The sequence below is a fragment of the Canis lupus genome, chromosome 17 (assembly GCF_011100685.1).
Source record: "Canis lupus familiaris isolate Mischka breed German Shepherd chromosome 17, alternate assembly UU_Cfam_GSD_1.0, whole genome shotgun sequence".
Lineage (NCBI taxonomy): Eukaryota > Metazoa > Chordata > Mammalia > Carnivora > Canidae > Canis > Canis lupus.
The window spans coordinates 8354038-8641076 of NC_049238.1; the positions used below are offsets into that span (position 1 = coordinate 8354038).

Genomic DNA, 287039 nt, shown 5'->3' on the forward strand with positions numbered 1-287039 from the left:
GGGGTCTCTGAGGCCAAGACCCTTTGCTTGCTTTGTGTGCCTGGGCATCGGACCTTCTTGCCGTTTACACGCAAGATACAGTCCAAAGGGCTTCAGCTGCGGACTGCTCTGTGTCCCCCTTCCCTCAGTTCATATGCTGAAGCCTATGCCCTAGTGTGACTGTATTCGGAGTAAGGAAGTAATTAGGGTTAAATGAGAGAGGTCAGAAGGGTGGGGCCCTGATCCCACAGGATTAGTGTCCTTACTGTCAGAGGTCCAGAGAGCCCGCTCTCTCTCTGCCATCTGAGGACACGGTGGGGAGGAAACTGTCTGCCAGCCAGGAAGAGAGTTCTCAGCAGGAGCCAGACCAGCTGACACCTTAATCTTGGACTTCCAGCCTCCAGAACTATGAGAAACCAAATCTCTTTGGTTTGAGGCTCCCAGTTTGTGGTACTTTGTTGCACTAATACAGCTTCCAATCCCTATGCAGCTCTTGATCCTGATGCCAACCGATGACCTGGAGAGATTATTTGCTACTTGAGCCCTAAGAAAAAGAGTTAATTCCTGTTTCCCTCACTCCAGGATTGAGTCATGGTAGGATTTTCTGACTTAGAGAAACAGAGTTTAGCTTCACGGCAATGAGTGTGTGTGTGTGTGTGTGTGAGAGAGAGAGAGAGAGAGGCATGTGCATGCACACACACACGCACACACACACACACATCTTCCCTTTATTATGCCTTTCCGTATCTCGTCTTCATCCTTCCCCACTCTGCCCTGAGTTCTCTGGCTTCCACATGGGTTCATCCCATGGTGGACAATGAGAAAGTGGGAGGAGAGGGTTCAAGGTATTGTTCTTTTCGCTTCCTCCCCACTGGATTACCATGGACTGGCCCACACCCTTGGCATCCTCAACCAGAGGTCCTGCAGTGGGGAGGAGGGGGTCTCCTCCGGCTATTTCATGTACTACTCTTTGATGTCTGCTGTAATACATGACAGCAGACTGAGTGGCTTCAGATGATGCAAATTAATTACCTTACAGTTCAGTAGAACAGAAGTACAGGCCTGGTGGGGCTGACATCAAGGTGTTGGCAGGGTGTGTTCCTTCTGGAAGCCCTAGTGGAGAACCTGTGTCCTTGCCTTCTGGTTTCTGCAGGCTGCCAGCATCACTGACTTGCAGTCTCCTCCTTCTCAAAGTCAGCAGTGTGGTGCCAAACTGCTCCCATGCTGCCATTTCTGCTTCTCTCCTGCCTCCCCACTCTTCTTTTAAAGATCCCGTGATTATATCAGGCCCACCTATTGCACACAGCAAGGACAGAGACTGCGGTGACAGGCATTGGTGACAGGCGTGCTCCAAGCTCTACAGGGGCAAAGCAGAGGAGGGTCTGGGGTGATTATTCAGGTTATTGTTTGGAGATAATCCAGAGCGGTCTCCCCATTTTAAGCCCAGCCAACCAGCAACCCTAATTCCACTGTTGCCTTAATTTCCCTTTGCTGTGTAACCAGACCTCCAGGACGTGACATAGACACAGGTTCTGGAGATTAGGATGTAGACACCTTTGGAGGCTGATGCCCTGCATCTGACACCTGGGCTCAGGCCGCTGCCCACTGTCCTTTCCCCCAGGCCACGCTGATCTTGGCCCCTCCTCTGGCTGGTGCTGGTCTTGTCACTGCTCCCTGACGGTCTTCCTCAACTCTGCCCATATCCTGTCAACAGTCTCTTTAATAGGCTTCCTTAAGGACTCATCTGGAGTGGCCTGTCTGTTTTCTACCAGGACCTTGACAGATCTAGTGTATGTACATGACATGTACTCTTATCCAAAATACCCACAGAACTCTTCACGCTTAACTGTAAGAAAACCGACAACTCGGTTAAAAAATGGGCCAAAGATCTTTGCGTGCACCTCAGCAAAGAAGATACACAGGTGGCCAATAAACATGAAAAGATACTCCACATCATAAGGCATCATAGAAATTAAAACAACCACGAGGTACCATGGTGTAGCTATTAGGATGGTGAAGATGTGGACGTGCTGGCGGGGACGGGGAGCAACAGGACCGCTCACTCACTGCTGGCGGGAATGCAGAACGGTGCAACCACTCTGGAGTTTGGCGATTTCTTACAAAACTAAACATACTCTTCTCATGCAATCCAGAAATTGTGCTCCTTGGTCTTTATCTGAAAGAGTTGGAAGCTGATGCCAATACACAAACCCTATGTGCGGACAGGGGCTTATAGCAGCTGTATTCATAATTGCCAAACCTTGGAAGCAACTCAGATATTCTTCTGTAGGTGAATGGATGAACCAGCTGTGGTGCATCCAGACAGTGGAATAGCGGTCAGCACTAAAAAAGAAATGAACTATCAGGCCAGAAAAAGGCATGAAAGTTCATCGGGTGTAACAAATGTGCTAATCTGGTGCGAGGATGATGATCGTGGGGAAGGTGTGCATATGTGGGAACAGAGTATATGAGAACTCCCTGTACTTTCAGATCCGCTTTGTAGATCAACCTAAACTACTCTAGAAAAATTAAGTTTATTATTATTATTATTATTGAAAATTATTATTCAAAATATTGAAAATTAAGTTTGTTATTATTATTATTGAAAAAAAAACCACCTGATGTGTTTTTTTTCCCCCATGCCGTGTCCTTGCTCCTGTGTGAAGGACTATTGGAGCCAAAGAGGAGTAAGGCCTGTCCAGAGGGGTCCCCACAGTAATTGGGATGATGTGACCTGGACTCCCAGGTAGGTCACCTCCCTGGCCCACTCTACATGTTGGATGAGGAGGACTCTCTCCACTTCTTCCTGGCCAGGCGAGCCTCCCTGAGCCTGTTTCGTCTTTTGGGAAAAAGCAAACCTTGATCATTAGAGATGGCATGTCTAAGAAAACACCAGGCTCGTGGAAGGAGTTCAGAAATGTCCGTTTCACTCCCATCCTTTTCCTCACACGTTAAAGGATGGGAGACTCATTATGCGGTGGACAGATCCAGGCAGGCTCCGTGGAGGAAGGAGGTCTGACATGGGCCCAGGAGGCGGACAAATTTGAAAAGGAAGAGAGGAGGGGAGGGGCACTCCAGGAAGAGGTCAGAGCTTGAGCTAAGGGAGAATGGGAATGGGAAAATCCACAGTGTCCTTCAGGGGGTTAACAGGTGGCTCGCAGACCCTGGTCCAGCAGCGTCGGTGTTGGGGGTGGGGGGGACACACAGCCAGGGAGGTAGCTCAGGGGAAATTCAGTCTGGCCACGGCCCTTGGGGGCACTGATGGGGTCTCAGGAGCTGTAGTGCAGGAAATGACGGAGAGTCAGCAGCTGCCTGAAACCCCAGTAAACACGGGCTCAGTCTCTTCATCTGTAAGATGGACCTATTAAGGCCAACTTCCAAGTTATTGTGAGAATTAATAGTTGCTACTTCTCGTTGAGAGTCTGACCCACGCTAGGTAGGCATCGTGTCCAGGGCTCTCCGCACATGGCCTCAAGTGTCCCCACAACAATCCAATAAAGGAGAGACTCTATTTTTACCCCTGTGTTTCCCAGATAAGGAAACAAAGGCTCTTAGAGGCCGAGGGAATTGTCCTGAGTCAGAACTGCTTCCACCCCTAAGGGCAGGGTCAGAGCCAGAGCCCAGGTCTGTGTGACTCAGATCGGGAGGTCTATGCGTCACACACGGCTTCTGGGAGCCCTGTCAGCGCTCATGTCCCCGCTCCTGGGCGTACCAGCCAAACCGGTGCTGGCTCTCGGCGGCCTGACGTCGAGCAAGACACGCGTCGCTGGATCCGCGGCAGCCAACACGCGCTGCCAACAGCCGGGACGTGAGACGGCCTGGGCGCAGAGCTCCGAGGATCCCGCCCTGGCTCGTGCCTCCCCGAGTGGCCACGGGGCTGCGTCCTCCCAGTCGGTGCAGTGACACCGGTCTGCGGTGTTCAGAGTGACTTCTGTCTATGCGGTGCTGGACCTCTATCGGGTTTTGGGCTGCACCCTAAACACGACCAGGTATAATTACTCACAATTTTATCGCTCGTCGGTCATGAGGTTCTTAAAATATCTTGACAGGATGAATTAAAAATAGTAGGAGTGGTGGTGACCCAGCTCAGTAGAAGTGTTTTCAAGTGTCATTTTCTCCCTTATAGTTCACGATTTTTGGGGTGTTCAGACTCTGGGAGGTGGTGGCGGAGGCACACAGCTCTGAGGCTGGGTGCATCTCCAGGTGAGCAGAGCCAGGGGCACCGGTGTGGCCAGGACCACGGTGACCTGGTTGCAGGGGACCTGGGATTGAGTCCCCCCCCCCCCCCGCTCCTCCCCAGATGTAGCACCTGGGGAAGCCACTGCCCCCAGACCTGTAAGGGAGGGGCACTTTCACCCCTTGCATTAGATGGGACACAGTCTTCCTGAGTTCTCCCTTCAGTGTCCCTACGAGCACAGGGGGCTCGGGCTCTGGGTCCGGGTCCTCTCTGGAGGGAAGGGGAAAGAGCCTCGAGGAGTGAAACCAGAGAAGGCTTGGCCAGGGAGGAACTGCAGAAGTGGAGCTGAAACGCGTCAGGAGATGGGTGGCCTTAGCGTCAGGGTCAGCCGTCACCGTCACCCGTTGCAGGGACACAAGAAGGAGCAGAGCCCCGAGTGGGGAGTCCTCTGGGGTAAGAGTTGACTCAGGGAGCCTGACTCATCGCTACTCTAAAGCCCGGCCCCCTTTGCCCGCTGTGTTTTGTTCTCAGGGGGCCGCCCACCCCCTCTGGGTGGATCTTGAAGTCCTTGTCAAAGCCGGTGGAAGCCCCCGCACCTGCTCCCGCAGAGTGCCCTCCCCCCCCAGGCTTGCCCAGGAACTGCCTCCGTTGTGTGCCTGCCCTCCCACCACCCAGCCTGCTGCAGGTCCCTCGAAATCCCTGAAACCCGGGGCTCACGCCAGCCCAGCCCATCACCACAAATCCGGGGCTCCTGTAGGATTAAAAGTACATTGTGTCCAGCACCGTATGTGAAGTCGGCCTGGCCCTGCTCGTCCACTTCCTGCTTTGTGACCCAAGGGCATCCTTCATCCTATTCTGTGTCTGAAACCCTGTAGGGTGGCTGTGTACAAGTTATACCAGGATGTGGTTGGTGTACTTAGCTTCGCGGGGGGGGGGGGTGGTGCAGGCGGGGAGGGCAGGATTTGAAATGGGCGAGCTGTTGTGGTACCTGCTGCTGCTGCATGGGATAGAGGGGACCATGGTGGCCTCGAGGGGGAGGTTCTGGGAACCCAGACTTCTTGACTCCCCGCGCAACTCAGAGGGACAGGGCTGGAGGAACAGAGAGGATCCCCCCGGGGTGGGGTTGGGCACCGGTGGTGGAGGGGCATGTGAAGAGGTCCCTCCTGCACCCCAGCACGGCAGGTCCCAGGGTCCCACAGGCAGCACAGGGGATGGTCTCTTCCAATACCTGCCCCCGTCAGCCCCCCACCTCTGCCCTTTAGAGCTGTGAGCCCTGGGGAAGTTGGTCTACCGGACAGGGTAGGGGGGCAGGGAGAAGAGGGTGCAGGTAGCCGCCAGCAGGGGTCATGGCTCCCACCCCTCTTCCACCGGCGCTGGAATCCCTGCAGCCTTCAGGAAAGGAGAGGTGTCTCCGGTTGTTTGCTAGCCAGTCCCCAGGTGGGAAAGGATTTGCAATTCAACACTCTGCTCTTTTCCTGAGCCTTGTGACTTGGCCGGGCTCCTGGCTGTAAAGGGAAGCTGCTTGCGCTGGGCTCTGTCCCCTGCCCCCTCCCATCCCCAGCCTCCCAGCTCCGGACAGAAATCAGCCGCGTTGGGACACTGCTCTCCCGAGCTGGGCGAGAGGACACAGCCGGCATCCCGCGGGCCGGGCCATGGAGGAGCAGGACCGTGGGGGGTCCACCTGGGAGGCCCCGCAGGGCAAGAGCCGCCCGGATTCGCCTTGGTCGTGGGTAAGGGCCCGGGCTTGGCCATCTGCGCGCTGCACCCCCCGCTGGGAGCCCTGGTGGGGCCGCGCCCCGGGACCGTGGTGCCCAGAGGCGCTCACTCGGGATTGGGACATTCACATTTCTCCAAGAGGTGGGACCCGCTGCTCCCCAGGGGCTCCGGTGACGTGGAGACTGCGTTTATCGAGGAGGTTTTAGAACTGACTCAAGAATTTAAAAGCTTTTTTTCTGTGCCTTGGATGGAAAATGAACAGTGATTGCTTCCATCCTCGGGACAGGGACGCAGGGTGTCTTGAGGGCATCCTGCTCACCAGCCAGAGGGCTGGGAACGTGTGTTCTCTACCCTGCTGTGTGCGGGGGAGGAGGACAGGCCCCAGCGTTGAAGGGACCTGCCCAGCGCTGTCATTTAACCACGGTGTCCCAGAGGGTGTGATGTGCGTGCTGTGGGCCTCGCGGGCTCCAAAGCCAGGGGTGGGACCGTCCTGCCCTTTCCGAGCTCCCCCGAGATGCCAGGGCTTCGGATCAAAAGTAGTTCCCTTCAGCTGAAGCCCCAAAGCAGGAGTAGAGGGCGCTCAGGTAACCCCCAAGCAGAAGCGGGCGCTGGGGCTGTGGCTTCGGTTGGAATTCCTGACTCGCTGTTTCTCCCAGAGGCCGGGGCAGGGGGCCGAGGGTGGGTATTTGGCTGCAGTGAGGATAGTGTGGGAAACCCCACCGCAAATGGTATCAGGGACGCTCATGATGCTCTGCTTCTTGTCCTTAGCTGCACGAGGCTGGGTTGTGCTGGAAGTTTCCATGTGCCTCAGAAGCAGAGAGCGCTGGGGCTTTCTGGCTCCTGGGGAAATAGAGTGAGGGTGAGGCGTGCATGAGGCTGCTGGTTCCCCGAAGCACCTGCCACCTGTCACTTGGGTCACGTGCATCCTCAGGGTGGTTCCTTCCCCTGCAGGGGCAACAGGCCCTGCTGGGACCTTACTGTGGGTCATCAGGCTGAAATGCTGTGGGGGTCCTAAGCCAAGAAAGGGGGCCTGGGTTCTGTTCCCGTCTCGGCCACCATTTGCAGCTGGCCCCTTGGGCGAATATTTTCCATCCACGAGTGGACAGATGCTGGCCGAAGAGTTACCCAAGGTGGATCACTGACCCTCTCTCAAGAGGTGGGCTGAGGACAGGAATGGGGCCACCCCGAAGGAGTGCTGTGTAGACCAACGGCACCCACACTCTGATGAAATAGACTGGTTTCGTGAATAGTTGGGGATTAAGGTGGCCATGCCTTGTTTCCATTCCTGGAATGTCCCTCTCGCCCAGGGCAGCCCTGACTTCTGCGAGGGCAGCCCTGCTCCCCCATCGTGGTCTCCCACATCCACCACGGGACCCCTCGTCTCCTGCCGCCCTGGGTCGCAGGTCTTACTACTGTGGGCATCTCTGTTTGCGCGGCCCATGCAGACACTGTCATTCCCATTTGACGGTCGAGCAAACAGGCTGTGAGGTTGGGACTTGCCCACAGTAGCTCTGGGGCGGGGGGGGGGGGCGGGGGGAAGGTGGGGACAGGAAGCCAGTCCCCTGGGGGCCAGCACAGGCCATGTTCTCTCATCCTGGGCCCCGTATAGGCGCCGTGGTCTGAGGACGCTCTGACAGTTCTTGTTCTCTGCTTATTTGTTTCAGTTATTAGCTGTTTTTCCTGATTATAAAAGCGTGTTCATCACAGGCGATCCAGAATATACCGCAAGGTGAAACTAGGGCAGCAAAATGCCGATCATGCATGGCTTGCGGAGCCTGAGAACTTTGTAAACAGAGGTCATGCTTCATTTCCCTAAAAGGCCCATTCTAGTTAAGCCGCAGAAAGGATCTCAAATCCACCTCCTGGGGATCCCTGGGTGGCCCAGTGGTTGAGCCCCTGCTTTGGCTCAGGACGTGATCCTGGTGTCCCGGGATCGAATCCCACATCGGGCTCCCTGCGTGGAGCCTGCTTCTCCCTCGGCCTGTGTCTCTGCCTCTCTCTCTCTCTCTGTCTCTCTCTCTCCTCTGGGTCTTTCATAAATAAATAAATAAAAAATCTTAAAAAAAAAAAGAAAGAAATCAAATCCACCTCTTTCCCTTTTTATTCCGTAACTTCTTTAGCCCTGAGTGCTTGATTTGAAAGCCCCACACTGTGCAGGGGTCACTGTGTGCCTTTCTGCCCGGGGGAGGAGCCGGGGAGGCCTCCCTGGCCGCACAGAGTGATGAGCTGGGGCGGGGGGTGCAGGGTGTCCGTCCCCAGGCTCAGGGTCTGCGCGGCTCCTGCCTTGTCTGGAAGAATCTGACCTGTGGGGCCCGACTCTCGGCTTCAGCAAAACCGACCTGGAAGGCAAAGCGGGAAGTTGAGGCAGGCACCCAGGTGGGTTGACTGCCGTGCGAGAAGGCTGAGGAGGAGGCTCGCTCTGCAGCGCTGGCCTAGCGGGACGGGGCCCAGGCGGGCTGGCTGCTTCGGGGAAGGAAGGGAAAGTGGCCCAAGCCATCGTGGGGTGCTTTCGCCCCCGGGGCTGGGGAAGGGCAGCTGACGGAGCTGCGAGCCCTCGGAGGCACCTGTTGACCTGGCACCGTCTACCTGTGGCATGGGCCGCAAGCACTCCAGGGGACTGTGGGCTTGACCTCCGGGCCCTGTGGGGGCCCCGGGGGAGGGGCTCTGCCCAGGCTCTACCCCCCCGGGGGGTCAAGGCAGACTGCGAATGGGTGGGCTTGCACCCCGCCAGCTGCCTAGTTCACGGGTGCACACATCAGGAGGATTTCCAACCGGCAGGGCCAGGCTGAAGCTGGCATTGGAGCCGAGCCTTGGAGGAGAGGAGGGTAGGGTTTCAATAAACAGAGCATGGGGTGGGGTGGGGGAGCCTTCTAGACTGAGGGCTCAGCATGAAAGAAGGCTGGGCTTGGAGAGGACAGGGCGTTCTCCTCAAGCTAAGCTGGCAGGTTTTTTTTTTTTTTTTCCTCAGGCCATTTGGGAATTTATTGCTCCTTAGCAAGGGCGTGCACGGTGCTCTTCAGCTTGGTCAGGCACCCAGGCTGTGGAGGCAGGCAAGCGGTGGCCAAGGATGTGGGACCCGATGTGGGGTGGTGGCGGGGTTGGGGTGGGGTGTACAGGAGCCACGGGACCTGCGCTCAGGCCTCAATCCTGCCGCTTACAGTTTTGATCTCCTGGAGCCTTACTTTTCTCATCCGTATAATGGGCCTATGATACGTAATCACGTAATACTCTCAGGTACTGGGTAAATGGGGCCCTCATTAGTAACGACACTAGACCTGAGAAAGGGTAGCTACGGGTTGGGCGGCAAATGTCACGTTGAAGAGAAATCAGGTCATTTACCCTCGGATCCTTGGTCTTAGTAAGCAGTGTGAGGAGGAGCTACTCCAATCCAGACTCTGCACCCCTAAGATGAAGGAGAATTCGGAGTGTAGTCTTCATCCGGGTGTTTTAGCTCGGCAGTCAAGGCTTCTCCAACGGTGGCCTCCCCTTCCTCCTCTTGGCTGTGTTCCCTGTTCTCAAGTGCTGCCCACCAAGTGCCTTTCTTCAGTTCAGGGCTGCTGAGCCAGTCCAGTTAGCTGGGTCTTCAGGGAGGTGATCATGAGGAACCCAGACCCACCCTGCCACCTCCAGCCCCTGTAGACTTGGGCCTGCGATCTGGATCTGTTTGCTGCCTGGCCTCCTTTGGCAACGCTCACTGGAGGCCTAGATGGAGGCCAGACACTAGCTGCCCCCCACCCCCAACCAGGGTCCCTTCCGGGACTTCTGGAGCCCAAGCCCCCGACTGTGGCGGGGACATAGCCCCAGCTGACCTGGAACACCTGCTTGCCCACTCAGGAGCCTCAGCTGGGCCTGAACCCTCCCACCCGGTGTGCGTGGATGAGGGAGGGCGCAGGGAGAAAAGCTGTAGGAAGCAATCCTCCTAGCCTCCCCCCACCTTTGCTCCTCCTCTAGGGGTCCGGGCACCCCTCTGTCCCTCCTCCGGGTGGGGTGATAGGGCAGTTTGAGTGCCCTGGAGGCTGAGCCATTACAAACCGCAAAGCCACCAACCCTCACATAGTGCAGCCCTGCACGTGGCCCCGGTGACCATTACTAGTGAAGGGAAGTTGGGATGAACATCTGACTTAGTTGGGATGAACATCTGCACGGAGCCAGCCCTCGCTGGGCCCCCCGCCCTTGCGTTGGGTACCACCTACATTTTTTTCACCCCATGTTCCCCGTGTTTCTGATGGGGACTGATTGGTTTCCCTTTACGAAATCGGATTTGCAGGGCCACAAGCCCTGGACGCTGCTTTTAAACTCTGACTGCCTGTTGTGTTTGGTATTATTTCCCCGACTCCTCTTTCCCACTGGGCTGGGAGCTCCACAGGGCAGCGAGGGTGTCCCGTCTCGGTGCCCCCACAGCACCGACTGCATAGCTGTGCCGGCCTGGGTCAGTCGGGTTCGCATCTGTCATCCTGATGTGATTCTGTAGCACACCCCCTTTAGCTCTCAGAAGTGTCTGGAATGGAATGATCACCTTGCCCGGTGCATACCTGTAAGGCCACACCCGTGCCTGGCTTTGGAGCAGTCCCCTACCCCACAGCTCATTCCCAGAGGTCCTCGCTCACTGTCACGCTGGGGTCCCAGTGGCCTCCCCGCTCTTCCGCCTTTCTGGTCAGGGCTGGAGCAGGCTGGGGGCTTTGCACGGTGGCCACGTGTGTTGTGCAAAGATTAGGATCTCAAGTCAGTGCAAAAGGCAGAAACTGTGTGTGGTTCAAGTCTGTTAGGGTGAGGGTCTGCTGTAGCCGCCCTCCATGGGCCCGTTAGCAATGATGTCTAGGGGAGGAGGACTCCCTGTTGGGGTTCACAGCCTGGCTCTCGAGCTTGCTGGCTGGTGATTGACTCTTCATCTGCAAAGTGGATTTCGTGAGACTAAGTGGGTTAAAAGCTGTGAGGCACTTGGTATGCACGTAACCGGCATTGGCTCGTATCAAATGCAACACGGGCCTGTTTTCTGGAGCCTTGGAACAGATTTCTATTCCTTCTGCGAAGCCTGGCATCGGGGCTTTTTGGCACAATGTGATCTCTTTGCTCGAGCATGATACTCATATCAGGAGGGTGAGCTGTTGCTTCATGGGACCCACCCGGGAAGTGGGACAGTTGGCAAAACAGCAGCTCTAGACTTTCTATTCGAGACCTTTCTGGCGAATTACCCTCTGGAGTGCAAATGCTTGAAATTATTACTATTTTTCTTTCTCTCCCTCTGTATTTTGCCAACAGTACATATAACTGAATGCATTTAAATGAAAAGTATGTATATAACGAGAGCTCTACTCTTTGCCAACAAGAATTTTTTTTTTTTTTGCCCATGTCTATGCACTGAGGAGCAATATGCTAAGGTGCCCAGGAGCCAAAGACTCAGAGTTTAGGATGCAGGCCTAGCATTCCAAATGACTACCTATATGACCTTGGACAAGGTCACTTTGCTGAGAGACTCAGTTTCCCTCAGTTTCATTCTCTCCGATGAGTTATGTGAGTCACAGGACTTTGCAAACTAGAGCTCCTGCAAATGCAGCTTAACCAACAGGGGTCTGCTGTGTGTGCTCTCGGCCCTGCGCATGCTCTAGAAGAATGGATGGTGTGAATTTAAAGGATAGGCTGTGAGCTGGGAACGACATGAAATAATGTACATCAAGTAATGTGAATCGCGTCTAATTTTGTATGATATTTTATTTTTTAAATTTTTTAAAAAAATTATTTATTTATTTATTCATGAGAGACACACAGAGAGGCAGAGACACAGGAAGAGGGAGAAGCAGGATCTATGCAGGGAGCCTGATGCGGAATTCGATCCCAGGACCCCAGGATCACAACCTGAGCCAAAGGCAGACGCTCAACCACTGGGCCACCCAGGTGCCCCGGAATATCTTTTGTTCTAATGAGGCATCTCTTGGTGGCTCCTGGGTACCTGCAGGTTGCGCCAGTAACCAGAGAGGCCAAGCCATGATTAGAAGCTTGGGACTGTGCTGTAGAGGAGGGAACATAGGGGTAGGGCTGCCCCTCCAAGTGTGCCCAGTGCCCGCCCCCATCCGCCCCTTCCCACCTTGAGGAAGCTGCTCTCAGCCTCTCTGCTCATCCCTGAGCCCCCACCCAGCTCCGGCCCTGACCAGAGGGGTTGGAGAGACCCTGGGGCCCCTAAGTGCCAGTGAGAAAGGACCTTTGGGAAACAAAATGTTCTTCGTCTTTATCCTTGGGCTGACAACGTGGCTTTGCTAGCTTATTGTGTGGAGGAAATGGGGTGGGGTTTGTACCACCTTCTTAGTTTTCTCTCAGCAGCTGCATGAAAAAGGCCTTCGAAGGACCTGTGCATGGGCACCTGGAGGGCTCAGTGATTGAGCATCTGCCTTCGGCTCAGGTCGTGATCCCAGAGTCCCAGGATCGAGTCCCGCATCGGGCTTCCTGCAGGGAGCCTGCGTCTCCCTCTGCCTGTGTCTCTGCCTCTCTGTGTGTCTCTCGTGAATAAATAAATAAAATCTTAACAAAACAAAACAAACCCCTAAAAAACAAAGGAGCTGAGCAGAAAGCGTAAACGCACTGACAGCTCAGTGGGGACCGTACTGTTTGTGAACCACAGGCCGGTGTCACGCTGGCCCTCGGTGCCTGAGCAGTGGGCCTGGATCTGAGCCGGCTTCTGGAGCTGGAACTCCCACCTTTCTCCAGAGCCAAGAATGCTTCTGCCGTGAGCAGACACGTCTGCTGGAGCAAGGGCCAGTCGGGGCACGTGGCCATTGTTTCTTTTTGTTCAGGGAAGAGCCCCTGGAATGCAGAGCTGGGGTGGGTGGGTGTTGGTGCCGAAGTCTTCAGGGATGCTCCAGGAGAAAAGAGAGCAGAACAATGTTGGTGGCACGTCTCCTGATGTGACTTTTTCTTGGGAAGGACTATTATTCATCGTGAGAGAATGCATATCCTATTTAGGGGACATTAAAGTATTTTTCTTTTATGAAAAAGTTTATAATAGTAGATGCACTTTCCTTCCTTTTTTTTTTTTTTTTAGAGAGAGAGAGGGAGAGGGAGAGAGAGAATCCCAAGCAGACTCCATGCCCAGCACAGAGCCCGATGTGGGGCTCGATCTCACGACCCTGAGATCACGACCTGAGCTGAAACGAAGAGCCAACTGACTGAGCCCCCCCAAGCGCCCCTCCTTCCTTCCTTCTTAAGATAAGTTGGCGACTCTATGCCAGTTACCACCCAGGTTCCTCCAAACAAAAATAGCAAAAGATTACTGTCTTTTCGTTCTTTGTTCATTCGGGTAATAAATATCCATTAGGTTTCTGCTCCATGGCAGGCATCCTTCTCGGCAGTGGAGGTGGACCAGTGGATGAACCCCAAGCATCCCTGCCTTCCTGGAGCTGACATTCTGGGTGGAGGAGAAAGGAATGAGCAAATTATTAAGTGAAACATGTACCAGATAGAGAGGGGGTTGTGGGGACACATGAGCAGGGGGAGGGTGACAAGATGGGAGGACGATGTGGCTTTAAGGGAGAGGTCAGGGCAGACCTCTTGGAAGGTGCCACTTGGGCAAAGCCTGGAAGCAGGTGAGGGAGTGAGAGGAGCGCACAGTAGGTGTCCAGGCCCTGGGGCCCAAGCTTCTGGGCTGGTTTGAGGGACTGCAAGGAGGCCAGCGTGGCTGGAGCAGAGAGAACAGAGGAAGAGGAGCTCTAGTCAGGGCAAGGCAGGGGTGGGGGCCGAGCATCGTAAGGGCGTTGACCTTTACCTGATGAGACAGGAGGTCATGGAGGATTCGGGGCTGCCTTGGACTGTGGACTTCATGGGGACAGAAGCAGAAGGACCAGTTCAAAGGCTGTTGTGATAATCCCAGTGGTTGCAGGATTGGGGTGAGAAGTGTCTGGAGTGGAAGCCAGGGAAGGTGTAGGCTAAAAATGTAACTTCCATCTCTGAAATAGGGAATTTAGGAACCCCAGACCCCGCGCAGCCCCCTCGTTTTACAGATGGGGAGACTGAGCTCCCCGTGGGCCCTTGGCATGTTTTCTAAGACTAAAATCCTAGTTTCCTGACCTTTCATGTAGGGAAAGTACATACATTCAGATACCACTTGGATCTTCTCTTTGCACTTGGGTTTAGAAGACGGCTTGGTCTTGTTGCTCTTTCGAGATGTTTCTCTCTGTTTCCCTTCTCTTACTCCTGTCGTTCCTTCAGCTTTCTCCCAAGGCCTCTGTTTATCCAACCTCATTTCTTCGTTTATCGTTTACGCTCAACTGAAAGAGAACCTGGGGGAGGGACCGCCACCGCCCGTGGTCTGCTGACCCGTCAAGGTCTTGTCCAAATGCAGCCTTGCCTTGAAACCCCAGCTGGGAGTGATGCTTCCATTCTCAACCATCAGCTTCCCCTTGGAACTTGGCAGGCGCTCACTTTCACTGTAGTTATGCCAAGGCTGGCCCCCGGCCCCTGCCCCGGCCCCTGGCACATAGCAGGTGCTTGGCATCTGTGGAAGGAAAGTGAATGAACGAAAGGACAAGGTGAGCACGCCCGAGTCTTTATCATTCGATGGTGAGCTTTTGCCTGGTCTGGTGTTCAGTGAAGTGCCGCGACGGCCCCCGGATCCCCCTTGAGCTCTTACCGCGTGATCGTCCGCAGCCACGGGGCTGCTGCCCATTGTGGGTGGGCTGCCCTTGCAGAGGGAGGAGCCGCAGCTCGGGTGGGCCTCCGGAGCAGCCCGGAGGTGGCTCTCTAGTTAGGCCCAAGTGGGAGATGAAGACCAGAATGGGACGACAGACAGACTTTGGGAAAGAGGCAGGCTGGTGCCAGAGTGTCTGGCCCAGATGAGTCTCTCCCGAATGCTTGAGGCTGGTGGCTGTTGGCCGCTGGACAAGGGTTGTGTGGTGTGTTTTATGGGTGAGCTGGTCTGACTTAAAGGCACAGGATTGGGGTGAACTGTCACGGCCCAGGTGCTGTGAGCAGAGCACACGCCCACCCGAAAGAGTGTACCCATCCCAGGTGGGTGAACCAGACGATGCCTGTGCCTGAGGCTCCCGTGGGGTCAGATGCCGTCCTCCTGTTATCAGCTGCCCTGTATGGGGCCTCATAAATACATTCCTCTGGGGGGTGTGGTGGGAAGATGTATCTATAGTGATGAACTGATATGGCCCCTGTCGCACAGAGGCCTATAACTCATCTTTCCCCTTTTGCCCTGGCTGCCAGGGGGGCAAAGTTTTGTTTAGTGTTCAAATGCAGGATTATCTCGAGTCTAGATTTCAGGAATAATTCTCTCTGTTCCCTCCCCTTATTCTAAATCCTGCTCCATTTCACTGCTTTTGGTCTGTTTTCAAACAGCTCTATTACTTGATTTTTTTTTTTCTTTCTAAGCTGCTTGAGATCCTTCTTGGATTTGATTAAAAAAAATCTAAGCAGTTAAGAACCAAAAGTTTGGAATAAAATTACCTTTTTTTTTTTTTTTTAAAGGCAGGACTGACACAGAAGCAGGATGTTATTGGATATGATGGGGACGTGACTGCTGTGATGTCCCTGGTCAGGAGTCTGTGGCTGGGGCTCAGGAGGGACAGAAGGATGTGACATCTCCTGTAGCAGGCCCAGCCAGGTGGGACAGGAGGGGCTCACCTGTGAACTTCTGAAGAGTTTATTGTTACTAGGATGAAGTCAGAGGAGAATTGTATTCAGTAGGAGAGGAGCATTGAGCCTGGGTTCTAGGCTCACCGTGTGGCCCTGGGCAGGGCTGCTCTCCCTTTGGAGCAAGGATGCCCCCATGCCCCCAGAGCTGTCTGCAGCTTACTCACGCCTCTGCACATGCAATCGCAGGCACGGGGTGCCCGCTCTAAGGAAGGCAGCCTTGCTGACTGCCGTTCCAGGGAGAGGTTGCACTCATCAGGGAATGATGGGCGAGGCAGGGCTGCTGCACAGCATTCTGCTGTCTCTGGTCTGCCTGAGTCCTGGTTGAGGGGCAAGTGCAGGCTGAGAGCCAACCTATACAGGGCTCCCTAAGCCCACGGGGCTCTGGGACCAAGGCTGGCTGGCACCGTCGGGAGGAAGGACGTCTTTGTGAAATCTGTTCATCCCGAGAGGTCCTCATTCATTCCACAGAGGGGCTCTGTGTGCCACCTGTGGCCTTCTCTTACTCCTGTCGTTCCTTCAGCTTTCTCCCAAGGCCTCTGTTTATCCAACCTCATTTCTTCGTTTATCGTTTACGCTCAACTGAAAGAGAACCTGGGGGAGGGACCGCCACCACCCGTGGTCTGCTGACCCGTCAAGGTCTTGTCCAAATGCAGCCTTGCCTTGAAACCCCAGCTGGGAGTGATGCTTCCCACTCACTCAGGAAGTGGCCTGACCATGATTTCTAGCACCTGCACTCCCCCGCCTGGAAGGCTTGTGAGCCATGAGAATATCTGCAGACCCCTCCTTGTACTTGGAATAAACATGGGGCACCTGGTCAGGCTGCAAAGATCATGAGCTGGGGGCCCTTCTATGTCAAGCTCCCTGGCCTCTCCCCAGGCCAACTGCCTCCTGCTCAGCCCCACCCTCCCTCCCTCCATGACCACCCTGGGGCTCCACACAGTGCAGTTTGGAAACCCTGGAGGCCCACTTGACCCCTCTGGAATCACAGGCTGGATTTTTTTTTTAAGTAGGCTCCACATCTCTAGTGTGGAGCCCAACGTGGGGCTTGAACTCAAGATGACCATGAGATCGAGATCTGAGCTGAGATCCAGAGTCAGTTGCTGACAAAGCCACCCAGGCATCCCATCACAGGCTGGAATTCTTTCAGAATAGAGATGGAATCCTTCAGATAGATGGACTGAGCCTTGCCATGTGGCCATGGCTTGGAAGGACCCTGTTTCCATGCCCTGTCATATCCTTGAGGCCTACTTCTTCCTCATTTACCCCATAAAAGAGCAGCTCTTTGTGGGGAGCATTACACTGCTGTCAGCTGGTGGCCCAAAAAGGCCCCCTAGAGGGCGCTGTCACACCGGGGACCCGGGACGGGGCACTTGGGCAAGGATCACGTCCCCCTGCCCTGTGTAAGTAGGGGGCAGGTGAGAAATGAGTTAATACATAAAACATTTGCTGCCAACAATAGGAGAGTTGTGTTGAAATTCTTTAAAAAATTTTTTACCCTTTTATTTTATGTTTTTATTTAAATTCAATTAGCCAACATATAGTATGTAATTAGTTTCAGATGTAGTGTTCAATAGTTTATCAGTTACATATAATACCCAGTCAGTGCTCATCACATCAGGTGCCCTTCTTAAAGCTCATCACCCAAGTACCCCATCCCCCACCCACTTCCCCTCTAGCAACCCTCGGTTTATTTCCTATAGCCAAGAGTCTCTCATGGTTTTTCTCCCTGTCTGATGACTTACTGTTCAGTTTTCCCTCCGTTACCCGATTACATTTTTTTTGAAGATTTTATTTATTTATTTATTCATGAGAGACACAGAGAAAGAGGCAGAGACACAGGCAGAGGGAGAAGCAGGCTGCCTATGGGGAGCTCAATGGGACTCGATCCCAGGACCCTGGGATCACACCCTGAGCCAAAGGCAGATGCTCAGCCACTGAGCCGACCAGGCATCCCTACCCTATGAAATTCTTCAGTGAATTCCCTTTACCTGAGGACATGGTTATTTGAATTTCAAAGTCTTTCAAAGTAAAGGCAAAGGGGACTTGGCAAGTTGGTGTCTTGCCCTGATTTGACCTAAGCAAAAATTGAGTTTATTAATAGCCATTTGATAGACACTTCACAAATAATGGTGAAGCAAGATGGGATCAGGTTTCTGGTTTTTATCCAAGTAGAAATGCCCAATGGGTTAGAGGTCACCAGATGGAAAGAGAGAGAACAGTAAGTCTTGCATGTTGAACACTGAGCAGCTGCCTAGTATAATAGCATTTTGCAAACATGAGTTATTCTCAGTTTACAGATAAAGTGTTTTCACAGTGATCAAGTGTCCAGGAATATTATTGTTGTTAACTGGGTGCTTTTTATGTGTTGGGTGCCTGTGACTCATTTTCCCTTTTGTCTTATCAGTCCTCCTAAGAACCACGTCATTGGATTATTAGCCTCAGTTTACACACAGGGGAGCTTAGAGGAGCTTAGAGAGATTGCAGCCAGCAGTGAAACAAATTCCAGCAGGTGCCTCCTCTTACTTCTCCTCCAAAGCCCAATTTCCTCTTCTGCCTTTGGAGATCCAATGAATTCCACCTGCCTCTCGTGCCTGTCGTGGTTTGAGTCCGCCAGCCTCAGTGCTTTCTTACTTCATTGTATTAATTGGTTCACAGTGTTGTTTTTCTCTCTTGGAGCATGAACTTCTTAGGAACAGAAACTGTGCCGGGGAGAACTCTGGTCTCCTTGCATCTAACAGGTTTTGGGTGCAAGAAGAGGCTCAGTAAATGGAAGTGGGAGGTTGAGCATTGTCAACCGGTGGTCTTAGCTGGACCCTCTGTTGCTCCCCAGAATCAGCTCTCTCTAACATATAAAATATATACTAATAAAATAAATATATCTAATAAATAGAAATAAATGAAGATATGTAGTAGAATATTATATGTAAATACAATAAATACGTAAACATGCGATATATACTTATATATAATTTATACATTATTATATAATGAACAGAAATATATGTATATGTTTATATGTATATATGTGTATATATGTATGTCTAAGATATGCAGACAATATTCAAGACCCTACTATGTCTTTTGAGATTTTATTTATTCATTAGAGAGAGAGAGACAGAGACTGAGTGATGGGTAGAGGGGAGAGGGAGAAGCAGACTCCCTGTTGAGCAGGAAGCCCGATGTGGGACTCCATCCCAGGACCCGGGGGTCATGACCTGAGCTGAAGGCAGTCACTTTACTGACTGAGCCACCCATGTGCCCCTAAAATTATTTGTTATTTTTATTCTTCCAAACATCACCTAGACCTTAGCTCACTTTAACCACCACTGATCGCACTCCCGTCTTGCTACTTTTGTTCAGAGCTTTGGTTTTTGCCCTAAAGGAACCCTAAAAGCTTTAATTATTTTTCAGTATAAAATTTTAATAATGAGGATTTCCAACCTATTGTATCCATATGGGTGCTTCCAGCTGTTTCTTGTACCCCAATCTGCCATCTGGATTCACTTTTCCTTTTGCTGGTGTACATCACTTGACTGTTCCTTTAACAGGTTTATAAGAGGTAAATTCTATTAGTTTTTGTATACAGAAGGTGTCTTGCTTGACAAGTTTAACTGAGCATAAAATTCTAGGTTGACAGTTGTTTTCCTTTGGTGTTGAGAAAATACTAGTCTTCTGTGAGACTTAGAAAGTTTATCCTTTGCCTTCTATGTTCTGCTGTGTCGCTACAATGTGTGTAGAATTATTTTTATCTGTACTTCTCTGTGCTCAGAGTCCAGTGTCACTCATTGCTCAGGTCTTTCATCAATTTTGGAAGAATTTAAGACATCTCTTAAAAGCCTCTCTTCTGTGATTTCCTTATTCTGTTTTCTGGAAACCTTCTCAGACACAAACTGTAGCCTCTCACTATCCTCCATCCCCTTCCTCCTCTTCTCTTTCCTTTTCTCTTTCATGGGCGGTGCTGGTTGAGTTTTTCCTTACTATATTCTAATTCCTTAATTTCCTCTTTTACTGGTTCCTATTTTTTTTAAGATTTATTTATTTATTTATGATAGACAGAGAGAGAGAGAGGCAGAGACACAGGCAGAGGGAGAAGCAGGCTCCATGCCGGGAGCCCGATGCGGGACTCGATCCCAGGACTCCAGGATCACGCCCTGGGCCAAAGGCAGGCGCCAAACTGCTGAGCCACTCAGGGATCCCCTGGTTCCTATTTTTTAAAAGATTTATTTGATTTATTTAGTTATGAGAGAGAGAGAGAGAGTGCTTGTGAGTTGCGGAGAGGAGCAAAGGGAGAGAGAGAGACTCTTAAGCAGACTCCCTGCTGAATGTGGAGCCTGATCTCAGGACCCGAGATTGTGACCTAAGCAGAAACCAAGAGTGTGAAGCTTAACCAACCACACTACCCAGGTACCCCCACCTTTTTAAAGACTTTATTTATTCATGAGAGACACAGAAAGAGGCAGAGACACAGGCAGAGGGAGAAGCAGGCTCCATGCAGGGAGCCCGATGTGGGACTCCATCCTAGGACCCTGGGATCACGACCTGAGCTGAAGCCAGATGCTCAACCACTGAGCCACCCAGTTGCCCCAGCCGTCCCTTTTAATCTTAATTTCATGGACCATATTTTTTATTTCCAAGACTTCTAACTGGTCCTAGCTACTGGCTTTGGTTTAACTTTCATATCTTCGTGTTTCATAATTTCTCTTTTTCATGCAAGTTATCCCTCAACCTGTATCTTTAAGCCTTATGCTTATTTAAAGCCATTGTGAGGCTGTTCAATGAAATGAATTTGATGGGAATCCATATTCCAGATGGTTTTTGGTTTGTTTTTGTATGTTTGGGGCTCAATTTGAACAACTACATTTTTAAGTTTGCTGTTGTTTTCTTTCCTCTAACCCCTGCCCCACTCCCTGGTCTGGTCTCCAGCCTCAGGGCTGGGTGATTTGAAAGACACAGCCTCAGTCTGGCACCCTGGACACACCCTAGACTAGTTTTCTCCCAGGCCCCAGGGACACAGTCCAGAGCCAGGCCTCATAACCGCACTGCAGAGCTCCTTCCTAGTGGTGATACTGGGGACATTTTAGACTGACTCTGAACCAGACAGCCGCTCGGTTTGATTCCTGTTTAAAAAGTTGTGTCTTCATCCTCCCACCACCCTTATAGCCTCGGCCCTAAGCAGTAGGGCTTCAGAAACGTTCAAATCTCTTTTACCAGCAACAGGAACCGAATCCCAGGCCAGGTTTCAGTGTGGAGCCTGGCTCCTGTGCCCCATCTCACATGACCCTCTGCAGGTGCAGGCCACACCCTCTGCTTCAGGACCAGCACCTCGAAGACCTGCAGCTTTACATTTTGAATCGTGTCTGTGATTCATGAAAATACCTCCCTTGCTTTTGAGCCTCTGCTATGTGATTTTTGCTTTATCCTTTTATATACTTGGGTTTGGGTCAGAGGGATCATTCAGAGTACAAATTCACTGCACTCTCTTGACTCTAAGCCACAGATGTGCTTTCTGTTGCAACCCAACATTGATCAAATGTTTAGGAAGGAAAGAGCAAGAATAGAGCCAGTAGCATGACATTCGAGGTCTCTATCCAAGCCCATTTTCACATTCCTTAGGAATGTTAGCGTAAGTAGCTTTACATATCAGTGTTACCCAACCCAAGTTATCCCACCTACCCTTTAGGGTGTCATGAAGGATTTTATCGAATGCCTTGTTGAAACCATTACGTGTGTGTGCGCGCGTGTGTGCGACATTCCCCTGATGTGCCACCCTAACTATCTTATGGAAAATAAAGTGTATTTTCTTTACTGGTATTGTTCTCTGAGAATTCTGGTGGCTGCCACTGTCTTACAGGTTGTCCATGTCCTTGGCCTCCCAACACTAAGGGGAACTCACTTGGAGCGCACAGGGTGAAGTCTACGCGGTGAGCATGCCCTAAATGGGAACGTTGCCTCACTATGTATCCCAAGGACACGCTGGCATATTCAAGGCAAAAAGTCACCAGCTATTCCTTCCCCTGGGAGTTTGAATGAAAATGCCAGTGGAAAGTTGGGTCCCAGTTCCTTCTCCATGCTTTTGCCCTGGCGCCTACTGGCTGCATTTCTCGCAAGTCCCTCTGTACCTGAATGGCCTGCCGGGAGGGCAATGCAGAGCTTCCCAAACTCCCTGTTCCCCAGGGAGCTTTGAAGCGTCCCTGAGATCTGCCTCTCGAGATTCTGACTCACCAGAGTCAAGTGGAGCCTGGGAGCCGGGAATGTTAGTGAGCTCCCCGGTCGCTTCTGTAAGCAAGCAGGCTTAGCTCTGAGTCGTGATGTTTGTAAAGTGCTTAGCGGGGAGCTCTTGGAGCACAGCCAGCACTCTGCAGGGGCTTCCCTGTGGCTTCCCTTCTCCTGCATCCCCCCTCTCCTTCCCCTGGAGACACTCCTTCCTCCTTCCTCAGGTGTTACCCACTTTGTCCCAGAGGAAAACCATAGGACAACTCATTTAAGTCCCTCTCCTCCAGATGTTTTTCTTTGATAAAAATAGTCAGGGGAAAGGGCAATGCTGAAGTCAAAGTCTTCATTTAAATTCCACCACCGCTCATGTGGTCTCTACTCCCTACCCTTTGTGAACCCCCGGGATACAGAGACAAATAGGATTCTGGCCCCACCCTTGAGATCTTGGGATTATATTGCAGCCTGAGAAATTGGAGGCATTGAGCCCTGCTGACGTGGGAGAGAAGTCTCATTTATTTTTTATTTTTTTAAAACAATTTTATTTTATTTTGAGAAGTCTTATTTTGGGTCAGGGGCCAGCCTTCCTTAAACACTTCAAATCAAACCCCCAGAGGCTTTCTCAGGACTGGTGTCCAGTTGTGGGTAAAGTCAAGATGGGTACAGTAGGTAGAGCTAGAGAGTCAGAGAAACAGAGACTGCAGAGAGCCGGTCCTTGGGGTCTCAGGAAGGCCAGGTGGGCACTCATCCCCCAAATGGGTTGTGCACCAGAATCCCTGAGCAATTTGTCTGAAAACAAACAAACAAGACTACAAAATTCCAGCTCCCATCCCTATGAAATACAGTGTCTGGCACTGAGCCTTGGTCATGGTTAACACGTTGCCCATCTGACTCTGATGTGCAGTCAGGTTTGGGAAACACTGATCTAGAGATTCTAGAATAGTCTAAATGTGATCCAGGCTCTCTGATGAATGATCTGGTCAGTGGTCTGAGCTGTTTTGACTCTATAGTCCTGTGCTATTCAAAGTGTGGTCCTCAGACCAGTGTCCGCATCGGCATCACCTGGGAGCTAATCAGAAATGCAAACTTTCAGACCCCACCCAAGACTATGAACTCAGAATCTGCATTCTTTTTTTCAAAAGATTTTATTTATTTATTTATTTATTTGAGAGAGAGCGAACGAGCATGAGCAGGGGGAGGGGCAGATGGAAAAGGAGAGAGAATCTCAAGCAGACCCCATGCTGAGCCTGGAGCCCGACATGGGGGCTCAGTCCCATGACCTTGGGATTATGACCTGAGCCAAAACCAAGAGTTGGACGCTTAACTGACTGATAGCCAGTCATTCTCAGAATCTGCCTTCTTACCAGGAGCCCCCAGCTGACTCCGAGGCCATTCGGAGTGTGACAGGTTGTGAGAACCAAGCTTCTGGTTCATGTTGTCGCCTTCCCTGGAATGGGCTCTCCTCAAGGCACGGGTTGTGTTTTCCCTGGCCCCTCTCTGAGCCTGTTCCCTCCTCTTTGCCATACCTTCTTCTCAAGGTTGTTGGGGGGACTCATGTCTGAATCCCGTATCAGATTCTGTGGAATCTTCGAGACAAGGACCATATGGTTTTTATATTTCTATGTGCCCAATGCCTAGCATTGGGTGAACTCGCCATTTTGGGACAGAGAATTATAGACTCCTTGAAACAGAAAAGACTTTGTCTTGATTGAGTCACTCAATGAGTGGGTGAAGAAATGATGGTTAAGCGATGCTTCAAAATCAGATGTTCTGTTATCCTTGCATGAGCCTACGCGAGGGGTTCACGTGAGGGTTCAGAGACAGCACCCCACAACAGCTCCCACTCTCCGTGAGGTCATTGTCCCCTTGGAGCTGATCTTTGTGCGGGTCCTCCAGCCTCTCTGACCACAGCCCTTTGAACTTCCAGACCACTGAGTGTCTTTATCTGTATCACTTGCCTGCCACGAATCCTGGACTGGCCTTTTCCCATGTTCCATTCCTGTTGTGCCTTGTCCTGGAGCTCATGGTATTCTCACACTGTACGTATCAAGCTCGTGGAGCATAGAATCAAGACTTTGTGCTCCCCGTCTGCTTTCCAGCCCAACACCTAACATGGGATGGACACATAATAGGAATGGCTAATTTTTTAAATATCTATTGATTTTTTTTTAAAGATTTTATTTATTCACTCATAAGAGAGAGAGAGAGGCAGAGACACAAGGCAGAGGGAGAAACAGGCTCCACGCAGGGAGCCCGATATGGGACTCGATCCCGGGTCTCCAGGATCAGGCCCCAGGCTGAAGGCGGCGCCAAACCACTGAGCAACCCGGGCTGTCCTCTACTGAATTTTTAAAAAATATTAAATCTTTTATATATACAAAAGTTATGGAGATTACTATAATGAAGACCTGCATCCCTACTACCTTATTCACTGATAAAAAAAATAAAACAACCACAACAGATTATTGTAGTTGAAAAGTGCTATGTATCAGTTTCCAGTCATTTTCCCCACCTCTGTGAATTTCCGTGACAGCTCATCATCATCTGTGACACCATGTAGTTTCATTGTTTGATGTTCCTGCCCATAAATTAAGGATCCTAAAACCAAGGTGAAAGGCAATTATGAGGCTGTAGTTCATTCCATGCAGTTGCTCAATATTTATTGAGAGCCTATGATGCAGCAGCTACTGGCTAGAGACTTGGGATGCATACTGGCTGGAATGAGTGTCGGGGAGGGTAGCAGGGGTTGAAGCTAAGGGTCTGTGGGGAACATGTAGGACTTTGCAGGCCATGGTGAGGACTTTGGCTCATACCTTGAGCCCTTGCAAGGTGTGGGCCAAGCAGTGATGTTTTCTGACCTCTTTGCAGTGTGAAGAGTACCTTGTCAGACAAGAAGCAGGGAGTCCAGGCGGGAGGTCATTGCAGTCAACCAGACGACAGAGAAGGGGGTGAGAGCCGGGGAGATGGTGATAAGTGGCCAGATTCTGGACATGTCTTGAAGACAGAGCCATCAGGATTTCCTGAGGAATTAGACGTTGGTGTGAGAGAAGGACAAAGTTTGCTCTGGGGTTTCTGGTGTGCGTGCCTGGAAGGGTATAGTTACCACAGACTGAGGAAGAAGAGATAGGACCCTGCAGGGCGTCGGTCAGCTGAGGTTCGGACCTGCTAAGTTTGAGACACCTGCCAGATATCATAGATGGAGATGTCAGGTAGGCCGTGGGGTATGTGAATCTGGAGTTGGGAGAGGAATCATACACAGAGGAGTATATGTTTGGGATTCATGAGCCGATGGAGGGTATTTAAAGCCGCGAGACTGGATAGATCACCAAGGACTCACCTTAGGTGGAGAAGAATAGAAACCAAGAGAGTCTTGTGTCCTGGAAGCCAGGGCAAGAAAGTACATCAAGAAAGAGCGACTGGGAGATTGTGTCAGTGTTGTTGATAGGCCAAAAGCAAGATTGGGGGCCGAGGCTTTCATACTGGATCGGGCAACATGGACGCTGTCGGTGACATTGTTGGGGACAGTTCCAGTGCAGTGGCCACCTGACTGAGTGGGTTCAAGAGCAAGAACAAGAAGAGTGGAATCGAAGAAATGAAATGGAGCGATGACTCTTTAGAGGAGATGGCTAGAAAGGCAAACAGACTGGCAGGAGCTGGCGGGGGATCAGCTCCCGAGAAGGCCTTGCCTATGCAACCAACAAACAAAACAAAGCCGGAGCGTTTTGTTGATGATTGGATTAGTCTGGTAGAGCTGGGAAATGGGTGATGCACCGAGAGGCCAGCTGCTGCGCTGTGTGCCCCGAGCCGGGAAGGCAGGCTGCATAGACGCCATGGGGCCAAAGGAGGGAGAAGGAGAGCCAAGCCCGACTTCCAGCTTTATCCACAACACCCAGAGTGGCCCTGCATCGGGTCACGGGCCTCCAGAGGAGCTGCTCTGGTGGCCCCCTCCAGCCCTGTGGCTGCGTTTCCGGGGCGGCCTCCAGGACCCTGACTCGCTTTCCCAGCTGAACTCAGATGTGCTCCCCGTGCCGCGCCGTGCATGCTTCCCCGGGGTTCTCCAGGTCAGCATGCCCAGCCTCCTGCCTCTTCCAGAAGGCTCGCCCAGCTCACGGGTTTGCAGCAGCCCTGAGCCCTGTGTCCCCGGCAGGCGGGGGCAGCAGCAGCCCCTGCAGGCTGGTGGCTAAGGCGGGGGGCAGGCAGGAGCACCCCCCGACCGCCCTGGCCTGGGACGGCCAGCAGCCTGGCCGAGCCTGTGTCTCGCGGCCCAGGAGCTCACCCTGCCTTCCCGGGGCTGGCAGGCCGGGTTCCCTGGACCTCGGCCACCCGCCGCCTCCTCCCTGGCCTGCTGAGGCCTGGGGACAAGGAAAGGCCACCGCTCAGGGGTGGGGTGAGGAGAGAGGGGTTTGGTTGGCCGCCTCGGTGGGTGAGAACCTGCCTCCCACCTAATTAGGTCAGCCTCGCTGGCTGTGGGCGCTGGCTGGCCGGGCGGCGACGGCCTCTGGTGACCCGGCCGCTCGCCAGGCCAGGAGCGGGCCCCAGGCTGGCCTGGGCCGTGGCTGGATCCCCAGGGGCCCCGGGCTTCGCTGCTGTCCCTGCCGGCCGCGGGCAGGCCAGCGGCAGTCACAGGGGTCACCGTGCTCAGCACGGACCACGGGGTCATTTTCTTCCAAACAACGGACAACTTGTCCCTCTCGTGCCCGCCCCCCCCCCGCCCGTGGCCCTGGCCCCTAGGGACGTGGCTGGCTGCGGCCAGGTCAGCTGGAGGGGTGGGGGCACGCCGCGTCCTCTGATGCCGCTGCCTCTTGTTTGCTGCCACTGTCCAGCTGGCCGGGGGCCCGGCCCCTCCGCTGCTCTCGGGAGACCAGATGCTTTCGTAGAAGGGACTGGACGTCCTCGACGTCAGGGGCTCCTCACTTCTTTATTTAAAAGCCCCTCCCAGAGCAGGGCCGCTGTGACTGGCTCCCGGGCACCCGCCTCTTCTCAGAAACGTGAGGACACTGTCGCGTGGACCGGAGGCCTCGGGCGGCAGCGATTTCCTGGTGTTGCCGTGGCTGCCTCTGCAGGAAAACCCACCCGGTCCGGGGCCGCTGCGGGGGCTCAGAGCTCCGCTCGTCGTGCAAGGCTCCCCTCCTCCTGCTGCTGGGAGCCGCTCGGTGCTCTGCGGCGCCAAGGCCACGGCTCTTCTCAGAGGCACTTTGTCTATTAGGATCCTTCTTTCATTCCGGACACGGTCAAGGCTTTGCACACTTTGGGAACAGAGCTTTGTCATGAAACTTCGGACTCTAAGTGCCGCATGTGAGCTGCCACTTTTGGAGCGTCAGCCACGTGCCCGAGGCCCTCTTCCTCCTCCCCGAGGAAGCTGCACGTTGGACCCCGGCCGTCACCTTGAGGCCCAGACTGAAGTCCCTCTAAGTGTAGCTGCTAATGGTCCCCATGTGTCAGGTGTGACTTGGGGCCTGGGGGCTTGGTGTCCAGAGTTCACAGTCACCCGTGGCTCAGTGTGTTCTCCCCCATGTGTGGTCCCCAGCATCCACCCAAGGGCTGAAACACAGCGCTGCATTCGGAGGCCCCTTGAGGCCGGACCAACCTCCCAACGGGGGCAGGTGGCGCAGTGTCCCCGGGGGCCCCTCCCTGCTTGCGTGGCCTTCCTAGGCTCTCCTGCTGACCTCTGTCCCATCGTGTGCTGTCTCTGGCCTGGCCCCTTATGGGGCTCCCTGTCCCTCTGGAGGCGCCCGGTAGAGCGGGAACAGCAGAGGCTCTGGGGTTGGGCAGACTTGGGTTCATTCACACCTTGGCCACTTGCGCCGTGTGTGACCTCGGGCAGGTCTTATGAAGCTGGTTGGGGCCTCGGCTTCTTCATTTCTTGGTTGATGCTGGTGAAGTTCACAGGGAGGTGGTGAGGCTTCCAGGGACCTGCGTGCTTGCCCCAGCGCAGCTCTCAGCGCCAGGTGGGCACGCACCCCGGAGATGGCTGTCCCTAAGGGCAGACTCCCCGCTCCCAGAGCCTCTGCACACTCCCAGCCTCCCCACCACGGGTCTCACACGGTCACTCGAGGCCAAAACACCTCAACGACACCCTGATTCCTTCCGTGTCAGCCCTCGGCTCCTCTTCCTGAATTCCAGAGTCCTTGCTCTTCCTTGGCTCCCTCTGTGCTCTAGTCCCCTCGCTGGCTCACAACGAGGCTGTAATGTGCGTGTCCTTGGTGTTTGCGCCTCTGCTTGCACTTCCCACACCCTCCCTCGTTGGGCGAACTCCTGCTTGATCATCAGCACCCGGCTCATCTGCGATGACCCTCCCGGCCACCCCTGCCTCATCCCTCCCTGGGAGACCTTCCTCTCGGGGCTCCCCCGGCACACGTTAGGTTGGATTATTCAGATTCGTTCCTGCACCTGTTTTTCCTGCTCGCCTATGAATAACTCAACGATCAGATCGTAGTCATCTTCGTGATTGCTCCAGGGATGAACTCAGTACTTAGCACAGGGCGGGCATGTAGCAGGTGCCTAATTAACGTATGACTAGACATGACTAATCCCGTCTTCACTGGTTTCTCTACGTTCAAGTTTGTCCACAACACCTGGCCCAGGTGGCAACACAATGGACCGTCTGTCAATAAGGATGAGTAACCACGTCGTACCTTTAGTTGTACCACTTAGTTATATGCAGTAGCAGCAGCAATAATAATAATGATAATAAAATAGGGCATTAATTGATTGCATCTGCATAACGGTTTCTGTGCTAAGTGACTTAACTTCAGCCATATTTCATCATTACAATCCATATTCATCCATATTTCATCATTACAATATATTCTGATCCCCATTTGGCAGTTGAAAAGTTGGAAGCACACACATAAGAGCTAAATGATTAGATAAAACAAATGAGTAGATCAAGGCCACACATTTAGTTTGTGATGGGTCTAGGATTGGAGCTCAAGCCTGTCAGACTCTAGAGTCTATACTCTAATCCCCTGATAAAAAGCTACTTGCCGCTCGCTGGTACATCCAGGGCCACTGTGTCTGTTTGGTTACATCAGGGACTGTGCTGAAGCTGTTCCTTAACCACTTTGCGTAACCCGCCCCCCCACTGGGCATGTCAATGCCCCGATGTCATCAGAGCTATTTCTGCTGAGTTTCGCCTTCTGGTCTTGCAGCACCAGGGGGACAAATGTTTTAAGGGTACCCAAGAATTTTTTTACTCGGGAATGGTAGGCCACATAGACCTGGAAATGACTGTCATGAAGGCAGACTCCCAGACCCCTAGACACAGGAGGGATGACATGCCCCACACAGGGCCACGCGTGGAAGCACTAGCTCGGTCAAGAAGCAGAAGGAACAAGGAGAGAGACGTGGGCAGGAGCCTTTATAGTGGTTTCCATGGGGAAGGGATGGACAGGAGAGTGTGAATGATTCCCGCAGGCTCTGGGGCTTAGGGCTGCTCCTGGTGCTCTGGTACCTGGCCCTGCGGGGATCAGGGCAGGTGACTAGCCTCGGAGTCAGTGAGTACCCCATCAAGGAGGTGATTGAGTTACAGGCTCTAGATTGGTCGGTTTGCCTAGGAAAGGCCTTCTCATCAATATTATCAGACTCTGGGACTCGAAGAAGCCAATCATGGAAAGCTGGATTTCAACTGGAACTAGGAATCGGTTTTCATTCCTTTTTTCTTTTTAAGATTTATTTATTTATTTATTTATTTATTTATTTATTTATTTATTTATTTGAGGGAGAGAGTGCGAGTCCCTGCACATGTTAGTGGGCGGGGGGGTGGAGGTGGAGGGAGAGGGTGCAGGAGAGGATCTCAAGCAGACTCCCTGCTGAGTGTGGAGCTGGGTCAGGTCATGGGGCTCAATCCCACCACCACCCTGAGACTATGACCTGAGCCAACACCAACAGTCAGACACTTAACAGACTGAGCCACGCAGGTGCCCCCAAGGGTTTTGTATTCTTAGGAAAATAAGTAAATATTGCTGACATTTCTTTTTCATAAGAGTTCTGTGATGCAGAGAGGTGACACTGGTTTCTAGCCTGGGGAGGGCCTGGAGTGACACTAGTTTCTAGCCTGGGTTCTCCATGGTCAGCAAGGCCCTCAATATTAAAGCATCAAAATACAGAGAGTAAAAGACATAGTTAATACACCAAGTAATGGGGATGCTTGAGAAAAACAGGCCTTGGCTTACTTGGTCTGGCCTAGCTCAGAGGGGAGGGGAGGGGAGCCCTAGCGTGTGCCCAGGGGTCTCTGCAGGAAGAACTGTGTGAGGAGTGTGCTGGGGGCTAGCAGGGGGGCTGGGTCATCCTCCCTAGCTCTCACCTCAGTTCAGAAACATTCACTCCTGTTTTGCTGTTTATTTTATGCCCGCAGCCACCCCCCCACTCCTCCCAAGAGTCTCCCCATTCAGACTTGGGTTTCTTGAAGCTGCTACCATAACCTCCACTGGATGGGGTGGGTGGTGGTGGTGGTGGTGGATTTGGGAAGGCTGGATGAATGACCCCCAGGGTTGGACACAACACCTATTAATTTCTGTAGCATCATTTCTCCAAAATAAGTTACCTGACTTACAAAAACCACCATTTGTTCAGTGCAAAGGGGGTTTCAGGATTATATGGTTTGGGGAAATGCTACATTCTATATTCCCTCTTGGAGACTGGCAATGTATGGTGATGTCCTAAGGGTGCTGAGAAGCTATGAAGGAAAAGAGTATTTCTGTTTTCTCTAATGTTCCCAAATCTATCTCCCCACCATGGAGCTGGTTTTGCACAACACTCACTACCGTCCCCTGAGAAGCCCTTGGGGGCTGCTGCTGCCCTGCTTGGGGGATGGCGTGGCCCTGAGCTGCCCACTCACAGACTCAGGGTGACCAATCTTCCAGGCACGGGGGCCAGGGCTTGCGGGGCTCGAAGAGCCTTGTGTGATTACCCTGAGAACCCCGGGGTCTGACGTGGGACTGACCCTGCACAGGGTCTTTCCTGTGCTCCTGATGCTGCCCAGAACGTTGTAGTAGGTCTTCCTCTTTTCCAGATTCCTAACCCCTGGCATAGTGCCCGGCAAACATTGGGGGCTCAGTGATTGCCTATATTAAATTAAATTAAATTAAACTAAATTAAGTTAAATTAAATTTCCCATTAGAATCCTCTAATTAAAGGCTCCATTCTTGTTTTTCCAATCAATTCTATCCCTGTATGGACGCATACACGTGTGCATACGTTTACGGTCCATGTGGGTTCTTTTCATAAACAAGCAAGGAGGCACTTCAACAGTGGGATTAGAGATTTCACGCGGAGGAGTCCACTTCATTATTTTGCCATTGACACACGCACACCCACGCACACCCACAGCCACACATCAAAACACACAGAAACACAAACTGTGTAGACACAAGCAAACACATTGATGTGCTTGCAAAAGTGGGCCCCGTCCCTCGCTCACCACAGACACACAGACGCAGTTTTGGACAGGAACACGCAAGGAAATGCAAGGCCAGCCCCCTGGCCCACAAGGCACGTGCCTGTCTGGCTGCGTATTTCTCCAAACCAAATTGCCTCCAGGCCCAATGGCTTAACGCAGCTCCTTCATTAGATCTCATGATTTCCTGGGTCGGGACTAGGGCAGGGCTCAGTTGGATGTTTCTTTGACTCCTCCTCTCCTACTGAGTGGAGCAGGGCTGGTGTGTGGCCTGGTCGGGAAGGGTGATGGTGGCTGCTTCCCTCGCATGGCTGGAAGGCCCGGCCCAGGGGGACTGCTGGCCGAGCGGTAGCGCAGAGCCTCTGGGCCCCAGCATCTCGGGGCAGGGGGGAGGGGCACCTAACCTTTTATGTGGCAGCTGCATCCCCCAGAAAGAGCATTGCAGGAGGTTGACAGGGGCACAGAAAGGCTTCTTATGACCTGGCCTCTGGGGTTGCAAGCTGACACCCATCCTGCCTCTTATTGAGCACCCAAGACACCTAGGCCAGCCCAGAGGGGAGGGCCGGGCTCTTAGACTCCGCCTGTGTGTGGGGATTGGGGGCAGCAAGACTCTCAGGCCATCTGCGATCGAATGCACACGTGAACAAGCACGCACGCAGCCCACACCTCCCGTGTGCGGCCTGAACCTTCCTTCCAGAGCACACTCCTGGGGGGTGCATCTGGGCCTGAGGCAGGGGCAGTGGTGAGGGCCGCCTCTTGCTTGTCTTTCCAGTGGCTGTGATAGAAGGCGAGGCCTGGAGAAGAGCCTGTGCTGGGGCCACTTCTTCATGGGGAGGGATTTCTATCTGAGAAGTTAAATCAGGTCCCTTTTTCAGGACACTGTTCCGGGTGGGCTCAAAGTCTGGAGTCACAGACCATACTGTGGGCACCCAGGGAACACAGAATGTCAGAGCAGGAGGGGACGGACTCTGTCCACTCCAGCCCCTTCATTGTACCACATGGCGATCCTGAGGCTGATGGAAGGATGGTCACACAGCTGGGATCCCACAGTCCTGGGTCCTCCTCCAACCCCCGATTCCCCATTGCAGGCCTATAATCCATTCGATTTCCTCTGCCTTGGCCCCCATGGGCTGATCACCCTGCAGAGACAGGTGCACTTACGTGTCACATGTCTGGGTAAGCACTGGGCCCTGGGACAGGACAACCACCGCTGGTCAATGGTGAGGCCTAGGGGAGCTCAGCTCTCGCACACGTGGCTGGGAGGACGTGCCAGGTGAGAGCTTCCCTTTGGTGGTGACTGGCCACCACGTTGGTCAGACAAAGGTCTAAGACATGGAGCCACCAGAGAGCTGCAGAGATCAATGCTGCCTTCCTCTTTCTCCTAGAAGGAGCACAAAAATCAGACGGTGCAAAGCCCCCTTCCACACCAGTAGCCTGAAATGCAGGTGGAGTGATGCCCTGGCTCTGAAGTCAGCCAAACCTGGGTCACATCCCAGCTCACATACCCCAGATTGCTAGCTCTGCGACCTCGGCTAAGTCCCTCAACCTCCTGAGCTCCAGGGTCCTCGTGTGTCTATGGAGAAAATCTTGCTTTTATTCTTCCATTCAGCAAGTATTTGTTGAATAGCTGCCATTGCTGGGGTTACAATGACCAGGACAATGGGCACTGTCCCTATGGAGGATGCTGGCATTAGCTGAACAGTTAGGCAGACAAACATAACTATGCAATCTGCGTTGAATGCTGTGGAGGAGTGATGAGGGTGCTGAGGGGGTGCAGTTATGATGTGATCAAGTTGAGGAGGCCAGGGACCGCCTCTCTGAGGAGGTGACACTTGGCCGTGGTTTGGTCTGGCAATGAGTAGTAGCTAAGCAGCTGAGATGTGTCTCAGGCAGAGTGCAAAGGCCCTGTGGCTGGAAGCAGTAGGTTGAATACGAGGGATTAAAAGGCCAGCGTGACTGGATCAGAGAGATCACAGGGAGCAAGTGGCAGACGAGACTGGACAGGTGGGTGGGAAATTTGTTCACCCCGTTAGGGAAGGGTTTCAAACATTGCATACATATTATATATTTACTTGAATGGTTTTCAGCCGCACACTCAGATTGTCAAGAAGATGAGCCTGGCTGTGGCACGGAGAGTGAACCGCAGGATAGCAGATGGCGATGTGGGCGATCCCATTAAGAGGCTGTGCCAGTCAGAATGGTGGTGCCTCAAAGATATCCATGTCCCAATCCTTGGAACCTGTGAATATATTAATTACATGGAGAAAAAGAATTAAGGTTGCCGATGGAATTAAGGTTACCCATTACTGACCTTAAAATAGGGGGATTATCCTGGATTATCCTGGTGGGTCCAGCATCATCCCATGAGCTCCGAGAGTGGGTCAGAGAGCCCTTGCTAGCTGTGAAGGTGGAAGAAGTATCATTTCCCTCACTTTGTAATTGAAGCAAAGGAATTTCTAGGACATGAAGTGATCTACTCCACATCAGGCCTTATTAAATATTGTTTCCAGGACTTAGATCCAATTCCCTTGACTGCAGATGCTCTTACCATTCCTGGGGGGTCTGGGGAGCTCTCGGGGTAGGGTCCAGGTTAGGGCCTGACCTGGTCTAATTTCAGCCCCGACCTGTAACGTCATCTACTTCACCCCATCTGTGCAGCCCCTCCCTCAACCAGAACAAACCACCCCTTACTATCTTCTTTCACCTCAAGTCATATTGACAGAGCAAAGCAAGGGGATTTTGTCATTGGAATCATGATGTAGGGGCGCACACACGTGTAGCCTTACAGGATTTGGGAGATTAAAAAAATTGTGTAGGACTCACCTAGTGCAGCTCCCATCTTTTGACTGCTGGAAAAATTGAGACCCAGGAAAGGGAAGTATCTGGCCCAAGCCTCCCTGACCTCCCCCTGCAGGGGAGAAACAGAACTAAAGCCAGAATTGCCCAAGCCCTGGAACGATGGTCTTTACATCACATCCCGGACAGGTCCTGTGTGCTCCTGGAAACTTCAGGTGGAGCTTGAATGAATTTTCCCATAAAAGTAGGCTTTGTACATGGATCTCAGGGCTCTGAAGACTCCACTATAAGGTGCACTGTGGATTCCTCTGTCTTCCCTTTCCTGGGAGAGAGAGCTTGCTTGGATAGAAATGTTGCAGTGTGAGAATATTATTCTCTACTCCAAAATAAGTTGACAAATGGCCTTCAGCATGCCCCATTTGTAAACTGGGAACGTCCTGGACTATTGCTGTGGACTTTCTGCCTGCTAATCTGGAAGCATTTCTGTCTCCCTTTCCATGCCTGTGGGAACCTACTGTCCAAATGTATGTCCATCAGTGAAAATGCAGCAAGAGCTCAGGAGCCCACAGAGCTGAAGGGGAATTTGGACCCAGGTCCCACAGGGGGAAGCCCCAGCAAGTGGTGGGCTGGGTTGGAGCCGTGAGCCAGGCCCTGTGAGGAACACAGAGGGATTGCCACCTGGGTCTTGATCTTCATAAAGACGCAACTGAGATTCAAATTCAGCCTTACAGTACATAGTGTGGCTGGTCACCTTCAAGTGCGCCTTTCAGTAGACTCTCATAGCATCCCCAAGGGATGTGATGCCGTGTCGGCTCACTATTTATTTACTTATTTGAGAGAGAAAGAGCGTGTGAGCTGGAGGGAGAAGGAGAGGAAGAGGGAGACAGAGAATCTGAAGCAGACTCCAAGCTGAGCGCGGAGCCTGATGCAGGGCTCGATCTCCTGATCTGAGATCACCACCTGAGCCAAAACCAAGAGTTGGATGCTCAACAGACTGAGCCACCCAGGTGCCCCATGTCGGTTCTTTAGAAGAGGAAACTTCCCGTACAATTCCGCTTCTAAGTGGCAAGGCCCCAACAAGACCACGATTAGTCTTTGTGGTTCTATTTCAAGTGCTCTTTACTCCGTACCGATCCATGTGGTCAAGTGGCAAACGAAACAATCCAGCATCAAATGAAAAGACAGTAGGAAGGGGTCTACTTATCTTCTGTCTGTTCATCCAATCACATTTACTATGTTCATTCGCCGAGCATGTCCCCATTCCTCTATATCTCTTTGTCTACCTATTTATCTGTCAGTCTGTGTATCCTTTATTGTATATAACCATGGACAAGAGATGGTTCGAAACAGAACAGGATCTTGGTCCATCAGCTCAGGCTGCAATAACAAAAATACTATAGGTTGGGTGCCTTAAACAACAGGCATTGCTTCCAAGCTCTGGAGGCTGGATGTTCAGGATCTGGGTTCCAGTGTGGCCGGGTTTTGTTGGGAGCCCTCTTCTTGGCTTGTAGACAGCCGTGTTCCTGATGAGTGCTCACACGGCAGAGACATCTCTCTTATCTCTTCTTAGAAGGCACTAACCGCTTCACGAAGGCTTTCATGACCTCATCACCTCCCAAAGTCCCACCCCCAATGGCTGTGGGATGGGGTATCAGGGCATCACGTCTGAATGTTGTGAGGACATGCACATTCAGTCCACGGCCGTATACATTTAAGTTAAATGAGGAATAAAAGGAGAAAATAAAAAAAGAAGTAGAGATGGAAAATAGAACCACAAACACGACCAGCACAAACATGCATTTCCTGGAGTCCTATCACCCAGCAGAGGGGGAGCAGAAAGGTTGGATCTGCAACTCAGACGTAAATGACCCGAGCGGGTCACAGCATAAATAAGGTAAAAGCAAGCTGGCCGTTCAGAAGACGCTCACTCATTCCTGAGACCGGGTCTCAACCGAATGATCATCACCCACGAGTAGCAACTAGTATTCGTGAGGAGCATTCTTGTTTGGTGTGGATTCTCTCTTGATTCTTAGGTCAGCTCTGGGGCAACTATTTTATCATTCTCCTCTCTTTACAGATGAGAATACTGAGGTTTGCAAAGATAGAATTCTGTGCTGAGGGCCACACAGCTCTTAGCGGAAGGCCTGGGGTTCAAACCCCAATGTCGTTTTTGGCGTCCACCGTGACCACTTGCTGGTTGGTAAACAGGCTCCGAAGGCTGCGCTTCAAATTCCATGTTAAGAATTTTGGATGCCAATGGACAAATAGTTGTGGGGTGGAATGAGATAATTTTCTTCTCATCTTTGAGAGAAATTGTCATTGTAGTTCACAAGTTTGCCATTTTGAGTGTTCTTGTGTTGTTCATATTTAATCTCTGAAATCAAACCAAACTCTTGGAGGGTTCAGAGTTCCCCTGGCAGGAAAACATACATTTGGTATTTGATTTGAAACTTTGTTTGTCATGGGGATCAAATGCAAGCATTGTAGATTTAAACTGCTGCGGCCTTCCTAGCCCGCCTCGTGAGTGTGAAATGAGTACAACCATTGTACCCAGCGAGTGCGCGTGCCCCAGGAGGAATTTGAGTTGGATGATCTAGAACAGCTCCATTCAAGCTGCATGATTTTTTTTTTTCATAGCATGCTGTAATATTCTGCGGGAGCTCAAATGGGAGCGGTAACTGGATTCTCAGAAATGTTTCAAATGCATCATGTGGTTGTGTCCAGGACTGAATTAATGGCCATGCCAAGCAGTTTATGGATGAAGAACCCCAACTTCTGGCCCCACTTTCAACACAGTTTCAGACTTGGGTGGGATCCCTTGACTCACATCTGCCCGCTTTCCGGGGCCTGTCCTAGGGAACTCTCTCCTTATTCCAGATGTGGTTCCAGGACTCTAGAAGAGTCCTCTCAAAATTTATCCTCCTGGTTTTCCTCATCCAGTTAAGGATGCCATCCTTTACCGAGTCCCCCAGGCCACAGACTCAATCATCCTCAAAAGCTCCCTCTCTGCCCACCCAGCCAGTCCAAATCACCCACTGCTAGGAGGTACCCTCAGCCACCCCCTCCTCTTCGGCCCTCCGCTGTTCCCACCTTGGCTCTCCCCTGGCCATACTTGGCTGGAAAAGCTTTGAATTCACTCCTTTGCCTCTAATACCAGACGTCGGAATGATCCTGAAAACATGGGGCTGCTCATTCCACTCCTCTGTACTTCCCATCATGCCCAGCGATGGTTCTCAGACTGTGTTCTCTGGAGTCCCTGAGTTCTGCAGCCCAGACCAGGGCCTCGGGCCTCTTCGCTGAAACGACCGTAGCAGTTCCCCTCCTGTCTGCTTACATGTGGCCTCCTAAAAGGTCTTGCTCGGGGAGGACATTTTTCTAAAAACGAACATGGCCCCACTTTACCCACATCCTGCCCATGGCCCCACCAACACTCCCTCCCAGTGTTCCCGACACAGGGCCCTCTGTGCTGTTCTCTAAACATACAGGTGATGCCTTTGTTTCTTTGAACACGCTGTCTTCTCCGTTTGGAAAGGCCTTTGCCCCTTCTTCTCTGAGAGCCCCACTTACCCTTCAGAAGCAGCTCAGACGTCACCTTCTGCAGATGGCACAGAGTTCCTTGTGTTCTCTGCAGGACACCCGTTGGCTCCCTCCTGTGCACCTAGGGAACCCATGTCTTGATGGCAGCCATGGCCACGACACACTTTTCTACCCGTCTTCCTGCCTGACCCCTGCTAGATTGCGAGTGACTCCGGGACAGGATTTACATCTTCTCATCTCTGCATTTCCACTGCCTACTAAGTACAGGACCCCTGAGGGAAACTCAGTATATTAACAGTGACATAAAGTAACACAGTTAACTATCAACAATGACCGACACGGGCTGGAAAACACGTGCCTGATGGGTAGCAGGTAGGGTGACAGGGCGAGGGGGCGACAGGACAAGGCAACAAGGTATAAGGGGCTTCAAAGGTTGTTGATTCTGGGCTGCCGTAGCTGAACCCAGGCCACATATATTTTGGGGTATAATGTAAGATGAATTTGAGGCCTACAAAAATTCAACAGGTCCCTTAGACAGGCTGGGCTACACCTGCGTGGGAGAGGCACTCTGGGGACCTGACCCGGGCGCCTGTAGACACAGCAGCCCCCACAGGCCCCCCTTGCCCGGGTAGTGTCACACCAGCGATCTCACCAGCTGGTTTATGTGCTAGCCCGAATGGACTCCAGCAGTGCTCACTGCTCGCCCATCAGCTCTGGGCTTGCTGTTACACCCATTTCACAGCTGAGAAAACAAGCCTTGTGCAGCCACAGTTAAGAAACTGGGAGCAGCACCGGGAACGCATGACTTCTGACTCCAAGTCCCAGTGTTTCTCTATGTCACCCCACGTGTGCTTTGGGAAGGAGGAGAGGTGGAGACAGTGCAGCTGGGGGGAGACATTTATGACCCCATAATGTGCCCCATGTGACCCAGACCTCACACTCTCTGTAAACACGCTTGGAGAAAACTCACCACATCTTCTTTTTAAAAGATTTTATTTATTTATTCATGAGAGACACACAGAGAGAGGCAGAGACACAGACAGAGGGAGAAGCAGGCTCCATGCAGGGAGCCCGATGCAGGACTTGATCCTGGGACTCCGGGATCACACCCTGAGCCCAAGGCAGATGCTCAACCACTGAGCCACCCAGGAATCCCCACCACGTCTTCTTCTTACTTACTTTCCTTTCACTGAGATGTAAATACATGCCCTAAACTTCACCGTGTTCGAGGATACAGTCCAGCAGGTGTTAGCCTAGGCACAGGGTTGTGCAATCATGACCACTATTTCCAGAACATTTCCGCTCATCAATTTCCCATGTTTTTCTTTTTCAGATTCCAATGATGAGAGACCCTGGCTGGATCAGAAATGTGTGGCCCTCGAACATCAACGTGAGTGAAGTTGCTGTGAATGTGCCATTGACGGAGCAAATGCTCTGACAAACTGTCGTGTGCCGCTCCGGACCCCGCCGTTCCCCCGATGCTTGCAGACGGCCTGCAGCTCCTTCTGAGGGTTCCAGAAGCCCGGGATGAAGCTAAGAACATTTTGGCTAATATCTAACCTCATCTCCCTGGATCTATCCTCCCCCAGGCCCAGAAATGATTTTGTCGCCTCCCTGATTAAAAGGCTTCCATGGCTCCCTAGTGCCCACAGGGAAAGGCTCGTCTTGTTATCTGAGCCGTTTGTTGGTCACCCTCGGTGGACTGTCCTTATGTCCTTAAGTCCTTACGGTGGGTGCGGTCCCATGTAGCTGCCCCAAGCCCCTCAAGGCACTTCTGCACATTCTGCTTCTCCTGCACCCTCTGGTTCCCGGTCCTCCGGCCTTCATCCCACGGTTCCCTGTGGTCCCCAAGCCTTAGGCCAGGCCTTGCAGATTGTCCCCGGGACCGTATTTAGTGCTTTGCTGTCCACGGACGCTTCCTTTGGGTTCCCCCGAGACTGCATGTCTGGCAATGTGAGGGTCCATGCCATCCTGCACCCCCTGCCTGACCCGGCTTCTGGGCTTCTCCTGGATCTGGCCTCGGGAGCCTTCACTGCTGGGGAGGGGAATTCTGCAGCCACGCTCGGCTGGCGGCCCCCACCTGCATCTCCAGTTCCTGCCTCACGCTGCCCTCACCTTGCCCTCGAGCTGGACATCACACCACCTGCTGTATACCCGCATGCGCCTTAAACCTGAGCTCTTTTCCTGCGGAGGATGGACTTAGGGATAAGTTAGGGGGTGGCGAGGCCCAAGAAGAGGCTTTTGGAATGATCCAGGGTAGGAGAGATGAAGCCTGGACACTCATCTGTCCCTTGCGGCCTGTCCTACGCCTTGGGGAGACAGAGCAAGAGGAGCATGTCCCCGCTCTCTGAGAGCTCCCAGTCTGGAGAGGGACTCAGGAATGGAATGTGGAACGGGAGGATTTGCAGGGGACTTAGGAGGCCCCGTGGTGCGGGCCAGGGGGAGAGTCTCTCACCCACCTGGGAGATGAATCCACAGGCTCCAATTGAATGAATGAAGAAGGTAGCGGAGGGAGGCCTTGGCCCAGGGACTCGGTTTCCCAGGGGATTGACAGGGATGGGGCCCAATCAGAGGCCAGGAATCCTGACCAGCGGGCAGTTGGTGGCAGTTGAGCCCGGAGTGAGGGGAGCCATCCTCCAGGGAGCAGAGCAGAGGCAGGAAGGCCCCGTAAGTGAGCCTCCCCTCCTGCGGGTGGGCTTGCAGGCAGGCAGGCACAGGCTGCTTCCCGGCGCCAAGTCCCCATTCCCTAGCCCACCGGGTTCCCAGCCCCAGCCTCTGGCCCCATCCCCGCGGCTACGGTGCACAAGAGGGGAGGCGGAGGGGGGCGATCTGCCAGGCCTCTCCCGCAGGCCCTGTGCTGCCCTTCACCCGGCTCATCCCGCAACGCGATCAGAAGCAGCGGACAGGAGGTGCCAAGTAGGAAGCTTCTGTCTCGAGGGTGAAGTGACAAAGTCTCGACCAAAGTGACAAACTCCAGGAGAACTGAATTAGGAGGACAAATCCTGGCCCTGGACCCTCAGCTCCGCCACTTAGAGGACGTGTGTCATCAAGCACGCTTGCTGCTTGCTTCTCTGAGCTTCAGCGCCGCGTGTGCACGTGGGGAGCTCATGCAATCGGGAACTAAGGGGCTTGCCTTTTAGCACGAGGCATCGTGCGGCAGAAGAGCGGGGCCTGTAACTCAGCTCAGGTGGGTGGAGAGTTTAGAAGCAATTCAGGAAAAACGGCCACCAGGACACAGCGAGTCTCTGCAGAGTCTTGAGAGAGCCGTCCGTCGTCGGCAGGCTCGGGGGTGGGAGGCAGCGCCGTGAGCTGCCGTGGTAGGGCCGGGGAGCAGCGGGAGAGAACCGGGGAGCGGGAAGCAGGGGTGCCGATGGCGGGCCGTGTCTGCCTTCCTGAGGACCTGGGACTTGACTGTACAGGTAATGGGAACGGGGGCCGGTGGCCTGGAAGGTCCTAAAGCAGGCGATGCCCCGTCAGAGGCCAGTCGGGGGTGGGCTGGGAGGCAGGGAGACCAGTTAGCAGTTCATGGTTGGCCTGGTTGAGTGTGAGGTGCTTGTGGACCGTCTGGAGGTGGCCGGCAGGTGGGGGCAAGGTCTGGGCTGCAAGTCCTGAACTTTGCATGGCTGCCGTCTCCAAGGGCAGGAGGGGGCTCTCTGTCTCCGTCCTGGGTGCTGTGCAGATGTGCTGGGTACCCCGGAATCAGTGACGAGCGTGTCATGGTCAGTCCTTTCCTTCAAGGCCTCTCCAGTCATTAGAAGAGGTAGCCGAGGGGATCCCTGGGTGGCTCAGCAGTTTAGCACCTGCCTTCGGCCCAGGGTGTGATCCTGGAGTCCTGGGATCGAGTCCTATATCGGGCTCCCTGCATGGAGCCTGCTTCTCCCTCTGCCTGTGTCTCTGCCTCTCTCTCTCTCTCTGTGTGTCTCTCATGAATAAATAAAAATCTTTTTTTTTTTTTTTTTAAAGAAGAGGTAGCCGAATACAAGGGGCACAGTGACAACGCTCTGTGCAGTGTGCCACCATGGGGTTATAGGGGCTCATTAGTACAGAGAAGCCGGTGACTGATTTTTCATGGACCCGAGGGACGTCTGACACACACACACACACACACACGCACACACACACACACAGATTCTGGAGGGACAGTCGAGCAAGGAAACGTTCATCCAAACCCCTTAACCCATCTTGCTGGGCGAGGAGAGGAGAGGGAGTGCGTAGAGCCGCTTGTTACATTAAGCCTGCACATCTTTCCTGTGTGTTTGGGATGAACAGCGTGTGCTTGCAAATGCCTCCTCTTGGCTCTGGTTACAGCCTTTCTTGTAAGAGCAGCGAGTCTAAGAATCCTGGGTTATTCTGGTCCAGTTACTTGAAACTTGTCGCTTTAGGTTTTCAAACCTAAACTTTGCCTTCCTTGCCATCTTTGAGTTGCAAAAGGACTGGATTTAAAATGTAGTCTCCGTGGAGGGAGCATTTCTTGGCAGAGGGGTGGGTGGGTGGGAGGGAAGTGATTCTGTTTCGATTTAAATTTAGTTTTGAAAAAGGTCATCAAAGCGCTCCACGTGCCTGGTTTCTAGAAAATCAGCTAGGAAATACGGGCCACGGATGCAGCCACAGTGTCCTGGACCTGCTATTTCCCCGTCCCTCTGCACGTCCTCCTGGGACTTCCACTCTGATGGAGCAAAATGTGCTTGTTTGCACAGAGCAGCAGGGGCAAGTGCGTTCTCCTTTCTCGTACTCTGCCGTTTATGTATGATCTCACCCTGTTTTAGTTTATTCTGTATTCAGACTCTGCCTTTTCTTATATATGGAGTCCCTACCCCCCGCCCCCCCCCCCCCCGTTGTTCTTCCTGGGGGAGGTGTTTTTCCTGGGGGCCTTTCCTCGGGAAGAAATGTGTGCTTCCCACTCTCTGCCCCCATCCCTCCACCTCCCCCACATACAGTCCTTAAGCCTTTCCCTTAGTCTGCCACTTGGAAACCCTCACATTCATTATTTTTAAGCCCTTATTTACTTAAAAATATATTTAGGGACGCCTGGGTGGCTCAGAGGTTGAGTGTCTGCCTTCTGCTCAGGTCGTGATCCTGGGGTCCTGGGATTGAGTCCCATCAGGGAGCTTGCTTCTCCCTCTGCCTGTGTCTCTGCCTCTCTCTCCCTGAGTCTCTCATGAATAAATAAACAAAATCTAAATTATATATATATATATATATATATATATTTAATGTATGCTTTAAAAAGTACATTTAACATGTACTTAAAAAGTATTTAAATTTGAAATTTCAATTTTAAATTTATATAAATATATTTTATTTTGAATATTTTAAACCCCTTAAAACATATCTTAAACTGTTTTAAACATATTTTAAAAAATAAACATATTTTAAAACACTAACTTGCTTTAATTGGGATCTGTCTTCTCTGGATGCCTATGACTTTCAGATAGCTCACTGGCTTTCTTATTTATTTAACAAACCTTTCTGTGGTGGTTTGTTACGTGGCAGGTTCTTGGCTAAAAGCATTATTCATAGGCACTCATTCAGCTCTTCCCAGCAGCTGTATAGGTTGGTCCTATTTTTGTCTCTGTTTGAGAGATGTTGTGGCCGAGAGGCTGAGCCACTTGCCCAAAGTCACACAAGGGCCAGGGTTAGGATTTGAACCCACACCTCTAGCTCCAGAGACTTTGTTCCTAAGCACGATGAAGTGCTGCCTCCATAAGAAGGGTCTCTGTTGAGCAGTTTCAAATTCTTGTCATTTATTCCTTGCATTTTGTACCTTTAGCATGTGGCCTGACTTCCCAGACTCTCAGCTGTGTGGGTCCGCTTTTCCCCTCCTCTCCTCAGGAGACCTCCCTCCTCCGCTGGCTCTTAAGTCCTGCATCAGAGCTGTGACATTGGGGGACCCTCACGAGATCCACTGCTACCCAGATTCTTGCTTTCTTTTTCAATTTACTGTTTAAAAGAAAGCGAAAACTGAAGGTTTTTTTTTTCTTTAAGATTTTATTTATTTATTCATGAGAGACAGATGCAGAGACGTAGGCAGAGGGAGAAGCAGACTTCCTGTGGGGAGCTGTATGCAGGACTCGATCCCAGGACCCCAGGATCACACTCTGGGCCAAAGGCAGATGCTCAACTGCTGAGCCACCCACATGCCCCAGTGGAGATCGTTTTCATGCAGCCTCCCAGAAAGGGGAGAGAGAAGATAAGTCTTTGGATCCTTGCATGTCTTGGTCTTCTTTTTTTTTTTTTAAGATTTTATTTATTTATTCATGAGAGACACAGAGAGAGAGGGAGGCAGAGACACAGGCAGAGGGAGAAGCAGGCTCCATGCAGGGAGCCTGATGCGGGACTCGATCCTGGGACTCCAGGATCAGGCCCTGGGCTGAAGGCGGCCCTAAACCGCTGAGCACCCGGGCTGCCCCTTGATCTTCTTTTCAATCTGGCTTCCCATTTGGTAGTTTGTTTGGAATTTGAATTTGAGGCTGGTATTAATGTGCCACAGAATCGTGAGCGCATCGGTGCGCTGACTTCTAGTAGCTGATGTTACCCACGTGCCAGTCTGACCTGGGCTCCCTCCTGGGTGAACTTTTCTCATTATTATTTTCTGCCCAGAAGCATTTAGCATCTTCTATAAGTCTTCTGTGTCCAGAAACTTCGCACTGATGTGCCTCCCAGTGGAAGGCACATGTGTCTTGTCATGTGTTGTGCTTAGAACCTGGTTTCCTGGAGGGCGATGCGCTTGTCATTGAACACGTCAGCAGATGAGATGTTTAAGCAGATGACAGGGAAAGGGACCTTGAGAAGAACCTTCTTTAGGTCGCCTGTCTTCTATCTCGTGCCGCCCGCCTCTCAGGCTTATGGTCTTTCATTAATTTCATCTTCTATTTCTTTTTTCTTGTCATGATTACTTCTGGCTATTGCATTTTTATTTTTAAAAGTTCCTTTTTGTTCTTCAATTTTTTTTTTCTTTCACAACACTTTGGTTTGCTTGTCTCCTTCTTCTTCTTCTTCTTCTTTTTCTTCTTCTTCTTCTTCTTCTTCTTCTTCTTCTTCTTCTTCTTCTTCTACATTTTTTAAAGTTTAAATTCAATTTGCTAACATATAGTATAACACCCAGTGATCATCCCATCAAGTGGGTTTGCTTGTCTTATGAATGAACTATCTTCCCAGATCTGAGGTTCTGGTTTGGGGGTTTCTTCTTACTCATCTCTGTTCTATTCTCTTCATCATTTTTAAACGTGTTCGGGAGTTGAGATCCCCCCAGCCCCTGATGTCTGTTTATCATTCTTTCTCTTTCACGGTTCAGGGTTTCCTCAAATGTCTGGTGGTTGATGGTTGTCTGTTTTTCTTTAGCACGGAGCGAATAGGAAAGTTGACTGGAAGCACTAACGGCTTCCAGTTGCTCTGGAATAAAGGGCCAGGTTTGCAGGGCAGGACCCTGGGGCACCGTGTGGTTCTGGCTCCAGCACCTGTTGGAGGTTCTGCTGGGCTGGGGGCCCCTTCCTCAGCTGCTGTCCCCTTTGCAGGTGTCCTGGAGGCAGCTTGAGACACGTCACGTCCTTTCTTTAGGCCACCTTTCCCTTTCTTGACTTCCAAATTTGATTACATAGCTTTCCCACGGAAGATGCCCCTTCCTGTTTTCCTCATTGTAAGTTATTAAGTCCTGAAGTTTCCTTGAAATTTCACGAGGTATCTGGAAGGAAAGGGAAAATAAATGCCTATTTGTCGGTTCTGCTCTGCCAGCTGTCCCCACCCTAGGAGCTTCCTTCCTTGTCCAGAACTGTTAATGGGGCTATTCTGCAAGTGTCCCGTGACATTCACCACGTTCCCATCTAGAAATGTGCTGTGCTGTCTCTTATAGCCGATTGCTTTTTAATTTTTTTAATTTTTTTTTCAGGAGCCATGACAACCCCACTCTGCAATACTTGTCCAGCCTGGATTAGTGGCAGGTACCAGCACAACCAGATACAACTATAATATATTTAATTAGAGTCTTAGTGAGAATGGTCATTTTCTGTTCAGTGAATTCTTAGGTTTCATAGAGCTGTCCCAAGACCCCTTTATCATTTGTGAATAGAAACATCATATGAACGTTTCATTTTAGAGTCTATTCACAATCTCCTGTTTTACCAATCTGTTTTCCCTCTCCAGTGGGTATCTTGTTCTGAATTTTGTGTACTTGTTTTTTTCTTGCTGGAGACACTGTATTTCTACTAGATCTTGACCTCTTTGAGAATAGAGGCATATATTAATGGTTTACCTCCCTATTGTCTTTTTTAAAGATATTTTATTTTATTTTAAGATTTTATTTATTTATTCATGGGGGTGGGGAGCAGAAGGAGAAGCAGGCTCCATGCAGGGAACCCGACATGGGACTCGATCCCGGGTCTCCAGGATCACGTCCCAGACCAAAGGTGGCGCTAAACCGCTGAGCCACCTGGGCTGCCCTCCCTATTTTTTTTTTAAATACTTTATTTATTTATGTGTGTGAGAGAGAGAGAGCACAAGCAGGGGGATCAGCAGAGGGAGAGGGAGAAGCACACTTTGTACTGAGAGTGGAGCCTGATGCAGGCCTCAATCCCATAACCCTGAGATCATGACCTGAGCCGAAATCGAGAGTGGGATGCCTAACCGACTGAGTCACCCAGGAACCCCCACCCTTTTTAAAAGAGGCTTATTCCCCTCCCCCATTGTACCTTGCACATAGTAAGCATTCAGAAATGGCTTGTTGCATGAGTACCTTCTTTGTGACTTCCCTCCTGCTTAATTTTTGATAAGGGCACTGGCATTTTTAACATTAGTACATACTTAGTTCATTTCTTTTTATTAGGATGATTATATTTTTATTATAACTAGTTTTTATCATGTTTACTATGATGAATATATTTTCGCAACCAAGCATTACGATTCACGATATGACATTTAAGCGTTCATTTAAAAATATATATTGAGCAACGACTATGTGCCCGGCACTGTGCTAGATACTTGAACAGAAATGGTCTTTTCCTTCCTGCAGAGTCCGTCTGCTGAAGAGAGATTTTATAATAGTTGCACACACAAGTGGAAAACTTTGTAATAAATACTTCAAGTAAAAGATACGTAGCCTCGTAAGAATGTCTAGCAGGGAGAATTGATATAGTTGGGGAGGTTAGTGATGGTTGAACTAAGGTTGAAGAAAGAATGGAAGGTTATCAGACAAAGAGGGGATAGGATTCCATGTAGAGGGAAGAGCATGCCCAAAGGCCCTGTGGTAGAAGGGAACAGGACAAGCTTAAGGAAGTGGAAACGATGCAGCATCGCTTGAACTTAGACTGCATGGGGAAATAGTGGGGCCAGAGCAGTGATGACACCTGATGTGTAGTAGGATGTTTGAGGCTGTTGCTGGAGAAGCGTGTGTGTGCGTGTGTGTACACGCAGGTATGTTAGGGTGATGTTCCCTTATTCTGATGTTCTCTAGCCATCTGTCTGTCTGCAGGTCTCCCCAGCACCCCGTTGCCCCGTGGAGCATTGTCTGAGCCAGATCACACTGCCATAGGTTCAGTGTTGCAAATCAGGGTGTGACAACACTGCAGGGTGTTGGCACAGGGATAGATCCTTGTCTGCCCACCCTCACCCCTTGTCTCCCTCCCTCCCTCCCATTTGAAATTCAAGAAGCTCAGAACTTCCTGTAATTGGGTTAGTGATGTCCAAACCTTCGCTCACACACTCCCAGGGGAGTAGAAAGTATTGGGTAGGATGTTATCTATTTTAAAATTAAAGTGAATTCACATCAATTCCTTCTTTTGAAACTATCTCAAGTATCCTTTGAAATGATTAGAGTTGCCCAGGGGTGCCACGGACCCCAGATTGACAGTGACGCCTGTGTGTGTTTGGCAAGGATGGTGATGCAAGATTGTCTGAACCCACAAGGTCACATCACAGACAGGTCAGAGCTGATGATCCTCTGTCCCCACTTCCTTGCTTTCCATTGTGGAGACTGAGGTCTTGAGGTGACATGCAGGGGGTCTCATAAGTGGCATACCCAGGACTCCCCAGATTCCAGAAAGACCTATGGGATTTTTTTTTTTTTTTTAAATATCCTCACTGTTCTAGGAGGAAAAGACAGAGTTTGGCTGAGGCCCAGGTCAACTTTAGTGTGGCGATCAGGGGTAGCAGCCACTTTCTCTCTGGGTACTTGGGTTACCTTACAGATAGAACCTGGGAACTGGCTCAGGGGCAGATCTGAAACTCTTCTGAGACCAGAATCCCTTCATTTTATTTAGTTTTTTTTTTTTTTAATTTTTATTTATTTATGATAGTCACAGAGAGAGAGAGAGAGAGGCAGAGACATAGGCAGAGGGAGAAGCAGGCTCCATGCACCGGGAGCCCGACGTGGGACTCGATCCCGGGTCTCCAGGATCGCGCCCTGGGCCAAAGGCAGGCGCCAAACTGCTGCGCCACCCAGGGATCCCCTCATTTTATTTAGTTTTTGAGAGAGAGGTGGAGGAACAGGCAGCAAGAGGGGGAGGGAGAGAGAGAGAGAGAATCTCAGGCAGGCTCCACAACCAGCATGGGGCTTAATCTCACGACCCTGAGATCATGACCTGAGCTAAAATCAAGAGTCAGATGCTTAACCAGTTGAGCCACCCAGGCACCCCTTGCAGGATCCCTTTAGACAGAGTTCTCTTGTCTTTTTTCTCCTCCTGGGGCAGAAGACTCAGTGGCCTTCTCTGTTCCTATGCACCCAGGTCATCTTCTGAGGGGAGTGTGTGTCTTGGCGGGTGGGTGGAGGGGAGAGCACAGCTGGCTTCAGTGCAGGTGCAGCAGAACCCGAGTGTGGTGTTCCCATCTCCACGCAGACTGCTATTCCTCTGAGTTGCTCTGGTGGGGTACTGGGAAGCAGAAGCCAGAATTCTTTTATTTTTTCACTAAGATGCAAGTGTCTTTATTTTTTTAATGAAGTTTTAAATTTTAATTCCAGTGTAGTTAACGTACAGTGTGATGTTAGCTTCAGGTGTACAATATAGTGATTCAGCAAAAAAAAAAAAAAAAAAGTGATTCAGCAATTCTCTACCTTACTCAGTGCTCATCACGACAAATGCGCTCCTTCATCCCTATCACCAACGTCCCCCATCCCTCCACCTCCCCTCTGGCCACCATCAGTTTGTTCTCTATAGTTTCGAGTTTGTTTCTTGGTTTGTCCCTCTCTTTTTTCTTCCTTTGCTCATTTGTTTCTTAAATTCCACATATGGATGAAATCATATGACATTTGTCTTTCTCTGATTGACTTTTTTTGCTTAGCACTATACTCTCTAGATCCATCCATGTTGTTGCAAATGGTAAGATTTCCATCTTTCTTATGGACGAGTAATATTCTATTGTCTATACACCCCATCTTCTTTATCCATTTGTCTATCCGTGGACACTTGGCTGCTTCTATAATTTGGCTATTGTAAAGAATGCTGCTATAAATCTAGGGGTGCATGTATCCCCTTGAATTAGTGTCTTGTGGGTTTTTTTGTTTTTGTTTTTTTGCTAACCTTGAATTCTCACATTAGTCTTGTGAAAGATGCAGCAGTTCCTCTGGAAGACAGGGAGAAGGAGAGGACTAATTGATGGAGTCAGGGCTGGGAGAAGCAGTGGGGATTCTAGTGCAGTTTCATGTTTGGAAAATCTTCCATGGCCCCTTTCTGGCTGGGGGTCCCACTGGGAGCTCCCGGGCTCCAGACACAATGTAGGTTGTCTGCATGGGGTCTGACCTGTCTCCCTAGGTCCTTTTCATTACCATCACAGATTCTCTGGAATCTACAGACAAATATAATCGTGTTCTTACAGGTCAGCTCTTAATATTAAGTCACCATTTTGCCATGTCCCACTCCCCACGCTGGGCTTTTCTGCAGGTTACACAGCTTTGGTTATGATTAAGCACTTGGAGAGTGGTTTGGCCTTTCCTTTCATGCTGGATCGTCCTCTTCCCAATGGGCTTGCTGCCATCCTTATTGGCCCTCAGTTCTGATGGCCAGCACTGGATGCGATTTTGCAGGCATGGTCTGACCTGCAGAGAAGACTAGAAACAATTACTTCCTTTGTTTCAGGCTAACAGACATATAGACACACAGTCTGATATCACAGGGTTGGGAAAATGCAAAGCTATGACTTATTCTATGGAGGCTGGTAATTGTTACATAAACTGGATCTCCTGGCCCGTTGAACATGCTGGCTTCAGGAACACCCCTTCCGATCTCTGTAGAATATTGCACACTGGTGTATACATTTGAAGATGAGAATCACAATTTTAGAAGCAAGTGAATATTTTTTAGTCCCCAAATTTTCCTAAGGAAGGGTTGACAAGATCTGGAGAAACTATAGAAAAAAACTAGTAAAATAAAATAAAATGATAGAAAAGACTAGTACTTAGTTGAAAGGATTTGCAGATATGTTAGGTACTGCTGCTTCCAATTGCATTCTCTTATCCGGGACAGCTGAACATGCTACATTTGCGTGATTTACTGAACGGTGATGCGTTGCATAATGACAAGTCAACAAAGCAATGCACAAATCCCAGGCAGTTACTAGAACCTACCACCCAGCCTTTTGACATTAGAGCATTCATTTTAGGACTCTGCAGTAACCACAAATCTATCCAAGGCACCATGAGCTAGAGACGAAAGAAAAAAAAATTCTCTTCCTTATAAGAACTTGTTTTTCAAATGTGCCTTATCCATTGGGATTCAATTTTATTTTTATTTTTATTTTTTTTTAATTGGAGTTCAATTTGCCAACATATAGTATAGCACCTAGTGCTCATCCCGTCAAGTGTCCATTGGGATTCAAAAGCCCTGTCCAAAGATGTGGAAGAGATAAGCATTAAGCACATTTCACGTGTCTGGAAGATTGAGGGCTGGCTCCAATTCTTGTTTTTCCCAAAGAATGAGGTGGCCTAAGGTTCATGAATGGATATTTTCAAACTTTACCTTTTACTCTGATGTGTAGCATTTGGTAGTAAGCATTCTCACCATCCCCCAAAACTATTTGTGAGAAGAGAAGCCCACTCTAATCTTGGGCTTCCAGGGTCACATCTGAGAAAAGACTACTTTTTAAAAAAGATTTTATTTATTATTTGAGAGAGAGAGAGAGAGGGAGGGCATGCATGAGCATGAGCAGGGGGAGGGGCAAAGAGGAGGGAGAGGGAGAGAATCTCAAGCAGATTCCCCACTGACCATGGAGCCCAACTTGGGGCTCAATCTCATGACCCTGAGATCATGATTTGAGATGAAACCAAGAGTCAGACACTCAACCGACTGAGCCCCCAGGTGCCCCCTGAGCAAAGACTTTATATGCTTGTGCAGGAGTAACTGTCTTATTTTAAAGGAGTCCATTTAGACCCTAGAATAATCTTCCATTTTTATCACCAGTTTAAAGCTATTTTTAGTTGATTGGACAATAATTCAGCAATTGTATCTTGTAATTATTTATCATTTCCCCCTGTGACTTAGGCTTCATCTGGCTTAGAGTTCATATGTAGCCTTAAATTTCTTGGAATTGTTGCTTTTGGCAATAGCATCTATTACAGAAATCTCTTAATAATAGATGCAGTTCTATTACCAAATTTCCATGCTTGGTAAAAAATGGGTCAGTCAGTTTCCTCCCTCAACATTTCCTCAGTTTGTCAGAGGGAAGCTTTCTGAATTAAAAGTCCCCACCAGCCAGCCTGTTGTGAATTCAGAAATCGGCAAGGCAAAATATGATTTCGTGAAGGGATTTGGTCATGCTGTTCTCCAAGCTTACTGTTGGCCCCACTGTGGACCAGGCTCTGCTCTAAATCCAGGGTTGGGCTCAAAATAGCCCCATGCAGCAGCCTTACTTAGTTTTGTTCATAGGTCTTATCTCTCTGGGGCCCCACCAAGTGCTGACATCACAAGTCCAGTGGAGTCATCACAATGCTGCCACCACCCAACAATGAGCTTTTCTTGGAGCCCCTGCAGAGGAAAGGGTGATGGGGAAGGAGAGAAAATGGGAGGGATGGGGGTGCTGAGGGGTAAGATCAAGAGGAAGAAGAGAGAAGGACAAGACCAGGAGGGAGCCAGCCATGCCTATTCTAATGACCACCAGTAAGTGGTGGCCAAGCCAGCTGAGAGCTAGACAACCAGGAAAATAAGGAAGGTTGACCAGCAGGCCAAAGCTCCCGTGAGCGGGGTTTCCCATGAGAAGTTAATGGAATATGCCCTCTAAATGGGAGAGACCAGGCTTTCCTCCAGTAAGTAAGGTAAATGGCAGGCAGGGAGGGTGGAGCACAATGAGATTTTTAACTGCTTCCCCAGGTTAAATGTCAAAATCCCCCCATGCTGGCTTCTCAGGCATAGAACTCACTGGAGAATGGAAGCAGTGACTGACATTTGGGAACACAAAAGCCTATAACAAGGCTCTTGGAGTTTCGATTCTACCTTCTGTTAGTTGATCTGCTCTGGGCTTTTAAAGAGGTCTCTTCGTCTATTAAGTGTAATTGATTGCCTTCTCATGGAGTCCTTTTAAGGATGCTAAACCTGGCCGTAAATGGCCATATTATAAAATTTTAATTTATACAAATGATTTTTCCCCAATATTTTATCTCATTAACATGGAAAATGCAAGGGGAATGCCATTTAGATGTATGTACCAGTAACTGACATTGACCGTATTTTCAGGGAGCTCTCCAAGTTGGTGCCTAACCAGAATCTCCAGAGTCTAATTAGAAGGACAAGAGGCAGTAGGGACCGAGAATTTCCATTCCCAAAGCAGGCTCCAAGGAGTCCACAACACCCTGGTGAAGTAGGTGAAATTTGCCTTTGGCTTCCCTCTCTGGCCCCCACACTTCCTCCCCGCCCCATCCCCAACAGGTCCCTCCTCTTTCCCTTCTTATATTCCATAGAAGCAAAGGGATTTGTAGTACTGAGAGTAATTACTCTTGCAATAGTAATCAGCAAACAAATATTTATGGAAAGTGCAATTTCATTGGGATTTTAAGACAGTCATTTATTATTCTTGTTTCGTTTTGCTTGTGAATTGGGAGAGTGGGAGTCAGAGACTCAGAGAAGCAGCCAGCCTCTGTAGACAGATGCCTACACTGGGGCCCCTGGCAGGGAAACATATGACCTGAAGCACTTTTTCCTCCCTCGACCTCTGGCCCTTCTTTGCTGGATGGTTGGAGAAAGAAATGAAAAATCGGTTTTTCTACATCCAAAAAGGACTTAAATGAGGAGGAAGTTGCATGGACTGTCATTTCACAGCATGGAGTCAGCACTGCAGAGAGGCTGCCTACATCCCACCTTCAACCTGGGTGGTTGGCAATATTATTGCTGGAGCTCTCCATTTACATGGACTTAGAGATGGGTAAATTTGGAAATGTGCTCTCCCTTCAGCAATTCTCCATGGCAATCAGCTCCTGATCACAGGTTGACCCTCTAACTGGATATGTAGACCATCATAGAAGTTGTCTTCTGCTGCACACCCCATGTGGTCTGTCCACCATAGCTAGGTTCATTTTCATAAAAATGGAGGTTTCATAATTTTTCAATCCCTACATAGAAGCTTTAGGGGCTCTCCAGGGCCTTCAGGATAAAGTGCTAACTTTTTAGGCTGCCATTTGAGGCCATGATGTATTGGTCTCAGCCTGCCATACTAACCACTCAACAAACCTATAAAGGCTTTATCTCTCTGGTAACCTGCACAGTGAATCCTGAACACATCTTGGACTTTACCACTGCTAAACCTTTGGTAAACTTGTTGTTCCATCTCTATCCCCCAACCCGACTCCAAATCTCTTCTCTAATCATTTCTACTGATTGTCATACGATGATCCTTGAAGGTCTGGGTCAGAAATCCCTCTCTTTGTAAGTAAAGACTGTATCCTCTTTTGCCATCCAGAACTCATTCTACTCATTCTCCCAGACTCCTCAGGCCTTTGGGTCTTCACTAATCCTTTGATATTAAGAGTAGGTGGCAATGTTGATCCATTTTTTTAAAACTAAGCTGCAAAATATATTCAGATTCCACCATTTTTCTGCCAATTCCTTTTCCTTTTCCAGGATGGAATCCAGGATCCTCAATGGCATTGAGCTGTCGGGTCTCCTGAGTCTCCTCCAGTCTGTGACTATCCCTCAGTCCCCGTTCTTTCACGATCTTGACACTGTTGAAGAGTACACATCAGCTACTTTGTTAGAAGGTCCCTCGGTTTGGGTTTCTGTGATGTTTTTTCATGATCACACCGAAGCTGTTATGGTATTGAGAAAAAGGTGGCTAATGTGCCACTACGGCCCGGGTGGTGGTGTCACTGTGCATCCCCACGATGTTAGCCTCAATGGCCTGATTAAGGCCTTATCTGCCAGGACTTTTCACTCTGACTTCCTTCTGTAATTACTAAATATTTTTGGAATATTTAGCCTTGGAAATGTTCCGTTTCTGCTTTTATCTTTGTGCACTGACCTTAGCCTCCATTGGTGGGTCCTACCCATGACAATTATTACTGATGTTATAATGATTATAATGATTTTTCTGCTTGCTTCATTCTTTCTATACTTTTTCATTGAAATTCTTCAAGGAAGAGTTGCATCTTCACCATTAACTTCTTTATTCAGTTATTATTTATAACCACATGGATTCATGGATTTTTTTTAGTTATTTGGGTTGTAATCTAATCTATTTTGTGGGACAATTTCCAACTTTGGCCATCGGGAGATGTTTCAGGTCAGCCTCTATACTCTTTCATAATGCTTGTTCATCTTTTTTCTCTTTCTTCTTCTTCTTCTTCTTCTTCTTTTTCTTTGGGGGGGGCACTTCTTTACTTTGTGGTACCACAAGATCCTCTGGGTTCACCCTGCTCAGGCCCTACTTTCCTATTGGAAAAATGGTATTTAAAAACCAAGACCTGTGTGTCTGTGTGTGTTCACTGCTACTGGAGTGTCACTGCTTCTAGTCCCTCTCAGTGGAAAGAGACAAAAATATGTGTATGTAAGGTAACATATATGCATTTACACATATCTATGTTCATCTATTATCTATCATCTATTATCTATCTATTATCTATCATCTATCTATCTATCTATCTATCTATCTATCTATCTATCTATCTATCATCTACTCACCTATCCATTGATCTCAAACATGAGTTCATATCTGACTCCAGTTCAGACCACAGGATACATTCTGGTGTGTCTCCTCTTCCCTTTTGTGTAGAAACTTCTTCCAACAGCAAGAAATCTCATTCCTATTATCTACAACTAATTTACTTATATTTTCAACCCTGGTACCCAGATAAAGCAGCTTCAGAATTGTCAATCCGTGCCCCTGTGAGAAATTCATTTATCAACTGGAGGACAGTGTTGGTATCTACTTCACGTAGTCATTAAGCCTTATGGTATCCAGTCAAAACACCTGCTGTCAGAGTTAAGCCAGTTCTTTCTTCTCCATCCTCTTCAGTGTGATTAGGTGATTTATTTATAATACAGGTAGACTCACTTGTCACCATCTGCATTCTGTCTTCACTCCTACATCCTGTTTGATTTTTGAAATTTACCTAGAGTGGTATTCTTTACACTGTTCAGTGTCTGTGAGTATTGACCAAATGCACACAGTCATGTATCCACCGTCAAAGTTCCCTGTCTGGTGGTTTTCTTGTAGACAGTATATAGCTAGGTCATACTATTGTATTCAATCTGACAATCTTATCTTTTTTTTTTTTAAATTTTTATTTATTTATGATAGTCACACAGAGAGAGAGAGAGAGAGAGAGGCAGAGACACAGGCAGAGGGAGAAGCAGGCTCCATGCACCGGGAGCCCGATGTGGGATTCGATCCCGGGACTCCAGGATCGCGCCCTGGGCCAAAGGCAGGCGCCAAACCACTGCGCCACCCAGGGATCCCTGACAATCTTATCTTTTAACTGGTGTATTTAATGTCATTTTTGATAGGGCTGGATTTAAATTCACCATCTTACCAGCTGTTTTCTGTTTTTGCCATCTGTTCTTTGTTTTTTTTCCCCCTTCTTCTGCCTTCACTTAAACTCACTGAACATTTTTTGTGACTCCATTTTATCTCCTTGTTGACTTGTTCTCTGTATCTCTTAAAATTTTTTTTAGTAACTTCTGAAATGCTTACAATTTACCTCTTTAACTGGAATTTCCCTTAAGATAACATGATAGCACTTTGTGTGTAGGGCAAGGATCTTGCAACCCCATGTCCCCAAGTGTTCCCTCCCACTCTCTGCTCTGTGCTTTTACTTTCACATTAGCACACAGAGCATCATTACCATGTTTGCGTTAGACCAGGAGCTGTTGTACTATGTGACCTGGGCCATATCTGGTCCACCACCTGTTTCATAAATGAAATTTTATTGGACAAATTCATCCCCTTTTGTTTACATATTGTCCATGACTGCTTAGTTGCAACAGAGACTATGTGACTTGCAAATGTATACTCTGTCTCTCTTTTGTGGTTAGCCTACTCTAACATTTACCTTGGTCCTCTGTGTAGTTGGTCTTGTCTCTGGTTGTCTTTGAGTTGTTCTCTTTGCTTTTATTTATTTATTTATTTATTTATTTATTTATTTATTTATTACTTAAATATTTTATTCATCTATTTGACAGGGGTGGGGGAGAGAGAGCATAAGCAGGGGGAGAGTCAGAGAAAGAAACAGGCTCTATACTGAACAGGTGCTCAATCCCAAGACCCTCGGATCATGACTTGAACCAAAGGCGGACACTTAACCAACTGAGCCACTCAGGCACCCCTCTATTTGCTTTTATTTTCAGTAGTTCAAGGGTGACATGCCTGTGTGTGCACGCGCATGTGTCCATGTGTGTGTTAGGGCTGATATTTATCCTGCTTGCTTGCTTGGTGTTCTTTGAGAATCTTGAATCTGTGGTTTGCTGTTTTTCACTAATTTGGAAAATTCTAGGCCATAATTTCTTTAAGCAGTTCTTCTGCCCTGCTCTCTCCCTCTCTTCTCCGTCTGGGATTCCATAGATGAACATTAGACTGTTTGATATTGAGCCCAGCTCTTAAGATGCCCTGTTCTTTTTTTTTTTTTTTCCCCTTCCCTCATTCTTTTTTTCTCTTTGCTGCATTTCAGTTTGGATAATTCCTAATTATCTGGCTTCAGCTTCACTTATTCTTTCCTCACGATGTCAAGCCTACTGATGTGCTCACTGAAGATATTCTTCTTCTTCATTCTGGTATTTTTCATTTCTAGCACCTTCAATGGATTCTTACAGGTCCCACCTCCCCAGTGAAATTATACATTGGATCTTGTGAAATGTATACCTTATGCATTAGAGACTTTAACCTATTAATTAGTTTCAAAAAGAAGTCCATGTCCGATAGCTCCAACATCTGTGTCACACCTGAGCCTGGCTCTTAGGACTGCCATCTGTCTCTGGGGAGCATGTTGGGTTTTTTCCCTTGCCTTTCCATTTGCATCATAATTTTTTCTTGAAAGCTAGACATCTTGGTAGAACTGCAGAGACTTAGACAACTTGTTTTTGTCTCCCAAAGGGGGCTTTCTTTTCCTGCTGGTAGGCCTGCGGTGTGGAGGCGTGAGCGATTGCTGTGGTTACCCTCAGTGCACTAAACCCGTCAGGTTCCTGTTGGAACACTGTGTTTTAAGGTGGAGGTGGGTTTATCAGAGAAATATCTGCTTGATTCTCACCTTTAGACCTTCCCCTTGCACTGAACCTCTGAGAGGGTTCTTTGCATGTCATTTCTCCTCTCTTTGGTGTTCTTGTTACCCTGTGGTTCTTGTTCTCATTAGCCTGATGTTGTGAGGTGGTGGGGGTAGAAATCTCTGTTGTTTTGACTAAAGCCTCCGTGGAGGCTGGCTGCCTCTTCCTGGCTCTTAGAAGCCTCACTTCCTCACTTCTCCTGTCACTGAGCAGCAGATCTAATAGTAACCATAATTAAAAATATTTTATTTATTTATTCATGAGACAGAGAGAGAGAGAGAGAGAGAGAGAGAGAGAGGCAGAGACATAGGCAGAGGGAGAAGCAGGCTCCCTGCAGGGAGCCTGATGCGGGACTCGATCCCAGGACCCTGGGATCACGCCCTGAGCCAAAGGCAGATGCTCAAGCACTGAGCCACCCAGGTGATCTGAGATTTTTGTTTTTAATGATACCTCCCTAACACTGGTCCAGCTGTCCTCAGAATATAGGCTTTTCCTGACGCTCCGTTCAGTGCGCCAAGACAGGAAGCTTACAGTATGGGGTAGCTAATGTTAATTCAAGAACGAAGCACTACAAACCTGATTCTGGGCACAGGTCAAGTTATTATTACTACCTTGCATCCCTCATCCTGTGAATTCTCTCTCAAAGGGTACTAGCTAGAACTCCAAAGGATCCACGATGGAAAGCACTGGTCTATGAACTTAGTGTGGAAAAAAATTAAATCTTCCTTTCACTGATTTCTAACTCAAATTTAGCAGCATCTCCTTCGGTTATGAATGCTGGCACCTCTCACAGACTTGGAGGCATGAGGCCTGGAGGGAGGGGCTGGGAAGACACTGAGGAAGTGCTTCCAGGGACGCCACAGTGCTCTGCCTTCTTTGATGTGTGATAGTCACATTCTGCTCTGGGTGAAAGGAAAGTTCAGTTTAGCTCTCCTGGGTCCAAGGAACGTGTGTTTTAATCCTGGAAATTGATTTTCACTCTCCTAAGTGGGGGATTCCTCCCCCTGTGAATGGAACCCCCCCAATCAATTTGTCAGTGACTCAGCATGTCTCCTGAGACTCCCCATGGGCCCCGCACACACTGGACACTGGAGCAAAGAGAAGAGGAGTACTTTATTCTGCATGGAGATTGGGGGGTCGGCCTCACAGTTGTGCCACACGACATGGAGAGCTCCTTGTCCCCCACACCCCTTTATTGCGCCTTCCTAGGTGCTGTTCCGTGGGCCTGAATGCCTCCACCTGCACTCGCTTCCTCTGTCAAAAGGCTTCCGCATCCTGAAGGCCCAAGCTCGATACCGTGTTTGTTATCAGGCTCCTAAGTGTTCATAGTAAATAAAAATAATTATCATTGTTATGACCCCGCGGCTCATAGAGAGGACCCATATATTGTACCAGATGTTGCACTAAGGGCTTTGTATTCCTTGATCATGTGTTCCTCAAACAGCCCCATGAAACAGGCTTTTTTATCCCCCTTTAGTAGAAAAGGAAACAGAGGGTCAGAGAGGTCAAATGTGCCTTCCCTCAGATCATATAACTTGCAAGAAGTAAAGTAGATCAAAAGCCCAGCTTTGCACCCCTCCCCTGGGAGGCCTCTGTGTGGACCCTGCCTTCTGTGCTTTGCCGTAGCACCTCCTCTTTGAGTGCGGCACACACTCACATCAGGTCTGTGATATCTGGCAGATTTAAGAAGGCCTGGTAGGAAGGCGAGGTACCTGACTCATGGCTCCCATCTCCTCTAGAGTTTAGCACTGTGTCTGGGGTCCTCTGGGTGAAGGTAAAGGGGATGTGAGAAGAACTGGGGCGCTCCTGATCAGGGAGGGATATGTGACCCCAAGGTGGCCAGCCACCTAAGACTTGTGTATAGCAGGGTGAGAGGGTCACTTGGATTCATAGGATATTTCTCTTGGAATGTTGGAGATAGGGGAGTGAAGGGGACAGCTGTGTGAAGGGGAGAGGCTCATGGCAAGCCATGGGTGGTCAGATGGATGAGGGAGGAGAACCTGGGGGGAAGCATAGGAAGCAGGCTGGGGGGGGAGAGAGGAGGTGGAGGTAACCCAGTGGGAAGGGGCTGAGTTTGAGAGAAGCCACCATACATCAAGGCCCATGCCCAGAATCCCTGGCTCCTTTGAATATATCATGCACATTCACACACACACACACACACACACACACACACACGCGTGCACACACACAGGCACTCACTTTGAGCTGGCTTATATGGGTTACATTGTATGGACCTTAGAAGAAATATAAGCTATATGGTGGCGCTTGGCTTGGGGGGCTGGTAGAGGGGAAGACGGACTTTGAGAGAGACCAGCAGTGGCCGGGATACAGGCTGAAGGGAAATGGGCTCTTAGAAGACTGGTTCTTGGAGGAGACTGTACCCTGGAATCTCATGGGGAGTTTCGCAATATACTGGTGCTGGGTCCTACCCCCAGAAATTGTGGTTAATGGATGTGGGCTGTAGTCTGGGCATGGAGAGGTTTTTTTGTTTTTTGTTTTAAGAGAGAGTGAGCACACAAAAGCAAGTGAGAGCATGAGCAGGGGCAGGGACGGAGGGAAAGAGAATCCTTGAAACCTCAAGCAGCTGAGGGCAGAGCCCAAAGCAGGGCTCGATCCCAGCATCCTGAGATCATGATCTGAGCCAAAATCAAGACTTGGATGCTTAACCAACTGAGCCACCCAGGTGCCCCTGGGCATGAAGAGTTTTAACAATTTCCCGGGTGGTTCTAATATGTGACATGTTTTTGTGGGAAGCACTGCTTTAGACTAGCAGGGGTGGATGAAAATGGCCAATTCTAGAATGATTTTGTTTATTCAAAGAACAAGAGATGATGAGACTGATGAGTTGAAATCCCCAGAATGTAGAGTTACTTTGCCCAACCATCTCTAGGTTCTAGGTCAATAATTAGATTGTATTTAGGCTCCGGGCAACAAGCAGGTGCCCATGTGGGTGACTATAGGCAGGCAGCATTTAAATTCTTCATGTTAACAGATGTTATAATTGGTTGGCAGACCTGGTCCTTTTCTACTCTCCTAATTGTTTTTTTTTTTTAGAGCTGACAAAGGATTGTACTACTTAGCATCAGAGATTTTATCTTCACTGGTAGCAAAGTTCTATCAGCTGAAAAGCCTGGTAGCTGAGCAATCACCTTAAGACTGGCCCAGGGATGCCAGGGTGGCTCAGCGGTTTAGCGCCCACCTTCGGCCCAGGGCGTGATCCTGGAGTCCTGGGATCGAGTCCCACGTGGAGCTCCCTGCATGGAACCTGCTTCTCCCTCTGCCTGTGTCTCTGCTTCTCTCTGTGTGTCTCTCATGAATAAATAAATAAAATCTTTAAAAAAAAAAAAAAAAAAAAAGACTGGCCCAGAGCTCACAGCACCGTAATAGGCTACTTGTGTCTTTGCACGAAACCTGATTTTTACTCTGGAGCCAGCTTCCCTCACCGAGGTCAGAGGTTGAATCACTATGCTTAGTTTTGTGGTCTGGCTTTCTGGAGAGGCTCTACCTTCATATCCTCACCTAATCCTAACTACCTGCCCACTTCCAAATGCCCTCACATTAGGAATTAGGGCTTCAATATTCATTGGCGGAGGTGAAGGGAGTGTTGATGTGTAATCCATAGCAAGTGGAAAACATTTTCTTCTTGGGTAGATTGAGTCAGTAGTCACCAGTGTGGCCTTGCCAATGGTTACGGCATTAGAAATTTGGAAATACTAATTATTGGTCATTGTTCCATGTTCCCTACGTGGCCTCATTCCTGCCACCTCATCTGTCCTCCCCTTTCATCTCCTAACCTCTACAACCCAGCTGGCCCCTGCCTCTGCTGTGCCAAGTGTCTGTTCTGAATGGCAAATGCTCAGGCCATTCCCAATAGGGTGATGACCAATCTGGGACTGGCAGAGACAGCTGTTTTCTGTAAGACTGGGGACACGCGGGGAAGGGTCAAGCCTACAAAGTCCATTCAGGCATACTGATCTGCAGCTTACATTGCAGGACACAACTTCCAAGGTGTGTGGGCTGTTTCACAGAGTTCAAAAAACCCCACCACATTCCAACCGGGTAAATTTGAAAACCCAATTGGCCTTATGAAGCCATTCCTGAATCAGGCGTCATCCCATCTAGCACGCGGAGAGGGCAGCTCCGAGGAGTTGTACGAGAGACAGGGTTTTTATGGGAAGGGGAGTGTGGCATGAAATTAGCCAAAGAAAAGAAAAGATTGTATCAGTCAGGGTCCCCTTCTCCTAGGGAGGAGGACAGGGCATTCATCCCGTAACAGGTGGGTCATCTCATCTTGCTTTACAAGTTGGAGAGTTGGAGAGGGTCTGTGTGACGGATCACCTCTTTGGTGCTGACCAGAAAATGCCAGATTTATTGGCTTAACTAGTCCCACTCCTGAAATTGCAGTTTTCCTCTTGGCTTGCTGTTCTGGGGGCTGGGGAGTCTACCTTGGGCCAGTGGCTTTCTTTTTGGCAATAGAGACCTGGGTCCTACAGGCCTGGGATGCATGGGGAAGAGGGATCCAGGGAGGAGTCCCAGCAAAAGTATCTTTCTTACCTTGCCTAGCTCCTTAAGATTCTTCCTTCTTTGTCCAGAGGAGAAAGGGTGTCCCAGTGTCTCCTGAACGCAGGGGACAGAGGCTGGAGCCCTGCCGAGGCAGTCATAGGACTTGCTGTGGTCACCCTGACCCCATTGGAGGCCAGCCAGGACCTTCCTTCACCCCTGCGCATGCCAGACTGTTCTGCATGGTGGTTCCCACACCCACGGTTCTGCTCCTCCACACCTGCCCTAGATTAGCCCAGACCAGGGCCTGCTCAGGCCACCAAGGTCAGCTGAACCCCTGACCTCGGGGCTCGAATGGGGCAAATCCTGCAGCCTGCCACGTACAACCCTTCCGGTCCTGGTGGTGCGGGCCGGGGTGACAGTTTTGTAGGCCGTAGTTCCGACCCCACACCTACACTCACGGACATCAGAGACTGTGTCTGGTCGGCTCCCCAGCGGAGCCCCCAGCACTCCACGCAGGGCCTGTTCTGGAGCAGGTTGGTGTGGTCCCCTGGGTGAGCCCCATCTGCCCATGCCCCAAGCCTGGGAGGTCCCTGTGCGCATGGGTCCTATGAATCCTCGGGGAGGGTGCGCGTGCTGTCTAGTTGACGTGTCCGTTAGGGTGAACTGGGCGATGTGACCTCCAAGATCCTGCTGTATCAGCCGTCAGCCCCTCCCCTTTGCCTCCCTGCAACTTTGACTTCTGCTCTCTTGGGTGCCTCAGCTCTAACCGAGGATCCTCACTCCACTTGGGGGGTGGGTCTTTGTGCTTTGGTTGTGCACATTTGCTCCCCAGGCCCACCACCCTCCTCCTCCTCCTCTTGTGGGACCCAGGGCCCCCCATGCCTGCTGCTTCCCCCATGAAAGTTGCTTTGGTCAGCCACCAGCCTGCACCCAGAGGATCCATTCTGTTTCTGGTGGCTTTCTAGGCTGCTCTGTCTCCCCCCCCACTGCCTGCCTTTGAGGGGGTGAGGTGGCACCAGGTGGGGTTCATGGTTTCCACCTGATTCTTGAAGCCCTGAGCAAGGGAAGGCCCATGCTGAAGTCACCTACCTCATCAACAGCCCCCAACCATGGACTGGCCTTGGATCCTGGAGGAGAGCCCCTCCCTTCCTGAGAGCCCCAGGGATCCCTGCCAGAGATAAGGTGCAGCCCTCTGGGGGAAAATTCACTCTTCTTTCTTTAGTATCCTTCCTGCCTGGAGCATGAGCTAACCGTGGCTGCCACTCCTCAGAGCTGTCAGGAGACCAGTCACCTATACACCTACTGACAATGTTTCCTGGGGTCCCGTGAAGAGAGGCGTTCACCCCTCCTGTCCCCGCCCACCCTGTGCAGAGCCCTTTCCATTGTGTGGATAATACATCTGGAAAAGTTCAGAGATCCCAGGATAATGCAGTTATTATCACTGGCTAAAAGGGAGAAGGTTTCTAGCTAGAATAGGGCTGGTTTTTTTTTTTTTTTTTTTTTTTTTTTTTAGATTTTATTTATTTATTTGACAGCACAACCAGGGGGAGCAGAAGAGAAGCAGGCTCCCCACTGAGCAGGGAGCTGAGGGGGGGATGTGGGGGGCTCAATCCCAGGATCCTGGGATCATGGCCTGAGCCACCCAGGTGACCCTAGAATAAGGCTGCTTTTGTCACTTCCCTCACTTTTTAAGCACAGAAAAGTTGTGGCAGCTGGGGACTTGTCATTGTTTGGTGCTCTCTGGGTGTCCCTCCGAGGAGAGGGGTCTGGGTACTCTCCCTGGATCACAGTGGGGCTAAGCACCGAACACATCCTTCTGGGAGCTGCCACTCCCTAACGTTTGGGGTTTTTAGAACTTAAAAATCTTTCCAGTCAGCCACTGTGCCACGAATTTTACACAGTGGACTTTTCCACCCTCAACGTGGATCTGCCTCCCATTTTCCCGATTGCAAAACTGAGACTTTAGAATCAAGGATGTGTGTGCTGGTTTGCCCCTGCTTCACTCAGCCCTTCCTTCCTCCTCCTGCTGGAGGCTGGAGCAAGTTTATTCATCTCTGTGGTCCCTTATCTTCCGAGTTGGGCTAAAGGCAGCAGGTGCAGGGATTGGCCAAGGGGATCACCTCAGCTCTCCTGGCTGAGTCACCGCTGGGTCACCAGCCTAGTAGCTGACAACACAGAAAGGGCCCTCCCAGGGGGGACTCCAGACCGGGCCGATCAGAAAGTGAAATGTAATCTAGAGCCTGTTCTCTCCTGGAAGCTTGTTTGTCTGAAAAAATTTCCCTCTTCAGCATCTGGCCCTGTTTACATATTGTGGAGGTAAAGGGGATCATAGGAGATGTGCCTCCCCAGAGGTGGCAGGCTAAGTACTTGGCAGCCATCAGACCTCACTTGGGGTGACCTGGGGTGAACCCCAACCCCACTCCGCCCCAAGTTCATCATTTGTAGAATCAGTGCTTTGGACTGGATTTTCTAATGTGCTTAGACCTCTAGTCTCCAAATTTTAATAATTCAAGATTTATTTTAAGCAAAGTCTTCACTTAAGTGGTGCCTGAAGTTAGCTGGACTTTCCTTCCAGAAAGCCTTTCCATCACGGGTAGCCTTGCTTCTTGACCCCAAGGCCAAATACTCCCTGGGAGGGTGGGGAGTGTAAAGAATGCTTCCTTCGGGGGCCCTGCAATTTGCTGGCAGCAGTGGTACCCTCTCGGCTTTGGTCTCATCTGTTATCCGTGGTCCCCTTCACAGCCCCCTCCTCCCAAAAGCCAATGGCACCGGGTCACCGGCCATCCTGGAGACAGGCTGCCTAGGTGGGAGTCGCGCCAAGACCAGCTGGAACATATCCACCGATGGGCAGCTGGAAGAACACGTATCATCTGGGCAAAGCTGTCAGGGCAGGTGACCCCTATGTTCTATCTAGAGCCAGCCTGGCTTCTCTAAAGATGCCCTCCTGACCTCTCCTCCGGGATGGCTGAAAAGCATCTCAGCCTTAGAGTGGCCAAGCTGCACTCCTGAATTTCCTTCCAAGCCTGCTTCTTCTTCCTTCTGTACCTCAGTAAAAAAAGCACCACCATCCCTCAGTTGTTCAAGCTCCAAATGGGGATTTAACTCTTGATTTGTCATACCCACCCGGCCCGTACATCAGCCAATCCACGGGTTTTACTTCCAAAATATATTCAAAGTCTTTCCACTTCTCACAGCTGCCCCACCCCTCCCATCGATCTGAGCCATATCATCTCCTCTGGTTTCCTGTAGCAGTGTGTGCGCTTCCACTCTGGCCCTCTACACTTCCATTTGCCACATAACAGAGAAGTGGTTTTTTTAAAAAAATATAAATTAAATCCTATAATTCTCAGGTTTAAAAACCTCGGAATATCTAAACTTCTTAGTTGGCCTACAAGATCCTAGAGGCTTGGTCCCTGCTCCGTTCCAGCTGCCCCATGGCTCTAGCCACTCACAGAGGGCTGCCTCAGGACCATCACACCTGCTGTTTCTGCTCTCTAGACAGCTCTGCCCCCAAATCTTCGGAGGACTCCAGTGTTTCTTGTCATCTAGGATTTCTGTTCACCTGTGTGACCCCTGTGATCATCCGATCTACGTCATTTAGCTACTAGATTATTTCCTTCATTATTCATCCCTTGCCCAACTCCTTGCTGGAGAACGGAAGCTCCGAAGGGTCAGGGTCCGGGTCTGTTGTTCTTAGCGTCTGGAGCAGAGCCCCACGAGTAGTATTTGTTCAATGAATGGATGAGGCAGGAGTGCTTGGTCATTCGGATAAGGGATGAAGGTGAGCCAGTGTGGGAGAGTAAGTGTCAGTCGCAATTTGGCCAACAAAGCTGGCTGCCTCCACACGGCTATAGAGGTGGGCGCCCTGGATCGGAGAGGTCGAGGGACTCGGCCGGGCCGCCCAGTGCTCCTGAAGAGTAGGGCTGAGACGGCAGCAGGCCCTGGGCAGGGGGGTTCGCAGCGCTTTACCTGGCCCCTGGGGTGTGTGGGGGCGGTGGGGGGAAGGCGTGCGGAGCGCTTTACCTGGCTCCTGGGCGGGGGGTGGGCGTGGGGGTGGGGGTGCGGGTGCGGGTGGGGGTGCGGGTGGGGGTGCGGGTGGTGCGGAGCGCTTTACGGGCTGCCCGACCGCTGACGTTGGCGCCCCCTGAATTCCGAGGCTTTGGGGCACAGGTCGGTCTAGCCTGCTGAATTAAATCTCAGTCTTTGGCTTGGGGAGGATAATCAGAAACGTGGCCTAAGGTGCCGTGCCCACGGGAGAGCGGAGGGGGGCGGCGAGGGAAGGGCTGGCGACCCGCGCTGTCCTCCCGGGCGGGGGGACCCTGAAAGCAGCCGAGCGGCTCGCGCCTCGCGGGTACCCTCTGGCGGCCCCGCCGGCCCCGCCCTCCCCTCCCGGCCCCGCCCCTCCCCGGCCCCGCCCCTCCCGGTCCCGCCCCCTCCGCCCGGGGCGGTGCGCGCTGACAGCGGGCGCGCGGCGGACCGGAGTGTTTGCATACAAAGGCGGCCGCGCGCGGCGCCGCTCGGTGAGTAGACAGACGCCTCCGCGCCGCCCGCCGCCCGCCGCCCGCCGCCCGCCGCCCGCCGGGCCGGGGCCGAACCGCGGCGCACCCGGGCCGCGAGCGCGCGGGGGCCGCAGCCTCGGCGGGGCCCGGCCGGGCGGGGCGCGGCGGGGCGGGGCGGGCGGGACCCCGCGGGCCGGTGGGGTCGCGCGGCCGGGCGGGAGCGGGGTCGGGGCCGGAGCTCGGCCCCCGCGCCCCTGGCGGGGAGGTGGTTCGGGGGACGGCGGAGGAGCAGCCCGGGGCCCGGGCGGCGGGGCCAGCATCCCTCGGGCCTTCCGTCTCGGGGCGCGCGGCTGACCTTGACCCCGGGGCGGCCGCGGGACCCGGGGCGGGGGCGCTCCCTGCGGTGCGCCCGGAACTTTTATGGAAACGGCGCCGGGGGCTTGGGATTCTTGCTCTGCAGCGGAGGAAACTGAGGCCGGGAGAGGCCGACCCGCGCGCCCAAGGTCACAGCTGCGGGGCGGGCGGCGGGTTGACCCGGGTTGGAAGCCGGTTCTCAGCTTACGCTTTGGTGCCTCCGGGGCCCGGTCTCCGTGCCCCTTTCCCGCAGCCCAGGGGGTGCTAGGCCTGCTTAGTCCCATCCCCTGCCCCTGCAGAGAATGTTATTTTGGGGGAAGGACAGGAAAATGCAGGATGAAAAGTAGTGGTTTGCAGCTGACTCGGGGCGCCGTAGCAGTAGCACTGGCGTGTGGGTAAGGGGGCAGGTGGTTTACGTGCACAGTTGCCGCTGGGGAAAGCAGGTGACCACCCAGTGTTTGACCAAAGAACGGGAAACTTCCGCTAAAACGACTGGCAGATGGACTCAGAGTTTTTTAAGCCCTCAGTAGTCCCCAGGATAGTAGGAGTATTTTGGAAAAATGAGAGCTTGTAACAGTTTTGTTTTGTTTTAATTTGAGGAATGGCATGATAACTGTGACATTATTTATCTGTTGTTCTATAATTTGGGTCTTAGGAATTAAAGTAATCGATTGAGGAATGGGTAGTAACTGAGAAGTAATTGAGAAATGAACACACATTTTTTTTTTTCTTTTGCCCCAGAAATGTGGGAAGAGCTAAGAGTTTGCTTTATGGTTCTGTGTTTTGATAATTCCTCATACTTGTCAAGCATTTTTGTTTATGGACGGGAGTCTTGGAGCTCTCCTTCCTGTTTGTATTGAAGGGCTGTGTAGTGACAGGGAGCCAGGCCGGGCCAGAGCCCTGAACCTGAACTTCGGAGGTCTGGGGGCCTAGGCTCCCGTCCTACCTCTGCTTGAGCTTGCTGGGGGCCCCTGTGCAAGTGTGTTAACCAAATCAGGTCCATTTAGCAAAATCTCATTACTCTGGTAAAGAATATGCTGGGAGGCACAAACCTACCTGCTGAGTCTTGTTTCGCTGGAGAGAGCTTGAGGGTTCCTGGCGGGGGTGGAAGGGGAAGGATCTCTGTGTTCTGGGGGAGAATCTCAGGAATGACTGAGGAGAGTTCTCCCTGGATGGTGAGGATGGCCGGCCCCGCCTGGCCCCAGGGAGGCCTGTGGGCCCAGCCCTTGCCCAGTGAGCTGCCCTCAGAGCCCTGGACCAGAGGGAAACAGAGGGCAGGAGATGGGAAGATCTTTGAAAGAGGTCACCACGGGCCTGCGGGGTGCTGAGGCCAGTGTTTTGTAGTTACACTGGCCACTTAACCACTGTATGACATGGGCCAAAGACTTAAATTCTCCTGCGCCTTGGTGTCTTCATCTATGAAGTGTAGAGATGATCATACCCATTTATGAGATTATTGTAAAAATTAACTGAGATATACAAGAGATATACAGGGTCAGTGACTGACTATGGTGGTTTTTGTTTTAGGGAGGAGCATGGGGTACCAGGGAGGAGGGCTCTTTGTAGGGTCAAGACGGTTTTGCCCAACGCTGGCCCCTGGGTTGCAAATCATCACTACGGGACACGCCCCTCCCTGCCACCCATCTCCTATCATGAACTGGCCTTTCCTGGACCCTCTCTCTTCTAGGTTCAGGGTATACAAGACAGACAGATGGGTATGGGTGAGGGTTGCGGGCCGCTTCTTGAAGGGGAGGCCTGGTGGAGGCGGGAGACTGTATCAACTGGAGTGGCTTTTGGAACATTTTTGAGAAACACTCGGAAGGCCGGTGTCCAGCTGGGACACTGAGAGGCTGGTGCCTTGACCTGTGTGCTGGTCAGCTTCCTCAGTGTGACCTGTGCTGGGGGTGGGGAGGGGAGTTGGAAGCTGTGGAGGTGCTGAGGAATCATGAGGTCCAGAGGGACAAGTGGCACGCTGTCAGCCCTGGGGGGCGAGCTCCCTGGGAAGGTGAAGCCACACTCTATAGTTTCATTGAATTCCGGCTCAGTTTATTTTGGGACAGGCCCACTCACTTACAATTGGGGTGGAATTTTGTGAAAAAAAGGCAAGGCCCAAAGTGATTCTTAATTTATGGAAGACTCCAGGTACCTGTTTGCTGGCCATTTATGAAATGGGAACTTTCTGAGCTGTGAGTGGGGGGCCCAGTATCTGCTTTTGGAGCTGGTGGTGGGTCTGGCTCAGAGGGACCCCAGGGCCCAGGCCTCTGGACTAGGGTGCCCCAGATCCCCAAAGGCACCCTCTGCCTTCTTCCTTCCTTCCTGTGTCCTCCTCACTTCCCTGTGCACCTCTTCCTCTTCCCACGTCTTCCTCTTCCCCTCTCCCCACCTTTTTTTTTTTTTTTTTTAAGATTTTATTTATTTAATCATGAGAGCCACAGAGAGAAAGAGGCAGAGACACAGGCAGAGGGATAAGCAGGCTCCCTGCAGGGAGCCCAACGTGGGACTTGATCCCGGGTCTCCAGGATCAGGCTCTGCACTGAAGGCAACGCTAAGCTAAACCGCTGAGCCACCTGGGCTGCCCCTCTCCCTACCTTTTATGCAGCAAACGAGAAGTAAGACATGAGCATCCAGCAGCCCGGGCTGGGCCACATGCAGTGCAAGCTGGAGTGTGGTGAGGATGAATCCAGTTGTGCACAGAGCTCCGGGTCTAGGCATGGGTCGGCGTCTGTCACCGTGCAGTTTGTGACCTCCTGGTCATAAAAATCCATTTGGCTGGCCCACAGACATTATGAAAAAGTGAAATAGAAAAGAAGATATCAGCTATTGTTTTGGGAAACCTGTTTTAGCTGTGATGTGTGTGTGAGACTGCACGCTCTAGAGGAGGGTGGGCGGGCAGGTGGGTGTGTTTGGGAGAGTGCGTGGGTGTGTGGGCAGGGGCTGCACAGCCACAGGCTCTGGCTTCCTCCTGGCCCACAGCAGCCACCACCGCCTGCTGGGGAGTGGCTCAGGCTGGTTGTGCCATGTCTGCTGCCCAACTGAGAGGTCAGGGTGGGGGTGGGGTGGGGGGTGGGGGGGGTAGGGTTGGGGGGCGGGGAGTGAAGGGCCAGGGCTCATTCTGGAAGGGAGCAGGGGCCTTTTCATGCTGGGGATCACGGCCAGTCTTTTAACCCCCTTACCAAGTTCTGTGATTCTTTCAACAACTTAGAATTTTTTTTTTGCTAGTACTAAATGCTGGGGCTTTCCAGAAAAAAAAAAAAAAAAAAAAAAGTCACAGGCTGTTAGAACAGTCATGGCGCTGTATCAGCTGTCTGTTGCTCCCCGGTGTGATGTCCTCTACATTGCTCACCGAGCTGACCGCAGATGCTGTGATGGAGACACACCTGTTTGCTAGCTGCTTCTGGGACACTGAGGACATTTACCCCTTGCACCTTGTTCCCAGAGATCCCATATCTCCTTGGATACGTGTACTTTCTCTTTTTGGTGAAATCTTTCTCTGCATTCATGGGTCTCATTAGGCATACCCTTTGTTTTACGAAAGACAAGAAACAAGCAACAGAAGTCATGGGATGACAGGGCACAACTGCCGAACATAGACGTTCTCCTTGGCAGCTGCTTCTGCAAAACAATTTCCTGCCAGTGAATTCTGCATAATAATCACAGAATTCTGCCCAATCTCGGGGTTGCCTTTGGGCTCAGATTTTTGGGCCAACAGAAATGTATTAGCACCCTATGGTAATAGGAGCACACCTCTCTGATATTTCTGTATTAATTTTAGCCTATAATGTTCTTTGCCCCTGTCTTTTAGGGAGGGTGCAATTTAACTGAGGCAAGAGCCTTAATTCGGAATCCGCGAGTCATTTATGACCACAGGATTAGCACGTGCCTTGCATTTGGCGCCTGTACTTTGACAAATACTTTACATATACCACCAATCCTGTGAGGTGGACAATGCTAATCCCATTTTATAGATACGAAACTGAGGCTCAGATTAGTCATTGGCTTGTGGTCCCAGTTAGTGGGTGGCAGAGCTGGGATCTGAACACCTACCATCTGCCTCCAGGAGAGTCTGCATTCTTCTCCTCTGAGCTGTAGGCAGCAGTCTTGAACATCAGGTGATGATAGTTAGCCCTTCACGGAGTGCTGGGGTGGAGGGGGTGGGGATCCTAGAGAAGTAGAAGTCACAAAAGCACGACGTTCTTTTTGACCAAGACACAAGCCTGGACAGAGGGCACTTGCAGGTGTGTAAAGAGGGGATGCAAGCCCTGTGCTCTGTTAGTGAGTTAAATAGTTAAGAGCCAGAGGACAGGCATCTAACCTAGAGTTGTTTTGCTCAACGCATTGGCCGCCCTGTAGTGTGGATGTCTCCAGCCCTTACTGTCCAGGCCTTTTGTGCTCCTTGGCAGGGACCCGGGAACAGTTATCACATGGGATTATGAGATCCGAGCGTTGCAAAATCCCATCGCTGGAGGAGCTGAATGGTCACCCTCTGACCTTTCTGACTGAGGCAGGAATCCTGCCGTCACCCCCTCTTGTCTTGTTGACCAAGAGACCCCGACATTCAGCAGGCCAGAGTTTTCATCCCTCACCCAGTTCTCTGAGGCCATTAAAAATTCATGTTAAAGTAATAGGCACGCATGTAAAAAACAAAAGCCAGAGCCAACGCTATGGACATAGTAATGGTGAAAGTGAAGGTCTTCCCAGGCCTGGTCCCCGGGGCTGTCAGCCGGTGGACCTTGTTTGGTATGTAAATCAGACCAGAATTTTTTGTTTTGTGCATCTCAGAATATGTGTAAATATAATCCTTAAAAAAAGGATTCATTTTATCAATATTTTTGTACCCTTTCATTCAATATATGCCTTTGTCTATTTAGTGGTTGTGAAGCTACCTCTCCCTGTTTTCTGTTTTTTTTTTTAAGAAGATTTATGATATTCTGTTACATGGTTTCTTTTTTTTTATTTTAAGATTTTATTTATTTATTCATGAGAGACACACAGAGAGAGAGGCGCAGAGACACAGGCAGAGGGAGAAGCAGGCTCCATGCAGGGAGCCCGACGTGGGACTCGATCCTGGGTCTCCAGGGTCATGCCCTGGGCTGAAGGCGGCGGTTCCACTGGGGCTGCCCTGTTACAAGGTTTTTTATTTTTTTATTTATTTTTTTAACCAGAGTCCTATGGATATTTAAATTGTTTCTGATTTTCCCAATTACAGTCAATGGGCCTTGACTGTCTTGTAACTGGATCTTCCGGTGGTAGGATTGCTGGGGTAGAACGGGCCAAATATGACAGTGCCCCAGTGCTTACCCCATTTATTATCCACCAGCAGTGGGTGATGACTTGGTTTCCCCTGCTGTCACCAACCCTGGAGTTTTTATGAAATGCTCTGAGTTTAGACCATCTGAGAGGCCTTGTTTTCGTATCTTACATTATGAGTGGGGTTGAGTATCTTCTCATGTATCGTTGACCGAATGGACTTCTCTCTGGGAACTCCCTCTGTATTTTGCCCATTTCTTCTATTGGGTTAGGGTGGGGCCATCTTCTGTGGACTTAAATATTGTAGAGATGGGTGGTGGTAGCAAAAACTGCAGGCTTATGAACACCATGGGCTTTGCATTTTGGCAGAAATTCTAAGAAAGAGTTTCTTGGCAAGTTGCGAAATCCAGAGAAAGATTCTGTCCATTTGGGGTGAAAAGCTGATTTTTTCTGTTGTAATCACTAGGCAAGAGGTTATGAGACCTCCATTCCCTCATCTTGACAATGTGTTAGCGGTGCTACTCTTCCAGAACCATACAAGATTGGGCCAACCCATGCTTTTGTGCATCTGCTGTGTGCCAGGAATTGTACGGATTAGCTCCAGTGTGAGCACTCCTGCTGGTGGTGGCGGCGGCGGTGGTGGCTTGAAGGAGGAGAAAACACCAGGCCTTTGCTCTCTTTCCAACATGGTAACAGCCCCCTCTGCTGGGACACACTGTCCACGCCTCCGGCCACACCCTCCTTCCTGCAGGACCCCCCTGGAGCTGGCTCTGCCCGTGCCCAGGTCCTGAAGCAGCCAGGGCTCTGTATTACCTGCCTGCTTAATTCAGAAAGAGCTGTGGTGGGGGAAAGCTTGGGCCAGCTGGTTTTTCTGCTTCATCACTTCTTCAGGAAGTACTCGTCTGCCTTACAAGCTTTCTTAGAAGCATCTCAAGCTTTTCTAGTGAATTTTCTTATTTTGGAGGGGTGGCTGTTTCCTGAAGCATTGCTGGCCTGCCAGTAAAGTCCCCGAGTGCCCAAGGGTATTGAGGAACACAGAAGTTTTCTCTTTTGTTTAAGGAGCTTGTCTTAGGGCCACATTCAGGACTGTGGAGCTACTGCATGGGGCAGCTGGTGGGTTTCCTCGGTCCAGAGCTGGCTGGGAGGGAAGCGCCTTGCCCTCAGGTGCGCTGCCCGTGGGGCAGGGCAGAGGGGAAACGTAGGTATACTCGACCTTGAGGCTGGTATTCCTTTCTCTGCCTCATGCTGCAAACACGTCATACTTTTTTTTTTTTTTTTTTTTGCCATTTACGTGTGATTTATCCCTCCTACCAATTGATAAATCAGTTCACGATGCTCTGAAGAAAGACTTCTTTGCTCTTAATACAAATTGCAGGAGGGAGATACGCTGCTTATAAACCAATTTCATTTTCTTGCAAGTCTTATTAGTCGTTAGGCCATTTGGAGGGATTTCTTAGAAATTGTCTTTTAAAAATTTTTCCCTAGTGCTTTGGCGGAACACCAGCTCTTACCCCATAACCTTCTGGGTGAATGTGATCTCAGCCAGTCCCAGGAGCAGTGTGATGTTTGTGTTCTCAGAGTTGGTCAGATTTGGGTCCCAGACATGGAGACACGTGGAGGATGTGCTGTGAGGAGAGGTGCCGGGGGTGGTGGGTGGAGGCCCCCCACGCGTCCCTCTGAGGCCTGGCTGCCCGATGCAGACAGTGCCTGCCTGGATGTTAGGGTACCAGGGGCAGTCACGTAGCTCTCCTCCCATGCGTGGCCTTGGGACAGCCGGGAGAATGCAGAATGAGACACCCGGGGGGCTTCAAGGAGCAGTGGGGAGAACCCCAGGGAGGCAGGGTAGTTACCCACCTGTCCTCGGAGGCAGCTTGCAGATATTTAATGTAGATCAGGATGAAAAGAGGGGTACAGGGGAGAGTTGATCCCTGAGTATTTAGACTTTACTAGTAAAATCTTTGCCCTTTCTCTGAACTCAGGAAGAACGAGCCCATCTCAAGGCTCCTGCTTTACTTTGGTGTGCCACCTGGAGATGGCAGGGGGTGGGCTGGCTTGTTCCGGGGCCAACTGGCAAGTACAGGCCTCTCTCCGGAGCAGGCCGACCAATTTCCAAACCAGACACTAGCTTAGGAGGAAGAAATTTCCAGTAAAATGCACCTAACGGATAATTTTGGCCTGACCGCTGGAGAAGTGAATTTATTTGCACTTACTGTGCTTTCCACTTACCTGCATGTGTAATTTCAAGTCTGGGTGTGCTGCCCTATTCGTCCATCGGACTGTCAAGTCCTACAGGAGGTTTGGAGGCTTGTCGCAATATTGGATACAGACTGAACCTGGATTCGGATGCTGTCCCACCCCTTTCCTGTGTTGGGACCCTGAGCAAAGTTACATAAACTCTAAAGCTTGGTTTTCTTCTCTGCAAGATGGGAAAATTATACCCACTGCATCATTATGACCAACAAGTAGTTTAAACTCTGTTATTGTCACCACCTGGGCAGTGTCCCAACCTCCGTGGGAGGTGCAGATGGGCAGTGGTTTGTGTCACACTGGCTCGCTGCTGTGTTACTTTGCCTACTGTTGCCCGTCAACTCTGGATGTTTAGAAGCTTCCCAGATGTGCTTCTTTAACCCAAGTAGCCGGCGGGCTGGCCCCTGACAGCTGAACGGGCCAGTGGCTGTTGGCCCTTGAGAGCAGCTTGTTGTGCATCCAGGTGTGTTCCTGGAGCTGGAGGCCTCACCCCAGGCTGATAGTTGGGTTGGTTTTTCCAGTCCAGAAACTCCCGGATGTCCCACAGACCCGGATTCCATGGGGTTCCTCGCTAAGCACCTGCCGTGTGCATGTTTGTGTAGACACTGGGTGAGTGGCAGCCTGGTTCCGGGGAATGATGAATCATTCGGAGGATGGAAGTGCCAGAAAAATCTCCTGACATAAAGGAGGCTGTTGTGACCTTTTACCTTTTGCTTTAGACTTTACTTCCCAGGGGACCCTGAGGTGGGGCCCTGAAGAGGGTGTGAGTCCTTGTGGAAACACCACGTTGAGAGCCCACGACGGAGTCTGCTTGGTCTCATGGTTTCATCGCTTCCTCAGGGAGGTAGGGGACGCTGAGGAGCATTTGCCCCCTGCTTTCCAAGGGCAGAGACCTTTTCTAGGCATCATCTTGTGACAGCTGGTAGGTCCCATCAGAGAGGTGTCGATACCTCACTGCCCCGCACATGGCTCGCAGATTTTGGAGGAGGACGGTCACATCCTGGTGGTCTGACCCCATTTCGTGCAGCTTCTGTTTTTCAGACTCTGACCCTTTATGTTTCATGACCTGGTTTGGTTTATTTATTTATTTTTTTTGGCAAGAAAAGCCTTACGAGCTGGTTATTTAAACTGTGTTTGCAGCGAATTTCATTTGGGGCTTTCTCTTTATGAGTTTTATGTTCTTGGAAGAAAATAGTTCCCATTCTTAATTTCTCCTGGTTTTTACATTTTAGCACCCTGCTCCCCCAACCCCCCCCTTTTCCAGAGTTGCCAAGCTGCATCTGGGGTGGTGGGTGCACCTTGTGGTCTGCACATCTGGAATTTTTTTGTGATGGGACAAAAAGCCCCAAACAAATGCCTTTCTCCAACCCTCAGTTTCTTGCTTGGGATGGAGGCTTGATTTCCGGATGTTGCTGTGGCCAGGTCACAGAATCATGAACTTTGAGCACCACTGCGTTCTTGAATTTCCTCCACAACCCTGTTGCCCGATGGTGGTTTAGACTCTTTGTTGAGACCACCGTTGACGGCGAGCTCACTCGTCTCATGAGTCAGCTCTCCTTAGAAGCTTGGTCTCCCAGACTGTGCTTTCCTCTCCCCCGGCTCTGGAAGGTCCTCTCTCTAATTCTGACTCCAATTACAATCTGTGATCGTCTAGACAGCACCGGATACCCTGTTCACATGTGCTGAACATTATTTAACATTTGGACCTAAATGATTGCCATCTGTTTTGCTAAAGCCACACGGCTAACTTTCTTCAACTGGGCGTCACGCATTTATACCAGTTTTGTGCACCGAGATGGGGAGAGACAGCACCATGTAGACGAGAACAGGGGAGTCTTGGGCTTCAACCTGGGTTCCTGCACTCCCCGTGCTCCTGGTTGTGCTACTCTGAACATCATGCAAACCTGGTGCCCTGGGTTCCTCATTAGAAATGGGGCAGTAATGTTGGTTTTGAGTATGATGCAGGGTTGCTTAGATTTTTACCATGTGAGCTCACTCACATGAAGGTTTTCTGTGCCTTGTGAAGTGCTGTACAGATGTAGTGTGGAGGTTTGCGTGGCCCTTTACCTGGGATTCACTTGGTGATATGTTAAGGGTTTGGAGCATAAACACGGGCGCTGGGTCTGATGACTTCGGAGCATTCTTTTCTCTCCAGAGTGGTTGGTGGACACCCACTGTAGTGTTTCAAGCCCACTGGCGTCTTTCCCGTAACCGTCGTGTTGTCCTCCTCACCTCCAGTGATTATCCTGGGATTCCCGGCCGTGGTGTCAGGATGAGGCCTGCTTACCCAGGTGGCACCTGTGGCTTCCCCGAGAGCCTCATGGGAATAAGGATCGGCCTTGGGGACAGAAAGTTAGCCTTGTACAGGAGTAGGTTGGTTTCCTCAGAGAGCCTGGAATTGTGTTTCATTTTGGGTGTCCTTTCGAAGAGGAGTCACAGAGGTTAGCCTCTGCTCAACCTCAAGTATAGTTAGGTGGTTTTTCCTAGCTCTGTCTCATTTCCTTATTTCTCTTTATGTGATGAGCAACTCACTGCTCTTGAAACATTAGTGGACTGTGCACACGCGTGGGGCCACGACAGTCCTGAGGACCTGTCTGTGGCCTGGAGAGGTGGAGCCCCCCTCTACAACATATGCTTAGTCCTCCCACCACCCACTGCTCCATCCTGGCTCCCCACACTGATCCTCAGAGGGCCCTAAGCTTCTCTTAGCCCTGGCCCCTGACTCTACAGCATACATTTGTCCTAACGCAGGATGGAGCCAGCTTTGATGCTGTGTCCTCTGTTTCCATTGTACCAGTGGAAAAATGTTCCAGACCAATAAAGCATTTTCACTTTTGGAAGACCATCACCATGTGGATTTAATTCAAGTAAATCATCCCAGAGGTACCTAGCTTCATAGACAAAATAAAATAAAATAAAATAAAATTCGGATCCTGGCAAATGTTGAAGAATGTAGTCAAATACAGCTTGAGGAGTAAAGAAACGTGGTGGTGTATGACTGCAGACATTTCCTGGGCCCCTGGGATGGGCCCGGCGCCTCGTAGAGGGGCTGGAGCCCAGAGATGAGCCAGCCTCCTCCCTTTCCTTCAGCGGAACAGACCAACTTGGCTGATGGGGTCTGTCCAGCCACCTGACAAAATGGCAGCCCATATTCATCCACTGCCTTGGATGGAAAGTCATGTCATTCACTGAGCTGGAGGGCTGAGGAGGAGGTTCAGCTCTCAAAAAGTGAGTCGTTTTGGGTGTGTTTATGGATGAGGTACCCGGGACAACCAGGTGAGGACCTGGAAGAGGCCGTGTGAGATGCAGTTTAAGGTGGGATTGTAGAACTCCTGCCGGACACTCAGTTCTTTCTTATTTATTTATTTATTTATTTATTTATTTATTTATTTATTGACTATATTTGTTGGAGAGAAGGGGGGGTGGGAGAAGCAGACTCTTTGCTGAGCAGGGAGCCTGACATGGGACTCGATCCCAGGACCCTGGGATCATGACCTGAGCCCAAGGCAGATGCTTAACTGACTGAGCCACCCGGGTGTGCTGGACACTCTGTTCTTAAAAAGAAGAGGTAGAAAGAGAAATAGAGGTGAGACTTAAGATGGGGCTTCTGAGGGTTATATTCACGGAGGCAGTTTTGCAGTCATTTTGACCTTGGTTAAGGTGGGGGCCATGATCTGTCAGTGTTCTCAGAGAAGGGGAGAAGAGAAGCACATGTTTAGAGGTTGCCTACCAAATTACCATTTCATTTCCCAGGAGCAAACCCACAAAATTAAGGTGGAGAGGCTATTATTTCCTAGGGAATGTGCTTTTGATAACGTTCTAGTTGAGAGGACTGGAAAGGGAATTAAAATCGCTTTTATCCACTTGCCTATCAGTTGAGTAGAACAAGCAATTTCTGGATTGACAGTTCAGGGCCTTAACCTAAAATAACTTGAATCTTCGTATTTGATGGTTGATGCAATTTGAGTCGAACGTACTGTTTATTATGAATGTTGTAAGCAGAATCCTAGGTGGGAACACGCTTTTGGATTTTTACGTTCCTCAGTGTTTTATCTATTTGTCTCTGAGTACTGTAGTAGTTTCTGACTCAGAGAAGAATACCTGGAGAGATGGCATTTCCAGGAGATGCAATAGCCTAAGAAAATTGGCCTCAAAAAAGTCTTCTGGAAAACTAGAAAATAACACATTAAAAAAAGCCCACATTATTAAGTCAATATTATTATAATATAAATGTAACAATGATTATATATAAGTAATATATAATGTAAATAATATATAATATAAAATCATTTATGATATAATTATATAAACATATCATATAATCAGTCATATAGTAATCAAAATAATTAAAATATGTTATATAATATGATATAATAATATATCATAATTATATAATTATGTAATAATAATATATATATAATTAGTTGTAATATAATGACATATTTTATATATGTGTGTGTGTTGACAAGTTTCTTCACCTCAGAATTGGTCTGAAAATCCACAGCACAGTTTTGAGAACCCTAATTCAGCCAGAGGGTATTTGTGAGGTTTGGTTAACTCTCCTTGAAAAGTTCTGAAATAGGTTGGTGGCATCCTGTTTCATGATCCATGAAGCCCTGTCAGGGGCAGCGACCACATCTTGGCAATGGTGGAGACTAAAATCAACAGATTCAAAAGTAATTTGGTATGCGGAGAGTGAAGAGGAAAGCCCTTACCTCAGGGCTGTTTTTATTTATTTATTTATTTATTTTTATTTTTAATTTATTTTTTATTGGTGTTCAATTTACTAACATACAGAATAACCCCCAGTGCCCGTCACCCATTCACTCCCACCCCCGTGGATTCGTCTGCATTTGGTTTGTGCTTTGCAGGCTGTACTTCCGGTTGCTCTGGAGGTAGTTACGGCCTTTCTTCCTCACATCTTCCCCTCCCTGCCGGGGGTCCCGGGTCTCAGTGAACAGCAGGAGACAGCAGGGCACGAATGAGATTCAGGGGTGCGCACCTCGGGCTGGTTTGCGTGGCTTCGTATCTGTAGGAAAATCCCATTAGCTTCTTCCTTGAGTCCTTTACCTCACAGGGACCTGAGGAAGTGAAACTGGGAACTGGGGCTCAGCTGCTGTGGCCTGGCATTCTTTCAGTATTTGGCCAACACTTGTTAGAAGAAATCTGGGGAGGGCAGAGATGAAGAAGAGCCGGGCCTGCCCTCAACTTACCTGCACCCCTCAGCCAGGCCTGGGGTGGACTGGGTGCCCCCCGCACCCTGGAAGCCCATCCTGTACCTCCGGGCCCAAGCTAACAGTACTCGTCTTCCTGGAATGAGCTCTGGTGCCTACCTCATTCTTCCTCACCCCCTTTAAAATCGTGGTAAAAGACATGTAACATAAATGATTATGATCTTGATCATTTTTAAGTGTACAGTTCCGCACACTTCGTGTAAGAATGTTCGCACTGTTGTGCCACCATCATCACCATCCAGCTCCAGCTTTTGTTTCATCTTGCCACAGGAAGCTCTGTGCCCGTGACACCAACCCCCCTTCTGTCCTCCCCACAGCCCCTGGTAATCTCTGTTCTGCTTCCTATTTCTACAGATTTAGGTCATCGGGGTGCTTCATGGGAGTAGAATTGCCACATGTGGTGTTTGTCCCTTTGTGATGGGCTTATTTCACTTAGCATGACGTCCTCCGGGGTTATCCATGTTGTTTATAGAACGTACATCAGAATCTTTTTCCTTTTTCCCACTGGCTCATAGCCCATTGTAAGTCTGTACCACATTTTGTTTATCTCTTCCTCCCATGGATGGACACTTGGGTGGTTTCTACCTTTTGGCCATGGCGAGAACGCTTCTGTGAATGTGGGTGTGTGAATATCTCCTTGAGACCCTGCTTTGGGTTTTCTTGGATATATATTTGGAAGTGGAATGGCTGGGTCATATGGTAATTCTATTTTTAATTTTCTGAGGAACTGTGTTCTGTGCTGTTCCATACATAGCGCCGTGCCATTTTGCATTCCTACCAACAGTGCACATAGGTTCCAATTTCTTCCCAGCCTTGCCAACCCTTGTTTCTTGCTCCTCTGGAGAGAGTAGCCATCCAGGTAGTCTCCTTGGTAAAAGATGCTCGCTCGGTGGTCAGCCAAAGCAGCCCCTGTCGATGTTGAAGTTCCCCGGGAGCAGATTGCTAGGTGGGGCCGTGACCCTGTCATTTGTTCAGAATTATGGAACAGATGTCCTGCTTCCAAGGGGGAGGTGTTTTCAGATTTGCAAATAAGCTGTTCAATAGAGGGGGTAGCTAAAGATACGAAAGCAGCTTCCGAGTATTTGTGGTGGGAGAATTATACCGGGCCAATCCCGTGGCATGCACACAGGGAAGATCCTAGGACCAGGAATCGGGAAGTCAGGGTCCGCCTCCGACTCTGCGAAGGTGGGGGCGCTGCCTACCACTTCCCCTTTGTGGGCTCATTTCTTTTAGACGAAGTTGTTGGAAGAACAACCCGGGGTCCTGCCACCTTCAAAACTTCTGATTCTGCACAGTAACTTTGAATTTGCTCACTGATGGCAGGGGAGGGCAAGGGAGCAGAGCAACATTTAGCTTGAATTATTAAAGATGCCCTCTCAGGCTTTCTCTTGGGGCGGTCGGAGCTGGAATTGGATCTTGCAGGTCATCCAGGCCGACGTCCTCGTCTTACAGATGAGGAGCTGGGATGCAGACATGTGCTAACACCATCCAGCTCTGAGCTTTCTCTTTATTGTGGCTACAACATGTTGGCTGGTGGGTCCTCTGGGGCCACATGACCAGTGGCAGGGGTGCAGGCCTGGGTTCAAGCCTCACTGCAGGAGGCGGTCACCTGTCACTCAGGACCAGTGTGGCCCACAGGTGAGGGCGATGAAGTCGAGAGGGGCCCCGGGGGTTGGGGGGAGGGGGACTGTGGAACAGAAAAGGAGGTGGCTTCTGAACCCAGGCCTGTGATCTTGGGCATTTGCTTCATTGCACCTTTGCTTGTCCTTAGTTCACTCGTCTCAAAGGCCTCGTCCCTGCAGCGTTGTGGTCAGAGTCACTCGAGCATGAGGTCATGTGGAAAAGATCTTAGAAAAATGTTCCTACTGCTTGCATTGAGCTGCAGGGTTAGAGGGTTATGTGTCTCGGTAAGCACCATCTGTTAAAATCTCCATCGAACATTGATGTGATTTTTTTTAGTAAAATGATTCCATATGAGAAGTATCAGGATTCCTGGTGCCTGGCTGGCTCAGAGGTAGAGCATGCCACACTTAATCTTCGGCTCATGAGTTCCAGCCCCACAATGAGCATAAAACTTACTAAAAAGAACCCCAAAAACAAAAACAAAAAAGGAAGGAAGTATTAGGCTTCGAAGGAATCCTTTTTTGCATTGTTCTGTCTCCTCTCTCCTTTTGCATGTTAGCTTGCCCGGCTACATAGAAATTGCACGGTTTTCTTTTTTTACGTACATTAGTGGTGGGAGCTGGACCTGGCGTCCACCACATCCAAAGGCAGCTGGCCTGTGTGCATCTCTGCACATGTTCACAGAGGGTCCCCTTGTCACTCGTCTGAGGAAGACGAGCAGTATCAGTCCACAGGGCATCATATAAAATTATAAAACGAGCCACTTAGGGCTTTTTTTTTTTTTAAGATTTTATTTATTTATTCATGATAGACACACACACACACACACACAGAAAGAGAGAGAGAGAGAGAGGCAGAGACAGAAGCAGGCTCCATACAGGGAGCCTGATGTGGGACTCGATCTCGGGACTCCAGGACCTCATGCCTGGACTGAAGGCAGGCACCAAACCACTGAGCCACCCAGGGATCCCCCACTTAGGGCTTTCATGTGTCCTTTTCTTTGTAGTGTTTGGTCATTGCTTTTAGGGCTCTGGCCTATTCTCAGCCTTAAATCAGCAGTTCGTATTTGCCTACTGTGTGCAGGGCTTTTGACCAACCACCCGCAAGCCTCAGTTTCCTTATTTGTAAAGCAGGGGGTGCTAATATCACTTCTGCTTATGTCACAGGGGTTGTGGTGAGGCTTACGAAAGGTAGTCTTTGGCTTTTTAACTTGCAAAGACAAGGCTTGAGCCTTGGCCTCAAGGAGAGTCTGGCTTGGCCAGGTGACGGGAAAGCCACACGGCAAAATAGACACGTCCGAGTGAGATAGTTCACAGAACCAACTGTGGAAACAGGTCAGGGACAAGTGTGCGTACGCAAGGCGGTGGTCGCTGGGATCTTGTAAGGGACCCGAGGTGGGTGTGGGGTTGGCATGGTTCCTCGAAGCCCCATGTCGGGTAGGTGGTCAGTTTGAAGAATTGGGGTGTGATGGTTGGGGGAGAGGGTGAGGTCTTGGGATCCAGCGATTGGAAGTCCCAGCGTGCAGACCTTTCATGCTCGGATGGTGGAGCCGTGTGGCCTCAGGAGGCCACCGCAGTTAGGGGCACAGAGAGGAGAGGGGAGCAGCTTTGAGTGGGGCCCCTGCGTGAGGGCAGCTGAGCTGGGGAAGAAGCGAGCAGGTGGCCCGAGCGAGGGCAGGAGGCCTGGCGAGGCCCGGCGAGGGGGAGCGAGTGGCGGAGGAGGGCTGCAGGCTGGCCCTGGTGGGCTGGGGGCCGGGCTGCGGGCTCCGAGTCACATGGGGCCGTGCACCGGCCCGGTGGAACGGGAGGGCGGGCTCCACGCAGGTGGATGATCGGGCAGGTGGGGACCGGCACCAAGGCGGTGGCGGTGGCCCGAGCTGCGGAAGGAGGGCCAGAGCGTGGCGCCAGCTCCCCACCGGTCCCCTGGACCCCGGCGTCCGGCCAGCTGTGCGTGGCCTCCGTGCCCTGCTCACTGCCTCCTTCTGGCCGCGTCCTTTGTCATCTGCACCATCCACGTCTCCCACCTCCGTCCCTCTCCAGCCTGCCCGTGCGCTTTCCTCATGATGCTTTTTTGAAGTCCTGGGTCCGATCATCATTTTGTCGCGCCCGAGTCTGCAGCGGCTTCTTGCGGCCACTTAGAAAGTCCGGACCTCCCAGTGTGGCTTCCAGGCTCCGTCCTCCCCTGCCTGTTCGGTTCCCTGTGGCGGGCACAGCCCCTCCTGTGGGCCTCTCGTCCCCCTGGTCCCTGCTGGTGTCGTCCCTCCTCCTGGTCCTGCTGCAGCCCCTCCCCGGCTCCCCCTCCGCCTCCCTCGGCTGTGGCCCTTCCTGTCTACTTAAAACACACGTAGCAACGCTGACATAGAGATGCTCATTCCTTGTGTTTTACTTTTGTCTCCTTTGTGAGCCTGTGGGTCCCTTCGGGGCATCAGGACTTTGTCTTTTTTATCTCTGTGTCCCCACACCAGGCCCTTGTAGAGTAGACGCCCGGATGTCTGCTGACTGGCCTTCAGCCGATTAGCTGACAACCCCGAGCGGGGCCTGTGTGTCGCCTGCCGCCACCGTGGGGCAGAACCACGTAGGCAGACAGAGACCAGGATGGAAATTGTTCAAAATAAGTCATTTATTTTCCTTTTCAAGTTAAAAAATGGTCGTTTTTTTCAATTAATATTATTGAACCACCTACTCTATTTGGCACGGGGGGGGGGGGGTGGCTAGATAGTAAGAGATATAAAATACAGTCTCTTTTCTCAAGAGTCTTAAGATTTTGTTGTAAAACTGCCTGTAATGGCAGAGCAGGGCCCGGATGGCAAAAGCTGCTGAGTGCCGTGGACCCAGCGGGCAGAGCCGGGTGCTCACTGAGATGGGACTTCCTGGGGTTTGTGGGCTTGCTGGCTGGGGTGGGGGTGGACGGGCAGGGGTGGGTGTCTTGGAGCCCATTCCAGTGGAACAAAACGATTTCAATAGGGTGTGCAAGTCGAGCTAGTGTAACCATGATGAGTGCATTTGGACCGGCCCCAGATAGATGGCCTTCTCTGAATTAATCGTTCCTGGGTCTGTCTCTGTTTCCTAGACTCAAACCATGAATTACGTCGGGCAGTTGGCCGGCCAGGTCTTTGTCACCGTGAAGGAACTCTACAAGGGGTTGAACCCTGCCACCCTGTCTGGATGTATCGATATCATTGTTGTTCGCCAGCCCAACGGGAGCCTCCAATGCTCTCCTTTCCACGTACGCTTTGGGAAGATGGGGGTCCTGCGTTCCCGAGAGAAAGTGGTAAGAACAAAGGACCCGGTGACCTGGGGGCAGGTTCTCTTTTTAGAGAAAATCATCCTGTTTCTGTCTTCAAAGATTTTATTTATTTATTTGAGATAAAGAGAAAGAGAACAAGCAAGTAAGTGAGCATGAGCAGGGGGAAGGGCAGAGGGAGAGGGAGAGGGAGAAGCAGGCTCTCCCTGCTGAGCAGGGAGCCTGAGGTGGGGCCTGATCCCACGACCCTGGGATCAGGACCTGAGCCAAAGGCAGATGCTTAGCTGGCTGAGCCACCCAGGTGTCCCCTGTGTCTCTGTCTTTAGATAGAGCTTTAGGTCTCTGGAGTTGTGGCTTCACCCTGGAAAGGGCCGCTCACTGAATTGACAGGTTCTAACTCGAATTGTGTTAACTTATTCCAAAACAAATGGTGGGTAAAAGTCAACTACTTATTAAGCTCATGGGGTTGTGTGAGTCAGAGATTCAGACCAAGTGCAGCAGGGATAGTAATTCCTTGCCTCAGCTGGAAGATCGTCTCTACAGATGTGCTGACTCACATGGCTGGGGGCTCCTGGCTGGGCTCTCAGCTGGGGCTGTTGGCCAGGACGCCCCCAGGTGACCTCTCCATGTGGCCTGGGTGGCCACACAACATGGCAGCTGGATACAGGCGATCATCTAAAGAGGAAAGGAGCCAGGGGGACCCTGCCTTCTTCTGACCTGGCCTCGGAAGTTCCATAGAGCCACTCTGGTAGTGCTCTGCTTGCTGGGGCAATCACAAGCCTTCCCAGGCTCAAGGTCGGGGGGCGGTGAGGGCAAATAGACTCCATTTCCAATGGGTTGATTGATTCCCATGGATTGATTGGAATTATGAGATCATAATCACGTGTGTGATTAAAAGATGCTTATGTCGAGACACGGCATCTCCCGCGAGGTTTCCTGCTTTAGCCAAATGTGTTTTTCCTTCAGGTTGACATAGAAATCAACGGAGAATCAGTGGATCTGCACATGAAATTGGGAGATAATGGAGAAGCATTTTTTGTTCAAGAGACTGATAATGATCAGGTAAGGAAGGCTGGGCGGTCAGGGTTACTTCCTAGTTTTGAATTTTGAGCAATGCTTATCTAGAGGACCCAGCGGAAGTTTGTGTGGAGAAGTAATGCTGGTGCGGGGCGGTGTAGACCATCGCAGCAGAGAAGAGTGGCTGTTTACCTGTACCAGGGATTGTTGAGCCAGCCCCGGTGGGTGTGTGCTGTGTCCACACAAGACTCAGCAGTCCTGGCCTGCTTCCGCGTGCTCACTGTTTCCAAGGGGACAGTAACCGAATCACATCCGAGCTGTTGTCCAAAGCATACAGGATATACTGGTGTGCTGAATCTCAGGGCTGAATATTCTAATTTTTATTTAGTGAGTGGCCAAGTCACTTTAATTTTTTATTGTCAAAAAATATATTTTTTAAGATTTCATTTATTGATTCATGAGACACACAGAGAGGCAGAGACACAGGCAGAGGGAGAAGCAGGTTCCTTGCGGGAAGCCTGATGCAGGACTGGATTCCCAGGACCCCGAGATCACAGTCTGAGCCAAAGGCAGATGCTCAACCAGTGAACCACCCGGTGCCCCTGTTTAAAAAAATTTTAACAGCTCTATTAAGATATAGTTTATGTACCTTACAATTTATCTGTGTCAAGTATACAATTCGGTGGTTTTCAGTGTTGTCCTAAGATATGTCACCATAGTCAATTTTAGGACGTTTTCATCACCCCAGAAAGAAACCTTGTGCCTTTAACTATCACTTACCTATCCCCCATCCCCCACTCTGTCACCTTCCTGAGTCCTAAGCAACTACTCTTCTACTTTCTCTTTCTCTAGATGTCCCTACACTGAACTTTCATGCAAATACAATCCTACGTCTGTTGTCTCTTAATGCCTGGCTTCTTTCACTTCACACAGCATGTTCAGGGCTCATCCATACCGTAGCCTGGGTCAGTACCTCATTCCCTCGTAGGGCTAAATAATAGTCCACTCTCTCTGTACTCCGCCCATGTTCATCCTTTCATGGGTTCATGGACATCTGGTTGTGTCTACCTTTTGGCTATTATGCATAGTGTCGCTGTGAACGTTTATTCATGTATGAGTTTTCGTGTGGACATGTGTTTTAATTTCCCTTGGGTATGCACCTAGGAGCAGAACTGCTGTGTCATATGGTAACTCTGTGCTCAGTGTTTGAGGAACTGGCAGGCTGTTGTCCTGAGCCGCCACACCATTTCACGTTCCCACCAGCACTGCGTGAGAGTTCCGATCTGTCCACATCCTCATCAGCACCTGCCATGGGACTGCGATTCTGGCTGTCCTAGTGGGTGTGAAGTGATGCTGGTATTGATTTGCCTCTCCCTGGAGACTAATGATGTTGAGCAGCTTTTCATGTGCTTACTGGCCATTTGTATGTATTCTTTAGAAAAATGTTCAGATCTTTTTGTAATTGGGCTTTTGTCTTTTTATTATTGAGTTAAGAGTTTGTTATGATTATCTCTTCACTTTCCTCATGGTGTCCTTTAAAGCACAAAACTTTTACATTTTGATGAAGCCCAGTTTATCTGCTCTTTTTTTCTTTTGTTGCTCCTACTTTTGGCGTCGTATCTAAGAATCCTTTGCCAAATCCAAGGTCATGAAGATTTATCACTATGTTTTCTTCTAAGACAAACCTCTCTCTCTCTCTCTCTCTCTCTCTCTCTCTCTCTCTGTCTTTTTAAAATTAAACTCTTTCTTTCTTTGAGAAAGTCACCTGGAAGGGATCCTATGGTGTGATCCACTTAGGCTAGTTTCTTTATGGGAAGATAGCCTGATTCGAAAGGAATAGCTCTAAATAGCCCTAGGCTCTAAAATGAACACCTGTAGTTTCAGATTCAGAATGAAACCGTCCCAGGTTCTTCTAACTTTTGGTCTCCCCAGAGGTATGACTTTATAGGGGGACCAGAGTCCTCATCCTGTGCCCTCCATCTAATGTAATTACCCCGTGGCCACTGGGGGTCCCTGCTCATCTACCCTTTATCTCTCTGTTCAAAGGGAAGGCTCTGAGAATTGTTAATTTGTAATTATTAATTCTTTCCATCTCAAATGGATACCTGCATTTTAAATTGCTATTGTCACTTAGTTTTGGACAGGTTTTACGCAGTGAGAGTTGAAGAAGCGTTTTGGGCAAGGTCGCCATGGAAGCTGCAGGGCAGGGGGCCTGTCCTGCTGGCCTGTGGGCGGGATGGGGCTTCGGGGGCCAGAATATGTTCTTCCCCTTACGGTTGCCCCTCGCTACCCCAGAAGGCTGCTGGAAGTCAGGGAAGCCTCTTTCCCTCATCACCAGATTGCCCTGGGATGCAGTCTCCCTCTTCTTGTGGATGTCTGCCCCTTCCCTGTCTGGTCCGTGGACACTTCTTTGCTCTTGACCCCAAGGCAGCACTGTCTGCTTTTCTTTGTTTGATCCACTGAGCAGCTGGGCGAGATGACCTCGCACCTCCCCGCCTAAGGCTTGGTCTCTCAGGTGTTGATTTTATACCTGCAGTGCATTGGGTGTGCTCTAAGCCACTGTCATGGCTCGGAGGGGGGTGGGGGTTCTCTTTCTCTCTTCTCTTTAATGTATATTCTTTACTTCTTGTTACCAAGTGTCTCGTAATAAATAAGTCGTTGAGAAAGTGATTGTTATAGTTTTTTAAAATCTGGCCAATCATTATTAAACAAACTTAAATTTGACAAGTTATATGTTTTTTTTCCTTTTGTTGGTAAGAAGAGAGTCAGTATCTACTTAATTAGTGGCCATAGACCTGGATGTGCTCTGGTGTAGGCAAGCATTTGGGATGGGGTGCTGTCAGCTGTATTTTCTTTTAATTGCTATCATCTTAATTCAGTGCACATTAAAAAATGCATACTCATTCTCTTTCTTTTATGCACAAGCACATGCACACACACACACACACACACGCATGCACATACCCCCCTCCCTGACACACATTCCCCTCCACACTGAAATGCAAAACTGAGTTCAGTTTCCAGTTAATGTAATGCCTCAAAGCTCATTTTTCCCTCTTTGCTTTGGATATTTCAAGCACAGTTGACTTTGGATGGCCCGAAATCACAGATTACCTTGCTTTGTTACAATTACAAAAATGCAGGATTCAGTATAAAATGGCATTGAGTTCATTGTTGACACTGTGGTCAGCTGTCAGACCTGGTGGCTGTATGTCCCTCCGCAGTGGCTGTGACCCTTGGTACCCTCCCCTGTGTGGCCCTCCCTGAGGGTGTTCAGGCTCCTAAAGGAACCCTGGCTGCCTGTGGCACCACCCTGTTCCTTCAACCCAGATTAACGAGACTATTGAAAAAATATTTTCTGCCCTTTAGGAAGTGATCCCCATGTACCTGGCCACCTCCCCGATCCTGTCGGAGGGAGCCTCGCGCATGGAGTGCCAGCTGAAAAGGAGTCCTGTAGATAGGATCAGAAGCCTGGACCCCAACACGTCAGCCCAGGCCCTGCCTCCCAGTGAGGCCCCTTCGAGCGGCTCTTTAGTAAAGAAGAGAAGGAAAAGGAGGAGAAAGTCTCAGCTGGACACCCTGAAGAGAGATGACAACACAAACACGTCTGAGGATGAGGACATGTTTCCCATAGAGATGAGCTCCGACGACCAGGCTGACCCGCTGGACAGCAGTAGGTAAATGTGCACGAAAGGCAGGACCTGCGTCAGGGTCGGGCGCCTTCATTCTTTGAGACGATTCTAACAAACTCTTTTTTTCTCCCAATATTCCTTCATCATCTTTTTTCTTTTAAATCTTTTAAGATTTTTATTTATTTGAGAGAGAAAAAGAGAGCAAGCATGAGCAGAGGGGAGGAAGCAGAAGGAGAAAGAGAAGCAGACTTTGCTGAGCAAGGAGCCTGATGCAGGGCTGGATCCCAGGAACCCAGGATCAGGGCCTGAGCAGATGGCAGCCACTTTAACACCCAGGCGCCCCAGCATTCCTTATTGTTATGTTAATGCATTTACGCTGAGTTTTAGAACTCCGTGGACCTAAGGGTAAAGTAGCATAAAGATTTGAGGTTGCTTACAACTACAAGGCAGTTGGTAGTACCTGACCTCCTTGTCTGGCCACTTCAGCATCCAGGACAGAACCAAGAGGGGCAGGGAAGTGAGCAAATTAATACTTCATGCACAAAACCAGTGTTCTAGAGCGGGCTTGCTCTTATCTGGGCCCCAGCTGTATGCCTGCCAGTGGGCTGATGCGTAGCTGGGAACTGATCTGTGATAGACTTCAGGTCACAAGTAGATGTCAACCAGTTTTCTTTCCAGGCAGGCTTTTCCTTTATAGCTTTGATTAGGCTTGAGGTTTCATGGTTGTCTTGCTTAACTTTTCTTTCTTTCTTTTTTTTTTTTTTTAAGATTTTATTTATTCATGAGAGACACAGAGAGAGAGGCAGAGACACAGGCAGAGGGAGAAGTAGGCTGCCTGCAGGGAGCCCGATGCAGGACTTGATCCCGGGTCTCCAGGATCAGGCCCTGGGCCAAAGGCAGCGCTAAACCGCTGAGCCACCCGGGCTGCCCTGTTGCATAACTTTTCTTTGCTTTTAATAGGGTGGTGAAATTCTCTTTCTGTGCATTACTATTTTAGTGAAAATGGCCAGTTTTAAAAGATGAATCTCATTTGTAAAGTATACTTGATGTTTCAGATCTTCATGTAATTCAGTATATATATATGTACATATATATATATGTATGTATTTTTTCTTTTTTAGAGAGAGGAGGGTGGTAGGACAGAGGGAGAGGGAGAGAGAATTTTAAGTAGATTCTGCTGAGAGCAGAGCCCAACATGGGGTTCAATGTCATGACCCCTGAGATCACGACCTGAGCCGAAATCAAGAGGATGCTCAATCAACTGAGCCACCCAGGTGCCCCTCAAATTCAGTTTAATTTTTGCTGATTATTTTTGTGCCTTGTTAACATAAAGAAGGGATAAGGAGCATCAGGAGTAACCCTCTGCTTCATTATTCAAAATAGGATTTTTTTCTTCCCCTAGCTAAAAATACAGTCGAATTGGCAATGTCACTTTTCCTAACTATAGCCTCTAGTCTGCTGTAGGCTCACAAACTGGTATTTGGGCTTATTATAGTTGCCATCCCTGCCTGGCTTTTAATTCCAGAACTTAGTGATAGATATTTCAGGGAACATCACAGGTACACACAGATGGCCTCTGTGTGACTGGAAGAGTGGATCATGATTTTTTTCAATGAATGCATTCTACCTGAAAACAAGGTCGATTTGCAATCATTTCGTAATTATAAGATTCATTTGGTTTCTTTCTTTCTTTTTTTAATTAAAAAAATTTGTTAAGGATTTTACTTATTTATTCATGAGAGACCCAGAGAGAGAGGCAGAGACACAGGCAGAGGGAGAAGCAGGCTCCCTGTGAGGAGCCTGATGGGGGACTCGATCCCAGGACCCTGGGATCATGCCCTGGGCCAGATACTCAATCCCTGAGCCACCCAGGTGCCCCTCATTTGGTTTATATAGATTATTTATTTTTCTAGATGAAGCATCATCTGTGTGTGGTCATTTGGTTACTTGGCAGCTCCACCCGTGCACAGCAAGGCTTTTACAACCTCCTGGGTCCGGTTTCAGAGGCAACAGTGTAAATAAATAACAAGCAGGATCACCATTATGCACTGTGTGTCAGTCTAGATGCTTGAATACAGTGATTTTGTGTTTATAATCCAGCCAAAGCATGAGCACATTTATGTGTGTCTGTTTCTCACTTTTTTCCCTCTCCGCTGCCCGGAATTTGCCTGAGTGGGTCAGAAAGAGATCATGTTCATATAACAAAGAACTGAGATAAGATAAAAGAACTGAGATAAGATAAAAGGGAGACTTGCCTTTATTATGAATCTGTATTATGAATCTGTCACTAATAATCACTAATAAGGCTTTGACTTTGGTCTTTTTTTTTTTCCCCTCCAGAAATCTTCCTAACGATATACCTGTATTCCAAGAAGATGTTTCTAAGGAAAGCCCTTCCCCCATCATGACTTATCCTCAGTCGGCATCATACCCTAATTCTGATAGAGAGTGGTCACCCAGCGCAAGGTAAGCTGCTGGGGGAGGTGTGTGCGTTCGCCTACCCCGGTCCAGAGGGTTTAAAGTCAATTGTATGAAGCGTGTCTAACAAAATCATGAAATATAAGTAAAAAGTGAAAAAATGCAGTTTAGAGTCAGAGGTACAGATCAGGATTGACAAAGAACATGTGCAGACCGTAGACTTCTGTCTGAAATCATATGCAAACTGGAAACATAGCTCTTAGCTCCCCACAGGTAACAGTGGAAGAAAAACCAGTTAAGTCACTCAGTGCTGGTTGTCAATAGGAGGAAACAGGTGGTGGGGCCTTTCTTGACACTTAGCCCTCAAGTCGGATTCGGGAGTGCAGCCGTTCTTTCAGGAGCCACTAAGGTGGTTCGGGCTTGTCAGAATGAGGCCTCTCCTCATGCTCAATCCCTTCTGCTGAATGCCAGAATGTTTATTTCCCCAAAAAGAACTGTATAAACTTGGGAGACCCAGACCTGCTCAGTGTGTGGGTTGCCGTCCTGAAGACCCCAGAGACTTTTAGACAATGAGACCCCTGAGAGCCTGAGAGTACATGAGCCCTTCCAAGTACTTTTCAGAAGAACTGGGGAAGGGACAGATGTAACCCAAATGTTCTCAGCAAGGACAGTATCACCCCCATTGGGACAAAACCTGGTTCTTGGGCAGCAGAGAATTCTTAGATATTATAATGGTTTGCGGCCTCCACAGGGCCTCCAAGCATGGTGAGCACATTCACAGTCCATCCGTGGTGATAAAATTCCATGGTGGAGCGAGGGCCACTGTTGGAGGGGGGAATGCCTCCACTGTCCTGGGGTGCACTAACCATGAAAAGGGATTGAGAAACACCAGTCTTAGTGACAGGGACATTCTTGGATTATTCTTGTTCCTCATGTGTTAGATGGACTTATGGTTTTCAGTGGAAGTGTAAGAACCCCTGCTGCAAAGGCTCCCTGCCTAAAGCCAGAGTCATCCAAACATCACTCCTAGTTCCAAGTGATCTCGCCAACAGGACAGCACAGTGAGCAGCGTGTGCTGGAGTCCTGAGTCAGAGAACCAGATCTGTCCCATGCCTTGTCCAGCCAGGACCGGGACAGCGAGTGTCAGTGCACCAGGGTCGGGGCTGGGGCCTGGAGGTGTCCTCGGGGGGGTCGGTCTGTAGGCCAGCCTCGTGCAACAGAAACAGAATGCTAGCTACATAGGACATGTACAGTTTTCAAGCAGTCATCCTTAGAAAGTGAGAAGAAACTGAAAAAGTTGATTTTGATGATCTGTTTCCTCTGGCCCAGCATATCCAGAATATTACCAAGCTAATTCGTTTTCAAAAAGTTATTCATGAGACATTTCACATTCTTGTTTCCGCACTAAGTCTTTGAGTTCACCGTGTAGCTCACGCGTAAGGACCACCTCAGTTTGGACACGTCACATTTCAATAGCCACATGCAGCTGGTGGCTGTCATAAGGGACAGTGCAGATGTTAGACCTTTCTGGAACCTCCCACATGTGTAGCAATGAACCCTAAGGAGGGAAAAGGATGGTACCTTAGGAAGGAGATTATGTGGAATGAAACCACTAATTGGTTGAAAAATCTGCTCAAACACTTCTATATTAATTTTAAGAGTTTATTTATTTATTAATTTTTAAAAAGATTTTATTTTTTTTCATGAGAGACACAGAGAGAGAGAGAGAGAGGCAGAGACACAGGCAGAGGGAGAAGCAGGCTCCATGCACCGGGAGCCCAATGTGGGACTTGATCCCAGGTCTCCAGGATCACGCCCTGGGCTGAAGGCAGCACTAAACCACTGAGCCACCTGGGCTGCCCATAATTTTAAGAGCTTAAAATAAATGTTGGAAACACAACCCTGATGTGTCCCTCTGTCTTTCCTGCTCTATGAATCCAGGATAGCGACTGTGTCAGATCGTGTGAGTCTGACTGCTGTCAAATGCAATTACAAGTTAGCACAGATACATTTCCATACTTGGAATGACATGTTTTCTTTAAAGAGACAACTGGCAGCAGAAATTACCAGCTCTTTGGACTACGTTGTTTGATTAAGCACTAAATTCTGACCAGAGAACAACAATCTTTTATGGGCATATGGATGAATTCGAAAATGAAATGATTCTTTTTGACAGTTTCCACTTGTTTTGGGGGTTCAAAAAATTTGTGTTGATTTCATAGTGATTTCAACAGATAGCATTCTGCTGTTGTCAGAGGCCTAAGTATGTTCATTTTCTAACAAATATTATTGTGGAGAGTAGTCAAAAGAATTTATATGAAACTTAATTTAATTGACTTATGATTTTTTCTTTCTTTTAATGTATATCACGTGGTATCCAGTAGCCCGATAGATTGCCAAAGGACTGCCCCCCACCTGGCAGTTGCGGCCGAGGGAGGCCTTTCTAGCTCTTGCCCTCCACAGCCTTCATACTTCCATGCTTCAGAAAGGTAGAGGGGCTCTTTTCCCCACTTGGGATCTTGGATAATAAAAATTGTGATCTAACCCTTACCAGTCTGTTAACCATTGACCAAATTACTTATGCCGGAAACACATAGAGACTGTAGAAGCGAAACTTTTGGTTTAAATCTTATAAATCTACTTGACTAACCAAATTACTCATAGAGGAAATACCTAGTGATGATTATTTTCCTTTGATTTTAAGCATTTGTAGATGATTAAATTTTTTTCACTACTAAATTTGATTCTCTGGGAATTATGGCTAAGTATATAGTTTTTCCTAATTTTGTGGAGTGCTTTGCAACACAGAATAATGACGTGAAAATTGGTAATATGATCTTTGCTTTCTGTCTAAGGTTGTTCAACAAGTAAGTTTATAAGATCTTTTGTATAAGGGGAGTTATTATAAGTCTTTAAGTAGCTCATTAGACTGAATAATAGAATCCTGTTTTCACAGCATTTCTAGAATGGGATTTTGGAGCGTAGCATGGGGTGGATCTTAAGGTGTAGGATCATAGGTTTGTATTTTCATCAGTTGCTGTGGTCTGAGATTCCTGCCTCCATTTCCTCCGTGTTGTCCACACTCCAAGCTACATGATGGACTCACATGGACGTTAACAAATGAACCTCTGATTGATTTCTACTTGGGAAACTGGTTTTCTTTTTGATGAAAGAATCAAGTCTCAGGATGTGCTTCATCTGGAGGTTGCATGGGCAGTGTAAAGGCCATTTTGAAAGGGGGTAAACTGAGTCCTAAATGGTTAAAACTAACTTGCCTAACCAGGCCTGGCAAAATCCTGAAAGCTATTATGTGGTTAGTAAATGCACTATTAATGAAAATCAATCATGGACCTTGTAAGCTTACTTTTTTGAACAACCCTTTACCTTAAAAGTCTAATATTTGATAACGGGAAAATCTGGTACCACCATCTTTCTTATGAATCATTCCCAGCGGTGGGAGTCTTTTCCCCGATTCACCTTCTGTCAATCTGAATTCCACGGAACCTGTGCATGTATTTGTGTACGGAATCCTTTGACAAAGGCTGGTGTTGCCAACGTGCCACCACGTATTGTGGTGGCATATCGGGTGTGAGAGGTGGGACTCCAAGCTTCTGATTTCCACACAGGGCTTGTTTCTCTGTGAAGGCATTTGCAGACCTGAAAACTTCTGGAAGCCTATGGCTTAGGGTGTTTATCAGAGGATCGGAACAGCGGGGATTCTGGAGTTGGCATCACAGAGAACTGTGTTCAGCATTTGCCTTCTAGAGCAAGGATTGGCAAACTACAGTCGATGGGCCGACTGCGACCGACTGTCTGTTCTTGTAGTTTTATGGGAGTGCAGCCAGTTTGTTCACATATCGTCTACGACCAGTTTTGTGCTACCACGGCAGAGTTGTGCACTTCAGACAAAGATCGGATAATCCACAAAGCTTGATGTACTCGCTCTCTGGCCTTTTACAGACAAAGTTTGCTGACCACCTACTCAGAGCAAACTCTTGTCTAAAGAGCTTTGCTTAATTTAGTGTAGTGGGTAAGACAGTTATTGTTCCACAAAATATAAAGGATATTTTATGTAATAAAATATGATAGGAGCTTTTTAAACAAGTGATTTGAGATTTGGGTGCAAGCTGTTGAGGATAGGAAGCTGATTCCAGTGGACTTTTCCTGTGATGACTCTGGAGAAAAAATGGGTTCAGGTCATGGTTTTAGGTACAGTGGTAGCTGCAACACCCTCTCTGCACATTTCAGTGATAGTGAATATAGGATCGTAGATAACCAGTGCCAGAAAAGCAATGACTCTCGGGAGAAAAGCATAATTAGAGGACTAGAGGGAGCACGGTTGGACAGTGATGAACACTCTATCACCTAGATGTATGGAGCTATCTGTCTTCTTCCTGTGGGACCACTTCCCATAGGGCAGAAGAGGGTGTGAGTGTGTGTGTGTGTTGGGAGAGGTGTCCTGTTGTATATACTCCCACAATATGCTGTCTTAGGGCCCTCCTCTCCACACATGGAGAAATAGAGCATGAGGGCCGTACCGTAGCCACATACCATGGGGATGGTTTGGTGGGCACTGGGCACTATGGACAGTGAACCAGCCTCTGAGCATCTCCGTGTGAAATGGAGGAGAGAGAGAGAGTGTTAAAATGGCCCAACTGAAGAGATCTGGGACCTAAACTAACCATTAAGGGTCCCTCTTGGTTTGATACATATTAGCTTTCATCTATGACCACTCCTTGACCTGACAGGAAGCTATACTCAGTGGGAGTTGAAGTCTATCTCAGACAGGTCCATGCGGCCCAGCACGATGGTGAGTGGGACTCAGGAGAGTGGAAGGTCTGTAAAAGAGGGCGCAAAAGGAAAATGGCATCTTTGTCCCCTGCTTCATGTACCACCTTTGTCTTACTCTGGGGGACATGATGTAGGAGGATGAAGTCAGGGAGTGATCAAATGGATACATTTTCCTATCCAGATGTTGTTTAGGATACTGTGAGAAGTTTGTAGATAAGATGATTACCCTTGGCTGGTCACTCTGGCTGAACAGAGGGAAGGCTTTGTTCAGGCCAGAATAGAAATATGGAAAATGTTGGGAACACAAGTTACAACCACTTGAAAGCTGGCCCGAGAATTGAGCCTTGTGATATGTTGTTACAGAGCAGGCCTTAGCACACAGGTGGGTCTTTGAAGTGTTCCTGGAAGATAGAGTATTTTATGAAGTCTCAACATAGAGGCTCCTGCCACATTAAGCAAGTTTATTCTTGGCACCTGGCATTTGTGGCAAAGTTGGCATGTGATGCGGTTTTCCTGTTTCCAAAGCCAGTGTGGATTCATAAATATTTTAGATATCGAATGTAATGGGTACGTGTCTGAGATCAGCAGCACCCCCTTTGCAGGTGAGAGCTGATGGACTTGGTTTGGGAGTTGAGAACGCAGGAGAGGTGAGCTCAGGGTGAGAAGTGGGGAAAGACAGGTGGTTTTGAGATGAGAAGAGACTTCTTTCCCTTCCTATTGTCCTCACTCCTTTCCTCGGTTTTCCTTTCTAATTGTTTCTTCTCATCTTTACTTGGAACTGGGGGGCAGGTTGGGCTAGGTTACCCAAATTGGGAGCACCTTCCATCCAGGCTGTGTGTTCTGTGGACCCCTGGTGGCCACAGGTGGGAATGTCATGAAGCTTGTGTGCATTTTCTGGGCTGTTTGAACCATAGAATTCTGGACCCAAAAAACATCTTAAAAAAGTTTCTCTTCCCTGTTTAATCATGGGTTTGTGTTTTCTTTAGTCCTTCAGGTTCTCGACCTTCGACACCTAAGAGTGATTCAGAATTGGTCAGTAAGGCCACCGATAGGACGATGCAGAAGAATAACCTAGAAATGCTCTGGCTTTGGGGAGAATTGCCACAAGCTGCAAAGGTAAGTTCCCCCCACCCCCGCCCCAATTCTGTCCATATACTGAAGAAAGTTTCTAAAAACATGAAATGGGCGCAGTGTTTTCTTTCAAGAAATTTTGTTTCATATTCCAGTCTTAAAAGAATCTTAAAAACATTACTATAAAATATTTTTTAATATTGCACGGCCTTTAGAAGATGCTACAGCTTCTTGTATCCCTGGCAAATATTTGTAATATGAATGAATGAATGAGTCAATGCTGAAAGCTTTCCTACTAAGAATCCAGATGGGCAGCTCTTGGGAGGGAAGGTCTGTTGAGGTAGAGTTGTGGGTTCTTTCCTTTTCTGGGTTATATTTGGCTTTCGTGGAAAACGCTGATTTCTCTGCCCATGGGCTGTAGTGCTGACCCAGCCAACCGTCTTTACAAATCCATGTCGTTTGCTGCTGCGGAAATGGCGTGAAAGTGCTAACCCATCACTTCTTCTGGCAAAACGCTTCCAACCACAGACCTGCTGTAGTGTTGTTTTCATTTGTGCTAGAAGCTGTGAGATTGGACACAGACATGAATACCTTCCCCCTTCCCCTCCAACCCATAAATTGCAGTTTGATTTTTGTTTGGATAATTGTCTTCCGTAACTGGGAACTCCTTGGAGGAGTAGAATCAGGAATGCTGACTTCCCACTCATGTGAACCAACCCCCAGATCTGTACTTCTTCACTCATATTTTGGGCCTTTATTGGAACTTCATTGAAATATAACATGCATACAGATCGTAAGTGTACAGATCTGTAAATTTTCACACTGTGACTGTGTCCATGGGACCTGCACCCAGACGGAGAAGGAAACGTGGGACCTAACCAGCAACTCGGAAGCCCCACCCTTTGCAGTTACTGCTCAAACGACCCCCCAGAGGGATAAAGACCCTCCTGCCGCTCACAGCAGAGATTAGCTTGGTGACATTCATCATGGTATCGTATGTAACTCTAATTCAGTTGTTGTCATCACTGCGAACTACCCATCATGTGAATATACTTCCTGTTCTACGGATGGACACTTACTTGAGCTGCTTCTGTTTCTTGGCCATTACGAGGCCCATCTGGCAGTTGATGTTTCATATGAAAGCTCATTTGCTTTGGGACTGCTATTCTGGTGTGTAGACTCCTTGGGCAGGTACGGAGATCATGAGGCTTACCCATCTCTCTGCAAAATGGGCAGACAGTTCTGCAGATTGTTAATGGGTTAATTGTGTGACTTGGGTTAACTCTGTTTTTCTGTTTGCCCACACTCTGACCATTCCTCTGTCTCTGTCTCTTTGCCCCTTCGACGTAGTCATCTCCACACAAGATGAAAGACTGCAGTCCGTTAAACAGTAGAAAAATCTGTGATAAGATGCACTTTCAGACCATTCACAGTGAATCTTCAGATGCGTTTAGTGACCAGTCGCCAACCCTGGCCAGGCCGCCCGTGCCGTCCATCCCAGAGCCGGGCAGGCCTTCCACGGAGATGCAGTTTGTGAACGAAGAAGATGTCGAGGCCTTAGGGGCCGCAGCCCCATCTTTACCTACAGTTGAAGAACCCAAACCACTCTCTGCCAGTGTAGCCCCGACAGCAAGCAAGACGGATTCTCCTTCCAGGAAAAAAGGTGGGAAGGCCAGCATGTTCCAGCTCCTTCTGTGTAGACTTGGTGCTTGGCATGTTACCCTTCCTGCCCTTGGAAGTCCTGAATATATCAGGGGGGAAGCTGGCATGTTCAGTGTATGCCCTTTTGCTGCAGTTGTTAACTCATCGGAATTTAGTTCTAGAAAATCAGACTGAAGGAAGCCTTGGGGTGGTGTAATGAGCCCCCTCACTTTATAGCTTGGGGTGCTAGGATCCAGAGGGATGAAGTCGTGTTCACCCACGTGGGGCTCCAGAGGACGTTGATTACTGAGCTAATCCTGGTCCCCTCGCCCATTTCTCTGTTTTAATTGTGACATGCCGTGTATCACTATTTCAGATGACATTGGCTTATTTTTATTTTGCCGGGAACTCCCCTACTAGAACATACGTGCTCTGTGGGATCTAGAATCTTTTTGGTCTGGTTTACATTCATTTTGTCTGTGCTCAGAATAATGGTTGGCACATAGTCGTTGCTCTGTAACGGCTGGTTTGATACACACTCAGTTGCGCAGCAGGAGGGATGACGTCAAGCCTGCTCTGTTAACCATGGAGCTTGGTGCCGCTTTCTAGATTTGTATGAACCAGTGACCTAATTCTCTGGCAGAAGGAAACAGGAAGCCTGCAGTCCTGGTGCACAGTGACCGCCGATGTACCCTGTAGGCTGCCGGGCCTGGGGATATTGATACAAGCAAGTGTATCATCATCGTCATCATCATATCATTTAAAGATCATGATGACAATCGCTTCAAGATATTGAGTGCTGGGTGCATGTCAGGCACAGGTGGGGGTGGAGCTCAGTAGGGTCACACAACGGTCTAGGGCTCGCCCTTGGCAGTGGGGGGTGGACGCCAACTTGGTTAGTCTGCCTCTGGAGTCGTGCCACGCTGCTGACTTCCCAGCTCTTGTGTTCCTGGGCCGGGGGGGCCCTTGTGAACTAGTTTGCACATTAGGCTCAACTGCTTTCTGGAGCCGCTCAGAAGTCCACGGAAGACCAGAGTTCTGACCTGACCCGTTTGTTCTTTCAGACAAGCGGAGCAGACACCTGGGTGCTGACGGCGTCTACTTGGATGACCTCACAGACATGGATCCTGAGGTGGCTGCCCTGTATTTTCCTAAAAAGTAAGATTTCTTTTTATTCCTCGTATCATTTTCTATGTTTAACTGTGTGAGTCTGGAAGAGGCAGCGGGAGGCCCAGATTTTACTGTGAAAAGCAACCAGAAAACAATGGCCTTTCTCTGTGGACGCGTGTGTGGCTACATCCCCGTGTGGCTGGCTTCCCACCTTCTGACCGGGAAGGCAGGCATGAGGCTGGCTCCCAGGGTGACACCACAGTCATGTCACGGGGGCGCAGTGGCCCACAACCCGAATCGGTGGCCAAGAGGGGGCGGCTGCACCTCCCTCTCCCTCCCCAGGAGAGATTCTCCTGTGGCCTTTGGGGACCCCTGTTCAGCTTTGTGACTTGCAGGGAGGGCTGGCTCCTCGGAGGGTGGTGGCCGCGACCTGTGGCCTCTTTCTCTGTGGTTCATGTCACAGAGGCTTGGAAGGACGAGAGGCTAATAAAAGAATCACTTCTCTCCCACGGTAGTTCATTTTACGTGTCTGTCCTTGTCCCAGTCCCGAGGTGGCCTCGCTTGTGGCCTTGGGAGCTGGGCTGGCGCATGGCGGGGGAGAGGGGGGTTGTCCCCTGCTGCTGTGACGTCAGCACATCTCCCCTCTTCCTCCTCCCAGCGGAGATCCTTCGGGGCTCCCCAAACACGCCAGCGACAACGGAGCCCGGTCGGCCAACCAGTCCCCGCAGTCGGTGGGCAGCTCTGGCATCGACAGCGGCGTGGAGAGCACCTCGGACGGCCTGCGGGACCTGCCGTCCATCGCCATCTCCCTGTGTGGGGGCCTCAGCGACAACAGGGAGATAACCAAAGGTACCGGAGCCCGCGGCCCGTCTTTGAGCCACGAGCGCCCCCTCGTGGCCCGCGGTCGGAACATCCGGAGGCCCGGGCTTCTCCGGCTCACGTCGTGTCACTTGTCCCTTGGCTGTGCTCCTGCTGGGGGGATGGCACAAATGACTCCTTGCAGCTCTGAACGTTGCTGGCTTGGCGGTGGGCCGCCCGGAGGGTTGTGGTGGTCACACGTGGCTTCGGGGCCACGTGTCGTCAGGCGTGTTTGCTGCGCGATGGGGGTCTCCTTGCCTGGTGGCCGCCCTGCAGAGGTGTCCTCCGGGGGCCTGCCGCCCGGTGGGAGTGTCGGTGTTTTGGAAACACGGAGCATCGCAAGTGTGCGGAAATGCTGTGGGGCCTGGGGAGGGAGGGACGTCTGAGTTTGAGCAAGTCCAGGGCGCTTGCCAGCTGGATCCGAGGGGTGCTCATAGGCTTGGCGGAGGTGGCGAGTTAATTCGTAGCGGTGGTTTCCCAGGGTCTCCTGACAGCTACGTGGTGAAGTGGCCCCAACACCCCCAGTGGAGGATGCATCAGTCATTGCCAACTGATGAATTTTTCGAGTGGACCTAGTCGCCCGGGTGACCCTCTCTCACCCTCCCACCTCCACTGGCCTCTCTTTTTCATCATGCCCCCCCCCCCTGCCAACAGTGGCCTGTTTTTCTAGGCGAGGATGGGCGAGGGTGTGCCCTTCATCCCCTTGCCACTCAGGAGCCACCGTCTCCCCTTCCTGCCCTGGGCGGCCATCCACACTCCTGTCTCCCTCCTGAAGTCCATTCAGGGCTTTGTGAATTTCTTCTCACACAGACAGTGAGGCCCCTTATTCTGGAACCTGAACCAGCTAATAATCCATCCCCCTGGTGATGAGCTGAAGGGGGTTAGTTTATGTGACCCAGCGGGTTTAGTCCATCACAGGAAGTCGTTTTAAGACTCCCTCCCCTCTAATAACCAGCCACATTCTGTTTGCACATCTCTGCCCCCAACTGCTCTGGGGCTTTGAAGAGGTGAGCGCACTCCGAGGAGGCTGGTGTCCGATGGCGCCCCCTCTCCCATACGCTCACACTGTCCTCTCACGGGGGTCCATACGGATGAGACCAGATTCCCATGGCCCGGAGTCCCCGAGGAGAGTACCTGGTGGTATGAATTAGGATCCCTCAGGTGCGTGTTGTGGCCAGTCTGAATTGGCATCAGGACCACGGGGTCTTTTTCTGCTGGACAGGAGTGACTCCCAACGTCCCGGGTCTGCTGGGCCTTGGTTCCATCCAGGGTATATAGGCTCCCCTAGGGAAGGAATAGGGACAAATTAGGGCCAGAGAGATGGTCAGAGCTGTCATCAAGGCTCAAGACAGGGTCCGGCTGAATGGGGGATGTTGAGTGGAGGCCGGGGCCTTAGGCCAGAGCTCCTCACAGGAGCTGGAGTCAGGAGGCCGGGCCTCCGCTGTGTCCTGCATGTCCTGCACGTGACAGTGACCAGCACCACGCCCACTGACACAGAGCGAGCCCTTGCTCTACACGGGGCATTGTGCTTTCTCCTCACGACCTCGTCCAGCCACCGAGGAGGCAGACGAGGGAACCGAGGCTCAGGGACGCTGATTACTTGCTCAACACAAGCTCACGCTGACAAATGTGACTTGAGCTGAGTGGCCTGGTTTCTGAGCCTACTCGCTATTCATCTGCTTCTCGTAGGGAAACTGTATTTCCCACACGCCTCTCCCTGCCTCGCTGCCTACACATACACTTCCCCCATGTCCTCAGACTGCCCCCGGCCACCCTTCATGTCCACACAGACGCTGTCCCCCAAAACTAACTGAGGCCCCTTTACAAACACAGTCGAAGAATTGTCTGTACAGCCGGAATGCACAGGCTCTCAGAAAACACTTGTGAATGAGCAGGTGAAAATGTTCCCTCTCTTTTCTCCTTATTCTGTATGATTGCTTTCACAGATGCATTTCTGGAACAAGCTGTGTCCTATCAACAGTTTGTGGACAACCCGGCTCTCATCGATGACCCCAATCTTGTGGTGAAGATCGGGAATAAGTAGGTTCCTCTTAGAAAGTCATTTGGGCTGTCACATGGGACTGTTCGCGTTTCAGGTTTTCTGATGCAAAGACCCAGGCAGTAAACATTAGAAACATGTGAAATGAAGTCCTTGTTACAATTTATTATCATCTCTTCATTCTTGGCAAAATACTGTGTTGTTATATAGTTGGTAGGTTGATGTAACTGTCAATCTCGTGGATTTTAATATTCATCGGTACTAGGTTTTTTAAAAAAGATTTATTGATTTTAGAGAGAGAGCCTGAGTGGGAGGGGCAGAGGGAGGGGGAGAGAGAGACTCTCAAGCACAGGGCCTGACGCGGGGCTCGATCTCACAACCCTGAGATCACAACCTGAGCTGAAACCAAGCGTCGGATGCTCAACCAGCTGTGCCACCCAGGTGCCCCTGTGCCCCATACACTCGCACTGTCATCTCACGGGGGACATCCAGTCTCAGCCCCTGGCCTGTGAGCCTCAGGCCCGTATAGTCCACAGGCGTTCACAGAATAGACTGCCTATCTACCCCTTGGAGCTTCGTTGACTGAGGTCAGGGGATGTGCAGGTGTTTTTGTAGATTATCAGCAAACTTTTCTCCGCGAGAGGAAGTCGGGGGTATTTAGGTATTAACCTGGGGTCCCTAGTTGCCTTTTCCATGAAGTGTGGCAAGAAATGCCATAGGCGCATCGGTGGCTTGATGCGTCACGGAGCCTGGGCTCCCTCCAGCTGGCCACGGGGGTCTCTGACCACATCTGCCAGTCTGTGCTTGGCCCCCAAGAGGGGCTGCTGTGAGGTCGGCAGGACGAGGGGTCCCTGCAAGGGAGGGGCAAGTTGGGGAGAGCTGGGGTGTTGGCAACAGTATTGGGCTTGTTAAGGACCCAGCTGGGATTCCAGAGTTTTCCTTGACTGTCTCTCGTGACATTAGAAAGATTGTTCAGGCTGAGCTTTGGTCTTTGACGCCTATTTCATTCTTTCACATCAGATATTATAACTGGACAACAGCAGCGCCTCTGCTCCTGGCCATGCAGGCCTTCCAGAAACCTTTGCCAAAGGTGAGCTTTAACATGAGGCCGAAGGGGTGGCACTAAACACGATGGGCAGACTAATCTGGGCAGTTAGAATTTAACTTTTATTTTAGAACCACAGAGTTAATTACATTATGATCTTTTGAAGTTCATGATTACAGATGTCAGGAGTTTGGAATCTCCCTCTCTTGCACCCTTAATGTCCTCCCCCCTCTTGCTTATCAGGGCGAAACCTCCCAATCGTGGCAGCGCCAGACCAAGGCCTGCCTCCTGCAGGGTTCCTTTCCCAATCTGCTGTACTGGGGATGTAGGTAGGGACAGAGCAGGTCGGTGACTGGATGTCAGAGCCCAGGGGTGACGAGGGGACGAGAGAGAAGGGCCTGAGCAGGTGGCAGTGTGGCTGCAGGGAGAGGGCGCATCAGGTGTGGGGGCCAGCGCTAGCGGCAGTGCTGCTAGGCGAGGAGGGCAGAGTGCAGGGCCTGGCAGGTCCTCGCTGCAGGAGAGAGCAGGTGATGTCGCAGGAAGAGGCTGTCACGCTCCCCCCAGGACTCACCGGACACTCGCCGGGAATTGGTCAGCTTTTCAACATTGTATCTTCTTGCTAGATTATACATTCTTTTTCTGCAAAGACCATGTCTTTCCTTGTCTCCCTCATCCACTCAGCAGGTGCTTCTTGCAGCAGATCAGATAGTTAGGATATCTGAAGTTCTCGAAAGTCAGCTCTGACTTTGTTGGGCCCACGCTCCCTCCTTCCTGTGTGTGTGTGTGTGTGTGTGTGTGTGTGTGCACGCACCTGCGTGGGTAGCATTTGGGGTTTGGAGGTTGTGACCTCATCTGTGGTGGTGCTTTACCTGAGGTCATTTTTCCTCCCTGGTTTTGTTTCCTCATAGTGTACATGGTATTCATGGCTCAGGGTAAATTGTTATCTTACAAATCAGTAAGAAAAAAACAATGCGGTAGAGATATCCTTTAACTGAAACAGTTTAACTCACAGAAGATGTGCGCATGACTCGTAAGCTGAGGCTTTGTGCTATGCATCCTAAATTTTTTTACAAGCTGTCAGTAATTTTTGACTCTGCTTATGGCGTTTATTGATGTAGAATTAGTTTTATATATAGAATTTGTCCATCTTTTATGGCTGTTGAGTCTTGTAGCACGCTTAGGATGGCCCTGCGTTCCCATTTTCCAAACTTGTGAAAATATGTCAGCTTTCCCTCTAGTACTTTCTTTTTTATTTTTTTATGTGGGCCCCACACCCAGCATGGAGCCCAGTGCGGGGCTCGAACTCCCAACCCTGAGATCCAGACCTGAGCTGAAATCAAGAGTCAGGCACGTAACCAACTGAGCCACCCAGGCAGCCCTCCCCTAGTGCTTTCTTAAATCTCTGATGTGTCCGGATTTTATTTTGTGAGTGAGCGAGGTATCAGGAACCAAGTCGGGGCTTCCCCAGCTGGTTGTTGAATCGTGATGCTTTGTAGGAAACAGAATGACTACCAGCAGCTTAAATAATAGGGGTTTATTCTCCGACGTGGTAAGAATCTTCGAGGTTGGTAGTTTCAGGGTTAGTTTCTCCGTGATTGTCTTGGCTTTCTCGTCACGATCACGAAGTGGCTGCCCCCCACATCATCCTCTCAAACAGCCCCGTCCCAAATAGGAAGGGTAGAGGCAGACTTCTCCCCTTTCACTGGCCATGTGGTTACACGATCACTGCCAAACCAGGTGCTGATAAAACAGTGGAATGACCATGCGTGGCAGAGACCAAGGGAGGTCAGAACATATTGCCCCGAGTCTTTTTTTTTTTTTTTTTTTTCGCCTGAGTCATGAACAGAGTTTTGGATGTGTTGGCAAGAAAGAAAGGGGATGATGTGCCCAGGGAGGCAAGTAACCCACCGGCCCTGGCATAGCTACCTATGCCGGTACCTTTGGTTAGACCGCCTTCCTCACTGATAGGCACTTATAGCTACAGCCTGTTGTTTGATGTTTCTTTATCAATTTAGATTCATTTCTGGGCTTTGTCTTCTGTTCCGTTTATATGTTTACTCATGTACCAAGATGCATTTTTTTCATTATGATATATTTTCAATACATTTCAATATCTAATAAGGCTTGTACCTACTTAATACTCTTCTGTCTATGAGTTTTCTTGGCTATTTTTATTTGTTTTATAAATGAACCTGAGAGTCGCTTTGCCTAGATATGAAAATAATCCTGCTAGTTTTTTTTTCTTACATTGGGGTTTAGTTACCTTTATGGATGAATTTAGGGGGAATAGAGTAATTGACATCTGTGTGAATTATCCTCTTGGTGAATAGGGTACACATGGTTTGCTTTTCTGTGTATTCAGTTTCCTTCGTATCACATAGGGATTTTTAAATGATAAAAAGCACACTTTGGGTGAAATATGGGAATTTTTTAATCTTTCTACTTAACCTGCAGCCTGTTGGGTTGAAAGATGTAAATTGTTCTAGTGGGAGGAGAGGGTCATCCATTCCCTGATAGGTTCTGTGAACCAAGGAAGGGAGAGGAGATACTATTTACCTGGTGCTGGAATTCACCTCAAGAGAAAGATTTTCTTCTTTGGAAATACTTAGAAAATTATTAATTAATATTTAATCTTCCCCCATTAAACCTTCATTTCTTTAGGGCAAGAGGATGAGTTTTCCTTTTGCTACTTGAGGTTTTAACCCAAATGTACCTACCAGGCTTCAGTTTGTCCAGATTGGGCAATTTACATTTACTAAAGAGATGCATTTTACTCTTTGTTTAAAACTGTTTTACCCTATATTCCATATTAATCATTTCATTTTTTAATTTTCTAACCATCACACTGAGAGTACAGTATCTTAACCAGTAAATCACTTTACTTTGAAAACCTCTGGTCTTAACTAATCACTAATGATTTTCAATGCTCTCTTTTTTTGTTGTTGTCGTGTTGTATTTTATTTGTTGTTTGTTTATTCTTTTAACATTTTCTTAAGTCTTCATGCTTAAGTTATCTTCATGTGATTTTGGACGCCATTAGGTTCTGCTTCTCGAAATTTTTTAATCCACAAATAGTATGTTGTGTTTTCTCTAATTTTTTTTTTTAAATTGTACTTTAATTTGCATGTGTGTGTCTTTTGGTTTGGATGTGCTAAGTTGATCTTTTTTTGGTTCCATTATTTATGTTACCATCCATTTAAAACAGGCCACTGTGGAATCTATCGTGAGGGATAAGATGCCCAGAAAGGGAGGAAGATGGTGGTTTTCATGGAGGGGAAGAAATACCACAATCAAAGAGGTAAGCGTGGAAAACAAAAGGGTGTTTCTACTTAGCTCAGTTAATTTTGGGGTTCTGTGTTATGGAATTTGTTTCTAGGCTTGTACGTCAGAGAAATAAGCACAGGCCATGATACTGAATTTTCACAAGCCAGTTCTGTGGCGAAGCAGTAAAGGCATCCTGGAACATGGGCAGAGGAAGGGCAGGTGTGGGTACAGAGTTGGGGTCACCTCCTGACCCCGTGGAGACCGTGGCCAATTCAGGAGGAATTCAATCTGATTAATTCTCTTTTTTAAGTATCTTCCTGTGGCTTGTGAGTATAATTTTTTTTTAATAGTAAGGAACTTTTTTTTTTTAAGATTTTATTTATTCATGAACAATAGAGAGAGAGAGAGAGAGAGAGAGAGAGAGAGAGAGAGGCAGAGGGACAAGCAGGCTCCATGCAGGGAGCCTGACGTGGGACTCGATCCCGGGTCTCCAGGACCCCGCCCTGGGCTGAAGGCGGCGCTAAACCGCTGAGCCACCTGGGCTGCCCTGCTTGTGAGTATAATTGTAGTGAGGTGATACTTAGAGTGGTAGACTAATTCTCATCAGTCCTTTCAAACTTAAGTGCTGTGTCTAAACATACATGACTTTGGGGTCCATGCCTATAAATGCCTGTACTTCTTTCCAGATCTCTGGCAGCCTCTCTATCTCTTTCTTGAGGCACTTTCCTTGCTTGACTTCCATGCCTCTGGCTCTGCCCCCGAGGGGGTCATTGAGGGTCGTCCTAGGCCTTCTTGTCTGCTTGGACAGCCTGCTTTTCCCTGGGCAGCCCCACTCATGCCCATGTTTTATTTCCAAACCAGACGTTCTTTCGTATTCCATGTCCATTTATCAAGTAGCCGGCATTGTGGACATCTCCATGTGGATGCTTCAGGACACTTCAAACTGGTCATTTCTAAGATTGAACTCACGGTATTTTTGTGAATTCTTCCTTCATTGGACCATAGCCAGAAAATAGTGCCAGTGTCCCTCCATGGGCTAGACCTTTCTTCTTCCTCATTTCCCACATTCAGTTCGTCACCACGTCCTATCCGTTTACCATCTTAAATATATCTCCGATATGCCCATCTTGCTCCAGTTCTACTCTGCCAAGTGTGGACTAGCTCCATCTGTCCCAGGATTGCTTCCAGTGGTCGACTGGTCTCTTCTTGCCTTCTCTTCTTCAGCCTCTATACCATAGCTGCACTGGTCGATTTAGGATACTGGTCCGAATTGTGTTATTCCTTCCTTAAAAGCTTTTGGGTTCCCAGGGCTCTCATAATTAAGACCAATGTCCTTAACATGGTTTACTGCACTTGTGTATCCTCGCCCCTGCATCCCTCTTTAGCCTTTTTTGTCATTCTCTCCCTGCCCTCCCTGCTTTAGCTTCACTGGCTGAAAACACACTCTGCCTCAGGACTTTTGCATATGCCATTCCCTTTGCCTGGTGTTCCTAGGACCCCCTCACTCCCTCCTTTACTTAATTAGCATCTCAAAAAGCTCTTTCTCAGAGGATTAGTCTGGGCTGCCCCGTCTCTGCTCTCTTAGCCCTGCAGGTGCACTTTGCTTTCATACGTTTTGTCAGCATTTGTAATTGTATCCATATTAGTGTGACTATTTGATTAACATAGTCTCTTCCTCCTCAGCATCCTAAACTCCAGGAAGGCGGAGGCCACGTCTAGTTCTGGATATCCCTGGTGCCCGTATTGGACACAGGGCAGGGCTTGGCAAAGATTTGAGGGAATGCTGATTACTTTTGGAATATAGTATAAAGAAACCCCAAGCACAGCAGTCAAGTTGGTTATTATAATACTAACAGAAACTCCAGTGAGCTCAATATATTTATTCCATGAGTTCAATGAAAAAGTCTGGTGGAAGGATTTTATCAAGATAAAATTGTTTGATATTTTCTTAGCATACCTGAGTTTGACCAATTATTCCATTACCTTCAAGGAATGTAAACACATTAGAGCAAACATACACTTTGCTTTAGGTGACTTAAAACATAAAGGGCCTTTCTAGTTCCCCCACTGGAGAGTAGAATGTTCTAGAATTTAGCAGAGGGCTATTTCCTATTTCAAAGGCCTATTTGTTTTGGAGTATTCACATTGTCACCAGTTTGAATTAAGGTAGATGCCGGCATGAAGGAATAGCTAAGAAATTAAACATTTCTTAAACTGAAATACATTTATTTCAGATATATGTTTTTGAACTAGTCCAATAAAGAATTGTTGATAATGGTAGCTAACTTACCTCAGTAAATAGATTAAAAATTACTGGGCTTATTGTCACATCAATCATTTGTGTGCTTATAAAAAGCTAAAGAATATTTGGAAAGAGTTTGTACTCATCCTTTGTTAAGATGGTCACCCTGACATATTATTTATTTTTCTCATTTTATTTATTAACATTGAAAACATTAACCTACCTCCTGACCAAATGAAATGATCCCAAATAATGGGATTTAGTTGTACGTCCTTTGTCCTTGCGTGATTCTGTGATGACTTTCCAGAAAGACTATGGGGCTGGGGGTGTCTTCCCCTCCCTGGCCTGCGGTGGGCCAGGCTTTGTGCATCTGTGCAGCATCTCTGTGGTCCTCGCAGCAGTGTTAGGAGATGCTGGCACTTCCACAGGTGGGGAGACAAGGCTCTGGAAGGTTCCATGACTTGCCTAGGCTTCCCAAGCGAGAGAAGCAGAGCTGAGCCCAGATCTCATAGAGTTCCAGAGCTCTTTCCAGTACATCGGAGGAGCATTTTCTATTAAGAGTGTGTGGTGTTGAGAAAGAGAGAAGGCATCCACATTTTCCCAAGCAAAATATGGTGTGAAAATATTTTCAAGCGTTTCTATCAGCAATTATAAGAAAATATTTTGAAAATATTCGGGTATCCAAGCAGCCCTTGATAAAGCATTTGCATAAGCTACAGTGATTATGAAGTTTGGTTTGGTGCCACAAACACTTATGGAAAACAGACTCATTTCTGTCAAAAAAATTTTCTCAGCTTAATTGAATGCTTCCAAGCAAAGGAATAACTGGGACCTGCCATGCCTGGGGCGTGTAATGTTGGGGATAGCATTTGGGGCGCTGCCCCGGGCTTGTGGAACACCGGCTGTGATGTGCATTTACTTCTCTTTGCTACTCTCGTGACTCTTTCTTGTCTTGCTCTCCAGGAAAGTAAGCCAGAGCAGTGCTTGGCTGGGAAGAGCCACAGCACCGGGGAGCAGCCGTCACAGCTTAGCATGGCCACCAGGTATGGCACGAGTCCACGTGGGCTGGGACAGCCCCCTTCTGTGTCCCAAGGCATGGCAGGTGCCTGCCGGGTGCTCAGAGGTTTGCCGGATACACATGCAGACCTGGCCTGCAGCCCTGGCTCTGGATTTACTCAACGACCTGGAGCCACTTGGTTTCCCATGAATCAAATGGAGGCAGTTGCCCCCTAGATATCCCCCTTGCAAAGTAAACGTGATGCTTCAGTGAGGTCGTGTAACTAGAGCGCCTCTCTGGGTGCTGGTGTGTGGTGGCCCTGAACGTACGGAATCCAACAGAAGCGGTGAGGAGGAGGAGGATGATGACAAATGTGAACATTAACAGCAACGTGGAAAGAAGTTTCTTTCAGAAGGAAATTGCCTTTCTCTGTAGTTCAGATACTTACTGGGGCTTACGTTGATACTTTTCTAAGAATCTATATGGATTCACAGTAACTTGGCAACTGATAGATAACTATTAATGTTTTGTCTTTAGGTTAATCTGTATGGGATTTGAAGGCAACTCTGATCTGAATGCAAAGCCATCAGGCGTTGGTTATGATGCTGACAATGTATATTGACGCCGAGTGAGCTGATATAGCACCTTTTACATATCACCTTACCTTTAGGTTCTTTCTGTATTTAGGAACCCAGGATTGCCTTTCTTATTTAGCCGGCAGGAAATACTAACGAACTAATGGAAGGCAAGATTGCAGATCTTAACCACTTTTGTATCGTAGAAGCTAAGCGAATGCCTGACATGTAGCAGGTACTTCGTAGGTGTTGTTGAGCTATTCCTGAATTGAGAGGTTTTTCCCAATACATTGTTGGCTCATAGGAGAGGCAGGCTTAGATTGCAGGTCCTCAGCCTCCTGGCCATAGCTCTGCATCATCAGCTATTTTATTTCTAGAATCCATGATGGGAAACAGAAGCCCATATAGGTAGAAGTAGGAAAAAACCCTGATTTCTTTATTGTTCTGTGTGTAGAAGCATGTAGACCTTTTCGAAAATGACTAAGAGGCCTCTCCAGTTCTTGGCTGGAATATTACTGGGGGCACCCTTGCTGTTTCCTTTGGTGGGACCCCGGCACCTGACCCTCTGCCCATCTACACTGGAGAGGGAAGTGGGGTTGGCTTTTCAGTTTTTTGCCCTCTGTCTCTGTCTCATTCTCTGGAAGAGGGCTTTTAAGCACAATTATTTGGGACCTTCCCAGCCTGGAATGTTGAGTGTACCTTTGCGTGAGCTCGGAAGGGAGAAGGCTGGTATGTTCACGATGGAGCGCAGGCTGAGGGTGTGCTGTCCTGCAAAGGGATGTGTAAAGCAGGCCAGAAGCCAGTGGACTTTCGGGGGGGGGGGGGGTCATTGTTCACTCCTGTGAGTGGGCAGCAGCAGGCTGTAGACAGCAGACTTGGGAGTCTGGAGGACCTGGTTTGGAATCCTGGCTTTGGGCAAACTGGCTTCCATATCTGAGCAAAGGAACAGGTGTGATGTTCAGGTCCAGAGCAGCGGGGGAAGGCAGCCCAGGAGAGAGGTGACATGGTGAGAGGGGACACAAGCAGAGGCGCCAGCCCACCTGCCCTGAGCCTTTAAACCAGTGGTTTCGCTGCACTAGAAACATCCTGCTCTCTTGGAATTGTTTTCAAGAACGGTCTTTGTCCTAGCCACGATTTCCAAACACGAGAGGCAGCATGAGCAGGACGTAGAGCGGAGACTTTGTCAATCTTCTATGTGATCTTTGGTGAAGCCATCAGCCCCATAGTGTCTCCTCCTCCATCTGCAAAATATGGATAAGGATGTTACCAACCCCACGTATATCTGCTGATTTAATTCTCACAGCATTGTGAGGACAAAAAAGGAGACCTAGGACGCAAAACCCGACAGGGCCACACAGGAGGTGTGCCTGCGGTGGCTGAGTGAGAGCAGTCAGGAGGTGGTTCTGGGGTGGACCTGGCCCACAGTTGAAAAGGCACAGAACGTGGGGCTCTGGGGTGGCTCAGTCGGTTAAGTACCTGACTCTTGATTTCAGCTCAGGTAATGATTTCAGGGTCGTGAGTCCGGCGTCTGGCTATGCACCTTTGTACTCAGCAGGGAGTCTGCTTGAGATCTTCTCTCTCTCTCTCTCTCTCTTTCCCTTTCCCTCTGCCCCTCCTCCCACTGACAGATGCTCTCCCCCCCCCAAAATAAATAAATAAATCTTATATATATAAAAAGGGCACAAAACATGACACTAGCTGGTAGTGTGACATGCAGCGGCTTCTGCTACTGGTCCTCTCCCCTTGGCAGCAGTCTCATGGAGGACCAGGAAGGACACTGGGAGGCCGGGGTGAGGGGACGAGCAGCAGGACCCCAGGGCGGCTCCTCTGGAGCTGCAGCATCAGCTGGTGAGGTGCATTTGATTTTCCTACCATCCGGTACCATCCTCTTCAAGTGTTGGCACAGATGCTGTTCCCAGTTCAACAGAAATCGTTTAAGACAATTCACCGTTCTGTGAGTTAGTCACGCTATGCTTCTTTCTTAAACCTGAAAAATGGAGCATTGACTCTTGTGAGGAGGAATTGAGATTCAGAAAAATATTACCATCAACTTCTTCGGAGAAATGGAAATCTTTGCATTTTTTCCTAGCTTCTTAGACGTTCAGCCTCCCCATTGGATGGGCACAGCTGACAGAGAAGGCGTTGGAGTGCTCTCCTCATTGACAGGCTTGATTGACAGAGCGGTTCCCCGAAGTCTCCTAATTGAGCAAAATGCTTGTCACCATACACATCATTAAAATCCTATTTGAGAAATGCGCACTGTGACAAGTGCTAACTTAGATGTTGTTCACAGCTACTCTTCAACACAGACTTCCGAGCAAGATGCGCCCTTTTTGTTGTGTTTTGGTGCTGCTTGCAGGCGTCGTAAAGCAGGCACCAGCTCATGGGCCATCGCAGGCCTGTGCAGGTGGCAGAGTCCCCGGATGTCACATGCTTGCCCTGAGCTGGCTACACCAGCAGCCAACTGTACAACTCCCGCTTCAGGGTTTGTTTCTGTTTTCCCTCAAACATGGGCTGCCGCACGGAGTTGGTGGTGGCGGTTTTCCTTTTCCTTTTTCCCCTTTCCCCTCCCCTTCCCTTCCCTTCCCTTCCCTTCCCTTCCCTTCCCTTCCCTTCCCTTCCCTTCCCTTCCCTTCCCCTCCCCTCCCCTCCCCTCCCCTCCCCTCCCCTCCCTCTCCTCTCCTCTTCCTCTCCTCTCCCCTCTTCCTCTCCTCTCCCCTCCTCTTCCTCTCCTCTCCCTCTCCTCTTCTTCTCCCCTCCTCTTCCTCTCCTCTCTTCCTCTCCTCTTCGTTTCCTCTCTTCTCTGCTCTTCCTCTTCCTCTCCTCTCCTCTTCCTCTCCTCTCTTCTCTGCTCTTCCTCTCCTCTCCTTTCTCCTCCACTCCTTTTCCTCTCCTCTCTCCTCTCCTCTTCCTCTCCTCTCTCCTCTGCTCTTCCTCTCCTCTCCTTTCTCCTCTGCTCCTTTTCCTCTCCTCTTCCTCTGCTCTCTTCTCCACTTCTTTTCCTCTCCTCTCCTCTCCTCTCCTCTCCTCTCCTCTCCTCTCCTCTCCTCTCCTCTCCTCTCCTCTCCTCTCCTCTCCTCTCCTCTCCTCTCCTCTCCTCTCCTCTCCTCTCTTTTCCTCTTTTTTTTCTTTCCTTTTTTAAAGCAGCAGATGGGGATTAACAGCAATGCTGCCTTTTTTTTCATACCCTCTGAGCAGAGACACACATCAGTCTGTTGTCCTGGGAGCTCTGGTTCACATCAGGGTTTCCTTTCACTCCACGTTGGTTGGTTGGAGCATAAACCTTTCATCTTCAGGGAGGGGCCTGCATCCTGGTTCCCACCTGGGTGCTTGTTGGGCCTGGTGGGCTCCAGGACTGCATCTTCCTGGGCTGGAAATCCGTGGGTTGTAGGTTCAGAAGAACCAGCATTGTTCGCAGGAGCCACGGGGGCCAGAACTGGAAAGGACTGTTGTTGGAACGTGTCATTTTAGAGACAATCCAGAGGCACCCAGAATTCTCCCCGTGTGAGGCCTTCTCTGAGTGCGGCTCGTGTCTCCCAGTCCGGTTGTTGCGGTTATGTGCCCGCATCCTGAATGTCTGGTGGGTGTGATGCGGTTTGTTCCTTTTCATTTTGAGATAAGGAAGTCAGGGCTGAAAGAAGAAACAATCTCTTTAGCGTAACAACCTGATTCCTGTGGAGTTTCAACCCGGACTCCTCAGGTTCTAACCCCTGCATCATTTTCACTACCTAGAGACGGCCCACAGTGTCATGGGTTAGAGTCATCCGCACGTAGCCCAGGCCTGCCACGAACCAACCAGGATTCTAGCCTACATGTGCTGTCCTTTGTGGACACAGTGACCTGTTCCCCTGGCTTATTCACCACAGCCACCATGTCCTGGTGATGGCCAAGTCTGCCTTCCCATCATAGGTCTTGTGATTGTTCAGAGAGGAGGCCCTGGGACAGCAGGAGCCAGGCTGTTTGCTGTGTTGACCGCAGCTGGTGCAGTGCAGTGAGCATCAGGTGAAAGAGCTCCGGTCCACAGGGCCACAGGCTCCCTCTTGTGGGACCAGGGCAGCAGGTGCTTAGGGAAGGGCCCCTCCTAGATGTGGACAGAGGCTCAGCTCCTCTTAGAAATAACAGAGAAGTGGATGCTGTGTCACGGTGTCCTCCCTAGTTTGGGACAGTCGTGGATTGCAGGGACTGCTCTGGAGTGAACACACAGGGTAAGAAAGCAACAGGCTGCATAGAAGGGGGGAGGTGGGGGCAGAACAGGAGCCTGGAGGACACGGGACGTGACATGAGCATGGAGAAGTCAGGACTCATTGAGGTAAAAATGACCCGGCCCCTGGCGTGTCAGTCTTGCATAAAGGGATGCCCCGAGCAGGAAGCTTGGCAGGAAGGTGTGCACCTGAGGATGCGACGTGCTTGCTTTTCCACTTAGCCTTAACAAACTTTTATTAACTTTGTAGAGTGTTAAGATGTTTCTGAAGGCAATGGCCTCAGGAAGCAGAGCTGACACTGCTGGGTTGGGGATGATGCTCCAGCAGCATTGTAATTGAGGGAACATCTAATTACTGATATGCTTTTTAAGAGCTGTTGAAAGAAAACGAGCCTGCTTCTCATCAGCATCCCCCAGCCCCTCACCAAACAGAGAAGTCTGGAGGAGTAAGGAGCTGGCCCTGTGGGTCCTGCATGGGCAGGTGAGGTGTGCAGCCCTTGCTCGTGGGACAGCCTGTTTGCGGCTTGTGGAGGAGGAGGACTGATGTCCTAGAGTTTCCTGGTTATTTGGAAATGTGTATGGAAATGTGTATGTGGAGAGGCATAAACTTGGACCTGATCGCCGGGGTGTGTAGAAATTTGGACTTCGCCTTCTTGGCCTGCAGCCTTAGACCCGCCACAGAATGTTTGCGAGCATCCTTGGCAAGAGGGAGCTTAACCCTGTTTATCAGGAAGAAGGAGCGTCTTGGTTTAAAATAGAGTGATGATAGCTAGTGAACAGGGAAGTGAATGAGGAGAGGCAGCCCCAGATGAGTAATGCAGGAGGCGTATGAATGGGAGTTAGCGAGCGTTCATTGATAAATGTAATGGCAGATGGTAAGTGACCACCCAGGAGACAGTACTCGGGAGAGACCCGATTGACTCTGTCATTGATTCCGGCCTAATGCATTTTTAATGGCTACCCAGATGCATTTCCTAATTGGTGATTACATCACTGTGTGTTCCAGAATAAAGCATGAATCATCCTCCAGTGATGAAGAGCACGCAGCTGCCAAGCCATCAAGTGCAAGCCACCTCCCTCTGTTGTCCAATGTCAGCTACAGGAAGACCCTCCGGCTCACTTCAGAGCAGCTGGTGAGTGTCTTGTTCTCTCGCCGTCTTTGTGGGCGCTGGCTGAGGCGTGGCCACCCAGACTCTGCGGCCTGGTGGTCCGGGTGCCCCAACCTCAGCACCTGGCCAGGCCGGCCCCTCAGCCTCGCTTCGCCATTGTGGCCCTAGAGGCTCCTGTTTTCAAGTGTTGGAGGAGGGCAGCCTGATGAAGCTAATGCATCCTTAGATGTAAATGACTGATAGACCCGAGTCTCCCAGGCTTTTTCCATTTTTAGAGAGATTTGTTAATGAGAGCACATCTCCTAAGTTGGGGGAGATTAAGCACTTGCAATGGGGTTTAGGGAGTTGCAGGTGGCCGGGGCCACCATGGTCACAGAGTCTTCTTCCGAGGGGGTATATCACCAATTTTGGTCAGACCCTTCTTTCCCTGGACCATGAACAGTCAGTGAGCAAGTATCTTCTTTGCTTTCATCCTAAGAATCAGTGAGGGGCCGGGGTAAGCTGTGATGACATTTCACAGGAAGAGGTCAGGGCCAGACCCCCACTAACACCACCAAGGCCCCGTCTCAGTGCCGCTGCATGGCACCTGGCTCAGGCCAGCGATGCCGGGGGGACCTGGAGTCAGGCAGCCAGCTGGCAGGCCCTGTTGGGTCCCAGCGACAGGATGCAAACCCGCCCAAAGGTAATTTGCTTTCCCGATCTGCTGTGAATTCCTCGGGTCTGCGGTTACTCAAGGAAACAGACCTCCATGCCTGGCTTTGTGCCCCCCGTTGTGGTCCGTCATATTTATTCATGGTGTAGTGTGTCCCGCGCCGAAGGTGGAGTTACTGTGGCAAGCCTGCCGGCCTGTCCCCCCACCCTGCAGGGAGTGGGCGAGCCGCCTTCCGGGGGCACCCCGTGGGGACAGCTGGGGTTCAGCCTGGCTGATCCTGGAAAGAACCATCCTCATCTGGAGGCAGAATGATGCAGAGGCCCAGGGCAGTGAGCGGGAACAATGACCCTGACCTAGCGTCTGGTGGAACAGAAGCCCGGTGGCCCTCGATCTGGGCCTTCCCCTATAGTGGACATGTGGCTCGTGTTTTTCAGAAAAGCTTAAAGCTGAAGAATGGCCCGAACGACGTGGTGTTCAGCGTGACCACACAGTACCAAGGCACCTGTCGCTGCGAGGGCACCATCTACCTGTGGAACTGGGACGATAAAGTCATCATCTCCGACATCGATGGGACCATCACTAGGTGGGTGTGGCTGCCTCGGGGCTGTGGGCGAGTTCGCCTTCCTTGTGGGGCCGCAGGGCTCCTGTGGTTGGGCTCGTGGTGCGGCCGTGGAATCTTCCATCCTGGCCTCAGCAGCCGTAGTGCTGAGGGGCGAGGGGCGAGGGGCTTGCTTCCCTCATGCCCTTGCTCACGTGGATGCTCCCCAAGGGCGACTTCCTGAATGGCCTCTTCACTTTGATTTTGCAAGTCACAGACTTGATACGTAGTCAGGGAGAAGGTGCCCCCTTGTGTGGAAACCTAGCCCTCCGTGAACATTCTCTCATTACTGTCTTTCTGTCCAGCAAGTGAGTCGGGGGCTTGTTGCACATTTTATGAGGTATTTCTGGTCCCGTGAATCAGAGTGGGCTTTCCCCCCTTTTGTCATGCCCCTTTTAATGCGTTCTTTCTCAATTCTGTCTTTATTTAGATCAGATACTCTTGGCCACATTCTGCCCACCCTGGGGAAAGATTGGACCCACCAGGGCATCGCGAAGCTGTACCACAAAGTGAGCCAGTAAGTACTGGGTGCTTGCCCCTGCCTCCTGCACTCTGCGGGCGCACGACACCCTGAGCGCGGAGCCTGGACACTGAGCGTGGGGGCAGTGTCCATGGGGTGTGGAGGACACTGTGGGTCCTCATCCTGCCAACTCCCTCAAATTCAAAAGAGGAAGTGATAGAAGTCTCCAGAATTGTTGGCCAAGGGAGGATGGCAGCGTTGGGGCGGGATTGAGATTCATTTCATACTGAGGCCCGTCTCCTCAGGTGAGGTGAGGTAGTGGTGCTCTGATGCCAAGCGATGTGGTTTGGGCTAAAAGGTACAGATTCCGGGCAGGTTTTGGCTGCAGTGCTCACCTTGTCCAGGGCCTGGGGGGTGGGCGCTCTGCTGTGTTGCTGCCGCTCAGGACAGCACCTGCTCTGGGGCCGCACCGGCTGCGCCTGGAGGTGGGCTAGGTCGTAAACTGCTGTCGTATGTCAGGCACCTCTCACCTTCACTTACTGGCTTTTCAGAGTTATTAGAAGAATTAATATCATGAGTTCACTCAGGAGTGCGTGGTCCACATGCCCGTCGCTGCTTACCGGAGGCAGGGCACCTTCCACCCCGGTCTGCTCAGCCCCACGGCCGTTGCGTTCACTCTGCCCTGTCTCCAGGGTCAGGGCCCGTCTAGGTCTCTCCCTTCCCACATTGGCTTGTCACTGTCTCCATCTTCCTGTGGACTCGGAGTCTCCCTCATGAGGGAAACCTCTCTTCCAACGCTTCTTGTTCTCCAGCCACTTGCGCTGGAAGGTGCTCTGGGCCAGCACAGGATAGCCCCACCTTTCCATGGCTGAGGAAGGTGAGGACTTATGTAGTGAGTGGAGGCCAGGTTGGAAAACCGGCCCTGTGGTTCCCAACCTCATCTGTCACCTCTGGCCCACGTAGGTGACAGTTTGGGGGGGCGATGGGCATGCAGAGCTCTGCAGGTAGTCTGTGAGCACAGATGAATGAAGTGAACTCTCCTGCTCCTCTTTCCCTCGCTTATCCAGCATTTATTGAGTGCCTGTTGTGTACCCGGCCCAGTGACAGGTACATGACATGTCAGGAAGCAGACACGGTCTCTGGCCTCCTGGACCTCACGTGGCAGTGGGGGCAGGGTGGCTGGATGGTGCCCCCATATCCTGGTGGGATTGAGAGCCTCCGATTTCTTAGATGCCTGGCTCATGGGTTCGACCTTACTTTCCAGATGTTCTCTTCCAAAAATGACAAAAGTAGTTCATGCTTCTTTAAAAAATTAAGAGAAATAAGAAAAATGAGAGAAACTTGAGAGTACGAAGGCTGTATCTCATTCCTCCCAGCCCTGCCACCAAGCTGATCCATTTCCCAGAAGTGGAGCCATCGTGAACAGTTTGGTTTTCTCTCCTGGTGTACTTAAAATCCACTTCTGTTCTCGCCATGCCCCCCACCGACACACACGTCCGCCTATGTTATTGAATAATACGGCTTTCTGGTTCATTAGATGGAAGGTTTACCTCATTCTTCAGTGCTGCACACGTGGTACGATATGGATAAAGCGTGCTGTATTTCATTCGTCTTCTGTTGATGAACACAGGAGGGAGTTTCCAGTTTTTTTCACTATTTCCAAGGCTGATGTGCTAAGTGCTTCCATATAGTGTTTATTATGTATGATGAGCCTATAAATAAATGAAGAAGGCACAGGCACGTAGGGAGCGACTGCTATAAAGTGGATTCCCAGAAGTAGAATTGATGGTCAGAGGATGAGCACATTTGAAGGCCTGATCAATAGAACCAGATTGCCCTCTGTAAAGGTATGCCCAGTGTGCAGACCCGCGGACGGCGTGTGTGCAGGTCCCATTCCCCACAGCCTCACCGCGGCTGACCTCTCGTTTAGAAGGATTAATCTACTGAGGAGCTGCCTGGACTTGCGTGACCCTGGAAATTGCATCTATTTTTAGTTGGAAGAAGCCCTCATGAGTCAGGATCCCAAGAAGCTCACAGCCTGAATCATTTTGGGCTTTGGAACAAACATCTACTCCTCTCCTTACTCTATATTAATTAAAAAAAGGGCACAGTTGCATTTTTCCCCCAGAAAAAGATATCTTTTTGGAAGGTAAAGTAGGGTAGCTTATTAGAGAACACCTGAGCATTCTTTGCTTTGATCAACGGGCGGAGGGTGAGTGAGGTCTGTCGGGGGCGGTCTGATGAGTGCAGAGTACCTCCTGTATTTTCATTTTGGTTGAGAGGAAGGAGCTTGACGTTTGTTCATTCACTGGGTTTGACGTGTGTCCTCAGTGGCACCAGACAGGCCAGTGATGTTCTGGACTTCTGGAGCAGTTGGAGCGTGCACACAGCTCGGCCGTGGCCTTCAGGCTCCCTGCCCTGCCTTCTGCTAAGCCCTTGTTTTCCGAGGTTCTCCCCAGACCTTGCTCTCATCCAGGCTGTATTCCACGCTCCACACTTTGTTTTCCCATCTTCCCACCTGTGTTCAAACGATGGCCTCTACCTGGCATGCCTGTACCTCTGATTTTTGCCTCCACATTTTTCAGCTTGTGGAGCCCTGGTCCTCTCGGTGCCTTCCCAGGCCAGAGCTGGTGACCCTGGGGCAGCTTTTACCTCCTTACTGACTCCCAGAATCTTGGCCTAGCTTGTTGGAGTGCAGGTCCAGGTGGGGCTCGCTGTGATGCTCCCGTGGCTGGCTGTGGGTAAGAATGAACCCCTGTCCTGGCAGTGCCCCACGTGCTTCCTCCTCCAGGGCCCTGGGTGGCTGCAGCAGGACAGGTGCAGGGACTCGGGGTCATTGCTTCAGCGTCCTCCCGTGACGGCCATAGGCCTAGGTAGAGAGATGTTTAGTGTGCTGGAGTGCTAGCAAGGTGATGCTGCTTACTGCAGGGTTTGGGGACGGATCACTCTGTCCTCACTCTGCTTTTTCTGAATTTAGGCTGCACTTAAATTTTAGGCACTGTGGTATTTATCTCGTGGAGAAGCCAGCCTTGCAGATAGCCTCTTGCCTGAAAACAATAGAAAATGAGGGCAATTTTGTTTTTATTTTTTTGCCAAATGTAATTACTTGTTTGAATACAGTTGGCTGTGAGAAATGATCTGTAGGGCTGATGGTCACCTTATTCATCCAGGGTAGAAAATACCTTGCTTGGTTATTGATTAAAAAGAAGGGGCGCCTGGGTGGCTCAGTCAGTTAGGTATCCGACTCTTGATTTCAGCTCTGGTCACTATCTCATGGTCGTGAGATAGAGCCCTACATCGGGCTCTGTGCTGAGCGTAGAGCCTGCTTGAGCCTCTCCCTCGCCCTCTCCCTCTGCCCCGGCCACCACCTCACCTGCACTCTCTTAAAAATAAAACCAACTGTAGCAAATACAAGTGGAAGACATGAAACCCCTCTCTCGGGTTCAAATATGTTCAATAAGTAAAGGACTGTTTCCTAACATTTATTTTTTATTTTTTTATTTTTTTTGTTTCCTAACATTTAGATCATTGAGCCAGTGGGTCGTTTAGGGGCTAAACCTAGACAATAATTGCTCTGGTTTTCCACCTTATTTGATGCATGTTTTTATAATCACATAACTAAAAGTCAATGTAGTGAGAATGAACGCTGGATGGATGCATTTGTCCGTGGCCTGAAGACTGTGCCGTGTGAAGCCAGGATGCTGAGAACGGAAATCATCATTAGCAGACTTACTAGGATCTCTCTTCTGCCCACAGCATCGTTCTCTCTTCCACCTGAGGTCTTCTTAGGCAACTGCGCTCATTACTGCTGCCAGTAGGGATGGAAGGTCTTGATGGGGAGTGAGGGCCTGGGTTTTGAAGGACTTAGCTCACCCTGGATGCTTAGACCTCGTCCCCCACTCCCAGTGTTGGTTGCCTTATGTCTAACTTGGGAAAATGAGGCCAGGTGATCCCTGAGGACCCTGCCGGGCCCAGAGCACAGTGCTGTGGGTCGTGGGGTTGCGGTCACAGTGTGTGTGCTACCACTGGGTGAGCTTTTCCAAGCCAGGCCTCAGAACCCCAGGATTGAGAGGACTTTGATTGCAAACCCACTATGCAGCAGGGGCTGTTGTGGGTGCTGTACGGGCTGTGGGTGCCCCTCCCTCCGGGAGTTCGGGGTCCTGTAGAAGCAGATAGCACCCCTGTCAGGAGGTAGTGAGGGGTGTGCAGTGAGATGCAGCTTCTTATACAGATGTGAGGGAGAAGTTAATTCTGATGGGAGGGATGAGGAATCCAAGACAGTTTTAATGAGGAGGAGGCCCTGGAGCTGAGCCTTATTGGGTGAGCAGGGTTTGCAGAGAAGCACACTTGTCAAGGGCAAGGGTAAGAGGAGGTGGGGCTGAAAGGCGAGCCCGTGCACGGTGGGCGCCAAAGGGAAGCTCCGGGCAGGGGGCCTTGGAAGCTGGGCTGAGAACAAGTCTGAGTTTGGCATAGAGCTTCCATCCTCGAGGGAGCAGGCGACTATCCTTCCTCTGGGCCTGCAAATGGGGCTCCAGGACAACGGTGCTCCCAACCGAGGGCGATTTTGGCCTCCAGAGAGCACGGCAATGTCCGGAGATGTTTCTGGTTGTCGTGCCTGGGGCGTGTCATGGACACCTCACAGGTGGTCCAGGGATGCTGCTAGGTGCCCCGTGATGCGGCGCTGCTGGGCTTTCTGCCCTGCCCCCGAATAATGATTTATCCAGGCCAAGATGTCAGTCGTGGAGAAACTTCAGCCTAGGAGCTTATCTTGGCAAATAGCCCCAAAGATAATCCTTCCAAGCTATTTTAATATCTGCCTGGGCCAAGTGTTTTAAGAGAGATACAGAGACTGGGACAGATGGAGAAACCGTCAGTGCAAAGACTGGACGTGGAATGTTCTTTCCTTTTGGCTCTGGTATTTCCCCGAGTCCTGTTGCAGTTGCTGAGATGCTGGGGGTAAGTGTGATCCGTGTGTGTCGTACCTCTGCTCATGCTCTCTCCTCGGGCAGGCCTCATCCTTCCCTCCCGGGGAGCCCTCCGTTCCACCTTTGCTGTGACGGGTAGGTTTCCCCGAGTGCTCTGTTCCCGAAGGGAAGGGCTGTGCCAGGCCAGCCTGGGCCCAGCGAGGGAGTGCCCGCTGGCAGGGCGTCGACAAGAAGACACGTCCTGCGCCTCTGAGTGAGGGGTCTTACCCCCGAGGTGCTCCCTTGAGAGTATGCGTTGGTGACTTGGTGCCACTTGAGCACTAGATGGGAGCGCTTGGTATTTCAGATGGCTTTCATGGGGGCAAAGGCGCTGTCTCCAACAAGCATTTCCCCACCCCCGAGGACATCTTCAAGCTGATTTTCTAGCCAAGTTTAGTCATGGCCTTTGAAGCAGGATACTTGCACGGTGAGAACAAGGCAGTGGCCTAATCAAACCATGAGATGTATTTGAAAATCAGGTTTTGAATAAAATTAGCATCTCAAGCCCCTGCAGGTGGCAGCTTTTAGGATTTTGATGTGAAGAGCTCTATACAGAAATAGTGTTTTTTTTTTTAAGATCGCATTAATTAGACAGCTAAAATACAAAGATGTTTAATTAAAAAGGTTGGTTGATTTTCAGATGCATCCCTGTATTCCAAACAAGCTGGTATTTCTGGATTCTCTTCATCTTAAAGTTTTCCTGTTTCCTAGTTTTAAGGAACATAGTAAGTGAGGGTAGAGACGCGTTCCTTGACCAGCGTAAAACATTCATGCAATAAGTTGGATGAGAAGTGGGTAGTTTGTATTCGCTCATGCAGCAAATATTCACTAAGTGTCTGTCACTTGCCAGCATGGTTTTTGGCACCAGGGTTACAGAAAGGATTGGAACAAAGCCCCCTGCCCTCCCTTGGGAGGCTTCTGGATTAATGAGAGATCAAACAGGGAACTATGCTATAATATTTGTGCTGAGTGCTGTTAGGAAAAACAAAGCAGAGCAAAGGTTTAGTGCCTGGATCCAGTCAGGGTAAGTGAGGGTGTGTTTTATGAAATAGAAGGGCAAGGGAAGGGCCCTCTGAGGAGGTGACATTGGAGCAGAGACCTAGGTGACAGGAGGGAGTGTGCGAGCCGGAGGTGTGGGGAACAGTGTTCCAGGCAGAAGGAACAGCATGTGCAGGTGCCCGGTGCAGGAATGAGCACGGTGCCTTGCTGGGCTGGCAGGGGCACCTTGCTGATAAGAGGGAGTGAGGGAGCAGGTGGGGCTGGCGGGAGGGACAGGGACAGGGTCTCGCTGGCCTTGTAGGTCATGGCAAAGAATTTGCATTATTTCTGAGAGACATAACGAGATTCTGGAGGGTTTTGAGCATGATGTGAGCGGGTTTTAAGTTTTCTTTCTGTGCACAGACTTGGCGTGGGGGGCCGGGAGCTGATTCAGGCTGCGGGAGTGGAGGGGGAGGCCCTGCCGCGGAGGTGTGGACGAGGGCTGTAGGGGTGGCAGGGAACTTGGGGGTGGTTTGGGGTCCTCTTTGGGGTGGAGTTGAGGGGGCCTGCTGGTGTGGTGGGGCTGGGTCAATGGTTGTGAGAAGTAGAAGCCCGGGTGGCCCTGAGTTTTGGCGGCTCACCTGGGCCAGCGGGAGTGTCACTTGCTGAGCGGGGAGGATGCGGCAGGAGCACCTGCATGTGGGTGGCGGCTACTGTCCTGTACGCCCTGAGTGACGGGGGTTTTGCAGCTGCACACACGGGCCTGGAGAGGAAGAGACGGGCCTGGGCCGGAAGTATACGTTTAGGAGACAGCCATGTATAGATGGTGTTTAAAAAACATCTAGAGCATTTGATTTAGTCCAATATATTGAAACATGTAATCAACACAAAATTATTAATGAGACATATCATCTATTCTGTTTTTATAGTAAGTCTTTGAAATGTGGTACGTATTTTATGCTAATCACATCTCATTTTGGACACTAAGCTTTTAACCGTCAAAAAAAGTGAAATGTAGTCCTAATAAAGTAGAAGAGTTGTGTTTAACAGAAGAATGATCCCATGATGTGCTTTTCATGCCCAACACTGCCGACACCCAGTGCATGGGGCTGTCACAAGGGGCGATTCTGAAATTCCCTGTGGGGACCGATGGGCGTCCAACGATTCAGTTCAGTTCTGACTCCAACTACGCAGAGGTAGGCTAGACCCTACAGGGTAGGGGCTCAGGTCCACAGGACAGCTCCCACCTCAGACGCCAGCCGCAAGTAGAGGTCCCTGGCTTACCCCCACTTGGGCCCCACATGGCTTCAAATCAGGGGGCCCCACAACCCCCTGTCAGGTTTAATAATTTGCTATAATAGCTCACAGAACTTAGGAAAACACTCCGGTTTATTCTAGAGAATACGAATGAACAGCCAGATGGAAAGGTACACAGGGCAGAGATGGAAAGGTCTTGCCTCCATGAGGTCCGGGCTGTTTAGGGTTTTTGTGGAGGTTCATTATGTAGGCATGATTGATTAAATCATTGGCATTGGTGATTGAATTCAATCTCCAGCCCCTCTACCTCTCCCAGAATTTGTGTGTCTCTGTGTGTGTGGGGGGGGGGGGGGGGCGCGCAGTGGGGCTGAAAGTTCCAACCCTCTGATTGCAGGTTGGTTCCTATGGCAACCAGCCCCCCTCCTAGGATCACCCCATTAGTAAAAACCCAGGTGTGGAGGAAGGGGCTTGTTGCGAATAATAAATGACCTGTCACTCAGGAAATTCCAAGGGTTTGGAAGCTCCATGCTGGGTTCCTGGGATCCGGGGATGAAGACCCCACGTATCTATTATATCGCAACATCACAAGTATCGTACACCAGTTTGGATGTGGCATTTAGAGCTTTCGGGAGGGGGTGGGATCCCCTGGGGAGCAAGGCAGGGAGAAGGACAGAGGCCCCAGGACTCCAAGCCTTACGCCCTGGGAGACAGAGCTGGGGGACCTGTGTGGGAAGCAGCCCAGGAGATGGTGGGTCCCCAAGGCCGAGGGACGGAGGTGTCCTGAGGGAAAGGGTGACCCCCCCTCTCTGTGCCAGGTGCTGCTGGGAAGTCTGTTCACTTGAGAACTGTGGCTTCATCGCAGGGACCTACGGGGCCAGCGAGGGAGGGGAGCAAGTGGGCTTGGAGCGGGTTGCCGAGGGTGAGATGTGCAGTCAATGCAGAGATGCAGCTCTTTGAAGGAGTTTTGCCGCCAAGGGAGCGGGGAGATGGGATTTGGTCTGCAGAGAGGGAAAACCTAAGAAGGGGGCTTTGGCCCTGGGGGCAGTGGTGGTTTTCGGAGGAGATGAGAGAGGGTGGAGTATATAGAACCTGCCTACGGGAATCCTCCAGCCGAGGGGGCACTGATGGTGCGTGGAAGGGGGTGGGCGGCCGGTGGCAGTGGGGCCCCGTGCAGGGTCGGGTGCAGGTAGGCTGGCCAGTTGGCCGAGAGCCTCAGTTTCTCGAGCAGTAGAGAGGAGGGAAAACACCCACGGAGCGAAGTTCCCACGAGGATCGAACCAAGTGAGGGAGGCGCATGTGCTTAGTAATAGGACAGTGAAACGCACTCAGGCTCTCAGTGCAAAAGAGTGTTTTCCAGAATGAGCCTTCTGCTGGGGTGCTGTTCTGCGTGGAACACCGAGGTCAGGGGTTGTGACCCGCCACTGCTCTGTCTCTTTCAGAAACGGCTATAAGTTCCTGTACTGCTCCGCGCGGGCCATCGGGATGGCAGACATGACGAGGGGCTACCTGCACTGGGTGAACGAGCGGGGTACGGTGCTACCCCAGGGGCCCCTGCTGCTCAGCCCCAGCAGTCTCTTCTCGGCCTTGCACAGGTAGGGCGCCGCGCTGTGGGCCTTCCCTGGGAGAGCCTCTCCACGTCTCCTGCCCCCACGGCCCTGCTCCGCGGGGGGGCACCTGACAGTCCCCGGCCACCCCCTTCAGTAGCTCCTCACGGCGTTTGGGGGCAAGTCCAGATTCACTGGCTCCATTCACCTGACCCTTCCTGACCCCCCTCACCCCCTTGCACCTCTTAAAACCCAGTCATGCTGAGCTGTCCTCGTTTTCCAGAACCATCTTCTCCACTTCAAGCCTGTGCACCTGCTGTTCCCCTTTGTGGGCAGCTGCCTGGCCGCTGTCGCCAGGCCAGGTCTTAAGGCCTCCCTGAATCAACTTGCAATCCGTCTAATCGGGGGCCTGGGCTGGGTAGAGTGGCCCCTCGACCAGCCCCCACCACCCGCCTGGCCCTTGGTCTCCCAGAAGACTTATTTCTGGGAGCTCTGGTCACACACTTGCTTTGTTTTAAAGATTTTATTTATTCATTTGAGAGAGAGAACAGGAGAGAAGGAGCATGAGCAGGGGTGGGGGAGGACAGACAGAGAAGCAGACTCCTGGCTGAGCGTGGAGCTTGACGCGGGGCTCGATCCTAGGATCTGAGGTCATGACCTGAGTCGAAGGCAGACGCCTAACCGGCTGAACCACCCAGGCGCCCCCACAGGGTTTGTTTTACTGGTCCTCTAACATCCAGCCAATGTCTGAGTACCTTCCTCCCTTCACCATTGCAGCCTCATTCAGAGAAGTCAAGCCAAACTAAGTCTGGCCTCCTGGGGTGGGAGAGGCGGGGACTGGACTTCCCTGTACCCCGAGGCCCAGGGCAGCTTCCCAGGCTGCTCTCTGAGCATGGGCTATCGTGGCTCTGCCAAGGTCTGGTTCTAAGGGTCACATAGTTGTGTCTTCAAGACCCAGCCAGGGGCTCTGGCAGGAAGCTGCTTGCTGCTGCTCACCATTCAGACAACGGAAAGATCCAGATGGGCCCAGAGCACCATGTTGGTTCCTCTTGGGTATTTCTCTCCAGCTCTGCGGGTACCTTTTCCATCGCTGCTTTGTTTTGTGTGATTTGTGACTTTTTCCCCGTAGTCAAAGATCTCTCACTGAAACTTAGACATTCTGGGGAGGAAATTCAGGCAAAACCTCTGGATGCCATAATGCATTTCAAGTCTTGAGAGCTGTCCTGACAATGTAGGCTTCAGTAGGATCCAGATGTTAATGAAATGGGGTCCTATGTCCCTGACCTATGTCGACAGTGAGCAAGCTACTCATTATCATGTATTAAGTACTGAGGATTTGCAGGGCGAAGCAAAACGTTGACATCACTGCTTTGATACGCTACCACTAATGATACGCTTAAGGTGATCTTTTTCATTTTTACCTTATTTAAATCAAAAGTGATAGATTTTTGGACAGTGAGGATTTATGAAACCAAACAAGGGAACCTCACAATGTGTGTTCCCTCCCAGGAGCTATGTATGTACCCTCCCAGCCACGGCCGACAGCCTGGTCCTCCGGGCTCCGCATTCTAGCCGGAGCCGTTCTGCGTGTCAGCCGTCTCGCAGATTTTCTAGAATTGATGGGCAAGTCTGCCATGAGCCAGAGTGACCTTCCCTAGCAGGGTGCTTTCATTGGGTGCACTTTTGAGCATCCTGCCTAGGTCCAAACTGGAAAGAAAGAAAATAAGCATAGTGAGGGGCGTGCAGCCGGCAGGTGGGGACGGGGAGCCCCAAGCTCTGATGCTGCTCGGCGACTGATTGGTGGTGTGACGAGCAGGTGCTTCCCTCTCCCAAGTCTGTGTCCTCAGCTGCCAAATGGAAGGGTTTCATTAGATGATCTCAGGCGTCCCCTTTCAGCCCTGAAATGCTATGATCCTAGGAAATGTGTCTGAGAAGTTGAGGGAATCTGTGCCACACACCTCTTCTTTTGGTTCGGGAGCTTCTTTTAAAGTAGAAATTGAGTGGCTTTTAAAAATTTTTATTTTATTTTATTTTATTTATTTATTTATTTATTTATTTATTTATTTATTTATTTATTTGAGTTCAATTTGCCAACATATAGCATAACACCCAGTGCTCATCCCGTCAAGTGCCCCCCTCAGTGCCTGTCACCCAGTACCCCCGACCCCTGCCCACCTCCCCTTCTACCATCCCTTGTTCATTTCCCAGAGTTAGGAGTCTCTCATGTTCTGAGAAATTGAGTTTTTGTTACCTGCCCTATTTTGTTGTGGCAGCAGGGCTGTTCGGATCATCTTCATAAAGCTTCTGTTAAGTACGGCACACGTTCCTGGTACGTGTGGCTAAGTCTCATGGTGCAGGGTAGGGGGCATCTCACCAATGACAAGTGATTCACCTTTGCTAGATCCCAAGACTGGGTTACTGGCCACGTGTGAAATTCTAGAGTTTGGCAAGAACAGAGGCTGGCCTCTACCTCTGGGAAAGAAGAAACTGTTTCACAAGCAACCACATTTTCCCTTTGGGGTTTTCTGAGGGCCCTAGACTCAAATAAATGACACTTTGTTGTTTGTTGAAGTAACATTACCTCAAGGGTGAGTTGAGTGACCAGGGACCATATGCAAATTCAGATCACTGAAGACCTAGGCTGTGCAAGGGGCAATCTGGACTGCTCACCTGAGTACTTGTCAGCAGCCCTCACTGCTTCCTCCCGGGGTATCTTACTTGCTCCTTCAATGGGGACATGGGGTCTCCTCTTACTGTGCACGACTTACCTGGTGTGTATGCATGCAGACATCCTCCTACCTGCCACACACTCGCACACTCATGCACATGTGCATGAGAGAGAGAGATTGAAATTGAAGCAGGAAGCTGAATTTGGATGGTTTCCCCTGAGCAGATTGAAGTTTGAGACTCATAATCACATAGTCACCCATAGGGTCCTAAGATACAGAATGTAAAACCCTTTTAGTGTTAAGTTTAGGGAAGGTTCTGGAGTCCATAGGAGTCTGTACAGAGCCGGGACTAGCCCTTGGGTCTTATAACACTCAGGTTGATACTCTACCCTCACCCCACCCCCATCATCCTCATCCTCACCCTCACCAGCATCATCTGAATTACATTTTGAGTAGGTGGAGAAGAATAGTTCTAAAATATATGCGAGGTATGAATGTTAACCAAATAGTGAACACCAGTGTGCCCCCCCATCTGGTTACAGCCGAAGGACAGACCATTCCATGTGAAGTCCTAGTCACTCACATCCCTCCCCACTGGGTAGTGACGGCAGCCATTATCCCCGAATCTTGTGTGAATCACTCCCTAGTTTTCTAAACAGTTTCATCACATATATTAGTGATCCTAGTCTAATTGTGCACACGTGTGAACTTGGTGTAACTGTCATATGTTCTTCTGGAGCTTGCTTTTTTTCACTCAACATTACGCTCCCATGATCGTTGAGTAGAACTGTAAGTCGCTGCTCTTACTTCCGTATGGTATCCTGTTGTAGGACTACCACAGTTTATCCATCCTACTGCCGAGGCATACTTGGGTCATTTCCAGTATTTTACCAATAAAAGCAGTGCTGCTCGTATGTGTGTGCACTGGGTGCTCCAAGGTAAACAATCAGGATTGGAAATGCTGGCCATGGCGTTTGCACATATTCAGCATTACGAGGTCATTCTGAACTGTTTTCCAAAGTAATTGAACCAATTTATGCACCAACAGTGTATATGAGCGCTCCACTTGCTCTGCTTTCTTGCCACCACGTTTTTAGCCATTTACATTTTTGCTAGTCTGATGGGTGTGAAATGTCTCTCTCCGTACGTTTATTGGCCATTTGGGCTTCATCCTCTGCAAAGTGCCTGTTCAAGTGTTTTCCCAATTTTCTTTTTGATTTGTTAAGTGTGTGTATACGGAGCCTTTGTTATGAGTCCTGCAAAGAGCCTTCCCCGGTTTATGGCTTGTGATGAACATAAATCCTTAGTTTCACGTACTTGAACATATCATTTTGCCCATCGTTTGTGCTGCTTGTCTGTTAAACAGGGCTTCCCTGACTGTGGGCATGATGATAGGTTCTGAAGGTGTTACCCTTCAGGTTTAGATGTGTAGTCCACCAGGAATTGATTTTTGCATATTGAGTGCAGGAGAGGCCCATTTTCTTTCTTTTCTTTTCTTTTTTTGGTTTTCCTACTAGGGATGTTCAGATGTCCCAGCATCATTTACTGAAACAGTTGCCTGTTTCCTCCTGCTTTGAATCATCATCATGCTCATAAATCAAGTGTCCATAAATGTGTGGTTTGGTTTCTGGCTTTTGCTCTTGTGTGTGACTGTGACGATCGAGGTTTATAAAAACATACGGACAAAATCCCTGTCCAGAGGTTGATTGAAATTACAGTGAACCTGGAGAACAGTTTAGGGAGAGTCAGTATCTCCTTGTAATATTGAATCCTCCCATTCACTTATATGGTGTAGTTTTTCATTTATTTAGGTCTTTCCTAATCTATTTCACTAAAGTTTATCATTTTATCCATGAAAGCCTATTAGGTTTATTCCTGGACATTTGAGATTTTAAATTTCTGTTCACATAATTATATTCCTGCCTGTTTGTTTCTTCTGATGCATGAAAGTGCAATTGATTTTTGTACATTATTTTTTTCTGTACACTGATTTTATAGCCAGCAGTCTTATCGATCTCTTACTAGTGATGATAATTCATCTGTAGATTTTCTTTTTTTTTTTAATGTTTTTTGTGGATAGCGACAGTTTCTTTTCCTTCCTTTCCAATCCTCATTCTCAATTGTTTTCCTTCCGTCACTGTCCGAGGGAGGACCTATGGCATAGTGTTAAAGCCACCTGTTGTTTCACTGTTACTGGGGCATTTGCTATGGATTTGGAGTATTCCCTGCTATTCCAGGTTTAAGATTTTTCATCTTGATTTGCTATTGAATTGTATCAAATGCCCTGTCTGTATCTATTGATATGGTATATTTTCTCTTCCTTTAATTTGTAAATTTGTTAACACTGCATTAATTGGTTTGAAGTATTGAATGACTCTTGCATTCCTGGAGTGAAGCTTGTGCCTTGCTGCAGTTTGCATATGCATATTTATCTAGGATGTTGGCTCCTGACATTCAGGAATGAGATTGGCCCACACTTTGCTCAAGTTTTCTTCTTTCGGTTTTCTTTTTGAGGTTATGCTAGGCTCATAAAATGAGTTTGAAGAGGGCTTCTCTTCTCCTACATCCAGAATTCCTTGTTCCTTGGATGACTGGTGGAGGTCTTTTGTAAAATCACCTGTCCTTAGCGTTTTCTTTGTGGGAAGACTTGAAAGTGTGGATTCACCCTCTGTGAACTTAAAAATAGTTTGATGCTAATGAAGCTGATCCATTATTTATTTGTTTTAACAGAGAAGTGATTGAGAAGAAGCCAGAGAAGTTTAAAGTCCAGTGTTTGACAGACATCAAAAACCTGTTTTTCCCAAATACAGAACCCTTTTATGCTGCTTTTGGAAACCGACCGGCTGTAAGTAGTAGATCGGGTATATGAAGGCTCTTAGGATTACTGCCTTTTCTCCCAGGAGTCATCTGAAAGCTGGGTCTGGGCTCCATGTGGAGCCGGATTCCCATCCCACTAGAAATAGCTGTAAGGAGACTCTCAGTAATTTCATGGCCTCTAGCCTGCTTGCTTGCTTGCTTGCTTTATTTATTTATTTATGATTTTATTTATTCATTCATGACAGACACAGAGAGAGAGGCAGAGACACAGGCAGAGGGAGAAGCAGGCTCCCTGCAGGGAGCCCGATGTGGGACTCCAGGACCATGTCCTGGGCCGAAGGCAGGCGCTAAACCATTGAGCTACCCAGGGATCCCCTCTAGCTTTCTTTAAAGATGGCCTAGTGGGTTTTAGTCTAAAGCTTTGGAATGTGGGACTAGAAACTTCAAATTCCAAATCACTTGCTCAAATTAGTAGAACAAGAACATAGAATTAGGATTAGACCCTTTCTCCCAGAATAGAGCCACAAAGCCAAGCCTTAACACAATGGTGAATTTGAGATTGCAAGTTTTAAGAGCACTGTTGCATATGGTAAAGGAAGTGCTTTGAGATTTTATGTGCTCTACCCAAATTTGCCAGAGAGCTTAGCCTTCTGGATAATATAGTTGGGCACTAACTTCCCAGTAAGAAAATTCCCCTTTTGAAACCCCTGCCTGAGAAAATGGGTCAGAGAATAGCCTTAAGGGCTGTAAGAATTGCAGGGGATGTGGTAGGTTGTTTACTCATTAGCTCAGCTCTTGAACAGATGAACGAATGGAGGCCCCAAGGGGAAAACTGATCTAATAATTTCACATCCAGAGATAATTTTTCTCTGCGCTACTTGGAAGTAGAGTTCTGGTTAATGAAAAGTTTATAATATTTCATCAAATATGGAATACCATCTATTTGTGTTTACAGTGCACTCTTTTTTTTTTCCTAATTTATACTTTCCCAAATACAGGATGTGTATTCATATAAGCAAGTAGGAGTGTCTTTGAACAGAATATTTACTGTCAATCCCAAAGGAGAACTTGTCCAGGAACACGCAAAGACCAACATTTCCTCGTGAGTAGCATGCGCGTGTTGCGGGAGTTCTGTGTCATTACATTGTGGCTGTAGCCTCAGTCTTGGAATGATTCTTTACAGTTTACAGTGCGCCTTTTTATCCTTTGTTGCCTGTATTTTAATCCTGAATTCCTACAAAGAGGTAGTACATTTTAACTCTTGGCATTTGGTCCAAAACTTAATTTTTGGACAACCTGTATTAAATCAGGTCCCCTCCAGGTCAACAATTTAAGTTAGTGGTGAGGTTCTGCTCCTGAGTGGAATTTAATGAATTTCAAAACTACTGGTTTAGATTTGCCAGGTTAGGACTGAAAGCCTAGCGTACAAATTGGAAATGCAACCACGTTGAAATACCCTGTGAGGCTGTATTTACAGACGAGAAGCTGTGTGTCTTCACACACTGACCTGCTCTAATGCTCTCACCAGAAATTGTCAGAATTCCTCTCATACTTGTGGTCCAGCAGAGTCTCCCCAGGGCAGTGGGCTGAATTGGGCTCCTGTTTGTAATGAGGCATCCTGGCTGGCTGTGGACTGTCCCTTGCCTTCGGTGTGTTTCTCTCTGGGTTCTTAGAGTCGAGAGCTTCTCCTCAGGCCATGTGTTGGTGAGCTTTGCCCACCCGGTGACACCGGGCAGAGGGGTGTCTCCTACTGAACCATCTGTGCAGACCTAGAAGACAGCTCATGGCCCTAGGTGACCCCCTGGGGGACTGCAGGAGCCTGCTTCATGGGGAGTTGTTGAACTGGGGGTTTGGTTCTGGAGGCTTCGAAGGGAATGGTTTCCTCCAGGCACCTCCTGTGGTTTTAGGTAAATCAGAGACTTAGGTTCCCCCTAGACCACGTTTTCACATCCCAAGATGGTCCTTAGGCCCAGTCAAGCTTAATGTGGCCTAAATGGGGGCAGCTGTAGGCTGAGGGGAGCCCAGCCCTTGCCTCCCAGTCATGCCTTTTCCTAAGCAGTTCTCCAGATAGGCGGGGAGGGCGAGGGGGATGCAGCCGGGAGCCTCCTCCGTGCTTCAGGACAGGAGGCAGAGCCAGGCTGGCCTCCGACTGGCAGAGCAGCAGTGCGGACGACGCCTCCCTTGCCCCGGCCGCACAGCTTCTCCCGGCCCGCATGGTAGACTCCAAGTGGCCCCGACAGCATCGGGGTCCCCTCTCTCCCAGTGCAGCACCCTGCTATGTGAAGGGGTCTCCTGGTCTGGAGAAGGTCTAGGAGGGGTCTTTCCAGGGTCATAAGGAACTTGAACTGAGGAGACCCTGCCGAGAATTGGCAGCAGCCCAGTGGCAGGCCTGTCACAGGGGATGCGGCAGGAGGGTCCCAGCCCCGACGGGAGTTTGGGCCGGAGGCCTGTGAGGTCATCCCGCTGGCTCGGGCTCTGGGGTTCAGGTGCCGCCGTGCCCACACCTCGGCCTGGCGCGGACCTCAGTGCGGAGGACCTTTGCACGTCATCCTCTCACATCGGGTGGGGACACCCAGCCCGCCTGCCCCTGGAGAGCTCACACTGCCCCTGGAACCGGACATGGGGCGGTCATTTGGGATCCTGGGATGCTGTGTCTGAGAAACCAGATGGTCTGGGGCCTGCGGCGGCCGAGGAGCTGTTTGCTCTCACAGTCCAGCGCGCATAGCACTCGACAGTTTGGATCCGGGGCTTGCCACCCCCTGCCGCGCACGAGCTGCTCCCGGCGGGGACGGGCTGCCTGCCGCAGCCGCAACACTCCAGTAGGTCATAAAGCCAGGAGGTATTTTAAAAATTTGTTTTAATTTCCAGGAAGAGCGTAATTCTTGCTTGTTAGGGGAGATTTTCCCCATTCTGTGCAAGCACGATGTTCCTCATGAGCCCGTTGGGGTCCTTTATTAAATACACACCCTCATCCTTAGTTAATAAGTTATTTGATGCCTCAGAACATGCTAATTCCTGGAGTTTGTTTCGAAAGCGCTTCTTGGTTTTTAGCAAATTGGAATTGGAGAGGGAGACCCCGTGACCGTCAGGGAGGACCCTGGGGACGTGCGGAGAGGCCTGGGCTTGTCAGAATTTCTGGTTGGAGGCGCCCGGAGGTCTGGAGATGCATTTTCAATACAGCGGCTTTCTTTTTGTAGTGTTGGCCAAAGAGACTAACACACGTCTTGGGGATACAGGGAAGATGGAGGAGGGAATATTGCAGGATCGTTGAGAAACACTGATCTAGTCCAACTCCATCTTCTGTAAAGGTGACGGCCGAGGCCCAGAGAGGGCAAGACACTTGCTCGAGGTGACACAGCGAACCTGGTGGGAGTGGATCCCACGTCTCTTGTCCCTCACGCTGGTGAAGGCTTTCCCCCTATAGTTAGCGAGGGCTGATGTTAATGTACGCTGAATACCTTCACCGAGCACCGAATGTGCTCATTTTACTGTCCCATATGTTATTTTATTTCTCTCTCACGTGGACACGGGGGCAGTTTTCTTTTCTTTTACCGTTGAAGAGATTGTGGCTTAGAAGGGATGAAGCCATTTGCCTGAGGTCACTCAGCTGCTAACAGCAGAGCTGAAGGTCAAGTCTGTGTCCCCTTACCCCAGGCCCAGGGCCATTTCCTTGCACAGCGGAGCAGTCTCTGATGCTCCAGACTCGTACTTTATCTGTGGTTCTTCCCCGCAGGCTCGGACGTGAGCTCCGAGGCGGGCAGCTGTCACCGCCACGCTGATTTCGTCCTGTCCCCCGGCTCCCACTTGTCCCTCTTCTGTCCTTCGTGCCAATCAGGTTCCACCTGCTTCACCCGTGGGGCTTCTCTGACTCCTGCTTGGCACACTCGTTGGTTTCCCACTAATTAGTGAGGAATTGTTCTAGAACCACTGCCACTCTGTGAAGCCGGTGGTCTGTCCCCCAGGGTCGTGGATCTGTCCCAGGTCCCAGGCACAGCAGGGTCCCTGGTGGGCATTGCGCTTGCCCGGGTGTCCCTCTGAGGTCATGACGTTGTCTGTTCTCCTTCCAGGTATGTGAGACTCTGTGAAGTGGTGGACCACGTTTTCCCATTGCTAAAAAGAAGCCATTCTTCGGACTTCCCCTGCTCAGATACTTTCAGTAATTTCACCTTTTGGAGAGAGCCACTGCCACCTTTTGAAAACCAGGATGTTCATTCTGCCTCAGCGTAAAATGTTGCAAGCAGCCTCCTGACGTCATGTGAAGACCAAGCACCCCCCATTAAAGGATAGGTTTGGGAGCCATGGAGCAGGAGCTCCAGAGCCTGACATGCAGTCATTTGCTAAAGAGCAGAGAAATTTGGGGCTTTTCTGTCCCCATGCCCTGGGGGCTAGACCTTTCTAAGTGAAATATGAAGGGTGGACTTTATAGGCGAGAATTGGGTGCATTCAGAGCGGGAAGGTACCCCTCGGTCGTGGCCTAAAGGCGGTCGCCCCACTGCCCTGACCTGTCTGCTCTTGGGGTTCCTTACTGGTCCTGTGCATCATGGTGGGCCACTGAAACCGAAGCAGAGGTGGCCGCCTGGGGGCCCCCGCCGACGACAGTTCAGCTGAGGGACACCAGACATGCAGGACTTTAGTAGAGTAGGGGCACATTTCCACCTGTGGAGGTGGGTGCCCCCTGTTCCGCACATGGGTGGGGGCCTAGGGTCCCGAGACCTGCCTCTGCAGGGTCTCCACCCTCACTGTGCTGGCTCGGCCTGGGGGTCCCCTGTGGCATCTGCCGACGGGTCTGATGGTTAGGCCCTAAGTTCTTTAATTCCTTTGGTTAAAGATGACCTACGTAGTTGAGTTGGTACATCTCCCCTCCCATTGTTGTGGCCCAAGGCTGGAGTATTTATGCCTTAATGCATCTGGGGCAGACGTTTTATTTAGAATGTGCTTTGTCCGGCTCTGCAATGCCTTAAGTTCAGATCATAGGTAACACTCGTAGGGCAGTATTTCGAATCCGCCCGACACTCTCCAGCCCCTCTCCAGAGAGCTGGTGCTCTAAACGCGGATTCGCATGGAGCTCACACCAAACGGTAATGATGTCGACTTCTGTGGAGAGCTCTCAAACCAGGTGGTTTTACAAAAATTGTTTCAAGAAGCTATGTCCTTTGTAGATACGCTTATTTATTACTTTACTCTGATTGGGTTACTGTTACAAGCATTTTAGCCATAGTCTTTCTATTAGAGCTGTCATTAATGCATTAAAAAGATAAAGATGTTAAACTATCCAAAGAGCCTTATTCTGTGTATCTCACAGACTGACCCTCTTTCGGAGTGTATGGGTAATACTTCTTATTTTCCTTTGCTTTTCCCACCAAAATTAAGGGCAGGTGGATAAATAAGAATTCGAGTGACATTCTTTTAAGGGGGCAGAAGATGATTCCTTTACTTGTTTATAAAATTGGCTTGTGGAGAGGACAGTTTGAAAAGTGAAAGAATTATTTTGGTAAAAGATTTTGCTTTACTTTTTGAAGTATTATTTTTTTAAAGAGTGTTTTACTCCAATGATTGAAACGCTTTCCTATATTTAAATCGCATTGTGTTAGTGTCAGAACCCGCGACAGTTGAATGAAATTTTACTCTTTCTGTGAAAGAAAATCCAGAGGTGTTGCCTTCATTGTAGCCAGTGGGCTCTGTTAGCAAGGGGGGCCTCTCCGGAACGGTGCGCCTGGCCATTCGAAGGGCAAACACACGTGTGTCGTCTATCACAGATTTGCCTAGAAACGTGAACACGCATGTGCAGATTCCCTTTCGGAGGCATTAAAAAATAAAAAATAGTTCTGCCTTAACTACTCTGGGCTTGTTCTTTAGTGATCTTTAGTTAATTCCGTCATGCGAGTATTTTGGGGTGCCCTTAAGGTCATGCACCTGCAGAGGCAGACACCGCTTGTCCCCCACACTGGGGAGGATTCGGCTTTGAGGATGGCTAGGGTATCCCATGTCGTGCCATCCCTCGGAGCCTTCATCAGGCCGCCCACGTGCGACCCTGCATTCCTGATTTTGTTGTACCTTACTGCCCCACACCGCTGCACTCCGACACACAGCATGCCTTTCAGAAGGTTACATGCTCGGGTGTGTGTCAGGTCCAGGGCGTGACCCCTGGAGGGGCTGTAACATTCACACCTGCCTTGTGGCTTCCGAAAGTGAGATTTGTTATGTGGCTGCACTAATGCACCTGTCAGTGGGTTCATCCATATTTACACAACCATCACCCAGTAACCCTGTGGTCAGGGCGGGAATGCTGCATTTGGGCCGCACATTTCAAAATTGCCCGGTGGGAAACCGATCCCACATATGACGTCATCAGATGATCATCCCGTGTGATGAGGGAAAATACATACCTGGCACGTGGACAAATGATGACACCTTCCAAGGGAAACTCCCTTTACAATTTTAGGTTGAGATTGCCACTTTAAATGTATCTTATTTACAGGCCTCGATCTGTATTTGTATATCCTGGCACAGTGATGAAAATCACTGTAACACCCCATTGTGTCGTGCTGGCTGCCAAGCTAGAAAACACTGTAATAAAGGAGTTGGATGAGAGATTTCTCTGAAAATCAGGCGTGTGAATTTTAAAGTTTTTGGTAAGTTACTAAGTTGCTGACTCTCTAGTGTACGATATCAAGCAGTTTTTATTCTCTACTCAAAAAATAAAAAATCCTTAAGGGTATGAACTGCTCAATATTTGGAATAAAAGAGCCAGTCTTTTCTGAGGCCTTTGGTGCAGTACTGATCCTCCATATACACCTGGGGGCAGGGAGAGGAGGGGGAGAGGAAAGGGGGCTGTGTCTGGGGCCCGTCCTACCTGGTGGAAATGACAAGAGTGGGCGTACATGACTGTAGTACAGGCGGGGTCTGGTCTGTGTTCTTTTTTTTTTTTTTTAAAGATTTTATTTATTCATGAGAGACACACAGACATAGGCAGAGGGTGAAGCAGGCTCCCTGCGGGGAGCCCGATGTGGGACTCGATCCCAGGACCCTGGGATCACACCCTGAGCTGGAGGCAGACGCTCAACCACTGAGCCACCCAGGCGCCCCGGTCTGTGTGTTTTTTTTTTTTTTTTAATTTTTATTTATTTATGATAGTCACACACACACACAGAGAGAGAGAGAGAGAGAGAGAGAGAGAGAGGGAGGCAGAGACACAGGCAGGGGGAGAAGCAGGCTCCATGCCCCGGGAGCCCGACGTGGGATTCGATCCCGGGTCTCCAGGATCGTGCCCTGGGCTGAAGGCAGGCGCTAAACCGCTGCGCCACCCAGGGATCCCCGGTCTGTGTTCTTGAATGAGATGCTCATTCAGGTGCAGCCACAGGAGAAGACACAGGAGAGGCTCAGGAAAACCACGTTCATTCCACTCAGGTCCTCGAAATGGGAGGCACTTCACGCCATGCCGTGCCACGTGGGGAAGCACCAGGGTGGCCAGGAGGCAGATGTGGCTGGGGTGAGGGGAGAGCCCAGGCCAGAGCCTTTACTGGGGTTTCCAGAGAAGAGGCAGGGAGGGCAAGGGGTGCAGCTGAGGACTGAGTAGTTTGAATAATCTCAGCAGCCTCCAGGCTGGGGGGTTGGTCCCCGGCTGTCTGGTGTGTAGCCTTGGGATGTGTAAGGCCGAGGAAGATTGCCTTCTGGATGCACGAATCAGGTAGAGGGGGTCTGGCTCTGGGTGGGTTAGTTGGCATATTACAGGCGTGCTCCAGCTGGGCCCCTCGCTGCTTCTAGAGGTGGCTAGCCAGTCTCTCCCCAGCAGAAAGGGATTTCAGATGTCAAAACACTAACAATACACAGAAAATAAAAGTATAAACTACAGATTCCCTCACCTCACATTCCCTGTCCTCAATTTTTGGACTCTCTCCTGGGGTACCCCTGACTCATTTTTCTTTTTTCAAGTTTTCATTTAAATTCCACTTAACACCCAGTGTAATACTAGTTTCAGGTGTGCAATTTAGTGATTCAGCACTTAACCTGCGGCACCCGGTGTTCATCGCAGCAAGTGTCCGCTTTCATCCAGAGGCACCTGGCTGGCTCTCTTGCCTTTTTTTTTTTTTTTTAAGATTTTATTTGAGAGAGAACAGGGAAAGCAGTGGGAGAGGGGCACACTGAGCACAGAGCCCGATGTGGTGCTCGATCTCATGACTCTGAGATCATGACCTGAGCTGAAATCAAGAGTCGGATGCTTAACCGACTGAGCCACCCAGGTGCCCCACTCTCTTTTTATTTTGAATGAATCAGTCAAAACCCTTGGCTAATTTTCCCAGATGACTTGAGAACTGTCATAGCTCCTACTGATTTTGTGCATTGTTGATAGGCTGAGACATCCTGTTGATTTACCTGCATCTGCCCAAGCGTTTGGGATAGATATTTAAAAGCACAGGCCCCTAAGTGCATAAAAGATAGCTACCCGGGGCCCCAGGCTGAGCTGCTCCCCAAGCCAGAGCCAAGCAGACCATCTGGGTGTCTTGGAGTTACTGCTTCTGTATCTTGAAAACAAAAACAAGCGCTCTCATGTAGTTGAATATCACAGATTTATTCCACCCCCGATTTCAGATTATAGACACTCTTATCTGTTGAATAAAAATCAGCCTGAACTGGAGTCTCTGGCTTGGAGATCCCACCTGCTGCCGCCCTCATCTCAGTGGTACCACTAGGCTATGCTGTTTCCATTCGGTGGTGCAGGCGGCTCTCACGCGGGTGCAGGAAAGCCAGCTGGGCAGCTTGAGTGTCCCCACTGTCTCAGCTGTACTCACCTGAATGTCTAAACTACTTTCTACCTTGGTCTTCGAAATTGGCACACCTGGCCGGACTCACTGGCCCTTGCGCTTGGACCCCGGGGAACAGGCACGGTGGGGCCACGGCGCCGGCGTTGGGCCTAAGAGTGCCTTTTCCTGCTGGAGGTAATGCCAGGCGGCCCTGGTGCAGCCCTGAGACGGGGCAACGGTCCTGGAGGGCGGTTAAGCCGGCCTCGGCCTCCTTAGAACTCAAATCCGAACTTCTTCGGAATCTGAATGTCCTAGTTGCAGCAGGAGCTATTCCAGGAGAGCTGTGTCATGTCACCCATCACTTGTCCCTCTTCCTCCTTGTGTTTGTACTTTGTCTTCCCACGAGGGGGGCTGAGTGGGAGCAGCACCGCCTGCTTCCACGGCCTGGGGCTGGTGGGAGGGCATCCCGTCTCTGCACCAAACACAAGTGCTTTAAACGCCAGTAGCGCCTCCCTCCTCTTCTGACCCCCTTCCCACTCCTGTTTGTCACTGCTGAAGTAAGGGAGCATCCTGCTATGGCCCAAAGGAAACCTGAATATGACCCGATCCAGGCGGGCCCTGGAAACCAGCGGGCCCCAGCGGCCACCTGGGGGCACAATCAGTTTTGCTTTGGAGGCACAGCCTTTAAAAGACATTATCCGGGCTTGACAAGGCCCCTCCCATGGTGCTTGTCTTGGAGACCAGCCAGGTGTGTTGAGGGCTTGTGGGGAGGGGGAGGAGTGGCCCCCGGGGACTGTGTGGGCGCCAACGTGCCTCCAGTTGGCACGGCCCAAGGCCAGACATCACTAACCAGCTCAGAGGAGGGAGCGGTTTGTGGGTGATTGTTGTTCAGGTCTAAGAACCACTTCGGATCTGGGGTTCTCCAGAGCCTGCAGCTCCAGCACCAGGGCTTGTTAGGAATGCAAGTTCTTGGGCCCGAGCCCAGACCCACCGACCCAGACTAGGGGCGCGGGACCCCATAACCCATGCTAGTGAGTCCTCCCCAGGATGCTGATGCTGATGCATGCCCGGCTTCCCGATGACACAGCTGCGGCCCACATCCTGTTCCTAGGGGCTGCTTCTGCACTGAAGCAACCTGGTCTGGCTGCAGCGGGGGAGAGAGGACCTGCTGCAGGAGGGAGGCCCCTGGAAACCCTCTGAGTCACGAGGTGCCGTGGTAACCCTGTGATGCACAGCTGCCAGCCTCGGCCCCTTCCCGGCATCTCTGCGGGCTGCTGGCGGCCGGGAGGGGACCGGGCAGCTGGGTGCGTGTGAACAGCAGACCTGGGCTGTACCCAGATTTCCGATGGCTCCTTTCCTCCCCCAAATTGTGGGAGCCTGGAGGGGCTGTCCTGATGCCAGCTATCTTTTCACTGGTGCAGGAAGTCCATTCAGGCCTGCATTGCCTTTAATGAGTTTTGCAAGCAAGTGGCCTCTTCCGGTGACTCATTCTGCCTTTTGTGCGCTGCCGGAGATTGTGGTTTTAAGTTTCACTTTGGAAAGTAACCACTACTTCTGCTGCTTTCTCCGCTGCTGGAATCCGAACAAGTTACATTCATTTTGCAACAAAGAAATGTAAATGTCCTGAGCGCCAGTCATATTTCTGCTCTGATTGTAAAAACATCCTTTTCCGAGATGGATGACAGAGCCAAGCTAAGAAGAAATGGTTTATATGGTTTTCAAGTAACACGCTCGCTTGGGAACTTCGTAGTTTTCCTTCCAGAAGGGCTTGATAGTTTCGTTTCTGTTCTTTGTCTTCCTGATTCATATTTCAGGGATATCCTAAAAAATAATAGACGGCGCTTGCTGATTGAGCGAGGTCGTTAAGCTCTGATTTATTGCGAGAGACTTGGTTCTGGACAGAAGTTTGTGTTCCCGGTTTCATGCCGGCCACAAAGGATGATGATAATACAGTAAAGTCAGCCTCATCCGACTTTGCACAGAACTTTAGTTTATGGGATCTGAACAGATGTGTTTCTTAGGATTAGAGGGGGTACGAAGTGGACAAACCACACGCGGTATTTGTTTTCCTCCAAATAATATGGTCATCTTCCAAACGTTGCTTCGAGCTAAACTCTTTCTATACAGTGTTGTGTAAGTGTGTACGCGCATAAAACCATGGCCCTTTACGATAATAAAACCAAAATGCGTTTAAAATTAAGTGCAGTTAACACTGTGACACTAATAAAATTCAAATGAACGTGAATGTTAATGTGATGGGAAATGGGAGCGGGTGAAATGATGCTGGATTTGGGTTTAGAACAGAGGTATTTGTGTTTTATATTGCATTTGTCAACTTGGTTCTTCCAACTGTTGAGCACGATAGATCACCCTTCAAAGCATTACTGACACTGACTTCCACGAAACACAGCAACTGGAAAGTTCTTATCACGTATTTCCGTCGACGCTGGCTGCTAATGAACTGTTGCAGATTCTTCACCAAGGGCTCAATATCTTCAATAAGCCATCTCACAGGACACGTGTGACTTGGAAATGGGGACACTTGAATTTAGCTGGGGACTGCACTACCCTGACTCCACTGTCTTCATTTTCTCTTTGAAGTGCCCTAAGGGCTCCGTGTGGACATTATCTGCCAACATTTTGCTTAAAGCATCAGCACGCTCGGGGATTGCGATTTGGGGTGCTTATCACACTTCTCTCCCCCAAGACTCTGATTGATGGAACTGAGTCAAATGGGCACGCTAGGGTCAACTTTACTGCCCAAAGTGATAGAAGTCACTGAAGTTGCCCGAAGCCAAATTGGGGCTTTTAAATATCTCTTTTCACCCCCAAAGCGGGAGAATGCCTCCCCTCTCTGGCTCCATGGAGGTGGGGGGCTTTCCAAGCAGTCTTTACCCTGGTGTAAATGCAGTCTCCATGCCTGAGTACCTTAGAAGGGGGGAGAGCCTGCCTCCTGCTTTCAAGTCCAGTCTTCCTGTACTCTGGTCACATGGGAAGAAGCTCTGGGACCCCACCAACCAGAGCTGCCTCTTTGTGGGGAGAAGAGGGTGCTGCTGAGCAGAGATCCTGGGGCAGCTGCTTGCAAACCCACACACGTGTGGTCACTCTAATAGTGCGGAGCGTCCTATGGTCTGAAAGTACATCTGCTAACACTGAGGAGGCCAGTGGGCAGTACGGCTCCTAGGGAGCCAAAACTATTTTGAAACTTTGAATTATGGTTTTGTTTACTTGGGCAGGAAGTTAGGATGGTCAGGTGAGAGGCTTTGCATAGAGTTAGGGGGACCCTGGGGAGGTGGCTTTCTCTGGGGACTGGGGAAACTGGCCTGGCATCTCTCTGCCCACAGATACCTCCTTTTGGAGGAGCTGTGGCAGGATGGCTGGGCCACCTCCAATGCCCCAGTGTCTGTTCCCATCCACTCAGCACCTGGAGAAAAGGTAGGGGGAGGGATCTTAACACTTTGAGATGAGTGGGACCTTGGGTCGCATCTTTCCCTGAGCTCCCACCCCTGTACCCCTGCAACAGCTGGCTGTTGAGAAAGCTCCAGACCTGAGTCCTCCTGAGGTACCCCTGGACATCCCCATGGAAGGGGAAGAGAGGACGATGGCTTCAACTGGGGCTTCAGAAGAGTCCCAGCTTTCGTCCCACAGCAGCAGCACCTGGCAATGAGCATCCTCTCACGGCAGCATCAAGTCCTCAGCCCATGTACAGGAGTGGAAATTCAGACACGAGGCGTAGTTTCAGGCTGTCAGTGTACAACGTATGAAAACACGAGCTCTGATAAGAGCAAACATTGAAAATGAGCATGTCCTATGTGTCCATGGGAGTATCTCACCCAAGCATGTGAATAAAACATGGCTTTTGGGAGGCAGTTTACTTACAAAGGGCTGATATGCTTGTTCACGTGTTCAGTGAAGCAAGTCCTGTAAGAACGTCTCTCAACCGGCGGGTCCGAGGCCCGTGTCCACAGTAACGCACCTTCGAAGCGCATCATTCTGCTTTACCGACTGCTGCACGTTCTCAAGCACCTGTCGGGCCTGGCCTCCCCCTCCCCAGACCCTCTTCTACGCTGGCCGGCGGGAAGCTCCCTGGATGGTGGCTGAACATCACATCAATCAATTCGCCCAAACTTGCTGAGCCTGCCCGGGCCGGGCCAGGGAATGGAGCTCGCCCATTTGCCATGCGTCAGTCCCGAGCACCATAGGAGGACGTGCTCTTATATTTCTTTTCAAAAGCAACTGGTGCAGTGTCTGGCACCTTCTACATTCCCGCAGAGGTTGATTTGAAGCAATCTGCACTGTCCCCTGTTCTGTTTGCAATCTCTCCCTGTGGCCACCAGCATCCTACCTGGGTGTCATTTTTTTTCATCAGTTAAGTGGGGATCATCATCTTTCCTGCTGGTTCTATTATTTGCCACAAAGCAAATAATGGCATACAACAGTGGAGTGTCTGTGCTTTGGAAAGCGTAAGATATGGCCCAACTCTGAGTGTTTTGATCATTGCTATTTCAGATCACTTTTCCCCATCATTCCTATTTTATTGGGAAAATTGAAGTTCAGAGAGACGGTGATTTGTTGAAGGTCCTCTGACTAGTAAAAGGCAGAGCTGGAACTCCGGTCTCCACATCCAGCCTAATTTGAAGTGTGATAACTTGGTCCCACCGCCCCCACCAAGAGTGGTGGTCGTACGTGGCCCCTGGGACGATGGAGGTGAAATGCGCAAAGGTCAGGGCAGTCACCACACCGTGTGCCCAGCACACCAGCCAGCCTCCGGGACTCTACACGCAAGAGAGGCTCCGACACCCACTCGGGCTGAGCTGATAGAGACAAGAGGACAAGAGTGGGGAACAGGCCGTGGGGCAACTTCCACATTATTACTCAGGGTGGAATCATTGTGTGCATCACAATGCATTTGCTTTTTTTAAAAAAAGCTAACACATTTCATAAAATGGGGTAAACACTTCCTGTGTGGACCAGGAACAAATGCAAAACCAGACCCCTTTTCTCTCACCAAACAGAGCTTGACCTTTCAATTCAAAAATACCTTCAAGGGGACGCCTGGGTGGTTCAGCAGTTGAGTGTCTGCCTTCGGCTCAGGGCATGATCTCAGGGTCCCTGCAGAGAGTCTACGTCTCCCTCTGCCTATGTCTCTGCCTCTCTCTGTGTGTCTCTCATGAATAAATAAATAAAATCCTAGAAAAAAATACCTTCAAGAACCCGTTATGCTTGGATGAGGAGCTAGAACATATTAATGAAGCTCTTGCCAAATGCACCCTCTCCTGGCTGAGCTGCTGGGTTTGCTGGGGTGCCTGAAACCTACCAATTGGACCCATGGGCCTATAAGCCATGTGTTTGGCAGGGCGGGCGCAATGACTTGTATTCTGTTCTCTGTTTGCCACTGATGTTTGACAACAGCTTAACAGTAAAAAGGAATGACACTCATGTGCTTGCTGAATTCTTGGTGTTTGATATCCTGGTGGAAATGTTAATTGGTTTGGGGCTTCCTGTGAAAATGGTGCAGGACCATTGAGTCTGGAGACCCGGAGCCTTAAGAGTGAGGCAGAGGTGCTCAGCTGTCCTCCCCCAGAGTCCTGCTTTCCTGTGGAGTCATTGCTGAAAAGTGACTGCCTCCCAGGGACCGAATTTCCAGCTTCCACCCCTGCATCTAGGTGGGGCCATGCCACCTCACCTTGGCGATGGGGAGCCCACTAGGATTGCCTCTGGGCCAAAGCAGTTAAAAAAATAGGTGTGCTTTCCCCCCATTCCCCTCTCCATCCATCAGCTGGAAGCAAAGGTCTCTAGGGCAGAGCCACAGGATCAAAGGCACCTGGGTCCCTGAATCACTGTGTGGCAGCCAGCCTGCCAAATACTAAAATGGATGCTGTAGGGTGAGAAATATGTTTCCATGGTGATGACCTCTGGGATTCAGAGGTTTATCTGTGACAGCAGCTAGCAGACCTAATGGATACAAGGAGTGAGAGAACAGACGAAGGAAGAGATTCACACGGGAGAGGGACGCGGGGGCAGAGCAGCCTTGGGGAGGGAAGCAGCCACCCAGACCTCCCGTGATGAAGAGGGTCAGGGTGCTTCGGAGAAGTGGCGCTTGAGCCTGAGTTTTATGCCCTATTTTTTTTTCTGTTTTTAAAAAGAGGGAAAACAGGAGATGTATATTTGACAACATGCAAGATGCTTCTGGAAAGCCTTCTTCTCCTGTACCATGTTGTGGGGAGAGGGAAGTGTTAGCAATACTTTTCAAAGATGATGAACGATGAAAAAAAAAATGGAGCAACTATCAGGCCCAGGAGAAGTAAAAAGTTACAGAGATTGAAAATATCATGTGGTCAGACTAGGAGGTTGGGGGATGGAAAAAGAGGGCACATGGATGATAAAGTCTTCTACTCTAAGTCAGTAAGTAGTATCTAAATTTGATTAATCAAAATACAATGGCACATTCTTATCATTCAGAAATATATAAGCAAACACCCTAATAAATTGTGGAAAGGGCCAGTCCTGGGGGGGCTGGAGGGGGCTGTGGGCGGGGCTAGATTTTGTTCTGTGTCTTCTGGTTAATCCTCTTTGGCTTTTAGAACTATGGGGATATATGATTTTGGTCTCAAAAACAGTGGAATGAAAATGATAAAGGGATGCCAACAAAGTATGTTGAAGAAAAAACAAAAGAACAACAAAGGAGGAGACGGAGAGGAGGAGGAAAAGAAGGAGAAGTGGACCAACAGGAGGAACGGACGAAGATCTGGCCGCTCCTGTTGTCCACTCTTTAGTACTTTCCAAGGGACGAGTCTTCCTCACCAGTCAGACTCCCCAAGGACAATCCCTTTTATTCTGTCTAGTGGCCAGTTTTGAGAGTACCAATCCATGTACTCATAAGCTGCTTTATGGTGGAGCAGATGCTTACAAACCAATCACCATTGTGGCCACAGGGTGTCCTCAGGCCTAGGACCTGAAAATGAAAACAGACATTTGAAGGGACAAAACACCTTGAAGGCCTACTGTGTGACCAATCAAGTGCCAAGTGTTGGATAAAGGGTCTGAGGAGCTCATGGCCAGCGAAGATGGACGTCTAAGGAAATTGTGGGCCTCAGTGGGACAGGTACAGTGGCAGAAATGTATCCTGCCTGGGACGGCCAAGAGGGAGGGTGGAGTCCATCTGCGGGGGAGCCTGGAGTGATGACTGAACATTTTCCAGCCATGGGATGGGGGCAGTGGGGGTGGGGTGTACGGTGTGGTATGGTGCGTTGGGAGCAGCTGTGAGCAGCCTATGGTCAGAGGAGTGGCCCAGAGTGTCACTGGGGTGTGACTAGAGGGGTCAGGCCAGGGCAGGGAGGGGGAAGCGTGGACAGAGTATCAGGCCACCAGGGGGACTTTGTGTAGACCCTTGCAGGCAGTCACAGGGGTGAGGCTGAGGGCCCACAAGTAGGTAGTGACCCAGCACAAGGGAGCAGGACCAGAGGGGAGCCCAGGGGGGAATTAGCACCACTTCCCAGTGGCCATTACAGAATCTAGGTGCCCAGGCAAACAGGTGGTCAAGGACACAGACTGGGCAGATGTCGAGCCTGCTCGAGACATGAGGTTGACCCTTGAGGAACCCCCACCTGGTGGCGCGAAGCAGCCGGTGATGAGTCCAGCTTGGTTATAGTTGGTTGTCCCCAACAAGGTGGACAGGAGAGGTTCAGACCCAGGCCCTGCCAGAGCAGCTCTGTTCCGGTGAGCTCCAGAATGGCTCTTCTCTCAGAGTTGCTTCCTGCCCTTTCCCTCCACCACAGTGATGCCTGGCTGCCTTTTCACAGGAAGGGGAAGGGCAGATCTGCTTCCTGAGGCCTCCGCTGAGCCAGGACAAGTCTCACTTCTGGGTTGAGCAAGTGGCGGACTCTCTTGGAGCCCCCTGGGCCCCAGCTCTGAAGGCCTGTCTGGGGCCCTCTGCCTTCTGTTCTCTTCCCCTCTTAACTTCTCGGCCCAGGTCTGATGGATGGGCCCTGGCATCTTCATATCTGAGGAGAAATAGGCAGGGAGCCTCAGCTGGCTTCAGATCCAGGTGTGCTCTCCACCCCGGCTCTCCTTCTTCTTCTTTTTTTTTGAAGATTGATTGATTGATTGATTTATATTCATGAGAGACACAGAGAGAAAGGCAGAGACACAGGCAGAGAGAGAGGCAAGCTCCCTGCAGGAAGCCGGATGCAGCACTCGATCCTCAGACCCCAGGATCATGCCCTGAGCTGAAGGCAGACGCTCAACCACTGAGCCACCCAGGTGCCCGCCGGGTTCTCCTTCTTTATTCTAGCTTCTTCTGTGATTCCATTCCCAGCATCTACTTACTGTTGGTTCACCATGTTGATCCATATTATGATTGTGGAATGGAGGGGGCAGTGATTGATACATTTTGGTGAGTTTTGGTCGGGCATCTTTGAGAATAAACCCTATGACTTATACATGAAGAGGAGATTCTTGGTGGGGAGGCCAAGTTTAACAGGTTCCCTCTGTGGGCCTTGAGTCATGTGCTCCCATCAGAACCCATCTGTCACTGATGCTGGTGAGGATCAGGAGCTGAGAGCCTTCTAGGTCTCACTAGCAGGGATTCTCTACCTTGGCTGTACATGAACATTAACATGAGGGGGATTTTTTAAATCACTGATGTCTGAGTCCCATCCCAGCCCCACTGAATTTGAGTCTCTGAACCCCCACCCTTCAGTGGGGTCAGCCTGGCTCAGAAGTGCTTACATCATAAATTCTGATTATTGTAGGTTTGAAAGACCCAGACTGTGGGTTCAACCACAACAGCGTGATGGTGGGTTTTATCTATAAAAAGATAAAGACCTTTGTGAGCCAGGGGAAGGAGTTGTTTCATGAGAGATGTTCCATCTTCTTGGGTAATGCAGAGCAAAAAACCAAAATGGAATTATCAGGAAACAAGAAGCTAAAAATAAATGTGACGTGCTCTGCTGGCAGGAGGGAGGGGAGACAGATCGGATACTTGGTTCAGCATCAGGGTACCAGAGACATCTGGGGAAATAGAAACGAAGAGATTTTAAGAAGGAGAAGAGAGCCTCTAATAAGATATGGAGACTTCAAATTTCTCAAGTTTTCAGGAAGATAGAAGTGTCTCTAATGTCACTTTCTAGAGAGCAGTCAATTTGCAACTATCACCATGAAACTCCTCAAAGGTGAAGTTGTCCTACTGGATTTGTGTTTATAGAAAAATCATGTCAAACAACCGGCCAGACATACTGGTATTCGGATGAGGCTGAAACCAAGAATATGTAACTTTTTCATATATTTCCCATTTATTTTCCTCCTCCCAGGAATTTTCAAAGTCTCTGTTACAGTGCTTGGCTGATCTCTGATCTCTACGAGGGACTGGTCCCACCATCATAATTCTCCAGGGCTTGGAATTTGCTAGGGTTTCTAACTTTCGTGGGTGAGGGGGGCTGGTACTGAGATAATCTGGTGGCTCTTAATGGATGGGGGAAATGGGACATATGAAATGGGACATATGCCCAGATGGGCATTGGATTTCGGTCCCTTTACAGGTACTAAAAAAAAAATCACATCTTTTCCACTGCAAGGGGGTTGGTAAGTGGAAGCTTCAGAACAAACCCATCTGAAATCAATTCTATCAGGAACCTCTCTCTCCATCACTAAGCAGAATGAAAATTTTGTTTGAAAATGTTTTTAATTTTTAAAAATTTTAACTCCAATATAGTTACAGTCTTGTATTAGGTATACAAGAGAAATGAAAAACTTGAAAGAATTATTTTAGACTTCAATTTCTTTGGCTTTTTAATTTCCATGTTGAAATTTAAAAGTGGGAGTTAATTTACAGTGTCCATATTTGGGATAATGAAGAATGTGTGTGTGTGTGTGTGTGTGTGTGTGTGTGTGTTGCCAGACAGAAACTGGTTCTGAACTCCAGTTCGGCTGCTTGCTGCTCAAAAGCCAATACACGAGAAGCAACTGTTGGTGGGAAAGGAAAGGTGGCTTTATTCAGGAAGCCAGCAACCTGGGAAGATGACAGACTAATATCTCAAAGACCATGTCCCCATCCAGGTGAAGCAGGAGGCTTTTAAAGGGGAAGTCTCAGAAGATGGTGAGAAGGCTATGAGCTGGAGAACCTGGTGCTCAGTAGTTCATCATTTGTCCTTGCAATGCTTCCAGAATCCTCCACTATGTCAGTTATCAAGCCTCCAGGTGTCTCTCAGTGAAGGATGGCCATGCAGCCCAACAAGCTGTGTCCTGGCAAGGCAGTCACGTCTCCTTCCCCCGTACCAGGAATCAAAACTCCCAGGTACGTCTTACTGAGGACTCCATGGTCAGTGGTCACTGCTTTCAAATGTGGTCAGTTCTTATCTTCTGGAAAGTCTGGTCTTTTTTTCCCTCAAGCTCAGTGGTCTGCAGGATCTCAGGGGAAGTAGCTTAGTTCTGCTACAAAGTGTGGGGTTTAGGTCAGCAAGCAAGGAATGCGTAAGATTGAAGCAAGTTAACCCATAAGAATGGTTGGAATGTTGTTACGTGTGTGTATGTGCGTGTATACACTTCAATATATATTTGGGCTCACCACATAATCTCTCCAGGATTGTATTAGACCCGAGGGCCCAACTTATTTATCATGTGGAATAGAATGGAGGTGAATTTCAAAATAGAGGAAATGTGACCTTGGGGTTAATTAAATTAATTTAGTTACTATCCTGTTCTTTTCCATTTCAAAACCTTTGGTGATAAACATGGAATAGTAGGAGGAATTGAGGGAGTGGCTTCACAGCTTGGGGTGGTGTCCTTACAGGGGGACAGCTGCATGCATAGACACACTTGTACAGCTGATCCAGGTCCAGTGAATGAGTGCATCCCGGGTCTGGTGACATTAGCCACTCTACTGGTTTTGGTCTGCATTTGATCTCATGGAATAGCATGGGGTCTGTGGGTGCCACCATGAAACATTCAAATGCTTTCCAACAGCATACTCATGAACTAACCTTTCCGGGGTTCATGAAATGTCCCCCAAAGGTATCGAATTTTAGTAAATCATCTTTAACTGTTTTAGTTGTGCCACACTTCTGGTAGATTATGGATTTGAGGATTTGACACTCCCTTATCCCAGGCAAATAACCACTTTATGATCCAACTGAGTTATTTATTTATTTATTTTTAAAGATTTTATTTATTTATTTGAGAGACAGAAAGAGCACGAGCGAGGAAGAGCAGCAGGAGAGGGAGAAGCAGATTCCCTCCTGAGCAGGGAGCCCCACATGCGGCTCCATCCCTGGACCCTGGGATCATGACCCGAGCTAAGGCAGATGCTTAACCAACTAAGCCACCCAGGTACCCACCTGAGTTTTCTATTTATTCAGCCAAAGATGCAGACATGTCCTGGAACTGAGGTGGTCACACAGAGCAGAGAGGAGGAGGTACACTGTGATGCCTTATAGTTTCCCTTGGCCTTTCCATTTATCTGCAGGGCAGTAGCCAGGTAAGTAAGGTAGGCTCTTGCTGGGACCACAACATCCCAGAAAGCCCAGTTCTTTACAGTCCACCCCAGGGGGTTGGGGAGGGATAAAGGAATCAGTTTACACAGTTATGGGGTTTATAGGTCTGAGATGTGCAGCCAGCATGGCAGGCTGGAGACGCTGGGCAGAGTCAATGTTATGTGTCGAAGCTGCAGTCCAGGGGACCTCACTCTTTTTCCCTTAAGGTCGTCAATTGAGCAGATGAAGACCACTCACATGATGAAAGGGCATCTGCTTTGCCCAGATTCTCCTGATTTAAATGTTAATCCCATCTAAAAATACCTTCACGGCAACATCGGGATTGGTCTTTGACCAAACATCTGGGCACCATCGTCTAGCCAAATTGATGCATAAAATTAACCATCACAGGTGATAAGATTTAATTTCAGAGAAGTATTGAAAACTGTAGCTAGGACTGGAATTGCGAGCTGACTCCAGAATTTGTTCTGCTATCTCCTTAGTGTACATGTGTGTTGGGGGCGCGGGGGAGGTGGTTTGCATTGGGATCATTAGCTGACAGTCTGCTCATTACAGCAGCTACTCTTTCTCCCATCACCTTATAGGGGAAAAAAACCTATACTGTCTCTGGAACACTGTTCCCCAGGACCTGGCATTGGGGGAGGCAAGTATTCATGGATGGATGTAGGAAACTAAGCTCGGTCCAGTTCAGTTCAATCCAACCTGCCTTATTTAGCTTTGATTATGTGCCAGATTGCTCTGGGCCACAGTGTAGTTTAGGAAGAAAACACATGGAAACACATGGCTCATGCCCTTTGGATCTGGCGGAGTTAGAGGCAGGCAAGCACAGAAATTATTTGGAACAAAAAGGACTAGAATACATGCTATAGCAGGACTCCAGGGCTCTCACTGATGGCCTGCCATATTATTCAAGTCAAACATTACTGATTCAGTTCTTATTAGGCAATACTGAAAAACGCAATTTTAAAAAGATCAATTTAAATTTGTATTGCTTTTGTGTTTTGACGGAGCTCAGTTTGCCTTCGACAGAGAAGCTGATGATGAAGCAAGTGTGATCAGCAGTGATGTGTGCATGTGTGTATTTGTGTATAATTAATTGGAAAGAACCAACAGCCTTGGATTTGAATCCTAATTGGTGCTAAAATTGAAATAAGGTAAAATTATGACTCTCATGAAAATACATAATGAATACATGCCAAGGATTTTATTTAGCTCATTAATTAATGAGGAAACCAGTAAAATGTAGAAACAGATTCGGTGAAGAATTTGAGGAACACACACATATAGGCAGCCAGGAATCTGAAATGAATTTACAAGTAGATGCAAAGCAGTTCAATGTCCACAGGGCAATAATCAATTGTGTCTCCAAGGACCAAAATTCATTTGCATTTCCGTGGACAAGAATTATTTGCATTACTGTCAGTTTTCTACAAATTACGGAGTAGTAGACTAGCACAAAGATGTGCAGGAGGTGTAGTTAACTTGACAAGATGCTCTAGAAAGAATGCTCAATAATCCATTTTTTCCCCCATTTCATAGACTTTCAAAATGTTCTTGTGACCCTGGGGAATATTAGGATAGTAGCTTTGGGCGTGTTATTTACCTCTCTGAGTCTCAGCTTCCCTATCCATAAAATAAGGCTGATATTTCTTCATTGGGCTGTCTCGCATATTCAAACATGATAACATATAGAGCGTTTCTGACACAGACTACATTTGATCAATATTAGATTTTCTTCCATTGTGTGTGTGTGTTTGTGTGTGTGTGTTTTAAACTGATGTGTGGATTTGTTCCCAAGAAATCTCTTCATGCATCTGTCCGTTCAACATTTGCCAAAGGCCCGTCACACCGGGCGCGTCCCAAGCTTGCGCATAGCTAACAACCACACCAAGACCGGGTCTTTGGCTTCGAGGAGCTTGTAGACTGGTGGCAGGGGTGGTTGCAGAGACAGACCAATAAATCAGTAATTATGATTTCATGTCACATGGATGGGGATAACTAGAATCCTGGGAGTGTGGTCCCGGGCCACATAAGTAGTGATTTAGAGCCATCACTCAGGAGCCAGACTCCCTGGGCTCTTTGTGCCTGGGGGCAAGTTACTTAACCTCCTTTTGCCTCAGCTCCTTTGAAATGGGGACGGTACCTATAGGTTGTGGCGTAGGTCAAATGAGTTCATGTTTGCAAACATTTGGAGCAGTACCTGGCTCCTGCTAAGCGAGCACCTTCTGGCTCTAGTTGTCTGTGATTCTCGCTCCGTGAAGAGGACAGATTGTACCTGTTACTGATGACGCCCAGGTTGAGGATGGGTGGGACCGTGGGCTCACACACTGAGCGTGGAACTCAAATACGTGGCGATACACGTTCCTTTCAAGACATCACCTGTTATCACAGTTACTTGGCTTCCATTTGCTAAGTTATGGAAGCAGATGCTGGGAGGGGAGCCGTGGGAAGGTCCCGATGGCCTGCAGTGAATGTGTGAAGCACAGTGCTTGGTTGTCCCCGAAAGGCCCCTGACAAGGTTCCCCGTGGGCAGCACCTGGAGAGAGCGGCTGACAGCAGCTTTGTGCATCTCAGAGCAGATACTGTTCCTCCCCTGGTTCCTGACACAATTGGGCAAGTGTGGCCTGGCCTGGCGGGCCTCCAGCTGCAGCTGTGCCCAGCGCTCCCTGGAACAGTGCCCGCAGCCCGAGAAGGGGCGATCTGTTTCCATGGGAGGCATTCCCGGCTCCCGTTGACAGGTCTGTTGTTCACTCAAGGAAAGGTCTGCTTTCTGGGGCTGGCCTGGGACTGCGCCAGGACGCGGTTATCTCAGGGCCTAGCGTGCAGTAGGTGTGGTGCACATCAGCTGATGGCAGCTTGAGGCTTGTCGGGTCATTTTAAAAAATTGCTTCGAGGCTCAGTTGGAATCCCAGAGTCCATTCTGGGCAGCTCCTTATCTCCCCGGAGCCGTAGGAAGGGGCCTGCTGTATCAGACGCCTGTTCTCCCAAGCTCCTGTCTGATAGGAGAGCGGTCGAAGGAAATGACATTTTGCACATGGCACCGCTCCATGGTTTCACATCCATGACACTGCATTATGCTCACTGCAGGATTGCTGGGTAGGAGCGGTTTCTAATTTCTAGATGAAAAATCTGTGGTCCACAGAATGAATATCCTGACCAAAGTCGCACAAGAATAAAAGAGCTAGAGTCAAGATACTAAATTTGTTTTATTTATTTTATTTTATTTTATTTTATTTTATTATTTTATTTTCAAGACACTAAATTTACTTTCACTTGGCGAGTGCCTGCTATGAAGCCAATAATATACTCATTATATGATGGGTTTCTGTTTCTAATTATTCTGTTTCTCTACTTGTTTTACCTATGTTAATTTACCTACTTAATTATTCTCATTCACGCAGTAATGCTTCAGATAGGTATTGTTGTCCCCACTTCACAGATGAAGAAACTGAGGCCCAAGGGGGGTAAATGAACTTGCCCTCAGTTACAGGGCTAGAAGGTAGCCAGGCCTGAACTGCACCCCCACACGTATTTGGGTGAATGGACAACCTTACAGCCTGTTCTCAGCCGTATTCCTGTGGGGTCTAGAAGAGCCCTGCTCCCTGTCAGGGATTGTGGTGTCTGAATTTTCACCATTAGCAATTTTCAGGATTTTACTTACCTCAGCCTCTGGTCCCAAGAGATTAGTTTTCTCTGAGAGCGTGGATATTCCTGAACAGGAGAGCCATTAGGTACATCACACGCTGAGACGCTCAGGGAGGCCTTGATCCTATTACAAGCCCACATCGTGAGCCTGTAGTTCATCATGGAGGCTCTCCTTCAGATAGAGGCACCTCTAGGAGCGTAAGATCCATTGGCACTTGGGCCGGAGGTGGGCATCTCACCAGGGAGAATTTCAGAGAATGTGACAGAAGCTGATGGAGAGAACCTTCACTACATTTGGCTCATGAGGTGATATGGTCGCCATCTTGCATGAAGAAATGGGCTCACAGAATTTGGCGGGCGGGTTAGTTCAATGGAAGTCATTCATTCCGTGAGTCATTGACCAACAGCCAACTTATTCCGAGCATCTCCTCTGTGCCAAGGACTGTGCTTCCACAGTGGAAGACTGTGGGGACCGGGAGCTGCTGTCTGAGATCTGAGGTCTCATGTGGCTGCCAGCCTCAGGGGAGGTGAGGGGAGCAGCTGGGACAGCGGGAGGCCTTATGTCCTCGGAATAACGGACAATGATGCAAACGCTAAAGGAGGCATCATTCCAGCACGTGTCCCTCAGAAGCCCCAGAGCTTCAGACCAGAGCCCAGAGCAGGAGGAAGAGGTAGAGAGGTCTTCTCTTCTGGAACAAGTGAATTGTTTTTCGAGATGTCTTTAGAGGAAGGGCAAGGAGTAGAGTTATTTCAGAGACAGAAGGGAGCTGGGCCAGCTCGCCACAGGGTCCTACAGTGGCAGGTGGGGGAGGCAAAGTGGGGTGAACATAGACTGATGGGGTGCCAAATGTTGTGTGAACGTGATCTCATTTCATTGTCACGATGCAGGATCAGGATATTGCTCGAGGATGAAGGGAAGTCTTGGCTTGAGCTCGCCTTGTTAAAGTGTCAGAGGTGGGTTTTGAACTCTGGTCGGCTTGACTCCAAATCCATTCTCTTCCCCACCTCCCACCCCTGCATGCTCCTTGCAGCGGCACCTGTCTCAGCTGTCCTGTGCCGCCCATGACCTCTACGTGCGCCCACACACAGCAAGTCATCCGCTGATAACACACATTAGCTTTAGCGTTAGGATCTTACAACCATCTAGCGGGGTAAACTGATATCTATTGATCTTAGAGGCTTGATGTAAGAGACTCACAAGGGAAATATAAATTTAAAGGTGTAGTGCCAGCTTGGGAGAAGTGTTTGATTCTAGAGAAGTGGTGAAAAGCGAAGCAAGGCATCCAGGTCGGGGGGTGGGGTGGCATGGGTAAGCAAAGGCCTAAAGTGGGCTTGCAGGGTGTCCTGAGGCTTGTGGGCCATGAGCTGGTGGTGGGACAATGGCGCTGGATATGAGGGTGTGACATGCCTGTAGGTGATAAGGAGCAACCGAGGGAGTCAGGGAGGATAGTGAAACCAAGCAATGAAGAATATTCTTTGTCCTGTTTTTTGGGGGGCAGGAAGTGGAGATACCTGTGGAGGTGTAGGTCTTTGGTTGGGTGGGTCTTCCCCAAATGCTGAGAGGGAGACACTTATCTGGGAGCTGGCTGGAGATGTGCTGTTGGAGCATCTCAGATAGCTGCAGCCAGGACTGAAGTCCTCCTGAGACACCTGCTCTGAGCGGCCTCATGAGGCTGGAACATTCCTAGGGTTGAACAGGTGTATTTGTCCAAGATGGTGCTATGTGAGCACTTATACCCTAAGGCTTCCATCCACATCTCCTCGCCATGTTTTTGCTCAGCTGTGGCTCCTTCAGCCATGCTCAAGTCAAATTCCCTGTCACTTGGCATTGCTGCCACAGTTGAAAGCAGAGTCACCCCAGGAGCAAGAGGAGGCTCTGAAGGAAGCTATCTGGCAGGGAGGCAGAATTATTTCAGGGGTGGGTGGTGGGGAGGTGGGCTGCTCTGGCTAGGTGATCAGGGAAGGCCTGTGTTTAAGGTGAGCACTGAGGATGACAACAATTCATCCATGAGCTGAGCTGGGGAAAGGGCCTTCCAGACAGAAGGAATGGCAAGTGCAGAGACCAGGCCTGGAGGAGCCAGCTGTGTTCAGAGTAGTGAAGGATGGCCAGTGTGACAGCTGTGGAGGGGAGCCACATGTGACAGGAGGGAGGACAAGAGAGCAAGTGGCAGATCCCTGTGGACCTTCCTAAGCTGTGGTGAGGGGGGGGGGGGACGGGGCTGTCACTGAGGTATGTTCGGGACACGAAGATGGTGTGAGATGAATGAGTAACGAGGAGGCAGTGGTGGATGAAGGGATCAGCAGGATGGCCGTTGTTAAAGTCCAGAACAATGAGGACGGCGGTTCGCTCTAAGTAGGGGACAGTGGAGAGACAGGAGGCAATAAATAGGTAGATTTAGGAAATATTTTGGAGGTAGTTCCAGGGGGACTTTTTGGTTATTTAGATGTGTGAGTCTTAAAGGACAGGGAGAAATTAAGAGTGTCTCCTGTGTTTGTGATTCAACCAGCAGGGTGGTGGTGGCAGGTACACTGAATGGGGGAAGACTTAGGGTGGGGCCCATTGAACGTGTTTTGGACCTGTTAAATCTAAGATATACAGCAGGTGGTTGGATGTGAGGGTCCATCAGACCTGGTACCATGGGAGCCTTTAGAATACCCAACAAAAAGCATTTTCAGAGGAACAGAAGTGGGGCAGTGGGAGCAATGAACGTGGAAGACCCTTTTGAGGAGTTCAGCTGGCAAGAAGAGTAAATGCATGGGGAGTGGTCAACTCCCCAGTTTTTAAGCAACTTCAATCTTTATTGGAGTCTCTCACAAATATCAAAGAGGATCTAATCTGAAACCCTCAACAAATTTCTTTGCATTTTTTCATCCTTGGTTATTTCTACTTTGTATTTTGAAAAATTCAAAGTTACCAAGAAGTTGAAAGAACCATACAGCTAAGGCCCATGTGCCCTGTGCCTCTCCCCCCTTGCTGAAGATTGAAGACGGGACATATGTGGACCCTTGTGATCACTGGAGGCAGTGACCCTGGAGAAGGGGACAGAGTGATGGAGAGGTTTTTTGTTTTTTTGTTTTTTTTCCTGGTGGCTTCCCCTGCTGGGAAGTTGGAGGTAGGACAAAAGGAGTTACACGGTGTCTCAGGGAGGAGAAAGAGGTGGCAGGACTGCAGGGCAATGGTGAGAACATGTTTAGAGATTTGTGGTCACGAACTTGGAATGAACAACAGGGGTCGTTGCATGGATTTTCTTCAGTAATATTCAGGAACTTGGCTGTAGGCCTCGAGGGTTGTTGTATTGATTGGTTGTGTTTCACAGGGGTTGGGGAGTATCTGGGAGAGAACAGTGGAGGGTGGACGTGGAATGGGCTGACTGCAATGAGGACCAGAGAAGCAAAGCTGGGTGGCAAGGGAAGAGGAGATGGCCTGTGGGAATGGGGCGTCATGGGATTGGCAGCCTCATCGCTGCAAGAAATGTGCTCCACTGGGAATGCTATAGAGCAGCGGGTTTGGGAGTGAAGAAGTGGTGGACTGTTCGGGGCTGCAGAAGTTGAGAGTTCACAGGGGGTGTGGTCCTTGTCAGGCACACAGCCCAGAAGGTGCTTGCCGCTGGACGGTTGAGGTTGATGGGGGCAAAGATGGTCCTCGTGAGGACACACACCAGCAAGGAGGGTACTGACTGGTCGTCCCCTAGGGCGGCAGCAGAGGTGGACAGGGACAAGGCGAATGGTTGGGAGGTCAGGAGGTGCGGGCGGCCTGATGCAGGCTGGTGGGAGGAGAGTCTGTACCCCGTCCCTCTAAAGCACGCTCCCAGAGAAGGGGGACAGGAATAGGGCTGGCCTGGGAGGCTGGGACTTTCTGGAAGGGGAGGTGTGGGGTTCGTGTTCCTCGTGATCTCCGAGAGGAAGGGGTGCAGTCAGGCCTGGAGACTGTGCGCGGATCTGACTTCAGCTCCTCACACCGAGAGCCCCGTCATGCAGCTGAGGCGGGCGAGTGTGCAAGTCACCACCACTTAGCACTTAGGAGACGCGTCATCTCAGGCAAGTCATTTTACCTCTCCTCATCCATAAAGCCGGGCTGGTGAGGGTCGCTTCGAAATTTAAACAAGATAAGAGAATGCTCTATTAGCTATTACTGTTACAGTGGGAATCACATTTTCCTAACCGGAAGCCGTGCAATTTTCATGGCTGGTCATCCCCAGATCCGAGCCGCCTCCATGGCCGACAGGACGCCGGGTCCCACCGCAGGGAGCCTGGGCCTTCCTCCCTACAGGGCGGCGCGAGCCCTGGGGAACTAGGAGGACGCGCCCAGTCGACATTTTCTCCAGCTGGAAGAGGTGGAGAGTCTGCCCCGCAAGACCCAGAGGCCCACGGCGGGGTGTGGGCGTGGCCGAGTGTGGGCGTGGCCTGGCGTGGGAAAGGCGGGTGTGTGGGCGTGGCGAAGCGTGGGAGTGGCCGGGTGTGGGCGGGGCCTGGCGTGGGAGCGTGGGCGTGGCCAAGCGTGGGCGTGGCCTGGCGTAGGAGCGTGGTGGGCGTGGCCGGGCGCGGGAATGGTGGGAGTGTAGTAGTGGCCGGTATGTGAGCGTGGCTGGGCGTGGGAGTGGCCGGGCGTGGGCGTGGCCTGGCGCGGGAGCGTGGGCGTGGCCAGGAGTGGGCGTGGCCAGGCGTGGGAGCGTGGGCGTGGCCGAGCGTGGGCGGGCCGGGTGTGGGCGGGGGCCGAGGGCTGGCGGTGGGAGGTGGGGCAAGCAGGTGGTTGGAGCATCTTCCCGCCCTTCCTGGCCAAGTGAGCCGAGTGGCGGGTGTGCGGGTTGCGTCGGGAGGAGAGGGCAGCAGAGGCCTCGCTGTTGGAGCCCTGGGAGGAGCGTGCAGCCCAGGGCGGCCGGGTCAGCGTGGGGGCGGGAAGGCAGCGGCCACCGCGGGAGGAGTGTGGTCTGGGTGTGCCCACCCGGACCGGAACACACCCCGCACCACACACAGCCTTGTGACCCAGGGTTAGGAACTGTTTCCTGGTGAGCCAGGGTTCTGGACTGAGTCGCGTTTCCCCTAAATGCATATGCGGGAGGTGTAACCCGGGGTGCCCCAGCGGGTGACTGCATTTGGAGACGACGAGGCCTTTCAAGAGGTGATTTCGGTGAAAGGAAGCTTTAGGGGTGGACCCGAATCTAGTATGACTGGTGTCCCCATGAGAAGAGACAATCGGAACATGCAGGGACACGGGGTCTGCGCCCACAGAGAGGAGGCCCGGGGGAACGGCCCCCCCAGAGCCGAGGAGCAGGCCTCCAACACACCACACCTGCTGACATCTTGACCTTGAGCTTCAGCCTGCAGAACTGGGAGGGAATAAATGTCTATTGCTTCAGCCCTCCCGGTCCGGGGTGTGTCGCCACAGCAGCCTGAGCAGACCAAGGCGCTTGGCTAGTCATCACCCCAGCTGCGCTGGACCCCCTGCGCCTTTGACTCTGGCTTGAGGAACCACCTGCTCTGCTGGCTGTCGGGTGACCCCCCTGTGGGAAGCCGCCTCCATCTGTCCTCTCTCAGCAGCTCCTTAGGGGACAGGGAGGACAGCGTCCTCAGACCTCCCACAACACTGCCTTCTCAATCCCCTTGTCCACTGCCTTGTCTCTTCTCTGTAGAGAATGTCCTCTTCTGCCGCCTGGGATTCACTCACTGGCTTTGTCTGGCTTCCTCCACTGGTACGTAGGCCGCATGCAGCCGGGCGACCCTGCCCGTTTCGCCCCCACTGCATCTCTGGGGCCTGGGACAGCGTCTGGGACCTGGTCATCACACAGTACATTTTTGTTAATAAAATGAATAGACGAGAAATAATGGTGCGGTGATCTCTGACCCTGCTGGGGCTTTTGCTCTCCGAGGGAAGGTCCTGCACCCCTTGTTCTCGCTGTCCGAATCAGACCTCAGGGTTTTTCCTTGCCTCTGTGTTCCAAAAACGAGGCAGGCTTTGGCTTATACGAGGAGTGTTTCTGTCGTGTTCCGTGACAATATAGGAAGGCCGAACGAGAGTTTGCTAGCCTGCAACTTCATTTCACATCCTGCAGAATATGATCTCGCTTCTCTGCCTTTGCCAAGTTTTAGTAGAAAGTGGTGGCATGCCGATTTACAACCCAGAGTTAGTGTTATATTCCCAAAGCCTGAGGAACTGTCTTCCCAGACAAGGTATGGGCAGCTCTGATGTGCCGTGGGTGGGACAGCCGGAGCCCCTGGTCTGCGAGCCTCACATCCATCGGCCGGCCCACACCTGGTCCACGGTGGGTAGGCGGTAGGCACGCTTGCTGAATGAAAATCAGGGGCTCTGGGGCTGCCTTCCTGTCTGCAGTTTCTGTCCCAGTAGACGGAGGCTTTTCTTCAACCCATTGTGGAGTTCACATCATTCCCGACTGGGGTAAAGACTTGCAAAGGGGTCATTTAGAGGACAAACACCAAAAGAAAGCAGCAGGCTCTGTTAGGTGGTCTTCAGCCCCCTGTGTGCAGCAGGAGGTGCCATGTGGTGGGCAGGGGCGCTGAGGTCAACCCCCTGGGATGGAGACCTGCTGCCCCACCGATAAGCTGGGCACCCTTGGGGAGGTTTCTCTGCTTTTCTGAGCTTCTGTCCTCCAGAAAAGCATGGTGCCATCTACCTTGAAGGCACTTTGTGTAGGTCAAGTGGCCAGGGCACAACAGATGCTACTAAATGTTGACATCTTTTCTTGGAGGGACCATTGCAATCTAGGATGTAGGGTCTTAGGATAGGGATGAAGATCTCAGATCAGTGGATGTACCCGTTGGTTTTGATCATTTTTATCCTTTCATTTAAAAACCATTCATTTAGTAAACAGCTAAAATGCTGTTTCCTTAGCTTAGCCGCTCTGGGAGCCACCTTTGCCAGGTATATGTTAACCAAAATCAGGCTCTGAATGTCCAGAAATGAATGTCCATTGCTGGACCAGCTTCGTACAGGAGCTGTGCTGGAGGCTGGGACTCTTGAGTCTCAGTCTTTGTGACCTGCTGCTGCCTGCAAAGACCATTTTTCTCTTTGACTAGCTGCACATTGTTCTTCCAAAAGTTAGGGGCTTCCCAATTCCCTTTCCCCCATAAACACAGTCATACCTGTTGAGAGGCTCTGGACCCAACCAAAAAGTTGAGGGCTGCTTGTGCCCAAATCTGGGATTGTTAGTGGCTGATGGCATGCAGCTTCCCTTTCAAGTCAGCTTCGACTCCTCTTCTCTTTCGAAGAGGGATTATAAGAGGCATGCGTAGATGAAGGCACAGCTTTATACGTTGTTGTAAAGTATGAAAAAAGTATCTCTGGGTATTCAGAGAAGGGAATGACTAAATAGTGAATGGGGTTGGGGGGAGCTTTCACAAGGCTGTAATATTGGAGATGGGTCTTGGAGGTTGAATAGGAGTTTGCCTGAGAAGGACAATCAATCCAGCCGGAGAGAATAAGAGGAATAAAAATATTGTGATGGACCCCAGCGTGTTGGAGGATGTTGAGGTTTACCGTGCTAGAGTCCATGACTGCTGCTGTTTTTGTCCATGTGGGGGAGTGTCTCTGTATTTGGGGGGAAGTGTGTGTTGGGTGTGGAAAGGTGGCTGGGAGGGGGTGGATGAAGGGATAGGTAGGGCCCAGCATGAAGAGACTTGAAATACCTGAATATCACTAGACCTTTGAGAGGAAGGAGGGTTTCTAGTCTGAATAGGAAACAAGGGGATGGCTTGAGCGAAGGTGTCACAATAGCAAATGGTTTTTCAGAACCTTCTGTGGTGGCCTGCCACCTGTCACCTTGGACCAGTTCTAGTCCCTGAAATCTGGCACCTGCCTGTACAGCCTGATGTCCTCAAGTCTTCCTTCTGTGGTCTCTCCAGGATGGCTCAGTGCGAGGGAGAGGTCAGAAAGCAGTACAAGGCATCCCAGGCTTCGAAGGAGTTTGTGGTCTTGGAGGGTGGTGAGGGAGGCAGCAAATGTCCTGGATGCTTCTGGAGCACCATCTACAGACCTAGCTGTCATCTTCAGCTTTGCATTTACTTTTTCCTATTCTGTTGGGTTCATACAAACAAATTTAAAAAAGAAGAGTTACTCAGGCCTTACTTGGTCGTTTGCTCGGCGAGCATTTACACTCCAGAAACTGTTCGGCCCTCAAGGGTTCACAATGAGCAATGATTCTTGGAGGACCACAAACGGGTCAATTTTAGTCCTTGATGAAATCAATCCCCTCTCTGAACCTCAGTTTGCCATCTGCGATTATCACCTAAAAGGAACATAACATTCAAAGGAGATGGAAGGTCTGTGGAAGCGTCTGGGTCATCATAGGTGGAAACATGTTTTTTGTTCCTCTGGGGTTCAGATACCTTCTCTCAGAAAGTGTTTTACTTGGTTAGACCTGGGAGGTGGCGTGGTTCCCCACACCACCAGCAGATGGCGCGCGACAATGCCGAGTCTGGACTAAGGCCACCCCCCCCATGCCCCCCCAACCTCTGCACTGCAGCCTCTTTTCCTGTCTCCCCCCACCCCTTTCTCTGCGAGCCCTAGTCATTCCAGGTCCCAGGCAGAAAGTCACACAGAACACTTTGTGTCTGTCAGCAGATTCCTGGAAGGTCACGCTGAATGATGAATGCTCCTGGGTAGGATTGGAGAGTTCTTTTTTCTTATTTTCCTACCCCCCCCCCCCCCCACCCTTCTTTCTTTTTTTGTCTCCCTTGAATTGCATCACTGGGCAGACTCTTGGCTTTATTCATCAGACTCCTGTGGTTTTTAGACCTTTCCCAATTGTTCTGAGTCTGCTTCCTTTCCAGGCCCCTTTTGGCCAAGGCAGGATATTCGGGGTTGGCTGTGGCCAGGGAGCTTTCCATCATCACCCGTCCACCCATCCTGCCCTCACTCCCAGAGCCAGAACAGATGTGGCCTGGGGACAGAGACCTGACATTGCTGTGACCCTTTTCGGCCCTGATTCCCACATAAGGGAGACTTGCCTGGCAAAGAAATGGAGCTCATCTTCCAAGTCTGATTTTCTCCAGGGTCAGGATCCTTGGAAATGCTGGCCTTTGGCATCTCCCTCCTTCTTCCAGACCACACATACACTGCTAACCGTATTTTTAACTTTGCTAGCTCTTTACAGAACTGCCCCCAAATTGGGCGTTCAGTTGTTTTTCAGGTATCCCGGGATGGTCCCAATTTAACATTTTGACCCATTGTCCCTGTATTAGGTATTAGGACCATATTCTTGATTCTTTGTTAGAGGAATATGAGTCAGACCATCCAGAGGCATAGTGTATATGGTATGAGAAAGCATTTTTTTCTGTTCTATTCACTGGGCAATGTGAGTTGTTATATGTACAAAGATCAATAAAAAATAGACCTTGCCCTCAGGGAGCCGTTGGGCAAGGAAGCATAGCCTCTGGAATGACTGAAGCTGTAGAACATAGGACACATGGATCCAGGAGCTATGAGATGGAAGCAGGAGTAGCTCTGCTTACCGTTACACCTCATGTCCCACCTAAGGAATTTGTGCTTCCTGTCAACTCTGCAACTTGAAGCTCTGAGGGTCTAGAGGTCTTGGGTCTAACAGTGGAAATGTTACCACCAGGGAATACAGTAAGGGCCCACTGAACCTAAAGCTACAGCTGATGCTGGTCATTTTGGGCTTTCTGTGCCAATAATCATCAGGCAAAGAAAGGAGCTGCCATATTGGTAGTGGTAATTGGTTCTGGTCATCATAGAGAAGTGGGGCTGCTGCTTCATAATGAGGTTGGGAAGAAGTATGTTTAGCATTGAGGTGATCCTCTGGGCATTTCTGGGCATTGCCACGCTCAATTTTAATAGTAAATGGGCAAGTAAATAGGCTATGGTCCAATTAGGGCATGGTAACTAGGGTCTCAGACACTCTCAGGCAAAGTCTATGTCTCCTTGTCCTTCAGGACATCCACATAGATGAGTAACATAGATGAGTAGAGGTGCTAGCTAACAGAGAAACTCAGTGTGGGTTTGGAGAAGGGAAGTGATGAGTTTCAAATAGGATCTTGGCACCAATGCAATGGCTTCTCTCTTGTTTCTCCAGAAATTATGACCCATCAGAGCCCTGAAGAAGCTGTACATACATGGAGTGGACTTAATGTGAGTGGCAAAGGCATTTGAGTGGTGCAGAGTAGACCAAGGTAGGTGTTGCTGGAATCCATCTAGATTCCTTTGGCTGATGGTTCTTTCTTGACCATGGCTGTTCACTCCTCTTGAGAATTGCCTTGGATAGTGGGCACAGCCCTGGAAATGCTTGGAAGGTTAGACCCTCTCCCTGAGGATGTCTTCTAGCCAATGGTTGACTCAGATGGGGATACAGAAGACCAGAAGTACCTCTTGCCTCAAGGTGGGACAACACTGGTTTCAGTTATGTTCCACATAGACTTTAGCTGAGTCCAAATCTTCACTTAGCTTTGCCCATTGTCCTATTATGCTTCTCTCCACTCCCCCTCCTGAGAGCTCCTTCATAAATCAGGTGCACAGGCATCCCTGTCTTAGTTCTTACTTCTAGAGAACCTGGCCTAAGATAAAGAGCTATAAGAACACAAAGGAAGGAGATACTTTTGTCTGGGAGCTCAGAGGAATCCTCCTGGAGGTAGGTCTTGAAGTTGACTATAGGAAAAGATATTCTAAGTAAAAGAACAGCATAAGCAAGGTACAAGAGTAATGTACTCTGTCTTGAGAGTATTAAGCTATTTTATTTGGCTGGAGTGCTGGGGTGGGCTGTGAGTGGCAGGAGAAGTAGGTTGATACCAGTTTGTGCAAGCCCAAGCTTTACATCTGAAATAACCTGCTCACAGCTCTTCCTTTGCCCCACTACAATGGGCTCAGACATGACGGACAAACACTTTGGAATTAATTGCATTAATTGACATAAAAGGCACCCAATGCCATATGCCAAGTAAGTGCAAGAGTTAGCGTATAAAATTTAGGTTCCTAAATTCCAGCCCAAGGCTTTTTCTGTTGCTCATAATAATTAAATCCTTTGACTAGTAAAATAATATTTTTAACCCACTCCTAGGCTGTGAAGATGGATGTATCCTGATTCATCTGTTCTTCATGTTCTTAAATGCTTCTTTCCTCTTAACAGTTCCTAACAATTAATGGTAATTCAGACTCTTTGCATATTTATTTATCCTTACTATATATCATGTCCAGGAATTCATTTTATGCTTACAACTACCCAGTGTAGCCTGTGATATTATTCCCAATGTTGCAGATTGAAAAAATGGAGGTCTGGAGAGGTCAAATGCCCCCAGTGGAGAAAACCAGGATTTTTCCACTTTACTACTGGAGTACATTTCCCCCCTGTATCATTTCGTTTCTGTTGTATAACAACATTTTAATCTTAGTGGATTGAAATGACAACAATTTATCTGACAATTCTCTGGCTTGGCAGTTTGAGCTGGGCTCAGCTGGGTGGTTTTTCTGCTGATGCTGTCTGGGCTCACTCATGCATCTGGTCAGTGGCCAGTCGGCTAGAAAGTTCTGTTTCTGGAGTCTAGCTGGCATATGGCTGGGGCAATGCGGGGTACCTGGGCCATGTGTCTCTCATTACCGAACAGGCTAATTCAGGGTCTTTTATGGTACGGTCATTATCACATTCCAAGAGCAGCAATTAAGAAAGCTTCAGGGTGTAAGTGCCTTGCAAGCTCTGTTTGCAACACTGTGGCTCATATCCCTAGAGGGTCAAGTTATATGGCTAAGCTCAGAATCAGTGGTAAGATATTACCCAAGCACAAGGATGCAGGGAGATAATTTGGGGCAAAATTTTCCATCTATCATATTCTGTTTCAAAAACCATTTTTATTATAAAAATGTCTATATGTATAATATATATTTTACATATTAAGTCAATACACATAAATTATTAAATATATAATATACAATACTATATATCATATAATGTTAGTTTGGAAAATTGGAGAAATACAGAAAAATCTAAAGAAGGAAAAAAAATCATTCATAATATACCTTTCAGAGATAATAATCATTGTCAGCATTTTAGTGTGTTTGCTCCTGTCTTATTAGCACATGAATGAACATAGGACTATATACATATATGTTTGTAAAATATTTTCCTTTAGGAGAATTTTACAAAGCTTTCCTTTGAACTGACATTATATTATGAATATTTCCCATGTTATCATATAATTCTTTCAATACTTTGTTGTAGCTCCCTGCCATATTTAATTTAACTTTACCCTTCCTTTAATTTATTTATTTTTGTTCTTTGGGTTGTCTCTATTTCTTTTTCTTATTTTTTTGTTTTTGGTATTGGTTATTATAAATAACCTTGACAATTCTGGGATACAAATCTTTACATTTTTGATGATTTTCCCAAGACAGATTCCCAGAAGTCAATTACTGGGTCAAAGACAATAACATTCACAGGGCTTTTGATACATATTGTTAAATTGTTTTCCTGGAATTTACACAGCACTCTCTACAGTGAAAGGGACTGCATTATGGCACTCTCAAGAGCACTAAGTATTATCTTAAAAAGAGAAAAAGATCAATTAGGCGAAAAATGGTATCTTATTTTAATCTGTATTCCTGATTACCATTAAGGATAAACATTTTAGAAATTGTTACTGACCAGTTAGAGTTCTTCTGTGAATGTCCTTTTCCTTAAAAAAAGATAAAAGTACATTTTAAAGCAATTAGCATGAATTACTCTGTATTAATGTGATTGACACATTATCATCGAAGTTACGAATATGTTCCCCTCGAGGTTGTCATTTGCCTTTTAATTTTGTTTGGGGAATTTTTTTTGACATGTAAGGATGGAAAAATTTTCATTCTTCAATCTATTTTTCTTTCTTTCTTTTTTATAACACCCTTTGCTTTGATGCTTACAATGTCATTTCTGATCCATCTCTTAAAAAATGTAAGATGCAGTGGCTTTGTCACTTAGCAGCACCGTGTTCAGGAAGGCTGTCTGTCTTTGGAAGCAGAACTGACAGGTGGAGCTGATCTGTGTGCTGATTCCCCCTCCAGCTGAGCCCCTGTGAATTGCCCCCAAGGTCCCTGTTTAACTGACACAAGGATGATCAGCCAAAGCCTTTTGTAGCTTGGTGGTGTGGCTGTAAGCCCATCAGGAAAACTGCACCGCACATGAGCCCACTGCTCTGCTTGTCACCGTTGGCCCCAGCCCCCCACCCTCCTGACCAGGAAGTGAGGTCTTCTATATACAATCCCAGGGGGACCCGGCACCAGGCACTCCCAGGGCCCCCATGGCCTAGGACTTTGTGCCTTCCCTGTATGCGAATTTTAATCCCAGTGGCTGCGAGGCCAATGTGCGACTTATGAGTTGCTTAGCGGATTGACGAGCAGAGCCGTGGTGTTCAGCCCCTGTATTTCACTGGAGCCTCACGGTGCTACCTGCGAGGTAACAGTGCTGTTTCTTGATGAGCAGCACTATTTGGTTTATCCCTGAAAGAGAACAAACCAAGATCATACTCTAAGGACAGAAGGAAATGCAATGGGTATTGTGGGTTCTCTTTTGTGTTGATGGAAATCTGAGGTTGACTTCCTAGTGAAGCTAAGTGGTTGTAGTGGAAAAAGATAGGGGGGGATTTGGAGCCATTCAGAAGAGGGTGCACATTCCTTCTCTGCCACTTACTGTGTGGCTCTGACAAACCACCGACCTTGCTGAGCCTCTACGTCCTGTCATTAGTGGAAACCACAGTCATGCTGTGCCTTCCTCAGAGAACCGTTCTGAGTTGGGGATGACATAATGTAGATAATGTATGGAATCAGATAGTAAGAGAAGGGCTGGCACATAATACATTCTCAATAAATGGCAGTATTTTTATTCGGGGAAAGAAAAATGATCAGGAAATGATGGTGTAGAGATTTTTGCCAATTTGTGAAAATTCCAAGAATAATCATCAGGGATCTGTTACCGAGCTTTTGCAGGAGCATGAGGTGATAGGTTAGTGGTAGTGCAGAAACAGGGGGTAAGCACGGCACACCTTCCATGAGCATGGACTTTGCTGTTAAAATGCACAGTGCCGTGTGATGGAGTGGGATGCAAAAACCACACGAACTAATAAGATGAAACCTCAGGTGTCAGAGAAACTGCGCATCATTGGGAGGTGTCTGTGGTCTCAGATGCACAGAGGGGTGAGCTCTGTCTTCTCAGCCACTAGGGCTACTTGAGTGGAAGTGCTTGGGAAGCTCTGGGGAATGTTGAGGAGCTTTCCAGAAGGGAGCAGAGCCTGGTGGGCTGCCATGCTGATGGTGCTCAGAGGGAGTAGCCCTCCTGGAAGAGAACCCCCTCACCCAGGGAAGAGAGGTGGGTAGGATCGCTCCTCTCCTGGCCTGCGCCGAATCTTTACAGACTCTGTGGGAGTCACTCGAGAGGTCCATCATCTGTCTCTTGTTCTTTTGGGGGCACTGGGTAGGAGCACTCTTCCCTGGACTCTGGACATTAGGTGTGGCCATGGATGACACAGTGTGGGCAGAGGTGATGTGCATCATGTCTGAGCAGAAGCCTCAAGGACCAGCATTCACTTTGCATTTTGCTTTGGCCAGTCTCCGTCATCCTGGAAACAGCGATGGAGCTTCTCTCAGCCTGGGTTTTGGACTTAGGATGACATACATTGGACTCTCCCAGTCGGGCATGGTGACAAGTAGCATAAACCTTTGCTGTTTTAAGTCTTGGGTATTTGGGATTATTTTTTCCTGTTATGGAAGCAGAACCGAGGTTATTTTGACTGATCTCCCATTTGAGGGCAGATACTGGAAAATAGATGGCATTATTTTTGCCCACATGGCCTCCACAGTGCTGTATTTGGAGCAGACACCAGATTTGCCTTATTTCAGACACTTACTGAGCAGGTTACATGCGTGGCCACAAAGATTCAGGTGTGAGAGTGGCTGGGCTGTAGCATTCACATGGACACCTGCCCCACTGGCACCACAGTCCCAGCACCGATTTGACTGACCCGGCTAACACGAAGGAAAGGCAAGGACAATCCTTTGTTCAATATCTACCATGTGGCAAGGACTCAAGGTGCTTTCTCTATATTTCTTCTATTTTTTTAATATATATATATTTTAATTTATTTATTCAGAGAGAGAGAGAGAGAGAGAGGCAGAGACACAGGCAGAGGGAGAAGCAGGCTCCATGTGGGGAGCCCAACGTGGGACTCAATCCCGGGTCTCCAGGATCACACCCCGGGCTGCAGGCAGGGCTAAACCACTGCGCCACCGGGGCTGCCCTCTATATTCCTTCTAATGATCACGGCTACCTACGACATCCTTATAATTCCCTCTTATAGATGAGCAGATGGTATCTCAAAGAAGTTACTTATCAAAGCCACCAAGCTAGTAAGGGTCCAAGCTCAGACACAACCACAAAATCTCAGGAAATGATCAGTGGAGATAGAATCGGTATCACTCCCATGTGTCACTCAACGTTTCTCCAAAGTGCTGAATCTCATCCGATTGGATCCAGGAAGCATTTTCGGACCACTCCGTCTACAAAGGAGCTTGTCTGCCACCTATGCATCACCTGTAGTAAGTGTTTTTCCTTCATAGTTCTTGTTTAATATCTGTCTCTCCCATTACGCTAAAATTCTAGCACAGAAAGGACCACACTCTCGTTAGCTCTTGGGTGCCCAGGACCTGCTCACTGCTCACACACGGGAGGCAGTTAGTAAATGGTTGCTATGTCAGTGAAGAAACACCTCTATGTGGCTGGAGGAACTCTCAAAGCTGAGTGGTGTGGAGATTAAAAAGTACAAACTCTAGAGCCGCACGCTCAGACCTGAATTTCAACTTTGCTACTCTGCAGCTGTGTGATCTTGGGGAAATTACTTAACACCCTCATGCCTCATTTTCTCATCTGTTGGATGAGGATAATATTAGTAACTTTCCTCATTTTTGTCATAAACATTGAAGAGGGTGGAAACAACCTGCAAGCACTTATGAACAGCAGATTCTTTTTTTTAAAATTTTTATTTATTTATGGTAGTCACAGAGAGAGAGAGAGAGAGAGAGAGAGAGGCAGAGACACAGGCAGAGGGAGAAGCAGGCTCCATGCACCGGGAGCCCGACGTGGGATTCGATCCCGGGTCTCCAGGATCGCGCCCTGGGCCAAAGGCAGGCGCCAAACCGCTGCGCCACTCAGGGATCCCTGAACAGCAGATTCTTGCCAGACTTTGAATCTGCTGGCATCTTGACCTTGGACTTCCAGCCTCTGGAAACATGAGAAACAAATTTTTGGTGATTATGAGGTACCCAGTCCCTGGGATTTTTGTTATAGGCAGCCTGAACAGGTAAAGACAGCAGGTGATTTGGGCAAGCACAGTACCCACTCTGAATTTGTTTTCCCCATCCACGTTAGCAAGCACATGGATCAACATGGCTGGAAGGGAGTGAAGATATGGAAAACAATGACAAAACCAGGAATGACATACAGACATGCCATCAGTATGTGGACGAGATGAGATCTGGTCTGTGAAAGTCTTCTGCGCAGTGCGGGCAGGGTGCCTGTGAGTATCTATAAATGCTGTCTGAATAAATGTGTGAGTGAAGACAGATTTTGCTCAAGAAATGGGGAGAAGAGATAGACATTGCCCATCCAGTTTAAGACTTAGCAAGCTCATACTGGGGTGAAGGTAGGAGAGATTATGGAGGTGACAAGGATTTCTTGGTGACTGGGTGAAATTCTGGTGTTGCGAATCACATTTTGATGACTTTGCCTCATCCATGGGGTTCGCTTTACCTCCCTTATGGGGCGTGCCTGTGCATGAACGACTCCTCGCTAACATGGGCCAGTCACAAGATCAAGTCTTTCACTTACCGTTGACTACGTTGGAACAAAGAAATTAAAACTACTGCTCCTAAAAGATTCCCTTAATAGCCGCAGTATTTTGGTTTACTGAACAAGGCTGAATTAATTCATGGTTCTCCTAGAATGGGAATTGAATCTATCGACCTATGGCTCTGTCATACTTGTTTTGGAATTGTGCCAATTGGTTAATATTCATTCCGGGAGGAAATAGTTGTGAGCCAGTCTTTTGCACCTCACCTGTGCAGTGAAACCTTGGGGGGTCTTTCTCTCCAGTTGAATAGATTAATCTGTTCTTTGCATATAGGGAATCATGAGCTGAAACGTTACATCAAACTGCTAGTCTGCACCCGACACCATGAAATCTTGGCTTTATTAGTTCCATTCTTCAAGACATTGTGAAATAATGAAAAGCATATTGTGTAACCAAGATAGGGCAGATTCCAATGCATACATTTCCAAATGACCTTCTTGCTTTTCTAACTAAGTGTAAATTAGTTGGTAACAATGGAGTTAACGAAACTATTATTCACTCAAAACAGCATTGCTATTATTCACTTAATATGAAGCCCACAAGATGCCTCTAGTATATAAAGTACATTATGGGTAATTATGCGATTGCTAAACTTCTCTGAAGCATTGTTTTGGAAATTCAGGCAATGGAAGCATCAGCAAATGTAGATTTTAACTAACCTCCATAGTGAGCGCAGTGAAACTCTTTTGGTAATTAAGAGGGGGAAAAGTTATTATTTGGAAAACGGGAGAGAAAAAACTTAAAAGGTTAATAAAGTTGTTAAATTATCTGCCAGCTGCTCCCTCATTACAATCTGCTCCCCACTTTAGAGAGACTCTGGGAGAATTATGGATCAGAATCTTGTGAGTAAATGTGACGCTCCTTGAGAAGATGAAGAAAGTGGTTTGAGGTTGTCTGGACTAGAGAGTATGTTCCCTCTCCTGGTCAAGGTCATTGTAGTGCCATGGTGAACAAGGCGGAAGGTTGTTAAAAAAAAAAAAACAAAACTCAAGTGTCTCCGGGATTTTGCCTAATGGGAACCTTATCTCCGGTGCCATCTGCAATTTGTAGACATCTTCTATTAGCTGCCAGGTAAGAGGAATGCAAATACTTAACTTGAGGGAAGATCGAGGAGGAAAACGAGGTGGAATATTCCTAGATTAATTTTAAAAATCCCTTCTATTATTTTTACCTTTTATTTCCTTTTTTCATAAAATGTTATAATATCACAATTAGAAGACACTTTATAAGTCATTCAATCCATCCTTGACATTGGATTTCCTCTAAAGCGTTGCTGACTCACTGGTCTTCCAAGCTTGACTTGAAGTTCAATGTTGGGGCTCTCAGTCATCTTTACAGAAACATTCCTTCTTAGTTCAGCTCTCTTTGACTGTTAATCTCTTCCTTTCTTATGTTAAAATTTAGCTAAAATTCATTTTCTTGTAGCATCCCTTTGTTCCTAATTCTTTTCTTGGTCCCTCACCCATTCTCGATCTCACACCGTATCTAGTTCTTCCACGGAACAACCATGTCTGACGTCTTCCATTTATCCCCCCAGACTTGCCTTCACCTTCTCCACTCTGCCCTCTGCCCTGGGGGACTGACCTGGAGCATCATCCTTGGGATCCTGTATGCTCTGATTTCTGGTTGGATTTAGCCACAGAGGTGTCCTAGGAGGACATTGACAGGAGAGAGAAGAATGAGTTTTAGTATCTATATTCCCTAGGCTCTTACTTGTGAGGTTCCCTTGGCCTGGCTTTGTCCTTATTGTCCAACTGATTGTCACCATTTCTTTTAGGGACACCCTCTCTCTGCATGACTTTCTTCAGGTTTCAATGACTACTTCCTCTCGACATCCTCTGCGTCTAAGCAAAATCGCTTCTCTGCTACCAGCCTTATCCTTTTGGTTCCTCTATGTCTGTACCTTTGCAAATAGTTCCCCTGTAAACAAATCTTCCTCTGATTAACCTAATTCGCTATAGTCATCTGTTTCCAGTCGGGACTTTGGCTGATACAATAGCCCCTGAGATAACTCTGAAACAACACTAGGTACCCACTATGTCTTCCCTTTTCTATGAGAGTGACCCAAGATGCTTCAATTGTCCCTAATGTTACTTGGCTTTAAAAATTCTCACCATCCTCTGGAACATTCCAATTGAGCAATTTTCCTTATGAAGTGTGGGACACAGAACTGCAAGCTGTGGTCCTGAGGTGGTCAACACAGAACACAGCAGGGCTCTCCTCCATTGCCTCTGAGGACTATGTTTGCCAGGAGCATCACAGAGTGCATGTGTGTGGAGCTCCTTTGGACACTACATCAGCTCACCGAGCTTGTGCTTGTGGTTGTGTGATATGAGGCTTGCTGTCAGTCAGACCTTGCTTTGAATCCTGGCTCCACCAACTTACTAGATGTGTGGTCATCTCTGAGTCCATAAAGGTGGGCTAAAAAGCCCATCCCCGCCTCCCAGCTTTGTTCTGAGGGCTAACGGAGCCAACTACTCTGTAAACCGCAAAGCGCTATGCAGATATTATTATTATGGTTATTATTCTGCTCCTCTTTCCCCTTCTGTCCCTACCCATCCTCCCTACTTTCCTTTCCTCTCGTCTTCAGCAGCAGTAGGGGTGTCATCTGTTTCCTTTGACAAGAATGTGTCTCAGACATTCTTCACCTCCAGATCCACCCACATCCTGGGCATTCCACAGAGACCAGCACATGACTGCAGCCTTTCCAGCACTTTCCCGGATCAACCCAGGGAGAACCACTCTCCTCATTTCTGCTAGAACATTTGTTTTTCTCCTGGAACATTTTGCTATTCTTTCTTAACTCTTAGAAAGCTAGAGGTAGAAGGAATCTTAGTTATGATCTGGTTCTACTTTTTTTGTTTTGTTTTGTTTTAATAGATGAGTAAGTTTAAGCAGGAAGCCACTTGTCCAAATGTATGGAGTACATCAGGGATGCTGAAGACCAAAACCCAGGGCTCAGGTTTCCCAGCTTGGAGCTGCCCAATACACTCCTGCACTTCTGAGGACTGCCTGTCCACCCTCTCGTGGAGAGTATGTCCTTTCGTTATTCCCTTGTGAATTCTTAGTTCTCACCTGTAGGACATTCTTCTAGGGCCTGGCACCAGCTATCCATGGCACAATTGACAGCTGAAGAGAGCAGAATAAAACTGAGAAACCGGGGTTGTTTTGAGTTGAATGCTCACTGTAGACTTATCTCCTCTGCCTCCTTCCTCCCCCCAACCCCAATGATATACCCAGACACTTTTTAAAGATATCTAAGGCCAAGATGAGATGATAACTTTCCCCATTAATTTTAAGCGAACATTTTAGAGATTCCTGTGTATAACTGGTGAGTTTTGCTGAATAGGGGTTTTGGAACACTGTCTTAAATTAAAAAGACTTAGGAGTACATGAAAAGTGGAAAATTCGGTTGCTAGTAAGCGACTTCCTTGGCTTATTGCAGTGAGAAAAGTTAGCTGACAAGAGTGAATCTTCAAAGAATTAATTTACAAAACTACATGTTTAACATTGCAGCCTCAGCTGAAAGAATCAGAGAGTTGGAAAAATTGCTGAGCGTGGGGAAAGTTACGGATGGCCTTCGCACCTTTCAAGGAAGGCAAGCCAAGTCAGCATCCCCAGAGAGGGAAATGTGACATCAAGGGGGATGAATCTTTCGAATGAGCTACATTCTGCAAGGTAGCATCTTGCTTCCTGAGGTTCTGTGGGTAGGGCTTTCGGATGGCATGCTACTGTGTCCCAGAGCCACCTTTTGGAGTCACAGTGAACAGATTCTTACCATGCCATCAAGTTCTTTAGTTTCTCAAGGAGTGCGATAACCACTGAAGTAATGCTTGTTGTGGTAGCTACGTGCAGGAGAGCACAGTTTTTGAAGAACCACGAGAGCAGGGACTCTTCCAAGACCTGCCCCTCTACTTACTAATGTGGTCTGTTCTGCACTCAGGTGCAAGGTTGGCACGGCAGCATGCAGGAGGAATTAGAGAGAGGATGGGGCATCCTAAAGATGGCACCAAGCTTGGAATCAGTCCGAACTGGGCTTGAGTCTGAGCTCTGTCACTTACTTGCTTGATGACCTTTTGTAAATAATTTGTCTCTTTGAGGCTCAGTTTTCTCAACTGTGAAATGCTGACAAAAATCCTTACCTTGGCAGCCGTGTGTTTAATGGCAATTGATAACTGTGATTATAGCTTATACTAGTCCCCAGCATATAATAGATGCCGCTACTGATAATGATGATAGCAGTAGTGGTCATCATGGTGGTGTGGTAGTGGTGATCCTGGTGGTGTATGTTGTCATCACGGTGAAGGTGATCATGGTTGTGGTCATCATGGTGGTGATTGGGGTGGCAGCAGCAGTAGCTGAGCATCAGTGTTTTTTTTTTCCCATTCAATGTTTTGAGGTACATGATACATCATGATAATTAGGAAGTAGTCCCCAAACAAAGCAGAATTATGGGCTTCCCTGGCTGGAAGGGATCATAAAGACTTTATTCCCCAACCTCTCACATATGATGCCTAAACCCATTTAAATTGGTTTTCCTGATGGGGCATTCAGTAACTCACTGCCCTTGATGTTGATCAGACTGTTTCTTTCTGAGTAATAGTTTCCCAATCTGGAATAAGGGGGTTGATGATGCCCAGGTATGAAAATTGTTGTAGGGATGAGAAGTCATACTTGTCAAAGATCAAGACAGGAGAGCTCAACAAGTTTTTCCTCCTTTCCTTCGCTTTCTCTTCCCTGGAAGCTGCTTATTTCATCTTTGGATGGTTTTACTCTTTAGTGAGCCCTGACTCCCAGGCCTTTTATTAGTAGCTTCAGTTTTCCTCTTTGTGATTGAACTGAGTTGGTCTTTCCTAAGACAGCACCACAGACATCACTCTTGTCCCCCAATGCCTTCTTATTTCCATCCCCTGGTTCTTTGGCCATTCGTGTCATCAAATTGTTCCTAGTCCTCTTTCCCTAGTTGTTCTTCTCTGAGTGTGTGCCTACCTCCTACTCAATCTGTGGTGCCTATGAGGGTCAGAGGTGAAAGAGAATTTATATAGTAACTCACCTTTAGTTTCATACCTGGAAAAACTGTGGCCCAGTGTGAGGAATATGAATAGAACAAATTCTTTCTTGGTCATGGACATACCCCCAATAAGTGTATTCTAATTCATGTAGGTTACAGCTATGATGTCCTTGGGTAAGTAACTTTTATGCTTTCATTGTTATGTTTCCCTACTCTTTCTAGAAAAGGATTCAGATATAGCACAAAGAGTTTCTTCGTGGTAAGAGCATCTGGATTCTTTAAGAACATTCTTGTCTTTAACATTTTATATCCCACGCCAGTTGGTGTTCCTTAGTACAACTGCTTGAAATTTGGATGAGAATCCACTCTTTGAACTCCATGCAGCTGTGATGTAGAAGTATGGAGCTGGTTATTTTTACTCCACGTGGCAACAGAGATGGTGAAGAAGAAGGCAGGATTGCTGGGCAGCCCGGTGGCTCAGCGGTTTAGTGCTGCCTTCAGCCCAGGGCCTGATCCTGGAGACCTGGGATCGAGTCCCATGTCAGGCTTCCTGTGTGGAGTCTGCTTCTCCCTCTGCCTGTGTCTCTGCCTCTCTCTCTCTCTCTCTCTGTGTCTCTCATGAATAAATAAATAAAATCTTAAAAAAAAAAGGCAGGTTGCCCCATGTGCTTGAGCTAAAGTACCTCCTCTGGTAACATTTAGGGATACAGCTGTGCATACATGAACACATCTCCCTAAGGCTTGGTTTCCTCTTCTCAAAATGAGGGCATGGCCTCTGCATTGCCTAATAACAAAGAGTGGTGAGAAGATTATGTAAAAATAATACATCAAAGGACTTTTTGAACCATAAAGCATGACACACAAGCACATTTTCTTGTTGTCTAGACTGAATTAATTTCCTACTGCCCAGTTATCTTCTGTGGGTTCATAGCCATCTTGATCATGTGAGGCAGGTCGACAAGTTTGGAGTATACTCAAGTCCACCATATTGGTTGTCTTTCTTCAAGTTCAAGTTCAGGGGTTCAGTTTCCCTAAAATGTCTTCTTTGACTACCCTAGTCCATGGTGAATTTTCTGTCATGTTAGTTTAGTCCTACCTGATGTATTTTTTTATTGCAGGGTGCAGCTATGTTATTCCACCTTGAGGTCTTACCAGGCTCTCCCAATCAAAATTTCCCTTTTGTGTCTCTCAAATGCATAAAAATAGAGACTATGAAGCAAGAGATTGAAGCTGAGAACATGTGAAGAGTTTCCTTTAATTTATAATGCTTTGATTATAGTGAAGGTAAGTGTTTTTCTTGTTTTTGGCCATGGGTATCTCTCTTTCTCTCTCTCTTTGGTGACTTTCCCATTGGTATCTTTCTCTACTGCTTTTGGTGTTTATTTTTCTAATTGATTTTCATAGACTTGAATTTGTCAGATTTTACATTATGGTCTTGAATTTATTTGGTGAAATACTTCAAAAGCCTTATAGATGAAGATTATATAAATATTTATTAACTTTTTCTAGATATTTTTATAATTTAAAATTTTTAAAATTAATCTATAACTGAAGTTATAAAGTATAAGTCAAGGTTCTAGCATGGTATTTTTCCCCTTTTGCTTAGCTAGGAGTTTCATTGCCATTGCAAGGTAGAGTCCTTTCCTCTCATAGCTGAAATGCCTTCTGAAGAATTAACAAAATTATACCATTCCCTTGATTTGCTGCTTAGATTAGCAATGGGCTACCATTGTTTTTGTTATTTTATAACAAACTCAGTTTAATATCTTTTATTTGCTGGCTGTGTCTCTGGTTTTAATTTCTCCTATTCCCCACTTCCTTCCTGGTAATGTCCCATTTCATTTTATAGATTTGTTCTTATAGATAAACTTTAGGACATTAAATCTCCTAAGATGTTTCATTGCATTTTGACTGAAATTCCATTCAGTTATTGGGATAAAGCAGCTGCCAGAAAATAATGCAAAGCCACTCATAATAGCAGAATTCAAATTCCAAGTCATGCAGAAATAATGGTAGAGCACCAAATCATGAGTGAAGCTTGAATGGAGAAAAAGAATGACAAAGATACAAGATGATGAAAACAACATTCAGAATCGTATGGAATAAAATGTTTCCGTAAGTCATTTGTGAACCTGTCACGAGAATCTTATCAGGAAGAGTTAAGTAAGTCTGACAAACATACTGACATGGTCTGTGAAAATATTGAATTCCATGGATAATAAAAGAATAGTAAAAAAACTTCAGATGAAAAAAAAAAACAACAAAACCACACATATGCACACACACCCCAAACAAGTACACTGGAAAAAAAATTCAAGGATCCCTCAGACTTCTTTCTACAATGTTGGGTAAAGGCAGTCAATGGAACAACATTTATAGTCTGTGATTAAAAAATTCTATACCCAGCCAAACTGTCATTAGTAATTTTAATAATTATCATGCATTTTCCTATTACCCAAGAAAAATGGTTTCTTGTAGGAAAAAAATGCGATTAAAATTTAAAACATCTTAAAAACTTAAAACCACATGGAATTCATTTTTTTTTTAAATTCTAATTTCTCCACTGCTTCCTTTTTCCTGTAGCTGCACACAGTGAGGTTTTGGGACTTTGTGGCTGTGACTTATTTGTGCTCATTCTGCTCCTCAGCCCTTGCAGTGATGACTGGAATTTGGCTCTGTGTTTGTGCAACCCACCAGGCAGAAACATTTGATTTTGGTTTTGGTTAAAGTGGAATTGAGAAACAAGTTAGGAATGAATGCGTAGCATTGCAATGAATGGATTCATGTGCCTGTAGATTCAAGATTCAAGAGTCTCTCCAAGCTTTGGGTGAAAAACAGGCAAACCCAAATGGTTTACAAATGGGATAAACTCTCAGTCACTCAGAGTTTAGTAAGCCAGAGTTGTCAAGGAGTTCATTTGAAACAAATGCCACCGCCTGGGCAGAATTTGGTAGACACAAGTTCCTATGTGCAGTTTTTTATGTAATTTGTGTGACCTTGGCTTTTTAGGTCACAGAACCTTTTTTTCTTCTTTAAAAGCACATATAAAATGATGATAATTATGTCCATCTTATATAGTTGTTGTGAGAATTCAGCAGAATGGTGAGTATAAGATCCCCAGCACAGCAAGGCGCTGGATATTAACTCATTAGTAAGTGGTGGCTGTTTGTTAAAATAATGATTTAGTAAACACAATAATGTTAGCCTCATTTCAAAGCTGTATAAAATCAGTGGATGTTTGAAACAAACAGCTCAAGAAATTTAGCATTCCTTCAACATCTGGTGCAAGTAATTAATTCTCATATTCATAAGCTTTGGTGATCCATTATCGGGTAACGTAGGCCTCTTGTGAATTATAACTTTTTAATTAATTCACCTCACGGGTACTGATTAGTACTAATTTATAGCTTAGTTTGCATATATTTGAAAGAGGTAAAACCACGTGTTTTCTGCATACATATACATAGGTACTCTGATTTTGCTCTAAACTAGCCCATGTCCTTCTTGGTCTGTCTTGCTCCTTATGCATATGATTTTCCTGCAGTTTCTAATGATCCTGGCCAAATAGGCAGGTTGTATAGTAATCTGTTCTGTTAGCAGGCCCTTGCAGAGAGCCCTTCTCCTCACTCCGCCTCTCCATCAGCTCCATCTTTTGCTACCGGTTGTCCTCGTGGGATCGGAGCCAAATGCCATCAATGTGGCTTAGCGGAAAGATCTTCAGGTTGGTGCCAGAAAGCTTGGGTTTAAGTCCTGGCACTGTTAGCTATTTGCCATTTATGTCATAGGAGGCTAGTATTTATTCTCATTGCTGATTCTGTTTCCTCTTGGGGGAAGATGGGTTGCAGAATATCTACTTTACCAGGTTGCTACAAGAATTGGAAAGATAACATATGTTAAAGTGAATCGCTGTGTTTGTGACTATTTCAAAGGGATGGGTGTTGCAATGTCAGAAACAATGAAATCATTTCTTTGAACCTCAGGAGAAGAGATAAGTTCCTTTCCTTCCTGACTTCTTCTAATCAAGGAAGAAGAACTGTGCTCAGAGAAGCAGCAAGGACGCCAGGCAGGAGGTGGGTGTTCTGGCTCTGTCACCCCACCCTGCATGTGATGGGTGCTGGCCAGCCTGGAGAGGGTGTAGATGATTCTGACCTTGTTTTACCCTGAGAAGTGGTGAGTGGGGTTGGTGACACACCCTGTGTGTGTGTGTGTGTGGGGGGGTGTTGAGGGCATGGGTCTGAGGCCCTCCATTGTATTTGCTGTGTGAGCTTGGGAAATCCACATCACCTTTCTGAGCCTCATTTTCCAAGCTATAGAGTTGAGGGTGATGATAATAGTACCTCTCTTATAAAATAGCTGCAGAGATTAGATAAGAAAGTGATTTATCAAGTGTAAAGTGCTGCGCAGATGGTAGTTATTATTGTGGATGATCTCAGTTATCCCTTTCAGTCCTAAAGATTTGTGATTCTAAATGCAGCAGTGTGAGCAAGAGGCTTATTTTTTCTCAAGCAGCTATGGATATTTCCTCCAAATTTCTTGTTCTTCATGCACAATCAAGGCACTGCCTCCTTGGAAGGAAGTGTCCTTCCTTGGGGGCTGTGCCTGCTGCAGGGATATCGGAGTGACCTGGGGGAATGAGTTGAACCCCTCCCTTGATCTGGGGTTGGTAGAGTTGCAAAACGTAATCGGACCTTTTGAGGTTTAAATCCAGTTTTCTTTAGTCAGATTTTTTCAAATACCACCCCCCCCCTTCTTTTCAGCTCAAAAACTTCCCCGAGAGCTAAGATGCCCTTCCTGGACATGAGCTCATCCTTATGGGGAGGGGGATGGGGCCATTTTGATGAGCAAAGTGTAAATGAATCTAAATCGTATGGATTTGATTTTCCCCATGATAAGCATGTTTAAGTGTTGAGCAGAAAAAGGCTGGGGAATGTGGATTTGGTGTTTCCCGCCTAAACACTTATAAATAGATCAAGATGCACCCTTCCTGTGGTTAAATATCAGGCTTGGAGGGGCACAGCCAGAACTGGAGCTGTCAGGTATCCCGAGGAGCCCCTTCAACTCTCATGTTCCTATGCCTTTTGGACAAGCCACTCTTATCTGCACGATGCAACACTATGACGTCTGCTTCTGTAGTCACAACTCAGATGGGCCCGGTGCGAGGGGAAGACACAGGTGTTCAAAAGTGAAGAATTTCAAGTTGGTGGTGGTAGAGACCCTTAAAGCAAGCAGGGTCCCTGTGTGACCGCAGAGGTGACATGTCCAGGCAGCTGACTCTGCTTATCTGCCTAGCACATAATTCGTCTCCTTCCTCTATGTCACTCCCAAGCTCAGATCCACTGCTTCCATCTCACAGAGCCTTCCCCGACTCTCCAGGAGAGGGAGGCACCTCCACCAGGCTTCTAAAGCGTCTTTCTCACCTCCGGTAGTGCCACCTATGAACTGTAATGGACTGTTTATGTATTCATTTATTCACTCAGCACACCCTGATGCATTGGGCCCTGTGCCAAGTGCTGGCAGGGACGTTCTGGGGGCCGGGATGAGGGGAATGTCGCTCAGCCTGGGAGAGTCTAGAAAACTTTCCTTTAGGGGCACCTGGGTGGCTCAGTGGTTGAGCATCTGTCTTTGGCTCAGGTCATGATCCCGGGATCCTGGGATTGGGTCCCAGATCTGGGTCCCTGCAGGGAGCTGCTTCTCCCTCTGCCTATGTCTCTACCTCTCTCTGTGTCTCTCATGAATAAATAAATGAAATCTTAAAAAAAAAAAAACTTTTCTTTAGGAGATGGTGCTTGAATTGAATCTTGAAGGACAAGTAACTGAAAGAAGAGGATTGGAAGGATCAGAGTCAATAGGAGCAAAAGCCACGGGAGCAAGGAAGAGCTGGGGATGTGCAGTGTTGATGGTGCATGAAGCTTGAGGCAGAGTCTGAAGTTAAATGGGGCAGGAGAGGCTGGGCAGGCATGAGATTACTGAAAGCCTTGTAAGCCACGCATCACACTCTGTCTCATCTAGGAAGTTGCTGAGAGGTAATAAGTAGGGAAAAATAGATTTTCCACTGCTGATTGAATTGTCTGGTTGCAGTGGGAATAACAGATCAGCTCACGTGGAAGCAGGTGGATAGATGAAGAGGTGATTACAGGAGAGAAGTCATGGTCACCTCAAATAAAAGAACAAACACAGAGAATGAAGAAAAATGTATGGATTCGAGAGATAGTAAGGGTGCAAGACTGGCAAGACTGGTGGGATACGGGTAACCGAAGGAGGGGTATGTAATCGACGATGAACCCTGGGTCACTAACTTGGTGACATGCTCCATGTTGCATTGCAACCTGAGATAGAGTAGCACAAGGCTCTGGGGGTAGGGGAGGAGGGTAGAGCATGGGCAGGCAGTGGCATTGAGTTTTGTTTCAGACAATTTGAGTTTGAGGCTTCTCTTGGGTGCCTATGTGGAATCGTGCTACTGGCTGTGGATGTGTGGTTTGAAGCTACAGGGGGAGGTCTGGCTTGGAGATGTAGATTTCAGGATGTGAGTATGGAGATGGCAGGCAGCCCCTGCCCTTCCAAGCAACTCCTCGAACATTCTCAGCCTGGAGGGTTCCCACTGCATTGGCAATAAGTTATTCTAACCAATAAATTATAAAACCCATGTCAGTAGGGAGGGGATGGGAAGCAGTAGGTTGAAGACTAAATGGGGGTTGAAGATGTCTAAGGAAGGGGATCAGAAAACTAATTTTAAAATTTTTGATAAGAAGGAAAGGAGAGTTTTGGCTGGTGGCCTAAGGAGGGATATAGACTGAGGGAGATTATTTTTAATATGCATGTTTGTTGCCTATGGCTGCTGTATCAAATTATTACAGATTAAGGGGTTTAGAACAATATAGATACATGCTTGTGAAGTGATAGAGATGAGAAGTCCTAAGGGCATCAGTAGGGTTCTGTTCCTTCTGGAAGCTTTCAGGGGGAGGATCTGTTTCCTTACCCTTCTGGCTTCTTGAGGTCATCTGCACTTCTTAGCTCATGGTTCTCTCCTCGCAACACCCTGACCTCTGCTTCTGTAGTCACACCTCTGACTCCAGCCCTCTTGCCTTCTTGTTAGGACCCCTGTGAATACACTGGGGCCCCCTGGAATCCAGGCAGAGTTTCCCACCTCGAGGTTCTTGATTTAATCAATGTGAAGTCCCTTTTGCTGTGTAAGGTAGCATATTCTGGGCTCTGGGGACTAGGACATAGACATCTTTGGGTGGAGGCATTATTTCACCATCACATGGTGGGAGAGAATTAAGCTGTTTGAAGTTTGAGGGAAAGGAAGCAGCAAGACGGAGGGGAAGAGAGAGGGAGAGAGGAGGGAAGAAGAGGGGAAGAAGAGAGAGGGAGGGAGAGAGAGGAGGAAGAGAGAGAGAGAGAAGGAAGGAGGAGGGGGAAAGAGAGAAAGTGATAGTAATAAAGAGTGGGTAGAGAAGTTTGGGGAATTGAGAGAAATGAAACCATGACAGGTAAGAGTGGGTGTGTTTGGATTTACAGTCAGGGAAGCATGAGGCGGCAGGGCCATGGGAAAGGTCTAAGTAGGGGTGTTGAGAGGGCCAGCACATGTGTGAAATCACTGAATAGGAGGTTAGAGGAAGTGAGGAGTTGAGAGGAGGTGATGAAGATTCAGCTGGCCATGGAGAGACAAGTCTGTGGTTGTTCAGAGTCCAAGGTATGCACTTTTCCCCAAGAGCACTGAGCCACTTGGGTGTAGAAATGTAGAAGATGTTGGATCTTAGCAGGAATCACAGAAGCCCTCCCTATGGTCCAAATGATCAACCCCGGAGTCTGTGCTAGTTAATCTCATGTGTCAATTTGACCAGGCCAGGGGGTTGCCCAGAGATTTGGTCACTCTTCTGGGTGTGTCTGTGAGGGGGTCTCTGGATGAGGCTGACATTTGAATTGGAAGACTGAGTAAAGCAGATGGCCCTCCCGATGTGGGCTTCATCCAATCAAAGACCTGAATAGAACAGAAAGGCAGACCAAGAGGGAACATTGCCTCCCTGAGGGCTTGAGCTGTGACATGGGTCTCCTGCCCTTGGGCTGGAGCTTAAACCGCTGGCTCTCCTGAGTCTCCACTTTGCCGACTGCAGATCTTGGGACTGCATCTATAATCACATGAACCGAGTCCTTACAATAAATTTCTTTGTATGTCCTGCCGGTTCTGTTTCTCTGAAGAACCCAGACTAATACAGACTTCAGGCTGTGCCAGAAAGGAGGAGGGAGAAGGAGGGTATGAGGAAAATGAAGGGGACCTGGAGGTCTCTTCAAGTTCGAATGGAGGGAGAATGAAGGCAGGAAATTTATGGAAGAATCGGGGGTGGAGTCAGAAGACTGGGTAATGGCATTTAATATTTGTGAAATAAATATTTCCAGAGTTCCTCGTTAGGCAGGGCTGGGCTGCACTCAAGCATGTTTCACAGGTGATTGCACAGGCCCCCAGGACTGAGAACCTCCATAAAAGGAGTTACTGGTAACTAGTATGGCCAGCGATGGGAGGACCGACCCCTCTGCCCATCATCTGAGAATATCACACCGGTTACTGTGGCGTGGCGGGCATCTTCCTGCACAGGACACCTGTGTTGGTGTCCGAGCCTGCACCTGCTCCATTATGCACCTGCATTTCCTTCAGTGCACCCATTCCCACTGTGTCTCTGAGCAGGGTAGCTCCCTTCCTCGCCCTACAGAAATGCTGGCTGCCGGCTCTCCTTGTGAATGCAGGCATGGTTCCCTTTCTGTTCTTAGCTTCCCACCTCTTCTCTCCCAGTGTTGAATTCCACCACTCCGTGGAGGAAGGAGGGACGTTGTGAACGCCTTTTGGTAGCAAGACTCCCTTCCTTGTTGGTGGATGAGCTGAAAACAGATTCTGCCGTCAGGTAGAAACATAGACACCATGACTTTTTACAAGATCACACTATTAAAAAGAAGTCCTGGCAGCAATAGTCAGAGGTGAGGAGGGGTGATGCTCTTGAACTGGTTCATGCCACATATCACATGGGCTGCAGCCCGCACCCTACTGGATACTGTATGTTGTAGAGCGATGAGTGTTCGATGGGCCCTCAATAAATAGCTCTGCTCCCCCAATCAGGTGGATAATAAGAACAAAAGTCTTGAAAGACCTATTGAGCTCACCTGAGAAAAGCATGAAAAAAAATGACGAACCTTTTCTTTCAACAGCCCTGATATGTCATTATTACCTGCGTCTTAGAAATCACGGAACAGAAGCCGAAGAAATGATCTGGGCTCTTGAGATTTTAGACAACACGCTCATACCCTCTGATTGTCCTAAGAACCATAGCATTAGAGGTAATAGTCACGGCTGTGGGCTTTCATTAGAACTTATTGCTCCCTTTGTTAATTTGGACTTGATTTTTCTGTATGTGGTACTTTGGGTTGTCCTTTCATAGGCAACATGGGATTAGCACCCTCTTGCCGCATCTCTCTCTCTTCTTTGTTAACTGTTTGTACTCTGGCTAGGACAAATTCTACATTCAAATAAGATTCCTGGCTCAGGTGTTTTTTGTTGTTGTTATTTGTTTGCTTTTAATCTTATTTCATTTAGGAAAACTTGAGAGGAAAGAGAGCATATTTTTACAGTCTGGAGCCACCAGATCCAGAACCTCAGTCTCATAACATCCTTTTTTTTTTTCCTTAAAGATTTTATTTATTTATTCATGAGAGACACACAGAAAGAGGCAGAGACGTAGGCAGAGGGAGAAGTAGGCTCCCTGTGGGCAGCCTGATGCAGGACTCGATCCCAGGACCCTGGGCTCATGCCTGAGCCAAAGGCCGATACTCAACCACTGAGCCACCCAAGTCCCCCTCTGATAACATTCTTAACACTTTGGAATAGAGAATGTTCTCTATTCCAGAAATGACACTATTGTGTGACATCACGTTCAAAATTTAAAGCTTAGCTGCCCCCCCAACCTCTATTACTCAAAGATATTAGTTTTTTCTTTGTAAAACATTAGATATTCTAGACCACCGAGGAGAAGCCACTTTTCTAAACAACAGGAATTTATCCTGAATCAGGAAGGGTTAAGCTTTTTATCCTGGCATCTATCTGAATAAACAGTGTGATTCTGTGGCATCGGAATTTTGCATTCAGATCAGCGTTCTTAAGAAAGCAAGATGACCTGATTTTTATTTTCCCTTGTAAGCATGTTGTGATGAATCCACAGAAATAATTATGCCTTTCCCTATGTCTGGTGGATAGCTTGTGTGGTGGTGTTATTTCCAACAAGGCAGTAGTTTATGAGGAAATATGGGAGGTTCAGGAAGGGAAGAGATAGAATCAGAGAAAGCTTTAGGAGAAAAAAAAATAGTGAGATTTAGAAGTAGCTGGTTGGGGATGAGCCCAGAACCTGTAAGTCCATACCCACTCCCCACTCAGCTCCTCATCCTAAAAGAAGTGCAGGAGGAGTGCTCAGGACAGGAAAAAAAATAAAAGGATATTTCCAGTATCTCCAAGACAGGACATTTGTGCGTGGTACGAATGTATTGGCTGGAAGAAAGGCCATTGAATTGGATTTCTGGCAGGACATGGTGTGTTGCAGAAGTTGGGGAGGCTGGTTCACAAGAGTTAGGGAGAAGGCTAACATTGACTTGGTGTGGGAGAGAGGGGATGGGGCTGCAACCTGGCCCTTGGGAGGCAGAAGGCGATAGGTTTGAGAATCCAAGGTACAGCTTGCTACAGTGGTGCAGTGTCACATTAGGGCAAGAGGATAGGTATATTTGGAGATCAGGACCCTGGCCTCAAGTTGTTTTATCTCTATGAGCCTCAGTTTTCAAATATGTGAAATGGGCTCAACCAGGATTTGGAGAATTAAATGAAGTGATGTACAGGGCATAAAGGGATAATACAGAGCCAGGGACGGGGGACAGAGCAGGGGGCATGTGCACTCTGCTACTGTCCTCTCCCCCTTCATGGAGGAGGGGTTAACTTTGAAGCAAAAGAATGGAGGAAGGGGAGCTCACAGAGGAGAGGAAAGAAATCAGAGGAGCTTCCTTCAGTGGTTCCCAACTGAAGCCCATTCGGATCTTTAATGCGAATGCTTTAATGCTAATGTTTGCATTTATAAATTAGCTCAGCACTTAAGAGTGGGGAGAAATGTCAAGTTCATCTGACCAGCACTCTGCCTCCATCCAGGCAAGGGAGCTAAGCTGTATTCCATAGTATAACAGAGGCCCGGAGAGGTTGGGGCTTGTCTGAGATCTCACAGACAGTGAGAAGAGACAATGAGGTGAGAATAGTATGGGTAGACTCCCAACTCTTCCAACCAGCTCCTCTGGTTGGGACAAGACACCCCTGGCTGGCTGGACCCCACTGTACCTGGCGTGGATCATAGCCTCCCAGTGAGGGAGCCTGGTGAACCCATGATGGGATTCGGAGCCTCCCCATCCATCCTCCTCCAGGATTTCTACTGTGAAATTTCTCCTTAAATCCAGTTAAGAGTCCAGACCATTTCAGGGAAGGATGAATCACTAAGCCTGAATCTGAGCAGATGAACGAGTGCATTTAAGTCATCAGGTGAGCGGATGGAAGCCCTGGATGCTATTTCCTCCTCTTCCTCATCCAGGCTGGGACAGAGTGGTCCTCAGGAAGGTGAGGACACTGACAGATGAAGCTCCCTGTCCTCAGGTGACAGCATCCCCGGGCCACGTGGGCCTCCAGCTTCTGTTCCCATCTGACACAGACAGCTTTACACTGGATCACAAAATACTTTGTATCATCCAGCAAAAGCCACAGGTAAGTGAGTTCTACTTATTTATTTCTTAAAAAAGTCTTGTTATAAAGAGAAATCTGCTCTTACACAGAGCCCGTTTCCCATCAGCTGTGCTGCAAGCAGAAATCAGTGCCCTCAGTGGGTGATCTGGAGGCCTGGCGTCTAGTTCTGGCTGGACTCTGACTCCCGGGTGACCCCAGTGGCTTCCGCCCCCATGCCTTGGGTTTTCCTATTTGTAAGACCAGAGATTTGTCTACATCTCCGAGGCCCTTTCCAGTCCTAGGTCTCACCACAGTCCGGGGAGACCACCAACTCCTGCTTCCTAAGTGGGAAAATCTTCATGCTGCTGCTCGCCTTCTTTCCTCCACCCTAAACAATGTTCATGCCCCTCCTTCTCGATCTGGAACTCTCTCTTTCCTTACCACCTGGCTCAGGCATGCTGCTCTCACAAGCCCTCTGCAGTCCCGGATAGAGCTGGGCCCTGCAGTGGTTTGTAGGGCTGCTGTGACAAAGGCCACATGCTGGGGGGTTCCAACCACAGAAATTTGTCACCTCACAGTTCTGGAGGCTGGAAGTCCAAGCTCAGGGTGTCAGCGGGCTGGGTTCTTTCTGTTCCATGCTGGTACTTCTGCTGGTTCACTGGCTTTCTTTGCACTCCATGGTTTGAAGAAGAAGCACCCTGCTCAGTCTTCATGTTCACGTCGCCTTTCTACGAGGACACCAGTCATACTGCATGAGGGGGCTACCCTGCTCTGGTGTGACCTTACCTTAAGCAATTACATGTGATCTTTAAATAAGATCACATTTAGAAAATATGGGGATTTGGACTTCAATACACAAATTTTGGTGGGGGCTGGAGGACACAATTCAACACGTAATAGGTCCCCCTGGGTGTGTTACTGGACTCCCTTCCTTGCTGTGGACCCATCTCCCCCAAGGGTGGCCTAGCAGTGGAAGTGATTCAGCCAGAACCCCACGTGTGGACTGAGGGTCCAAGAAACGGTGGCCAATGGGAATGAATATTGGCAAAGCTCACACCTGCAATGCATGGATTAGGAGACCAGGGAGAGAACACCTGGGGCAGTGTTTGGGGTGGGGTATCAGCTTGGAGCTGGGTAGAGCTACAGAGGAGGGATGCGAGGCCAGGGAGGGGGGGACCAACCAGGAGAGGGCAGTGCTGCCCAGGTTAGTGCTACATAGTAAAGATGATAATTCCTTCTATTTTGGAGTCCTTTGCAGTTTACACACCCCCTCAATTTGACAGTTTCTTTTGATATGCAGACCCAAGGTGGGCAGGGGATGTCTTTTACCTGGCTGGCACCTTTCCACATTTGTATCAATGGACCCACAGCAGCTGACACAGGGCTCACCTGTTGGGATTCCTGTCCATTCCCTCCTTACCTTTGGGTATCTAATTTCAGGCAGGCTCCAGCCCTCCCCTGAGCAGGCCTTGCTGTCCTTCCTCTGCATTGTTACCTCTTTACCTCCTTTGATTCCCTTTCAGAAACTCCCAATTGCAAAGCCTAATGGCTGGGAGGTTTTGGGGGGCAGCCCCAGTGGTTGCCTCAAGTATAAAATTTCTTTGAAGCCTCATGTTTCATTCTAAAAATCCATGTGAGTGTCGAATTCAATTCCATTTGCTAATGTAAAAGTATTGTTGGAAACTACTTTGCTTTGATCTTGCAAGGAGATGGGGCACATTTATCCTGCAGTTTGCTGCACACGCATCTACCCGTGATGGGCCAAGGTTGAGAAGCGGAGCCTGTGTGTGCCGCTCCTGCGTTCTGCAGCTCATGAGTCTGCGTGTTCTCTTCCCACTTCTTATCTGGCTGAGTACCCTCCTAGGGGATGCCTTTCCTAACTTTCGGACCCAGGCTCCTGGCTGTGCTTCACCTTGGTGGTTCCTGAGACCAGCCCCTTGCCTTACCTGTTCTGTCTCCCTGGGCAGGGCAGGGAGCACCTGTTGGATGCCCCATCTTTAGTCCTGGACAGAGTGTAACCCTAGTTCCAGCCGTTCCCTGCCGAGCCCCTGTGTTGGATCCCTGGATGCTCCCCTCTCTGTCTTGGGGAGCTGTGAGTCACCTTTAAGCTGCTGCCCTGAGGCTCTCCTAGTGCCCAAGACCTTTCCAAGGACCTTTCCAAGGACCTTTCCAAAGACCTTTCCAAGACATTCTGCAAATGTCTCCAACCCAGGCCTCTCCCCTTTCTAGCCAAGGAGAGGAGACAGCAGAGGAAGCTGCTTATCACGGGCCTCCCAGCAGTGTCTGCCCCACTTGGGATCCTGTTCCAGCTCTGCGATGCAGAGTGTGAGCTTTGGTGTCTGAAGGCCTTGGGTTCAAATCTTTCCTCTACTTACAAGGTATAGGATCTTGGGCAAATCTCTCAACTGCTAAAAGGTCAGTTTTCTTTTTTGTAAAATGGGAGTATTATTTCAGCTCCAGTTGAGAGAATTAAGTAAGATAATGGGTGACAAGTGCATGACACAGTGCTTGGCATATGGCAGGTGCTCAGTGCATTCTTTCCTCGTCTCCTTTCTACCCCATTCTGTCTGTCTCTACCGTCAGGCCAGCTGGCCTCTCTGGAGATGGTCCTTGGTCCCTGCATGACCTCTCTCAAAGCTCCTCCCAATGGAGGTGTGGTGGGAGTGGGGCTGGCAAGGGCCATTGGTGGCTTCTGTTGCAGATAAGGAATCTGGGTCCAGAGAGATGCCTCTTCCGTTGCCAGCCTGGAGACACTAGGCTCCCCCCGCACCGCCCCCCCCCCCCCCCCCGTCTTCCTTTTTGGCCTGGCTGGGCCATGGCCACATTTGGGAAGCGTGTAGTGATGGGGGGATGACCAGATCTTAAATTAGTTCCCATTGTCTTTGCCAAACTGACATCTGAGCTGTGAGTCTTCCCAGCCTTGCTCCTATCCCACAGGGTACCTACCTTCCTTCCCACTGTGTTTTCTTCTAGCTGCATGCACGAGCCTGACTAGCAGACTCTTTTAGCCATTTGTAACTTGTTCCATAAAATACTAGTTTGCTTATTTGTATCTTACAGGAATCCCTCTTTGCTTCCTGTTTATGCCTGAAAACTTGCTTATGAGCTCCTTGGAGGCAGGGACCACATCTTCTGCTTTCTCTTGCATTTCTTTTCTTAGTGTCTAGCACATTGCTGAGCTCATGATCGGCCCTGGAAATACTTCGTGTCTGCTTCGCACTCGACAAAAGCGGTCATAGCTAACATCTGTAAATTAGGTGGTTTATCTAGCCAGCTCTATTGTTTCCTCTGCTCTTCTCACCTACCACGGGAAGTAGTTAGTGACATGGTAATAGGAAAACTGAAGCTCAGAGACACTCAGTGACTGCCCACGGTGGCACAGCTACTGATTTTGAAGCAGGATAGTCGGGCCTGCGGGACATGGTTTGAGCAAGTGTTCAGTTGCATGGCCTAGTCAAGCATGTGCGTGGGCTCTGCGGAATTTCACCTCCCTGCTTAGAAAACTCACGGCTTAACCCTGTCCTAGTCAAGGGACGTGTCTGAAGTGATGAACTGATCTGTATCCTTCAGATGGCTGGGTCCATCTCTCGTCTCAGACTGAAAGGCTCTTTAGGAAATCATTTCCTTATGTTAGTTTTTTTTCATTGAAGTTTTTGGACTAAACACATATTTTCCATTTTTTTTTATTGCATGAGCACAGTATTTATCTCATCGCGAATTATGATAAACCCCCTGCATGTTTCATGTTTTTCATGATTCATATGGAAAAAATCAAAACTAAATTTCCATGGTACAAATTGCACCAGAGAATGGCTCAAAGACCCTTCCTTCCCCCTGTTCCCTCCGACTTCATGTCTGCCTTGCATTTCACCACCTATGAAAGAGACCTGGGTGAAGAGGACCCCACAAGACACCTGCCCCTCCTGCCAAGCAGAGTGCACATCTGCAGCCTTTGTTTGATAAGCCACCATGTCCGAGTCAGGGAGAAGGTGTCATTTAAAATACTTTTTTTTATTTGTAGTCCAACACGATTGGGCAATTTTTCTTACTTTGTTCAGTTTTCAATGGACTTTGTCAGTCAATTCTGTAAGGACTTTAAAAAAGAAAAGTATTAGCCACCAACATCTGAACTTTCAATAGATCCACTCTGCTGGAACATGTTTCCAAACGCTTTAGACGCCACTGAGTCTGCTGGTTTCTAGGATTTGGATTGTCGCTGTCACACTCAGCTCTGCGTCAGCATGTCTGTTTACGGGGCTAAGATGTGGTTGGGATGTGGATTTAAGTCCACATCTGCTGGACTCAAAGGAACTGTCCTCTTTCCATTCCACCATCACTTCTCAGTGAAGTTAAGCCATAAAACCAACATCAGTGAGTTATTGTGAAGAATAGATATATACGTGAAAACACCCAGTATACTTTGGTGAGAAGCTGTGATATCGGGGCAGTGAACCTGCTGCCGTGGCTCCGAGAAATCCAGTGGGAGTGGGATCAGAGCTGGCAATGTGCATGCTTCTCCACGTCCCTTGTGTAACCCAACGCCAAAGCATACACAGAAGGGTGAGAAGTGGCTCTGGACTTCTCCAAAGGGTCAGTGGGCAGCATTAGAGCTGAGATGCCCGGCCTCCGCGTCTGTGGAGAAAACAGTTGAAGTCTCAGGGCTGGCTATTCAGATGCGGAGAGTGAATGGGATCTCCTCTCTGGGACCTTTCCTGGCTCCAGGGGGCTATAGAGAGCAAAGATGGTGGAGAGGCAATGGCAAGAAGTGCCCTTCAGGTCTGTGTCCATCCATCCATCCATCCATCCATCCATCCATCCATCCATCCATCCTCCTTTGAACATTTATTGAAGCCTATTCTGTATTAGGCTTTGGGTTTAGGGCTGAGGATACAGACATGAATCTCAAAGGTCACTGTCCTCTGAGACCACTCTCAAGCTCTCTGCATCCAGTAATTCTGGTTCTCTGTTTTTTGTAGAATTTTTCATTATCTGAAATTATATGATTTTTTTTTTTTGCATGTTTCCTCCACTGAAGCATTAATTCCATCAGAGTAGAGACCTTGTTTGTCTTACAGGTGTGTTCTCATCCCTACCATGGTGTCTGGCATATGGAGATAAAACAAGCCAGCTTCAGAGAGAATAATGGTGCTGACCAAGGGCAAGGAGTTCAGGAACCATAAGATAAAAGGGACCGAGGGAGTTTTACCGTGGCAGGAGGGTGGAGTGTTCTGGTAATTGTGCTGGTGGCAGCTACCGGGGTTGGAATTGTGATAGATTGTTTTACCCTTCCCTACCCACATCCTATTCCTGCAACTGTAGAGAACCCTCCCACCTGGCTCTGGCTTGGCCCTGTGACTTGCTTTAGCCCATGGGAAGTTAGCAAACGGGATGTAGACAGGGGCTTTAAAAGCCCCTGCTCAGCTGGGCCAGCTGCTCTTGCCCTCCGTCATCACGGCGAGAATATGCCTGGGCGAGTCAGCTAAGGGATGACAGACAAGCAGAGCAGAGTGGAGTTCCCACCGAGGCCATCCTGGATCAGTGGTGAGCTGGCCAACCCCGGTTGTGTGAGCTCAGCCCAAATCCCTGCATCTCACAGAGGACACACTAGACATTTGTCGCTGCATGCCACTGAAGTTTTGTGGGTATTGGTTACACAGCATTATTGTGGCAAGAGATAACTGCTGTGGGGATTTTATAGGGGAATATATATGCACACCTTCCAGTGGTAATACTAGCGACAGTAATGCTAATCATTAATCACTGTTTATCGAATACTGACAACGTGGGCCAGGCACCGTTCTAGGAACTTCCCCTGTTTCATTTCTAATTCTCACAATAAGTTTGCAAGGTCAGCAAAATGGCAAGGCCACCACTTCTGGTGCTTAGTGAGCCGTGTCTACCAGTGGTGGTGGCCACAGGTACCGGACTCAGATGGCCTGGTTCAGCTTCCAGCTTGACTTGCCTTCTAGTCTGGTGACCTTGGGCATCCCTCCAGGAGGTTATGCTTAACCTCTCTGTGCTTTAGTTTCCAAACATACAAAATGAGGATAATGGTCGCATCTATCTCCTGGAGTTGTTGCCAGGATTGAATGACAAGAGGCGTACAGGCTTCAAGTCTGCCCTGCGCACACTGCTCTGTACGTCGCCATGGGCGCTACTATTAGATGAGCCCTGGACTGGGCATTTTTAATATGTGCTCTCACTTCATTCTCCTCAAATCCTGGAGAAAAGTCTGATTACCTCCATTTTCTTGGAAAGGAAATTGAGGGTAGAGGGCTTGTACTCCAACTAAAAGAGGGTGAGTAAAGCAGAATCGAATCCAGAGGCCATGCTCAAAGCCCAGGCCACCATCTCTCTTTGGTTCCAGCTGGCTTTCACTCCCTCTGCTGGGGAAGGACAGCCGAGTTGGCCCACACTGCTGTGGACACCCCCCAAGGCCTTGCACGGAGGCTGCTTGCTCACAGATGGGCAGTCCCTCTCCCTAGGGGTTGCCAGCCAAGAGTCCTGGGGGACATGCCCTGGCACATGGTGTGAACTCCTGTCTGTCCCTGGAGGAAAGGGCTTTGCAAGATGCTGCTGTGCCGCTGACTCATCGTGGACCCTGAGCTCTCCCGCTTCTGTCTGTGGGTATTTCCTACTACTTTACCCTGAGCACTGCATCCTCCATCACCGCCTCCCCTGCTGCTGTCCGGGCAGACCCGGGGCTCCAAACATGGCACATGAGTTGGGGCTTGTGGGGCTCCAAGTCCCTGTCTCGTCTTCTGGCTCCTGCGGGGCCCTGAGCCCACTTGCAGATGAGTTCTGCTCCTTCAGGGCACCATCCAGACCTGGGAGCAGGGCATGGAGGGAACCCTAGAGTGGCTCTGGGAGCCTAGTCCTGTGTCCACATTCTTGTTCACCTGCTTGGGGTATGTCTCTCCCTGCAGTGTGCAGCCTCTCCCGCAGCAGCCCTAAGGCTCACCTGCTCGTCCCTGTGGCTCCTGTCACCTGGAAATGCTGCTGTGCACATGATTCCAGATATGCAGCTGTGCAGCATGCAAAGTGTGCTTCTAGGAGTTTCTGTTTTGTTTGTAGGTTGGGTCACCAAATTTTTTTCAATGAATATATGTTAACACTTTAACACTGAGGATGGGGAACCTTTTGAAGTTTTACTCTATAGTTTTATTTTCTAGTCATTTGTCTCCCCTATAGGATGAAAGAGCCTGGAAGCTAAGGAATAAATGCACTGACTGTCTGGGTCCTCAAATGACCCTGGGGTAGAGAAGTGCTCAGGAAGTGTTTGCTGAGTGAATATGTGAATGAGAGAATTTGGCCTTTATTGTCTGTGACTCAGGTCCTCTTGTATTTCATGTCCAGTGGCTGAGTCTCTGCAGTTGTCCCATGGGCTTGATTCTCTAAGTAAGTTGTCTGGCATGCCAGCATCTCAACCTGAACTCTACCTTCTGCCTGCTGGATGCCCTAGCACTTGGCCTTGCTGAAGGGTGCTCTCTGGTGGGGCACAGTAGGGCCGATACACCCCTCCTAGGAAGAGGGTCACAGAGGCAAAATGTAAGGGTTTGCCCCATGGCCTTCCATACCAAACCTGCAGGAGATGTTGGGGGTTGGGTCATGACTAATGGCAAACAATATCACCACTTGGACATGTGGATGAGCCTTGGATGGTGGCGGTCAGTGCAGATACTCTTGAGCACAAAAGATGGAGACATGGGTGGATAGTCCTGCTCTTCTCCAATGAGGAAGACTTCAGAGAGGAGGATACCTGGTGGCACTCTGCAATGGAGGGAAATGGGTAATTTTTGTCTGGTGCTTTGCAGACTTCTAATATACCTGGAAGTGCCTAAAAGAGCCACAATTGCCCAATGAATTAATGTACTTCTTAGACCTGGAGAATGGTGGATTTCTTCTCTCAGTGTTGGTTTAGAGCAGAGACTTTCTCTAAAAGAATTCACCAAATTGCATCAATAAGCCTTTGTTTTCATGACCACTGAAAAACTACTCTGCGTGGTCTGGTTTTGTCTAGCCTCGGGTTTTAAAACTTTTGGGAGGCACCTGGGTGGCTCAGTGGTTGAGCGTTTGCCTTTGGCTCAGGTCATGATCCCCGGGTCCTGGGATTGAGCACTGGGCTTGCCACAGGAAGCCTGTTTCTCTCTCTGCCTGTATCTCTGTGTCTCTCATGAATAAGCAAACAAAATCTTAAAAAAAAAAAAAAAAACAACTTTTGAAAGGACAGGTTCTTTGTAATTTGAAAAAGGAAGGACAGAAAGAGCCTCAGATGATTTTATGCAAGTGAACAAAATTTGCACTAATGTATAGTCAGTTGGAGGAAACATTTGAAATTGACATTTGGGGGTTCTGCATCCCAGATGCATAACCACAGGATGGGTTTGGGAAGCCAGCCATGAGCAAAGGCTCTAGTGATCAATCGCCTGATTTCCGTAAGCTCCTACTCTGGCAGGAGGACCATGGTGACCTTTGGGTCTCTTGGAATTTGTGTCAATTCAGTCAGTCTAGCAATCCCTGAAAAGTCTGATTACTTCCTTTCTTGCATTGCACAGTGACCCCGTAAAAGCTAAGGGTCTCTCTGGGAAGGCTGGGTAGAAATGCCTACATTTTTGGTGGTGTAGCAGGGTCCTTCCTCCAGGGAACTGGCCTCCTCTCCCATCAAGGGGTCTACAAACTGGCTCAAGTCTGGGAATTGATTGAAGGACTGGGATTCTCCAATTTTCATGACTCGAGCCAGTTTTCTGTTCATTTAGCTTAGAAATCTCCCATGTATACAGATAAAGTAAGAATTTAGTAGCTGGTTAATTTATTTCTCTTCTTAGGATGTCATGATCAATTGGCTAATGCCATAGGTCTCTGCAAGGCAGACTATTCCCATTCCTGCTTTGGCTGTGATGTTCATGAAGATAATCACAGCCACCTCGCCTTTGGTGGTGAAGTGCTGCCACTCGGCCCCTGCCACCCTGGGATCCAATTATCCCCATTACATCTAGAGGTCCCAGTTCCATGGCTGCACTGTCCATGGTAGGATATGACCTACAGAGAGGAGCCACCACAGGAGTCTTCAAGTTTTCTGGGACCCCTCACAAATCTGTCACAGTTGTGGTGAAGGTGTGTGCCCTGGACCTTTCTTGGATGGATGAGTAGGTCTCATGGGACAAGGACTCCCTCATTCCAATCTTCCTATACCTTTGCCTATCTTCCTCTGTAGGTTACGAGTAGAGTCTACTTGGCATTTCAACTTCACTTAGTAGAGGCCACCTCTGGTCCATGTTTTGGACAAATTGTTAGAGCCCTTTTGAACCCCCCAAGCTACAACATTAAACCCAGAATCTCTGCTTAGAGATTCTCTATCCTGATTTGACCTGATACAACTTTATGTTCTTTCCACCAACATCCCACTCTCTTCCCATGCATTCCCACACATGATTCCTAGATTCTGTTTGGATGAAGTGAAAAAAGTTATCAGTGTTCATGTAGTAGATTGAGAATGATAGATATCAGGGCTCTAAGCCTTCTTACCTTTCTTTATTTCCTTATTTTGGTCACAGGAAACAAATTTAGTAAACTGTAGCTAGAGCCGCAGTAGAGTTTGTGGTATAGCTGGTGTTTATTGTGTTTGGAAGAAAGCACTGATTTTGAGTGGGGGTTAGGTAACCATTTGGAGATAAGATACTGGAACTCACTTCAGAGATAGTGTCTTCATGCAAATTTAGTTTAAAAAATGACAATTTCATAGACATGCTTAAAACTGAACTTGCTTCTCAAAAGAGGAAACCATGTATGGTAGTGTTAAAGCGTGAGTTTCCACAGCAAGCCCATGTTCCAATGCTAGAATTAGCTGTATAAACTCAGGCCATTTTCTCATCTGAAAAAATTGTGATTTTTATAATATACCTATGTACTAGTTGTCATTAGCGGTCAGACAAAATTTCACATGTGGGGTGGCTGCAACAACAGAAATTTCTTTTCTCACAACTCTGGAGGGTAGGAGTCAAGATCAAGGTGCTGGCGGGGTTGGTTTCCTCTGAGGCCTCCCCTTGGCCTGAAGATGGGCACCATCTTACTGCCTCTTCACACAATTGTCCCTCCATGCACACTCATCTCTGGTATCTCTCTACGTGTTGTAATCTTTTCTGATAAAGACGCTAGTCAGACGGGACAAGGCCCACCCTAAAGCCCTCATTTTAACTTAATCACTTCTTTAAAGACCCTGCCTCCAAATGCTGCCACATTCTGATTACAAGAGGTTAGGGCTTCAACATGGGAATTTGGGGGGAATTGCAGTTTCCATAACAACCTACACCCAGGATCATTGTGAGGATTAGTTATAGGAAAAGGAACCATATAGAAATTTCTTAAAAGATAAGTGACAGACATTTTTATTCTTCTCAATAAAAATCCCACAGGACCCTATTAAGTTAGGGAAGATATGAACACAGTTTGGAAAATTCAGTTTAGGTGGTTTAGACGACTAGCGTGAGAAGTTCCCAATATTCCTTTTGTTCTAGTTGTGCTCTTCAAGGTTTTCCAGAATAGACACCCCTCAGTTGTTCTAGCTATGTATGTACTGACTGCACTTGGAGTTGTGATGGTATATCCTGGCCCAGCTCTTCCAAAGAGACCTATTAAGAAAAAATATTCTACCGTGAGGAGGGGACAGATGATATCTAAAGAGTGTCAGTTTCCTGAAGAAACAATGGGTGTTCATATAGAAAACCAGAAATGCAAACGCAGGTCCAAGGACTTGCTTTGTACTTTGAGGAATGAAGAAATCTAAGAATTCACTCTTGGCAACAAGGTGTTTAGAGATGCTGTTCTCCATATGGTCACTATCTGGGTGGTAATAAGAGAGGGATCCCGGTAGGGGCTACCTCTCGAGGGTGAGATAGCTGTAATGTAAACCAGTGGATCTAGAAAATTCATGCAATTGTCTGTTTATGCTCTTATGTGCACTTTCAGCTTTGGACATGCATAATGCCGGTGTTCTGGTCTGTTTTCTTGGTATTATGAGATGGATCAGCATCAGCCTCAGTTTCCTTCCCTGTCCCTCTGGCCTGCCTTGTGGAGGAGGGTAGACTGGGACACCAGTTCTGTTCCTCAGCCAGGGCCTGGGGCCACCCATTCTAGCTCACCTCGCTCCTTCCCTGGGATCTCCTGGGCTCAGGCCTTCAGTGGGGACTGCATCCTCCCCAGGGCACTGGTAGCTCTGGACAGCTCAGGTCCATTTGCCTTCTTTGCCCAGGCTCTGCAGTCCCCACAAAAGCCCCTTGAAAGCTTACAAGGGTACTTAGATTTCATCAAGGATGGGGAAAATGTGACAGAAGTTGGTTGAGTGACTGACTCTTGATTTCCACTTGGGTCATGATCTCAGAGTCTTGGGTCAAGCCCCCCAGCAGGCTCTGCGGTCAGCGGGGCATCTGCTAAACGATTCTTTCTCTCCTTCTCCCTCTGCCCCACCCTCTGCTCTCTCTCTCTCTCTTTCTAAAAATTTTTAAAAAAGAAAGAAAAATGTAACAGAGGAGTTGAAAAGACTTTAGGCTGTATACTGGATCTGAGCTCTTCTCACTAGAGCTTTGGGGGATTGGCTACCTAGAGACAGTGTGTTTGGGAGAAGGCTAGGGATTAACACATTTAGGGCCCTCCCTGGGCCCTAGTCATATTCATGAAAACTTACAAGGGGTGTAGTCTTGCTCCCATTTTACAGGTGAGAAAATTAGGGTTCAGAGTGTTCTGCGGCTTGCTTAAAGTCCAGCTCTGGTTAGTCGCTGAGCAGGGCCCTAGAGTGTGGTCCGTGTGATTCCACATCCTGGACTCTTGCCAGGGCTTTGTGCATGGTCTATGACGGCCAGGCCCATCCCTCTTCCCATCCAGCCACCTTTGCTCCCTGTTCTGTTCCCCTGCTGTGGCAGGCACCTGCCCTCGTCCTGAGGAACCCACACTGCAGTTGGCATGTGGGGGCATGAGCTCAGCCATGGGGGTGGACTTTCTCAGGCTGGCTGCACGCTCAGCACTTTGGAGTGGTTTTGTGAGCTTTCATGAGAGCCCATCATAAAAATTGCAGCAACACCTTCTCTTGTAACATATGTTATCGGGATGTCAGGATGATCACACGTCTCACACTTGCTATATTTTCAAAAAAAAAAGGAGTCTTTTTAAAATAAATATTCATCCATTTTGAATAAACAAGTTTCACATCCCTTGCTTCCGTTCCAGCCTCACCTCCTCTGCCCCAGCTCAGCCCGGTCCTCTCCCTCCTGCTTTATGTTCATAGTCTCCTTCTGGGTCTCTGCATGGTCCCAGCTCCATCCTGTGCATGGGCCAGAATGAACTTTTCAGAACATAGATCCAGCCAGCCACATGGCCTTTTTACTCGAAAAGGGATACAATTCCCTCTTGTCCCCAAAGACAGTCCTGAGCTCCCTCACGTGGTGTCCAAGGGTTCAAGCTTCTCCACTGAACTGTTAGGCGCCCCTTCTCCACAAAGGTTGCACATTCTAGCCTCACTAAGCTGTGAGCTGTCCACCCAATATCATGACCTTTTGGGATGCTTTCCTGTGCCTGCACACATGGCTATTCCTTTGGCTTGCTGATTCTCTGCTCTTGCTCCATCCCCTGTTCAAATTTTTCTTTTCTATATGAATTGGTACAAATATCGTGTTTTCTGCTGAAGCTTTTTTGATCTATTATATATTGTTAATTGCTCCTTTGCATAATTTTTGTGCATCCGTGCATTAGGGACTACTCTATTTTACTATTTACATGTCTGTCTCCTTGAAGGCAGGGACCTCGTTATATGCCTATGGTGTCAGAGTTTATATTTTGATGAACTAGTCTTTTTTTTTTTTTTTTGAGTTTTTGTTTTAATTCCAGTTAGTTAACATACAGCGTTATATTAGTTTCAGGTGTACAGTATAGTGACTCAACACTTCAATGCATCACCTGGTGCTCATCATGACAAGTGCACTCCTTCATCCCCGTCCTCTATTTTTAAAAACATTTTATTTATTTATTAATGAGAGACACAGTGAGAGAGGCAGAGACATAGGCAGAAGGATTAGCAGGCAGGGAGCCCAATGTGGGACTCAATCCCGGGACTCCAATATCATGCCCTGAGCCAAAGGCAGACGCTCAACCGCTAGGCCATCCAGGCGTCCCGTCATCCTCTATTTAACCCATCCCACCTGCCTCCCCTTTGGTAACCATCAGTTTGCTCTCTGTAGTTAAGCGTCTGTTTCTTGGTTTACCTCTCTCTCTTTTTCCACTTTGCCCATTTTTTTTTTAATTTTTATTTATTTATGATAGTCACAGAGAGAGAGAGAGAGAGGCAGAGACACAGGCAGAGGGAGAAGCAGGCTCCATGCACCGGGAGCCTGATGTGGGATTCGATCCCGGGTCTCCAGGATCGCGCCCCGGGCCAAAGGCAGGCGCCAAACCGCTGCGCCACCCAGGGATCCCCATTTGTTTTATCTCTTAAATTCTACAGGACTGAAATCATATGGTATTTGTCTTTCTCTGACTTGTTTTACCTAGTATTATAGTCTCTAGCTCCATCCATGTCATTGCAAATGGTAATATTTCATTCTTTTTTTATGGCTGAATAATATTCCAGTGTGTATGTGTGGTGTGTGTGTGTGTGTGTGTGTGTGTGTATCTCACATCTTTATCCATTCATCAATTGATGGACACTTAGGCTGCTCCCATATCTTGACTATTGTTAACTCATCTGACTCATATTTATTGTATTTGGGCCATTTATAGCAGTACAAACAATGCTATCCAGTAGAACTTTCTGAGTTGATGGAAAACGTATTCTGTATTTATGCTGTCCAATATGGTAGTGGCTAGCTACATTTAAATGTGCTTATTTATTTATTTTTTTAAAAAGATTTTATTTATTTATTCATGAGAGACAGAGAGAGAGAGAGACAGACAGACAGAGAGGCAGAGACATGGGCAGAGGGAGAAGCAATGCGGGACTCGATCCTGGGGCTCCAGCATCACATCCTGATCTGAAGGCAGGTGCTAAACCGCTGAGCCACCCAGGCATCCCCAAATGTGCCTATTTAAATGTGATTTTTAATGAATTGAAATTCAATAAAATTGAAAATCTAATTCCTTAGCTGCACAAGTGATCACTAGCCACGTGTTGCTAATGGCTACCATAATGCATAACGCATCGGGTATACTAAGGGCTGAGTAAGGGAATGGGAGATGCTGTAAGGGCTTCACAGTCTTCCCGTTCATTTGATTAACAAATGCTTTATTTGCAAACACTGCAATGGGGGAGGGAACTAGATTTTAATTTTTTCTTGCTCTTATTTTTGTAATGAAGTACATAATTCCTGCACATGAATTAATGTGGTTTTAGAATGCTTGGGTTTGAAGCAGGAATCTTTAAAATTATTAAGTAAATATACATTCCTAGAGGCAGAAGAATGAATTTCAGCATGAGTAGGAATCTTATAAAAGTCTGTACTCAGTGAAATCACCCAATTTCCAGAGTTTAGCTTTCAAGGCATGTTTATGGCTCACTAGTTCCACGAAAAACATCGTTCTGAAAAAAAAAAATGTATTTACATGGAGACACTCTTCCAACAAACACAACCAATCAACAAGCTTTGCATGCAGCTTGGCTGTCATTTTTAGCTTGGTCTTCTTGATGCCTTCTTTTATTTGTGTAATATTTAGTAAATCTTGAATATACTCGTTGGGCTGCACATCATTTTATGTCCAAATGTAAATCTTAGGTTTAAAAAAAATAAATCTTAGGTTTTATTACCTTTTTACTATAGTTTCTGTTGAACATCACAATTGAATTAGTCCATGATGCTTTGATTTTCACTGTCATTAATATTTCACTCATCTTCCGCTGGAAGTACATTTATTTATTTAAAACATCTACTGAGAGCCTTTATCTTTTGGTGAATGTTAGGAAGAAAGGTGAATCACATATCAACTGGGTTCTTCAGAGTCTGCAGTCTGGAGGGACAGACAGATAAACAGAGGCCACATGGTGTAGCTTCCATGTGACCGAATTTCTGGGGGAGCATGGAGGAGGAAGCGATTCCCTCCTTGGAAAGCTGGAAAAGTGTCATAAGGAAAATAGCACTTGAGAAGCCGCTGCAAAGGTGGAAGTTCACCTGCAGGGATAGTGCATTGAAAGTGAGGGGCCAGCATGAAAGTCATGTGGAGACTGGGAAATGTATGGTGTGTGGGGCAAGGGTGAGGGGCCCTGGTGAGCCTGACCAGCTGGTGCAAGAGCATTAGGAATGGTTGGTGGAAAACAAGGAGGAAAGAGTTGATGAGTCAAGTCTGAGGATTACTATTAGGTCTTGAAAAATATCTTGACACTTGGGAAAGAAAGCCCTGACATTAATTTTTGTTTAAATTTTTTAAAAATATTTTATTTATTCATTAGAGAGAGAGAGAGAGAGAACACACAAGCAGGGGGAGGGGCAGTGGGAGAGAGAAACAGACTCCCCAGTGAGCAGGGAGCCTGATGCAGGACTATCCTTTGGTGAGTGTTAGAAAGAAAGATGAATCACATATCAACTGGGTTCTTCAGAGTCTGCAGTCTGGAGGGACAGACAGATAAACAGAGGCCACATGGTGTAGCTTCCATGTGACCAAATTTCTAGGACCCCAAGATCATGACCTGAGCCAAAGGCAGACGCTTAACCAACTGAGCTGCCCCAGGCACCCCAGCCCTGACATGAATTTTAAGGATATGTTATTTAAATGGGGTAACCAGAGGACTCCAGACTTCAGAGTTAGAGATACCTGGGGTTAAATCTGTACTGAGCTGTTAGATTACCCACAATTTTGCTAGTGGCCTCACCTCTGCAAGCTTCCACATCCTCATGAGGAAACTGCAGCTGAACCTTCTATGGAGAATGCTCTTTCCACATGGTCAATGCCTACACCTCTTTAAATATTACTGCTATCATCTGAGTGTTTGTGGCCCCCCACCAAATTCATATGTTAAAATCATCCCAAAGATGATACTACGAGGAGATGGGCCCTTTGGGATGTGCTTAGGACATGAGGGTGGAGCCCTCATGAATGAAATTAATAAGAGACTCCAGGGAGATCTAGTCTCTTCCATCATAGGGGGTCACAAGGTGCTCCTGTGAGGCAGGAAGCAGGCCCTCATGGGAATGTGACCATGCAGGCGCCTTCATCTTGGCCTTCCAGCCTCCAGAACTGAGGAAAACGGAATTCTGTTTTCCAAGTCCCCTAGTCGATAGTATTTGGTGACAGCAGCCCAGCAGACTGAGACAATTACTTTCTCAGGAAGGGTTGTCCTGATTCCCTATTAAAATCACAATCTGCCCGTATCAATCATTTCCGACATCTGTAATTCTGCTCTGCTTTTTTCTCTTTATTCCTCATTACATGTTTGAGCACCTTTTAACCTACTCTACATTGGTTTGTCACATTCACGGGTTACCATCTTTCCCTCCGCAGTTAGTTTCTGCTCCTTATTTTTTGTACATGGAGCATGAGCTACAGACCTACTTTTATCAGTACTGTTTACTGAATATCCATACCTTTCCTGCCACTTGTATGTCATCTGTCAAGCTCCTAGACACAGGCCTGTCCATTTCCTTTGTCCCTTTGTTCCAAAGCCACTCAACTTAATTGCTAGAGTTTTGTAACCGGCGATAAGCTGGTAAAGGTAATTTGCACTAGCCCTACCTTGGTTTTCTTCACAGTGGGTTCAGCTATTCCTAATGCTTTGCTCTTTGTATTGGGGGGGGGGGGGGTCTCCAAGACTTCAGGGTTGATGACCTGCCAGAAGGACTTGAAGTCCTCAGAATGTTATACTCACAATTTATTGCAGCAAAAGGCTACAGATCAAAAGCAGCAACAGGAAAGCTACCTGGGACAAAGTCAAGGAGAAACCAGGTATCAGCTTCTAGCTATCCCTTCCAGTGGTGCTGCAAGGGGACCCATAGTTCTCCCAGCGTCAAGGTGGGACAATGCACGTGAGCTGTCACAACCAGGAAGTACAGCTGAACTTGTGCAGGGTTACTTACACAGACATGCGGCAGCCTGCAGAACCCACCTCAGCACCTGAGATTTCACACCCTTCTCTGAGCACCCCAACCCCACTCTGAGCAAAACCAGGCATTCACCATAAATCACGCTGTCAGGACAAACTTATCTGGCCAAAGTAATACAGCATGGCTGGAGGCCCCAAGTAGACAAATACAGTCTTATCAAGCCAACTATTCCAAGGACCTGGAGGGCAAATCCCAGAAGCTGGCTACCCTGAGGACAAGCCTTTCTTTGGAATGCGAAGGATTTGAGGAACCCAGGCCTGCTGAGTTAACCCTTTTCCTGCCCACTGTCTTTGGGATTTCAGGATCATTTTATGGAGTTCTGTAAGAAATCTTGAGATTCATGCATTCATTAGATAGATCAATTTGGGGGAAAAATGCCTCCTTTATGATGATGATCTTCCTAATCAGCATGGCATATTTCTCTGCTTATAAAGGTCTTCTTTCATATCATTAAAAATGTTTTTTATAATTTTCTTATAAAGGTCTTTATATCTTTTGCTGGATTTTTCTCAGCTCTTTTACAGATCTGTTACTTTTGTACATGCCTCCCACTCATAAGGAGCCCTGTGAATACACTGGGTCCATGTAGATAATTCAGGATAATGTCTGTATCTCAGAATCCTTTAATTAATGACACTGACAGAGTCTTTTTGGCCATGAAAAGTCATATTCACAGGTTCTAGGGATTGTTAGGACACGGACATCTTGGGGGGGGGGCGTGATTTTTCAGCTAACCCCAGACAATCACATTGTCCATAAATACAATTTACAGACTTTTTTTTCCTCTTTTTATTTTCGATTCTTATACCTTTATTTTTTCTTGCCTGTTGGTTACCTGGGACTTCTACCACTACGTTGAATGGAAGCAGCGATAGCAGGCATCTGCTCCTGCTGACAGCAGCGCCGCCGACATCTCACCATTTGTACGTGTGCTGTGAGCGTTTGGAAGACACTGTCAGGTTGCGAAGGTTCTTTATGGCTGGTTCACGATGAGCTGTTGGGTGTCCTATGGCTCTATTTCCCTGATTTGCTGCCGGCCTTCCCGATGAGAAGTACAACGGGGCAGTTATCTGTTGCTGCGTGACAACCCCTTTCAAGCCCAGTAGCTTTGAATAACAATCATTTATTTTTCTCATGTGCAATTCGGCCTTGGCTGGCCAGTTCGGTCTGGGGCCACTCGTGTCATTTGGCTGCGCTACTGGCAAGAGATGATTCAAGGTGACCTCACTCCCCTTCCAGGCGGTTGGCTTAGGGCTGGCAGCCAAGGCGTCTCCTGGATCATTCCTTCTCGGTGCAGCCTCTCCAGGAGGATGCCTGGGGGTGCGCATCACAGCAGCTGCACTCCAATGCGGGGCCCCTGGGGAGCGCATTAGGCCTCCTTGCTAGGGCACGTTTGCTGTCACCCTAGTGGCCTAAGCGGGTCACAGGACCAGTGCTGGAGCAATGTGGGGGGGGGGGGCGGGCTGGATTGTGCATCCCTGGCGGGGGGCGGGGGGCGTTCATCTGGGGCATCGGGACAACAGAAGAGCAGGTGCAGGTTTCTCCGCGGCCTGTGGCGGGGCCCCACGCACCTCGTCACCTCTGCGTGCAGGAGCCGCTGCATCAGACCCATTCCCCTGTAGCCTCTCCCATGCCTCATGGCGGTCAGACACCCAGCAGCTCGGCCACCCAGGGAAGGAAAATGTTGTATAATGAACTTTCTAACTTTCTAACTTAGCAGCGGGTGGAGACCCCAAGACCCTGATTTCCTCTCCGCCCAACCCCACCTCCTGTTCCAAACACCACGTGTGCAGCCTTTAGCACGCTGGGCCTGGTGGGGACTCCTTGCTGCTGAGGGCAGAGTTTTAGGGACCTCCCCTGACCTGGCCCCCTCTCCCCTCCTCCCCGATGCCTGTCTCTTGGGCCTGGGCTCTCATGAGGTTTTCTAAAGCGACAGTGTGTCAAAGCAGCCCCTGATCACCCACCCACCGCCCTCCTCCTCCTTGGTTCTAACCTCCAGCTCTGCCCTTTGTAATTTTTAGCATTCTTATTATAGATAAAGGTTATAAAGTGGAATGCTTAAACATCCTTCATTCCCCAGTGTGGTTGGGTTTATGTGCTGTTCAGGAAGCCCTGGGTACTCCAGTGATGAACAGAACAGAGGACACTTATGAGCAACCGCGGGGTAGTTAAAATGACGGATGGAGAAATATGGGGTGGTGTTTCCGCCTCCGGTCAGGTCACAGAGGAGAAAGGAGGGAGTGATTACGCTGGCTGGGTAATGCTTCTTGCAGAGGAAAGTCTCTGCAGGCTGTGAGCAAGTCTGGAGGCGGCCGGAGGGGGGTGGGGGGGTCGGGAGAGTCAGGAAAGGAGTGAGGTGCTTGAGGGGAGAGCTCGTTAACATGTGCATGAAGGGAGGGGTGAGGCACCAGGACTAGTGCTGCCCCTGAGAAGTTTCCAGCATTGAGGCCCTAATTTGCAACCCCTGCGCTCCAATATCAAGACGGAACTTGAATCTGAGAGTCCCTCTTGTTCCCTCCTGTTGACTGATGACATTTCCTTTGTCACGGTTGTGCTAATTGAGAAGGGAAAATGAATGTTGGCTCAATGCAATTCTGTCTCAGATTAACCTTTGATAAATGACTCTGACTGGAATTAGATTTTCCTTCCCCAAAGTTTCAAGCTAAGCCAACACCCCTTCTCCCCTCCGGAGGTCCTCTGTCCTTGTCTCAGTAGACTGCTCGTGACACAAAGGAAGAGACAGAAGCTGGGATGAGCAGAAATTGGATGGCCCATGACCATCCTCTGCCTCAGCTTCCCAAATCTCCCGCTGCCTAGACTGAAGTGTGGGAGGGAATGGGGTGGAGGATGGGTGGGCGGTGAGCAATCCCTTCTCCCTGGTGTATTAACTAGCCATGGCCTTTCCAACAAAATAGCCCCCATTTCTGAGCCATGCAGCGTCTGGCTTAGAATCACGTGGGGTGTGTTGTTGAAAGTCCTTTTCTGGGCCCTGGCCTATACTTTCTGAGCAAAATATTCCATTGGAGCTTTGGAGTTCTGCATTTTTTTTTTTTTTTTTTTTTGTTTAATTTTTAAACAAGATATGGCAGTGATACCTTTGCATGCCCTGCTCTGGAGCACACCTTGTCACTGAATCTTCCCTCTCACTCCTTTTCCTTCTTCTCACTCCATCTGCCACAGATCCTCTGAGCAGCTTTGTGACACCACGGAGCACAGCTCCCAAAGTCAGATCTTCTCCGTGAACAGTCTGGATTCCCTACCTTCTCTCCTACCATGGTGGGTTCCTTGCTCTCATACACGGCCTTCCTTGTGAGAGTCAGGGTTCCAGCCATCAATACCTGACTGCTTGCGGTAATAGGGCTGAGGACTCTGGGAGTGTTTTAGCCCCGTGGGTCAGGCATCAGACCTGCCTGGTGCCTGTAGGTGAGGTAATCACATGAGGTGGTCATGACCATGGAGCTCATGGAGACACATGAGCAGCCCACTTGCACCTGCACTGAGAACCTCCCTGGGTCTCCTGACAAATCCCCTGCCCCACTGGATGGCTTGGTTTTTGACAACAGAGAGGTGTTTGCTGGTGTATTAATTAGGCTTCTCCAACAATTTTTTAAAAGATTTTATTTATTCGTTTCAGAGAGAGCATGAGCAGGAACAGGGGCAGAGGGAGAGAGAAAAGCAGACCCCCCCCCCCGCTCCCCGAGCAGGGAGCTCGATTCGAGGCTTGATATCAGGACCCTGAGATCATGGCCTGAGCTGAAGGCAGATGCTTAATGGACTGAGCCACCCAGGTGCCCTTATATGTCAAGATTTTAATGAATTCATTCATGTATCAATTGTGGGAGCTGGCAACCCCAAATCTGTAGGACAAGCAGTACATTGGAGATTCAGGTTAGAAGTCATGTTGTAGTCTTGGGTCTGAAGGCCAGAAACCAGGATGAATTTCTGTATTGCAGTTTGGAGGGAGAATTCCTTCTTTGAGAAACCAGTGTTTGCTCTAAAGGTCTTCAACTGATTGGACAAGGCCCACCCACACTGTGGGTGATCTACTTTACTCAAAGTTTACTGACTTAATGACTTAAATGTTAGCCTCACTCAAAAAGCACTTTCTACTGCAACATCTAGACTCCTGTTTGACCAAACAACTGGACACAATAATCTAGCCAAGTTGATGTATAAAATTAATCATCTCAGCTGGGGAGCTTTTTTATCATTTTTAAAATCCCTGGGGCCTTCCAATTCCTGGGTAGAACAACAACAACAAAAAAGCTAATATATAGGAAAGCATTTAAAATGAAACCCCACACAAATCTTAAGATGATTTTTTCCAACTCTCTGAAGAAAGTCCATGGTATTTTGATTGCATTAAACGTGTAAATTGCCCTGGGTAACATTGACATTTTCACAATATTAATTCTGCCAATCCATGAGCATGGAATATTTTTCCATCTCTTTGTGTCTTCCTCAATTGCTTTCAGAAGTGTTCTGTAGTTTTTAGTGTATAGATCCTTTACCTCTTCAGTTAGGTTTATTCCTAAGTATCTTATGCTTTTGGGTGCAATTGTAAATGGGATTGACTCCTTAATTTCTCTTTCTTCAGTTTCATTGTTAGTGTATAGAAATGCCACTGATTTCTGGGCATTGATTTTGTATCCTGCCACACTGCTGAATTGCTGTATGAGTTCTAGCAGCCTTGGGGTGGAGTCTTTTGGGTTTTCTATGCACAGTATCATGTCATCTGCAATGCCGGATTTCAAGTTGTACTACAAAGCTGTGATCATCAAGACAGTGTGGTACTGGCACAAAAACAGACACAGAGATCAATGGAATAGAATAGAGAACCCAGAAATGGGCCCTCAACTCTATGGTCAACCAATATTTGACAAAGCAGGGAAGAAAAGGACAGTCTCTTCAATAAATGGTGCTGGGAAAATTGGACATCCACATGCAGAAGAATGAAACCAGACCATTCTCTTACACCATACACAAAGATAAACTCAAAATGGATGACAGATCTAAATGTGAAACGATAATCCATCAAAATTCTAGAGGATAACACAGGCAGCACCCTTTTGGAACGTGGCCACAGCAACTGCTTGCAAGATACATCCATGAAGGCAAGGGAAACAAAAGCAAACATGAATTATTGGGATTTCATCAAGATAAAAAGCTGCACAGCAAAAGAAACGGTCAACAAAACTAAAAGACAACCTACAGAATGGAAGAAAATATTTGCAAATGACATATCAGATAAAGGGCTAGTATGCAAGATCTATAAAGAACTTTTTAAACTCAACAGCAAAGAAACAAACAATCCAATCATGAAATGGGAAAAAGACATGAACAGAAATTTCACCAAAGAAGACATGCACATGGCCAACAAGCACATGAGAAAATGCTCTGCATCACTTGCCATCAGGGAAATACAAATCAAAACCACAATGAGATCCCACCTCACCCCAGTGAGAATGGCGAAAATTAATAAGACAGGAAACCACAAATGTTGGAGAGGATGTGGAGAAAGGGGAACCCTCCTGCACTGTTGGTGGGAATGTGACCTGGTGCAGCCACTCTGGAAAACTGTGTGGAGGTTCCTCAAAGAGTTAAAAATAGATCTGCCCTACGACCCAGCAACTGCACTGCTGGGGATTTACCCCAAAGATACAGATGCAGTGAAACCCTGGGACACCTGCACCCCGATGTTTATAGCAGCAATGTCCACAGTAGCCAACTGTGGAAGGAGCCTCAGTGTCCCTGGGAAGATGATGGATAAAGAAGATGTGGTCTATGTATACAATGGAATATTCCTCAGCCATTAGAAATGACAAATACCCACCATTTGCTTCGACGTGGATGGAACTGGAGGGTATTATGCTGAGTGAAATAAGTCAATCGGAGAAGGACAAACATTATATGGTCTCATTCATTTGGGGAATATAAAAAATAGTGAAAGGGAATAAAGGGGAAAGCAGAGAAAATGAGTGAAAATATCAGTGAGGGAGACAGAACATGAGAGACACCTAACTCTGGGAAACGAACAAGGGGTGGTGGAAGGGGATGTGGGGGGGATGGGGGTGGGGTCACTGGGTGACGGGCACTGCGGGGGGGGGCACCTGATGGGATGAGCACTGGGTGTTGTGCTATATGTTGGCAGATCGAACTCCAATAAAAAAATATACAAAAAAAAAAAATGAAACCCCAAAGTGAAATCAATCTGCTGCCGAAACTCTGGTCAGAGTAGAAGGAAAGAGCCACTCGAAGGTCGGTTGCCATGACTCCGCAGGGAGCACGTTATTGCTGCTGTCTGGCTCTGCAAGAGAGCTGGAGAGTCTCTGCCTCGTTCTGCTCCAGAGCAAGCCGTGTTCTGTCCTTTGGTGCCAGAAGTGCTGATGAGAACAGCTCTCCTGGTGAGGAAGGGAAAGGTTGATCTTCTGGTTGTTTCGAGGATCTGCAGCTCTTAGCCCTCGTAGCTATTTTTTCCTCAGTGCTTTGAGAGATTAGCACTTGTCTTTTCTGAGAGTGGAGTGCAATGTCTGTGATTCCAATCAAGGTACATACATATTTTTGTATGTAAGTTGCACAGAATCGCACTTAGCAATTTGTCACCTCTTCCCATTAGACTCTGTCTCTTGGCGGGAGGGTGGTGGCTGGAAGCTGCTCTTAGGATCGTGGGCAGAAGCTCTGTGGCGTTTCTGCTCTGAAATCGGGTCCTGTTGCCTGAGTTGCAGTCTGGATGTGAAAGAAATCTGACTATCTGAAAAACTTTATTTTTTTCTTGCTAGGTGATAGCTGCGTATTTAGGGCAAAATTGAGGTTTTTAACGAAAACATAAATGCGTGGTTTCATGCTGTGGCAGATGGGAAACGTGTGTGCTACTGCTGTTCTGAAGTCTCTGGGGCTATTTGTGAGACCATGAGCTTCTCATTGATCATTAATGCCTTTTCTGTGGGCTGGCATTTCTTTGGACCTTGCCTTTCCTTCCTAAGGCAGCGGAGTGAGCAAAAGGGGCAAAGAAGAACTAATATCTGTTACTAGAGCGCTATCAAGCACTTCAAATTTGCTGTCCCTTTCACTTCTCACCACCGTGACGTGATTACCAATGTGTACTAGGGTCCCCATTTTATAGATGTGAAAACTGAGGAGAAATGGCCCCCTCAAGACTCACCTATTTGACATCATGCTTCTTGGAGGTTAGAGCCGCATTCCAGTTTCATTAGGAAAAAAACTGCACAACTCAAGATAAAGCTTTTGACTCCGTTGACCATGACCATGACTATTGGTTGGCCTGTAGCATGGTTTCCTTCTTCCGGCGCGGCTCTCAGGGCGCTTCCCACCTCAGTGGGTCGTGTCAGGACAAAGAAAGGACTGTTCTCTGGCTTTTGTAGCTCCTGACACTATTCAGTGAACAAAATGTGAAACCAAATAACAAGAATTATTTAGTCCTGCGTGCAAAGAGGAAGCCTAACAGTGTTGTTCAGGTAGGCTCCTCAGCTAATGGCCACACTTGCTCAGAGGCTGTTCTCCTGGGAACATGAGCTTTCCAAACATGATGTTCTTTTCCTTCATTGCATTACAGAAAATTTGGAAAGTACAGATAAAAAATAACATTGCCCGTAATTACATCATCTAAACTATGTCAGCATCTTGAGGTTATTGCCAACGGTGCTGAAGCTAGCTGGTACCCGTGTGCGAAAGCCAAATGGATGCACTCATGCCCCCTTTCAAGACATTGTGACATCACACTTGCTGCTTGGGATCAGTCATGGTGGGAGTAATTTCATCACAATAATTGGTACATGCTATAAACTGTTTTTTTGTTGTTGTTTTTGTTTTTGTTTTTTTGCTTGTTACATACTTATCAGTACTCACCTCGTTATTGCCTTCCGGTCTTCCTTTCTATGTTTTAAAGATAGCATAACTAATTTTTTAAAAAGATTTTATTTATTTATTCATGAGAGAGGCAGAGACATAGGCAGAGGGAGAAACAGGCTCCCGGGGATCATGACCTGAGCTGAAGGCAGATGCTCAACCACTGAGCCACCCAGGTGCCCTGGCATAAGTATTTTTTAAAATTTAACATAGCACCAGAAGCATTTCCTCCTGGTATATATTAAAAAAAAAAAAACCCACACAGCACCATTTTTTTTAAGAGTTTATTTATTCATCAGAAAGAGAGAGAGAGGGAGAGAGAGAGAGAGAGAGAAGCAGAGACACAGGCAGAGGGAGAAGCAGGCTCCATGCAGGAAGGCCGACGTGGGACTCGATCTTGGGACTCCAGGATCACACCCTGGACCGAAGGTGGCGCTAAACTGCTGAGCCACCCGGGCTGCCCCACCATTTTTTAAATAGAAGCAAAAGTCATTATTACTTAGTGGTTCAAATTATTGGGCATATGTATTGCTTTTAATTATTAAAAGTTGTGCTTCAGTGAGCATATTTATGTATTCAGTGTCCTGCTCTGGAAGTGGACGGTGGATAAACTGGCACGACAGTCTTTGCTGATGAGCAGTGCCTCGTGGTTCCCCGAAGTGGAGAGCTTAGCCCTCGAGTTGCCCTCTTCCCCACTGCCTCTTGAGTTCCCTGAAGTCCGTGACCTGTATTTTGTTCCTTAACTTAGTATTCAGGGCAGTGCTGGGCTTATGGGAAGTGGTGCTGGGCTCACAAGAGTTATTAGTCAAAGGACTGCCTCACTTATGCCTAAAAGAGGTGTATCCGCTTTCAGTCCTGCCTGCATTTTCACCAAATTCTATAGGACACTGAGAAGATCAATAAAGTCAACAACAAGAGGCAACTTACCCTAGCTGGTGAAAAATGTTATCTTGTTGCTGTGCTTGTTTGCAAAAAAAGGAAGGACTCTAAGTGGAACGCACGAGAAGGTAAGAGAGGCCCGGTGCCCTCGTGAATGCTTGGAGGAAGGTGGAGGTCTTGTAATAGTGAAGAGGGTGAGCGGGGAAGCAACCCACTCCCTCCAGGAAGTCCCCCCTGATTTCTTCAGCACTCACTGACTACTTCACTGATACTTCACTATCTTTCCCACCCAGCTCTCATAGCTTTAAAACTGTCTGCCCCGTGCAGGTAACATGCCCAATGGCCAGGAAAGACACAACCGAGACACTGGAGGGCTACAGGACAGCTGCCACCTTCTGGTTTCTCTTCCACCCTTGCTTGGGGTCAATTAGTTTTTTTCCTCAAACTTGACCCTTGACCTTTGCCTCCTAGTTTCCTCTCTTTATGGTCTCTGAGATTTTCCGCATACGAGCCTCATTGTTCTCTATCATGACAGAGAGGATCCAACAGATCTGAGTTCGAATCCTGATGTTGTCATTTACTGGTTGTTTGACCTTTGTCAAGGGATTCAACTCGTGGGGTCTTAGTTTTATGACCTGTAAAATAGTTTCATGATTTTGAGAAAACCAAGTGAGTCCTCAGCATGTACCAGGCTGTTCCTTCAATGAAAGGAAGTGTTACTATTATTATTGTCTAAGGAACTGGGGTCAGACTCCCCTGATGTTGTTCAATGTTGGCTACCTTGAGTAGAAACTCCCACCCTAGCTTCACCTCCAAATCCAAACTTGCCTTCCTCCCTCCTGGCTCCCCATCCAGCTTGCTCTCCTATCCTGCAGCTTGTACCTTTGGCTACTAGTGCTTTCATCCATGTGAGTTTAGCTTTGCAGTAATCACGGAAGCATCTGAGAGCAGGGACTGCGTTTTGCTTCTGCTCCTGACGAGTTAGACGTTGTCCGTGAGAGCCCAGGACACACGCACTCACTAACTGGGTTGATTTGTTTTCTTAAATGAAGGCATAACACTTTCTTCTATTAAAATGATTTATATTAACAATCTGATTACATTTCCCGATCCCTCTGAACTCAGAATGAAGTTCGGGACCAAGCCGCCTGCGCGGATTAAGCTCAGTCGGCTGGAACCAGGGGTTCCCTTTACGTTCCCTTTGCCTTCACCAATGCTGCATTGTGGTCCTGCTTATGAGCACTTCCTCGGTCTCCTGTTTCTTGGCAGAGATCTGATCTTTCATGCTGTTTCGCTCGGTCTTCTCAATTGCCTGGTGGATTATTCCTATTTTACAGACGATGAACCTGACATTCAAAGCAGCTGAGTAGGTTGTCCGAGGTCGCTCAGAAAGAAGGAGGGCTGGAGTCAAATCCTGTCTTTATGACTTCACAGCTTGTTCTGTGTCCACCGTGGGCCTTCTCTGAATCCCAGTTTCATTATTTACATGAAAACAAAAATACTGTGTATCACATCGGATAGTTTAGCCTTTAGGCTCCTGCCCTATCTCTTCATGGTTTGGCTGACTGCTGGGTTTTTGCAAAGGCCAGGATAGTTGTGAAGACCTAGCAGGAGGCATCCATGAGGCGAGGAAGACGAGGTGCCTTTGGTTCCGGCTCTGGACAGAGTTGGGTCAGAGCGGTTGTGAGGCCAAGCCTCCAGAACAGCCGACGCTTGCTGGTGGCGACTCAAGACATCGTATCTGCGACTCGGGTAGTCAGTGTCTGTACTGATCTCGGCAGAAGGCAGGGCCACCAGGGTGGAGACCGGGTCGGGAGTGACTGAGTGCTCGTCCACAGGACTAGGGATGACACACTGGCCAGGTGAGGCAGGCCTCACCTGAATACGGGCCACGGTCTGAGAGACCCCGATGTCCATTCCTGAGCGGTGGCTGCAGGTGATACACGAAACCTTGTCTGCAGCCAAGCCAAAATGACCTCTTGAGTCAATTTAACCAAGAGAAGTGGACAGACTGCTGTCCACCAATTATTGACCTCGTTAACTTAGGACAAGTTTAAACCTGTTTTCACAACTGATAAAAAAGGGCTGCTTGTGATGATGTGTGAGGCATCCAGCATGACCTACGGCTGCGTCTCAGGAGTAGTGCCTAGTGGGCATTCTTAATGCAGTGGCATCCCGGGCCAAGAATGGACTTTCCAGAGCTTGTCAAGGAGCAGAGTGGAAGCCATCTGGATGGAGATGCCCATCTTGTTGCGATGTTGAGGCTTCCAGGGTGGGGGGCAGTCTAGCTGCACTCTTTCCAGAAGGGAGGCTGAACCAAGCTTACTTTTCTTGGGGGGCACAGACCAGGGTGAGGTGCCCACTACAGAAACACTCTGAAAGTGGCAAGCCACCGAAGTTCCACGCAATCTAGAAGTCCTCACCTCTTAGTTCCACTAGAGAAGGGGTATGCCTGAGGAACTGTGTGTCCCCAGTGTAAAATCTTTTTTTTTTTTTAAGATTTTATTTATTCATGAGAGACACACACACAGAGAGAGAGAGAGAGAGAGAGAGAGAGAGGCAGAGACATAGGCAGAGGGAGAAGCAGGCCCCACGCAGGGAGCCCGACGTGGGACTCGATTCTGGGACTCCAGGATCACGCCCTGGGCTGAAGGCAGCACTAAACCGCTGAGCCACCCGGGCTGCCCCCCATGTAAAATCTATTAGCCTTTGGGCTCCTGCCCGGCCTCTTTATGGTTTGGCTGACTGCTGGGTTTTTGCAAAGGGCAGAAGCATTTGCAGTCCGAGCCCCCTGCTTTCCTGAAACGTGCACGGCGGGGTCCTCCAGGCAGGGGTGAGCGTGTCCCCGCGCCGCTGGCTGGGCTGCCCTGCTCCTTCTGTCAAGGGCAGTGGGAACAGCGTTTTGGGTGGGATTCCTGCCCGAACAGCCCATGACATCACCGAAGCCTCCGTGCTCTGCCACAGTCGGGCTGCACGACTGGTAAGCATATTGGAGCCACGGGCACATGATGCTTTGGGAGTGGAGAGGGAAATCGCTCCAGGAAGACACAGTTCTGCTCTCTCCCACTCGGGGTATGAAATCCACAGGCTGTGCCTGGGCCTGTTGCAAAACAGAGAAGGGCAAGTGCAGAGGCTTCTGGGCCAGGAATCCACAGGGCTGCCCGTGCCCTCTGCGGGCGCAGGGGTAACCCAGATGGCCTGTCCCCAAACTCTCCGTGACTGTGCGGGGGACAATCCGTGCTGAAACACGAGTAGAGGTCCTGCTGTGGTGTGGTGATGTTTCCCCTCCTGTTTCTGGCTGCAGGGTGGGAAGTGGTGGGGGACACAGCATGCTGAAGGGACAGGCAAGGACCCCTTCTCATTTCTGCACCCTTGGTGGCAGGCAGATGGGGGGACGAGTCTCTTGTGTGCTGTCACTCCTCCACGGTGGACACCAGGCTTTGCCATCTGAGTTTCCCAATGCAGGGCACGTGGCAGTTCCTTCTGAAGGCAACGTCTGCCCACGTGGGCCCTGGGAGTGCGTCCTCCTGAACTCCGGGTGGAGAATGAGCAAGCAGCTGCTGACTGGGGGGAGCAGGAGAGCTCGGGCACCCCAGACACTGACTTAGGGTTGAGATGTCATAAGCTGCTCCTTCTCTCAGACTAGGTCTCTTCTCTGCGCAGACAGGAGAAATCAAGTCCATGGCTTTTTGGAGTTGTACTAAAGAGGAGACGAGAAGGTGTCTGTCAGGGTCCTGTGTAACAGGAAATGGAAATCAGATTGTTAATATAAATTATTTTAAGAGAGGGGAGTGTTATGCCTTCTTTTAAGAAGACCAATCAACCCAGTTAGTGAGTGCTTGCGTCCTGGGCTCTCACGGACAACGTCTAACTCGTCAGGAGCAGAAGCAAAACGCAGTCCCTGCTCTCAGATGCTTCTGTGATTACTGCAAAGCTAAACTCACATGGATGAAAGCGCTAGAAGCCAAAGGTACGAGCTGCAGGATAGGAGAGCAAGCTGGATGGAGAGGTAGGAGGGAGGAAAGTAAGTTTGGATTTGGAGGTGAAGCTAGAGTGGGAGTTTCTACTCAAGGTAGCCAACATTGAACAACATCAGGGGAGTCTGACCCCAATTCCTTAGACAGTAATAACAGCCTGACACATAAGTAGGAACCCAGCAAAGGTTAGCGTATGTTCTCTCTCCTGCCTCAATTCTCCCTGTTTTCATTTCCAGGTTTTCCAGACTTTCTAATTGTTCTATCTTGGGAGGAGTGAACACAGCACTGGGCTTTGAAGCTCAGTGCCTGGATCTTCCTGCAGGATTTGCTTCCTTGCCTTTGCCTCCTAAGAGGCAGTACAGAGGTCTCCTCCAGGGCAGGGGCCCTGGCACCTCACTGTCTGTATTTTAAATCTGCTCTCCGCTGATTAGCTGGGCAGATCACCGGGCCTCTCTCTGTCTCTGTCCTTATCTGTAAAATGAGGATAATAACATTCATGCCTCCTCGAGTTGTTATGGGGATCAGAAGAGATTAATACCTGTGAAATGCTTAGGGGGTGCCACATAAGCGTTGAGCTATTATTTCCTCATCTGCCAACTAAAATGAGAATCATACTCCAACCTTGGTCACCCTGGTGGCACAAGCAGTGTAAAGAGTGTGAAAGCACCATTGAAATGTGCAGAGTTCTACACACACTTGAGTCATTGTGACATCATCCTCCGAGCCGTTGTGGTGGCCTCTCCTTCACCATCTGCTCCTCCGGTGGAAATGACAACTCTGCTTTGTGTTCCCACGAAGTTCTATGATAGCATCTGTACCTCTGAGATCTGACCCCTCACTAGATTGTACGATCCTTCTGCTAAGGGAATGCATCCAATCCATTTCTGCACCTCCAGTACCTAGCTGAGAGTGTGCAATAAATGTTTGTGGAATGGATCTTGAACTTCGAAGGAACCAGAGGTTGACCAGAAAGCGCTTGCCCATGACTCTGGACCTTTAAAACTTTCTGATATTTCTGTTTTTTTTTCTGGTAAGAATGGAAATCTGATCAGATCTCTAACATCTTAGTCTGGTTGTGGGTACAAAGCTATTGTATAAGCATCTAGCCTTGGCCTTGCTGGAGCACGAGCAGAGGGCCTGCTCTCTTATAGTAGGTTTCCTCTCCCGTTACCTGCTTTGAGGTGGGATGGGCTCTGCTGTGGTTGGTTTGTGCTTGAAATAATGGAGGTGGTTGGGGGTACAGGTTCTGGGTTGGTTGGTTTGCAGTTGAAAGTCAAGCTCACTGGAGAGCTGTTGACTCTCTCTAGAATCTACTAGCCCTAAGTGGGGCACCTCTTCCAGGATCAGCAAGACCTCGTGATGCCAGAGCATGAGAATGTAGAGGTTAAAGGACATGGTTGCCAGAAGCCTGGGGTAGAAAACACCTCATGAGGAAATGCTTGATGAGTGACATATGGAAACCAAGTGTCTATAGTCAAAAGGCATTTGCTGTCTAGCTTTTGAGACCTGGTGTGGCCAGATCAGGGCAGTCCCTATGGTAAAGTGGTAAGTACATTTGGGTATTTTTCAGATATGATGTGGTGCCTTGGGAACCCTCACTAGCATCTGGGAGGGTGAGGGATGGGTATGCAGAACTGTGTGTCCAGGCTGCTTTAGGTCTAGGTTGTGGGTTATTAGAGGAGAAGAAGAGAAAGAATGTTTCCCTGTGTATAGAACTCTCAGGGCATGGCCCTCCTTGGCTCCGTAAACGTGCAGACCCCTCCTCAAGAGGGAGAGGAAGAGAGGGAGGTGTGAGGAGGTGCCATCTGGGTTGTGGCACTGCCTGCCCGCCTTCCTTCCTCCCTTCCTCCCTTCCTCCCTTCCTCCCTTCCTCCCTTCCTCCCTCCCTTCCTCCCTCCCTCCCTCCCTCCCTCCCTCCCTCCCTCCCTTCCTTCCTTCCTTCCTTCCTTCCTTCCTTCCTTCCTTCCTTCCTTCCTTCCTTCCTTCCTTCTTTCCTTCCTTCCTCCCTTCCAATATGTGAGTGCTAGCTGAGTCAGCAGGTGCTGGGATACAGATGTGAGCAAGGTACACCTCAAAGGGCTCTCCAGCTAATTGGCAACAGGAACAGGTAAATGGATCTGCTGGTCAGGGTGATGGGTGAACCAGAGGTTGTGGGGATGTTGACTGTTGCTGAAGCTCTGGGACTCTCCTGGCCCCATTGTATGTGGCTTTTTGATTCCATCACCCATAGATCTCTGTGGACCCCAAGCTCAATACTGATGGAATGATGACTGGCTGGTTTGATGTCAGGGACGAGGTCTGCTCACCCAGGGCCCCTTCACAGTCAGAGCTGGGATCTGACCTGTGTTCCAGACTCTGTCCTGAGCATGTTTCCCTTCCACATGTGTGTGGCAAGGTCTGTGTGCTTCCATGAGCATGAACACACTTGTGTGTCTCGGGTCTCTGTGCCGGGTCAGCTGGAGGCTGGAAGAGCTTCTCTGGAGACTGGGCACTGGCTGAGAGCCACAGGCACGGCAGGGCTGCCTCCTGATGGGGTCTCAGTCCACTCAGCTGGCTCTCTACCACCCTCTTCAAACCCATTTGCTTTATTCACCTACCTTCCAACAACTTTGGGCCACCTCAAAGCCACTCAGGCCAAAATGACCACCATAAAAATCTTAGTCTTAGTCACAGGGCATCTGGGTGGCCCAGTCGGTTAGGTGTCTGCCTTGGGCTCAGGTCATGATCCCAGGGTTCTGGGATTGAGTCCTGCATTGGCAGAAGGGGGGGGGCTTGCTCTGTGGGGAGCCTACTTCTCCCTCTCCCTCTGCCTGCCCTCCCCTTGCTTGTGCTCTCTCTCTCTCAAATTAATAAATAAGATCTTTAAAAAAATCATAGTCACAAAGGGCTAGGTTAATAATCACTATACTGATGTTAATATTACTTGAATAACCCTTTACTATCTCCAAACCATATTTATAGCCAGGATATCTCCTGCACCTCACCACAAAAACCTATGAGGTACCTATTTATTGTTACTTCCCCTTCTGCGAACTGGGCGATCAGAATGTTTCATGGCTTGTCCAAGGCCACAGAGCCAGTGATGGAAGATCATGTTTTCCTGACGTTATTTTGTTTTATTTTTTAAAAGATTATTTATTTATTTGTTTGTTTGTTTGTTTATTTATTTATTTATTTATTTATTTATGAGAGAGAGAGAGAGAGAGAGAGAGGTGGAGACACAGGAGGAGGGAGAGGCAGGCTCCATGCCGGGAGCCCGATGTGGGACTTGATCCCGGGACTCCAGGATCACGCCCTGGGCCAAAGGCAGGCACTAAACTGCTGAGCCACCCAGGGATCCCTCCTGACGTTATTTTAGATTGATGCCCTAAGTCAGGGGTTTCCAAAGAAGCTCTGTCTGAGGAATATTTCTTGATGGAAAAACAGAACAGGGTTTCATGATCAGATCTTTTTGGGAAACACTGTTACACATAATGAAATGATCTCCTTTACTGTGGGATCTTTAGAGCCTTTCCGTGTTGATTTGCATCCTGACCCCTCGGGAGAGACATGTGACATGCCACGGCCTCCCATGCCCCCACCCCCTTTTCCCTCCTATTTAAACCACAGGGCTGTTTTACTAAGAACATTTTGAAGAGCGTTTTAGGGAACACACTTTGGGAACTGCTGTCTCACACTGTTAGGATATTTGGGTTTTAACAGAGAATCTGGAAACAAACAGTTTCTAGGGCCAAGTTTAAGGGTTTCTAATGGTGGGTGTTCTGGCATCAGCTCTGACTGGTAGCCGGGTGCTGTGCGCAGAAAGCAAGAAAGCGCTGAAAGCAGCCACAGATCTGAGAACAGATCTGAGAACCTACTCCCCTCTTTCTTTGTCGGTCTTAGTGAGAAGGAGAACATGGGAGAGGAAAAAAGATGTCATCGCCCATTTGGTCTATTCTTCCTTTTTGAGTGGCCGGTCACAGCTGGGTGGGTGCTGAGTGGGTGTTGAGGAAGGCGCCCCCCAAATTGTAGCTTAAGCCCCTGGTCACAGGGAGTGAAAGCCCCCCCTGAGGGTTTTGCAAGCCTTTCCATCCTCAAGCTGTCCACGCCACCCGGGGGATCCAAGCTGGCAGGAGATTATCAAAGGTTGCCTGGAAGCTGAGAAGAATTGTGCAGAAGATTCCAAGCACAGAATTGAACCCCAGAGGGAAAAGGAACTGGGTCATTACCACATGAAGGCCAAATCCAGCTTGCTCGTCTGCGTCCAGCGCTCTGGCTGACTGCTGAGGAGCCAGAGCAGGGGGCTCAGGCCGAGGTGGCCTGGCCCGGGCGCACCTCCTCCCTGGCGGCTCCCCAGCTGCCGGCAGTGCCCGAGATGCTGCGGTCTGGCTCTTCTCTCTCACTCAGTTACATACATATTTCATGTGGCCACCAGCTTTCTGAGAACTGTGGGGACAATCCCTGTGGTCCTATGTTAGATGAGGGAGGCCCAGGGAAGTTGGTGGTGGCCAAGAGTAACAAAAAAGAAAAAGGAAGTGAGTTTGCGGAGGACTGCTTCTCAAGGTGCTTCTGTTTCTATAAGGCCTCAGGAAGGTTACGAGGGGGGTGTGCCAAAACTAAAAGGGAAAGGGGGTCTGTCTTCTATGATGGATTCTTGAATAATTTCCAGCAAATATCATCACTGATTTTGGGGCGGGGTGGGGGGTTTGCTGGTGGTGCAAGGCCCATGGTGGAGACCCTACATCTTGGTGGATCTCAGAAATGAGGGCAGGTGCAGTTGATCTGTCACCACAGTGGTGGTGGGTTGTTCCGGGGGTGGCTACTTGGTCTCCTTAGCCGGTTGGGGCCTTCCTTAGAGCTGCCGTGTTCTACCTTGTTCATTCCTCAGCTTCCTGTGGTTCAGGCTGCTTATCCCTTTTAGTAGTTAATCACCTTTTCCTCAATCAGCAATTCTTTTTTTTTTTTTTTTTTTTTTTAAGACTTACATTTATTTTGCATATAGAGAGAGTAAGCGAGAGCACACAAGCAGGGGGAGGGGCAGAGGGAGGGAGAGAATCTCAAGCAGACTCCGCACTGAGTGAGCAGCCTAATGTGGGCTCAATCTCATGACCCTGAGATCATGACCTGAGCTGAAGCCAAAGTTGGACGCTTAACCGATGGAACCATCCACGTGCCCCTCAATCAGCAATTCCTTACATTAAAATTTCCCGGCTCCATTTTCTGGTGTGGTGTCTCACTCTTGTATGAATCCTGACCGTGACAGGTCATCATGAACTTGGAACTTGTGTATTTCCCTGGTGGACTCTCTTGTCACAGCGATGAAATCGCCCTCCTTTGCCCTGGGGGTGCTTGTTTGCCTTAGAGCCTGAGTTTGTTTTAGGGTCACATCGTGGGTCATCTTTCTTGTGCTTGTGTCTACATGAATTTGTTTCCTTTCATCTTACCACCTTTCTGTATCCTTATTTTTAAGGCATGATTTTTGTAACTAGCATATGGTGGGTTTTGTTCATTTTTGTCCCTTTCCGGGGTTCTGTCGGGAAGCCGGGTGTTCCGAGGGCCCTTCTCTTTGAGATGCCTGAAATCTCTGGCTGGCTTTCAGCTTTCTAATCGTGAACATAAAGGTGCCAACTGCTGGAATCACCTCTTTTGGCTTCCTTTCCCTTCATGCTGTTGGCCCCTGAAATCCTTGATCCCTTAGTGGCCTGCCAGTATGTTCAAATAGATGTTTTTAAAAAAAAAAAACAATTTGTCAAGCTTTTGTAGTTGTCTTGGAGGGAGGATTGTGTTGAAGCAAGTTAATCTGCCGTTGCTGCGAGTGGGAATCTGGAGATACTCAGGCAGGAAAATAAATTGGTCTTTTTAAGAAACTGGCAGACCTAAACAGGCACCCCAAAGGAGAGGAAGCAAGGAAGAGGCATACATCATGCACACCGAGCTCTCACAACCCACGCTAGGAGCACCTCGCTCAGGAAGTGAAGAAATGTCATGCTTATTAAGAAAGGATAAAGAATGAGAGCCTCAGGTTTGCAAAGTGGTGAATGCTTGGTTGAAATGAGGAGGGACATGGGTGGAGGTGGTGGGGTCCCATGGAAGGACACTGAGCTATGTCTCTTGCCACTACTGTGTCAAGGTGTGAAGAAACTGGTGGAATCACCAGAGCCAGGAGCTCTCTGATGCTGGGATAAACATATAGCAATCTCTGCTAAGGTAAACCCACATTAAATTCAATCAATCAATCAATCAATCAATATTTATTTATTTATTTATTAAATTCAATCAATATTTAATTAAAAAAATTGAACAGATAGTTGTATCTTGGTGGTTGTATTTCTTTGCATGTCAATCTGTATCATATTTTTTATTTAAGGGTGTGGATAAATTGTTAGTTATTCTGCAACAGGGCCTGGCACATAGAAAACCTTAGGGGCGCTAGCCTGATAGCAGTTGCCCCGTCGCCCCAAATTCAGTAGTTTAAGCAGGAGCAGACTAGACCGTTGGGTCTCTTATGTTTAGTAAGCATTGTCTTTCCATGGAAGGTGCTGGAAACGTAGATGTAGTATTGTAGGATGAGGTAATCAGCTCTTTGGGACTGGCCTTGCCATGGACAGCAGACTGGGTGATGATGAACCAAAGGGAGTGATGGGAAGAGATCAGCTTTGGAGTCAGGCGAGCTGGGTTAGAATCCCACTCAGCCACTCACCGGCTGTGACACTTGGAAGGTTATTTAAACACCCTGTGCCTCAGTTTCCTTACCTGACTTCCACCCTTACAGGTCCACGGTGAGAAATAGATGAGGTAATATGTATAAATTGCCTCCTTAGCGTATGTTCTTAAAAAATGTGAATTCCCCATCTTGGCCCCTTTCCCATGGAAAAGGTAAATCTGGCTAATCTGGTTGGAGTTCAGGAGTGTGTTGTTTTCCCCTGATGAACACGAGACTGACAGAGCTACTTTTTAACAGGCCCCTCAAAAAAATCAATTCCAAATTCAAGCATGGGGGCAGCCCCAGTGGCCCAGCGGTTTAGTGCCACCTTCAGCCCAGGGCATGATCCTGGAGACCCAGGATCGAGTCCCACATCGGGCTCCCTGCATGGAGCCTGCTTCTCCCTCTGCTTGTGTCTCTGCCTCTTTCTCTCTTTCTGTGTCTCTCATGAATAAATAAATAAAATTAAAAAAAAACCCCAACAAATTCTAGCATGGGCCAATCACCCAACCCAACGATAAGTGAAGAACAGAGGATAACACTAGAGGCCATTCTGCTCCTGCGGTCCCATTGGGAACAACACTGACCTTAGGAGCAGGTGGGAAGGGACCCATTGCAGGGTCTTCTCTGGTCCCTTGTGGCATCCCAGTTCTTGCTAAACCGTCTCAAAACAGCTTCTAAGCTATGGCCCCGAAATGCACTATAAGGGAGGGATGGATGATCTTGGAGAAACTTCACGCGTTTCCCAACTTTTATTTCATTTGCTTGTATAATCACACTAATAACTACCACGTCCCGGGTTCTTTCTGTGTCAGGCAGTGTTTTACATATATTAACTACTTGCCCCCAGTCACACGGCTTTTAAGCGTCAGAATTAAGATTCATAGCCAGGCAGTCTGGCTGGCTCCAGCCTCTGCTCTTGTACTCGTGGCCTCTTTGTATGCAAATTTGCTTTGTCTTTGCTGGTGGTTCCCCTCTTGAACTTGCCCTAAACTGAACCCCTCCTCTTGCTTCCCAGACCTGTCCCTGCTGCATTTAGGATTTCGGGCTATGCCACTACCAAACCACATGGAAACGCAAAAGTTGTCCTTGGCCTCTGCTGGTCACTTCACACCTCAGATTTAGACAATCGTCAATTTGTAGCAGTCAGATCCCTCAGGTCGGCCCAAAAGCTTAATCCATGTCCTCCATTCACTCATTCCTTCTTCTCTTCCTCCCTGGACTCCTGTGGGAGTTCCCAGCCTGCCAGTAGGCTCTCTGGCTCCAGCTCTCCTGGCCTCCACCTGTTCTCCTTGGCTGGTCCCTTCATGTCAATCTCCTGTTTCAAACATCTCTGATGGCCCCCTCTGACTCATGGAAGGTACTAGAACCTAAAGAGTATTGGCTCCAGAGCTAGCCAGGTTGTGAATCTCATCATCGGTATTTAACACAAATTTCTCAGCCTCTTGAATCTTTGGCTTTTCCACATGAAAATTGAGGGTGGCTGGAACATTGACCGTATGGGTCTTGTGAAGCTTCCTGGAAATAATGTGTGTAAGGCACTTCACCTCATGCAGAGTAAGAACCCAGCAAATGCCTGTTTTTGTTATCATTGCTCTAAAGTTCAAAATCCTGAACTTGCCTTCAAGGTTCCTTTAACTGCATTATATTTTCAATACAATTTCTTGCATATTCTTTAAATTTTCCATGTTTTAGCCACTCTAAACCTCATTAGGGCAGGATTCATCAGTATTTGGACTCAGGGTCTGCTTGTTGTTTGTTTTTAAAAAGCTGTCCTTTCCCCCATTCCATGCCTGGCTAAACCATACTGAAAAAAGCAATGAAGAAGTGATAAACAAGGATCCAGGAGTCATGAAGAATTCTAAGGTGTCTAAAAACCTTCCAGGTGTGCTAGCATTTTTACTTGAAAGTGGCATGAGATTGGGGTCTGAGAATGCACACCTCTTCTTTTTAGTCCTTTGACTCTCCTAGCACATGCCTGGAGCTGAGTGGGGATCACTGCTGGTGTGGACTGGGGAAGAAATGAATACGACTAGACGCAGGTGAATATAATAGAGAAAAAAGAAGCTCTTCAGCAGCTCTGGAAAATAATAGTAGCCAACATTGATTGCTTATTCTATGCCAGGCACTGTGTTAAACACTTGACACACATTACCTATCTCTTTTAATCTTCAAGACAAACCTGTGAGATCTCCATTTTATAAATGAGGAGACTGGGATTTAGGGGCATAAGTGACTTGCCAGGATTTGAACCCAAGCTGTCTGATGCTGAAATCTATTATTTATTATCTTTGCAATATTAGTTCTTCAAAAATCTTCTGGAAACTCTTTTTTCTTCTGGAAAAAGAGGGTTCCTTAGATGAGTGGTCTTCAAACATTTTTACCTCAATCCACAGTAAGAAATACATTTTATATTGTGACCATGACACAGGCCACACTCACAGCTTCCCCATACAGACTCACACACATGCGTGCACACACACACACACACGCACACACCCTGATATGCTTAGACATTTATTAACATGTCCACATCTAAAAATGTAGAACACAGAAGTTTCACAAAATAATAATTGCTCTTCTTATGTGTTTTCTATTAAATTTGTAGTTCTTTTTTTTAAGATTTTATTTATTTATTCATGAGAATACACAGAGAGGAGAGAGAGAGAGGCAGAGACACAGGCAGAGGGAGAAGCAGGCTCCATGCAAGGGAGCCCGATGTGGGACTCGATCCTGGGTCTCCAGGATCAGGCTCTGGGCTGAAGGCGGCGCTAAACCACTGAGCCACCCGGGCTGCCCTAAATTTATATTTCATTGTAAAAAATGCTGATTTGTAACCCACTGAATTTGTAGGTGGTGACCTTCACTTTGAAAACCAGTAAATTGGAAGATTTTTAGCTCCTTTTCAGATCGTTGGATCCTTATGTGTCTTTATTTCTTGGAAGCCCTGTGGTTTATCCTGTCCGTTAATCATTCCAGGAAATACCTTCTCATCCTGTGAGATGTAAACATTTAACATCACATGGTTATAATATCTTAGGGTATTGTGTTGTAGAAATTGTTAAAAATGCATTTTGTAAAGTTGTGTGTGTTTTGTAACAGGAGAATTTGCTTTTATTTCTCTTACTTACCAGAAGAAATTGTATTACACTGATCATTTCCATATGTACTTTTAAAGTTGCTTGGCTGGCTTAAAATTTTTTTCTTTAAGTTACAAGGGCATTGTATTCAAATAAAAGGAACAACCATAATAGTATTAATTAGAAGAGCAATAAGGCTTTGGTTTCCATGCAAATGAGCATAATTGAAGTAGAATTGCATTTTTGCAAATGGATTTTGAAACTTTAGTGGAAAAACTTGGATAAATATTCTCAAAGCTAAAGCAACTGCAATCTGTATATGTAAATGAGATCAATTAATTTTAGCAAGCAAATGAGAAAATCAATGATTTTCAAAATCTAGTAATTTGGTAACCATTAGTTTCATTAGTCTTTCTGTTTTAAACTTAATTATTCAAATATAGAACCAGATTGAATATAATTTATGGAGAACTCATCCTTAAGTTAATTACATGCAAGCCTTTCCTCCTACAAATGGAAGAATTGAGGATGAAATTGTAAATGATTAGTGCAGGGCGTGGAATCTTCCTGTCATGGCTTGTTTGGGTTCCACTTGGGAGACAGTGTAGGATGAGAGCATGCTGGCTTTGACCCAGACCAGGGTTTAGAGCTCAGCGTTGACTCAGTCTAACCAGGGGCTCTTAGGCAGCTTTCTCAGATTTAAAGAACCTCAGATTAGGAAATTATACCTGTACTGCATGCAGAGCAGTCGTGAGGAGAAATGAGTAAATGTGCACATAAACCTTTAGTACGGTCCCGGGCACACAGAAGACACTCATCCCAAGTAGCATGCACTCCTCCTCGCTCCCATCCTCCCCCCATCTTTCTTTTTGGATAGAGGAGAGCTTGTGTTTAGAAGATGCTGTTTCAGGGACGCCTGGGTGGGTCAGTGGTTAGGCGTCCGCCTTGGGGTCAGGGTGTGATCCCGGGATCTGGGATTGAGTTCCACATCGGGCTCCTTACACGGAGCCTGCCTCTCCCTCTGCCTCTGTCTCTGCCTCTCTCTGTGTCTCTCATGAAAAAATAAATCTTAAAAAAAAAAGAAGATGCTGTTTCAGAGTGCTTGGGTGACTCAGTCGGTTAAGCATCTGACCAGCTCTGGTTGTGATCTCAGGGTCCTGGAATGGAGCCCCGAGTCATGGCTCTGCACTCCGTGAGGAGTCTGCTGGAGAGTCTCTCTGTCCCTCTGCCCCTCCCCCTGCTTGTGCTCCCTCTCTCAAATAAATAAATAAATAAATAAATAAATAAATAAATAAATAAGATCTTTAAAAAAAGAAGAGAAAATGCTGTGTTTCTGGAATTCTTTTTAAGGAGGAGAGTATGGTCTGGTTGGTATTTTCCCTTTAGCTGGTAGTAATTTGACCTGAAAGTATTCTGTGGATCTCTTGCAGTATCTTTTCTATCAACAAACGGATGAGTTTGTTTCCAGCAACCCTGTTACTGGAATTATTGAAAAGGCCGGAAGAGCACATGAATTAGGGAAGAGTTCATATGGTTGGTTTTCTGTTTTTGTTTCTCATTGCAATGGCTGGTTCTTCTGCTCTCACCAGATGGTCTTGTTACGTAGATCTCAATAGCTCATACTTGTGTGATATCTACTCAGCGACTCTGTGAGAAAACCAAGGCACATTTTATTGTCAATATTAGATAAATGAGAGAATCCAGGGCTCGGAAGGGTTGAGTCGACTGCCTTGAGTCTGAGTCTCAGAACTGGAAAGAAATGGAGGTTCAAACCCAAGTCTCTCTGGTTCTAAGTTTTGAGCTTTATATTTCTGAATCAAGGCTTTTATATCACATGGATGCAGCCTATGATCCAGAGTGAGCTTTGCTTGCAAGTGTGCAAACCCTATTTAATTCTGGAAGAGTGGCAGATGTGAATTGGTTTGTAGTGGTTGGAATTTCTTTCTCAGAGTCTAGAAGGCTGGCGAGCAAGTGGAAGATCATAAAGCTGCAGGGAATCATCTGACCCCAAGGAGGGAAAAATCTTCGGGGGTGCAAGGACTCAGGAAAGTCATGCGCCTTTCCCAACTTCCTACAGAACATCTCCCCTGAGATGTCACCCTGACCTGAGCCTTTGTGTGCCCCTGGCATAGCACTCTCTAGGCTCTCTTCCCTGCCTTCCCCTCTCCCTGCAATCAATCGCTCTTTCTCTTGGGTGCCCCCCCCATTTCTTCCCTCCTCTCATCCTCTAGGCTGAACCTCTTTGAGAGTTCTCTTCACCTTTTCCATCTCTGTGGACCACCGTCCCTGCTCTCAACACACCCCTCCCCACCTGCTGCCTTACACACATCCGCACTCTCTGGTTCTCCATCCTGGTGTCACTGTCCCAGTTCAGACCCCTGACAGCTTTTCTGTGAGCTCTTCCTCTAGCATCCATGGACTTCTGCCTCCTGTCTATTTATTTGAGACAGCTGCTCAGCCTATTAGACAACCTAAGGAAAGGCTCTGTTCCTAGGCTCTGATCCTGGCTCTCCTTTTACAAAATTCTCAGTCTCCTCCTTGCTCATTGGTCAAAGGATATGGCAATCTGTTACTAAGTTTTTTTTCTAAGCCATTCTCCATGGCTCTTCTTTACAAACCCTGTAGCTTATTCTCCTTCCTGAGGATACACACATGTAGGTAGCAGCCCCTTCTGATGGCTGGGAGCTCTGAGGACACACTCAAGTCTTGCTGTCTCTCCTGTTCAGAAAACACTTGTTAGGTAGATCACCAGTAAGCCCATGGATGCAGCCTATGATCCAGAGTGAGCTAGCCTAGCTATGCATCAGATTTTTCATGGTGGTTAAGACTTTTTTCGATTTATTATTTTTTTTAGAGGGGAATTTTAGTTTTTGTGAAATATATGGTATCTACTAAAGAGTATAAAAACGTACATGAAGATTAGTTAAGGGTAATAAATCAGAGACCATGTACCAACCACCTAGGTTAAGAGACAGGACACGACTAGAACTTTGGAAATACTCTGTCTGGGGCACCTGGGGGGCTCAGTGGTTGAGTGTCTGCCTTGGGCTCAGGTCATGATCCTAGGGTCCTGGGATTGAGTCCTGCATCGGGCTCCCTGCAGGAAGCCTGCTTCTTCCTCTGCTTATGTCTTTGCCTCTCTCTGTGTCTCTCATGGATAAATAAATAAAATATTAAAAAAAAGAAATCCTCCATCTGCTTTATCTGGATACGCTGTTTCTTTTGCTCACTTTCAGTTTTGCCCACCCCCCCCTCCAAGGAAGTCACCATACTGAATCTTGCAATAATCACCCTCTCATTTTAATTTGTAGTAGCTCACCATTGTAAATAAGCCTAGATAAGAAACAGTTGTTTTGCTTTGCCTATTTTTGAACTTTAAGTGATTTGAATAATTCTGATTACGTTAGGACCCTAGCCTACCTTTTGCATGCAACATTATTATTTAGATTGATAGCTTGAATATATAGCTTCATTCATGTTGGTGACTGTAGCTATGGTTCATTCATTTTCCCTGCTCTGTAATAACCCATTTCATTCTATTTATGTATCTGTTCTAATGTTCTGGTATTGCTTGATACTATTCTAGTACAGCATTTGAGCTATTGCCAGTTTTGTGATATAGTGAATAATGCTTCTATAAATATACTTACAGAAACAAGTAGGCAAGAGTTTCTCTGCAGTAGGTAACTAGAAATGGAAGTATTGAGTTGTAGCTTACAAGTATGTTTGACTATTTTAGGTAATACCAAACTCCTTTCTAAAGTTGGAGCACCAATTCTTCCATCAGCGGTTCATGAGGGTTCCCATTTCCTACCTTCTCTGACTTTTACTTGTTTGCCAATCTTATAGGTGGGAAATGGCATCTTACTGTGATTTAAATATGCATTTCCCTAATTACTAGAGATTGGGAATCTCTTAATATATTTATTGGTCATTAATGTTCCTTCCTCTGTGAAATATATCTTTTGCCCATTACAGTTTTTAAAAATGCCTTTCACTCATTTTTCTCTGTTGGCTTACATGTCTTTAAAAAATTAATTTCAAGTGTTCTGTATGTATTCTCAGTAGTAATTGTTTCTTGGTTATGTGTATTGCAAATACCATCTCCAAATCTGTAGGCTATCATTTTTTTCTCTCCTTTTAGTATCTTTTAATTTAAACAGTTAAATATTAATTTAAAAGTTTTCAAACATACACAAAATATTGAAAGGCTAGTTCAATGAGACCCTTTTAGTTCTCAATCATCTTCCCAAACTATTAATTTTCTGCCATTATTGATTTTCATAGTTCTTGACTAGCGTATTTTTATGTTAGAAAATATATATTTTTAGGTTTTTATGTCACTTATTTGAGATAGAGAGAAAGTAAGAGAGAGATCATGAGTGGAAGTGTGTTGGGGGGGCAACAGAGAGAGAAGGAGAAGCAGATTCCCTTCAGATCAGGGAGCCTGATGCAGGACTCAATCCTAGGATCCTGAGATTGTGACCTGAGCCAAAGGCAGATGCTTAATCAATTGAGCTCCCTTTTATGTTAGAATATTAAAGAAATCTCAAATGTATCATTTTATGTATTGTGTATTTTTATAAATAAAGTTTTAATGTAATAAAAATTTCAATTTTATTCCTTTATGGATTATACTTTTTGTGTCCAGTTTAAAAAGTCCTTTGCAACTAACTCTGAGGTATATGAAGGATCAGTTTTTTTTTTTCTTCAGTCTGCTATGGGCTACTATTTCTGTGATACATAATAAAAATAAATTACCAGAATGATGCAATTTTAAAAAGCATACAAAAAATAGAAGCCTCAATTTTTTATTATAAGATTCGACAAAAACAAAATTATTTTGTCAAATTGCTAGAAACTTTTGTAGTATATACTCTCAATTTTTGTACCAAATAGATCAAAGATCAATTTAAAAGTCTGTGGTCTGATACTAGTCTGAGAGTGCATTTTGAAAAGCTCTGTTCTATTACATTGTTTTCTAATGATTTTGTAGTTTTTTACATTTCAGCCTTTTTCTTTAAGATTTTATTTATTTATTCATGAGAGACACAGAGAGAAAGGCAGAGGTAGAAGCAGGCTCCCTGTGAGGAGTCTGATACAGGACTCAATCACAGGACCCTGGGGCCACGCCCTGAGCTCAACCACTGAGCCACCCAGGCATCCCTAGTCTTTATTTTTTAAGATTTTATTTATTTATTTGATAGAGTGTGTGCATGAGTAGGGGAGCAGTAGAGGGAGAGAGAGAGAAACTGACTCCCCACTGAGCACAGAACTTGATGTGGGCTGGATCCCAGAACCCTGAGATCATGACCTGAGCTGAAGTCAGATGCGCAACCAACTGAGCCACCCAGGCGCCCCTACATTTCATTCTCTAGTTGACCTGGAACTGATTTAATATAGTTATGTTTTAATATAGTTATGTGAGGTCAAAATTCTTATTTCATTTTTCCTACATAAATACTTAATTGTCCTAGTGCCATTTATTAAAAAGGCTGTCTATTTATTATGATCTTTTATTATAAATCAAGTGTCTATATATGTGTGGGTTTGTTCCTGGGCTACTGTTCTTCTCATTTGCTTATTTGAAAATGGAATAATGGACTTCAAAATAAATCCTAGATTAAAGAGAAGAAATGATAAGAGAAATTAGGAAAGATTTAGTCAACTGATAATGAAAACAGCATATCAAAATCTGTAGGATATAACTAAAGCACTGCTTAAAGGAGAATTTGTAGTTTTCCTTGTATCAGAAAAGAAAAATTTAAAATTAATGGTGTATCTTAAAAAGCTAGTTAAAGGTACAAATTAAAAAAAAAGTTGGAGGAAAGAAGTAATATGAATCAAAGGAGAAGTCAATGAAATAGATATCATGGAAGCACTAGAGAAAATTAAGAAAGCCAAAATTTTGTTATTTGAAAAGATATATTGATAAATATATATTTATATATATAAATATATATATAAATATATATATATTGAAAAGATATTGATAAATCTTTAGTAAAACTAGTCAAGAAAAAAATAGAAAACACACACTATCAATATCAGGAATGGAAGAGAAGAAATCACAACAGATCCTAAGGACATTTAAAAAGAATAATAAGAGACTATTATGAACAATTTTAAGGGAATAAGTTTAATAACTTTGAGAAAATATACAGATTCCATGGAAACCACAACTTACCAAAAAGACTTAAGAAGAAATAAAATATTTGAATAGTCATATCTATCTATCTCATAGTTAAAAGTCTTCCCATAAATACTGAAATCAGACAAAGACATCACAAGAAAACTACCCACCAATATCTCTCATGAATATAAATGCTGAAATTTTCAACAAAATATTAGCAAATTGAAACTAACAAAGGATAAAAAGGAATTATCCATCATAAGTGGATCCATGATGTAAGTATAGTCAACTGATCTTTGCAGAGGAGCAAAGGCAGCACAGTAATACAAAGATAGTTTTCAGCAATAGGTGCTGGAACAATGTTTCATCCACAGGCAAAAAGGTGAATCTAGACACAGACCTGACACCTTTCACAAAAACTAACTCAAAATGTATCTTAGACTTAAATATAAAACACAAAACTCCTAGAAGACAACATAGGAGAAAATTTATAGGACACAGGGTTTGGTGATGGCTTCTGATATATAACACAGAGGCACAATCTATATGAGAGGCAAAAGTGAGAAGCTGGATTTTGTCAAACTTCACGTAAGCTCTATGGAAGGAACTTTCAGCAGAATAAAAACACAAGCCACAGACTGAGAGAAAATATTTGCAAGAGACATATCTGGTGAAATAGTGTTATCCAAAATATGCAAAGAACTCTTAAAACTTAACAATAAGAAAACAACTTGATTGAAAAATGGGCCAAAGACCTTAATAGACACCTCAGCAAAGAATATATACAGATGATAAGCCTATGAAAAGATGCTCTATATCATATATCATTATGGAAATGCAAATTAAAACAACCATGACATACCACCACACACTTATCTAGAATGACCAAAGTCCAGAACACTGGTATCACCACATTCTGGTGATGCTGTAGGGCAACAGGAACACTCCTTCACTGCTGGTAGGAACACAGAACAGTGCAGCCGCTTTTGAAGACGATTTGGTGGTTTCTTACAAAACTGAACATACTCTTCCCGTACAGTCCAGCAATTGCACTCCTTGATATTCACACAAAGTAGTTGAAAACTTAGGTCAACATGATATCCAGCACATGGATATTTGTAACATTGTTATTCATAATTGCCCAAACTGGGGAGGCAACCAAGATGTTCTTCATTGGGAATGGATGATTAAACCATGGCGCCCTCAGATACTGGAGTATATTTAGTGCTAAAAAGAAAGGAACCATTAAACCGTGAAAAGACATGGAGGAGACATAAGGGCAGATTACTAAGTGAAAGCAGCCAATAGGAAAAATGTATATAATGTATGATTTCAATTATGTGAGTTTCAGGAAAAGGCAAAGCTACAGAGACAATAAAAAGGTCAGTGATTATTGGAGGGGGAGGGAGAGATGAAGAGTTGGAGCATAAAGCATCTTTAGGTCGGTGAAAACACTCTGTGTGATACTATGATGGTGTGCACATGTAGTAATTACACATCTGTCCAGACCCATGGGATATACAACATCAAGAATGAACCCTAACATAAACTTTGCGCTGAGTGGTTGCTTACCTGTGAAATTTATCAAAGCTCTCAAACTATCCATGCAAAATATGTGAAATTTATTGCACGAGTTATACTTTAATAAAAACATTAAAAATGGAAACAATCAAAGAACCATCAGCAGAGTGTAAAGACAAACTATAAATCTATACTTTCAACATGTATAATGGTTTAATATCTAAAGACCTACAAAGATCAAAAAGAAGACAAACCTACCAGGTAAAATCTTGGGCAAGAGATAGAAACGAGCATTTCAGAGAAAAGGATGTGTGAAATGTCCCATATGCAAAGATGCTTTATCTCTTTAGAAATCAGTGAAATACAGATTAAATGAGAAGTAGATACCATTTTGCCCCTAAAAGATTGGCAAAATATAAGTACTGAAGAAGAGTAGTGAAAACAGAACTTCACAACATTCTAGGGGAGTGTGAAATGTGTATGAATATGGTGGGAAAAAAAACTGACATTATCTTTTCAGGTGAATCTGTGTAGTACATCTGACTTAGTGATCCCTTGTAGGCACACGCGGCTGATAGATACACCCTTGTTTGTGTGCACCAGAACTGCACAGCTATGTTCTTATGGCCTTGCATTGCAATAGCAACAAGCTGGAAGCAGCCCCCTTGTTCACCGAGAGGAGAATGCGTAAATAAATTGTGGTTATTTGTCTGATGGAATACTATACTCTGGCAAAATGAATTCACCATAGCTTCGTGCATTGACAGCGGTGAATCTTAAAAATATATATACATTAAGTTGAATGGTAAAAGCAAGTTTCTAAAGAAGGTAGAGTGAGATGCTATTTGTACAGAGTCCTCAAGAATACAAAACTCTACAGCTGTTTAGAGAAAGAGATTAGTTATGTGAAAACAAGGCACTAATAAACACAAAGTTCAGAGTCATGTTTTTCTGTGGGATCAGGGAAAGGGGAGGGGAACCTGAGATGAATCATAAGAATCTATTTCTTTCATCGGATCATGGGTACGATGGTGCTTGTGTTGTAATTCTGTACACTTTGTCCATTTATTTCCTGTATTTTTTGGTATATATCATCTTTTCTAGATGAACTATTTTGAAGGTTTTTTAAACAGTCTTAAAAATATCTCTAGCACTTGACCTAGCATCCTCAGTGCGGCAGTGCAAACACACGGCAAGTTAAATGAAGAATTTGCCTGTGTTGAAAGAAGAGAAATGAGCTGGATCATTCAGCAGGAGATAGGGAGCCCTTCGTTTTCCAGGCCTGGACTGCCCGGAGGTGTCTGAAGGATGTGGGTGCTGAGTGCTGGGCCCGAGCAGCTTTAGCTCAAGCTCCTGAGTGGAAGCGGCATCTGGGAAGGTGCTGCCTGGGGAGTGTTAGAGGCTGGGAAGGGTCCCCCAGACCTTCCATAGAGCAATAGCTCTGCTGACCAAGACTCAGGCCTTACCTGAGTCTTCCTGGTTTGCACCAAACCTGCCACAGGAAGAGGGACCACATGAAATCACTGCAAATGGCTTTCTTGTTGGCCCTGGCAAATGAAGGGCTTCAATTAGGCTTTAGACGATGTGGTATTTCATGTGCCTTGAGAAGAATGGATTCTTAACCCTACCCAACACCAGAAAGGTGAATTATCAGCAGTACAATGATTTTGTAACAGGACATTCATGATTTATTACATCACAAGTGGGGATATTTATGTTTAAATCTATAAGTCTGAGTGTATATAATAATATATGCATACTTCTATCTCACACATCATATATATGTATACATTATGTAGGTAAACATCATGTATTAATATACAAATACAAAATATGTAGGATGTAAGTATAAATATATACTGACAACATAAATTAATATACTATGAAAATTATTATATAACTATATGGCTATTATATTAAGTATATACAAATATGTTTATAAATATTTAAATGTTGATCTACTTTCTGATATTATAGATATTATTGCTGTGAACGTCCTGTTATATCTAGTTGAATGGTCACAGATGTTATTTGTAAAGTGGTGAGACTGTAGATAATTTTTGATCTTGTACTTCTGACTTTTCCACAGGGTCTACAAGAACATGGGTTACTTATTAAAAATTAAGTATCTGGTGATTGATTTTTTTTAAAGGTTTTATTTATTTATTCATGAGAGACACAGAGAGAGAGAGAGAGAGGCAGAGACACAGGCAGAGGGAGAAGCAGGCTCCATGCAGGGAGCCCGACATGGGACTCGATCCTGGGTTCCCAGGATCACACCCTGGGCCGAAGGTGGCGCTAAACCGCTGAGCCACTCGGGCTGCCCTGGTGATTGATTTTTAAGAAAAGCGCATAATCAGATAGACCCAGGGCACCTGTGCCTTCATGTCTCCTGGAGCTTCCGGGCTCACCCAGCAAGGCGCAGGGTGGCTGCCACAGTAGGGGTGTGCTGTTTCCTTTATAGGAAGGCTCCCCACATGCTGTGTAGCTTCTGGTCCCTGGCTGGCCATTGGGTGTTCGGGGTCCTTATTGCAAGCTTCAGCAACTAACCTTAAAAAAATGGCTAGAGCATAATTCCTGCAATTTTGGCAGAAACACATAAATCAGAAATCAAAGGGAAGATATCAGACCAAATTTCAAAGTGTCTTCATTGAAGGATGGATGACGTGAGCTTTCACATGGTGAATAGAAATGTTGACAACAAATAGAAAGCACAGTGTTGCCGGGAGGCTGCCAATCGCTGGGATGGCCGGAGCCTTTGATGTGAGGCTGTCGGGCTTTCTCTTCTTTTGATCCCCTTGGTTGGGGTCATTTTGAAGTGCTAAAGGTGAAGAAGTTGTTTCTTGAGGATGTCTTCTTACATTCCAGGAGGTCAGATCGTTATTGCCTCAAGTGAGTCTCACTCCATGAGAGACGTGGCAGGGCTGTTGGCCCAGTCCCCTGAAGCAGGATATGCAGGCCAGAGGCCAGAGGGTGCGGTCCCATGGGAGGGTGTGCTCAGGCCGTGGGTGGGAGCAGGGGGTAGAAGGAAAGGGATTGCAGGCAAGAAGCTTGGAGACAAGGTCTGGTGGAAAAATACAGAAAAACCAAAGACCTCTGCTTATGGAGTGCTTGCCCTATGCTAGGCCCTTGCTGGGGTGCTTCCTCTGTAGGGCTTCACTGAATCCTTACCCACTAACCTATTTGAGGTGGGTGTCAGTATTATCCTCCACAGACAAGTTGGGTAACCTTCTCCAGGTAACACAGCTTTCCAGGGGCATGGCTCTGTGACACTGGACCCAGGCCGCCTGGCTCTCAAGCCTGAACACTCGGTTACCCTGCTGTCTAGCCAAGGTCTAGCATCATTCTTACCTTGTGCTAAAATCAAAGGTTTCAGTCTATTTTTACCATCTGGATAGAAGCAAATGTAAGTATGATTGACTTAGGGCTTCTCATTTCTTTTCTTTTCTTTTCTTTTCTTTTCTTTTCTTTTCTTTTCTTTTCTTTTCTTTTCTTTTTTTTTTTTTAAAGATTTTACCTATTCATTCATGAGAGACACACAGAGAGAGACAGAGACACAGGCAGAGGGAGAAGCAGGCTCCCCACGAGGAGCCTGATGCAGGACTCGATCCTGGAACTCCAGGATCACGCGCTGGGCCGGAGGCAGCCACTAAACTGCTGAGCCACCCAGGCATCCCTGGGGCTTCTCATTTCTAATGGGCTGGATGATTTTTTCATCAGCATCTCTATTATCAAAAGAGCAAGCCTTTATACAAACCGCATGGAAAGCGGAAATGGATCTCCATAATGCCACTATCAGAAAGAGCGCACCTTCTGCTGCTGCTGCTCACATAGGCTGGTGTGTACACCAGTGTATACATACAGCTGGAACCATGCCATTGACAGGATTTTCTCTCTTTCTTTTTTAAAAGATTTTATTTATTTATTCAAGAGAGACACAGAGAGAGAGGCAGAGACATAGGCAGAGGGAGAAGCAGCCTCCCTGCATGGGACTCGATCCCAAGATCCCAGGATCATTACCTGAGCCAAAGGCAGACGCTAAACCACTGAGCCACCCCGGCCTCCCAACACAATTTTCTAATAAACTTGCAATAATGGCCTAGCCAAAGCCACAAGGTGAAAGATATGAAAACTGTCTTGTACGTAGAGCGAATCAATAGAAAAGTTAATATTGATGGAGAAGCTTAAGGTTAGAGGGGCCAACAACGATAAAGAATTCCTAGTCCCAAGCTAAAACTCAGGCCAATAAAGAAACAACACAGATTTTCTATCATGCAATTAAAATCCAACTTACCTCTGGGTGATTTTCAACTCAGTAAGGTTGGAAGAGAAACTCTGGACCTCATGCTGTTTATTTCCTTGCTTGGAGAGGATAACTCAGGTCTTGCTCCACTGCCCACTAGCTGTGGGACCTTGGTCAGGAACTGAACGCCTCCAGGCCACAGTATCTTCATTTGTAAAATGGGGATTTTCATCTTTATCTCACAAGAGCACCATGATTCTAGGGAGGGGGTGTGCAAAACACCTGCAGGTGGGCTGCCAGGCAGAGCAGAGGGGGGCTTTTGGTAAATGGTGGGGAAGGAGTTCGATTTAGGGCTGGCTTAGAAAGCCAATCTCTTGGGGTGCCTGGGTGGCTCAGTTAAGCATATGACACTTGATCTTGGCTCAGATCATGATTTCAGGGTTGTAAGATTGATCCCCCTGTTGGGATCCACACTGTTTAAGATTCTCTTTCTCCCTCTGCCTCTGTGTAGCCCCCTCTTCGGGCACTCTTGCAGTCTCTCAAGAAAAAAAAAAAAGAAAAAGAAAAGAAAAAAACAGAAAAAAGAAGCTGATTTCTCTGATTGGGAGGGCTCTCTCTGAGGACTTGATTTTTGTGATCCTGTTGATCAATTTCTCCCAAGTTCTGTGTGCCCTAGACTTTTTAGGATGGTTGTTATTCTTCTTTTAACTTTTAAAGAAACCTAGGGATGGAATTTTAAGGAAATGCACACCGAGTGCTCTTGCAAAAAGGGAGGCCACCCATTGGGATAAGAATATTGAAAACAATATAAAAAGCACCAGCTCATGAGTTGGCCCTGGTTTCATATTCCCGTGACCTTAAGTTGGTTATGTAACCTTCCTGAGCATCAGTTTCGCTGTCTGCAATGTGTTTGTTCAGCCAGTACTTGTTAAGCACCTATGCCACGTGTCAGCCCTGGAGTCAGAGCAGGGAGCAAGAGGATAAGGAGATAGTGTGACTGTCCGATGATTAGGGGAGTGGAAGGAGAGTGAGGCAGGACCATGGATCCTGGTCTGGGGTCAACGGGCCTCCTGCATAAAGTGGTGTTTCTGGTGACACCGGAGGGGTGGGTGGGAGATAATACAAAACCCTGTCCTCAAAGGGTCTATGGTGAGGATGAAATGAGATCACATACACATAAATACTGAGTGTCACCTGGTACCTGGTAAGTGACCCACATGTATTACTATGATCAGAAGAACAGCTTGATGTGCTGCAGAATGAAAACGACCCTTTATTGGTCACCTAGTCCTTTCTGGCTTTCTAATCTAGTAATTGATATGGAGCTGTTGGCCCAGGAGCTGGGGACCTTGTTGAAAACCCATATACCTGGGTTTCATTCCCTGAGGATACCAATTCAGTAGGGGAAATGAATCCAGATTGTTAAAGACTCATTTGAGGTGGTTCTTATCTAGTTTAGCTGTTTCTCCAAACCCTGTACTAGAGAAGGGTTCAGATGGGTGAGGGGGTTCTCCAAGGCCACGCAGCTGGTAGAGTGTGTTGTCAAGGAGTTCAGAGGATCAGATGGAGAGAGTGCAGAGCAAAGCATCCTGGGAGCCTAGCTCTTAGGGTATGTTCTGGATGAGCACTCCAGTATTCCCAGCACCTGCATTTCTTCCAAGCATCTTGGGTGTTGGCAAGGGAGTTGATGTGAACCCATCCTGGTGTTGTTGGTTGTCGAGGCAGGAGCTGGGGCTGGGCTGCAGCGTGTGGTTGCTGAGCTGCCAAAATGACTCTGGGATTGGTTCTCCTGTGGCTGACAGAGGGATTGGAAAGCTGGGCTGGGATATATCCATGGGATCTCTTCCTTGAATTCAGTTCTGCCCTGATATCCAGGAAGTCCAATCACTGTGGAGAGGAGGTGACAACATGGCCACTGTGTCTGTGCCACAGTCTGTTGTCTTCAGATGCATGTGGAGACTGGTAATTGGGTTGACATCCCTTAAGTCTCCCTCCCCAGGCAGGTCCATGAGCTACTGGTACATGTTGTAATGAAGTTTCCTACTGTGCCTTCCTGCCTGCTGTCCCAAGGATGTGTGTGGCCCTGGCATTGCTCAAAACCTTGATCGCCACGGCCACATTTATGCAATACCCAATCAACTGGACGTGCTCTCCTTTTGATGCCCCTGCTCACATGTGGCCTGTGAAAGGTGGGACAAGAATGTGCTGATTAATTTAAAATGACAAAATCTTCTGGACAAGTGCTGTGATCGGCGGAGAAGGCCACCAGCACAGTCTCCATGCCTTTCTGCGCAGGCCGTGCGTCTAGCGCCCCGTACTGACCCGGACTGACATTTAAGCAGCCGATTCTTTCTTGCTTGCTGAATTAATTGAAGTGGGATAGAGCAAACGTGGGAAGAGTTTCAACTGCTCCTTGTTCTAGCAAGATTGGAAATAAAGGACTTAAGGGTAAAAGTCCAGCATGACTTTTAGTAAATTTGATTTGCAACACAATTATGTCCTTCGTTCTGATTCCGGACAATACCAACTCCAGATCCAGCCCCATCGTGTTTATCTCTGATGGACCATCAAAACATTTTTCTTGCAAAAGCAGATTTGGAATTTCTAGAATCACTTGAAATGGAGGTGATAGGCTAGGGCGGGATTTTCTTTGAAAATCAGTATATTAAAGATGTATTTTTGTGTTGTAAACAGCCAGAGTTCTGCTAGTATTTCATTCTCTCTCTCTCTATTTTTTTCCACAATGGCCACAAATAAAATCATCTGGGGAAAAGTGATGTGATATTTAGACAACACTTTTAGGTGGGAGGGAGAAATGACAATGGTGATATTAATCCCTTATATAATAAGTCTTCTTTATGAGATCTTCCCTTTACGAATGTGCTCGGCATGTAACTCACCTTATATAATTCCATCCTCTCAATAGCACTCTCAGGTAGGTGGTATTTCCAGTTCACAAAGAAAGAAGATCAAGTTTGGGAAGGTAAATAACTTTCCCAAGATCAAAGATCCACAAAATATCAGAATTGATACCAAACTCAGACCTGTCTTCCAATTCATGTTCTTCTAAAAACATGATAATAAAGGCGTTGTGGAGACATTTCTGTTTTCAAGATTTTCTCCCCATTCCTCAATAGTTGAAGCAAAATTTTTTCCTATTACTTTTCCTTCATGCCTCATTTCCTTGATTGGAAAGTCACTGTCAGTTTAATAACGACTTTTTTTCAGGGGAAAATAAAAATAAGCATTTCTACTTCATTGTCTGTACTTATTGACTATAAGACAGCCCACCTTCAAAAATATTGAATTGCTGCTGTTAATACTATGCTTGTCATCTTGTTATTTACAGTGTCCTTTCACATTAAAGGAATATGGTCAATGCTGCAGGTGTACCTCTGTGGAGTGAAGGACCCAAATGCTTGTGTATACAGCTACCTGAGAGCGATGGCAAGCAGTAAAGGGTTTCTGGTGTGCGAGTGCCAGGCTCTGAGTGGTGATTTCCTCAAGGATTATTGGGGCAGCACAGAGGAAGGCCCAGGGTTGGGAACTGGAGGCAGGGAGGCTGGTTAGTTGAGGTCCACAACGTGTGACAGAGGTAAGCCCTGACTTGGGCTATGGTACTGAGCTGGAGAGGATGGGATGGGTTGGCTATAAGATGGTGGGAAGGAAGTGGAGCAGGCTGGATGAGGCAATGGATGGAACATTCTGGTGCAGGAGACGGAGGTGTGTTGGGCTGACTACTCTGTCTCTGGCTGCGAGACTGTGGATAGGATCCTTGGGGAGGACTCACGTGGGACAGGGGAGGGAACAGAGCAAGGCAAGGCTGGGACTCTTCCAAGGTGGTGTCAACCTCTGGCTGCAAGCTTCTTGTCTGCCATTCTTTCTTTCTTTTTTTTTTTTTTTTCTGCCATTCTTTCTACTAGCCATTCTCCCCACAGGAGGAGTGAGGTCTTGGAGGCTTTTAGAAGGTTGGGCAAATTCCTTTAACTTTGACAAGAGAGGTGATAGGGAGCAGACTTCCAGGAACTATTATGTACAGGTGAATCTTGATTCGATAAGGAACAGAAAATTATCAATGGCATTTTTCTCCGCCATCCCTTTGGCTCCCCAGCCCATTCTGATTCTCTGACCCCATACTTAACTTAAATGAATGTAAATACCGTTTTATTAATGCAGCACCATTGCTTTGGTATATGGCAGCTCGGTGCTCACAGAAAACTGCAGAAAGTAGTCTCATGTCTCATATAGGTAAACTGATGAAGCTATAGCTGAAAATTGTGTGTATGTATGGTGACGTCATTTTGCTAAAAATACCTTTCTGTATTTATGACCGATAATCATTTTGTACTCATTATATGTGTCTTTGTTAAGGAGCATGGTCTGCTGATATCGTTTTCTTTGTGACCCTTTACTTCTCTATGTGATGGGGCCAGGGAAAGAAAAACAGACCACCAATACCCTAGGGAATGGCTCCCCGAATTTTGAGAATAAGATTCCCCATCATGTTAGAGGTTCATATGCCCCCTTAGGAGCCAGTTGGAAGCTGTAGCACAAATACATCTTCAGTGTGAGTTTCCCAGAAGAGAATCGAAACGTGGTGAGTCTTGGTGGCAGCATGGCTTCTGGAAACACACAAGGTTCAAAGTTGAAAAGATTAGTGGGTTTGAGTCCTGGCTTAGATCCTTACATGCTGGGCAGCTTGCCCTGGGCCAGCTTTTTTCTTCTCTATTTCCTTATTTGGGATTTGAGGGAGAGTTATACTTTCCTCATCTGGTGGTGAGGATCAATGATGTTTCATGCAAAAGAATTTTGTAAAATGCAAAGGGCTCTAAAATGTTGATTCCTTTTGCATTTATTAAATTTATACCAAATGATTTTTTTTCTGACAATCACTTCCCACTTTAGGCTGTGCTCCTTTCTCCCCCTCTATTCTCTCACACTCCACAAGCTGTAACCTCATCATTCGTTGATTCCTTCAACAAACAGGCTTTGAGCATCCACTAGGTACCAGACACTGTGTGGAGCATTGCCCCCTGTAGTAAAATTAACCATGCATTTTTTGAAGACACTATTTGCTTTTTGAAGGCAGGGATTTGTGTTTCCTATTCTTGAAGGAAAGGAGTATCTACTTGTTTCTCGAAGTCAGGGAAATTGGTGTCCTTTCTCTTAGAGTACCTGACATAGAGTATGTGTTTATGGTGAACTGAGGCCTGAAGCTCTCCTGAGCCTACATCTGATCTAAATATGTAATATAGCAGTAAAGGGGCAGGAAGAGGAGTTAAGAAACTAACTGATCATTCTCTTCCAAGACATGCTTATATGACGAACAATAACAATGTTAGAATACTTTAGTTTTAATTATTTTATTTTTTGAAGATTTTATCTATTTATTTGAGAGAGAGAGGGAGAGTGAGAGAGAGTGAGGAAGGACCAGCAGGGGAGAGGCAGAGGGAGAAACAGGCTTCCTGCCAAGCAGGGAGCCCAATGCGGGGCCGGAATCATGGCCTGAGCCTAAAGCAGATGCTTAACCAACTGAGCCACCTGGGCATCCTGAATACTTTAATTTTTCAATTAAAGTTTAATTCCTCCATTTTAGCAGAATTAGCATCTTGACCTATTTGGACCTCATGGCTTGCTAATCTTTGCCCAACCTGCAGTTTTGTGTTTGCCCAGCTTCACACACATTCATGAGTTATTCTCTTTTATCTTGAAACTTGTCTATCCACGCTGAGGCCATCCCTCTGTGGATGCACCTCTTGGAACAAGTCTGTTCCACAGGATGGCAGAGCCTCTGAGCCTGTGTTATCCCACAGGCTATCCTTCCTTACATGGCCTGAGCCCATGGGCCATTCAGGATACACCACTCCCATAGAGAAAGAATAGCCACCTACTTCAAAAGTGGAAGCTCACTCAGATAGAAGCATTATCCCCCCTCCCCAGCACAACTTTACATTTGCTCTTTACCTATGTGCATTACTAAAGATCCCCAGAGTTTGTCTACAGATATATTTTGAGTCTTGGAGTGTGTGTCAGTCCCTGTCTATATGAAGAAAGGGACAAAAAGAAGTATGAGATTTGCAACTTGCCATCAAAGCTTGTGATCTTATTGGAGAAATGTGACACAAGTCCAGAAAGGTGCATTCAATCTCCCCAAAGAGGTGGTGTGATGTCATAGGAAGAACATGGACCCAGAGCACTCTGAGCTCTTGTCTGAGTCTATTATCAACTCCCCATTTGTTAAGGGGGCTGATATCTTCTTGGATCATAGTCACATTTTTATCTGCTTTTATAGTGAGTTTCTTGATGATGTCACTTCAGTGAAGGTTTCTGCTGATAAAAAAAATCAGGTGAAAGGCACCCGATTTCTAAGGTCCTTCTGGTTTGAGTAGTTTACTTTTCTAAGAGAAGTCATAAGAGAACAAGATTCATTCAGTCTTATCTTGACCACAACCATGAGCTGTCATAAGTAAAACCCTTAGGACACAGGCAAACATTTACTCTAAGTGTTAAACAATCAGTAGCTTGTTTCTTTCCTCCTTTTTTCTTACTGACGCATTTTTACTGTTTCTCTCCTGTTTCTTCGTGCCTTCCTTTGCTAGTATGGCAAAGCTAATCTTGATCTCTCGGTCTCAACTTAAAATCCAATAAATTCTACCCTCGAGCTGTAGTTACTGGCTCTAGGAAAAGACAAATAAGATTAACCACAACACCCAAAGCTTGGCCAAATAGAATTCTTTGGCTCTCCCAGGATCCAGAAAGCTTCTGTCTCCACTTGCTGCTGAAGGTCCTGGTGAATAGACTGGCAAAACACATCTTGGGGGTAAACTCGATCTCTTGGGTGTTTTGGCTTTGGAGGCTGGTGGTCCTGAGTTGGCTTCTCTAGGACTGGCATCTTTACCCTGCTACTTTGATGCTCTCATCTGGGCTATTTGGAAAGGAGCGGCTACTCTGATTTCTCCCCAAAAATGTGGCTTGCTGTTATAAGCTAGTTATTCAGTCAGCCCTTTGAATATTGCACAAATGTTTTCCATCAGTTATTATAGTGAAATATTGGCCATTGGAGAGGTAATAAAATCTCTGACCCAAGGAAAGAATGTTTCACACATACCTAGCAACCAGAGAGAACTCATAAGAAGTTCATTAGAAGGTAACACCATGGGTCCCCACGACTATTGCTGCAAAACTACTCTAAAGCAGATGTCCCTTCTTTATGGATTTATAGGGATGAAACTCACAGAACTGTTCAATTAAAATACATGTGGGTTAAAGATTCTCTTTCCTGTTCCTAACCTTCCATTTTTCCACCTCCACTAGACCTTTTCTCCTTCCTCTTTATCCCTTCTTCATTCTAATCTGGTTGGAAGGAAGAACAGCTGAAAGGAGGCCAGTTGCATCCAGCAGAGGTGAAAGCAGAGGAGCTGTGGAGCTCTAGATCACGTGAGAGTTGAGGAGCTGTGAAATGTGTTACACCGAACATTGAAGGAGTACACTGAAGCTTTGAAATTTAGTGTCCTTGACGTAGCAAATATAAGCTGAGCTCAATAATGAAGGAAGAATCACCTAGAATGTGTGCATCACCTTTTAAAGTCTCTCTTGCCACCTTGAAGACGACACACTCATGCATACATCTTTTTCCCACTTTACTATAAAACTGAGAGTCAACTTCCTCTTAGTAGGAAAGAGGTCAAGGATAATCGTTGCATATAATGTCTGGCCTGAATGAGATACAGGCCATTGGCCAAGGTTTTGAAAAGTCTCTTCAAAGGAAATGCCTTTTTGGAGAAATGCAGCAGTGGTGTGTTCAGTTGGTATTTCATGTGAGGAGTTTCAAAGAATTCCAGGAGGAAATAATACCGCAAAATTTCATTGTAAAAATGTAATTGCTAGTTTATTGTTTTCCTAGGTAAATGTTTCTCCTCTGCATGGCTTTCTGAATTTTGCCTTTTTGCAATACAATTGTGTGTCTTTTCTTTTTAAGCCTGTTAATGCAGTTGTTCACACTGGTTCATTTTTGAATATAGAATAAACTTTGCATTCATGACATAAATTCCACTTGATCATGGTGTATTCTTCTTCTTATATATTCCAAGATTTGGCTTGCTAACATTTTGTTAAGGATTTTTGAGTCTATTTTCCAAAGGATTATTGGTCACTAATTTCCTTTTTAAATACTGTCTTCATCTGGTTTTAGTATCAGGGTAATGCTTGTCTCAGAAGATGAGTTGTGAATATTCCCTCTTTTATTTTCTGGAAGAGATTGTGTAGAATGGGTATTGTTTCTTCTTTAAATGTTTTCTGAAATTTATGAGACATCTTCTGGGCCTGGACTTTTCTTTCATGGAAGGTTTTAAACTACAAATTTGATTAATTTAATATTTATATGACTATTTGGTTTCCCTAAATAGTCATATAAGTTTTGGGTAATTTGTGACTTCCAAGTAATTGGTCCATTTCACAGAGATTGTTGAATTTATGTTCATATTACTGTTCATAGTGTTGTCTTATTATCCTTTTTTTAAGATTGGAAAGGTATGTATTAAAATTCCCCATTTTATTCCTGTTATCAGTAATCTGTGTCTTTGTGTGTGTGTGTGTGTGTGTGTGTGTGTGTGAGAGAGAGAGAGAGAGAGAGAGAGAGAGTTGCTACAGGTTTATCATTTTTATCAATCTTTTAAAAAAACCAAGTTTATCAATTTTCTCTACTTTCTGCTTTCAGTTTCACTGATTTTTGATGTTATCTTTTTTATTTCCTTCCTTCTGTTAAGTTTATTTTGTTTTTTTTAGCTTTTTAAAAGTATAAACTTCAGTTACTGATTTGGGAACTTCTTTTTCTAAATGTAAACATTTAATGCTATAACTTTCCTTCCAAGCATTGTTTTAACTGCATCCCACACATTATAATATGGTGTATTTTAATGTTTGTGCAGTTAAAAATATTTTCTAATTTCTCTGCGACTTCCCTTTTAACCCATATTTCTAAGTGCATTTTTAGTTTTCAAGTGTTTGGGGATTTTTCTGTTATCTTTTTGTTGTGATCTCTGACTTAATTTCATTATGGTTAGAGAACATTCTTTATATGATTTCAATGCAGTTAAATTTATTGTGGTTTGTTTGATGACATTTGGTAAGGTCTATCATGGTGAATGTTCCATACATATTTGAATACAATATGTATTCCCCTACTGTGTAGTGGAGTGCTCTATAAATGTCAGTTGGATCCAGTTTGTTGAAGGTGTTATTCAGTTATTCTATATCCTTGCTATTTGTCTGCCAACTTGTTCCATCTATTATTGAACCAAGTGTTGAAATTGCCAATTATAATTATGGATTTGTGTATTTTTATATTGGGTTCTGTCAGTTTTTGCCAGTTGGATCATTTCTTTTCCATATATTCAGGAAATATCTGTCTTTTAATTGGTATGTTTAGACCCTTTATATTTAATGTAATTATCAATATTAGGATATATGCCTTTCCTTTTGCTATTTGTTTTGTTTGTTCTATTTTTTGTTCCTCATTTCCCTTTTTCTTGCCTTCTTTTGGGTTATTTGTACAATTTTTAGTATTTAATTTATCTGTAGTGACCTTTAGTATATCTCTTTATGTAATTTTTAAAAGTGTTTGTTCTTGGGCAGGGGTTGGCCAATTTTTTTTTTTTTTTTTTTTGTAAAGGATCAGACAGTAACTATTTTAGGCTTTGCGTGCCATATGGCTTTTTTTTGCAAACTACTCAACTATGCCATTATAGTGTGAATGCAGCCTCAGACAGTATGTGAGTGAATGATCATAGCTGTATTCCAATAAAACTTCACTTACAAAAATAGATGGTTTGCTGGATTTGGCCTGTGGACCATAGTTTACTAATACTTGCTTTAGATATTATAATATTCACACTTATTTTTTCACAGTATACTCTTAATCAGTATTTTATCACTTCAAGCAAAATGTAGAAATTATGTCACTATACGTAACCTTTCCCCTTTATGTTATAATAGTCTTAAATATTATATCAATATTCTTTACAAACTTATCAATCCTATAATTTCTGCTTTCAACTGTCAAATGTATTTTAAAGAACTTTAGGAGAGAAGAATGATCTCTTACACTTACTCAGATATTCAGATATTACTTTCTCTGTTGTTTTTCCTTTTGCTCTCATTTCTTTTCTGTCTGAAGAACTTTTTAAACAATTCTTCTAGAGTTGGTCTGCTGCCAATGAATGCTCTGAGTTTTCTATCATCTGAGAATGATTGTATTTTATCTTCATTTCTGAGGGTTTTTTTTTTTTTCTGGAGGTAGGATTTCATTCAACAATGTTATTTATTTATTTATTTATTTATTTATTTATTTATTTTTCTGTTACTTAGAATTTTATTACCAGAAGTGTTTATTAATTTCCACTTAATTTGAACATGGATAGTAATTATTCATTATTGCAACCATTGGATATTGAAATATTGTGAAGAATTATTTAAAGGCCAAGCATATTTATATGCTCCAATTCTTTTTTTGTGTATCTTTTTTTATTGAAGTTTGGTTTGCCAACATATAGTATAATACCAAGTGCTCATCCAGTCTGGTGGCCTCCTTAGTGCCCGTCACCCAGTCACCCCATCCCCTGCCCACCTCCCCTTCCACTACCCCTTGCTCATGACAATTCTTTTTATTCAGCACTTAAAGAAAAATATTTTATTTATTTATTCATGAGAGTACAGAGAGAGAGAGAGAGAGAGAGGTGGAGACACAGGCAGAGGGAGAAGCAGGCTCCATGCAGGGAGCCTGATGTGGGACTCAATCCCAGGACTCCAGGATTGCGCCCTGGGCGGAATGCGGCACTAAACCGCTGAGCCACCCAGGGATCCCTATTCAGCACTTTAAAAATGTTCTTTTACTTGATTTGGCTTCCATGGTTTCTGATGAAAAATTCACAATCATTTGAATCATTTTCTCTCTAGGTAATGCATTTTTTTTTCCCAACTGCCTTTAAGATCTTTCTTTGTGTTTAGTTTTCAATAATTTGATTATGATGTGTCTGGGTATGGATTTCTTCGAGTTTATTCTACTTAGGATTCAATTAGCTTCTCAAATATGTAGATGCATGTCAGATTTTGGGTATTTTTCAGCTATCTCACTTTAAACATTTTTTAGCAATGCACTCTTTCTTTCTGGGACTCTAATGACACACATGTTAGATGCTTACTATCTCAAAGATTCCTGAGGTTCTGGTCATTTTTTTTAAGTTTTTTTTCTCTCCATTATTCAGATTAGATGAATTTCATTTCATTTTATTTATATATACATTTTTAAAGATCTTATTTATTTATTTATGAGAGACAAAGAGAGAGAGGCAGAGACATAGACAGAGGGAGAAGTCAGATGTGGGATTGGATCCCCAGACTGGGATCATGCCCTGAGCTGAAGGCAGACACTCAACCACTGAGCCACTCAGGCATCCCCAGATAAATTTTATTCATCTAGTTTATTAACTCCTTCCTATGTCATCTTTGTTTTGCTAGTTAGCTGATTCAGTGTATTTCTATTTTCTCACTTTATTTTTCTATGCTTCTCAGTTCTTCTTTATACCTTCTACAACTTTCCTGAGACGTTCTATTTTTCCACTGGGTTCAAGAGAGTTATGACTGCTTGCTGGTACACTTTTGTAGCAGCCACTTTAAAGTCTTTACAGATAATTCCAACACCTATATGATCTTGACATTGGACTCTGTTGATTTTGGGTTGAAAATCTCACGTGAGTTGAGATTTTCCTGGTTCTTCATTTGCAGAGTAATTTTGAACTATATCCCAGACATGTTGAGTACCATGTTATTCGACACTGGATCTTGTTTAAATCTTGTGGAGAATATTTATTCTTTTGTTTTAGCAGGCTTTCAACCTGGCTAGATTTAGTCTGTAAGTTCCAAACCACTTTCTGTGGGCTGTGGTTATAACCGAATTTAGTTTTCAGATCCTTTGTAGGAGAATTTGGATCTGTGCTGTGCATGTGCCCCACCCAGTGGTCTTTCTGGGGTCTGGGTGATGGTGTCTCTTTTAGTTCAGTTCTCAAATTTTTTGGTATGCTGTTTAGGATAAGATCATTACCCGTGCAGCTCAGGGGTGAGGCGCAGAGTTTAGAAACAACAGGGGAGTTGCTTTCCCAAGTTCCTCTCTCTTGTCTCTCTGGTATTTTCTGTTTCTTTGGGTCTCCTGGTTTTGTTCTCTGGGTAGAAAGTTTGTGTTTTAGTTATCCTGTTATGTCATACGACTCTGTAATTGTTCCCACATTCAGGATCAAGTGGTAAGAGAACCAGAGAGAGAGAAAAAAAAGACATTGGGGTCTTCTTACCTGTTTGGAATAAAATCTTTACCCTTGGAGTCTGCTATTGCTACTGTCTCTGCAGCCATGGGATTGCTTGGAGGCTGAGGCAGCAAATCCAGGGATTTCGATACTCTCTTCAAGTGTTAGGAGTTCCCTTTCCTGTTCCTCAAGCCAGAACTAGAGGATTTCTTTTGGACCTTTTTCGATTTGTGCCCTGTTCCCCACTTCTGGGTTATGGACACATAACCAGGCCAGGGGATGCTACTCCTTACTCTTTACTTCACAGTCTCACATAGATGTACCATGAGTTCTAGCTACTTTCCATGGGTGTCTTCAGTTGTGTACTTGCTCCACCTGACTTTGAACTAGAACAGAAAAACTTATTAGGAACTGAACTAAAAATTAACGTTGTTTAGTTTTCGGATCATTTGCAATGCTAAACTCCAGTGACTACAAAGTCAGTGAAGAGATGGTGTTTTCCCTCTACTCACTCTGATGGTGGTAGAAGCAGTGGTGGTGATGGGGGATAATAGACAGAGTTCATTGTGAATTATATGCTTCCATGTAGATGCAAACAGGATATTTATGGGTAGGTAGAGTGGAGAACACTAGACCATGTAGGCAAAGATCCAGGGAGGCCCACATATGACTGACCTACATCTTGAAAAATGAATGGGATTTTAGTAAGGAAAAGGGCAAGAGGACATTAAAGACAAGTAGAAAGACAAAACAGTAGATTTGTTTCCAGAACCATGTGCAGCTTGGTGTGGCTGGGGCCAAGAATAGATACATAGAAAGGGTGAGGGAGGTAGGAGGTAAACATGTGGATTGTATGTGTTAAATTAAGACATTTTGACTTTATATTGAAAGCTATTTGATGATAGCAAAATTTTGTGAGTGGGTGATACAAAATTCTCTGTACTGAGCAAGACCTTGGCTTACAAAATGTGACATCTAGTCCCTGAAGAGTAACTGCTTCTGTTTGGAGGGATGTGACAGAAATATTATAGAATTCCTGATGTCCCCAAATAATTACTCTCATGTGAAAACTCTAGCTGGCCTCCTGGACTCAGATGGTACTGTCAGACATTTCTGCTCATTGCTTTGTGCAAGCTTTAGCAGCTTCCGGTGTCCTGGCAAGGGCCTCCTTGCATACTACGTCTTTCCTGTTCTTTCCTCATTACATCTCTGAAAGAAATCTAGCTCTTCAAGGTTCTTATGAGCACACATATACAAGCAACAAAACAAACATTTGGAAAGAAATATACATGGAAGTTGGTGGGGTATCCCCATGGAGGCTAGCCAGCATCGCTCTTGGGTGGACATCACTTAGCACTCTTGTTGGCTGGATTTCAGGGCAACATCTTTCTTTTTCTTTTACTTTTTCTTTTTCGTCCATTTTCCTTCTCTATCTGGCTCTTCTCGAGAGGAAGGCCGAGAGCGCGAAGGCCCGGAGAGAAAGAGAAGCGAGAGAGCAGGGAAGAGAGGAGGGAGGGCAGAGAGAGAACGCAAAGGAAGGGCAAGGAAGGCAAGCAGACTCAGCGCAAATAGACGCTCCGACTACATGAGCCCTGTAAGCCCCCTCCTCCCAAACTCAAAAGACCATCCCTCCCTCCCCCATCTTCGTTCTTTCTTTCTTTCTTCTTTTCTTCTTTCTTTCTTTCTTTCTTTCTTTCTTTCTTTCTTTCTTCCTTCCTTCCTTCCTTCCTTCCTTCCTTTCTTCCTTTTTTAGGACAATACTCTTCTTCATGGCCTGGTGATCCTCAGTAGCACTTATTTTCCTTGAAACATTTCATAAAGTGGCTCAAAAAACTGAAAACTACCCCAGAACATGTATATAGTTCTGATTTACTGGTTAAGGCCTCAGACAGGCCTAATATCAATTCCTGGTTTGTCCAGTTACTCAGTTAGTTATTTTGTTAAGTTAGTTGCCCTTTCTAAGCCTGTTCCCTCATCTTTAAATGGGGCTAATGAGGGTACCTATCTCCTTGGGTCCTTGTGCAGATTAAGTGAGAAGTCTGTAAGGCTCTTGTAGGGTACTTGCCCATGATAACAGCACAAGAGTTAGGGGCCTCCCTCAGTGATTCTGGTGCATTTGTTGCTCTTCAGCTTGTCACCTCTTGAAACTTCTATTTGTGTTCTTCAGAGAACTTTTGCAGGATTTAAAGGTGAGGAGGGAAGGCACTGGACTCATTCTTTGTCCTTTAGAGACAAATAGAGACGTGAACATTTTTACCTTAAGATGAGATAAAAATCCACCGTTGAGTAACAACTATCTGTCAGTTCTAATTCTTCTCCTTCAGGTTTCATACAGCACAATGGATCTTTTGTCCACATGATGGGCCTTCTGGATGCTTTAAGAAAGTAATTTCACTCCTAAATACATCCTTCTTTACTAAACAAGCACTTTGCCTTTCATAATGTAGTAAAATTATACTAAGATTCATCTCTTGGCACATAGGTTTTATGTTTTTAGACTGAAATATCCATGTCTGCAGCCTCTGGATTATCTATAGAAAGACAAAATCATAGCCACAAATCAATCTGCATAAATGCACTGAGTGTCATTATATGTGAGGCAACTGGAGAAGAGAATTAGCCACACACTTTATAACATCAAACTGAATCCTTGGGGATTGACAGTGAAGGGTGAATCTGCCTGCATGTGTGAGAAGTGGAGGGGGCTCTGGATTGGAGGCTGAGATCAGCCCTAAGAGTTTACACCACTGAAGGGAAGATGCTCCTTTCCCTTAGAATCCTTCACCGATTGTGGCTGCTAAGGCCACCAATCAAGGCTGCGTCAGGGCTGCTGCCTATTCTTTAATCTTTGTTTCAGACTAAATGTTTGGTCCATTCTATACAGACCCAAGGACAAGCCTCAAAGAATAGAAAGAAGCTCTATCTTCCTATACACTATTTCTTGCTCAATGATCTACCTTTTCTCAAGATGACGGGATTTTTCTTTTCCTTCAGTGGATCCTGTCTTACCCACAGCAATGTGGGCTCTCCCTACCCTCTGAGAAGGTCCAAAATATTAGAGTACAAGAGCCCAGCATCCCAACAAGGACTTGCAAAGGACGCCTTTTGGCTTGTTTTGGTCATATGCCTCCTTTGTCTACTAGTCTCTGTTGCTATAGGGCTGGGGTTCTATGGCAAGTCTTAAGTCACATGCTCAGTTTCCGGGTTAAGAGATAGGATTTGTTATTTGAAGAAAGAATCAAAAAGTGACCATGAGTTCCAACTTACATATCCCCTGCTCTTTACATTTGCTGCTTTCCTTTTGAACTATTCCCTGATTTGAAGCACAACTGTATTCTGACCAAGGCACAAAATCACCACCACCATTGCCACCACCATCATCAAAATAGCTTTTTAAACACCTACTATTTTCCAGGTACTACATGAAATCTATGTCATTTACTATTCCTAGCAACCCTTTGAATAGTTGTGGGTGGAATGAATATTGCCTCCTGAAAGCTAAATTATAAAGTCAACACCAGGAGATCAGAACAAGGCAATGCAAAGTTGTCTCCAACAGAAAAATGTTTCTGGGTCTAAAAGATTTGAAGAAACTCATTTGAACATGTTAACATTTCCAAGAAAGAGAATGAAGTCATTGGAAAGGGCTTTGGAAAGCTGAAGAGTGTAGAGGCAAACCTTACAGTGCCCAAAAACGTGGTGTCTAGGGAGAGGAGTTGTGAATATTTCTGTACCAATGCCCACGCTGTCCCTGATGCCTTGTAACAGGTGTTTCATCTAATTCTTGTTCTGGTTTCATGTCCATCCATTGACCTCTTGATTATAATTTGGCTTCCTCTGTGCTTTCCCATGGGGCGATAAGCAGCGGTCATGCTGATGTGATCTTGAGGTTTCTATTACAATTAGAGTCCTCTTATTATTTAAAAAAAGTTGGCATTCTGGTCACTCCAGTGAGCTTGGTAAGTATGATTCCATCCTGAGAGATAGGTGGGCTTTTGGTGTGGGCTGTAAAATCATGTAATTGTCGTAAAACTGATGGCCAGACCTTGGATCATTGTAAATTTCCAATGTCAATATTGCCTTATGTCTGTCATTCTCTCTTTTAGACACATTTGTCACACTGTATGCTCTAGCTAGGAGCAACCCTTTTCCTTCCTATTTTAAACCTCTCTAGGTATCATTAGCCTCATATGCAGACGGGGAAATAGAAGCTTAGGGACATTGAATGATTCCTTAAAAAATCACAGTGCTGTGGTGAAGCAGATTTAGAATCCAGATCTTTCTGACATCAACCCCCAGGCTGTTTCTCCCTCATAACTAACACTCATCTTCTTTGCACCCAATATTTCTTTTACAGCAGCCTAGCATTGCATGACACGTTCAGTGGTGAGAATATTGCCTTCAGATGTTTTTGCGATGGACAAAAGCTCGCAGCCTTTACAAAAAAATGCTTCTGTAAAGATCAATTACCATCTTTGTGACCATGTATAAGACTCAGTCACAAAACATGAGAATGTAATTTCCAGGATTCCATAACTGAAGGCATTTTCAGATACGTATGTTAAGTGCAAGTCTTGGAACAAAGAAGAAATTCTGTCTGGCGGTTCTTTTCCTTCTGGAGACAGAGAGGTGCAGGAAGATAAAAGAAGACAAGTCAAGGGCTCCTGCAGAGGTGAAAAGCAGAGGGGTTAGTTGCTGCATTAAAGATGCTTGGGAAGTTCTTCCCAATCATCCACCTCCATCCACATAGACTGTTTGTTCCCTTGAGTGGAGAGGGCCAGACCAGACAGATAGGGAAGCAGCAATCTGTGAAAACCATCTGTAAGCGCTGACGGGACTTTGGCAGGGAGGCCGACTGGGATCTGTTCCTACTGATCTGTAAATCCAGCTTTCAAAACTGTTCCCCACAGGATGCCTGGGGATGGCTTAGAATATTTCGTGGGTCAATTTCAGTAACAACTGAGAGTGTTGTAGCAGGACAGGAGGAAGTGCCAGCTGGATCCACTGCAGAGGACATTCCTCAGGTCTCATCTTGGATGTCACCTCTGCGGGACCGTCCTTCCTACTAGGTGCCCTGACCTGAATTATATTTCCCTATTTATGTATTTCAGAGATCAACTATCTGAATCTTATTCATTTAACTTTTCCCAGTTGGGATGTAAGCTTCATGAGGGTAGAGACTTCATTTGTCTTTTCTCATCTTTATATGAGTAGAGAGTCTGGCATATGGGGGATGCTCTATAAATACTTGTTGATTGATTGATTACATGAATAAGTGAAGAAGCAACTGAACTAATGTGTGGGCAAAAAAGATGGCAAGGGATGGTGAGGAACCATGGTGAGTGGAAGGGGCTCAGCATTTGGAAGGATACCCATCTGATCCCAATCCTGATCCTAAAGTAACTGATAAATGACCTTCGAAAGTTTGGTTCTTCATCTATAAAAATCTGTTTTATGGAATTATTATCAATACTGAATGACAGAACAATGCAGGTGCATTACCATTTTGCAAGGTCACTGGCACAATAGCTGACATACAAGAGTATGACTAGACATTAGGGTCAGTCTTCCCTCCAAGTACATAAGCGCAACCATACATCTACCTTGTGATAAGCAAGGTTCAGATCAACATGTACTTCTAGTCCCCCCGCACTAAGCACTTGGGATCTGGAGATAAGTAAGTTTCAAATCCTGCCCTCGAAATGCCCATTTATTTAGAGACATTCAAATCAAGTTTGGAGCACAGGGCAGAGGGTCACATTTTCCTCATTACTTAATTATATAAGCACCTACTTTATATCTCACACAATTATTCTATTGAATTTTGTTTCCCAATCAAACTTTTTTTTTTTAAATTTTTATTTATTTATGATAGTCACAGAGAGAGAGAGAGGCAGAGACACAGGCAGAGGGAGAAGCAGGCTCCATGCACCGGGAGCCCGACGTGGGATTCGATCCCGGGTCTCCAGGATCGCGCCCTGGGCCAAAGGCAGGCGCCAAACCGCTGCGCCACCCAGGGATCCCCCCAATCAAACTTAAGAGGTAGATACTATTATCCTAATTTTGCAGATGAAGATGTTGAGGCTTAGAGAAGTGAAGTATCTTGTTCAGGATCACACCCTGCACCGGCAGATGCTAAGAGCTCCATACCAGTTCCATCACTGTCTATGCTCCATTCACTATGTATCACGCCTGCGCATTCCTTACAACTCCATTGGTGACTTCAGAGAAAATGTCTATTCTTTGCTTATCTATTTGCATAGGCAACGTGTATTCTCCTGATTCTAATTGAATCTTTCTTCTTGGAGTCCACGGAGGTTTTGATATATGCCTGCTTTTATTTAAGCTGTTGGCTGCGACAGCTTGGTTTATTTCATTTATTATAAAGGATGTGCACATATTATGTATTATGCTCTAGGGAAACTTAGTGAATCATCCTGTGATTCAAAATATCAAACTAGTGGTTTTTTGAACTGCAGCCATCATTTGGTGCAATCACAGTTTAGCCGTTTGGAAGTCTTCCCTGATAGCCATTTTGTTTTACAGTGACAACCCACAAACAGAACTGAAAAATAATAATAAAATATATTGAGGATAAACTACACCTACATATAATACCATCTCACAAATTAAATGCCAAGCCAAAGAAGCTAGGCACAAACGATTCCGTACTGTATGATTCCACCTCCATAGAGTTCAAAAACAGGCAAAGCGAACCTATGGTGAGAGAAGTCAAGATGTTGGCTCCCTTGGGGGGTGGGCAGCATCCAGAGGAGGTGTGAAGAAGACTTCTGGGTGCTGGTAATATTCTATTTTTTGATCTGGATGCTGGTCACACAGATACATTCACTTTGATATACATGCAATCATTTTGGTATCACTGAGCTGTACACTTAAAAGTTGAGCACTTTTCATATATGTAGTATAATTTAATAAAAGTTAATTAAAAATTTGTGAATTCTACTGTGAACCAAGTACTATAATAGGTGTCTGATATGAGTTGTCTATAATCTGCACAACTTAATAAATTTACCACGATAATCTTCACAGACTTTCAAGGTTGGTTATTTTTTATACCTATTTAACAGATATAGAGACTGAGGCTTGGAGAATAAATTCACTTGAGATATCATAATGAATAAATGATGATAGAGCTGAGCTTTCACATCCAGAAAAACTGATTCTACAGCAGCCCACTTTTCTTTTTATGGCATTTGAATTTAAGTTTTATCATGAAATTGTTTAGTTAGTGTACCAGTCCTTTTGAGAAACTTGTCACTAAGATTGGTGACAAGTGCAAAATTCTTGGCAGAGTAATTTTTAAAAAGTGAGTTTGAGTTGGTAAATAGGAGGCTTTATAAGGGCTTGCTCACAAGGAAAGCAACTTAAATTGGTATAGAAATTGAAATGGCCATGACTTGGGAATCTTGCTGGCAGAAGAAATGAGGTGATGGACTGACCTAGTCCAGGTGAGCTCAAACTGAGCAGCGCATGGCTTCTCATGATGGGAGACCTGTGGGGGAGTTTGCAGATCCTTTCCAACAGGACAGACATTTCTGCTGTTACAGCCCCAACAGATGGTCATTTTTAAAAAGTATTTTATTTATTTATTCATCAGAGACACACAGAAAGAGGCAGAGACATAGGCAGAGGAAGAAGCAGACTCCTTGTAGAGAACCTGATGTGGGACTTGATTCCAGGACCCCAGGATCACGACCTGAGCCAAAGGCAGACACTCAACCACTGGGCCACCCAGGTGCCACAGGTGGCCATTTTTATCCAGCTCTTTTTTTTTTTTTTTTTTATCCAGCTCTTACTTGAACACCCAATCCCTTCTTCCCTTAGTACGATCCTTTACAGATAATGCAATACCCACTCACCCCCAGTCCTTATGTCCCATGTCAAATAACCTTGTCAGAGACAGATGGAGGATCATTGCATCAATTCTGTAGATGAGGAGACAGCATTAGAGAAGTCGAGTGACTTGTTTCAGATGATACAGCTAGTAAGTGGGAGCAATTAATTGATTGCAATGATTAATTACTTAATTCCTCTGAAAGAAATTTGAATTAATTCCCATGTTCTTTTCCCTACGCCACACTGCCTCTTTCCGAGTGGACGCTCACTGTGTAGAAGGCAGCCTTTTCAGGTGCCACTAGTTGTTTATTTTTTAAGAATTTTCTTCTTCTAATTAACTGAGAAAAATATCTGCTGGAAGGCCTCACCTCTCACTTTTCTCCAGATCATGGGCTACTTTCTATCTTTGACCATGAAGTGGTCCCTCTGTCAGTGCTGATTTCTGACCACCATTCAAGCAGACCCTCTTGATATTTGCTCACCTTGTGCATTCAGCTACTGTGCTTCCATCTGAAACATAATTCTGCTTTGTTCTCTCGGTTCACACCCGGTGAGCCCCCAGATCAGATCCATGGCTCTTTCTTGAGATGCCAGGTTTGTACCCTGTGCGCCTCTGTTTTTCCCTCAACTCTACCAGGGGTTAGGCCAGAGGTCTACAAAGAGGAAGGCCCTGAGAAAATTCAAATAAAACATCAAAATAGATAAGTGGGGAGAAAAACACTTGCTTCAGCATGTGTGGTATTGTTTTGGTGAATGGAAATCCCAGGGTGAGAGATCTCAGCTCAAAGGAAGAATTTTTTCACACCATGAGAGACTAAGTGCCAAGGAAGGAGTGAGCTTCGGAGTTTCCATGTTGGCTCAAAGGTAGTCAATCACTTGGATGACTACTAAACAGATGGGACAGTCAAGATGGTCAGGTGATGGGCTGATCTGCTCTGCAGCTTCCACGCTTCTTTGAACGTGGAAGACACTAAACAGTGTCCTTTAGATCACAGCTGTCTTAATCTGCTCAGCCTGTCACAATAAAATGCCACAACTGGGGGGGGACTTACATAACAGAAATTTATGATGTCACAGTTTGGGAGGCTGGGAAGTCCAGGATCAAGGTGCCAGCAGGGTTGGTTTTTGGTGTGAGCTCTCTTCTTGGCTTGTAAACAGCTGCCTTCCCTCTGTGTCCTCACGTGATAGGGAGAGAGCAAGCCAACTCTCTGGTGTCTCTTCTCATAAGACACTAATGCCATTGGGTCAGGGCACCACCCTTTTGACCTCATTTAACCTTAATTATCTCCTAAAGGTCACATCTCTAAATAAAGCCCACACTGAGGGTTAGGGCTTCCACAGGTGAATTCTGGGTGGAGATTTGGTGGGACACCCTCAGTCTATAGCAATGATCCAGGTCTTTCTCTCTATTTACATGACAATTGAAGCAAATGTTTCACAAATATACTTGTTTTGTTCAGTTATGCTTTATTTTATACTCTTTTATTAAAAATTTTCTGACTTTGGCCATGAAATTGAGTTCACATTTACCTTGAAAACCACCTTGTTACAACATTTTGTCTGGAATAGGTGTTGGATCTCAACTTCCAGTTTTTATTTGGGTAAAGAGGGTGGTATCATTTAATATCTCCAAATCAGTACTTTTTTGTTTAAAAAGTGAGCAGTACTCATATCTGTTCTGTGAAAATTCCAACTGTAAATGAGAAAATAAAATATAGAAAATTAAAACAAACAAACAAACCACCATGTTAGTAGGTGATGATGATGATGATGATGAAGATGATGATGATGGCAACAGTCATGTAGTGCTAACAGTTAATAGCAGCTAGGGACATTTTTTTGTAGAAGCTAAGAATTTTAGAACAAATGCATCACTTGTGAACAACAGCCTGTTTGGATCTTAGGGACACCACTAATTTTGCAAATGACCTGGTTTCTCTCTTTGTCTTGGTCACTAGAAAGTTCAGAGCAAAAATCACTCACCTCTGGTCCAAGATCATATGGAATAGAGTTTTATGGACTCGTCTTTCCCCTGCCTTTTCTCTTCTTATTCCTGGTTTCTCCCCTTTATTGTTGATTTACTTTTCCTGTTGTACCATGTTGATATATGTTTAACACTCTTTGTGGTGTGGAACCAACTGTGGTTAAAAAAAAGAAACAAATAACCAAACATCACTTAGTGTAATTGTTACAGCAGGCTATGCTGTATTATTACTCTCATTCATGTATAAAACAATGACTTTCAAAGAGGTTAGGTAACTTTCTATAGTTGTACAGCTTGTACATGGGAAATCTTGGTCTCAAAAACAGTGAGTGTTTCTTTGGAACCTTCCAAGGCACCCACTTCCTCCTTGGAAATGTCTTCTAGTTTTAAGAGTGTTGTATTCTTGGTCTACCTTTAGAGGGTTGGTGGCAGCAGACACCCTGGATCTGTGTCCATGTTCATAGTCATCACTAAGCCTCCTCCAATCAGCCCATCCACGTGCCATCTGTTCCCTCCCCTTGTACACAGGGACCCTGGGGCTTGTGTGTTTCCTTCAAGAGCAACCACAGGTCTTTTCAGGCTAAAAAAGTGTGGCAGCAACATGCCCACAGGTTAGGGTAGGGGCTCACATCTGTGCTGTCACATGGTCTTGAGTTACTTGGATCAAAACAGAATCTTCTCTACTTCCATTGTTCCTGGAGTAGACTGTGGGCAGCTCCAGGGCAGGAAGGTTTCTCCACCTCTGGGATCTAGCAAAGATCTGGGGCAAGTCAGATCGCTGACTCTCTTCAGGGAGACCATCAGTAAGCAAACAGAGACACGTCTTGTGATAATAATGGTAATAAAAACAATAATAGTGACAGCTAATTTCATTGTATAGTTGCCAAATGCCAGCTACTTTTTAGAAAAGATTTTATTTATTTGAGAGAAAGAGAGAGAGAAAGAGAGAGAGAAAGAATGAGCAGGAGAGAGGGGCAGAGGAAGAGGAAGAAGCAGGCTCCTCACTGAGCAGGGAGCCTGACACGTGACTCAATCCCAGGACCCCGAGATCATGACCTGAGCCAAAGGCAGATGCTTAACTGACTGAGTCACCCAGGTGCCCCTTGAAAAGTTTCCTGAATTTCTTTCATGAAATCTTCACATTGACATGATGATGCAGGTACTATTTTGCTCCGTTTTAGAAATGGGAGTCCTCACTCACAGAGGGAGGAGGGAGCCTATGTGATCCCAGCCACACAGCTAACAAGGAGCACCCCAGAAGGTAGATGCTGGTGCCCTCGCTCCAGAACCCGAGATCTTCACCACCATGGACCCAGCTGCATCATTCCCCCACAGGCTCCCATCCTAGGTCCTGGGACCGGGCTCAGGGGGTCTCGGCTGAGTGTCTAGTAGAGTTTACATTGACCTCTCTCACACCCCAGCATTCCTCCCTGGGTATTGTATAGATTGGATTCAGTTCTGAGAGACTCTCAATGCTCTGATTACATTGTTGGTTTATGCTGGTTTCATTTCAGGTCATGAGGCAAGAAGGAAACAGTCTCGAACGCCTGCCAAGCTGTTCTGCCCAGCGAGCCTCTTTCCACAAGCGCGGTGCTCTGGGGCGCGCCTGAAGCTCCAGCCAGCCAAGGCTCTTTCCTGCCTTCAAAGGCCCACCTCGAGTCAATGCCAGAACCCGGCAACAGATCCTGGTCCAACTCATGCAAACCGCAGAACTGCAGGGCGGTTGAGGCCACTGAATCCTGAGTTGAGATCAAGTGGTTTAATACCAAAGGAAAACATCTTCAAAGTTTTGTTAGAGAGAAAGTCAAACAGTGATAATATTGAACTCTCCGGCCTGCTAAGTCATTTCTATTTGGTCAGCTCTTGATAGGATGTGAGGTCTGAGGGCCCCCGCCCACCGGTTTATTGTTAACGCAGTGAACGTGTTTATGTGGATCAAGCAGACGCCAGAAGGCGGACTTGGCCCGGCTCAGTATGGACAGAGGAATGTTTCCACGCCGGTCTGGGGGGTCCTCGACTCTGCATAGTTTCTCTAGTTAACCCCCAACTGCTCTATATATTCCAACATTTTGGGCCATGTTTTATGGGTTTGGGAAATGGAGTTTGCAGCAGAAGCAAGAAAAATAATATTTTACTGAGGGTAGAAAGTAGAAGGGCTGGGGCTCCAAACACATCTTGATTCCAAGACGGGTGCTTTGGAACCATGTCTCAGGGCCAAACACACTCCCCCTCCCCTTAATTAACTAATTAATATATTTTATTTTTAATTCTTTTAAAAAAAGATTTTAGTTATTCATGAGAGACACACAGAGAGAGGCAGAGACATAGGCAGAAGGAGAAGCAGGCTCCCTGCAGGGAACCCGATATGGGACTCGATCCCAGGGCCCTGGGACCATGACCTGAGCCAAAGGCAGATCATGCTCAACCATTGAGCCACACAGGTCCCCCGATTAATATATATATATATATATATATATATATATATATATATTTTTTTTTTTTTTTTTTAGAATGAGAAAGAGAGAGAGAGAGCACGAGCAGGAGAGGGGCAGAGGGAGAGGAAGAGAGAATCCCAAGCAGGCTCCACGCTCAGTGCGGAGCTGAGCGCGGGGCTTGACCTCACCACCCTGAGAGCATGACCTGAGCCAAAATCAAGACACTTAACTGACTGAGCCATCCAGGTGACTCAAACGCATCCCGCCTTTACTGTCAGAGGCTTGCACTCCCCCACCTTCCGTGCTCCCCACTGGGCTGAAGCCTTGGGTTGGGCCGAGCATGCCCACTGTGGGCGCCACCAGAGCTGACGAGCACCGTGCTGTCTGGCCCCTGGTGCACACGGCAGGACCACACTCTCCAGGCTCTTTTGTCACCAGGCTGTGTTTGTGCCCATGCAGTGTGAGCAGAAGTGATGTATGTGTGTGCAGTTCAGTCTGAAGTAGAGATCAGTGCGGGGGAAGTCTGTTCATGCATCTTCCTGAGATTAAGGGCAATTAAAAAAAATAAAAAATAAAAAGAGCTGTTGAAGGGAACGGCAGAAGCAGGGCTGGCAGATGGGGATTCGGCTGCATTAGGCCACAGAGATTTGGGATTTGTGGCTGACAGCCTAGCTCCCCTTACTACGGGCAGGAAGACGAAGGTATTGAGGGAACGCTGGGGAGGAGTCGGGGTGCAGAGATTGCGGGTGAGGGGGATGCATAACTGTAGCCGTAAGAAGCAGCACAGGTTCCCTGGTCCTCCCTTGTCCACAGATGACCTGTAGTGAGGACCAGCAGAGGGTCCGTTCAGTGGAGAAGATGGAGGGAGGAGGGAGCTCTGAGGTTGGACCGCTTTGCTCAGCCCCATGTCTTGCTGGCTGGGTCATCATGGACCAGTGTCGGAATGCTCTGTGGCTCTGGCTGAGGGGAGAGGGCTCCCCGCGCAGGGCAGGGGTGTCCTGGAGGCTCTATGTTGACCATCACCAGCTTCCCCAGGCAGGACCAAAGCCATAGCATCTTCATCCTTGGGGAGGGGGTCGAGAAACTTCTCTGGTGTGTCATAGAGACCCTCCTAGGCCCTGCTGCGCTAAGTTGCTTGGTGAAGGCTTAGCCAAAGCTTTTCCCTTGTTAATTTTCTGAGTCCCAGATTCCAAAGAGAAGTAGGAGGCAGGAATCCAAACAGGTCACTTTCCAGAAACAGCTTGTCATCCCATGTGCCTGCAGCACTGGCTACTTGGCGTGGGCTGGTGGGAGACGGAGGTGGGCACACACACCTCGGGTTTCTAAATGCCTCGCCAGTGGGTTTGGGCTTTAGTGTCGGGCTAGCCTGCGCTGTCCCGGAGCCAGGAAAGCGGTGGTGGGGAACAGAGCAAATGTATAGAGGGTGCTGGTCCAAGGTGGAGACCATGAGGACATCAAGCAAAGGGCAGGAGAGCTGCAGCTGTGCTGATGGGCCTGGGGGTGCCGCAGGTGAGGGATGGTCGGGAATGAGCAGCTGATTCCAGGGCTGGGAGGGGGTGCAGTGAAGACACGCCAGCAGGGAGCGGGAGTCCAGGGTGGAAATTTCTGTAGCATCCTCTGTGCCTCCCTCAGGACAGGCTGGGCCTCTCCGGGCTCTGCGTGGGCAGCACATGCCCATCAGCAAGCTGCAGGAAGGTCATGCAGCGTCTCTTGCTTTCCACGACCGCTCCTGGAGCAGGTCAGGTCTTCCAGCCTTCCCAAGCTTCGGGACCTGGGTGTGCCCACCTGAGGTTCCTGGAATTCGGGCAAGGACTCCAAACGCCACAGACCCCTTGGCTTCTGTCCAAGGGCAGTGCTCAGTGGCCTGGACGGATGCCCCTTTCACGGGTAGGCTGTGCCGTGGCACACAGAGGGGACCGTCCAGGGCTGCCTGTTGGGGCTCCAGCCCGGGTTGAGGGTGGCCAGATGTAGCAAATAAAAATACAGGCCACCCAGTTACATCTGTATTTCAGATACAAAAGGAATACACTTTTTGTATAAATACATGCGGGAGAGTGCACGGGACATACTTATTTGTCATTTATCTGAGTTTCAGGCCTAACTGGATGTGCTAAGTTTTCCTGGTATGCCTGCCTGGGTTCCCCCTGGCCTGGATGCACACCCTCTGCATGGACAGAGGGGACTTCCCTAGCCAGGCGTCTCCTCCCAGTACCCAGGGAGAGTGCTACCGACTGCGTGACAGGGGCCAGCGGACCTCCACCCTGGCCAACCCCGTCCTCCCTGCTGCCAGCAGCTCCCTCACGTGCACTTGCATTCAGGACACTCAGCACCAGGCGCCGGCAGCTGGGAGGGCAGCGGGGCCGTCATCCATCACGCTGCCACCAAGGCGTGCTAACAGACCACGGCGGTTCCAGCACATTGATGATGGTTAGGATCTTAATGAAGATTTGTGGTGCTGCTGGAAGACGCTTTGGGTCCATTGTTGTCTCCGGCAGATGGGACGAGGCCCTGGGGAGCGGCTTATGGGAAGGGAGGTTCTGGAGGTGGGAGGGGTGGGAAGGGTGCGTGACCAGCAGGAGGAGGTGGAAGCTGCAGGGAGGTGGCTGAGGAGAGCTGGGAGGCGGTGGTTCTGAGGCCTCCAAGCAAAGCATAGGGAACAGGGCAAGAGGTGGTGAAGATGGAAAAGTTAGCAGTTAAGGGATTATTGGTTTCCTCTGGCTGCTGTGACAAATTGCCACCAACTCGGTGGCTTCGAAGGACAGACATGTGTTCTCTCGTGGTTCTGGAGCCCAGGAGCCTGGAATCGGTCTCACTGGGCCAATACTGAAATCAAGATGCATACAGGACCAGGCTCCACCTGGGGATTCTGTGGGGGAGAATCCATTCCTCGCGACTTCCAGCTTCTGGTGGTTCCACATTCCTTGGCTTACGGCCCCAGCCCTCTGATCTCTGCCTCCGGTGTCAGATGGCCTCCTCTCTTCTGTCTCAAAACTCCCTCTGCTTCTGCCTCACAAGGGTATGCATGTGCATTTAGGACCCACCATGATAACACTGGATGAGCTCCTCGGCTCAAGATCTTAAACTTCATCATATCTTCTGCTGTATCAAGCCGCGCTCGCACTTTTGCCGTATAACGTGTCATGCACTCGTCCGGGAGTTGGGAGTCACTGTTCAGCTCACTGCCTGGTGCGAGGAGGAGCCAGCATCATGCCTGGTGGGGAAGGTTCCTTCAAGGAGTCACCTGGAAGCCCTGCCCAAGCTTTCATTGTCTTCCCTGTTACGTTAACACCTTGAAGCCAATGCAGGGCAGTTCACACCCTCCATGGAGCCATAGAGGGAGGCATGCACTCTGGGGAGAAGGTGCCAGGCTGGGAGTTCCAGCTCTGCCTTTGACCTAGTAGGTGACCCTGTTCAGGTCATGGCTCCTCCTTGGGACTAGTCTCACTCATCTGGATGCAGATGTTGGATTGCATAGCTTCTAAGGGCCCCTCGAACCCAGAGACCCGTTGGTGAAGTCCAATCTCATTTTCCGCCAGGGAAACTGAGCTCCCTGGAAATGGAGCTGCAGGTCTTTTCAGCTTAATTGAAGCATAGAGCCCAACCTTGGCTGTAGTCCAAGGTGAAATTTCAGTCCGGGCTCCCGGCTTGCTTTGAGCAGCTCTTTACAACTCAGAACTGAGGTCATAATTCAACCCACGATTGACATTATGGCTAAGAATGTTTTACTGAAGCCACGTCCTGACTTTGTGGCACAGCACAAACCCGGATCCACAGAGAAGCAGCTGGAGAGTGCAATGAAATTAGACAAGGGCAGCTCTGTGTGACCTTGGGCCTGTCGTTGAACTTCTCCAAATCTCAATTTTGCATTTTAAAAAAATGGTATTGTGAGGGTTGTCCATTTGTGAGAATGAATAATCAATAAATGCAAAATGCTCAGGAGAATGTTTGGTTTGTGTGAGGGGCTGAGCAAGGGGTAACTCTGGCCCAAGGCCTTCCTCTAAAGGCTTCTCCTGTTTCCCCCACCCCACCCCAAACTCCCAGTTCTCGCCCTCTGGCCACATTGCTGCTCCTGGACCACGCTCGCCCGGTGTGGTATGCTGTCCTATCTCAGGGCCTTGCCCTGGTGTTCTCTCAGCCAGGTGTTCAAATACTCCCAGATGTGTGCACAGCTCACGCCTCACTCCCTGAAGGTGTTCACAGCCACGTCATCTTCTCCCGTCTCACTGTCCCCCCTCTCTAACATGTCACCCTCTTCCCCACTTTCTTTTCTTCCTGGGACGTGTCTTGATGCAACTTCCTGTATGTTTTGTGTATTTTTCTAGTTGCCCGGTTACTTCTCCTTAGTTAAAATGTAAGCTTTATGAGGTGAGGCTTCTGGCTTATTTTTATCACTAAGGAATTCCCACTTAAAACAGGCACTGCTTTAAGAAATATTTGTTGAGTGAATGAGTGAATGAATGAGTGAGGCCAGGGAAATGCTCTTGAAGCTGCCATGCAGAAGACAGAGCATTGGGAGTGATGAGTACCTGGTAAGAGGCCATCACAGTCATGCCAGAGCTGCTGGTGGCGGCTCAGAGCAGGGAGGTAGCAGTGGGGGCGCTGGGGGTGTGAGTGGCTTCCTGGAGGTAGAGATGAGAGAACGTGCTGATGTATCCGTTGTAGGGGTGACAGAGAGGGAGGTGCCACGGAGGACTCCAGTCGCCTGTAGTGTGTGGGTAAATGCAAGTCCTGTTTCCTGAGCTGGAGATCACTGGCAAAGAGCAGGTTTGCAATGCCCACATCCAGGGGCCCTTGCAACAAGGGATACATGGAGGAAAATGAACTGTACCACCATCAGGGGAGCTGGGTTCCGGCTTCCGCCTTCAAGATGAGTTCACTATTTGACCTGAAGTGATGTATTTCACCTCCCTGGGCTGGAGGTAGTTCCACCATAAAGGGAGGGAGAAGCTGGGGTAGAGCCCATCTGAGGTCCTCGGGTGTGCAATATGGGACACTGGGTCCTTGGGTGTGCAATATGGGACACTGGGTAAGGCGAGGCTTTGGAGTTAGACACGTTTGGGGTCAAAGCTAACCCTTGTCATTTACTAGTTAAATTTCACTCAACTCCATTGCCTCATCTCTAAAATGGGACAGTAGTTCTGCCCTCACAAAGATGTTGTGAAGTTCAAGTGATATAATACCTGTAAGTGCCGAACGCTGTGCCTGGCACACAATGTAGAACAAACAATTTGCTCAGGTCTTTCCTCCAACTCCTTGCTTCCCACAGTACACACAGATCCTGACTCCCGGTCCCCACTAGCCACTCACCTCTCTGCAGATGGAGCTGCATGGTATGAAGTTTATAAGGCTCTTGATCTCTTCATATCTAAGGAATTTACTATTTCAATGCAAACATACCCTGTGGATTATTGCAAAAGGCCATTAAATATGTATCAAATAAAAATGTTAAGAGGAAGAGCTATGGCTTCGCTCAGTGTTGCTTGACTATATTATATAGAAAGAATACGAATTATAATCTTCTTTCTCTGCCATCACCTTTCTGTTAGATTTTCTCACACCAGGTGTTCAATTCCCAGTGAGAAAACTTCTTCTTCCCAGTCTGACATTTTCAAATGTGTTGATACGTACCCAATGGAGTGATTCTACAGAAGATGGTGCCACTCAAAGCTCCAACCTGAATGAAGTAGCTCCCCGAATTCTATTTATGTCATAATGAATATATTCAACTTAATAGCGTCAAAGACTTTGCAGGCACACCTGCAGCAAAGAACGCAGTATGGGTCTGGAGTGATTCGAATTTTCCTTCCACAAAAATAATTCTGGCAGCTTGGGATCAATATCTTCCTCCCATATGTTTCATATTCTCTTCAAAGTATAATTGAAGACACTCTTCTCAACAGTACTTTTCGGTGTGAACGCATTCAGAAATTCTAAAAAGGTAATTTGAAAAGGAAGGAAACTAACATTTGGCTCGCGTCTCCCATGTATCGAGGCTGTGTTATGCACCTTGCATATGTTATCTCATTTAATCTGCACAACTGTGTGGCAAAGATAATATCAGGCTTACTTTTGGAGAACGGGAGTCTGAGGCTCGGAGAGGTGGAGTTACCTGCCTAAGATCACACAGTCTTTCGTGGTGCGATCAGGATCTGAAGCCAGTGTTGACTGACTCCAAAACTTGCTCTCTTGAGTGTGGTCCTGTACTCTTGACACTGCATTCCTAATTCTTCACCCTTCCCACCTTCGGGCCCCTTTTCATTGAGAACAGAAACTAAATCCACAGAGAAACCCAAAACTCTGAGACGAGATTTTGAGAGAACTTTCTTGGCCCGAACTTAACGTGTGGACTACATCTATTTCAACTCTAGTTGGACAGCATGGGTGTCCTTATTTCCTTGTGTGGAAACGGAAGCAAAGTTGGACAGAGGTGTCTATGACCTTGGACTGAAAGAGATTTGAATCTATTCTAGGAAATGCATCTCTTTCTCCAGGAGGTGAGAGGGAAGTGGTCCCTGCCAGGGGAGACGGATTCTTTCCACTGTTGCTCTGACAGCCATCTTGGCAGCCCTCCCAGCCAAACTCGCTGGGCTGCTTCGTGCTCCACTGCATGATTCCTGGTGGGGTAGGATTTGGCTCTGTGTCTCCCTCCTCCCATTAATCTTCATTTGAGTGTGTTGCTATGAAGATACATCTTGAAACATTCAAGAAGTGAAGGAGGAGTTCATCCGTGTCACAGACAGCATGCTTCAAGGATTGCTATTTTGTCAACCTGGCCAACTTGGATGTCAAAGAATATGCTCTGGGAGGAAATGGCCTTGGAAATTTTCCTTGCTTTTCACTCTGTCCCTGTCTCCACCTCTAAATTTATCCAGAGCAGCAATAACCCCTTTTGTTATTGTGTCCGTGACCAAGAGGACAGGAATGCCTTCTGTGGCCCTGGGAGCTGGGTGATCCTTTGACCCTATGGTATTCCCAGTTAGCAGGGTCCCCAGAGAACGTGCCTGCAGTGAGGCCACTGTGTGATGTCCTTTTCCTGGAGCCCGTGGATTTCTGTCAGTGACCGGGGGATTTCTGCTTGACCCAACGAGCTCATTGGCAATGGCCTCGGTGTCCACGTGGTTACGTTAACCTCTTTAGTGCCAGGACCCGTGCTACTTCTGACTCTTGCACATTTGTTAAACCAATAAGCATCACTGGTTGTGAATCTGTTCCCCTCATATTTCCTATGTTTTTGTTTTGAGGAATTCCACATAAAGGAAAGGTTCTGACAACTGGAAACTTAGTTGAATGAATAAGCACTTCTTAGGAAGTGCATTTATGCCTCAGAAGAATGAGAGCCCTGGTGCAGTGTGTTCCCTATTTTTGGCTTCCAGGAAAATGTCTTCGTGAGGGCCAGAAGAACAGGGGATTAACATTAATTCAGTTCTTACAGTCGAATTCCTACGTTTGTGGCCTTTGCTACTGACTTTATTTACACAATCTTCCTTAAGTTCTGACAAGCATATTCCTATTTTATAGGAAAGGAAATCTATGCTCAAGGAAGGCAAGTAGGTGATAGCGTTGAACGTCCAAGTGGTAGTATATATGGAAAGACCGTGCAAAGCTCATTGTCAGTCTGCTAAGATGTTTCATGATGTGAATATGGAGGTTAATTTTCCATTGTTTAAGAGATGGCCTTTAATTTCCTTTCAGTTCACCAAGATTGGGACAGACTCACATGAACCAAACTCATAAGGCTGATGTAAAAACCAGATGTACTGCCAAAGCATTAAATTAAAACGGGAAGCATAGCTACCACACTGGCCAAAATAGTTGCAATGGTCCAAATGACCCCTTCTCTTTTTGTGGGCAAGTTACATGGGAAAATAGATTATAATTGGAAATTTCCTTGGTGCAAATGTACTCAGCTTATTATCAGAGAGTGATGCAATTTAAGTGTCCCATGGCCTTAGGCTCTGGAAGCTTCTTCTATCCATTTCATAATAGAGCTAGATTTGCTACAGAGACTGGACCAGCTGAATCCTTAGACCTGGATCCCTTCTTCCCTGGTTATTGCTGGTATGGGCACTGCTCTGTGACTCTCCCTTCCTCTACTTCCTGGAATGACCAAGTAACCCCTGCTTAATTTTATCAGTATCTCCAGTTATAATAGCTTGGCTTAAAAGCCATTCTGGGTTTTTTTTTTTTTTCAGTTAAATTTTAATATCCCAGATCAGATCTGGTGTCTGTGGTGCTATTATTAACTCTCTGTTATTAACTTGATTTTTCTAATTTCCAAGTTGTTGGCAACCCCCATAGCTGTTCCCTTGCAGAGATAATATCGGTGCTGCAGGATTTGGGGAAGGCTAAATTAGACAACGTATGGGAAAAGAGTCCAGCATGAGGCAGCTGGTTCATTAATTCCATTCCTTTTTTTGTAAGAGGGTTAAACTGAGCAAAAACAGCTACCCAGATCTCCATCTCTCTCACTGACCTCAGAAGACAATGTTAAATCATTATTTCTACTTGTCACTCATCCCAAACTGTGGAGCAGAGGCAAGTTTTTTTTTTTTTTTAAGACTTTTTCCTAATAACGATGGTCTATCTTTCCACATATGTGACTTTGATTACATTTTAGAGGATCTTTGAGCTGGAAATCACCTTTCTAAAACCTGCCACCTGTCAGCAAAGTTGGCCACAATGTCATCAGAAGAACAGAAGCAACATTGCTCAGGAAGGAGAATTTGGTATTTCCTTTTGCACACACACAGTAGTTGTAAGAAAATCTTTACTGCTGTCAGACTTCAATCTCCCTGGTATAACTCAAGGTTGCCTTCATTGTGGGGTAAGAACAAGACAGATGTCATCCAATCACCCATAACAAGGCATCTTGGCATTGGCCAAAATAGACACCCAAGTTTTCTGTGCATTCTAGACTATATTTGTCTTTTTAAAGAGAGAGACAATGATTTCCTGATTAATAACCAACATTTCAAAGTGTTTTATATTTGATCATAGCATTTGACCCCTGATGAAGGAGTTATTAATTTTAATCCCATTTCACAAATTAAAAAAACTGACAGCAGATAAATCATTTAGCCTATCATTTGACATACTGTATGTCTCTATTGACTTCCAATTCAAGACTATTAGCCAGATTCTATGTTTCTTCCTAGTTTATATGCTTGAGTTCACCTCCAGCCTTTAGAATGAGTTCAGTACCATGATTAGGAATTAAAAAAAAATGTGTTCCTGTGAAGGTTAACTGTACGTGTCAACTTGGCTAGGCTAGAGTACTTAAATTTGATGAACTACTATTCTGGAGGTTCCTGTGAAGATTTTTTTTAGATAAGACTAACACTTAAATCAATAGACTTTGAGTAAAGCAGATTACTCTTCCTAAGATGGTGGGCCTCATCCAATCAGTTGAAGGGCTTAATAGAAAGATACTGACCTCCTTCTCAGAAGAGGGACCCCTGCCAGCAGACCACATTTTAGACTCAAGTGGCAACTCTTTTTTGGGGGATGGGGTCACCAGCTTGTCAGCATACCCTGCAGATTTTGGACCTGCCAAGGTTGCATATGAGCCAATTCCTTAAACTAAATCTCTATATTTATGTGCATCTTGTTGGTTCTGTTTCTCTGGAGAACTCTAACTAATATGGAGTGAGATGCTGTTAATAAATACCTAAAACTATGCAAGTGGCTTTGGAACTGGGTGATGGTAAAGCTGGAAAAATTCTTGGTGTGCCTGTCAAGAAAAGCCAAGATTACCTTGAAGAGACTGTTGATAGACGTAAGAATGTCAGAGGTGCTTCTGGCGAGGTCTCGGATGGGACTGAGGAACATCTTATTGGAAACTGGAGGAAAGGTGGTCCTATTATAAAGGGATTAAGAACTTGGCTGAACTGGGTCCAGTGGTTTGTGGAAGGCAGATCCTGTAGGTGATTGACTTGGATGTTTAGCTGAGGAGATTCCTAAGCAAAGTGTTGCAAGTGCAGCCTGGCTTCTCCTTGCTGCTTATGGCAAAAGGTGACAGAGGAGACATATGTTGAAGAAGGAATTGTTAGGCAAAAGGGAATCAGAACTTGAAGATTTGGAAATGTCCAGCCTACCCATATTGCCAAAAACAAGAATGTTTGGTCTGGAGAGAACACCAGGCATGTGGCTGGACAATCATTTGGCTTTAAAGGGATTACAGGTGTGACTCATGGATGCAATTAGCTGTCTCAGCAGAGATGCTGCCGGCTTGGACTGAAGGGGACAGGGACAGGACACAAAGGAATGCTGTGGGGCTTCTAAGATTTTGCAGGATGAGTCAGTGGGGCTATCTGGCTGTGAACATGTGTTATCCTTCAAGAAAACAGAAGAATGGCTCTAAGGGCAGCTCAGAGGTCAGCAGGACTGCCAAGGCCACCATAGGTCTAAAGGGCACAGGCTTGGGGGTGAGGGGTGTAGCTGCTGCCTTTTTGATTCTATATTGTAGAATGGCTGCCCAGAACCTTGGGGCAGGGCGGCCTCCCCGTGGGCCAGAGGACAGAGACTGAAGCCAAAGAGGGTTATTCTGAAGCCTTAAGACCTCATAGAATTTGCCTTGCTAGGTTTCAGACTTGCTTGGTATCTATCACTCCTTTCTTCTCCTCGACTTTTCTCTTTTGTGTGTGTGTGTGTTTAAATTTTTTTTTTTATTTATTAGAGAGAGAGAGAGAAAAAGAGAGAGAGAGAGAGAGAGAGAGAGAGAGAGAGAGAATGAGTGGGGGGAGGAGCAGAAGGAGAGGGAGAAGCAGACTCTCTGCTGAACAGGGAGCCCAACATGGGGCTTGATCCCAGGACCCCAGGATCATGACCTGAGCTGAAGCAGATGCTTAACTGACTGAGCCCCCCAGGCATCCTTGACTTTTCCCTTTCAAATAGTGATGTCTGTTCTGTGCCTGCCCCACCATTGTATTTTGGAGATGGATGACTTGTCTGGTTTCATAGATTCACAGCAGAGAAGGATTTTGCCTCAGGACACATCATACCCTGAATCTCACCATATCTCATGTAGATGGTATTTTGATGAGATTGTGAGCTTAGAGTTGGTGCTGGAGCAGGTTAAGACTTTGGGGCTGTTGGGAGGAGGAGAGTGTATTTTGCCTGTGAGAAGGATGTACATTTTGTGGGACTAGAGGGTGATGAGTTGTGGGCTGTGTTGTGTCCTCCCAAATTCAGATGTAGAAGTCCTAACCCCTAGTTGCCTCAGAATGTGACTACATTTGGAGTCGAGGCCTTTACGAAGGTGATCAGGTAAAATGAGGTTGTATGGTGGACCCAGTCCAATAGGACTAGAGTCCTCCTAAGAGGAGGAGATTAGAATACAGACACGTAGACCAAGGGGCAGCCACACAAGGACACAGGGAGAAGGTGGCTGTCTGCAAGCCAAGGAGAGAGGCCTCAGAAGAAACCAAACTTGCCAACGTCTTTTTTTTTTTTAAATATAAATTTATTTTTTATTGGTGTTCAATTTGCCTACATATAGAATAACACCCAGTGCTCATCCCATCAAGTGCCCCCCTCAATGCCCATCACCCAGTCACCCTCACCCCCCGCCCACCTCCCCTTCCACCACCCCTAGTTTGTTTCCCAAAACTTGCCAATGTCTTGATCTTGAACCTCCAGCCTCTAGAACTATGAGAAAATAAACTTCTGTTGTTGAAGTACCTCAGTCTGTGGTGTTTTGTTATGGCAGCCCTAGTAGACTAAAATGGTCACTGGCATCAATTTGATGATTTAGTAGGGGGTTGGAGGGAAGTTAGCCACACCATGTTGTTGGTATTAAGAAGATAAATCTTGGCTATTTGAATGATTTTGTTATTTCAAAGTTGATACTGTATAGACCCAACTTTAATTACATGTTCCTTCATCTCTGACTTTTTTTTTCATGTAAAATCACTTTCTCTCGAGTCTATTGCCTTAATAGCCTGAGGGAAATATTTGCTCCTGAGGATCATGTATCAAATCTGTTTCATTTTGGTCAGAATATCCTTCTTTCCTTGTAAACAAAATTACACTGTGATTTTAAGTGCAGAAAATCTTGGAAGGAAAAGTCTGCTTTGAATTCCAAGAAAGATTCCTCTTATTACATTTCCTCTTTGTTGTAGACTTTAGGACTCCTGCTTTGCTTTCCAACGCTACCTGGAATGAAGCTCTCTGAAACCAGTGTCTTCCACCAAAAAGAACTGCAGGACCAAGGAATATCCCTTTTGAAGAATTCTGCCCTTCCTACCACTCCCCAGGGACTCTCTAAACTTGACTCTAACACTTGACAGTGGGATCTTTTCTTTTTTTTTTTTTTTCCAATTCTGAATTTTATATGCCCAGATTCCAACATCTCAGCACACATACATGAAAAATAACTGACAATTCCTAATTGATGTCTCATTTTCTGGCTGTGGTTATCAGCACTGAAGAAGAAAAGTAACAGTGAAAAGGTGAAAGAGAATTGTGCCAACATTTGTTGACAGACGCAGACATCATTTCTGTGTGGTGTTGTTCATGAACAACATTTCTTGTTAATTTACTTTTCTGGTTACCAGAAAAATCTTTCTTGTTTTACCTTTTTAAAAAATTATAAATCTTTAAAAAAAATCCACAAGCTAATAGAACTCTGTGCTGAACTAAATTCATGTATTTATTTTTTATGATTGAGTCTCTTGACTTTAGCCTCTATTAGAACAATCAAAGATTTTTCGGAAGAGTGTATGAGATCAGAATGCCTGTGCACCAAATACAGAAATTTCCATAGATCTAGAATATTATTTTTTCTATCTTTAAAGGAGAGGGTTCCCCAAAACCCCTCTTTCCTCCCCCCAAAACATAAATAAACAAAACCAGACCATTGTAGATCCTGATTAATTGGGTTCCGGGAGATTTTGAGCTTGCAGATCTTTTGTGGGTCATTATAGTTCTGGTTGATGGGTACGTTTGATGGGTAACATGCTGGGGAATCGAAGGAGCCTGAGCCTGTCACATACTCATTGTGTATGCTTAGCCAAGGCATTCAAACTCTGAGCCTTGATAAGGGAACAATAATATCTGCCTCACAAATTTTCATGTGCATCAAATGAGATAATGGATGTGAATTTACTCTTTAAACCATAACTGGGCTATGCAGATGTTAGTCATTATTTTCAAACAGCATCTGCGACCTAGTTTTGATTGTGGTTTACTTTTGGAAAGAAGAGAATTATAAATGCAGCTTGGCTCATCTGGAACAAAACTAATTCAGTAACTTGAACTACCAATGATCACATTAAAGGCAAGTACCCTGCTGCAGAAGTAGACAGACTCTACGAATGATTCTTATTTGCTAATTAATTACCAGAAGCATTTCCATCAGCATACTGAATTTTGAAAATCCATTTAAGGAAAAATCATACTTGTATATAGTGCATCACCTCCAGATTCTCTCACCGTGTTCAGTTAGAGAGGGAAAATGCTTATTGGAACTTTTCCATATTCTAATATTTCCACTGTTTGTAAGGAACTTGCTTTTGTCACTTACACATCATTGCTTGAACAAATTTTTTTGATAGTTCTTTCATTATGTATATTTTCCCATAGATAGCTTTATATAATGGACTACTTTTTATTGCTTAATTGCCATATGGAAGAGATTAATCATTAAAAACAGAAACAAGAATTAACCTCTGGCTCACAATATTGCCCATCAGATGTAGTTCTTCAGGATTCCCTCATTTTTTTTTCCCACTTGAAACTGTCCATTAAGTTTTTTTTTTTTTTTAAACCAGGCAATCTCTATCCTCATCCATTTTTTTTTTTTTTTTTTACTGCAGACCATTCACAGAGTTTTATTCAGGGTAACTGTAACTTCCTGACAGGGAGCATTGGGCAGACAGACAATGTACCAGGTGGTACCCAGCCATTCTTTGTCCCATCCAGACCTTAATCCCCAGCTTTTATGGAGCAGGGGGTATAGTGGTCTGTGCACCAGTCAGCTCTACCAGTTACCAAAAGTGAAGCTTTCTGTGTGCCACCTTAGGAAGATCAAAACAAGCCTTCCCTCATTCTGATCAGGGCATACGTTTCCTAGTCCAGGGAGTATTTTGATCGAATTCAGAGAAAGAGACTGCCTGAAAGACCTCTCTAGCTTGTCGATCTAGTTGACTTTGGCTTCCTGCACATCTTTAATTCTGACACATTTTATCTGTCACGTTAGCCACGTTCCTCTCTTCTCTTTTTATATATATGCCCTTAGATGATGTTCGAAAATGTATTGTCATGTCATTTTTGCTGCAGTCTCAAAATATTATCTTACAAATTAGCAGCACTTTTTCTTCTCCTGGCCAACGGGTCTAGGTGAACCTTCATGAAGCAATCCTTCCCTCGGGGTAGCTGTCTGCTTGAAGAGAAAGAGATGGGGCTGGAGGTGGCTCAGTTGGTTAAGCATCGGCCTTCAGCTCAGGTCATGATCCTGAGGGTCCTGGGATTGAGCCCCATATGGGGCTTCCTGCTTAGTGGGGAGTCTGCTGCTCCACCTGCTTGTGCTCTCACTTTCTCTCTCTCTGTGTGTCAAATAAATAAATAAATTTTTAAAAATGGAGAGAGAGAAAGACGGAGAGAGAGAGAGAGAGAGAGAGAGAAGAGAGAGAGAGAGAAGAGAGAGAAAGGAATGGAGCTGGGCTTCAGAGTACCTGAGTTCTGGTTGTGTTCCTGCCTTTGATTAGCTCCAGAGTGTTGCCAATGTCACTAGCATGCTCTGGGCCTTTGTTTATTCATCTGAGAAATAAACTATTCAGAGGAGCTGTCCTCCAAGATCTTTTTTCAAATTTAGGTTTTTGATGGACTTCAGAGTCCAGCAGACCTGAGCCCCCTATGACTTTGACAAAAGTTATTAAAATTCGTTAAGCCTCAGTATTCTTGTCTGTAAAACAGGGATGATCATGCTCATCTAAAAATCATAGGCATTAAATGTCTGTAAAATCCTTAGGCATAGAAAATACTATGACACATAAAAGAGATAAATATTATTTCGCTTCTCCTTCTCCCATTATCTCCTAAAAATTAAAGAAGACCCATACGTGGAAATGGAATAAGCAGCTGTTGGCATATTTTTCTGTGGGGAAGGAAAGCTGCTGGAGGACTGGCTCATTCCCCCTTGCACGCTCTTGGAGAGTGAAGGGCCAGGATGAGACTCACCAAGCCTTCTGGTTCACTTCCTGCTCTGGACTCACTGACACTCCATGAGATTCTTCATGGAACAGCATCAGAACCTTTTCTCATAATCTTCACAGAAGACACTGGGGATGAATGTTATAACAGAGAACCTGAGGATGTGGATAGTGTGAAGACAGCCTGAGAGACGTGGCAAATGTGGACAGTCAGGATGCGACTTCTGTGACATTTTGGTGACTCTTGCAGACCATGGAGCAGACAAAGTATTAGAAACTGAGGCTATTCCAGGAATGTGCAGATGCAGCCATCACACCTCGGTGGCTTGTTTCCCTACAGTAGAAACAGTGGTTACATTCACTACACTCCAGGGTAGCGTGGAAATGTCAGAAATGACAGTGGCTTTGAAAATCTGGCCTCACCAAAATTCCGAGTCTTATTTCCTCCCACATTTCCTGATGGTGCAGTGCAGAGTCAGTATGCCTTCCTTCTTCACAAGGGGAAGCCAGGACACAGTAGTTCAGTGGTGATGGCTGGAGCACAAGTCAGGGGATGAAATGAATGTAGCAGTGGGAAATGCAAACATCTATATTTAAATAAAATGAAAAATTAGTCATTGTACCAGGGCATCTGGGCAGACATGGAGCTTAGCAAAGAGTAGTTATTTAAATGTCTCTGAGCTTGGAGGTGACTATGCGCTCTCTATAAACCAACCACGTGATATAAGTACTAGAAGAGTAAACTCAAGAGTAAAATGCATTATTAGAGGAATTGTGACTTTTTTTTAAAGCAAGATGCTCTTTCTCATGGTCAGAGCTCTAACTAGAGTGTTGTTTTCAATGTTGAGGCTATAGATTAAAAGGGCTGCCTGGGTGGCTCAGTAGGTTGAGTGTCTGCCTTCAGCTCAGGTCATGACCCCAGGGTCCACCAGGCTTCCTGCTCAGTGGTGAGTCTGCTTCTCTTTCTCCCTCTGCCCCCTCCCCCCATTTACACTCTCTTTCAAATAAATAAACTTAAAAAAATAAAAAGGAAATGGGTCATATTAACCCAGATGGGTCACTGGGGTTTTGCCTATGCTGGTCACTCTGGAATACATTTCCCAGTTTGCTCAGGAAAGTGTTCCTTCTTCAAGAAACCTCGAGGACATCTAGACACTTTTTATGTTGTGTTCTAGCCTTTGCTGTGTATCGATCCATAGTAGTGATTCACAGCCCGTCCCTGTGCAAACTAGGGCTCTGTGGGCAGACGGTTTTTCATTAACCTTGCAGCCCTGTTGTCTGTAAAGGAATATCATTAGAGCTCTCTACCTGTTTGTTGAATAAACAGACTAATGAGAAGATTTTCATAAGCATTTAATGATTCATCTATTTGTTTGACAGTATTTATTGAGCTTCTAGTAGATTCCTTATGTGACTGTGCCAAAGTAGATGCACAGACCCTGTGTCAGGGCATCCTCAGTTTAGCTGAGACCTGTCATATGAAGAGTGGCTGGAGGAGCTGGGGATGTTTAACTAAGGTACAAAGGTTTAGAAAGAGCTGGGCAGTATTTCCAATAGGTAAAGAGCTGGACTAAGGAGCATACTCAGGTTGCGGAACTCCAGAGGGTAAAAACTGGTGGGATTTTGGGAAAGGGTGATTCCTAATAATAATAAGAGTAGCCCCCGAGATGCATGGAATGGTTTACCTTGGAAGATGGCATTGTGTGCCTAGTGGCAGTGTGTGTGGCTGATGCCTGCAATGCCCACCTGGCCAGAGGGGACTTCTGCTAGGAAAGAAGATGGACAGCCAAGCTCTGAGGTCTCCTCTGGTTCCAGGGAGGAGCTGTTGTTTTCTCTGGAAGAGTGGTTTCACGGTTTGGTCCCAAGCTCCTACTCTTTCTTTCTTTCTTTCTTTCTTTCTTTCTTTCTTTCTTTCTTTCTTTCTTTCTTTCTTTCTTTCTTTCTTCTTTCTTTCTTTCTTTCTTTCTTCTTTCTTTCTTTCTTTCTTTCTTTCTTTCTTTCTTTCTTTCTTTCTTTCTTTCTTTCTTTCTTCTTTCTTTCTTTCTTTCTTTCTTTCTTTCTTTCTTTCTTTCTTTCTTTCTTTCTTTCTAGAAAGCCAAGGCAAAGGCAAAATGCAGAATTAGGTCTCCATGTTGAGAGACATTTCTAGGAGCCACCTTACTAAGACCCAAGAAAGAGTTCAGTGACCTGCTTGAGACAGAGTCATGGCGTCACTTTGCTTGGTTCTGCTTCTCTGGTGGATGTTGGTGTAATGGGTGTGAAGCTTTATATATGGACAGAGCATCCTAAACAGGACATGCTTGGCCACAGGGACCATCTTGCTGTGTGAACTAGGGTGAGTTTGTCACCTCTTGGGCTTTGACAAAACAGTCCTCAGGGGCCCTTCTAGGTCTCCATGCCAGGCATTTTGTTTTATTCCAAAATGCTTTTCTACTGACAGGTAAGCCGCTGATTGAGTCAAATCATGCACTCATTTGTATATATTCACTAAGATAAATGCAATCCCTTGCTCCCACATGTAAATCGTGCTCCAGAAATAAATGGGTAAGACAGTTTTGATGGCTATTATAAGCTGGCACCTGAAGAATTATGGAGAGTTTTACATGTGTTGGAAGGTAGAAAGGTCGTTATTTTACTCTCTCTCAATAGCCAGATCTTTGAATTTTTTTTTAAATTTTTACTTGCTGGATTATTTTTCTGGCTTTTTCCAACACCAGGAAACACATAAAATATGTTATTTGAGAAATTTTGCAGGCATGTTTCAAAATTGGGTGGAAACAATGTCGAAAAAGATATCTTTGTTTATTTGGAAAAAGAAGTGGAACTTGGAAAAGCCTAAGTTATTTTGGATTTTAGGGTTTGAATGACATTCCTGCACAGCAAACCAGCGAGTTCTTTTCTATTTTCCAAATTTTTTTTTGGCAAAGGTTGGGATTTTGAGCATGTACACTTTGAATACAAAAGTCGTCTCTTATTTTTGCCCCAGTTCAAATCATTGACTCTGATGGGCCCAGAAAAGATGGAATTGATAAAAATAGCAGATTGCTGTTGTTTTTACATCTCAAACTCAAAAAGAACAACATCTATGACTTCTGACAACTGTTTCCTAGAAGGAGTTGGAACGGCCCAACGCAGCCTTGCAAATAGTTACACAAGCACTGTCAGTTTAACCGAGGCCAGTTCACAGACTTCGGAACACTAGTCGGTCTGATTTCTGTGGCACCCAATAGAAATTGTAAGCATCTTGCTAGCAATGCTAAACACATTCACAACCACCATCTATTTTTCATTATCAAAGTGGCACCTATTGATATTGCATCAAATTTGGAAGATACATTTAACATGATGACCATGATAAGACTACATAGAGGGACCCCTGGGTGGCTCAGTTGGTTCCACATTCAACTCTCGGTTTTGGCTCAGGTCCTGATCTCACAGTTGTGGAATCAAGCCCTGGGTCGGGCTCCGTGCTCAGTGTGGAGTCTGCTTCAGTTTCTCTCTCTCCTCCTCCCCCCACCCCCACACACTCTCTCTCTCTCCCTCAAATAAATAAATAAATAAATAAATAAAATCTAAAAATAATAATAATAATAAAAGACCATGTAGCACAGACTCTGGAAACAACAGCCATATCAGACTACTTTATGCTTATCTCTTGGGGACTTTGAGACCAAGCTAATACCCTGGTGGGGGGAAAGAGATTTGTCACTGATTGAATGTTCCAGTCCTAATTATCCTTGGATGATATAAATCTTGGAGTAGGAAAGGAGGGACCAGGAGATGGGTCTTGCTCATGTTTTACAAATTAGTTCTTCTAGAATAAACTCCTGGGGCCAGAGGTCAGTCTAGCCTAGTCTGTGGGACACAGAGAAGCATGGTGTGGTTTCAGCGTTAGTGACCTGCCATTGTCCACTAGGATCAGTTTGGAAGTCAGGCACCTAGGATCTGGCCTGGGAAGTATTGCTCAGGTGGGTGTAGACCTGGGGCAGAAGTTACAAATGATTCTGTCCACACCATTTCCCCTCCATTGTCCCTAATGCTCTGTATCTCATTGCATACAGCAATCTGGGTTTGGAGGGCTAGTCATAGATGAGGTGGAAAATTGTGGTGACAACAATAAAACTCTTACATGGCCCTTGTTACATCCCAGGCACTATTCCCTATACTTGCGGTGAACTCATTTTGACCCAACAACATTAGGAATTAGGTACTAGTGTTTTCCCAATTTTGCAGATCAGGGAACAAAGGCACAGGCAAGCCCCAGCAGAGGGTCCCAGGGCTGGGAGGTAGTGGAGTGGAGATGGGAGCCCTAGTATTGCAGAGGCTCTGTGGGGAACAGAGTCTGAGCCTGTGTCTTGGGGAGGGGTAGTGTGCAGCAGAACTGGGGGGGCTGAGGGATGCACTTCCCATGCAGCAGAGAGAGGTGCTAGAAGCAGTGCCCAGGGAAGAGCATGGTCGGCTGATGCAGAGCCCACCCAACAAGGGTGCAGGAGAAGAAGCAGAGGGACTTGTCCCACAGCATGGCCAATGCAGCATCCGGGAGCCAGCAGTGACTGCTTCAGAGATGAAATTCTCACTAACGAATTGGGACCAGGGCCCTTGGTGTGGGTAACATAGCTAAGTGTACAAAAACAGAATAAAAAATCACCCTACTGTCACCACTGAAAGGTAATGACTTTGAGCATTTTGGTAGAAATACATGTTTGTGTGGACAAGTGCATAGAATGTGTCTTCCCTCAAGTTTATATCATAAAAAAATTTCAACCATATAGCGGAGTTGAGAGAATTATACAAAGAGCACAGTACACTCACCACCTAGAGCCTATAATTATCATTTTGCTCTGTTGGCTTTCTCACATATCCATTCGTCTCTCTCTTCAGCAGTTTATCTTCTTTCTTCTTTTTTTTTTTAAGGATTTTATTTATTTATGTATTTATGAGGGGGGGCGGGAGAGGCAGGCTCTATGCAGGGAGCCTGACATGGGACTCGATCCCGGTTCTCCAGGATCATGCCCTGGGCCGAAGGCGGTGCTAAATCTCTGAGCCACCTGGGCTGCCCTTTTATCTTCTTTCTTGTGCATATCCCAGTAAGTTGCAGACAGCAGACACTTCATCCCCAGACATTTCGGGTCATGCACACACATGATGCTTTTTCGTGTGGTATCATAGCCTAAGCCTTTTTCCCTCTCATTGAAATTTGTTATGAGTCTGGGTTTTGGTGGAACACCTTACTGGTGAACTCTATCACAGATGGCCTCAGGAACCAGAAGAAATCCACCTCCCAGGGGCCTCCGTCCACTAGTCTTGCCCACCCTGGACACCCGTGCCCCCACCTGCTCCCTTCTCTCCCTTTACCAGGGAAGAACTGCCTAGAATAATGCTTGCACTGAGTAGGTGCACAACAAATATTTATTGAATAAATGAATCTAACTGATGCCCATGTGTGCAACATTCACCTTTTCCAAGTTTGTCTGTCATCTATGTACATAAGGCAAGAAAATACTTACCTGCATTTTTTAGGTTGCTTCATGAAGCATAACTGTCAAATCAAAGGTTCTGAGCACTTTAAAGACCTTTTGCTATGTTTGGCAAACTCTTTCGAGAATGTCATCGGGATAGTGCTACTTCCCCATATCTTTGCAGGATTTGGTTTCACAAGCTTGGCAGCACCCACGAATTCAGGGAGCTGTGTTAGTCAAGATGATATGTGAACTTCACTGCAAAGAGCAAGCGTGGACCGCATCGAGTTGGAAATAAGTGTAGATACTCAATTGCATTCTGAGAAGTGATTCTCCTGAGTGATTTCTCTCATCTCCATTGCAAACCAGTTTCAAAAAATAGAAACTACCTCTCTCCCCAGTGGATCCCTGGTCTGGGAATGAATTTGCCCGAGTGGGACCCAAGGAGCCTGATCTAGAATTCCCAGTGACTGATCGAATCTATTCACCTTCAGCCTCTGCTTTGCTGGGTACAAGATGTCAGTCGTTCCAGCTCAGCAATGAGTGAATACTATTGCCCATAAAACTCTGCCAAGGAAAGACGTAAATATAGAGTAGCGCTGCCTGGTGGTCATGGCTAAGATGAGTAGCAATTCTGATATGATTTTGAGCAACATTTTCAATGCCTCAGTATGCAAATAAACTTTAATATCCCTGAGGATCAGCAAACTTCTTAAATATAATGATCCAGTCTCAATTACCTATTAGTGGGATGCCAGGCGATTAGACGACTGAAGTCTAAACATAATTTCAAATCCTCATGTCACTGCTCAGATGTGACACCTCTTCCTTTACCAAACCTTTTTATTTTTTCTTTCAAATCGTTCCTTCAAAGCTCTTAAACCACACAATTCGGCTACTAACCGAGGCTCACCCTTTTGGATTTCCCCCGCTGTACTGTGGTCGAGGTGCTAATTAGTAGGGAAAGTGCCAAATGGCAGACAGCCAGAAG

The 287039-nt window shown here is 47.5% G+C and overlaps 2 protein-coding genes and 3 long non-coding RNA genes across 16 annotated transcripts; 2 read left to right on the forward strand and 3 right to left on the reverse strand.

Moving 5' to 3' along the window:
- The first annotated feature begins 5758 nt into the window (after nucleotides 1-5758).
- Nucleotides 5759-137799, forward strand: LPIN1 (lipin 1). Of its 10 annotated transcripts, none has more exons than XM_038560802.1 (22): nucleotides 5760-5886; nucleotides 38773-38829; nucleotides 83880-84080; nucleotides 85020-85115; nucleotides 88440-88747; nucleotides 91043-91168; nucleotides 93502-93609; nucleotides 96898-97027; nucleotides 98333-98645; nucleotides 99688-99781; nucleotides 100392-100582; nucleotides 102538-102631; nucleotides 103611-103680; nucleotides 106841-106933; nucleotides 110105-110184; nucleotides 115921-116047; nucleotides 117110-117258; nucleotides 117704-117790; nucleotides 126372-126524; nucleotides 131876-131990; nucleotides 132961-133064; nucleotides 136030-136257. In XM_038560802.1, the coding sequence occupies exons 1-22, from the start codon at nucleotides 5809-5811 to the stop codon at nucleotides 136187-136189; spliced, it is 2934 nt and encodes a 977-aa protein (XP_038416730.1). In that variant the 5' UTR covers nucleotides 5760-5808; the 3' UTR covers nucleotides 136190-136257. The 10 variants fall into 10 exon arrangements, with proteins under 10 accessions (XP_038416733.1, XP_038416730.1, XP_038416735.1 ...); XM_038560807.1 differs by lacking the exons at nucleotides 5760-5886; nucleotides 38773-38829 and adding exons at nucleotides 51407-51672; nucleotides 52091-52214; XM_038560806.1 differs by lacking the exons at nucleotides 5760-5886; nucleotides 38773-38829 and adding exons at nucleotides 51407-51663; nucleotides 52091-52214.
- LOC111090496 lies at nucleotides 24191-40219 on the reverse strand. 2 transcript variants are annotated; one of them, XR_005372106.1, is made up of 3 exons: nucleotides 39899-40219; nucleotides 33179-33345; nucleotides 24191-24729 (listed from the first exon to the last, which is right to left on the reverse strand). It is a non-coding gene; the product is annotated as an uncharacterized LOC111090496 (long non-coding RNA). The 2 variants fall into 2 exon arrangements; XR_005372105.1 differs by lacking the exon at nucleotides 24191-24729 and adding an exon at nucleotides 29711-32487 and having other exon boundaries at nucleotides 39899-40216.
- On the forward strand, nucleotides 71525-74666 carry LOC119869688. The gene is made up of 3 exons (XR_005372108.1): nucleotides 71525-71588; nucleotides 72173-72395; nucleotides 74475-74666. It is a non-coding gene; the product is annotated as an uncharacterized LOC119869688 (long non-coding RNA).
- A 22329-nt stretch (nucleotides 137800-160128) lies between the features above and the next one.
- Nucleotides 160129-160596, reverse strand: LOC119877144 (sialidase-like). The gene has a single exon (XM_038560647.1). The coding sequence runs from the start codon at nucleotides 160594-160596 to the stop codon at nucleotides 160129-160131; it is 468 nt and encodes a 155-aa protein (XP_038416575.1).
- Nucleotides 160597-262368: 101772 nt separating this feature from the next.
- LOC111090497 lies at nucleotides 262369-271108 on the reverse strand. Of its 2 annotated transcripts, none has more exons than XR_005372109.1 (4): nucleotides 271069-271108; nucleotides 270748-270838; nucleotides 263005-263159; nucleotides 262369-262714 (listed from the first exon to the last, which is right to left on the reverse strand). It is a non-coding gene; the product is annotated as an uncharacterized LOC111090497 (long non-coding RNA). The 2 variants fall into 2 exon arrangements; XR_005372110.1 differs by lacking the exon at nucleotides 271069-271108 and adding an exon at nucleotides 270976-271068.
- Between the last annotated feature and the right edge of the window lie 15931 nt (nucleotides 271109-287039).

Coding starts and splice junctions, on each gene's coding strand:
- LPIN1 (XM_038560802.1), top strand. CDS start 5,809: ATGGAGGAGCAGGACCGTGGGGGGTCCACCTGGGAGGCCCCGCAGGGC. Junction 103,681..106,840: donor TCCAGAAACCTTTGCCAAAG/GTGAGCTTTAAC, acceptor CATTTAAAACAG/GCCACTGTGGAATCTATCGT. Junction 110,185..115,920: donor CAGCTTAGCATGGCCACCAG/GTATGGCACGAG, acceptor TGTGTGTTCCAG/AATAAAGCATGAATCATCCT.
- LOC119877144 (XM_038560647.1), bottom strand. CDS start 160,596: ATGCTCCAACCACCTGCTTGCCCCACCTCCCACCGCCAGCCCTCGGCC.